Consider the following 288,358-nt stretch of genomic DNA (forward strand, 5'->3'; position numbering starts at 1 on the left):
ACAGGAAATCCATGACTGAAAACCAGACACTTTACTGAATAATAGACTGAATATTGCATAACTTAAGACACCCAACAAACCTTTACAAGAGAAATATGTACTTTATCAGGATCTTTTTTTTTTTTGGTAAGTTTTTGTATTATTAAAGCAGGAAGGAAGTAGATGTGAAAAGAGTTCTGAAATGCTCTTTATTTTCTGTTAGGACAGTTTGGCAGCCTGTGTCATTAGTGGTGAGACATAATCCAGAGAAACAGGCTGCCAACAGAAGCGCTTGTGTTCAGATCAGCTGACAGACTCTTTCCAGGGCACTGATTGTTAACACCCCACAGCGAGACCTGCTGCCCCGGGCAATTAGTCATCCTGACAGCCCCGTGTATCCGTCAGCTTCTCTGAGCACAACGTTTCCATGCGTTCAGCTCATATACACCACTACAGCTCGTAACACTACATGCAATGTGAGGCCGAAACAACAAAATCCATAATGCTGTGCTGAATATGACACTGAAAACAGACACTGAAAAGTGTTTATGATGACAAATGTTCAAAACAAATATCATTTCGATGAGGGTACAGAACACATCCATCCCTGCTGAAAAATACAGCTAAAACCAGCCTAAGATGGTTGGCTGGTCTTAGCCTGGCCAGCTAAAGAAGTAGCCAAAACCCCTCTTAAACTAGCCTGTTGACCAGCTATGACCAGCCAAGACAAGGCTGGACGACCAGGATGGTTTTTTCAGCAGGCACAAACTAAATGAAAATGATGCTGTTATTGTTGCGTTGTCATCAACCAAAACACTGACAAAAACAAAAAAACAACAACATTAAAATACTACAGTGTAGTGAACAGCATCATGCCTGGTGAAGCTGGATTTGAGGTGGAACAGTAGATAATAAAACAATTAAATATATATAAATAAATAAATAAATAAATAAATACAGCTGCATTGCGTAAATTCACCTCATAGTGTTGTAAACTAAGAGAATGTAGATTTCTTTGGGCGGATCTGGGCTTTTGTTAAAGTGTCACTTTGACTGTGTGACCTTCTCAAGCTAGTGTGAGTAATCATCAAAACCCCCATTGTGGCTTCCACGTCCTAAAGAGAAGAGAGAGTCTGTAGGCTATTACAACTATCATTTCACAGAATTTTCTCAAAAGCTCTTTTAAAAATTTATACGTAAAAATTTTTCTTTAAAATGTTCTGTTATACATAACACACCAGCTGACACTCGAAAGTATCTCTTAATTTATTTACACATTATTTGACAGTATGTGTACCTTCAGTGTACTTACCAAGACAATACTGTAATATAAGGTAACTACATGGGTTAGGGGTAGGTTCAGTGTCAGTACCTAGCTATTAATGTATGAGTATTAGTGATGCTGTAAGTGTTCATTTGGGAATGAAGAATAATTTAAGAATTATTTGAGAAATGAGAAAACTGTTTATCCTTTCCTGTTTATGTTTGTGTCACTATTATTCGTGCCCCAGCAACATTTTAACCGTATCTTGGATCATTTCTTTTTGAATCTATGTAAACATGCCTGACTTTCATAGACTCTCATAGACAAAAAATGAACCTTAAGCAGCAGTTAAAGTAAGATCGGACAGTAGCACAAAGCCAAAGCTGAAGCGAACGATCTTCCGAACAATCAGTGGCTGACGTACTGCAGAGAAGAATCTCCTTCCTCACAGATCACAGAATATGATTGACTTGTTGAGGGATGAGTCTCAGATTCTCCACTACTTACATAATGACTCTTATTTACTCAAACTCTGGGATTTGTCCTCTTGAACTACATTGCTCCCTGAATGCAAGCAGAGACTTGTCTGAGATGTTAGTGAGATGAGAGTGAACATCTCAGAACATATCTCACCATCACACAGGATCTGTTTCATCTCCTCAGCGTTCCTCATGCTTTTACTCTCTGAACAGTCGTTTTAGCATTTAGCTTAATGGATCATTTGCCAGTGTTACATTAACATTATTAAATAACTGTAACATGAAATATACAGTTGTTTAATATGTACTCACTAATGCAAAACACAGTGGAATGCAAAAGTCTGGGCACACTAATGAAATGAAATTAATTTGACTTTTTACACTACAAACAAAAACGTAGTTTTTAGTGAAACATAGTTCACTTCCTGTTTGTTGTTGCCGTGTGTTTTGAGTTTAAGCTCTGTCACATTAATTCTTTATCGCCAATTTTTTTATCTTAAAATCTATTTTATACACCATAATTTTCATTTCTATAACGTGTGAATATATCCTCTATCGTATTCTACAACAAAAACAATCATACCTCCTTGTTATCACTAGTTTTATTTTGATTTCCCGAGTCCGCTATTGGTTTATAGCCCTTTAGCAACGCCAGCGTGGTTGCTGCTAATCCCGCGTACATTGCTAATACTCTATTCACACACATTACCATTGCCTTCCTCGCTGTTACTTGCTTGGATGGAGGATGTATGTCTACCTTTGAGTGCAGGTGAGGACACGAGGTGAAGGCCGTGGAGAAGCAGATTCGTGACTTGGAGGAGAGGCAGGCCCAACTAAGAGAGCGGAAAGCTGCGCTGGAGACCCCCCGTGTCGACGAGGACACGAAAGTTCAGTAGACTTTTTGATTTAAATGAATGGTTATAGTCATGGTTTAAAGAACAGAAACTGCTCTTTGTTAATAATTGGAATCTTTTCTGGGAGCGTCCTAGGCTTTTTCGCGCTGATGGCCTGCACCCCAGCAGAGTCGGAGCAGAACTCCTCTCGGACAACATCTCCAGGACTCTACTCTCCATTTGACTAGTAAGCCAATTCTCAAATAACTGCTATGATGGCTTTTGTTCTACCCGCATAAATGTTAGAAGTACTTGCGCTGTCCAATCAATTAAGACTGTGTCTGTTCCCCGCATAGTGAGGTCAAAATATAAATTTAAAGTAGGATCTAGAAAAAATCTGATTGTGATTAAACCAGAAAAATGTAAAATAAATGAACAAAACACATTTTTAAAGTTTGGGCTCATAAATATTAGATCACTCACAGCCAAAGCAGTTATTGTTAATGAAATGATCACAGATAATAGATTTGATGTACTCTGCTTGACTGAAATCTGGCTAAAACCAAATGATTATATTGGTCTAAATGAGTCTACTCCACCAAACTACTGTTATAAGCATGAGCCCCGTCAGACTGGTCGTGGGGGAAGTGTTTAGCCACAGTATATAGTGATATTCTCAATGTTACCCAGAAAACAGGATACAGATTTAACTCATTTGAAATACTTAATGTTACACTGTCAGATATGCAAAAGAAATCTATTGTATCTCTTTCTCTGGCTACAGTTTATAGACCACCAGGGCCATATACAGAATTCCTAAAAGAATTTGGAGATGTCCACTTACACCAATTGGTTACCGTTGATAAAGCACTAATTGTCTGAGATTTTAACATTCACGTTGATAATACAAATGATGCATTAGGATTTGCATTTAATGACCTAATACATTTTTTTGGAGTCAAGCACGATGAGATGAGCGCGGGCCCACTCATCGTTTTAATCATACGCTAGAATTAATTATATCGGATACAATCGATCTTACTGATATAGACATCGTACCTCAAAGTGATGATGTTACTGACCATTTCCTTGTATCATGCATTCTGCGTATTGATGATATTAACTATATGGCTCCGCGCTATCGTCCGGGCAGAACTATTGTTCCAGCCATCGAAGACAGATTCACAAATAACCTGCCTGATTTATCTCAACTGCTCTGTGTACCCATAAATACACGTGAACTAGACGAAATGACTGGCAACATGGGTACTATCTTCTCTAATACATTAGAAGCTGTTGCCCCCATCAAATTGAAAAAGGTTAATGAAAAACGTAAATGAAGAAAAACTAACTTGGAAGTTTTTAGAATTGCGTGGAAAAACAGTATGTCTAGCTATAGACTGGCTCTAAAAACTGCCAGGACCAAGCATATCCACAAACTCATAGAAAATAACCAAAACAATCCAAGGTTTTTATTTAGCACAGTGGCTAGATTAACAAATAACCAGATGCCACCTGATCTAAATATTCCCTCATAGTTTAATAGTAATGACTTTATGAATTTCTTCACTGATAAAATAGATAACATCAGAAATACAATAACAAATGTAGATTCTACAGCGTCTAATACTTCAGCTTCATTCAGTCTATATACTCCTGAAGACGCAGAATCCTGCCTTAGGACAGCTAGGGCCAACCTATGCCATGCCATCAGAGAGGCTAAGAGACAGTACTCCAGGAGGATAGCCCATCGTAGCCTGTGGCAGGGGATACAGACTATAACAGACTACAAGCCCCCACCGTGGACCTGTGACAGTACCATCTCCCTGAGGCACAAAACAGCACCACTGCACAGTAGATTCCACCTCATACCGATGACCAGGTGATGACGCGGTCGTCATGCACCACATCAAGTCTGCCCTCCCCCCCTCCCTGGACCCCTTCCAATTTGCATATTGGTCCAACCGCTCAACCGATGATGCCATTGCCACTACCCTCCACTCAGCACTCACACATCTGGAAAAAAAAACTCATACGTCAGAATGCTGTTCATAGACTTTAGTTCAGCATTCAACACAATCATCCCTCAACAGCTTATTCACAAACTGGTTCAGCTGGGGCTCAACACTTTGCTGTGCAACTGGCTGTTGGACTTTCTGACTGGAAGACCTCAGGCAGTACGGGTCGGCAGCAACACATCCAGCACCATCACACTGAACACTGGGGCCCCCCAAGGATGTGTGCTGAGCCCCCTCCTCTTCACTCTGCTGACCCACGACTGCTCTCCGTCACACAACTCCAACCGCTTCAAGTGTGTGGATAACACAACTGTGGTGGGTCTCATTAGCAACAGAGATGAGACAAACTACAGGAGCGAGGTGAGCCACCTGGCCGGGTGGTGCAGTGACAACAATCTCTCTCTGAATGTGGAGAAGACGAAGGAGATTGTTGTTGACTTCAGGAGAGTGCACACTCAGCATGCTCCTCTGACTATCAACGGTGCGACTGTGGAGAGGGTGAGCAGCACCAAGTTCCTGGGTGTGCACATCACAGAGGACCTCTCCTGGACCGACAACACCGCAGCACTGGCCAAGAAAGCACAGCAGCGTCTCTGCTTCCTCCGCAAACTGAGAAGAGCCAGAGCCCCAGCCCTCATCATGTGCACCTTCTACTGAGGCACCACCGAGAGCATTATGACGAGCTGCATCACTGTGTGGTATGGCACCTGCAACGCGTCCTGCCGTAAGACCCTGCAACGCATAGTGAGAGCAGCTGAGAAGATCGTTGGTGTCTCCCTCCCCTCCCTCCAGGACATTTATAGAACCCGTCTCACCCGAAAAGCCCTGCAGGTGCATTGCAGGTGATCCCACCCACCCGTCACACAGCTTCTTCAGTCTGCTGCCATCAGGAAGGAGACTGCTGAGTCTCCAGGCCAGGACAAGCAGACTCAAGGACAGCTTCATTCATCAGGCTGTCAGGAAGCTGAACTCCCTCCCGACCTTGCCCCCCCTCCCCTCTTTTTGCCACCATGCACCACTGAACTCTGAACCTCAAGCCTGAACCTTAAGCTCTTTTGCACTACAATTATATCTGCACTGTTTTTTTTTTTTACTTCACTGGTTTGCACTCTATCTGCCATGTGCCTTGTGCTGCTTTACTTATCATTTTTTACATGACCTTATTTGTATATTGGTATAGTTGTTTTTTATATTTTATTTTATTGTATTTAATGTTCTATTGTTAGTGTTATCTGTTTGCACCAAGGGTCTGAGAGTAACACAATTTCAATTCTCTGTATGTATGTACTGTACATGTGGAAGAATTGACAATAAAGCAGACTTGATTTGACTTGACTTACCTGTAGCAGAAGAACCGCTTCTCAATATTATTAACTCGTCGTTATCTTTAGGTCACGTTCCAAAACCATTCAAGCTGGCGGTTATTAAGCCTCTTATTAAGAAACCACAACTAGATCCTAGTGAACTGGCAAATTACAGACCCATTTCAAATCTTCCATTTATGTGTAAAATTTTATAAAATGTTGTGTCTGCTCAATTGTGGTCCTTCCTGCAAAAAAATGATCTCTATGAAGAATTTCACAGAAACTGCACTTGTTAAAATTACAAATGACTTGCTTCTTGAGTCAGACTAAGGCTGCATCTCATTGCTAGTTTTACTTGATCTTAGTGCTGCGTTCAACACCATAGATCATGACATACTCCTAGATCAATTACAAAACTATACAGGTATTCAAGGTCAGGCTTTAAGATCCTACCTGTCCGGTCACTACCACGTTGTTTATTTAAATGGGGAGTCATCTCATTTATCACCAGTAAAATATGGAGTGCCACAAGGATCTGTCCTAGGTCCTCTGCTATTTTCAATACACATGTTGCCCCTTGGGAATATCATTAGAAAATACGGGACTAGTTTCCACTGTTATGCTGATGATACTCAACTATATATCTCAAAGAGACCAGATGAAACTTCTAAATTATCTAAGCTAAAAGAGTGTGTTAAAATTGTAAAAGATTGGATGACCAATAATTTTCTCCTATTAACTTCAAATAAGACAAAGATATTACTTATTGGACCAAAAAACATTACATAGAATCTTGTAGATTACAATTTGCAACTATATGGATGTACTGTTACTTCCTCTACAGTCAAAAATCTGGGTGTTATATTAGACAGCAACTTGTCTTTTGAAAATCATATTTCCCATGTTACAAAAAAAGCATCCTTCCATCTTAAAAACTGGCCTCCTATTAAGTTCCGTATCAGTTACAACATATTATTACTTACCTATAAGGCCCTAAATGGTTTAGCTCCTGCATACCTAACTAGCCTTCTACCATGCTACAATCCATCAGGCTCCCTAAGGTCACAAAACTCTGCCTTTGGCTCCCAAACTCTGGAATAGCCTTCCTGATAATGTTCGGGGTTCAGACACACTTTCTCTGTTTAAATCTAGATTAAAAACATCTCTTTGGCCAAGCATTCAAATAATGCATCTCATAATTTTGGACTGCAGTTATATCTGATCAAATGCGCATTATTATTCTTTAGCTTGGGTTAAACTAATTAATTTTACTTGGTTGGAATAGCAGCTACGCTAATTCTGTCTCTATTTGTCTCTGTTTCTGCTGGGATTTACATCCCATGGTAACTAGGATTTACACAAGCTCCAGTTTGGATCCAGAACACCTGAGATGGGATGATGCCAACCCCTCAGAGGACCTCAGATGATGCTAACCCAGAGACAACATACAGAACTACCACATTTTGCTATAAGTTTGATTGCATCATATAATAATTGCTGTTAATGGTGTTCATCGTATATTTGATTACGTCTTTAATTGATTTTTCTGTACATTTCTGCCATATGTACATAAACTGCTACTAAATTTTGTAGAAACTTAATTTTCTGTAAAGTTGCTTTGCAATGATTTGTATTGTAAAAAGCGCTATACAAATAAACTCGAATTGAATTGAAAAACATACAAATACAGAATACACTACTAATACATAATAAATATTAAAAAGAAAAGATCAACAGGAAGTCATCACAACGTCCCTTGTCTTATTTTTTCCTATTGTGCCATCTATTGTTTTTACATCAAGCATAACAACTTGACTAAGTATTTAGCTATCATACATTGGCACATGAATTTGACATGCTTTGCTTTTACAGCAGCTCTTGAGCTGACAAAACTGATGATCATGTGATTCCAACATAAGTAAAAAAAAGAAGTCAATTTTAGGATCATTATGATTTTTCTTTTTTGCTTTGTGACATTTTTTCATAAGTTAAGCCCTAATCCACCCCATACCTAAAATTAACAACTACCTTACTAACTATTAATAAGCAGCAAATTGGGAGTTTAATAGTGAATACGTGTTCCCTATTCTAAAGTGTTACCAAACTATTAGACCATATTGTTGGCCTAGCTACTTATACCTCCTTAAAAGCATCCTAGGCTGTATGCAGCTCATGTTAGAAATGGCCACTGCATCATTTCCATTATAATATTAACCTGCCAGAGGTAAGAACAGTCCTCTCCTATACAAACTCTACAGCTCATTTTGTTTCATTACTAGATGACCACACTTGAATTAAAGGTAAGTGGAACATGACAAGTACTTCAAATACACACTGAAATAAGTCAGAGTCGGTTCACTCTGTGCTCAGGGCCATTCAGAGCTGCTCTGTTCATTCAGTAAAGAAAATCCATTACCATCCTTCCCTGTCAAACATTAACTCTAGAGCTGGCGGGACTTTTGGCTTGTAGAAAGCCTCTTTTGATTCCTGTGAGAGTCTGCGGGACCCACGCGGGCCTTCCCTCTTAGAGTTATTAGTGCCTAAAAGGCAGGTGAGGGATTCTGGGGAAGTTGTGCCAATATGCAAATAGCCTTGAGATGAAATGGACCACGACACCAAAATTAAGAGTATCTATTTTATAGACCTTAAGAAAGAAAAGGCAGTAATCTACTGTCACTTTCTGGAATGACTGCAGATGCCGGTGGTTTGCAGATTCCTTTTACGATTCATTGGTTTTCTGTCCTGAACTCTGAGCAAGCAAGCCTTCACTTATGCTATCACAGGCTTTGGGAATAACCTTATACCTTTCCAAATATGAGCTACAGAATGAGACACGTGGCTTCAACGACCACAAAGTAACAACAATACATCAGTCGACATTTATGCACCTTTTCAGAGGTGCCAAGCTTCTGAAAACGACCCCTCGTGAAGGTCACATTTGGGTTTGTTTTAGCCATCCAGCAGTTCTCTGTAAACCCAGAAGCACATTATGTGGATAAATGATTAGTCTGTGAATATTATAGTGTATGCTCCGTGTCCTGGTGTCCTCCCTCGGGGACCGCGGCTGAAGTGGAAAAGAGTCTGGTAGCTCAAACGCAGAGTGTGATGGGATGGCCAGGCCAGAGCTGGAAACTCCATCAAAGGTCCATCGTGAGGCATCAGAGAAGGGTAAGATCTAAGAGCAGCATGAGCAAGTATGGGCTAGATGAAAGACTTTTAACAAGGTTCCCCTGTTTAGCAGCATTGTTGGAAGTGTTGAAGAAACCCATGACCCACAGTCAACTCCACAAGCAGGCCAGTCCATGGCCTAGAAAAGGAGTTTTAAAACTCATCAGCTCATTAGTAGAGACTGCAAGACCTGAACTAGGTCTATCTGACAAGGGAGACATACAAAATGTGCAATGCTGGGGGGCCTCCAGGACAGGTTTGAAAACCCCTGGCTCAGACAATGTTTTAGGCATTCAAGTTGTAGGCAGTACAGTTATGCTGCCTTCCAAGAGAGTGTGTTTGTGCTGAGAGAATGGAGTGGTGGACTTGGCCCAATGTGTTTTTGACAGATTAATCCCAGAGGTGGCATATATATGGAAAATAGAACAGAGACAAGACAATAACCTTGAGGAAGCTCAGAAGAGAACAGGGGTGTCCAGTCCTGCTCCTGGAGGGCCACCGTACTACAGAGTTTAGCACCAACCCGTCTGAAAGTCTGAAGAGCTTGATTAGCTGCTTCAGGTGTACTTAATTAGGATTCAAGCTATACTCTGCAGGACAGTGGCCCTCCAGGAGCAGGACTGGACTGCGGTGTTTTGGACTGTTGTAATGATTCTTGAGTATGGATGGATAATAATGAATGAGGCTGCAGTTGTAATACTGTGACACATTTCCCATTCATGCAACCACATTTCTGCAAAAAAAAAAACAAAAAAAACAGGCAAGATATTATTAATAATAGAGGGACGTGTGTGTGAAATTTTGTTCCTTAAATGAGTTTTTGAAAGCTATCTTTTTGATTTCTCCAACAATCTCAACATAAAGATTGAAGATGTTTCAGTTTACAGAATTTCATCAAAGATGGTACTTTTCGATCCCACTTTATATTATGTCTTTAACTACTTATATAAAAACATTGATTAATTGTTAGGTACAATGTACTTATTGTGCTCTTGTTATAATACAATACATATGTAACTACAGAAATTAATTACAGATGTAACTACGGGAAGGAACTTTCAAATGGTTAATTTAAATACAAGACACTTATTATATACTTTTGTGCTGTTTTCTAATAGCTTTGCTCACTAAAATCAGCATCCCAAAACTCCTAATGATCACACACTTTCTGAGCAGCAAAAAGTGTCCTATATCAGCCAGAAGTGCTTACAAGTGACCTTCCAAATGACTAAAGCATCACAAACATAACACACTGCTTCTCTATTGCCTCTGTAAAGAAGAAATTAACATTGTTGTCTGTATTTGGAGATCATACAGTCTGGGCAGTAATTTTATCTTTTCATAACTGAACTAGACTAAAAGATTATGACATGAGATGAAGAAAAGGAAGAGCAGTGTAGTAGAGCTGATTACTTTTGTAGCAGTACGCTTACAGCCAGAATGAGCCTTCAGTGTGGTTTAAACCTCAATTTTGTGGGTTTCTTCTGGTAGTTGGTATATTTTTGTGTGTAACAGCCAACTTTCACTGGTGCACTTTGTAAAATTAAACGAGGGCAATTCTTTGCACTCACTAGATTGCAGCTAAATTAAACTTAATTAGATGATGCATGGGAACAGCCAGTGTAATGAGTGCAATTTGACTGCGATTGCATCCGAATATGCATACAGTTAAAAACAGTATTCATACAGTAGTGCCCAGCTAACTTCTGATCCTGAAGTGTCATTACTGAAAGTGATGCATTTGACTTGGATTACATTCATATTACACACATTCATACTATATATAGAACATACTTTTTTGATGGTCGTAAAGAGGATTTGCTTACTCAGAGAGTATGTGATTTACGACACAGACCTATTCATAGATATTTTAGTCCTCCTGGAAGTATGAACAGATAAAAGACTGGATGAAACAGATGGATTATTCACTATTATATTTTCTTTGAGGCTTTAAATGTGTAAAGAATGACAAATAAGTAGCTGGGGGTTGATGGACCTCTTGGTTTTAGATTCTTAATGCCAATATTAATGTCCTCCAGTTGTGTGTTGCCCTCTACTGTAGCAAGAAGAAGTATGTGAACCCACTGGAATTCAGTCAGTCAATATTTATTTCTATAACACATTTAGAAACAACACAGATTGATTAAAGTGCTTTACACAAGCGAAATTACAAAATACCTTTACACATTTACAACAAAACACATCACTATCCATTTCAATGCATCTAAGGATAATCATATGTAACATAATAGATATATGTCTTTAGGTAAGAATTAAAATACAGGATAGAGTCAAAGGATATGATATGGAGAGGAAGGCTATTCCAGAGAATTCACAATCTCGGATCGGATCTCAGCTGTGACTGAGGGATATTTAAAAGGAAGCTCTGACTACAGCTTAAAGGGCTAGTAGTATAATGATGCTGCAAAAGGCCAGAAAAATATTCTGGAGGTCCATGTAATCCTTTAAAAACCATTGACCAAACCTTGTATTAAACTCTCATCAACAGGAAGCCAGTACCAAACCATACAACCTTTACGTATCTCACAAGAAACCTGGAGCCTGTCTTTTTTCCATTTTCTTTCCGCTTGTCTTTATTTTTGTCGAAGCAAGTGAATCTCAGCATTTAGCACGGCTTAAAACACCCCTCAAGATAATACCAAATCCAGAGTCTAGAACCAACTACAGATTGGGTTAGGTTGAAAGAAAACAAAATAATATCACACTCGAGGCTTGTCAGGACAACAAATATGAATATTAAGCACAGAGAGATTCCGGATTTCCACAAATGCATTTAAAGATGAGATTTTTTCAAAACTGAAAAATCTTGTCATCATTTATTCTGACCAGGGGCCCGTTCTTCGTACGTCGCTTATTACATCCGAGATCAAATGACACATCCAAGATGATATCATCGTGCTAATCATGATCCGGCTAATTGGGTTCTTCGAACACACCTGTTGTGTATGATTAGTATCGCTGGATTGAGTTATCTGAGATAACTTAGTGTTCATGTGTTGGCTTAAAAGGGGATATGTATCGATAGTAGAAACATTGATCAGCAACGCTGCTATTGGCTGTTCAGCATGGCCAAAGAACGTGCCCAATTTTTCTCCCAAGCAGAACAAGAGCTTTTAATGGAAGGTTATGCCGAATTTGAGTCGTTAATTAAAACGACAGGGAACACCTCAAAGTCTGCAAAAGCCAGGAGAGAGGGCTGGCAAAAAGTAGCAGACAAATGAAATGCGTAAGTGCTGTCCATAGTAGATGTTTCTATCATTTTCTACAGTATGTGTTTTTTTGCATTTTAATAATTTAATATTTACTTTCTTTAATGTCAGAGCCACCACTGGACCGACTAGAACATGGGAACAAGTAAAAGTGAAATACAATAATATTCTACAAAATGGTAGCCTTTAATTCATACTGTCTTTATTTTAAAAAGCCACTTTTTTTTTCCCTTCTTTTTAAAAGCCACTGTTTAATGATGTGTTTGTCTATTTATAACAGCCACCAAGAAAAAGGCTGAAAAAAAAACAGGTGGTGGTCCTGCACCACCACAATACCCCAGCAGAGGAGCTGGCCCTTGGATTGAATGAAAACCGAACCATTGTGGAGGGCATCCCTGGGGAAGCTCTTCCTCAGACCCAAAGACAGGGACCAGTAGCAGCAACACCTTCATTACTGGTAGGCTAAATGAGCTTTCAATGCTCTTAGTACACTGTAAAATTATTTGTTGCTGCATTAAATGAAGTATAATCCAAATGGCTGGTACAGTCATTTCAACTCTTTGTGAAAGTGAAAACTTCTAAACTTTTAGTTAATACAAAATATGTTGCCATGAGTTATTGATCACATTATATTTTTTACAGTGTAGTTAATTGTAATGACAACCCCCCCCCCCCCTCTTTTTTGCAGTTTTACATACAGTAATACACCAACACTTTTACCTGTTCCCATGCAAGTGGTGGCTGATGCATATGCAGTAAGTTGTGTATTTTTTCTAACTTGCATAAAGGGAAGAAAGTGCAACACTCTGTAATATCCATTTATTTCCATTGCACAGGACAGTGAAGAACCCTCTCAGAAGACTGTCCTTTGGAGGAAGAACCTGTACAGTAAGTGCATAAATACCTTTACACTAATTTGTATATAGCCTACTTGTGTACCTATTCTTTCTGTCTGCAATTTGAGTTGCAGGAGTCCACACCTAGAGAAAGGCCTACAGAAAGGTTTGCAGAAGAGTCTGCACAAAGAACTAATACAGAGGTGGACAGTGTTGTACTTTTACTTTTGTTGCATGAGGCATGTTTTGACCTTTTTTTTTTTTTTTTACAAAATGACAGGGTGACATCCGTTCCCTCTATAAACTGCATCTTCAACAAAAAATTGAGTATTTTGAGCTGAAAAAACGCAAATTAAGAGGAGAAATTGAACTTGACAACTTGAAAAAGAGAAAAATTGCTCTAGAGATAGAGTTGCTTCAAAAGGACCTTCAGAGTAAGTGCTAATATACACCATTTGACACATAGTTATGTAAAGTCACCAATACTACTATCTCTAATTGCAGGCAAAAGATGACTTGCTGGCTTTTCTTTATAAAGAATTGTTTAAATAAAACTCTGGGAACTAAGCATATTTGTTGTCTTTTTATTACACATTCAAAAAATGGTGTTCCACAATTCTGTCCCGTGCAGCTCTGCCACTAGGTTGGTCCAAGTGCACTGGCTGGGGGTCATCATCAGGCTGCACCCCCACCAAAGGGATCCTCTCCTTTCTGATAGTGGCGATGTTATGCAATATGGCACATGCAACAATTATGTCACAGGCCCTGTCAGGTGCAACCCTCAGAGTTTTCAGACACTGAAATCTTTCCTTTAGTTGCCCAAAGGTCATTTCAATGCGTGCCCTTGTCCTGGCTAGAGCTGCATTAACAGTTTGTGGTCCAGGGTTTGGGTCAGGGAAGGGCGTCATAAAATACTGCCTGCAGGCATAGCCCCTGTCTCCAAGCAGGATCCCATCAAAATCCCCTGTATAATGGAAACATGCAGTTTTGTTATTCTCAGCATAAGTGTGTGTGTAATACTGTAAGCTTGACATTTATGTTCCCTTACCACGTTCAAATAATGTGCATAAATGTGACCCTCTGAAAATTCTTGAGTCATGCACTGATCCTGGCCATTTTGCTTCCACATTTGTAATATGGAACATAGAGTCGCACACCATCTGTGAGATTTTAGTCAGTCAACTGCATACTTTTTGATTTCATTCCTTTTTTTTAATGTAATAAATTACTAATCTGGAATATTATAAATTGTAATAGTAACTTACCTGCACATTTACACTGTGAACCCCCTTTCGGTTCACAAAATCTCCTTCATTTGGGCCAGGTGGGGCCTTGATGGGGATGTGTGTGCAGTCTATGGCACCAATCACGTTAGGGAAGCCTGAATGACACATACTGTTAGTCATACTTTTTGGCATGGTCATGATTGCATGTCATTAACGATTATAAATGTACCTGCAATAGCGAAAAAATTCTGCTTTACAACCTGGGGTCTTAAGTGGCTTGGGAATACCACAAAAACCCCTAAAAACTGCTTGAGTGCTAGGTAAACTTTGCGAATGGCACGACAGACAGCACTTTTCACTAAGTTCTCTGCGTCTCCAATAGTATAAAGGAAAGTGCCACTCGCAAAGAATCTCAGGGCAATGCACACAGTCTGTGCAGTTGTCAAAGCCCGACTCCTCTGTGTTGAACACTTAATGTGTGGTTCCAACAAATTCATGATGTAAATGACACCCTCACGAGAAAAACAGTATCTCTCAACAATTACACTTTCGGGCTGGGCTAAAGGATCCTGTCTATCCCGCAATACCCGATTAATTTGAAAAGCTCTGCGAATTATTCTCGCACCTTCCGCAACAGGTTGCTCGCGTAAAAACGGACAAGACATGGCTGCGACAGACTTCCCTATCTCCTCCGCTTATAAAGCCTCAATCTAATCCTGTTTACATGAAATAAGCCTGCACCCGAGCAGGTTTGAGTTTACGGACCTGTTGCTATGACAGCAAGTCTAGGATGAACTTCGAAGAACCAAACGATCCAAGATCATGCCAAATCATCAACAATCAAATCCAGCTAACTGAGTTAGCGACGTACGAAGAACGGGCCCCAGGAGCTCAAACTCTCGTTTAGCAGAGTATCAGAGCAGGTACTGCAGTTTACAAATCACCTTTCTGAGACCCTGTAAATGAATCTGCAGCGCTCCACCATGATAAATGTGGGATTTATTGAGAGCATTTCATCACTATCACATCGATGTGTGAGTAATCTTGGTTTAAAACTGGGTAAATCTTTCATTGTGTCCCAGTGTCTTCTGCACATTCATTTCTTCAGGCCGTGTCCTGTGCTAATGATGATGACATTACCATCTGCTTTTGAGCTCTTTGGCTCAGCTGAAGTTTATTTGAACCTGGGTTTGAGGGCAGAGAGGCTTCCGAGTGTTGAATTATTACAGCACTTTAATGGTATTTAAACTGCTTAATTTTCTAACCTTAAATGTCTAATTACGTTGTCTTCTATGTTGGGGTTTTAGTTGTTGTTGTTTGAAAAAAGGCACAGCAGAGAGAAATTTCATTGTGCTATGTTGTTGTAAGCTGTCAAAAATCATAAATAAAGTGAAAAAAAAAAGATTTATTACAGCACACACCTCCACCTCCAATAAAGGATATGAGGATATTTCATTCAAATACTTCATTATTCTTTATAAAATTCCATTCGGTTTGGAATGTGCTGTCAAGTGTCCTTGTTCTTGACATATATTTCACATTTCATGTTGAATTGACACTAAGACTGGACATCAACCGGCACTGATGAGCCCGAACTTACAGACGCAGATTATACCTTCAATTCTGTGTTAGTTCATCCAAAAAACTTCATTCTGTCATCATTTACTCACCACGTCATTCCAGACTCACATGACTTTGTTTCTTATTTGAAACTCAAAAAGAAAGAGATCTTGCAGATCTCAAAATAAAAGTATCAAAATCAAAATAAAAGTATTCCATACGACTTGTTCACCATATTTCAAGCTATAATAGTTTTGTGTGAGGAACAGATCCTAATTTAATTGGTCTGCTATCTAAGACATCTATAATGTGAGAGCATCTGCAATCTAAGTCTTTAACTCTGGTAAAGGAGTTCTTTCTGCACCACTAGCCTCACTAAACAGTGAACAGATCGTTCTGGTCGAAACCCAACCCTTTGGTTGAGCTAATAATGCAATACACAAACAAACAGTGCCATGGAGATGCTTTGTTTAGGTACAAGTTAATACAAAAATATCAGACCACTGAAGGCCAGTCACAGTCAGTTTGGCAAGTTCTCTTAAAACAGTTCTGAATCAGCCCAGTACGCACACTTATTAAGGTGAATTTATTTTCCTTGGATCCGCTGAGAGTCGGTGTACTGGACTGACTGATTGGACACGGCACTGATTTGCAGAAACTCAATATCTGTCACCGCTCGGCTTGTCAGCAGATGAAGCTATCCATGTGACAGGTGTTTGAGTATGTTCATCAGGACGCTAGCTCACGTACACAGCGGACCGCGGGACGCACTGTGAGGACGAGCGAGATCCTGCGCCGCTGCCACTCTAATAACAGCCACTCTGTGTCAGTGAGGCCGTGCAAAAACAAATTAGCCGGATGATTAATGAATGAGACGAACAGTTCACAGACCTTCTGCAGAGACGGGACTCCCAGTCAGAAACCCTCAGAGCTGACATGAACCGGCCCCTTGTAAACACTCAGTCAGGCCACTCATATTACCAGCACAAGATACAGTAGTGTCCATTCATGTTTAACACATCACACCCCCACTGCCTGACCGCTTCTAGAGTGAGTCTCCTGCTTCATGTGTCACTTCCAGGCATGTCCTATCACAGAACAACAGGTTTGAGTACTTTAAATGTGACCCACGTGAGACACTCTTCACTGTCCTCCGTTTACCGAACGGCAAAACTCGGATTCATTTCCACACATGGAAGAGGCCCAGACAGGAATTTAGCATCTGAAGGAGTGCTCACCTGCTTTTGTTACACATCTAACACTTGTGTCACGGTGAAGGACGTCTGAAGGATAAGATGGAAACTATGGCAGCTGAGGCCATTCAGAGGGCCAGTTTTCATTCAGCTAACCTGGAGTTATACAATGCCATGTCTTCAGTTTGACAGCAGATTATATCTCTAATTTTCCCTTGTTACACTGATGTTTGTATCATCAGTTGCTTTTAAAAGCATGAAACATGCTTATACTCTCCCTCTCTGGCTTTAGTGAACAGGTTCAGCTTGCAGCCTCGGGACAGCTACTGTTCCCGCTCAGCCTAGCCGCTCCTATCATGAAGATTTGCACAGATTCAGTACATCTCCTCGCGGGGCCAGAGCACACATTACTTTGATGATAATTTGAGGTTTTTGTGAATGTTTGACAGTCAGCATTGAAGTGCGGTGAGCTCCTGCAGTGCACATTCTGCTAAAAACATACATGAAATATTTGAACTCTCCTTTACTTTGGCTCTCTTTAGACAACATTTCTATTTATATTAACTTTTTTGCATATTGTGTCTGCTCTGCTTTCATTTTCATTATGCATTTCATTTATTTATTTTTAGTTTTTTGAATATTCATCAGTTAACTTCTGTCCTGCTACATGGGTTAAGCCATATTTCATGGTCAGCCTCCTCACTTCATCCATTTTATACCAGTGTGCTGCACCTATAAGCAGCGCTGTTTCATTGTGCACACAGAGAGCAAAAGAGTGAAGAAATATTGAATAGCTGATATACAGTAAGCCTTGAGGCTTGCACATAAAAATAGAAGGTCAACTACACAGTGAGCCGTCCCATCTGAATTCTTCACACCATGTATACCAACACTTTCAGACCACAGCATCATTGAGATAGCAGGGGTCAGAGCTTACGGCCAGGGCTCTTTTTATCTCTGTGTTTTAGCGTCAGACTGCAGGAACAGACAGCAGCAGCGTGAGTAAGAGTGAGGCGGCACAGCAAACAGGATGTGTTGGCCAGGATCAGGGGCCAGACTAGCGCTCTAGTGCAAGTTTTCAAGCCGCCGGGGAGAATTTCCATTCCCATAGTGCAGAGGTGATGTCAGAGCACAGCGTCCCACTGATGTCTGCGCTGCTGACCGCTGAGAGAGTCCAGTACACGCACACCCTCTAGAGTGCACACTGTGAAGTGCACTCAGCTCATCTGGAAATGACTCCTGAATCTGTTTGGATTCACAGTATTACCCGATAGCACAGAGTGGAGTTTGGTTACATAGCTAAGAACGTTCAGAAATCTATGAAAAATGGAAGAACTGAAATGTAATTAATCCATCTGAAGGCATTACAGTGACCTATCCCTACTGTCAGGATTACGTATGTAACCCTTTCACAGCTGGATTTTCTTGTCTCAAACCTTGTCATCATGTGCTCAGGTTTCCATTTGTGGGGATTTCTGGGTTTTTAACTGTGTGTATTATTTTTATTTTCATTCCTTTTTTTACTGTGCATTTTACAATTCTGTGTTTTGGGAGCCAAATGTAATTTGTGGGAGAAGTTTTCTATCATCCATGTGTCATGCGCGTGTATATAAAGCTACTGTTATGTAGTGTTGGCGGTGAAATTGATTTTCGTACAGTCTGCTATGGCGAGTTAAAGTACTTTAAACACAGTAAACAACATGCTACAGTTCACAAATATGAAGACTGATACTGATTGATACTGCTGGTTCACTAACGCCTCCCTGAGCGAGTGGGGTGACTACAGAAGGGCGTCTCCAGACTGCGGCTCTGCTCCGGGGGTTTGGCCATGTGAAGGCCTGCAGGGTTTTACTGTGCTGCGGTGGAGGCCGGCTCCTGTCGGTAATGATGGGTGTGGGGCTTTGGATAACTTACTCTTTTGTGTACACAGAGCAGCACTGTGTGGGTCTTTCTTCAACTATGGGCACTTTTGGGCACTTAAAAATCTCTCTTAAACACACTTCTTACACTCTCACTAGTTTATTTAATTTGTCTACTAACAAAGTTCAACAGTGAACATACATGAATCTTAGAATTCTGTCAGTTTTGTCATTTTTTTCTGAACGTCACCACAATGCCATTCTTAAATTATTAACACTGGCTCATTGGAAATAATTGCCTTTATCTACATTCTTGCAAAACTCCAAAAACACATATTCACATATTCACTGCAACTATTTACAATAAAAGAGCTCAACGACTTCTAGAAGCAAGCAAAAATGTGCTTTTGTTTAGTATCGGTTAGGTATAGGGAAGGGTGTAATGTAGATATTACATTATTTTTAAACATAAATGCAGAGAAAATCTAATCTTGCTTTAAGTACATGATGAATTACCATTAATTACATTTATCAGTTCTGTGAATTATTCAATATTCGAATGTATTTAAGTATAGTATAACCACAATATACAATATGTATGGCCAGTCCATCACAGGGATGACACACACTTACACAATAACTCATACTGGTCATACAACCTACCCCTAAAAATCTCATTTACAGTATATCCACTCTATTGTTTCTGATTACAGAAATAAATGTCATAGAGGAAAACTTTGCTTAAATGTATATTGTATGCAAAGGTAAATATGCAGGGTATTTCTGGTAAAGCATGGCTTAAACCATCTCAGAAAGTCTCTTTTCAGTCAGGATGGGAGTATTTGAGCACATCTGTTGTAAATGATTTAATGTCAGAAATGCAAGTGCTGAAAAGCAATGAGCTATGAAGCATTGCCTTGTCTGCTTTTAGAGCTCATCATTCAATTCAGAGTTGGAAAGCAAAACCGACTTCAGTCTCCTAATTCACTACGCCAGTGAATTACCATGTGCTAAATTATGACCATGATATGAAAAGCTGCTGTAGGACTTTCTAAGACTCTTGGACTTAGAAAAATCCTTACATTTGTTTTTGTTTTTTTCTGTGCTTGCTACAAATATATTACAATAGTCGCTGAAGCTCTTTGGCCCTTTAAAAGACCTGATGTGTGCCAGTCTGAGCTTTGCTTATGATAGCTAACCTTAGCTAAGTGAATAAATCATAGGAGCTAAAAATATGTACACTACTTTTACAAATTTAGAATCATTATTAAATATTTACTGTTTTAAAATAAATTCATATTTTATTAAATTAATCAGAAATTACAATAAAGATTTGCAACAACACCTGTTCATGCCTTCTTATAATATATATATATATATATATATATATATATATATAATATATATATATATATTGTAGGAGATTCCAGGAGACAGGCGGTAGTTACTCTAGGAGAGCTGGACAGGGCAGTAGGAGGTCCTTAACCCATCAGCAGGACCTGTATCTGCTCCTTTTTGTGCAAGGAGGAACAGGATAAGCACTGCCAGGGCCTTACAAAATGACCTCCAGCAGGCCACTGGTGTGAATGCCTCTGAGAAAACAATCAGAAACAGACTTCATGAGGGTCCTCTAGTGGGCTCTGTGCTCACTGCCTGGCACCGTGTAGCTTGATTGGCATTTGCCATTGAACACCAGAATTGGCAGGTCCACCTCTGGCGCTCTGTGCTTTTCACAGATGAGGAGCAGGTTCACCCTGAGCACGTGTGACAGCTGTTAAAAGGGTCTGGAAAAAGCGGTGGAGAATGTTAGCTGCCTGTAAACATTGTTCAGCATGACCGGTTTGGTGGTGGGTCAGTGATGGTCTGAGAAGGCATATCCATGGAGGAACACAAAGACCTCTACAGGCTAGACAATGGCACACTTACTGCCATTAGGTATCGGGATGGAATCCTTGGACCCGTTGTCAGACCCTACGCAGGTGCACTGGGTCCTTGTTCCTCCTGGTGCACGACAATGCCCGGCCTCATGTGGCGAGAGTATGCAGTCAGTTCCAGGAGGATGAAGGAATTGATAGCACTGAATGTCCCCCACGCTCGCCTGACCTAAATCCAATAGAGCACCTCTGTGACATTATGTTTCTGTCCATCTGACGTCGCCAGGTTGCAGCTCAGACTGTCCAGGAGCTCAGTGATGCCCTGGTCCAGATCTGGGAGGGAATACCCCAGGACACCATCCTTCGTCTCATTAGGTGCGTGCCCTGACGTTGTCAGGCATGCATACAAGCAGGTGGGGGCCATACAAATACTGAGTACCATTTTGAGTTGCTGCAAATAAAATTTCAGCTTAATGGACTACGCCTGCTGAATCCTTTTTTCACTTTAATTTTGAGTGTCTTTGAATTCAGCCCTCTGTAGGTTGATAATTTCATTTCCATTAAACAATGTGGCATCTTTTCATTCCTAACAAATTACCCAGTCCATATCAGTATAGAAATCCTGCATGATATTTTCCCCCATTGAGATCTGATGTGTTTTCAAAGTGTTCCTTTAATTTTTTTGAGCAGTGTATAAAATGTGCATGTCTGCACTCGATCAGCACAAAAGTTGACAGGGTGACCATACATGCTAATTTCCCGGACACGTCTCGGCCAGAATTTGTATATTGCCTAAATTATCCAGGTTTTGACTTTGTTTTCCTGTTTTTATACTTGCTGAAAGTAATGACTGAAAAGTAGTTAGACCAAAAGCATGCAGGCATGGTACATAATCGACTAATCGTGGGATACAGAGAATGATCAAAGCAATGCAAACATACATACAGATTTGATGTGTTCGACTCGAAGCAACATTATCAAGGGAACTACGAGAGTGATTCGAAAGCATAAGATTGTAGCGTATCAGGCCTGAACCAGACAAATTAAAGATTTGATCGGGAGCCTGGTTGAAACATGAGCCGAATTCCACAGAAAGGCAGGATGTTGTAAATCAACTCCCAGCACCACAGTCTGAAGCAAGATAAACTAACCAACACAGAGAACACAGTTTCAACATTAACACCATTAGAACAATTATTGACAATTTCAATTCGGAGAAGAGATAGTCAAATTTGGGGCAAGTAATCCAGATGATGGTCAAAGAGATGCACAGTGTGACCCTCACATGTAAAGCCATGAGAGTAAACAAGATCGTTGGATTGACTTCCCCTACCTAGCAGTACCAGACTGAAATTCCTAAGGGGACCTTTTAACCTCTGGTCTCCACACAGAACATCCTTATGTCAGAGAATGGCACAGGAACTGTCTCTTATAGATGTAGATGCACCAAAATGAACTCAAAAAGACTTATAAATTAATATCAGTCCATTGCTTAACTCCATATTCATTTATGTGTAACCCACACATTTGACTTTAATGTCTCTAATCACTTATTGTGTATGTCTTTTTAATAACTATTGAATAGTTTAAGTATTCATATTCATGTTTAGTATGTGTGTTCAAATCTTCTTGCTTGAAACGTTTCTGACCATCTGTTATTTGTCATATGTATCATATTCTTATCATAGGAATCATGTCCAAAATTATACCATGCAAGAGCGGGAAAATTCGGACCACGTGATTGATAAGATAACATATGATTTATGAATGGGCAGGACAAACATCGCAACACACCGAGCAAAGACAATATCTAATTGGTCAAGACAACATTTGAGGTGTGGCCAAAAGGCCAGTTTAAATACTCAGGACACCATCAAATTTTGCTTTTAGCTTTTAGCTTTGGCTTTTTAGCGTTAGCTTTTAGTCATGCTTTTAGCTTGCGTTTAGCTTTTGCTATCAGTCATGCTGCTTTTAGTCATGCTTTTAGCTTTTGCTTTTAGTCATGCTTTGTCATCACTTTTAGCGTTCTTTGAGCACGGATCCAGCGTGCTTTGGCCTGCACGCCTGCTGCTACTTAGCCACGATGAGAAGAAACACCACCTAGTCTCGTCAAACTTTACTTCTGTTCTTTTACTTTAGTTTCTTTTCTTTTCCGTTTGAGAGTTTCGTGTTCTGAGTTAAGTTTTGTAAACGCCGTGTCTCCGAGTCTGACCTCGACGTGCCCGTTCAAACTTCAGCCAGCCCACAACTCCGCATCTTCAGCCTACGCCCAACCACGGGCTTCCAAGACGTCACTTCAACGACTACTGAACTTCCAGCCAATCAGCAACTTCGGGAAACCCCCTTTTCAGCGACAACAAAGGGAACCCTGTTAAACAGGCAACGCAAGTAACCTCCAGACTCTGATCTGTACTGGTGTATCTAATATAATTTTAACCTCATTGAGGAACTCAATGCGAGGGTTAATTAAGTGATTAATGGTTGTTCATGTCTATGCAATTTCATGTATTCCACATTTTCATTCTCTTAAACTCATTCTTTCCTAACATTCTATCCTCCTGCAACTTGTGTGAATGTGTGAGTGCATGTGCTTATGTGTTAGATTAGTTTATATGTCTTAGATTTATCTAATAAAGTCTTATTTATATTGAAAAAGAGAAGTATCTTGTGTTTTGTGCTTATAAGTTAATGTCTTTAAACTGCCGATCCTTGTTACTGTGCTAATTAGTGTTTTCACTATACTTTGGATATTAATATCCAGCGCAGATTTGATGTTAAACGGCTCGTTCAGTGAATCGCTGGCCGTTTCAGTGATCAGCCATGAAACAGTGATTCTGTTCAAATTCCCTTTAAAATCTTAAATGATTCCCTTTGAGCTAAATTGACCTGTTTCCCTTACAAGATGCAGTCTGCTCTTTAGCTCTCACACTACATTGATGTCATACACCGATTGGTCAGCGCAGCGCAAACAAAGCCAAAACCTGGATATTTTAGGCAATTTAGAAATCCTGGCCAGGTCATGTATACGAAAAATGGCTCGTATGGTCACCCTAGTTAACTGGAATCAAAGCACAAAATTCTATGCTGCTGGGAAATCATAATAATAATCAACACACAAATGTGCCAGTCTATATTAGAGTTATGTAAGTAATTTAATGATCCTCTTTCTCCCCATATTCTCTACAAACTGTATGTAGTTCCTTGAACTTAATTAAATCTACAAAACCAAGGTTTAAGCAGCTAACAACCAAGCAGAAACTGAGCTAATGTCTCAATTCAGACTGACCAGACAGGTGTGAGATCCATGAATGCATGTTCAAGTGCCTGGCACACAAAGCACAGTCCATCTTTCAGAAAGAGACTCAGCACAGCCAGCAGAAGCACAGTCCATCTTTCAGAAAAATCATGACTTGTTGTGTTGTGTTCATGCCTTTTTGTGTGTATTATTTTTCATTTACATGATTGTTAGCATTTCACAGATCACTGGTCCCTACCTGATAACAATGCTATAAATACCTTAGACAGAAATACAAACAAGTAATTTGTAATCAGTTTTTTATGTTGCATGTGTAGTTAGTGAAAGTGAAAGTGAAAGTGACGTGACATTCAGCCAAGTATGGTGACCCATACTCAGAATTCGTGCTCTGCATTTAACCCATCCGAAGTGCACACACACAGAGCAGTGAACACACACACACTGTGAACACACACCCGGAGCAGAGTGGGCAGCCATTTTTATGCTGCGGCGCTCCGGGGGAGCAGTTGGGGGTTCGATGCCTTGCTCAAGGGCACCTAAGTCTATGGTATTGAAGGTGGAGAGGGAGAACTGTACATGCCACTCCCCCCACCCAACAATTCCTGCCCGGCCCCGAGACTCGAACTCCACAACCTTCGATTGGGAGTACGACTTCTCTAACATTAGGCCACGACTTCCCCATCGAGCATTAAATGTTGCATGTGTAGTTATCATGATCAGTAGGGATTATTATTATTATATCTTGACACTTGGTCATTGGAAAGTGTCATTCCTGATGCTAACACAAGTAATGCAAACCCAGTTATTGTTACGTGAGGGTGCATGAAGAGGGTAAGGAGTTCTTACGTCTTTCCCTGGCATTAATGAAATTTTCCAGCAATCCATATTTTACTTTTATACAGTAGGGGGCGCTATTACAGATTTTCTAAAATAGTACAGAATCTCCAGATCTAAAAACAAGAGAAGAAGCAGCAGAAAAAATGCTGGAATGGAAAGAGTTAATCAAATTAATGAAAAAAGACATGTGGGAAAGATAAATGCGCACTGACAGAAAACCAAATGTACAAAACATAATACAGACAAGAGAGCACACAAGTATAAACATCACCAAGTAACAATATTCTGGCTGATATTGTATGGAGTGCCATAAGGCTCTGTCTTTGGCCCACTGTTTATATTCATGCTTCAACTTTTAACTTCTTATTCATTTTTTAATAATCCTTATAATTTTTTAGATATTTATTTTTACAAATAATACCCATTAAAATACACTTATAGTGTGCATTGGTGATTGAACTGTGGTACCACACCGACGTCATATCATCTTCTGCACTCTGTTTTCCCCATATACTGAATGTGTCTACTGTGAATACAGAAGAATTATAAAATGTTGACATCTTACAGGTTGGCAAGAATTTAAATCTGCGTGGTGGTGGCATGTTCCAGCCAAACCCTAAACTAGTCAGCCACCACAGGAAATATTTTGGTTCTTTCTCCTAGACCTTTCCGATAGTAAAAAAGAGTTTGTTTATTTACTGGTGGTCACTGGGTAAGTAAGAGTCTGTCAGATGTTGTAATTAAGACTTGTGTGAGTCTGATTAAAAGTGGTTTAGAGGTCTGTCCAGAGCAGTCTGTTCCACACTCTTGGTTGTAAATCTCAGGTAGGGAGATACCATGGTGGCATTCATCTCTGACCATACTACACACCTTTCAATACCTAATCCTGTCAGAGAGAGTCACACTCACTTTTTCCAGTCACTTCAAATTAACCGGTGTAAGGGATGAAGCATGATTTAGATATTTACAGTGCCCACTCTAAGAGAACCACATTCAGATGAATTACATTACTTCACTAACTGCCTGGTAACAAGACACAATTTAATCAAGCTATAAGATGAAATATCTTAAAGTGAAAATCAAAATAAGGTGGTCTCGGTGGACTCTATCAGCTCATTGGACAGTAAAGGAACAGTGGCACTCTGTCTGACAGAGGAGATATGAATGTACAGTTCTTGATGGACAGAGTGTCTCTAGTGGACCTTCAGAATCATCAATCTATTCAGCCTGCTATGACAAGAGACCTGTCTACAGATTGTCAGTTCTCAGATGTGAGTCAGCTCTCTGTACTTCTACTTTTCACTTGTAATCCTTAGAGGAATCACAATAAATTTGTTCTCAACTCCAAAACAGAACTGAAAGGCTTTCTTTCTTTCTTTTTCCTAAATGTATACACCTGTTCGTTCTTTTTCAAAGGTTGCAAGTTTGACCATCACCTAGGGGTGAACCAATCACTGAAGAGTTGCTCAAGAAATCTTAAGGTCTAGATTGCTTTAAGGAGTCTGGCTCTTTCTTTGAAAGGTAAGTTTGCGCTCCAACAACCCTGGAAATGCCTGATCCCGTGTCCACACTGGGATCACAGGGCTCCTCCTGCATAGATCCAGTTGTCAGATGTGCCTCTTAAACAAGCTTAAAATAACAAAGAATCTAGAATGCAAGAATAATTGGTAGTCAAGATAGCTAGTCATGCTTCAACTCCAAGAAAGCACAACTACAAAATGATTAGTTTATAGTAAAGCAGAACAATTAGGTCTTGTTTGAGTCTATCTATTATTTTAAATGGTGTATGTTTTCCACTTCATTTGCTCCAAGGGATCTTTTATCCTTTAGTGCTTTGTGTAATGGACACCAGTCCAGAGCAATAGCAGCTAATGAATTCATTGCTTGACCCTGGAGGCTGAACAGGGGTTTTTCGTCCTGCACCCTGGAGATTAATTTTGCCTAACATATTCTGACAGGAAAAGCCTACTAGTAGCCAGTGTGGCTTTTACAGGGGTCACATGTATTCTTAACTGAACACACCCAATCTTTCAGTGGCCCGTGCACACAGTAATCCTGTCAACACACAAGTCCCGCCTCTACGCCCATAAAGTGGATTGGTTTCATTTTTAAATCAATTACAGGAGTCGATTAGTTGTGTAGCATTTCGCAAAGGAGCTTGCAAACATAAAATTCAAATGCTTTCTTCCAAGTAGTATTAGTAGACGACACTACTTTTATGACAGTATGAGTAATTTCATGTCATGGTAATAGTCATTATCATGATAATATGGTTCTGATTTAGTTCACTTAGGTAGTAACTAGGTAAATAACACAGTGAATGAATTACTCTTTATGAGTGATACATCTTACATAAAAGTGAGAAAAAATATAAAAAAATGGACAAAACTTTAGACAACATATAAATAAGTTACAATAGCACAAGACTTCATATCCTTCATGATGGAACTGCATAAAAGATGCAAAAGGGTGACTGTTTAGCTTGGCCACGCATCTCAGCATGGCCAATCAGACAACGAGGCTGGCATTCATGCACAATATTTCCTTATTCCTCAACCCCGTGCTGGACTGTGGCCCAGAACCTGTTTGGAGCAAAACCAGCTGCATGTTCAGTGCATGCAGACTCACCATTTAAGTTGGCAAAGAACTAAGTCCTTCTGACTGGAAATTTAGCACAGATGACATGTACGTGATTGAGAAGATTGGCTGTTTCCATCTGTTCAGGCTGCTCCAGTCTCGTGTTGTCCATCCCAAAACTGGACACATTACATGGGTAAAGGTCATAGAGGAAAAGAGATTAAATCGCTCTCTGTCATTGTTATCCACACAGAATGAGTACAGTCAGCCTGTGGGAATAACTTGTTTCTTTTGCACACATGCACATTTGCAGATGTGGCCTTTTCATGATATTCCGTCATAGTTTCACTGTACTTAAAAACCACTGTCCCCAACACATGCAAATGTCCATTATTAATTGATTAAACAATTGTTAGACACGACCTACAGACCAGACCACCTTATTGCTTTTATAAATCGGTATTACATAATGCAAATATTAAAAAACACTCAGTTTATGAAGTAAACAGCAGACCTGTCCCTGGCATGCCATGACTACAACGTTAGGTACTAGTATAGAAACCCTTGAATGAAATAATGCATTAAACAAATCTGCATTACTCTGAAATCACTGCATCCACAACCTAATTCTGTTTCTGGTAATCGAAGAGAGTAGTTCAATTCCGTGAGTAAACATTGCAGCTTGCGTCATTTCATGAGAACAATATTCCTGTTGAGCCTGCGGCACAGAATGAAAAAATACATTCATCATTTCAAATAAACAAACTACAGCCCATTATAGTGGCTGTTTGAATTTCTTGCAATAATTAGGCTATTGGCAGACACAGTTATAATAGGAAAAAACTAGGTGTTACGAGTCCTTCAGGCTACGACTGGTGACCTGCAGAGGTGGTGGTTCGCTGGAGCTGATAAACAAGTAAGCGGCAAACATAACCCCAGACTCACTGCTTTTAAGAGGGATTTACACCAGCAGATTTCCAGGGCCACCATCAGCACTGACAGTTTAATGCGTTTGAAATGTTGACTGCTTTAAGACCGGTGCTTATTATTGTTTGCATGCATTGATTCTGTAATCAGCTCGCAGCATTGTGCGAACGGTTATTTTTAATAGCGTGTTGATGTCAGGCCGTCAGACCTGAGGTGTGCAGGTTCAGCCCAGTGCTGAGAAAGCTTGTGTGAAGCACATTAGTGACTGGAAAACACTGACATCACCAGCACCAGCAGTAGCTGTCGTAACACAGACACCTCTGGAGGGACAGGGTTTCTTCCTCTCTGTGTGGCCACACAGCACAGGACAAAGTGTCATTTCATCTGGACTCCACGCAACAGCGCAGAGCACTTTGGGTTTGTGTGTCTGGAAATTAGGCTACAAGGTGGCAGCAGAACACCACCGCCCTCTTTCACCTGTCAAAAGTGAACTATTTATGCCTTGGACATTTAAGTTGTGGAAAAATCCTCTAGGCATCAGATTACTCCTCGCTAAATTATTTTTACTGTAAGCTATGAGATCAAAAATAAAACACGAGCTGATGTTGCTGATCTTATAAAGTTGCATTCATAAATTCAAAAATGAGAATTCAGGAATGAAATTTAAATCTGTTTTTACCTCTCTTTTTTTCAGGAATATCATTACTGTATTACAGTATTAAAAAATCTTATTAGAATCACTTTTGGGAGTTGACATGCGATCTGCCAATCCTGATCTCTCTCTACATCTGAGATTGAAGTCATGTGCTAGTCTCAATGCAGACCACTGGAAAAACTGACCAAAACCACTGATGACTGTACAGACATCTGTGCAATCAAATGCTCTCTTGAATAAGAATGTAAATTACCCATTCAGTTCTTAACTTTGTGGTAGTTTGGGTTAAATGAATTATAAAGCTTTTTAAAGTTGTCATAAGTTGCAGTGCTCATTTTTATGTGCTAAATTACTACTAATATGTTTATGCTCTGATTGCTTTGAAATGTTTCTGCGTATATTTATAAGTTCTGTATTTTTGTGAGTTTTTGCTATAATCGCTTCACAGTGTTGTCAGATGAACTTGTCTCTCCGTTAGTACAGTTAATGGAAGCACAAATTCTAGGCAGTGTTATTGCTGACCACCTTGGATGTTGCCTGATCATCAATAAGCTATTGGCTTCAGAAGACTTGTAATAAAGCATACAGTGTATTTGGAGTGTGTACAAGTATTTGGAGTATTTTTGGGTTACTGGTCATTTATGTTCTTTTTGAAACTCAGCAGCTCTTGGTCACTGAGCAAAGTAAACATTATTCAATAACTCTTTTTTTTCCACAGAAGATGAACACTTTATGGGTTTGCAACAATATAAGGGTGAGTAAATGATTAATTTTTGCTAGACCTGTGCCTTTAGTCTTTAACCAATACTGTGTGTGAATGTGGAGATGTTGTACTATTCTCTATCCTGGAATTCTTCGCTGCGCTACTGCAAAACTGTATGATTGTGTTTGTGTTTGGGTGACTCGATTTCTAAACTATCATTCTGTGTTTGGGTTCTAGCAGAGATTCCACACAGTCTGTCTCTTCACATCGCCCAGCCTTACGTGAGGCCTCCTGCTGCGCTGACAATATTAATTAAGGGCTAATTAGAGCAAAGAAAACAGAGGTTCATATTCTTATTTTGACTGAAAAAGTATGCTTATTAATCTGGGAGAGGGGCGCAGAGAGGAAGCGTAAACTGTAATGGAATAGCACAGCTCCTCACAGTCCATGCTACTGTTCTGGAGGAAGCCCTCGGTGACAGGAGACACATTCCTCCACTTCAGTTTGTGTGTTTTGGAGCCCGTTGAGTTTCGGCCATTGTTAGAGCGTGACCAGGCCACCGGAGTAGGACTTAATTATACAAACATCCAGCCACATGACGTGATTGACATGTAGAATTCTCCTAAATGCCTGATTCAAAGGTGTGGACTGGTAATTTGTTATGACAGGACTCACTCCAGGGTGTATCAACATGGTGGCTATGTCTTATTTCCATGGAGGTCAAATATCTTCCCGTAAGGAAGCAAAACCTGCTTAGTTTGGTTTCACACTCTGGAATTATGCAAATAAAGAAGCATAGCATGGAAAGAAGTGATTAGAAAGTGACCCAGATTAGGCTCTTTTAAATAATTGTATTCTCATAATTCATCTGTAATATTATTTCCAGAGACTTTATTCGGGTTTCAAACCCAAATAGTCAATGCAGCTACAGTACATCTACATCATTCATATCTATACACTCATTACATCAGTATTTCTGCACCACTGTGTCTGTGTTGCTTTTCAATCACCCTGCACCAAAGAAACTGGTTCGAAATATCAGATTTTGTTACAAAACAAACGAGGGATTAACCATTATATAAAAGCAATAGGCTCCATTAAACCATGGTTTACAGTGAATTTAGTAAAGCTAAGAATGTGTGTGTTACTTTAAATATAACCATTAGTTTTGTGGGAATATATTCTGGAAGGAAATCACAGCAGTGTATTTCCACCCCTGTTAATGCACAGCTCCAGAGCCACTTGGCAATTGCTGTCTTTTCTTCCACTCGATATAGTTGTTTCAAAGCGACTTCCATCTTATTCTGCACTCATTCAAAAAACATTCTCTGTAGTATTACTGACTGTGGTTGATGCTCAATATCTCTTCCAAGATATTCAATATATATTTCAATATCTCTTTCTCAAGGTGTGTTTGCTGGCTCGGCTGTAGGACAGGCACTGGATGTAAAGAAGCATCTCACACTGAGAAACACTGAGTTAATACACTTTCTATGGCCCCAGAATATAAAGTTTTCAGGATCACTGGTGAGACCCTCAATTTCCCCAGATGTCGCAGATGGTACAGTCTTTGCCTGGCTTTATTAACCTGTGTTTGAATGTGGGTATTCCAAGTCAGGTCCTCTGAGATGTTTACACCAAGGTACTTGAAGCTGCTCACCCTCTCCGAAGGGGTCCCGCTGATCTTAAGAGGAGTGTAAGGCTGCTGCTGTCTCTTCCTGAAGTCAACAATCAGCTCTTTAGTTTTGCTCACATTCAGAGAGAGACAATTGTCCTGGCACCATGATTTTAGTTTCTCTACCTCATCCAAGTATGCGGTCTCATTATTGTTGTGAATGAGGCCCAGAACCACAGTATCATCAGCAAATTTGATTATAGATGTGGAGCTGTGGGAAGACATGCAGTCTTGTGTGTAGAGAGAGTAGAGCAGGGGACTAAGGACACAGCCCTGTGGAGCTCCCACATTCAGGGTGATGGAGCTGGAAATGAACTGGCCTACTTTCACCACTTGAGGTCTGCCGGTGAGGAAGTCTTGAATCCAGTCGAAGAGTAAAGAGTTTAGACCAAGGTCTATGAGTTTAGAAGCGAGCTAGATGGAGACTATAGTATTGAAAGCTGAGCTATAGTCGATAAATAGCAGCCTTACATAGTTCCCATTAATGCTGTCAATGTGCGTGAGAGAAGAGTGCAGGATGTGAGAGATGGCATCTTCAGTGGATCTATTTGGGCAATAGGCAAACTGAAAAGGGTCTAAAGTATCCGGGATGGAAGAGCAAATGTAGATTTTAACCAGTCCCTCAAAGACCTTCATGACTATTGATGTGAGGGGAACTGGACGATAGTCATTCAGACAAGAGGGTTTATTGTTCTTAGACACAGGGATGATGGCAGATTTTTTGAAGGAGGTGGGAACCACCGAGGTAGCAAGTGACTCAATAAAGATGGATGTAAACAAACCAGAGAGCTGATCAGCACAGGACCTCAGAACACGGCCAGAAATCCCTTCAGGACCTGCTGCTTTCCTCATGTTCACTCGCTTTAGGGCCCTCCGAACCTCGTCCTCCGACATGGTGATTACATGATTATCACTGCTCTGACTGCTGCTTCCTGACGCACTGATTGGCAGACTCGCGCTGCTTAGACTGTTTTCAAAGCAGCTGTAGTAAGAGTTAAGCTCGTCAACTAGCGACGGGTCTGCTCTCACCTCTGCAGAGGATTTATTTCCAAAGGCACAGGTGGTCCCTGCCACATGCGTCGGGAGTCATTGAGCTGAAAGTGAGATTCTATTCATTCCCTATATCTGAGTTTTGCGGCTCTTACTGCGTGTCGGAGAGCATAACATGATGCTTAGTACTCACTCATGTTTCCCGACAAAAGACCGGCGTTGCATGCAGGAGTGCGTTTGTTTACTGCTGCACGGATTGCTCTGTCCACCCACGGTTTCTGATTAGAGAAGGACCTAATAGTTATTGTTTCAGTTGCTTGCTTGGCTAGCGTGTTTACAAAGCTTAATGCTACATCTGTGAACTCGCTGACATCAGAGGAACTCGCTTTGAACATGTCCTAGTCTACGTCATCAAGAGCCGCCTCTAGCACGGCTTCAGAGTGGGCAGACCAGCGCGTCACCACAAGCCTTTGTTTATATTCCGGTATGAGGAAAATGGCAGCATGATCCAATTTGCCAAAAGCCAGTAGTGAGCGAGCTTTGTAGGCATTCTTAAACTGAGAGTAGCAATGATGCAGTGTATTTGGTCCTCTGGTTGGACAGGATACATGTTGATAAAAGTTCGGCATAACCTGCCTGAGGTTGGCTTTGTTAAACTCTCCAGCGATGATAAGAGCAGTGTCAGGATGTTTGTTGATGTTGCTGCTGAGCGCATCGTGAAGCTTAGACAAAGCCAAGCCGGTGTCTGCTTGTGGTCGGATGTAAACAGCAGTAACGATGATCAATGAAACCTCCCAGGGCAGCATAGAATGGGCAGCAAATAATGGATAAATGTTACAGATGAGGCGAGCAGGAGCGCGACAGAGTGGAGATATTCCTGGGGTCACACCATTTCTTGTTAATCATGAAACACACTCCTCCAGATTTACCGGCCTCGGCTGTTCTGTCCATCCGTAAAACAGAGAAGTTATCAGATGGTATTAAAGCAGTGTCCGGGACCGAGGTTGTGAGCCATGTTTCAGACAAACAAAAAATGTTACAGTCCCTTATGTCCCAATGGAAACCTATCCTGGCTCTAAAATCGTCCATCTTATTCTCCAGAGACTGGACATTGGCAAGCAGAATGCTCAGTAGAGGAGGGCTGTGTGCTCTTTTTCTGAGTCTGTTGTGAATCCCAGCACGTTTCCCGAGGTGTTTCTTGATCCGTCGCAATGGGTGGTTATTCAAGTGGCCATTGCTCATCTCGGTGTTCCGGAGAATCTCAGATGGCCACGATGGATTGGAGGATAAAGTGTCCTGAAACAGGTCAGTGAAGTGGTGTCCAATGTCCAAAAGTGTTTCTTTGTCGTAGATGATGCAGACGTTATGTGTGTTAAAAGAGAAAACAAAAGTAAGTAAAAAAGTAAATAAAAATACAATCTAATTGGAGCGACCTGGACAGCGTCCGAACTCAGCGGCGCCATCTTGGATTTTTTTTGCTGCAGCCTGGAGTTGAACTGCTGGTCTCGTCTGGCCAGAGGAGAACTGGCCCCCTCGACTGAGCCTGGTTTCTCCCAAGGTTTTTTCTCCATTCTGTCACCGATGGAGTTTTGGTTCCTTGCCACTGGAGTCTCTGGCTTGCTTAGTTGGGGACACATCATTTACAGCGATATCGTTGACTTGATTGCAAAGATACTATTTAAACTGAACTGAGCTGGATGATGACATCACTGAATTCAGTGATGAACTGCCTTTAACTGAAAAATGAATGTTTACTATTGTCATTTTGCATTATTGACACACTATTTTCCTAATTAATGTTGTTCAGTTGCTTTGACAAAACCTTGTTAAAAGCACTATATAAATAAAGGTGACTTGACTTGACTAATTTAAATGAATAAAAATTGCACAACAGGGCAAAATGAAAGATAACAAAGGTCTCTCTACCCAACAAAACGGACGAACTCCTTCTGCTCTCTCGGACAAATAAGGATTTCTCACATTCTGCTGCTATGTGTTTCACGGAAACCTGTCTGAATGACGCCATTCCAGACAGCGTGCTCCATCTGCCGGACTTTCAGCTGTTTAGAGCAGATCATGACGCAGAATCAACAGGGAAATCAAATGACGGCGGGACATGCTTTTACATCAATGAACGGTGGTGTACAGATGTAACAGTGCTAAAGAAAATGTGTTGTTCAGATCTCGAAACGCTCTTCATTAACTGCAAGCTGTTCTATTCGCCGCGGGAGTTTCACTCGTTCATTCTGGTGAGTGTTTACATCCCTCCGCAAGCACACGTAAGCCTGGCTTTACAGAAACTCGCTGATCAGATCACAGAGACAGAACAACAACACCCGGACTCTGTTTTTATCATTCTTGGTGACTTTAATAAAGCCAATCTCTCCCGTGAACTGCCAAAATACAGACAGCATGTTACATGTCCCACCAGAGACAGTAATATATTGGATCACTGTTACACCACAAGAAAGGATGCATATCACTCTGTTCCACGGGCAGCTTTAGGACTCTCTGATCACTGTTTGGTTTATCTTATACCAACCTACAAGCAGGCTAAACCTGTAGTAAAGACTGTGAAGAGATGGACCAACGAAACAGAGCAGGATTTACAAGCTTGTTTTGACCTCACTGACTGGAGTGTTTTTGAAGCTGCTACCACCGATCTGGACGAACTCACCAAGACTGTGACATCCTATATTAGTTTTTGTGAGGATATATGCATTCCTACCAGGACTTATTTAATCTGTTGACCTGCAACCAGACACCGGCATCCTTAACTCCCCTTGTTTGCATTTATCAGTATTTACAAATAGATTAAATGAAACGGGACAAATTTAATCTTGACAATCTATATATATCATTTTATAGATCTAAGCCTCAAGCATCAATGACAGATCGCTGTTTTTCAATGGAAAGCTTATAAAGAATGTATTTGCTAAAGTTGTGTAAGCAGTACACATCAAAACATGAAGAATGAAAACACAGTACATACCAGATTTGTCGTAATAACAAGTCATAAACACATCCACAGCTGTAAATCCCGGTTAAGTTAGAAAGGTAAGGGTCCACTGAACGACATTTCATGGAGCACGTTTAGTCCAACGAAGCAATAACATTGTAATATGGATGATAATTCCTTTGTTTACGTTTCAGTTCTTTAGGGACAGAATTGTTTGTGTCCATTATGGAATAACTCACGCTCAGAAACTGTGTCTTGGTAGTAAAAAAAGGACATGGTTTTGTAGCGTACAGTGTCACAAACAGAATGACACGATCCACCAAAAAAAGGTGAAAGATAGGCGGAAGATTTTTTTATTTGAATTCTGGCGCTCTCACGTGACGGCTCGTGACTTATTTTTCAACATTTTTTATATATGTGTGAGTGTGTTTTATGTTGAATGTGCCTTTATCTGCATGATTACCATCTGTTTGAGCGCAAATCAGCTCGCTATTACTGTGTAATCACAGCTATCAATGTGAACACCATCTATATGAATAGAGTGTGATTTATTGACTTTATGGTGCATTTATATGATTACCATTTCTATAACTGGCCATCAGCACATCAGCACGTATTTTCATTGTAATTCATTGTAAATGCTGCATTTCTAGAAATCTCAGGATGTTCTGTAATTGGCATACAAAGTTAAATCTTTTTTATTTTTCTTATTTTTCTTACTAAAATTATTCTTATTGTAACTTTCTAGTGCTCAAATAAATCACTTATATGATGTCTAAGTTTCTGTCTATTGTTTTATAATTAAAAAAAAATGCAGTGGTATGTTTAATGACTAAAATAGTTTGTAGAACCCTTCAATACAGTTGGTAAATATTTTTTATATGGGGGGTGGGGGGGGGGTTGCAGGAATCTCATTTTTCGTGGTATCTCCTTCAGATTTGAAAAATAAACAGACATTTGTCTTTTTAGCCCATTACTTTTCTAGATTGCTTCAGGACTGATTTCATGTATTTTTATATCAAAAAATAAAAAAAATAAAAAAAATTCAGTGTGGTAAAAACTTTTTCAAGGCACTTCACTTTCTATAACTTTTAATATTTTTGAGCATTATCAACTATGGTTGAAAAAAAGTAAAGCACAAAGGGTCTTCTTTCCAAATACACCAAAAGTATGTGTGTAACACACTGAAGTAAGGAACTGTTACAATTTTAAGTTAGGTAGGGCACTTTCAGCTGTGAGTCCCATATTGGGGGGTGCTGGCTAACAGGTTAACATTCAACAATGATAAGCCATGGTTTACAGCAAAACTCAGATATCTTCGTCAGGCCAAAGAGGATGCCTACAGAAATGGGAACAGAGTCTTGTACAATCAGGCCAGGAACACACTGAACAAAGAGATTAGAGTGGTAAAAGGACCTACGCTAAAAAGTTGGAAGACCAGTTTACTTCCAATGACTCAACTTCAGTGTGGAAAGGACTGAAAGCCATCACTAACTACAAGACACCATTCCTCTGCACTGAGGCAAATCAAAGACTTGCTAATGACCTGAATGAGTTTTATTGTAGATTTGAAACACCCCACACCCATTCTGACCATCTCTCTACACAGCCGTTAACACCTCCTGCAATCCCCCTCTCCCCACCTCCTGCCCTTCAAATCAGTGAGGATGATGTGTGCCAGGTCTTCAGGAAGAACAAAAGAAGAAAAGCACCAGGCCCAGATGGTGTTACATCAGCCTGTCTGAAAACCTGTGCTGACCAGCTGGCCCCCATCTTTTCACAGATCTTCAACAGTTCTCTGGAGTTGTGTGAAGTGCCTTCCTGCTTCAAATGCTCCACCATCTTCCCCGTTCCAAAAGAAACCCAAGATAACAGGACTTAACGACTACAGACCTGCGGCTCTAACGTCTGTCCTCATGAAGTCGTTTGAAAAACTGGTTATGGCTTATCTGAAGGATATCACTGGACCCTTACTGGATCCACTGCAGTTTGCTTACCGAGCAAACAGGTTTGTGTATAATGCAATCAACATGGGATTGCACTTCATCCTGCAACATCTGGACAAAACAGGGACTTATGTGAGGATCCTGTTTGTGGACTTTAGTTCGGCTTTCAACACCATCATCCCAACAGCCCTCCAGACCAAACTGACACAGCTCTCTGTTCCTAGCTCTATCTGTGAGTGGATCACCAGCTTTCTGACAGATAGGCACAGGGATGTGTTCTCTCCCCACTGCTCTTCTCCCGCTACACCAATGACTGCACCTCTAAAGACCCCTCTGTTAAGCTCCTGAAGTTTGCAGACGACATTACAGTCATTGGTCTCATCCAGGACGGTGACGAGTCTGCTTACAGACAGGAGGTTGAGTAGCTGGCTGTCTGGTGCAGTCTTAACAACCTGGAGCTGAACACTCTTAAAACAGTGGAGATGATAGTGGACTTCAGGAGAAACACCCCTGCACTCCCCTCACTCACCATCATAGACAGCACTGTGACTGCAGTGAAGTTATTCAGATTCCTGGGAACCACCATCTCTCAGGACCTGAAGTGGGACAATCACATTGACTCCATTGTTAAAAAGGCCCTACAAAGGTTGTACTTCCTTCGCCAGCTGAGGAAGTTTAACCTGCCACAGGAGCTACTGAAACAGTTCTACTTAGCCGTCATTGAGTCTGTCCTGTGTACGTCAATAACTGTCTGGTTTGGTTCAGCTACAAAATCAGACATCAGAAGACTACAGAGAATGGTTCGGACTGCTGAAAGGATTATTGGTGCTCCCCTGCCCACCCTTCAAGAACTGTATACATCCAGAGTGAGGAAAGGGGCTCAGAAAATCACTCTGGATCCCCCACATCCAAGTTACCCCATCTTTGAACTTTTGCCATCTGGCCTGCGTTTCAGAGCAGCAAATACCAGGACAGTAAGGCCTGTCTGAGTGACATTTCTAGCTGGATGAATGACCATCACCTTCACCTCAACCTGACTAAGACTGAACTGCTGGTGGTTCCAGCTAACCCATCGTTTCATCACAACTTCTCTGTACAGCTGGGTTCGTCAACCATAACTCCTTCCAGGACAGCCAGAAACCTAGGAGTTGTGATGGATCATCAGTTAAGCTTCACCGACCATATTGCTACAACGAACCGGTCCTGCAGATTTGCCTTATACGACATTAGGAAGATTAGACCCTTCCTGTCAGAGCAAGCCACCCAACTTCTTGTCCAAGCTCTTGTTCTCTCCAGACTGGACTATTGTAATGCTCTCCTGACGGGCCTTCCTGCATGTACTATCAAGCCTCTATAACTGATCTAGCAGTGAGGGTTGTCTTCAATGAGCCAAAAACAGCTCATGTTACTCCTCTCCTCATCAGGTTACACTGGCTACCAGTAGCCGCTCGCATTAAAATTCAAGGTACTGATGCTTGCTTACAAGACGACCACTGGCACGGCGCCAACTTACCTAAACTCACTAGTTCAATCTTATGCACCCTCCAGAAGTTTGCGCTCTGCAAGTGAACGACGTCTTGTGGTGCCATCACAAAGAGGCTCAAAATCACTCTCACAGACTTTTTCCTGGACTGCGCCCAGCTGGTGGAATGACCTCCCAATCTCAATTTGAACAGCTTTACTCTTTTTCAAAAAAACATCTAAAGACTCATATTTTTCGCCTGCACTTAACCAACTAATACTAGTACTTACCTTTTCTTTTTCTTGTCTATCATATTCATTTAAAAAAAAAAAAAAAACCCTGGCTACGTGTTCTGTGCTAGAGTAACTGAGACTTGTCATAGCACTTGTATACCGTTGTTGTTCTCTTGTTGATCTGATTGTTTGTACTGTTCTCATTTGTAAGTCGCTTTGGATAAAAGCATCTGCTAAATGATTAAATGTAAATGTAAATGTAAATGTAAGGCACAATAACAGTTTCTTGCCCCAGGCAATCTACCTCATGAACAGTTAAATGTTCCCCAGTCATGCAATAAAAATGTGCAATATCCTTATATTTATTTGTTAGCCCTCCATCCTAGTACATCCCTGTATCTTACTCAATTCTATTCCATTATCATCTATAGCACAACTGTTTACAAATTATTATTTTTAATTTTTTTTTGTCTGTGTACTAGAAGCTTATGTCACTAAAACAAATTCCTTTGTTTGCGCAAGCATACTTGGCAATAAAGCTCCTTCTGATTCTGATTCTAAACTATACAAAGTTTATTATAAGTTTTTCCAATATGTTGAAACTTTATTTAAGCTGTAAAACTATGAATGTAAAGCTAAATGTATCTTGTACAAATATAATGTAATTTAATGGAAAAGTATGAGTGTGGCGTGTCATAGCTAGGTGCCATGGACAAATGCCACCGGTGTGCAAACACTCATAGAAAACAATGTGTTCAAATTTTAAAGACGTGGTGTAATGTAGAGCTGTGCTTCTCGTCCATAGTACAACCCCCTTAAATCCACTATCTTTACTGCTCCTGTTATTCAACATTTCTTTTGTAACTTTGTCTGGCTCAATCAGACAATGGTGTGCCTTGCTTTTGCCAGCAAGAATATAAGGCTATTTACACTTAGCATCAGTAAGAACTGTTAATTAAAGCATGACAAGGCATTTATTTAACACTGGGTGCTAAGCGCTCTGGTGTTTTTTCCTCAACACCGAAAGTTGAAGAAAGTTTTTTTGGGGGTAAAACGCAACACTTATCACTGTCCAATCACAGTGGAGGAGGGGCGGGACTAATACCACACCCACCGACCATCACATCCGGCTTGTACTACGACTGAACATCAGTGAAGGATAAGTTAATTTTGCTTGTCTTCAAGTATTCATGTCTTCAACAGAGTAAGTTACTCTAGCTCTAAAGTAACTGGTCATATGGCACTTCAGCTGATTGGCACAAAAAAGCAAATATGGCAGAATGCAGGTTGTGTACTACCACATCTGCCAGCCCAGCAACTACCATTGCTGATGAAGGCTAACGGAGAGCTTTCTTCAGGTATTACAGAACTCATCGGGCAAAACCACACAAGTGGCACAAGAGCAAAAAAGCAGCACTAGAGCCCCATTTTCCCCTGTGAAGAAGATGAAGAGCCCAAGGGTGGAAGTGCTTGGTCTAACAGAAACAAACTCCAGGGTACTGAAAACAGTCTGAAATTTGCCAGGGTCTTTTTCTGAGTGCTGGCGCTGTTATCTAGCAACAAACCACAGTGAAACAGTACAGGAAATCTCTGATTGTTGACTTCTGATACATGCATTGATGGAATGATGGCTTCAAAAGGCACTTTGAAAGAAAAACAGTGCTGTCTATCTCTTCTTCATCTCAGGAGGCTGAAAGGTACATGGGTGTTCATTGACTGGACAAAATGCCTCTATTTGTGATCTCTCTTTATCTTTTTGGATTTGGATACTCTGGCTGAATGAGTGTCACTGTGGCTGAATGCAGTCCTTTGAGATGCTAATGTCTCTGCAAACATACACCCCCAATTAACAGATAAATAAATGTAGTGTTTTTAACATGAAACCTGTAACATGAAAAAGTATTTTAGAGATGCCAAGGTTAATAACTTGAGTAAAACCTTAAGGGAACACTATTTGCTACTTACTAGTTGCTTATTAGCATGCATATTAATAGAATATTGGCGGTTTATTAGTACTTATAAAGCACATATCAATGACTTATTCTGCATGACCATAATTTAGATCCTTTAACTCTACCCAATACCTAAGCTTAACTACTACAACAGCTATCTCCTATGAATAAGCAGTAATTAGGGGTTTATTGAGGGAAAACAGTAACACTTTAGAATAGGGAACACTTTTTCATTATTAACTACGACTTTTCCCTCAATAAATTCCTAATTTGGTGCTTATTAATAGTTAGTAAGGTAGTTGTTGAGTTTAGGTATGAGGTAGGATTAGGGATGTAGAATAAGGTCATGTAAAATAAGACATTAATATCTGCTTAATTACTACTAATAAATGGCTAATATTCAAGTAATATGCATGCTAATAAGCAACTAGTTAAGAGACCCTAAAATAAAGTGTTACCCAAACATCCAACGTCCAAAGTCCACTGTATCTTACCAATTAACTAACACAATCTAAATTCAAGTAAATTTTATTTGTAAAACACTTTTCACAATATTTCACACTGCTTAAAAGCAGTTTTAAAGACATTTATGATGTTAATGTTTTAAGTACCTTAATACCTAATCATCCACTTTTTTTTCTTTGGTGTTTTTGCCTTTATTATGATAGGATAGTATGTAGACAGTAATCTAGTAGTAGGAAGTGAATTGGGAGAGAGAGAGGGGGCTGGGATCGGGAAAGGTCCGCAAGCTAGGATTCGAACATAGGACACTCGAAACACAACAACACTATATGTCGACATGCTGCCCACGAGGAGATTGGTGCCAACCTAATTGTCCACTTTTAATAGATTATAGCTGGGTGATAGTATAGTTTACATATGGTGACAACATAAACAATAAAAGCTGTTGAGATAGTGTCACTATACTACTTACACTAAGTGTGAGTTATTCATTTGTTATGCGGTGATATGAAAGATTATGAAATCTGTAAGGTTTTGTTCAATTTTAACAATTTGTAACAAGCAGTAACAAGCCAGCCTAATTACTACTTGCTTTTGTGTATCACTACCATTAAGATTTTGGTCATATCACCTTTAAGCCGTTTGACTGAAAGTTAAATGAAAGTCATGCCATAAGTACAGTATGTACAATAGTACTTAATCTCTTCAGTGCCCTGGTGTGCAAGCCAAATGTGACTGGCAAGGAATGAAAAAATCCATTTGATGTTGTATAATGAAGAATAAAACCTTGGGATCCTCAAACATCTTGAATTATTTGACTATTTTTGATAGTAAGACTAAATGTCTCCACAGAAGTCCTACTTGCCAAGATCAATGCAGTATATAATGTGACATGAATACTATTAATTACATCCTGAAATCCTTCTAATTGTTGCATGCTTCACATGATATGGAAACTTCATTCAACCCAAAGCTCAGCAGACTGTGAATGTTCCTGCAAGCTGAGCTGTCTTCTGGGAACCCAGTTTGTGTGTAGTTCTAGGTTTCACTGAAGAATTAAAACTTTACATTAGCCTGTAAGCTGAGTCAGAGCTTTTTTGTAACACACATAAGGGTATAGATTTAAGCATTTAAGGCATCTGAAATAGTACGGGTCATCTGAAGTTAAATTGCCCCTAAAAAGAACCCTGGGTATGATTCCTTTTCACTCACAACTCAGGAAACCCCTGTGCAGTCCCTGGTAATCAGCCTCACGTGTGGTTAACTTCACTTTATAGGGGCCTGTGATGACAGACCTCAGCTGCTTTCTGGAGATGGTGGGCTCAGTCTCATGAAATGGAGTGCTTTCTTTTTGGGCTCTCAAACTAACTTTAATTTGACATTGTCCTCCGTAGTTACCAGATTTTACTGTCTGTAGCATATGTTTGTAAAACTTTCACCAACTAACCTTGTCTTGGCTAGGAGCCCACACAAATCCACAAGAACCCAGGAGAGCCATGAGACATACCATCCAAGAGCCACAGGAACTCATCTTCCCCGGTGACCTGCCTCTCAGGCGTGACAGAGAGGTCAAAACAAAGACCCTGCTCCGTTATCCAAATATGCAGAAAGCACTGTGCAGTTACAGTTGTCCTTTCCTCAGTCTCATTATTCTTCTTTCATCCTTAAAAACATAAGGAGTGCAGTTCTTTCATGTTTGTTGGATTGAAGGGCAAGACAGAAACACAATCTCCACAGACAATCAGGTTCCTCAAGAGGGAGATCAGAAAAGCGTGAGATGCTGCAAAACACATCTGGACTCCAGTCCCTCGGGATGGATGTAGGATGGAATGGGTCTAGACAAAGATGAGGGTGGAGATGAGGAAACAGGGCCTCCAGGAACATGATACAGCATCCCCCTCAGGAAAAGAGCCCAAGTCAGGCTAGATAACCCAGTGGATGTGGCTTAGCTTGTTTTATTAAGGCATCATATTTAATTCATGGAGGCTCACTCTAAGAGAACACATGTGGCAAAGGCTCCGTCATATTCAAGAGATCCGCTTCCACAGAATACAGAGTCCCATATGAGGACACCCCTTGGTAACCTAAGGGAAATCCATGTGGATGCTAATGAGCTCACAGGAGAATAGGTTTGGCTTGTGTGAATGTTTCATACCACATTTTATGCCTAGCTTGGGAGGTCAGGAGTTATGTGTGAATGTAACTTGTCTACACTCACCTAGTCTAGCCTCTGTAAACTGTCACCTTAGGAAGTCCTTGTTGACTGACTGACTGACTTATGTTATTATCATAGATCACAGTGTTTTATTTGTTTGTATAGCTCCCACCCTACATTGCAGCATCCACCAGACATCTCCATAAGCATTTCCCATTGACATCTGGCTTCTCTCTCTCTTTTTTTGGGGCTTGGACACTCACTTCATCCTAGTGGTCACATGGTTGTTTTTGATGCTCATGCCTACTTCTGAATTCCTTTAACATCACATTCAGCTCTTTTGTGCTTCCTTCAATGATTGAAAGGTGCATCAGTTGTCCCATAATTTCAGCCCAGCCCTTACTGGACACATCACTTCAGCAGGCAACTGCCATGCGGCCTGTGTGTGGTTTTGATATCCGTTCTGTTGCTCTACAGGAAGCAGAGGTCAACAGCAGGAGGAATCATCTGTTGATCATCTGGGATGCCGAATTGCTGGGCCCCTGTTTTGCCCCACTGTTAAAACATTTCTGTAACAGCACACAAATGTTAAGAGACCAAAGAGGATGTTTTCCATCAGCTGGGTCCCAAATATTGTAAGATACATGGCAGTAGACGCCATTAGGATGTGATTTGAGACCATGGAAGTAACAGTGATCCATGTCCATGGAGATAACTCAAAGAATATTCATTATTGGAGAGGAAGGGGGTGCCTGCTAGGATCCCATCAGCAGAAGTGTCAACATATCTGTAGTAATGTGTCTGGAGTAGTGCACCAAATTGAAATGCTCAGAACTAAGATTTTCTTCTTCTCAAGACAAACTGCCTAGAATGAAAAGAGAAATATTAAAAGTCTACATTCACGCCGCAGTTGCCAAGGATGAGCATTTTGGGGAATGGATAGAAGGATTGATGTGATACAGATCTGTCAAAACTCACACATCTGTTTATGTAGAAAAATGCAGATGTTTCAAAACAAGAGTCAATGCACGTTTGGCTGGTGGACAGGTGTTGTACTGAGCATGGTTCTGTTGGCCAGTGTCAGGCCAGACTGTTGGGTTTTAGACCTGAAACCCAGCTAGCTTGAAGAATTCATTCAGCAACCTTCAGTTTCTCTCTGTGCTTTCAGTGCTGCAGCCATGTAGACCTTCACAAATCTTGTCAAAACCTTTCATTCATCAAGGCCAGAGTGAGTTCTGATTTTGGGAACTTGACACTGTCAAATTAATTACTGTACATTTCCCTTTGTCTTAAGAGACAAAACAATAAATGCAAACTCAGATTATATGCATAGACATAAAAGCAGATGCTAGAGGGAGATAGAGATGGCAGTTTTCATGGTTTTTACCAAATGATTGTACAATTCATAAAATAAATTCAATAAAATTATATTAGTTTCCATGCAGATTTCTGCAAAAAATGTTTCTTTCATTTCAAAGTAACAGCAGAGGTAATGTGTTGGTATATTGTATCTGTTGATGGAAACATGACAGAAAACCCTTGAGATCTTCCCCCAGCTCCCAGGAAGTCTCGAAACATTTTTGTTCTCGTTTGGCTCTTTTTTTTTTTTACTGTCCATGTCTCAAGACATTCCCTATCACATCCCTCATCCCATGCCAGCTCTCTAACTCCACCGCCCTCAACCTCTGATTTACTGCCAAAGCAAACACTTGTTCATGGGCGGCCAGGAGTTTGTCCCTATGGCAACAGCATGAGGGCCGAAGCTCTGGAGCTGAAGATTCAGATCAGCAAAATAAACAAAAGGCCTATTCCTAAGAGCTTTAGATACAGGAACAGCTTTCTGCAGGACTGAATGAACGAAACTGGCTTGCAACTTATAACATCAAATCAGTGCAGTGACATACACTCACAAAAAGTCAGAGAAACAAAGACACTGTGTGGTTTATATATATATATATATATATATATATATATATATATATATATATATATATATATAATGTATTTATCATAGCAGACATTAGTTGTAACAGCTGTAACATTGTAATGCTGCAATGTTTGCATTGTGTAAACCAAAATAAGAATTTTGTCAACAAAGTCTAAAGTAGTATTTTATAGGGTTCCGTAACACTAAATAGGGCTGTTCCTGTCTCATCAGTGTAAGGAGACCCTTTTGCTTTCATTTAAAGATCAGACTATGTTTATTTTAAAAATAATTTATCAAGAGGACCATGAATTCTTTTAGAAGGCAAACCATGAGTGGAAACTGCCGAAGAGACACTTGCCACCTATATGTACTGAAAAAATCAAACCAATACTTCAGCCTGTTCTCAAAACCAAAGGAAAACCAGGAGCTGGCCTGCTGACCAGAACTAACAAGCCAGATCTGATTAACTGGATAAAAGATGCTAGAGATGAACTCAAATCACATTCAAAATCTTACTGTTCCTTATTATATTTCAGAGTGGTACTGACATGAATATAGCGCATTATATAATTGTAATGAAGGGCCCTGGATCTCCAGTAGTCATTGTACATTTTAGTGAATGATAGAGTAAAAAATGTCATGAGCTTTATTTAGGATTATTTGACACAGTGTGTAAGAGGTGTGTGTGGCAGGCAGTCTGTACTCAGTATGATCGTGCTGCTGGGACCCACTACTGTTACTGAAGGCTTATTAGATGAGCTCTGGTGGAAAGATGGCCTCAGTCCATCTCAGTCCTGTCTGAGAGGTTTATGAGCTGTCCAGAGCTGTCTGCTCACTCTGCTCAGGCTGTTTTTAATGCCATGACTCTGAATATTCATTGGGAAGGGCTGAGACCCATACTGGTGTAATGCTTATACTCTTCCCCTATAAAATACCACAGTGAACACACACACACACACACACACACACACACACACACACACACACACATACATATGCTGTACTAGTTCAACCTCTGTTATATGCTCAGTATAGCTATAGATACCTAACAAGGTTATAAAAGATGCATTGTACTATATCTCTTTGTTGACTGTACACTCTAGTCCTAACTAGTAAGCTGGACAAGAAGATATCGCTTTTTAATTATATCTTCCCATTTTTTTGGGAATGTTTAACATTAGTTATTAAGTTATAATAAATTATGTAGAATGTCACTACAAGTGATAAGTTATAAGAAAAGTAGTTGTTGAGCATGTAATTTATAGCCTGAATCTGCTTCAACACTTCAGTCAAAATCAGATGGTCTGTGCATCTGAAATATAATCGACAACATGGTACCGTTCAAAAACAGAAGCGTTTACATCCATCCTGGTAAAAAACAAAAGTGACATCTTCATGAGAGTTAGATATTTCATGTTCTTCCCCAAAATTGATACACAATTCAGCTATTCTGTGCCATTACCAGAATGAGTGCAATCTGTACTTCTCTAATAATTTCTGATCAAAAAAATGATACTAACTCAAGTGTTATAATAACAGTGAAAATTCTGTAACTGTAATATAATAACTGTTAAATGCTCTGGCCTAATAATGGTTAGCATCTACACTGACCATTCCAGTAAAGCGGTAATGAAAATAAAGGTCATTATGACTCGGAGTTCATTTAAGGTCACATTTAATGCTATACATATTCATACATATTTAACATAACAGCAGTTGTTCAGCATTTGCCCACATGCATTTTAGTATATTTTCCCTAAAAGTGTGACAGTTCAGTGTTACTGCAAACATGGTCATTGATATCATTCCCGTGTAACTGAACTCCTAATCTATGTTTCTGTGGTGTTTGTGACCCTGTGTATCGATACACATGATTGTCACATGAGCGTCAGAGGGCTGCTGGCGTGTCTGACCGCTGCCCGCAGCGCTGCATGCTGTTTCCTGTCACTCACCTCATAACACTGACAGCACTCTGCTACCGGCTGATAATTGCTCCGTGCTCTGTTCACGCTAATTTTCTATAACTCGAGGGCTTGTTGTCATTACTTCCTTGTAAAAATGTGTCATAAACATGGAAGCTTAGGAACAAATGTTATGTGTGTTTGTTTGGCGTTTGTCATTCATGGCTTCTGTTAATTACTCGCTTTCAATAAGGCTTCTGTTCAGGGTTTTGTTTAGCCTGCTACCTGTTAGCAGTGATGCTGAAAACGAATCATTTTCATTGCTTTATGTAAAATGCTTACCATTAAATGCATACCATAAAGGATGTGGTGGATTTTTTGAGCGTGGCATAACCTCATAATGTCAGGTTCTTCGTACACTATCAAAGGACACTTGATCAGTCAAGCCTGATAAACTTTTTTATTTTCATCTGAAGATGTTATTTCCAGACATCATACATGCTCACCTCAAGTACTGGATATTCATATGGCCGATTATTAAACAAAACTTAGGTAATTTAGTTCATTTAAACTTGTCTCTTCACAATCCGCTGCAAGCTTGTGTTCATCTGCCTCCGTCTTTGAAGGCCACGTGCACATCTCCCTTTCATCACAACTTGTTAAAGATGATTCATGAAAATGTATTGTTTTAGGCTAAACATTTTCTGATTAAATGAGGAAAATCCAAAAAGTATTGCAATGATATAGTACAGGCTGAAGCAGTTGAAATCTTCACACAAAAAAAAAACAAGTTTGGTGCAATGTACGTGCTGTGTTCACATTGTACAGTATTGCAAAACACAGATACACTTTATTTTAAGGTGTCTTTATTACAGTGTAATTATACAATTAAATACTAAGAAATATTAATTAACAACATGCACTTACTATGGGTTAGAGTTTGGTTTAAGATGAGTTGCATATAATTATGCACAATTTTATGTTATTACTACAGTAACTACTTGTAACAAGGACACTGTAAGACCCAAAACTCTTTTGCTGCTATTGAGGCGGGATGTGAGTAAGATTAGTGACAGGTTCGGTGATCTTGTTAGGTTTAAAGGTAAGTTTTGGGCAGTAAAAAATGTAAATATGCAGCTTTTTAAGAAACATGCAAGTGCACATACTTGCTTCTCCAAAAATCAATCATACAGTCAGTTATTCTACATTGAAAATGTGCGTTCCGTGTCAGAATGTGTTTTTGTTTTGCTCTGTGTGACTCCACCCACTGACAATTTAACCAATACTATTTCAGCACCCCGGGTTGCCAGAGATTGGAAAATGGCGTTTCGCAGCCATGGAAGCCAGCAAACGAGCTGCGTTTAGGATAAATCTACTTACAGTGTAAGACTCGTCGCCTTGCTTTTGTTCATTCATGCATGTCCTCAATCTCAGCACCTGCTGGAGCATCGCGTCTGAGGAGAAACTATATTAAAGGGTAAATTAAAGTGCAAGGAGTATAATCTGTTTTTTTTTCTTGGAAAGTCTTGGTTGAAATATTCTGCTTCACTAGTACTTGTGAAAAGTAAAAGTACCTTACACCCCTGTGTATCTACATGCTCAGCATACAGTATGTATTTAAGTTGACAGAATTACAAAATCCCATCAGGAATTGGCATTTCAAGCTGTTGTTTAGAAGTACAGTATTTCTTCCTAATATTTCTTTTAATGGTCTTAAGCAGACATATCCAGAGGAAAATGAATATAATGTAAGCTCTGAAACAGAAGTTCATGTTTTATTGCTGCTGTGGGATCGTATGGAGCTGCTGTGGTCTATAAATGTAAAGCTGTGAGCTCTATGAAGGGAGCGTATGTCTTCAGCTTTGGCAGTGCAGTAGATCTCATGCAGTGCTGACGTAGGGCCCATGTCAGCCGGGCCAGAGCTCCGCTGAGACGACTGCAGCGTGGGTGTTTATAATGAGCTAAATAACCTGTGCTAATTAACAGCAGCCGCACTAAACAGATCTCGCTAACTCAATGCAAATGCCTGGAATCACCGTGATTAATTAGAGAGGTGTACTGCTAATTGAATACATGTACTGAGGCTATCGCTCATACTCTGGGTTATTGATTGAACAAAGCCCCAACACTACTTCACCCTGTCCACTGTCCTGCAGAGTTTAACTCGAACTAGCTCCACCGCACCTGCACTGAAGCTTCTAGTGGGTCTGAAGAGCTCAAGTAGTTGGTTCAGGTGTGTTTGGGTTGGAGAAACTCTGCAGAACCCCTGGACTTTAGTAGACATTGAGCCAGATTATGACAGACACTTGCGGACACTTAGCAGCACCCTACAGATCACACACAGGAGGGCAGGAAAGCCACTCATCCACGGTCACTCATATTTGATAGTCCTGACCTCTGTATGTCTGTTTTGTTTTATTGAATAATAATTTGTGTATGGCTAGTGTTGTTATGACAAACCTGCATTCTGCTGGATTTCTATTTCAGAATGAATGTCTATTTGAAATGCAGACTTATATGAACTTGCTGATTTTGTTCTGAAGACTTTCTGAAGAAGGATTTTCTTCAATGGACTGTATGTTCACTAGATCAGAGGCTCAACAAGAGAGCCTTATGAACTTACAAGGGGCTGCAGGATGACTTAAAAGTAATTAAACTAATAAATTACTATTATTATAACTCTATATGTAATTTGACTAAATTCAAATACAAAATAAATAAAAAATCAAGATGTAAACTTAAATTGTATTTTTTTTCCCCTCAATAACTGTTGTTTTATTGAAGATCATATAATCAGGGTTATTATAGTTAACTAAAACTAAAATAATAATATTATACTGATATAAAATAATTGTAAAAATGCATTTGGTAAATTTCAGCTATTTTCCAAGGCAAAATGTCTCATTTTCATGTAGTTTAACTTGTTGTACTAAAATAACTGTAACCAAAACTAAAACAGAATATATTAATAATATTAATAAAAACTAGATTGAGTTAATAAACAGTAATCAGAGTTTACGAGAGTGGATTTTGAACAGCAATAATCCCTGATACGGGACACGCAGGAGGAAAACCTGAAATTCACCACGGTCAACAAACAATTATGAGTAGCTGTAATCACTGTAATCACAGCTAAACTGAACGCATGCAGTTCAGATAACAGTCTTTCTGAAATGCTTCACCTATCAAAGATACTTTAAACTCACTTGCTGAAATGCATTTACTTTATTAGCACACAGTACACTTCTCAAAGTCGTATGTGGTTGGCCACACACCATTAATGTGCTTCACGGACAATTTTATTAAAGAAAACACAAAGAAAAAAGCCCCCACTTTATGGTGGATAGTGGAAAACATTGCGGCAGCTAAATTTGAAGTAACTCCGTGTGTTTGGTATCGCTCCATCTGAACTGGCCCTGATCGAGGTTTGAACTACATACCACTTCAATCTAACATTGAAATTTCACCCTGACCGATTAGATGCAGCAAATTAAACATCTAATGGCTGTTATTAAAAAACACAGTTCATGTTGTAAAAAAAGCACTGATGTGGTTTTACAATGACTTTAAATGCATCTCAGCATCTTAAGAGCATGGCGTCACTGATAATGCACTTTTGCGAGTTTGTAACACTCACAAAACACCACTAAGAAGACTGATTTAGCAAATCCACAATCAATTTTGTAAAGAAAAAAAAGCAGGTTCATCAAGAACAGCACTGCTTCTCCATTATTTCCACGATGACTCCTTCTAAGCCTGATACAAGTGTGAGTCAGTTGTGAGGAACAGTGTGAAAACGTGGTTTGAGCCGATGTCCAGCGCAGCATGTTTCTGGAATGGCTTCCAGCTGTGTGCGGCCCACTAATGGCACCTCAGCTCCTCTCCGCTGCTGCTTTAAGAGCAGCCAGGCTTCACCCGCTCCCCACCTCTGAGAAAACCTGCAAGACCCTTTCTGAAAGACTCTAAAGCCTGTGGGTGGGTAATATTGTCTAATGAAGCACGGAAGCACCATTTGAGTAGAGAGAAATAACACCATTACTGCCACCAGTTTGTCATTTATCTGCATTTAGAGTGTTTCCTGTTCCATGACAATTTTAGACGTGACTCACAATATATAAAAGCAATCGCGTGTCTGATGCTCTTGTAAAACAGGTCCAATATAATCCTAATATTAAGGACAAAAAATAATAATGTAAACATGACATCCACAAAATGATCCATCCGCTAGAAGACCCAGTTCCTGACACGTAGATGTCTCTATACCCACTGTGATTTAAACGAGTAACTAGATGAGCCGGTGTTTCATAGTGTTTCAGCTGTTTCTATAATGCCACTGGATCACTGTACTGACCAATCACCTTTCACCACCAGAACTATCCAGTTTGTGAACAGTGCATCGATAACTTCACATTAACACAAAACCTCAAGCTCAGTCCTCACTGAAAACATTTGGTAACACTTTATTATAGGGACCACATCTCACTATTAACTAGTTGCTTATTAGCATGCCTATTATTAACATAGTGGCTGTTTATAAAGCACATATTCTTCATGATCATATTCTACTTCCATAATCACACCCAATACCTAAACTTAACAACTGCTTTACTAACTATTAATAAGCAGCAAATTAGAAGTTTATTGAGGCAAAAATCATAGTTAATAGTCAGTTAACAGAGAGAACTGGACCTTAAAATAAAGTGTGAACAAAAATGTATATATATTGGTTATATAAGGTAACACTTCAGTTTAGGGATCAATTCTCACTATTAATTAGTTGCTTATTAGCATGCATATTACTAGCATATTGGGTGTTTATTAGTACTTATGAAGCACATATTAATGTCTTATTCTGCATGACTGTATTTTAGACCCCGTAATCCACTTAATAAGCAGCAAATCAGGAGTTTATTGGGGAAAAAGTCATAGTTACTAGTAGTTAACAGTGAAAATTGGTCCCCAAACTAAAGAGTGACCCATAGCACTTTACTCTATGTTTCTTGAGAAGTACGGTCTGAGGGTGAAGTACAGATGTGTGTCATTCACTAAAGCATGTGACTTCAATAACAGATGTGATATAAACTCCTGTGAGTGCGCTCTGGCTATGTTAAGGAGTTTTATCCATCACAGACTCTCTGTGTGTGAGATACAGCGATCTCTCCGGCTCTTGATAGCTCCTCAAGACTCTGTTGTGACTTAACATGACTCATGACTGTGTCTAGATGTATTTTCTCTCAGCGGTGGAGCTAGAGCGCCCTCGGCAGGCCTTCAGCTGTGTTACACACACAGACTGTGCTGGAGTGATTTGATCAGTTCAGTGAATGTTCTCAGGCTCAACCACTGCTATTACAATTAAACCCAAACTCAGCAGCAGCTTAAAGTAAAATAAGCATATTTCAAAGTATATTTGCCGAATATATTTTACACAATAATATACTAATATTAATGTAGTATGCTGTTCATGAATATACTGTTCAGACACTGAATAAAGAATATTTCATGTAGAATGTAAATTTGCAAAATATATCTCTGTTCAGCATATTAAAAAATAGCCTGTAAGTACACTCTCTTATTTTTGATTTTAAAAAGTATACTAACAGCACACTTTAGTAAACTTGTTTTTGATTCTGATTGATGAAGTTTCAGCAGGTCAGACCTTGTGGTTATGAGTGCTGGCTGTCTTCGCAGTGTGTGTGTGTGTGTGTGTGTCAGCCGTGGGCTGTGTTGGGTTATATCTGCTTCTGTTTTGTAGCCTTGACACTGAAGCAGGACTGTTCCTCAGCAGTTCCTCCCCTCTGCTGTGTTCATCCAGCTCTCTGACCTCACATAAATCTCCTGTCAGTGTCACTCCAGCAGATGATATGTTAGACACTGTCTCTGTGCTTCAGTGCTCATTAAAATCTGTCAGTTAGAAAGTGAAAGTCATTAAATCAGTATCGGGACTTACTGCCAGCTGAAGATTTTGTTAAACCCCCTTTTCCTACTTTTAAATCATGGACCATTTGAAAAGTTTTCTTATGTTGGCAAGGACATGTTTTAATTGAGCAGAAGCTGAAGAAGATCGGTTTCATTCTTCTTGACCAAGAAAAGCTTTCACTCATAAATTGCATGGCAGGATACTGTGGCATTCAGATCTCTGTCTTTTAAGGAGAGTTTCTATTGGATTTTATGTAGTTCAGGTCATGAATCTGGTTGCTTGCGCAGTGTGTGTGTGTGTGTGTGTGTTTGAAGGATGTGTGATGATGATTTTCTCAGAGTGTGGTTCCAGGTTTGCAGGCGTCCTCTGACAGTGAGCAGAATGAGCGGCCGTCACACTGACAGCTGATAAAACTGCAGTGAAGGCACACGTGTGTGTGTGTGTTTAAAACAGCTCTGTGGCCGGCGTCGGGTCCTCAATGTCCATTTATCTGAACCCACGAAACCAAGACGAAAGACCCATCAGAGTAACACGTGTGCTAAAGCCATCATGTGCTGATGTAATGGTGCAGAGGATCTGTGCAGCTCACGAGCAAATGAAATACTTATTTGATTATCAGCTCATTTTAAACACCCGCAGCCTTGAACTTCTGTTCTCAGATTTATGAATATTGTTTTTAAGATCATCTGTATAAAATGATTTACAGAGCTACTTCAGAAAGTACAGTATCTGGTGACAATATCAAACTGTGATACACAAGTCTATCTGAACCACAGAATAATAATAAAATATACTTCATTCTATTCAAAAAATTAAAATTACATCACCATATTTTTGTAATAGCTGTTGAGGTAAACAAATAAACACAACAATACCATACTTTTGATGAGAGAGCTCATGATTTATTGCTGTTTAAAATTTATGTGTATTTGAAAAGCTCTTCATTGTATTGATGCAATAATTGAGAACATATTAAAATGAATTTTGCTTCCAACAGTTCAAACTTGCAATGTCACTGTCACAATCTGCTGCTACTGTGAAGAAGCAAGGAGATGTAGAGGAATTTGTGAAGAGAGTCTTTATTAATCCAAAGGAACGCACACGTAGCTGAGATTGCAGAGGCTGGGCTTGACAACAGAGCGGCCAGCGGACTTGACGACGAAGTGGGCAGTGGGCTTGACCCAGAGATGGTTCTGAATCGGGGCCGGACACTCTCCGGACACTGGAGGATACCTTCCCTCCAGCTCAGTCCAGTGGTGTCTGGGAGGTCCACGGGGCGATGGCAATTGGCCCCAATCTAGAACAATGAATTAAGCGTGGCGTCATCCATCACGGCGAGCCCGCAGAATTCCCAGGAATTCTACAAAAGGAAGAACTCTGCAGGCTAGAGCAGTGAATCTTGCAGTGGTTTCCATTTTGAAACGGGGAACGGAACACAAAACACTTTCTAAAAATGAAAACAAAAACACGGGGAGAAGAGGCTACTGTGAAGGAGCGAGGCGACATGGGGAATTCTTGAAGAAAGTCTTTATTAATCCAAAGGAATGCACAAGTAGCACAGGAGACTGATGAACAAGACAGGAACACAGGGGCGGTCCAAGGGCGTGACAGTCACATTGCATATGAGAGATTTTGGACAGAACCTGTGTTACATTGAAAATTAAGTGGGGGTTTTATGAGAATCAGAGCCTCTCTCTCTCTCTCTCACACACACACACACACACACACACACACACACACACAAAAGTGCTGTTAGTCCCATTTTGTGTTTGAGCAAATGATATGCATGTGCTAATTGTGCGTCAGGGTTACTCAGCATTTGAATCCTGTCATCCTCTTTTCTGGGAAGGCGGCTGATGTTTGAATCTCCAGTGATTAGTCTCTTAGGTGTTAATGACCAGTTACTGTATTTGTCCCCAAAGTGCTGTTCTGTGGACAGGATACTTTAACCGGTGTCCTCCTTTAGTCTGAATGGGCTTGTTAGTGGCAGAGAATTTAGTTCTCGGCTGGGAATGTCTGTTCCCCTGGTGGTGGGTTCGGTTGTTCAAATTTTTGTAGTCAGTGGTTGTTTAGTCCTCGTGTATTCTGGAATTAGATTTCTGACCACTTTGTGGTCTGTGATCAAGTGTGGAGTTGTAGTGGTTAGGGTTGGTGTATGTTTCTCTGGTTCTTCCTCGTGCCGTCTCTTTTGTGCTCCCTTGGGACTGCGCCAGTTTTTTTTCCTTTCTTTAATTTTACAGTGATGCACTGTTTGGAGTTCTTAGGCATTTTCAATGCTGTGTAGTTGGTATCTTCTTGTTTGTTTATCCTTTGAGTTTCTTGAGTGACCTCATGTTTTGGAGTTGTAATTGTTCCAACTTCAGGATTAGTTTCGTTCCGTTCTGGGTTGGGGCCTATTTGTTGCTTGGACTGATTTTCTGTTGATGTTTTTGGGGGTCTGTATGCATTTGCTTTAGAGAGACACATCTTGGCCAATGATTTCATATTTTTGAATGTTATTACTGTTATTTTTTTTTTTTTTTGTTCGATTAATTATTTTACTGCATAAAATTTTCTGGCCATTACATAGCCTTTAATACATTTTTTCCAAAGTTATGTTTGTGAAAGATGACTTTTGGATATAGATTTTTGCTATGACAACTAATATACAGTACAGACCAAAAGTTTGGAAACATTTTTAATGTTTTTGAAAGAAGTTTCTTCTGCTCATCAAGCCTGCATTTATTTGATCAAAAATACAGAAAAAAATGTAATATTGTGATATATATTATTACAATTTAAAATAATTGTTTTTAAATTTATTATACTTTAAATTATCATTTATTTCTGTGATGCAAAGCTGAATTTTTAGGATCATTATCACATGATCCTTTAGAAATCATTCTAATATGATGATTCATTATCAAAGTTGGAAACAGTTCTGCTGCTTAATATTTTTTCAGAACATGTGATATTTTTGTAGGATACTTTGATGAATAAAAAGTAAAAAAAAAAAAAAAGAAGCTATGTTTTTAAAATATAAATATTTTGTAATAACAACATACACTACTGGTCAGTAATTTGGGGTCAGTAATTTTTTTTTTCTTTCATTTTTTTAAATAAAATCAATACTTTTATTCATCAAGGATGTGTTAAATTGATAAAAAGTGATAGTAAAGAAAATATATTATTAGAATATATATTATTAGAATTTTTATTTTTATTTTGAATAAATGCAGTTCTTTTTAACCTTTTATTCATCAAATATATTAGACATTCTAAATGATCATGTGATAGACTGGATGTTACATGTGACACTGAAGACTGGAGTAATTATGCTGAAAATTCAGCTTTGCATCACAGGAATAAATTATTTTTTTTAAAGTATATTCAAATAGAAAACTATTATTTTAAGTCGTAATAATATTTCACAATATTACTGTTTTTTTCTGTATTTTTGATACTTGACTTGATTGCACAGACACTATTTAAACTGAACTGAGCTGCATGATGACATCACTGAATTCAATGATGAACTGCCTTTAACTGAAAAATGAGTGTTTACTATTGTCATTTTGCATTATTGACACACTATTTTCCTATTTAATACTGTAAAGTTGCTTTGACAGTCTGTATTGTTAAAAGTGCTATATGAAAAAGGTGACTTGGGGCTGCTGGGTTCAGTCGTAGTGTGTGCTCTGTGTGTTATCATAGTGGAAGTTGTAAGTTATCGGAGCAGTTTATCACAGTGTCCCGCAGCAGCACTCACTCCCTCCAGACACACACGGCCCTGAGTCTGCGATAGCACAGCGGGAGGACAGACACGCGTATCACATGCCTTCCGGCAGCCTACAGATAACCAGCTGCTCTAGAGAACTAGACTGCACTAATATGACCATCAGCTGCACGAGAGAACATTCACCAAAATGATTAACGTGACATAGGCGGAAGACGAAAACTGGTAATCATAAACAACAGCTAAAGTGTGACTTACAGTACATTGGTGATTTGTGAGCCTTTAATGCTCTCACAGCAATGAACACATTATGTGTTTCTTCTGTCATTCTATTACAAATATATGACAAAAAAGTACAAATATTACACAGGTAGTCAGTCTTTCAAAACAAGCTAGCAATTTTGATTATAGTTATATATACTTTCATTGTTTCAAAACACAAGATCTGTCATATGCAATGAGGACATTTGGTTTAATCACTGAAACACAACGGTATGATCATCTTTCAGTTTAGTACTTTTAAAAATCAGTTAATTCAAAAGCAAACAATGCGAGATGCATGTTTCAGATCAGCCATGTTGCTGAATTAGAGTTGTTACAGTAACACAGGCTGCAGTTGTCACATTAGAAAATACACTTACATTACTCAACTCACATAAAGTTTGTAGTACTGTCTGTCCAGTGTGTTATCAAAAGGTGTGATGAGTGTGGATGCTGCACACTGCTGGTGCTTGAGGAGAAACCCCTTCATATGACTGTAAAACACTTTGGGTGTAAAGTGGTACGCAGTGAAACATTTTGTGCAGGCTCTTGTTTGTACTGTATGCGTTTGAGGGAAAGAGTATGTGATTTGGATATAATATAGTTATAATAAGAACAATATCAAGAAGAGCTAACACTGTGATCTGTCCAGGTCTAGCCTACTTTACTATATGTTTACATACACAGGCAGCTTTTGAGAAGACTATAATAGTTTGTTATATACTGCTCTCTTGTGGTGTAAAGGTGTAACTATGAGTGCACGTTACTTCAACATGAGCTCTGCTTCAGCTACAAACTGAAATATTTTGTTATTTAGTAGATTTAGTTACCAAAAGAGATCCAGGGATTAACTACTTTAAACTTTTAGTGGATTGGGTTTTAACATTTCAGATACAGCTCATAAATATTTGCTTCTAGTGTCTTTAGTTAGTCTTACTGAGTACAAGATTTAAAAAAAAAAAAATAACAAAAAAAATATATATATTCATTAACTGACCATTAACCAAAATTAATTTTTTTGTGATTGTTCTCTCATTGTCTCGAACAGTTTAAACAGTTCATAAATCTATCAGATGGAGCGTTAAATGTTTGACAAAATAAACAACCTCATTTTGCTTAAAAAATTGCCTATGTAATTTATAAATGGACTGGCCAAAGTTTTTTATTATAAAGTGAGATTTGTGAATTTGCCAGGAAATATTACTGTTGAGAAATGAAAAACGCATTTCATTCAGGAAACGGGAGACAGAGTGGAGAACGACTGATTGCCCCTGACAGGAAATGACATGCATGCTGTTCCTGCTCATTGCTAAGTTGCATCAAAAGAGAAGAACCAGGATCAGTATATTAGAATGATTTCTGAAGATCATGTGACACTGAAGACTGGAGTAATGATGCTGAAAATACAGCTGTGCATCACAGAAATACATTATATTTTTACATCAAATAAATAGATCAAATAAATGCAGACTTGATGAGCAGAAGAGAATTCTTTAAAAAACATTACCAGTCAAAAGTTTTGAACGGTAAGATTTTTAGTGCAAATCAAGGACACAACACAAAATAAGCCCCATCAAGTTGCAGGCACATATAACTTAAGTTAACAAACAGAACACCGGCTATAGAACGGACCAGTCAAGTTTTACATTTGTGCTATGTGAGAGTTATTAGACTCCTGAGGGACAGTGGGAACACTCATGTTCTAGAAAGCAGCACTCTTGCTTGTGTCATAGTGATCATCTAGTATATTATAAAGAGAAAAATAAGAATTCTTAAAGAGGCAAATCATATCTTGCATTTTGGGGGCTTTTTTTTTTTTATTAATCTTTACTGCATTTCAGACCTTGCACAATGCTTCTATTGCCCAGGTTAGGCTGGCTGTGTTGAGATGTTAATAGTGGTTTAACAGCAGTGCTGAGGTTTGGGGCAAACACAATCGTAAGGCCAAATTTATATACAAACTAAAATATAAGACATCTAGCAAAAAGTCAGATTACATTTACAGACATTTTTCCCCAGTTGTATATTGATAAACACGACTCATCACATGGAAAGTGTTTTTTCTATTGTAAACACCTGGATTTGAGAGCATCAGCTGGAGAAGCTGCACAGAATGAGAAGCCAGCTGCTCTTGAATCACTCTCGCTGTATTTTGACGGTCAGATATGTCAGAGTGACATGCCATCTGTGCTGTGCTGTCTCTATTCAAACATGCACTGCTCCAAATCACATGCTCATCAGCACTGCATGAACTGAAACATACCCAGTGCCCAACTACAGCAGAGCGGGGACTTGGCCCATATGAGCAAATAAATAAATAAAAATCTAAACGTATTCCCAGTATAAAAAAAATTGTAAACAGTGTGGCTTAGTGAATCATATTTTTAAAACTGGAAATATATTTAGTTTAAACCTTCAATGGGTGAAAAAATACATTTCCAATCTTAAAATAAATTTGTGGTAAAAGCTATTTTTTTTGTTTTTAATATATCTCATATTTGTGAGCCATATTTTATGTGGCCATATGGAAGCAGCCTTCTGCCTTTATGCTTAAGATAACCTTTTACATCATGGAAAGAACTTGTCATATCTGCCATTCACAAACTACACAAAAGAAGTGGAGGTAAACATTTATCATTTTTATTCAAATCAGTTTAAGTCACAGGAAAGAAAATTTTGCATGCAGCACTGTTCCAGCATAAAATGGAATGTAAAATGAAAGAAAAAAAATACCCTGAACATTATTTGTATTGGACACCCTTTAATCTACACTAAGCAATGCAATGACATTTTAATAATCAAAAAACATTATTTTAAGATGAACATAAGTGTGCTCAGATCTGAGATCATGATATATAGTATATATTTTTAAAATCTTTTTATTGTGATTTGTAAAGGTCCTCGAGTCGGGAGTTTATATGTATTTAGAGAATCAAGGAAACACATTAACATTGTCTGCAACCTTTTTTTTATATTTTGTAATAAGTTGTACTATGTTTGCTAACTATCCTAGAGAGATACTTTGACAGATCATGACTATAATATTACTGTATACAGTGCTGTAGATAAGTGGAGAAAGTGAAGACTTCAATATGCAGAAAAAGACAAGGATTTAAAAGGTCTGTAGTGAGCGAGTGATGTAAACACATATCATTTGTAAATCAAAACTAAGCTTTGTCTACTATGAGTGTTTGGGTAAGAACACGGAAGTTCTTCATCCAGGATCTAACTTTGATTTCTTTCTCGTCTGAGAAGAGTAGAGAACTTCCACGTTTCAATGCACTGTGAGAGCAGAATGTCTTCAGGGAAGAACTCGTCCACCTCAGGAGGAACCTCCACATCTTTACGCTCCATGTAGGACACAACAGTGATTTTCAGACTGGAGGACAGACAGAAATCAATAAGTTATGAGACACCAATATGCTCAACCTAAGTTCTTTGACAGAGGCAGTACAAACACAGACTGGTAGGCTACATGTAAACCTGACAGTGGAGCTCAGAGGAGGATCGGTTCCTCATAACCAGTCACAAACTACATTAAATAACATTTCATGAGCCTTGAGTCCACAAACACGGCTTCATTCCTGGAAGAACGATAACTTGCAGTTCACTGAGTGAGTCAGATACAACTCTGCCATTTAGTGAAGGATTTGTCAGACTGATTCAAGACAAATACTTCATTACCAAGCTTATTTACCAACACTTGACAGATGTGGTCAGATCAGAAATAGAAATAAGAAATAGAAAAGAAACATTTGGAAGTAATTATTACAGTGGAAAAACATAAGCCTTGTGTTGCCTGCTACATTTATGTTCATCTACACACATGTACTCTGCTAATTGTAGGCACATTAACAACCAAAGCGAAAAAACTCACTTGTTCTGTATGAACCACATTAATGATCAATGCTGTATTTAAAACAGCACATTCAGCTTACCCCCAGTCAGGTTTGTAGGTGTCTGTGGCTGTTAGGTTCTTCAGAGCTAAAAGCAGAAATTCATGGATCTCCATCAGGAAGGCACCAGCGCTGGACTTCGTTATAAAACTAGTGAGCTGGCTCCTGTGTTCCTCCTGCAGAGGATGTTTGTACTCCTCACTGATGTCCTTAAAAGGGTCCTGAAGAGCAGATGAACAGTCATGATTACACACAAACTCACTGAAAGCACAAGCAGAATGCCGTGTTTACTGTGTAGAGTGTCTCACCCCCTTCAGACGCAGCAGGGTCTCTGATTTCAGAGAGCTGAGCAGCTGCCACAGCGCCACACAGTGTTTAAGACTGCACCGGCTGAATGCCTGCACACACAATTAGCACTCATTCACTAAAGCATCACACACAGCCAGAGTGTTAGTTAGACTACCTATATTTTTCCAGATTGTATAAAGCACTATATAAAAAGGTTGACTTGACCTAATGAATGGCATCCTAGTAACACTGCTCTGCACAGATAATAAAGAAGCAAGCGTGTGTTCTTGACTAACCTTGAGGACCTGGGGGGCCATGTTGTCAGTCATCTGTAGCACCTCCTCCAAATAAGTGGCCAGCTGCACGTGTGGCTCTCCTCCGGTCATGGCGAGGAACCCGAGGGCCAGCTCGACTGTAGACAGCGCTTCACACACGTCACTGTAGGACTGCAGCTCCTTCACCAGGTTGTGTTGTGTGACAGCCTGCAGTGGCTCCTTTGAATGCAAAAATCACAATTTGGCTTGTGAAACTATACCAATATATCTCTGCATTGTAAATGTGGATTTAATAAAATATATTTTTTTTATGTTGCATATAAAGACAATGTAAAAATGTTCATTAAGAGCATTTTCTAAGCTTTTTTATAGACCTATGTCTAACAAACTTGTAACCAAAACATCAACTTGATTAACAAATAATGCAACTTACTTGTGGAACTTTGCCCTTCAAATCCATAAATATGATCTCATAATTTCTGTCCTGTCTGTTCACCACTGTCGGAATACCCTACACAAATAAATAACAATATTAAAAGAAAAAGTATTCATATCTATTATAGTGGTTGTCAACTCCTAAAAACATCCGTTGTGGTACTGTGACATACATTAAGTGTAATGCGAGGTTTGCCCTGTAGAAAGCGGCTGAGGATCTGGTGCTGAATCTTGGGCAGGTCGTACTCCATCAGTGTTTCCTGGCCGCGCTCCATGCTGTACTGGCAGTTGGACAGTATCAGAGGCAGCAGGTCCCGCTCATACTCATAACGGATCACATGCAGCTCCGTCAGATCAGCTGGGCTTACCGTGTAACTGGAGGAAACGGGACAGAGAAATAGAAAAATACAGAATAACTAAGTACTGTTGTTACTGTACTAAAGTAGATTTTTCAAGTGTCTGTACTTTACAGAGTATTTTTATTTTGGGAAACTTTTACATTTACTTTACTAAGCATTCATTTGTACTTTTTATAAAAACACGTCGTTCCTGGTTAATTGAACTGGAGAAATCCTCACCCGCTCTGAGAAACAACAGCAGTGTCAGATGCATGACTGAGCAGATTCTTTTCAACTGACCTGTTAAATCGATTCACAAACTGCACAGAACCATTCATTTGTCTTTTAAACTGATTCATTTGCATCTGTTCTCGAATTCACAAGCTGGACGGTCCAGCTTTATATTGTGTTCCTAATACCTGTGTACTTACATAGTTACTAAATGTGTACCTAGTATGTAACCCCAGTGTAAGTACACACTGGCACATAGTATAGTAAAACTAATGTTTCTATAACTACACACATGTAACAACCCTCAGGATGGTTTAAGTACAAATGTGTAACATGACATAGTCATGGGCAAAAATATAGGCACCCTCGGTAAATATGATCAAAGGAGGCTGTGAAAATTAATCTGCATTGTTAATCCTTCTGATCTTTTATTTGAAAAATTCACAAAAATCTAACCTTTCATTGGATAATAAGAATTTAAAATGGGGGGAAATATCATTATGATATAAATGTTTTTCTCTAATACACATTGGCCACAATTAACAGCACCCTTTCATTGAATTCTTTTTGAAACCTCCATTTGCCAGTTTAACAGCTCTAAATGTTCTCCTATAATGCCTGATGAGGTTAGAGAACACCTGACAAGAGATCAAAGACCTTCATCCAGAATCACTCCAGACCCTTTAGATTCCCAGCTTCTCCTCTTCAGTTCACTCCTCTCATTTTCTGTAGGGTTCAGGTCAGAGGACTGGAATGGTCATAGCAGAAGCTTGGTTTTGAGCTCAGTGACCCATTTCTGTGTTGTTTTTAAGGTTTGTGTTTGGGTTATTGTACGGTTGGATGATCCAAACATGGCACATTATAAGATTTCTTACAGAGTCAGTCACTTACTGATTTTTTATCTGTTGGTATTTGATAGAATCCATGATGCCATGTATCTAAACAAGATGTCCAGGACCTCCAGCAGAAATACAGGCCCTCAACATAAAAAATACAGCAGTATATTTCATTGTACACATGGGGTACTTTTTATCCCTGTGTTCACCAAACCCATCTTGAGTGTTTGCTGCTAAAAAGCAAATTTTTTAGTTTCATCTGACCATAGAAGCCAGTCTCATTTAAAGTTCCAGTCGTGTCTGATAAATGAATACGCTGGAGTTTTGTTTTTGGATGAGCTAGGATAATTTTTCTTGTAACCCTAATGTAACAACATGTGATGATGTAGGTGCTATTTGACAATTTATTTTTAAGGTTTTCTGAACCAGAGACTCAACTATTTTCTGCAATTCTCCAGCTGTGGTCCTTGGAGAGTCTTTAGCCACTCAAACTCTCCTTCTAACCGCACATTATGATGATATAGACACAGGAAGCCTTGGATGTATAAATTGCTCAAAATTGTGAATATGAATGGGAATATACTTCAGAGATATTTTATTCATAAGAATTTGTAGGGGTGCCAATAATTGTGTCTAACATGTATTTGAGAAAAACATTTATTTTATAATGATGTTTCCCCCCATTTTAAATTCTTATTATCCAATGAAAGGTTAGATTTTTGTGAATTTTTATCACTACATTTCGTAACAACAATATGTATAAGAGTAATTGGAACAGATTGATCCAGGGGGTGGAGATGGGTAGGTTTAGGGGTGGAGATGGGATACAGGGGTGGAGATGGGTAGGTTTAGGGATATGTAAAGTGGGAGGAGTTCGATCTCAAGTTGGTGGAGTTGGTAGCACCACTGTTACTCCTCAGGAACTGTCCACTAACCACATTTTATATGTAAAGCCTAACTTACTGGCCGCTGCTGTGTAACATCACAGTAATTACATGATAAATCTAATATAAAGTGTTACACTTTCTTTACCAAAAAGTACTATTAGTCCTGTTTCACATTTGTACTTTCACATACCATTCAGTGGGTTGTTACATGTGTGTAGTTACACAAACATTAGAGCTGTAGATACTATGCACCAATGTGTACTTACAGTGTGGTTACATACTACATATACGTCTAGTTACTATGTAAGTACATGGGTATTAGGGACACAATATAAAGTGGGACCCAAGTTAATAATGCTGAATTTTAGCATTTATTATTGTAATTGAAAATATTTAGGTCAAGGCTGTCAAGTCAAATATTATTTACATATTTAGTAATACAAAGCACGACGTATTGCATCCAAATCACTGCGAGAGCTTTCCAATATGTGCGCCACTGAGTGATGTCTGTATTTCCAGGTCAGAGAGCACCCGTCCATCAAAAGCTCACTATCCAATTAGAGTAGATCACTGTTAAGCCTGGCCCCACGAGAGGTTTGTGTCAAAACACCAAATGGAAAACTGTGAAGCGTAAGCGAAATCTGTGACAATGCATTCAGAATCCATGATTAGCGAAAACGAATCTTTGAAAAACATCAACAAAGAATGAAGCATATTTGAAGAGCCTGTTAAATTTGTGCGACTGAGTTCATTTTTTTTTTTACATTTTTATTGTGATTTTCTTCTTTTGTAATGGCATATTTTTGATAGTTTCTGAAAAAGTTACGTTCAGTTTTATAAAGTTACGTTCATTTTTTTTGAAGCAAATATAATTCCATATTATTGCTGCTTCCATAAACATCCGTGTGTATTTTACAAACTCTTAATCTATTGTTTTACTAGTACTTATGTGTATTTATATGTCTGAAATCTAAAATAAACATTATGTGGTTAAAAACACCGCATAGTTGTGATAATATGGCACGGAATTAAAACTCCCATATGTGGGACCGTACCGCTCAACAGGTTAAAGGAGCTATGCTGGGCCGTCATGAGGAGGAGTTGATCAACGCTCGTCTTTCTATGGAGACTTTGGCATCGCTGAGCTTTCAGACCAGCAGGAACAAGTTCAACTTTTCCAACCGGGTCCTGTGCTGTCAGCGTCAACTGAGTCTGATTCCACTCATGAACCTTGAGTCAATTATCCACCTGCTTATGCTGGCAAACCTACTAACTGTGTCTCCTTTATCAATAAACGTGAGGTGGTGTTTTCTCTTCAGCCACGGACTTATGCAACAGAGAGATCAAAAGTGGCATATATCATCTTGCTGCTGTCTGGTCGAGCTCTTGACTGGGGTGCTGCTGTTTTGATTTTCAGGTTTTCAAAGCTGAGATGATTAAAGTTTTTGATCGTTGTGTGTTTGGAAAGGAGGCTTTGAGGCTGTTAGAAGCCCTTCATCAAAGCAAGAGATCGGTGGCAGATTATGCCATTGAGTTTAGGATTCTCGCAGTTACAAGTCGGTGGAATCCTGAGGCGCTGCCAGCACAGTTTTTGGACGGGCTTGTTGATGACATCAAATACAAGATTTACGCCCGTGACCCTCCAGAACATCTGGATAATCTTATAGATCTTGCCATCTATCTTGATTCTAGAATGGAGCTGCGTCATCGAGTTCGCTGTCAGGCCATCAGACATCGATCAGAACTCCCTGATTTTTCCTCTGCTCCCCAGGTATCTGAAGCATCTGTTGAAGAAGAGCCAATGCAGATTGGCAGAATGCATCTTTCTGCCAAAGACAAAGACGCTTGTCTGAAGGCCTCTGTTTGTACTGCGGTCAGCAAGGTCATCAAGCTGCATCTTGTCCAGTAAAAGTCAGCACTTGTCAGTAGTCAGGGGAATTCTGGTGAGCGGAACCTCTATTTTCACAGCTCAAGGATCTCGTACTCTCTTGCCAGTGACTGTTATTAGGAATGGTACTTCCTTTAGAGGTTCAGCACTTATTGATTTGGGAGCAGAAATGAATTTTACTGATGAAGATTGGGCTCATGAGAGGGCTCTTCCCATTTATCCTCTTAATCCTCCCATCACCGCTCAATCACTGGTTGGCCGCAAGGTTATGACTATTTTGTCAATAACCGGTCCAGTGAGTGTAGTTACCTCTGTTAACCACCAGGAGGAGCTGGAGCTCTATCTAATTAAATCCCCTGTAGTTCCCTTAGTGTTTTGCCATCCTTAGCTTGCTTTGCATGGTCCCCTCATTAACTGGGCAGATAATTCTGTTTCTAATTGGAGTCCATTTTGTTATGCACACTGCCTTGTTTCTGTTTCTTCTGAAACAAAGGAGAAGAAACAGGAGGAAGAGATCGATTTGTCCCGGGTTCCTGTCATGAACCATGATTTGCGGGTGGTCTTCAGCGGGTCCCAAACTGCCTCTCTCCCACCAAATCGATCATATGATTGTTCCATCGATCTTCTCCCAGGCACTTCCCCACCTCGTGGTCATCTTTTCTTCTTGCCCGCACCTGAGCGGGCGGCAATGGAGAAATATCTGTCTGAGTCCCTGGCTGCTGGTGTCATCTGTCCCTCCTCTTCTCTGGCAAGTGTGGGGTTCATTTGTCCATCCTCTTCTCCGGCAAGTGTGGGGTTTGTGAAGAAGGATGGCTCTCTGCACCCTTGTATAGATTATTAGGGGCTGAATGACATAAGAGATAGGGGGTACCTGTTCTTAACAGTTATGTCTTCAGCTTTCGAACTTTTGCAGGGGGCGAGATTCTTCACAAAATTGAATCTACGCAATGCTTACCATCTTGTTCGGATTAGGGAGGGGCATACATGGAAGACAGCCTTTTACACTGCTACGGGCATTTTGAATGTTTGGTTCTTCCGTTCAGGTTGTCTAAAACCCTAACCATCTTCCAAGCACTTGTCAATGGCGTGCTGACGTGCTGAGAGATATGATCATTAATTTGTTTTTGTGTACCTAGATGATATTTTAATGTTTTCTCCCTTCCAGTTGCACATCTGGCACGTCAGACAGGTGCTTCAGCAGCTACTTGAGAATCAGTTATTTGTTAAGGCAGAGAAGTGTACCCTTCATACCCAGTTGGTTTCTTTTTGGGGTCCATCGTTTCGTTGGAAAGGATTCACATGGACCCTGCGAAGGGGAGAGCCATCTCTAACTGGCCGCTGCCTGACTCAAAGAAGAGTTTTCAACAGTTCCAGGGTTTCGCCAATCTCTATCGGCGATTCATCAGGAACTTTAGTCAGGTAGCGGCCCCTATGACAGCTTTGACTTCCAAACAGGTTAAATTCACCTGGCCTGTTATAATCAGAGCTGTGTGGTGGGTTCTGCCAACTGGGGAATTGAGATTCATGTCAGATAAGCCCAGGGGTGCGTTTCCCAAAAGCATTGTTAGCCAACTATGGTCGTAAGTTACGTAGTTACCAATATAGTTCAACGATTCGGTGTTTCCCGAAACCTTAGTTCAAAAGAACATTCGCAAACTGCATCGCAAACTTGTGCTGTTGTAATGACAGCTCTTCACCTGTGGTTAGAGGCATAGTTCGTTGTTAGTTTGCTGTGTCGACGTTGTTGATTGCGCCGCATCTGGGGTGTCCACTTTGAGTGATTGGGAAGAAAGTTGTGGTGCGTAGATCTTACCTAATTCACCTTTAAAAAATTTTTTATCACAAATTCAGTTTGAAACTATATAGCAGCATGGTCCTCACAATTATTTTCCCTTCGAAGTGCCCTCTGAAAGGATTAATCATGTCGATTGGAATGCAGCCTTCATTTAGTTTGAATGTATGTACCCAAATAAAGTAACAAAAATGTACCTATAAATAAGTGAGTGATTGTTGTTTTTACAGAATTAGAATATAGAATATTCTCTACAAATGAGTGTGTGTGTGTGTGTGTATATATATATATATATATATATATATATATATATATATATGTATATATATGCGCACATACACATACATATTGTACATACACACATATACACAGTATATACACTGTTTGCAAAAGTATTTTTTATTTTTTTAAGTGTCCATTAAGTCTGCGGGGAAGGGGGCATATTGGCAAATAAACAAAATATTTAACATATGTCAGATTAAACAAATGGTTTACACTGGAATGGTGGCTGGATGCTGCACAGGTGTCAGGAGGTATGAATGAAGAAGATATCCTCTGTCTCCCAGCAGCCAGCTATCACCAATGCTATGCACCCTCTTCAGCAACCTGGCAAACTGCAGAAGTGGCCCACACAAAAGAGTCATGTGTGCTTCCAAGCCATTTTGCTACAATGAAATGTCATTGAACATCCCCTTGTGATCACACACTATTTGAAAATTTATGGCTGGATATCCCTTTCTGAAAATGTACAAGGGCTCATTTACCACAGGGTTTGACACTGGGATAAGGGTGTCATCAGTGATGCCAATAACTCTGGATATGTAGTCAATACTGTTGATTGGCCAGCTGGATTTCTTCAGGAGTTTGGGGAAAATCAGGATGTTCTTCATAAGCTGTAACAGCAAAGGTGTTACTGCTATCACAGTTTTGTTGACTGAAGATTTGCTGAGCCCCAGGCCATCACCCACCACCTCCATAAAACTTCCAACAGCATAATAATGCAGTGTAGCTAACAACTGAACTTAAGGCGTTGTTTCTTCTTATTGCCCTCTAAAGATGTGAAGCCTGATGTTAGTGGCCCTGGCAGGAGGGGGCCTGATGTTAAAGGGCCAGACTGGAGAGGGCCTGATGTTAGAGGGCCAGGGTGGAAAGGGCCTGATGTTGGAGGCCTGAACTTTGAAGGCAAAGGCCTGGTTGATGCACATGTATCTATTCCTCCAAGGATCCTTCCATTGCAACAGGCCCCAGGATGGCCAAAACGTGCTGCAGCCCTTTTGTCACACTTGCGAAGTCCTTCCACTTATTCCTGACTTTTTCTGGGTTTTGTTCGTATCCATAACCAGCATCATTTATTTTTATCCATCATTTATCCATAACCAGACTTTATTATTTCCCACCTCCTCCAAAAGAACTGCAATTTCCTGCTTTGAAAATTGGGGTTTTCGTGTCATTTTCATTAACACATGGCTGAATGGCAAGGAGACTTAAATAGGAAAAATTGAGCAAAATGAGCAACAGGTGTCCACAACACTACATCACAGTTTTTTAAAATCCCATATATTTTTTTCAAATGTGCTGTTATGTAGGCCTGTCAATATTAAATAAGAAATGGTATTTATATGAAATTGTGAAATTATAGACATTGGGATCAGAAAAGAGCACATTTTTAACTCTGTGTGTGTACAGTAGGTGGACATCCAAAACGTTGGTTCTACTGCCGCTGCGGCGTCTGCAAAGTGCATTTGCAGCTTTTGACCGCTGAGTGGCGCTTTAATCACAGGTTTTCAAACAAGCGCATCAAAGCACATTTTCGCAAATAGACGTCAACTTTGCCTCACCGAAGTGTTATATTTGATTGCAGTCTGGGAAAATGAAAGAAAAAATATTAAATATTCACAGATGAAAGTTTAGTCCTTATGAAGATATGTGCGTTTCTTAGAACGAATTCAAGCAGGATAAATGTCAAGCCTATGAGCCTGTGCTTATATTTTCTCTACACCACATTTTAGATTAGACACTAAAAAAAATAGTGTGCAGTATTATTTATATAATATGAATTATGTGTTATATTATTAAAAAGAAAATGTGGTTCACTTTGCATCGGAGCATTAAAAGTGATAGCCTATTGTGAGCTAGGCTTGCGTGTTTTATAAATTATTTTCTTTATTTTAGTAAAACGTAAGGCACTGTATAATTTCGCTCCCATTATTTAGGCCTAATTAAAACAAGAAATTAATAAATTAAACCTGCACGATTTAACTAAATCATTGAAACTCTAAAGAATGGATGGATTAATAAAACATCATCACTTATCAACAAAGTGCACACGATGTAAAAAAAAAAAGAGCTTCATTAATTGACAACTTCAGTGATTTTAAATGGAGTCTTCTTTGGTTGCTTTCATATAATTTAAGTAAAGTAAAAATAAAATAAATAAATAAATTGCAGCCGCATTTAAATGCAGGTTTGTATAATATTCCGTAAAATATCAGTGCAAGATTTGCTCTGCATGATGCTGAGTGCACGCAGCATTTATTCTTATTTGTCTACATATTTTATCTTCATTACAAATCTTGTTTGGTTTTATTTTGGATAATTGCATGTAAAAAATTATTTACTTTGTAATGCATATGCAAAATGTGAATTATTATTTATATTCAAGTGTTTGTGCAAAAATTATTAATGCGCATGCAGGACAGGGAGGCGCCCTCTCGATCACATAATTTTTTTCCTAATAATGAAATAACTGAAAATTGTGGCATCTCACATACATGAGAAATATATCTACAGAAAGCTTGAAATGTATTTTAAACGAATCAATTCAAAACGAAAGCATTATGTAATCTGTGAAGGTTGTATTTCTGTTTAAAGGCGCGTTCATGTGGAGAGAGTCAGCACTGTGAATTTCATCTTGCAGCTGACAAGAAAACATTTGTTTATTAATAAATAATTAAAATGTCTCATTTTTCATAATTATTAGGCTACTTGTGCCTGTGCTTTGTGATGAACTTAATGCATGTTCTTGAGCGTGGAATATATTAAGGCTGGATTATGGTTGTAAATTTAATATAAACTTGCGATTAGTTGAATAATGACAAATGAACGACTAGTAACTAGAAAAATCTTACGTGGGAAGCAGACCTATTAAATACCCTCTAGACATCTCTGTTAAAGTTTTTAAATAATTTTATACGCGTTTGCATAAATTCTTCCTTCAGAACGGTCTGTAATGGAGAGATGCAATAACACTGATTTTTTCCTCTGAAACACAAAAACGAAAATTGAAATAAAATTTATATTTTATGTTTTGAGAATGATTGGGCTCAAGCCTCCCCGCGCCAGGAGTCAGAGATGCGTTCAATTAAAGAAAAATTTACTGAAGAACATGGTTTGCAGTTTCATCAGCAGAAGTCAGCTTCAGTACTCTCGATGGAGTTTGTAGGCCGCTCTGCGTACAACTCAAAATCACCAACAATTATACTCTTGACAGAGAACTAATTGTGTCAATGCATAAGTCAACAAAATTCAGATTGGTTCCAAAACCTAGATAAACTCTCTAAAGACGTATATATCTGATAAGCTGGACATTGGCAGTTGAACGTTTGTCCTGGGACTGTCTGAGCTTCTCCCTGTACAGACATATACTAACACACATACGCAGAAAACATATCAGAACTTCAAGGCCGCCTAGACCTAGCTAGAATTTTATCAGTATGGTTTGTTACACACACACTATGAAGTCATCATCTTTAGAGAGTAGAAGTACAGCATAAAGCAGGATTCTTTAATATCTCATAAGCGCACATAAGGTTACACATTTTACTCTTGCCATAACTTGATTAATAGTCAAACAAGTAATAAATTAATAATATAATTAATATCAATATGAAGGATATAGCAACTCGGCATCCACTCCTTCATAGGAGATATGCGAGTGAAGTGGGTCCTTCGTTTCAGAAAAGGAATACAGCTCGTAAAAAATGCTATGATGAAAAAGTCATGCTAACTTATTAATTCATAGAAATAATTGAATTACATTTTTTTTTTCGAGATTCAACTTGAATTTCAATACTATTAAACTGACTTTAAAATCTCAAGGAGTTTGAAACGGTAAAATGTCACAGTGCATGCTAGCCTAAATGAACTTGTATCTTGTATAGTATCCGAAGACTTGAGTGCATGTTAGCATAAAACTAACAATATAATTTGATTTTTTTTTTTTTTAAATGAACAGTTCCTGTATAAAATGTGACAGCAACCTTTATATCAAACATTTTGAAATCGTCCACAGCTTAGCATCGCAGGAGGGAGATCTGAAGTTATATTTGTTTTGTTCACGAAGTGAATGTGATGCACAAAGTCATTTTTAGATGCAATGGAAAAATAAAGCTGGATAAAAACATACACGAAAACACGCTAAAAAATAAATTACATTTGTGAGAGTTGCATTTTATTACATTCAGAAATAATAAAAATGCAGGCCTAATAATGCTATAGGCTAATGTACCAACAGGATATTTGTAGTTCCCTTCACTTTACAACAAATCCTTTAAATTAAAAAAAAATATCAGAACAGAACAAGAATTACAAATATATAATTCTAATGGATAAATATAATTGCAGCAGGCTATATAATAATATAGGCTTATAAACAACAACAACAAAAATAATAATTAAAAATATTTTAAAGGGATTCATTATGTTGGGCTTATCTCTCTCATTCGGGACAAATCCAAACATGTTGCCCATTTGAAGCTAAACTCTTATTCATTATAAAATAGGCTTTGGATTTCACACGTGTTTCAGTATCGACGAAAAAAAAAAAATCATAATTAGCAAAAATATGCCAAAGTGGACCGCTGCTCGCACCGCATGGCTCGGTGAACGACTGCTGTTTCCAATGAATATGTGCGCGTGCGGCACCAGTGCGATCAAAGTCACAATTCACAATTTTTGGTCACACAGTAAAGGCATAATTCAAAAATGCAAAGTGTTAGCAGTTTGAAAAATAAAGAATAATAACAGAGTTAATAAGAATTATTTGTAAATGCTGGACCGTTCTCATTCCGCTCTGCAAATGGAACCTGAAGATTATTATTTTTATTATTATTATTTTTAAACCAAGAATGAACCGAAATGAAAACATTTTAATCCGTATATATATATATATATATAACCTGAAATATATATATATATATATATATATATATATATATATATATATAATGACTGTTTAAAAACAATAGCATGCATAAGAGCCTTTGTGTAAAGGCTTTATTTTTTATTTTTTGATGAGTAGACTGTAGCCTAAGACTATCCTATTTTTAATGGCTTTTAAGGATGTTATAATGTATATTATAATGTTATTGTTGTTTTACGTCTTCCTTTCATTTTACAATAACATTCAGTTCGCAATCCGTCCCTTTGCGCCACCTGGCGGTAGTTTCGCGAATGATTTTAACACTCGACTGATTTGCAGTTAACGCCGCGGCCCTGCGGCAGTATTACCCATTTTGGTTGTCTACCATCTGTATATGTATATAATGTATTGCAGAACAAATGAATGATTCGTTATTACTGGACTCCTATGTAACGTCATTTCAAAAGCGTAATTTGAGTCCAAGAAAAGAGAAAATAAAACCAAATTACTGTAGGTGGCGGTATGTGCTCATGGCTCCAGTCAGCCATTAGATCGAAGAAGAAGAACGACAGCTCAAACCAACGTAGTTTGAACAATGGATCTGCGACACAGGTACCATGGTTTCGGGAAACAGTCGTGACTAGCTAGTTCGTTACCATAACGATGCATCGTACTATGGTGGTTAATCTACGAGCTAGTTGTACGGGAAAAGTTTCCCAGAGGTGCCCGGCGGGTCTGCTTTTTGTTCTTGATTCGGTCCGCGCTGCCGTCCTCCAGTGGGGTCCTTCTTCCAGACTCATGTGCCATCTAGGAGTGAGGAGGTCGCTGTCCGCCATTCGCCAGCGGTTTTGGTGGCCTGACATGATGGAGGACATCCGTCGGTTCATTGGTACTTGCTCAGTCTGTGCTCAAAATAAATCTTCTAATTTACCATACACTGGTCTGTTACATCCTCTTCCTATCCCTTCCCACCCTTGGTCACATATTGTCTTTGATTTTGTTACCAGTCTCCCTCCATCCAATGGCAATACAGTGATCCTCACCATGATGGACCGCTTTTCTAAAGCGGTCTTCATCTCACAGCGGACTTCATCCTCAGACCAACGGCCAATCTGAGCAGGTAAACCAAGATCTTGGTTGGATGCTCGACTTACCACAAACCCTCTACCTGGAGTCAGCAGCTAACATGGGCTGAGTATGCTCATAATTAATTAATGTGTTGCCTGGGTTACCAACCTCCTTCGTTTCATTCCCAGGGTCCCAAAGCAGCCGTACCCTTGGTCCAGGCTTTTATTCAGCGCGGTATTGTTCCGGGATGAAGGCCTGGGAGTTGCTGATTCGTTCTGGAGGATGTACTAAAATCACCACGGACCATCACCGGAGGATGGCTCCAAGATATGTTTGTGGGCAATGGGTTCGGCTTTCCACCAAGGACCTGCTGCTCATTTGAGTCCCGGCTTGTAAGTTGGCACCTAGGTTTACCATTCTAAAATTGCGTTCTCTCTATGTTCCTTCATGAGTCTCCTTCCTTGATGATTGAGGGTGTTCCTGCCTTCACTATCAGGAAAATTCTTGTTTCTAGCTGCCATGGATGGGTGTTTCAATATCTTGTTGACTGGGAGGGTTATGGTCGGGAGGAGAGATGTTGGGTCTTAGTTAGTGTGCTGTGTGGTTGCTAATGTATTCTTGTTTTTTTTCTGGCTCAAATCAAAGAACCTGTACTATATCATTTAGACATGGCTCAGAACCCTCCTTAAATGTAACTCTATGGGTGTTTTTTCTCTCAAATCCATTGTGTAGAATGAGTCATGCCATAATGATTAATAGAGTTAAGGCTTTGCTCAACCCAATAACCCTAAATAAGCAATGATTCCTATATAACACAAAACAAATGACATAAGGCATCTGAATTCCTTACCCAGACTCCTCTCTGGTGTGTTTTTCCACAGTGTACACAAGGTTATTGTGAAGGGCGATGAGGTAGCTGACGAGAGCAGTGGAGCACAGGCCCAGACCATGTCTCTGCGGCAGCAGCACCTGCAGGTCAGCGTCCAGACCTAGATCCTCCTGAGTGTATTCAGCCGGCAACTTTATCTCTCCTAACAGAAAAAGTTTAATTTGTCAACAGAAAACATTGCTCATCTGCCCAAGAAAGGATTCAACAGTAGTCTGAAACAGCGTTAGTAAGTAGGGGCTGGTTTACCTGTGGTGGCCAGAGATACCCTGAGTTGGTTCCATGTTGACAAGAAGATGTTTATGCACTTTTTATACCAAGCTAGTGAAGCTGTCGGTTGAAAATATGACACTATTACTGGGTTTACAGTGAAAATAATCATTAGAAAAATGTCATATGCTTGTATGACTGCTGAACACTTTTTCACAAAAATGGGTAAATTACCCATCAACAGGCTTGCTATAATTATTAACAAAAATTATCATCAATCTATCATGAACATCCTAAGACAGGGCTGGACAACACTGCCCATTTAGGCTACGTTCACACTGCAGGGCTTAATGCTCAATTCCGATTTTTTTAAAAAATTTGATTTTTTTGCAAGGCCGTTCACATTTCCAATTAAATGCGACTTTTTGTGATCTCCTGTGTGAACGTGAAATGACCCAGAAGTGACCCGCATGCGCAGAAGAGTACTCAACGGTCAACGACGTCACTCGTTGTTTGCGGAAGTAGCTAACGTTAAACATGGATGTCAACAACAGTGTAGGCAACAGCGGAGCTCTTTTTGCAATATTAAAGTTATTTTCCCAACGGAGCCAGCACAATTACAATCTTCTCGTTTTAAGAAGAAAATTAAAAAGAAGGTGGAGAGCAAGGTTTTTGGCCATGGCGTTTTGTGGAGCAGTGTTAGCAACGTCGGTACAGAGAAACGTGTGGGTGCGGTTGTTGTTTATCTTCTCGTTCCCGCCTACTTCAACGCAGAATTATGACGTTTGTAGCGTATCAATGACGTACGGGTCGGATACATGTGGCCTGGCCGTTCAGACTGAGGTCGCATTTCAAAAGATCGGATACGTATCGGATTCAGGACCACATACCCAAGTGGCCTGGGTCACATTTGAAAAGATCGGATCTGTGTCGTTCAGACTGTCATGAAAAGATCAGATACAGGTCGCATAGGGGCAAAAAAAATCGGAATTGGGTCGTTTCAGCCTGCAGTGTGAACGTAGCCTTAGATTCACTTGCAGAGATCAAACACCAAACTGATCAAACTCTTGATTTTGACCTTGGTTACTTTGTTCATATGTGTTTGTTTAGGGCTGGAGTGAACTCTGCAGGAAACTGAATCTCAAGGGCCATAGTTGCCCACCCCTGCAGCAAGACAACATTTAGCCATGGCAAACGACTTCTTCATTTTCTAATATATGGCTAATACCTTGTTTATGGCTATCCAGAAACTCTTCTATGGTTTTGAAGGGTAGATCTGTCATGTTCTGGAACTTCTTTACCAAATCCCTCTGGAGAACCAAGATGTCAGGAAGGAACCTCACTAGCCGTAACTCTGCTTCCTAAAATAAAGTGTAAAGGCTAGATCAGATACACAATTATTTGTTATATTTCACAAACAATCCACAACACTCCTCACCCAACAAGAAAACCATGAGGGTAGAGTCTTATGGAAGCCTCCTTCCATAAGGAGGCCTTTACATCAGTGATCAATTTTGCATGTGGTGTGATGACTTGTCACAGCTTAAGAGAGTATTTTTCTGTGAATATAATATTGTTTATCCAACTGTATATTAGGTTTAACTTGTTTAATCTGTAATCCTAGTTTATTTCTAAGAGAAAATTTCCTAAAGAGCGCACAAAGTCACTTTTCTGCTATTTTTTCTGTGATTCCACTACACCTGTTTACCTTTATATGTTTTTTCCCATGCTGGTTTATTATAGTGAAATAACTTCAGACAAACCCGTCACTAATATCTTACCATTTGAAGGAACCTCCAGAGTATTGGTAAAGTGTCCCGGCCATTGTTTTGCTCTACAGTGTGGGCCAGACTCAACAACGAGACCTTCCTCCTGCAGCTCCAGATGGTTGAATTATGGATAAGGGAGTTCTGGGACAAAGAGCTCAGGAAAAGCTCTGGTTTCCCAAATGTCAGCTTCATGACTGCATTAGAAGACACTCGCTCATCTTCCCTGATTAATTCATTCACTTTCTTTAGCTGTTGCTCCAGATCCTGAGAGAAAGAAAAAGATCAAAGAATGGAAAGTAGAGCTTCAACTAATAATCATTTCAGTAATCCACTAATCCAGAGGTTGACAAACTATTTTGTCATCCAAACTTCTTAGAGAGGGTGAAATAAAGACATATCACAAAGATCCACCCAAATCCATTCATAACTATGTTTGGAAATGGATGTTATCTATAGGGGTGCTCAGATAATTTGGGTACCAACGGCTATCAGCAGATAATCAGTTCTTATGACTCCGTTGGTGAACTCTCAATCTTATGCTAAAGATGCAAAAAGACATGGACCCACTGTGAGAGGTATGGCAAATATGACATGCTTGCAGTAGCACTATCTCACATTCTAAAAAACACATGGAAAAACACATTTACAGACACACTATGTTCAGAGTCTTTGTCCAAGACAGACAAAAGCACTTTGACCTCTCTGGTCTTGAGTCTCTTTTGCATGTTCCAGATTAAGGACTTTCTGCACCTACTCTAGGGCCTCATCTGCGTGTTCCAGATTTTAGGACCCTTTGGTGCTCCAGGAGATCAGCATCTCACAGCGTTTTGTGTTCAAGGCTGTTGAAACAGACTGCTCACATGACCATGGGAAATATAAATATCACTTATCCAAACTTCTTCCAGAGACTTTGGCATGTATATTATCAGTATATGGATTTCTCATTTACATTAAATAGCAAAAGGTGGTTACAATTAAATAGCCTGTAGCACTGCATGTTTCAAAGAGAAGCATACACTTTGCTCACATGATCAGCTTGTGCATATCAGTTTACAGTGAATGCAGCAAACTCCATCTTCGCCTGTGTTGTGAGTTTCACATGTTTTGGGAATGCAATGGGCACCAGTTATGCAGTGTTTTTTTTTTTACATTTCCGACATATTTCGGAATGATGATTACAGTATTTCACTAAATTTACAATGACACTTGAACCTGTTTTCACACAAAATGTTTTCCGCCAATATTAAAGCTTAAGGGTATAACTGAAAATGAAAGAAGTTGTAAAATATTAGGTTTTTTCATTTTTATTTATTTTACTGTGCAATTGTATTACAATATTGATACAAAAATTGATCCAATAAGTTAAAAACCCTGGATCTGAAGCTTTATTCTGCCGAATAAACAGATGGAGCCGGCTTCACATCACAACAAAATAAATAAATGGAGCTCCCTGATATTTTGTAATGTAAAACCACTCCCTCAAAGCCACTGGTGAAAAAATTGTGAGTCTCCAGGAACCTGAAAATGTTGCTTTGCAAGCAGATTGCTATTTGTTATAGCCGAATATAGGAAAATAGCACTGAGTAACATGGCCGCTACAGTTGAAACTGTGCATGGAATGTCTTCATTTAACATGCTAAGACATACTAGTCTTTTATATCATAGCTTTAATGAACATGGGATAACAATATAGAGTGTTGAAGCACCACCTGCTGTCAAAGAGTGAATTTGCATCTCATTCAGCCTGCCTGCTGTTACAGTATGTACAGTATTATGTATAAGTATTGGAACAGTAAAGACAAAATTGCTTTGTCTGCAGTGGAGTCAAGACATCTGAAAAAATGATTAAAAGATTAATACGAGAAAAAACTACAGAATGTCACATTTTATTATTGGGTGATTCAACACATAGATGTTTTGCCAACTAAGAAGATCAGCACTTTTAGAGTTTCATTCCCTATCTGATGTGAGCATAATTACTGGGACATTTGATTCACAGATCTTTATAAGTGATCGGCTGTGTCCTGTTGCATTAATTGTTGAGATATTAATAGCAGGGAATGTGCTGTATCATTTATAGCCATTTGCTTCTGCATGCTGTGAATAGGGTTGGGTTCTGAAACCCGGTACCAATATGGCACCGGTAGCTATGTAACCGGTATGTACTAGAACCGAATCGGAACACAGATTTCGGTGCCCCATTTCAGTGCCATGCCTGAGTGATCGATTGAAATATTTGTCCTCTGGTTCTCTGAAACGGATGTAAGCATCATCATCACCGGCACCATACGTGAAAAATAATTTCCTGACTGAGAAAATGCATGTGAACTCAAGTTGGAAAGCGCTAATAATACATCTTAATATATCTTTGTAGTAATGCGAGTGTCAAAGTTGTTTTTACATTCCAACTTAAAAGCACAACTCAGGAAATGAGAGCATCCGAGGAGCACGTAAATGCAGCAGTTACACTTGTTCTGATGGCAGCAGGTAGCCTTCTGTTAACTAAGCTAAACATGCTTAAATTAAAATGCCTAAAGCTAAACTTTCACTGTATTCACATTTCTTAACTTATTGTCCAACAAAAGAGAACATTATAACCTTTTTACTCCACAACACCAGTCAAATGCTTCCTTTTGTTATCTGATGTGGCTTCTTGTCACAGAATGAGGCAGAAAATATGTTCCATATGTTATGTTAAAAAGAATACATTGATTAGCAATGATAATATTGATTATTATAAATATACTTAATAATGAAATTACCAGAGATGGCTTGAATAACACAGATAAACTATATTGTCACAGTCGAGTGTTCATTGAGTTTGTTTTGTAATTCAAAACGTTTATATGTTCTGTTTACTCAGTTGCAGCTATAATAGCGATGTCTTTGACCATATTAGGGATTTCCGCTACTTCTGTGACTGGATATGTGGATTTTCTGTGCGAGGGCACCCTCTGGCATCAAGTATGAATGAAACAGACATCATGTGTTTATAGTGCTAATGGCCAATCCATCATTTTTAGGGGAACTGCTTTTTATTTATATTTTTAATTTTTTTTATATATAAGTATCGGTTCAGGCACCAATAAGGCATAGGAACCGTTTTAAAAGTATCGATTTGGCTCCGGTATCGGAAAAAAGATACCCAACCCTAGCTGTAAAAAAGTACCCTAAAATAAGGAACTGCAAATGATCCCAAGTATACAACCTCATCTGTAAAGCAGGGTTGAGGTGATGTCATGGCATGGGCATACATGGCTCTGGAACAGAATTTCTCAACTTTATTGATGACTTAACGAATGATGGGGATAGCAGAATGGATATGGTAAGTGTACAAAAACATCTTGGCTACCAATGTTCAAGAAAATGGCACAAGATCATCAAAAAGTGCTTCATATTGCAAGAGGACAATGACCCAAACACCCTGCTAGTTTAGTCAAGGAGTTTATCAGGTCAAAGAAATTGAAGGTTTTAGATTGCCCAAGTCAATCTCCAGATTTAAATCCTATTGAACATGAATTTCGCCTGTTAAAGTCTAAAAGCAGAAACTCCCCAAACCAAGCAACAGTTGAAATTGGCTGTATTAAAGGCTGGGAAAAGCATTTTAATGGATGAAAACATTGTGGTGATGTATATGGGTGGCAGACCCACTGCTGTAATTGCATGCAAGGGATTCGCAATTAAATACTAGCTTTTAAACTTTTACATTTGCTCCAAGTTTAACTGTCCCAATACTTATGTTCACATCAGATTAGGGAATGAAACTTTAAAAGTGCTGTACTTTTTATTTGGTAAAATATATTTGTTGAAACAGCTAATAATAAAATGTGATATTCTGTAGTTTTGTCTCATATTCATCTTTTAATCATATTTGCAGATGTCTTGACTCCACAGCAGACAAAGCAATTTTGTCTTTACTGTTCCAATACTTATAGAGGGCACTGTAATTCTCTTTCATAGGTTCACTCAACGCTGCGTAGCTATGATGCAGTGGGAATACCCTCTGGGTGTGCCGATTGTCTGAAGCCCGTAAAGAATCACACCAATTCATTGGCTGATGGTGCGTACGCCGCCTCGACACTCATACGTTGCCATCTTGTAAATTCTGTGAAAACCTCTGTGTCAAAACGCTCCGCACTAGGCTTGTGGTTTTTGAAAAGGAGTCGTTTGTTTTCCCCCATCATGCTCCAGAAGCCACAGAGGCCCTCCACAGAGGGAGAAATTTTTTCTCCTTGAAGCCCCTATCTCTGAGTCTGGGCTGTTTGGGGAGGCAGTTAACTCTGTGGTTGACAAATTTCAAGCCGCCGAGTCCCAGTCAGCTGCCCTCAGGCAGTTTTTTCCCAGGAGGGAGCATAAGTTCTCTGACCTCTCCCCCTCCTTGCTCGGAGAGCACTCATTGACCAGGAAGGAGTGCGCTAGTAGGGGCAGTGCCCGGTTCATCCCCCACCATCTATGGTCTGGGGAGCCCGCAGCTACCCATTTACCGACCCCGCAGGCATCTTGAGCTTGAAACAGTCTGACAAACCCACTACTTCAGCTCCATCGAGACGCTCCTTACCCTTGCATCAGGAACAGGAGAGCTTCACCCGTCTATCGAGGCTGGGCCAGACCATTCATACGTTTCTGCCCGCTTCTGACATGCTCTCTTCATTCAGTTCGTTCACATCCACTGCCCAGCACGTTTCAGTGTGCAGCAATTGTTCAGCCTCACTCTCTTTCAGGGGAGGGGATGGGAGACACACCAGGCTTTCTCCCCTCTTACCACCTGTTCCTTTGCCACCTGCTGCTTAAGTACATGCGTTTAACTCCAGTAATAATTAAGTGCTTTGAAAGCCTGATTCTCTTACGCATTAAAACCGCTATTCCTACTTCTCTGGACCCATGTCAGTTCACATACAGGGCTAACAGATCTACAGAGGATGCCATCTCATTGACTGTTCACTCTGTCTTGTCCCATTTGGATAGACATGGCACATATGCGAGAATGTTATTTGTCGATTTTAGCTATGCTTTTAATGCTGCCATACCCAGTATGCTTATTCTAAAAATTCATGACTTAGGACTCGGTTCATTATTATGTAACTGGATCCTGAGTTTCTTCTCAGAATGCCCCCAGGTGGTGAGACTGGGCACTGAGACTGAGTCCCATCCTTTATTCCCTCTTCACACATGATTGTGTTCCTGCATCTTCTGATAACATTATTGTTAAATTTGCAGATGACGCAACAGTGATTGGACTGATTACTAAAAACAAAGAATCAGCCTACAGATGGGAGATAGAGAACTTGGTAAGCTGGTGCTCCAAGAACAATTTGACCCTTAATACAGAGAAGACTATGGAGTTAATCATCAGCTTTGGGAGATCACAACAGCTGGAATATGCTCCAGTGTTTATCAATGGGGACAGAGTGGAGAGAGTGTCCAGTTTCAAGTTTTTGGGCACATACATCTCAGAGGACATTGCTTTGTCCACAAATATCATGGCATTGGTAAAGAAAGCTCAGCAAAGACTGTTTTTCTTAAGGACATTAAGGAAAGCTTGTTTGCCTAAACAGATGCTGACTACTTTTTATCTGTGTACTATAGAAAGCATTCTAACATACTGCATTTCTGTATGAGTTTCTAGCTGTACAGTTAATGATAAGAAAACACTCCAGAGGGTTGTCTTGCGAGCACAGAGGATAATCAGAGTTGAACTACCAGCATTAAAAGATATCTATAGGTCACGCTGTCTAGCAAAGGCTATCAGCATCTGTAAGCACTCCACACATCCTTGTTACCATATGTTTGAACTACTGCCATCAGGTAGGCCCTATAAGACATTTTATGCCCGTACTTCACGTTTGAGGAACAGTTTTATTCCCAGAGTTGTTAATGCTCTGAATCAAGCTAACAAACTTTTTTTTAGAGTTGTAATAGTAATTTAATAAGTTTCGTGGGGCATTGATTGATTGATTTATAGTGTTGCTAATTAAGTGTGTTGTGACTGATTATATATTAGATTGTAACTTTTATTTAATTATTATTTATTTTTAACTGCATTTAGTGTGGAGTTTGCATGTGAAATTATGTTGGTGAGTACAGTGAAAGTTGTACACATGCAATAACATTAAAAAAAATTATTGATTTGGGACTTGCTCAGTAGGGTGGAGGTGGACCTCTTTGCGTTGCAGGAGTCATCCCAATGCCTCCCTGAGTTCCCCAGCATCTCTGGGCATAGATGCGTTCGCTCACCCGTGGCCAGACCGGAAACTGTATGCGTTTCTGAAATTTTATGTTTTTTCAGGTGTCAAGTTGAATTCTGACAGTGCTGTGCAGGGTGAAGGAGAGCAGGGTACTTATCCTACTCGTAGCCCAGTTCTCAGAGCTGATTTCTCTTCTAGATCACCCTCTGTGGGAGATTCCAATCAGAAAAGATTTGCTATCTGAGCTTTAAGGCAAGATCTGGCACCCTCAACCCGAGATCTGGAAGCTGTGGGTATGGCCCATCAAAGGCCACCAGTTTTGACTTCTAGTCTTCCTGCCGATGTTCAGGAGACTATCACTAGTGCCAGAACCCTTTTCACAAGGAGGCTGTATTCCTCCAAATGGAAGGTCTTTGAGTCTTGGTGCTTAGCCCATGCGGTTCCCATTGCGTCAATGCTACGGAGCATTGAGTGAACCTATGAAAGAGCGCGTCTCGGGTTACTTGTGAACGGGATGCCAAGCTCTGCTGCCAAGTTCCTTGCATTGCTGACAAGAGGCCTTTTTGAAGAAAGAGAAATCTGAGGAGCAGATGGCGTGTTCATCAGTACAAGTATGGTGGCGTGCGTGCCATCAGCCAGTGAATTGGTGTGATTCTATATGGGCTTCAGACAATTGACAAACCCAGAGGGTGTTCCCATTGCATCATTTCCCATTGCGAGAGAGACATTTTATGTAGAACAATTTCACAAAGCTCGTCAGAGCTAAGTCAGACCCTTCTTTTTTTCCTTTAAATGTATTTTCCAAACAAGTGCATTTTCTGCTGGAAAATGTGGACATGATATTTCTTAAAAAAAAAAAAAATCCAAGCTTAGGTAAGAGCACAGACAAAGCCTTAGTTTTATTTCATGAAGAGATTTCTTTTATTTGTATTATTAATTTATTTATTTGATTTGGGATTTGTTTTAAAACCAATTTATTCTTGTTACTCGAATAAAAAGATATTTCAATTTCACAAAGAAATGTGCAGAATTTTGTCTGAGAAATAATAAAAGGACACTTTTTCCATTCATAATTTGTCTTAAATCTCATTTTGTTAAAAAAAAATCATATCATGAAACCAGTATTGTGAATCATATTGCTTTGTGAGTTGAGTGAATCGTTACATCCCTTCTACTCCAGTTTTGCTGATTTTTGTTTATGGTATTTAGCTGCAACTAAATGTTTTGCAAAAAAGGACACAAAATAAATATGTTTGATATCTCAATGTTTGATTCATTTTTTTGGAACCGAAACTGGGAATCAATAAAAATCTGAATCAAGTAGAATCAGAATTGCAAATGATAAAATTCCCTCCCTTGTGCCTGTGTACTTGGATCACGTTTATTGGTTTACTGCTTACTGTCTGGGCTATTTAGATCATTGAGCACTGATTGTATTTCTGACCATCCATATGCCTGTTGACTTGGATTTACTTTTTCAATAAACTTCTGAAAATGGATTTAAACTCAACATCAACCCTGAGCCTGTTACATGAAGTGCACCAGATTGATTCATTTAACCTCTCCATAAATGTCACAGTACGTCAAATCTATGCGGACCGCAAGGGCTGTGATTGTTCTGCTAGTACCCCTCCCTCTTATTTATTATAAAACGTAGCATTACTTCACTATGTTGTCCACGACAAACAGTTGTTCTGCCATGGTACGGTACAAGTCCTTGTGGAGATTGAAAGAATGCCATATTCTCCTGTTCCGTTGTCGTCTCTTTTTTTGTAGTTTTAAATAAATTATCTGTTCTTTGATATTTATTTGCCGCAGTCACCGCTATAATGCTTCTCCAACGAGCCGCTTCTACTTTGGCTTTTGTCGTGGTACTGCGGGTTACACAAGCAACATACCCATGGACACTGCAGACTAGCGGTTTGCATGTGTATTGCACATCGACGCGGACAGCGATGCAGAAGTATAAATGAAAACCAACACACAGCCTACGGTGTAGAGGCTATGGCGTATGTCCGACGCAGAAGTATAAATCAGCCTTAAATATTCTAGACACATAATAGACTAAAAGAAATCATGTTGTTCACCTTCAGTTGATGTGTAATGACATCAGTATTCATGGCATTTTCCCAACCATTTCTTGCATCTTTAGAGGAAAGGTTTTCATCATAAGGAGCAGGCCCTGTTTATAATAACAAAATGTTACATTTCATGAATTTCTGTGGCATGAGATCAGTATGGCATGTCAAGTCAAGTCATCTTTATTTATATAGCGCTTTAAACAAAAAAGATTGCGTCAAAGCAACTGAACAACATTAATTAGGAAAACAGTGTGTCAATAATACAAAATGACAATTAAAGGCAGTTCATCATTGAATACAGTGATGTCATCATGCAGCTCAGTTCAGTTTAAATGGTATCTGTGCAATAATTTGCAATCAAGTCAACGATATCGCTGTAAATGAAGCGATATCGCATGTGGAAATGTAAGGTGAGTTGTAGGGCTCTTACACTGGCTGGTCTGACGGGGTTCTAGTAGACTGTGGACGGTCAAATGGATGGTACTGACTGTATCATCCACTCCTTTACCCAGAGCTCTCCTCAACTGCTCCATGTCCTTCAACAGATGGGCCATCAGGAATGGCCCGGGATCTGGCACAGCAGGCTTGATGATCTGCATGACACTCTACACAGACACATGTAAGAATATATAATGAAGGCAGTTAAAGTTGCTCTCAGTAAGTTACCCTATCTATTATCTAAATGCATGTCACTGATTTTTGGTGATTAATTGATTTGTACATATACAGTTCAAGTTTCTCACTTTTTTTAATTACTAGAAATATATTTTACCTGCATCGTTATGCTTCACCCAGGGCTAATTAATTAAAGAACAATATTTTAAAATTTAAAGTTGTATGCTCTTCATTGTATGCCAAAACATAAATATAATAAACACCAGTTTTGACATCATAAAAAAGAAACAGTTTAAAGCAGCATGATGGTAAAAATTACAAATTATAGGCAATACAATACAGTACATTATGACTGCACTGTCAACCAATGTTGAAATTTCTCTGACCAAATTTCACTGACAAAAACATAATATACAACATAAATGTTAAATGTTAAATAGAAATAATAAATAGAAACAAAAGCACAAAATAAATGGGATACAAATGCATGTGTAGCAAACAGTATGTTTTATTTTTCCCTGTTACACACCTAGTGCATGTGTTTTAATTTTACTCTTGTAATGTCTAATCAGTGTGTCATAACTGGACACACTGTAAGTGTCATAACTGGATGGTCTTCTCTTTAGTGATGTATGCAGGACACCACATATGCCTCCATTATTAAGTGCAAACCTCAAAATTCAATCAACAACTGATCCATAGAACCAAGTACCTACCCTATATTTTTTTCCTTTTTTACAAATTATTTTCACTTGAATGTATATCACAATACGGAAGAAAAGATATGTCTCAACTTTTGTTTCATTGCTAATTTAAATTTTGATGTCTTGCCCAATGTTCTGTTCTTGGACTTTATACATTCAGTATGATCATTATATATATTATATATATACATACATACACACACACACACACACACACACACACACACACACACACACACACACATATATCTATTAGGTATGCACCGATATCACACAGCGTGTGAACAGTGCTATGTTTAGAAAAAGAAACCCAGACAAGATCAACAGAGAGCAGAATGGAGTTATTAAAGATTAAGGATATCTATGAAGTACATGCAAGTAATTAATATAATGTAAAACAATTAATATTCACGACTGTATAGCAGATGTGCACGAGCTGATAAGCAAAATGCACTGAGGGGATTGAGGGCACGGCAGCACAGATGCGTGGGCTTGTCGAGTGAATATCTCACAGACATCACTGGAAAGTTTGAGCATGCTTGGCTTGCTTTAAAGGCCAAAGTATACTTAGGTTTTTACTCATACGCGAGGGTTTGCATACAGTGCGCACATACGTACTCCTATAATGTACGGAGTGGTTCCCTGCATTCTTTTAGGAAATTGTCTTGTGATTACAATATTGAACTGCTGCAAAGAAGCAAGAATGCACCATTTGAATGAACAGTGAAAATAACAATACATTTTAAGGTATAATTAAGTGTGGGAATAACTGAAGGAAATATCAGTTTGCTAAATAAAGCCAAATAACATGATTCATATTTGTCACGCATGCCTACTGTGCTGGAGTGAGGAGATTCAAATAATCAAACTTTAATGAACAGAACATCAGGAAAGCACACATAGCACTGGGGTGAGATGAACAATTCCAGATAAGGGAGAATGGAAGCACGCACGGCTTAAATAATAAATGAGCTAATGGGACACACCTGGAATCAATAGAACTAAATGGGGAACACCTGGAAACACAATCAGGACAGGAACAGGAAGACCAAATAAGGACATAAACAACACATGGAGCACGTGGGGGAAGAAAACACACAGACACGGAACAGAGTCTGACATTACTCCCCACTCCCGGAAGGCGCGTCCTCATGCCACACATCATCCAATGGGGAGAGGGGGGTGGGCGCTCTGAAGGTCCCTCAGGTCAGGTCTCCAGAGCAGTACATGTTCAGGGCGCCATGGCGGATCAGGCAGCTCAGGCGGTCATGGTGGATCCGTGGACTCGGGCGGCCATGGCAGATCCGGGAACTTGGGAGACCATGCCGGATCAGACAGTTCAGGAGGACATGGTGGAGTAGAGAACTCAGGAGGCCATGGCGGATCAGGGGACTCAGGAGGTCATGGCGGAGTAGAGAACTCAGGAGGCCATGGCGGATCAGGGGACTCAGGAGGTCATGGCGGATCAGGGGACTCAGGAGGTCATGGCGGAGTAGGGAACTCAGGAGGCCATGGCAGAGTAGGGGACTCAGGAGGTCATGGCGGAGTAGGGAACTCAGGAGGCCATGGCGGATCAGGGGACTCAGGAGGCCATGGCGGAGTAGGGGACTCAGGAGGTCATGGCGGATCAGGGGACTCAGGAGGCCATGACGGAGTAGGGGACTCAGGAGGCCATGGCGGATCAGGGGACTCAGGAGGCCATGGCGGAGTAGGGGACTCAGGAGGTCATGGCGGATAAGGACATAAACAACACATGGAGCACGTGGGGGAAGAAAACACACAGACACGGAACAGAGTCTGACATTACTCCCCACTCCCGGAAGGCGCGTCCTCATGCCACACATCATCCAATGGGGAGAGGGGGGTGGGCGCTCTGAAGGTCCCTCAGGTCAGGTCTCCAGAGCAGTACATGTTCAGGGCGCCATGGTGGATCAGGCAGCTCAGGCGGTCATGGTGGATCCGTGGACTCGGGCGGCCATGGCAGATCCGGGAACTTGGGAGACCATGCCGGATCAGACAGTTCAGGGGGCCATGGCAGTTCAGACAGTTCAGGAGGACATGGTGGAGAAGAGAACTCAGGAGGCCATGGCGGATCAGGGGACTCAGGAGGTCATGGCGGAGTAGGGAACTCAGGAGGCCATGGCGGATCAGGGGACTCAGGAGGCCATGGCGGAGTAGGGGACTCAGGAGGTCATGGCGGATCAGGGGACTCAGGAGGCCATGGCGGAGTAGGGGACTCAGGAGGCCATGGCGGATCAGGGGACTCAGGAGGCCATGGCGGAGTAGGGGACTCAGGAGGTCATGGCGGATCAGGGGACTCAGGAGGCCATGGCGGAGTAGGGGGACTCAGGAGGTCATGGCGGATCAGGGGACTCAGGAGGTCATGGCGGATCAGGGGACTCAGGAGGCCATGGCGGAGTAGGGGACTCAGGAGGTCATGGCGGATCAGGGGACTCAGGAGGCCATGGCGAATCAGGGGACTCAGGAGGTCATGGCGGATCAGGGGACTCAGGAGGCCATGGCGGAGTAGGGGACTCAGGAGGCCATGGCAGAGTAGGGGACTCAGGAGGTCATGGCGGATCAGGGGACTCAGGAGGCCATGGCGGAGTAGGGGACTCAGGAGGTCATGGCAGATCAGGGGACTCAGGAGACCATGGCGGATCAGGGGACTCAGGAGGCCATGGCGGATCAGGGGACTCAGGAGGCCATGGCGGAGTAGGGGACTCAGGAGGTCATGGCGGATCAGGGGACTCAGGAGGTCATGGCGGAGTAGGGGACTCAGGAGGTCATGGCGGATCAGGGGACTCAGGAGGTCATGGCGGAGTAGGGAACTCAGGAGGCCATGGCGGATCAGGGGACTCAGGAGGCCATGGCGGAGTAGGGGACTCAGGAGGTCATGGCGGATCAGGGGACTCAGGAGGCCATGGCAGAGTAGGGGACTCAGGAGGTCATGGCGGATCAGGGGACTCAGGAGGCCATGGCAGAGCAGCCTCCAAGACTGTGGCCCCAGCCCCAGCACCATCATCTCTTACAAAAGCGGTTCTATCATATGTCTATGATTGTCACTTTCTGATTGGTATTGGAGAAACTGTTATGGGTCTCTGCATCAGGAAAGATGGAGAGCAAAAGCATTCTTTTGATTATTCATCTTTGCTTTGGGTACCTACGGAACTGGGCATGGCACAGGTGCTCTACAGCGCTCCCTGGAATGCAGTCAGAAAACTTGCTGCATATTTCATACATACTTGCATGTATAAATATGACACTTGGTACACATATAGATCTCATTGAGCTGGACAACTTTCACACTGCATCTCAGCATCTGCCCAACAGGAAGTCAGCTATGCAAGGTTTTCTGAAAAGCACATACTCTGAATTTTTTAAAACTCCACCAAACTTGGTTAACATGATCTCAAGACTTTGAGGAAGCTAAATTGCGAATGATTTGGTTGTGGCAAAGCGATGATAAAATTTCTAATGAAATATGGGAAACAGGAAGTGTGTTATAACTTCCAACCAACATGCTTTGAATCAACATGCTTTTGAATGCTTAGAAATCAGCCTTTTAGTTGTAACCAATTTGCTTCAAAATTAATCAGAAAAAATGTTGACACAGCAGATGTAAAACATCTCAAACTTTACTTTTAAGTCCCCAAATCTTGTCTAAAGTCTAAAGGAGACCAGGCCTTATCTGTTGCTGCACCCCTCCTTTGGAATAGTAGTTTTTTATATTTTAAATAGAACAACATGCATTTATATTGAGTCATATCTGATCCAGTTTATATGTGCTCACATAGCTGCACTAAACAGCATCCATTAGGGAATTTTACCTAAAAGTGTGCATATTTGGAGAAATAGTAATATATTTACACAATTATACTTCATATCCTGGAATATGTACATGGGTACATTTGAGAAATGAATGAATGATGCATTTGTATAGCGCTTTGTGTATTGCTGTACAATTGCTTTATAATCATGTGGGAGGGTCTCTCCTCAACCTCCACCAGTGTGTAGCATCCATTTGGATGATGCGATGGCAGCCACAGGACAACAGCGCCAGTGCGCTCACAACACACCAGGTACAGGAATCATAGAGCTAATGAAGTGGATGGGGATCATTAGGAGGCCATGATGGACAAGGGCCAGTGGGGGCAATTTGGCCAGGACACCGCGGTTACACCCCTACTCTTTACGAGAAGTGCTATGAGATTTTCAGTGACCACAGAGAGTCAGGACCTCGATTTAATGTCCTATCCGAAGGACAGTGCTTTTTGACAGTATAGTGTCCCCATCACTACACTGGGGCATTAGGACCCACACAGACCACAGGGTGAGCACCCCCTGCTGGCCTCACTAACACCTCTTCCAACAGCAACCTAGTTTTCCCAGGAGGTCTCCCATCCAGGTACTGACCAGGCTCAAACCTGCTTAGCTTAAGTGGCCAACCAGTCTTTGGCTGCAGGGTGAAATGGCTGAAATAAAAAGCTACTTACCACATAAGATAGAGTTAAAAGAATTGCTGCCAAATATACAACATGCCAGAAACATATCAATCACTGCAATAATGATTCAATCTTAAAATCATAAGTATTTGCTTATTTAAAATCAGATGGCAACCTGTTTTTTTTTTTTTGGGGGGGGGGGTAGTGTATAGAGTCTATTAGTGTATTGGCTACAGTTTTTAATCTATTAATTAACTATAAACAAATAGTTTGCAAAAGATTTTACAAATTATTATTACTGTATACTTATTATTAAGTGTTACGCATATTTATTTAGACAGAATCATTATTTCTATTAATTTTCCACTGAACAATGTGATCTGATGAGCGTTAGTAAAAATAACTAAACCATAGTCAAACCATACACTTCAGATTTTTTTGACAGGGCATACTGCTGAAATAATATTTATTATAAATTTACATAACCAAACTTTGCACACAGCTGATGACACTGTGAAGTGATGTTTGAGTGATCAAGAATATTCCAATATACAAATAAAAAAATTCAAGCAAGACTTTGATTCGCTCTTCTGTGTCAGCCGCGCCACAAGGATATGTTTTTTACGTGTATTTATGCTTTGGTTTGAAAGAAAACAGCACAAATCGGCACAGAACAGCTGACACAGAAGACTGTACACCGCCTGCGTACTGCTCAGAATTGCCAAAATAGCACTACAGTGATTTGGAGAGACACAGAGGAGAGCAATTGTTTAATAAAGTCGTTATTTTTGTACAAAATGTATTCTCGTCGCTTCATAACGTTACGGTTGAATCACTGATGGCAGATGGAGTATTCTGATGATGCTTTTCATACTTTCCTGGACCTTGACACTGTTATTTATTTGGCAGTCTATGGGACAGTCACAAGCCTCCCTGTTTTCATCCAAAATATCTTACATTGTGATCTGAAGACGAACAAAGCTTTTACGGGTTTGGAACGACATGGAGGTAAGTGATTAATGACAAAATTTTTAATTTTGGGGTGTAGTAACCGTTTAAGTAATAAAAACAAAAGAACAAAAATTGTTGTATGAACAGAGGTGGAAAGTAACGAATTACATTTACTCGCGTTACTGTAATTGAGTAGCTTTTTTGTGTACTTCTACTTTTTAAAGTAATTTTTAAAATCTGTAATTTTACTTTTACTTAAGTATATTTTGTTTGAAGTATTGTACTTCGCTACATTTTAAAACACATTAATTACTGAGTAAAAAAAAAATAAATAAAAAAAATCGCTCCCTGGAAACTACATCAGTAAATAATGGGAAGGAGGGCAAACTGGCACTAAAATCACAAGAAAGATGCAGACGGACAGACAGGTGTTAGTGGTGCAGACACCGCTGAAAACAAAACCCCGTCATATTCTGAAGTTGAACTCGAAGGAAATGAAGTGAACCCCTGGCCATATTTATGCTTTATTATACAGTGTTAGCTGTGCTTGCCGAGAGAGACCAAACTAGCAACTTATAAAATCTCGACATCAACCCTTCGCAAGCATGTAGAGGTAAGCTAAATAACTGCATTGTTGCATTGGTGGTTAAAATGAAGCTTTGACATTTTAGCAAGAGGTTTTGCACAAATTAGCCAAAAAGACAGTGGTGCGGAGTGTGCGATATATATCGTCTGCGATAATATCATAATTGTTGTTTTAATGATGTGTGCGCGCATTTATAGTGCGTTCTTTCACTGTGTGATTCAGTCTGCTAAAATGCATTTAGAATGAAAAATTTACATATTTATATCATTTCATATAGTAAATCAAAATCACACAAAGAATCCTGACTTTTCCTCCAGAAATCATCATGATTATATATATATATATATATATATTTTACAACAGGTCAGTAAACAAGTTAATTAAGAGACTTGTGTTTTAGACACCACATTGCCTGTTTTTGCTCTATTTCTACAACAAAAAATAATTCCAAACACAGCCACCAAAGTACAGTTTTGCGTCTCTGAGCAACGTGACAGTGTTTCGTTCCTGAATGAATCAACCGTTTAAATGATTTGGTTCAATCGCAATGACTCACTTATTAACAGTGACTTGCTGAACACATACTGGCCATTTTAATTTCACATTTAAAGTATCTTTTTTTAAATAATTATTTTCTTATAATTTCAAATGAGTATTCAACATTTTATGTCTTGTATATCAAAACATTATTCATGCATTTGTAACTGCAGGTTAAATGCATTCTTGTCCTGCACGAAAAAGTGTGTAAATACATCTAAATGCCACTTCTGATGAAGCTTCTGCATTTCCTCTACATTGAAAAGATGAGTTTGTTGATACTGATTTGCCTGGTAACAGCCCAAATGTCTTAGGCCTATCCCAGGGGTGTCAAACTCAGTTCCTGGAGGGCCGTAGCCCTGCAGAGTTTAGTTCTAACCCTGCTCCAGCACACATATCATGTAGGCTGCATCCGAAAACTTAGGCAACTGTCCTGCTGCCTCGCTGCCAAATCAGACAACGACTTTGCAGGCAGCGTTTTTGCTCGAAGGCACCTCATGAAACTGATTTTAGACAGGCAGAGTAATGGTTTAATGATCTACAGCAAAATATAGAGAGCTTTGGTGATAACTATGTGGATATTTAATTACTGCAATATTAATTTCTCGCTAGAAATGACATAAAAAGTGGAAAACGTTGATCAAAAACATACATGTACTAACAAACTGACCACCGACCGCAACTTTCAGATGGCATCTTTATTTTTTGGTCTAACTGTCACAGAATGGAACGCACAGGATTGTGGGATATCAAGGATACATCTATGCTGCCTTCAAAAATCGGCCAGATGAAGGCATCTCAGGAGACAGGAAATGAAACTAACATTGAATTTGGACGTGCCTTGATGCCTTCCTACCTTGGAATGCGTCCTCCAAAGGAAGCATTTTTCAGTTTTCGGATACAGCCGTAGTTTTCAAATAAGCCTAAATTATTAGATTAGCTGGATCAGATGTCTTTTAATTAAGGTTATATCTAAACTGTGCAGGACTGTGGCCCTCCAGGAACTGAGTTTGACACTCTTGGCCTGTCCCATTTTTCGCCTCCCTCCCACTGTTAAAATGTAACTAAGTAATTTTTACTCTGAGTAAATTTTAAATGAGCTACTTTTTACTTTTACTTGAGTGGATTTTTAGACTGGTACTTTTACTTGTACTTAAGTAAAATTTCATTAATGTAATGGTACTTTTACTTGAGTAGAATATTTTTGTACTCTTTCCACCTCTGTGTATGAATGGTAAATCATCAGAGTCCAAACACCAATAGCCCATGTGCATGATAAAGAAATACAACAGTATGACAAATGTATGAAATGACTCTTTTTTTTTTTTTTTTTTTTCAAATTGTATCTGCTAAATAATCTTAATCTGTAAATGATCTTATTGATGACTGGCTGATATTAACTCAGTCTGAGGAATTAACAGTTCAACATCTAGATGTTGTGCTCTCTGTAGGGGATTAGAGCGAATCAGACAGTGATGACATGATCAGAACTGTGCCGAAACTGACCAAGAAGGGCAATGCAACGTGTCAACAATGGAGAATCATAAATCTGTTGTGGATCCTGGCACCAAGAAGTCTTAAGCAAGTTTAAGGAAAAAGTTTGTCATCTTTAGGCAGGTAGCCCAAGATAAATGGTCAAAAAGATAACACTTGTGAGTATCGCAAGTAAAATCATGAGGGGGTTGAGTTTTCCCCAAGCAGGACACAGAGACAGACTCAGATTCCTAAGACCTTTTTGACCTTGCTATCCAGAAGTGAACTCCTCCACACTCTGATAATTAATTAATATAATAATTAAGCCCCATTTTGCTAAATTTACCTGTGTCGCTCACATGAGGTGCTTAGGTTTGAGATTAAACCTCAAAAATTCTTGCTAGAGCCAGAGGTATGTGAAGCTTAAATTTCTCCTAGACAGCACTCCATGAGAGATTCCAATCTGGAAAGATCTTCTGTCTCAGGAACGGTGCTTGACTGAGCAGCCTGAGGAGGACCAACTCATAAACTCTGGTCTCTCACTCTAGTTGTTGAGACTATCCTGGATTCAAGAGCTGCCTCCACTTAGAAACTATATGCCCTGAGATGGCAGCTGTTTGCATGGAGCTTACAGGTGGCAAAATCTTTTTTATTAGTATATTAATTAGTATAGTCAAGTATGTTTTGGAGGCTCTAACTCTCACTACATTTTTAGGAAGGCAATGGTGATTTTTTAGTTTTGGTTTTTTAAAGTATATTTCTTAGTACTCTTTCCACATCTGTATGCCACAGAACCATAAGCAGGCAGAGAGAATGTAATACCTGTGGGTTGTTTCGAGCTCCCAGCAGCATGGACATGTGTGTGAGCAGTCTGAGAAGAGCGAAGGGGGCAGGGGACATATTCTTAGTGTCCTGCATGTCTGGCTGGTCACGACGTTGTGCGTCACCCAGAATGTGTCCCGACTGAGTACGGTCCCCTCTGCAAAGGGGAACAATTGCCTCAAATTGATTAAAGAAATGATTAAACAATTACCCTAAAAACTAATTTACAGCACCAATTTTAAAAAGCATATTCAGACAAAAACAAAACAACAACAACAAAAAAAAACTGTTTTGTAAAGAAATTAAGACGTAAGAAGTTCTGTACATTAACAATCAATGCATTTAATAATTATTAAGATTAGTTTAATTTTGATTGACCTACGTATATTAATCTTTTTCTATATTTCAAGTTGTATTAATTTGCATGAATGTATCGTCAAAATTAATAACCTAAAATGAATCAATATTAATAAAGGCTGTAAAAAAAATCCTGTCCATCACTAGCTCATGATACCTAATGCAGTAACTAAGTTTCCAAATTGAACCTTACTGTAAAGTGTTACCAGAAATCCCTAAAGGAACAAGTTATATTTGTCTACAAAACTCATTTCAAGTATTTAATTAGAAACCTTTGGATCAAAGATTTTTAAGATACATTTTGTCAAGTGTGCTCAAACCTTTCAGTGATTGTGTATTGGCTGGCTGTGACAAAGGTCAACTGTACAGCTGAAAGGTTTTTGTACTAAAATATTTAACTGCAGAATGCCAATCAGAATCAAATACTTCAGAGAGCCAGGTAATAAACTAAACAGAATTAAAGACACAGAATAAATAACAACAAGCGTTCACTGCAAGAGTAACTCACTGCATCTGCATGACGTTGAAGCCTTGAACGGGAATGTGGTGTTCGCCACCTATTTCTGCATTACAGTCTCGACAGCGGCGAACCTCCGTGGGTCGACCACACTGGACAGATGCATGAAGAGAATAAATGTTTAAGACAAAATTAATAATGATTTGATCATATTAAATTAAAGCTCATGCTGTGTTCTGCGACTTTTAAAGTATGTAGTTAATGCCAAGCCAAATCATAGAAATTAAATTACCCTACCATATCAACAATCCATGGATGACCGTTAGGACAGGCTGTTGAAAACAAAAGACGATGTCATGAATTGATTAAAAAAAAATAAAAAATCAAAAAATAATAATAATCCAAGGAACCTGATTTAAAAAATAATAATAATAAAATTCCACCCCCTTGTTTCCCAAAGCAGTTCTATTGGCAGAAATAAATTTTAGGGGATAATATAAATGTATAAATCTTATTAGAAATCCAATAAGTCTGTACAATAGATAATCCTTCAAATCCTACTGGTCTGTGTAATATTACCAAACAAAATGTATCAGTCAAAAGGTTTCAAAAAGGTTTTCTTTTTTACTTCATTATTATTATTATTATTATTATTATTATTATTATTATTATTATTATTATATGCACTTTGTCTTATATTTATTTAGAAAATTAAATGAAACCTCTGAAACGACTTTCCTTTTTGTCTTAATTTTCCCAACTGAAAGACAAAATAACTGAAAAGTATCATTATTTTATTAATTTATTTGTTTATGATACACAGGAAAACCATTTTGAATATATTATCCTATATTATCACAGTTGTTTTACATGATTTATTGTGGCCTTTCTGATCAGGCATTAATTACTGGGTTTCCAGGTGTATATCATTTTGACAAATCTTGAATTTTGCATGACACAGAATCCACTCACTATACCACTGGACGCCTCCCATGGCCTGCCGGACTGCAGCCAACATGTCATCTGGCATAGTTGGGATGAAAGCAGCCTGTGAGGAGAACATGACAGAAATATGACACACAAACACATTCTCGTCACCCTGTGAAGCATGAAGGGTTCATACCGTCATGTTGTTTGGGGACAGAGCCAGCTGCTGCAGTGGCTTCAGTAAAAGCTGATTTCCACACAGCAGGACTGCAGCCATGTGAACCGTAACCTCCACCAGAAGAAGCTCTCTGCCTGATGTCCCAGGCTGTACACGCAGATCACCGAGATTATTATTGACCAGCGCTTCAGCAAACACTTTCATTTCAGCACTGACAAAGATGCCTGTGCTTCTGATATAATCTTCAAGGCCAGCACGTTGCTATAGAAAACAAAAATGCATGAATATCAGGCATAGGGATATACATTTATCATTACATTCTGTAACCCTTGTTAATATATGTTTATATATACAAATAGATGTTTATATATATTCAGATACCTAGAAATATGAGATAATGAAGTGAAAATGAAGTGAAGGAACCCATAGTCAGAATGTGTCCTCTGCATTTAAGGGGTCACCAGTGTACAGTGGTCAGTTTGATTAGGGAACAGGGTCTGTTTATATTACATTGTTTTGATAAATCAACAAGTATTTTCTTGAAAAAACTGTTTTGATTTCTTTTGTTCTATGATTCAAAGAATATACTGTTTAATGATATAGTGTTAAAGGCACAATATGAAAGTTTTTTTTATTAAAATATCCAAAATCCACTAGAACAGTGTTATATATTTTGCAGACTTGTGTACTTACATTATCCCAAATGTTTCGAAGAATCTTTAAATCCAGAGAAATAAACAATTTTAAGTAGTTGGACCGTGTGCATAGTGTCATCATGTCGCCTGCCAATAATGTCATAACCCCTTGAGTTTGTTTAGTAGAAAATAGGGTTGTGCTGATAGACGATAGTATAGTGTATTGACGATAGTCAGAGATATCGACGATAGCAGATGTCTCTGTCGATAGTCAAGACGATATTAGGCTCATTAAAGTATTAATGTATTAAATTATAATAATAATTATTATTATTATTTTTATTCTGTGGCCTATTATAATTTGGCTATCAAATTGCCTCGCTATTTCACTTCAGCACTGCATTTCACACACACACGCAAATGAGGATTAGAGCCTGTAGCCGGTGAAGGAGTCTCCATCCACAAACAGACGTACATCGTCAGCAGATATAAGGTATTTCATTGCACTTTAACAAGTAATCTGAACGGCCTGTATGTGTGCAATATATTAAACGAGCCCTCACTGAGTTTAAAGCCACAGTTATGTTAGAATGCATCTCATTCTTGTTTCTGTGGCGGTGCGTCGGGCTCGTCATGCGGCGCGTGGTCCGGAGCGCTGTATGACTGATGCATCAGTTCAATTGAACTTTACTCCAAACTTACCTGTTTTAAATACTTTATATTTAAACGTGTTTGTTTATGTCCAATATTAGTGTTAAACTGTTGGACTTTAAATGAAATCTACTATTGATTTTCACTGTTGACTGATTTTGCAGAACATTTAGACTGATAACTTCCTGCGCAGATGCGGCAAATTTGTCACAGGACACATGATATGACAGTTAATTATATATGAACTAGCTGTTTTAAATATAGTATTTTTATATATTTTAACATTAGTTTATCAGTATGTTTGGAAAGTATATTTTTTTGATTATTGGTGATTCCACAGGCTCTCTGTCATGCACCTGCGTGGTTTAAAACACCAAATACTTATGATATGACAAGAACAAAGAGTCTCTCTATTGCTCCACCCATGCACGATAATATCGTGTATCGTCGATCTCACGGGCTGACGATATGACGATTTGAAAAATGACCATATCGCCCAACACTAGTAGAAAACATGGAAAAACCAAAGATGCTTTAATAGACCAGTGACAACCGCACAGAGTAGCATTATAACAGAACTTTCAAACATATCTAGTGTGATAAAACAGCGCTGCTTTACCCCTCATATGCACGACCGGAAGGAGCAGAAGCGGTCGACTGTGGCATAATAAAAGCTCTGCTGCTTTCGAGCCGCATGTGTGTCACGCTCGATCAGCGGCCTCGTTTCGATTCGACGGCTTTCAGCCTCACCCTGCTTTATACTACGTTAATAAATCATTAGCTCATCCATGAACATGATTTCTGCCCGAGTCCCGTCGGATTGCTGCAGCTGTGGGGATGAAGACCACAACTCCCATGATTCCACACTGTGTCATCAAACTATGCCTTTGTTTCTGTTTGTTTATTTTGAATATGAGCCCTTTCACCTTCACCCTTGTACTAGGAAGCTTGATGTAAACATTCATTCATACTGTTCTTCCAAAGTCATGTAGCAGTACTTTAGATTTGTAAAGCACAAATGCCTTGTTGTGTTTTTACCTCAGGTTTAGGGTGCAAGTTGGGGTTTCCATTTCTGTACAGTGATGTGACTTCTCTGAATAAAGCCATTAGCAGATAAACAGCTTTCTTCATGGGTGTGCAGTTGCAATTCTTCAGACAAATATAAAATAAAATAAACAACTTATCAGAGTGAGGGAGAGAAATGACAAACATTTGATTGCATCTAAGCATTTCATTACAGTGTCCACATAGACACAACAGCTCTGTTCCAAAACCTAGTCTCGCCACTAATACAACACCCAAACCCAACTAGAACTGCACAAGTGACATAAACTCTGCTGATGGTCACTGTCATACAGATACATTCTGGCCTATGTGGCTCTCTATGTTTTGGGACTTACATAGTGTGTGTGTGTGTGTGTGTGTGTGTGTGTGTGTGTGTGTGTGTGTGTGTATATCAATACCTCAATGGCTTCCTGTATTCCATTCATGTTGCAATCTAGCATGGCTTTGGCCACTGCATCCCTAACAGTTTTGTAGTCCAGTCCACATGCTAGATAGTGGTCAATCTGGCTGTCATCATGATTCTGAGAGAAACAAATTTAGCAGTTAAAGCACAAATACTTGTCACTCATGTCAGCATTATGAGGTAAATCAACTAAAACCCACCAACTCAAGAATCTCCTGAGGAAAGAGCCACCTGAACCCTTCCTGTGGCAGAAGTTTCTGGACATATTCAATCCCATGAAGAGTGCAGATCTTTCTGATGAGGTAAACCCTGTACCAGTCATTCCTGCTCTGGCAGCATAGATCAACCACACTGTTCAAAAATGCTGAGGTAACAGATGAAGGATCGTCCTGTGCATCTAAACCATGAGATACATGATCAATATCAAACGTAAACCTTCAAACATTATACACTGCTTTCTCAGTTTCCGTTAACACTAAGTGCTCTAGTCTTTCATGGCAAGTGATAAGCTTTTGTTATTCTTTGTTGAATTTATTAACTTGCCCAGGTCATATTTCATTGATGGTGGGAAATGCATTTAATTGTCATTAAAATAGTTTTACTATGCAAAATATCTTAATGGTCCTGGAATATGCTTCAGCTATTTCATGCACAATAAACAGTATTTTTGGGTGAAATGTAACTTGACATTTTTGTGTAACTTTTATCTTTCAAAAGATAAAACCTTTTATACAACAGTTAGTTCTGGCTCTCGAATCGGATTGGCTGAGAGATCTTTCTAGCCATTGAGATATCAGGTCTTCTGGAATATGCTGCTGGCTCTGATATCTCTATAGTTGTTAAACATGAGATATAATTCGGTTTGGTTAAATCTCAAGGGCAGCCTTTGGTCCCATTAATCTATTATTTTTTAAAGAGCAAATAGTTTTGCTGAGGGCAAAATCTCATAACTTTATATTTTTATATAACTTCAGTGTTGTATCAGAGTGCTTCCTTTGAAATCATGGTCTTAAATCATGTCAGCCTCCTGCTAGAAAAAATGAACACTAAAACCTTTACCTGCACTAGTCACTCTGTTAACTAGCAGGTCAGCAGCCACTTCCAGACACAGTCGAACTCTGGCCATGCGCTGGAGGTGCTCTATAGGTGCAGTGTGTGCAGACACAGAATCAGAGTGAAGGAACTCCAGCAGAAAGTGTGTTTCCTCCTGCAAACAGGTCTGCTGCTCTGCCACTGAGTGCCATTGTGTCCGGTCGTACATCGAGTCCTGCAGACACAGTAGGAACTTACTGCACAATTAACCAAGCTTTAAATATATACAGTACCATATATGTGTTCATATATTCAATACCATTTCTTAAGGAATTAAACATTGAAAACAAAAACATTTTATTAATTAGTAAATACTAATCAATAATAATAATGCATTTACTTCAGAACTTAATTTATCTTTACATTTTTACATCTTTAAGCATAAACCTAAAAAAAAAAAAAAAACAAACAAATAGATAAAATTATGCACAAAAAATTTGAAGTGCAGGAGGGGGGGAGAGGGGTATTGATGGAGGTGTTAACGGTTGTGTAGAGAGATGATCAGAATGGGTGTGGGGTGTTTCAAATCTACAATAAAACTCATTCAGGTCATTAGCAAGTCGTTGATTAGCCTCAGTGCAGGAGGATGGTGTCTTGTAATTAGTGATGGCTCTCAGTCCACTCCACACTGAAGTTGAGTCGTTGGAAGTAAACTGGTCTTCCAACTTTTTAGTGTAGGTCTTTTTAGCCGCTCTAATCTCTTTGTTCAGTGTGTTCCTGGCCTGATTATACAAGACTCTGTCCCCATTTGTGTAGGCATCCTCTTTGGCCTGACGAAGATGTCTGAGTTTTGCTGTAAACCATAGCTTATCGTTGTTGAATGTTAAATAAGTCCTGGTAGGAATACATATATCCTCACAAAAACTAATATAGGATGTTACGGTCTCTGTGAGTTCGTCCAGATCGGTGGTAGCAGCTTCAAAAACACTCCAATCAGTGAGATCAAAACAAGCTTGTAAATCCTGCTCTGCTTCGTTGGTCCATTCCTTTACAGTCTTTACTACAGGTTTAGCAGATTTAAGTTTCTGCCTGTAGGTTGGTATAAGATGAACCAGACAGTGATCAGAGAGTCCCAAAGCTGCTCGTGGAACAGAGTGATATGCATCCTTTATTGTGGTGTAACAGTGATCCAATATATTACTGTCTCTTGTGCTATCTGTATTTTGGCAGTTCACGGGAGAGATTGGCTTTATTAAAGTCCCCAAGAATGATTAAAACAGAGTCCGGGTGTTGTTGTTCTGTCTCTGTGATCTGATCAGCGAGTATCTGTAAAGCCAGGCTTACGTGCGCTTTCGGAGGGATGTAAACACTCACCAGAATGAACGAGTGAAACTCCGGCGGCGAATAGAACGGCTTGCAGTTGACAAAAAGCACTTCTAGATCTGAACAGCACATCTTCTTTAACACAGTTACATCTGTGCACCACCGTTCATTGATATAAAAGCATGTAACGCCGCCGCGCGATTTCCTGTTGATTCTGTTTTTAGAACTCTGATCTGTTCTAAACAGCTGAAAGCCCGGCAGATGGAGCGCGCTGTCCGGTATGGCGTCATTGAGCCAGGTTTCCGTGAAACACAGAGCAGCAGAGTGTGAGAAATCCTTATTTGTCCGGGAAAGCAGAAGGATTTCGTCTGTTTTGTTGGGTAGAGAGCGGAGATTTGCCAGATGGATGCTAGGCAACGGCGTTCGAAATCCGCGCTTGTGTGGCTCTAACGTCTGTCGTCATGAAGTCATTTGAAAAACTGGTTCTGGCTTATCTGAAGGACATCACTGGACCCTTACTGGACCCCCTGCAGTTTGCTTACCGAGCAAACAGGTCCATGGATGATGCAATCAACATGGGATTGCACTTCATCCTGCAACATCTGGACAAAACAGGGACTTATGTGAGGATCCTGTTTGTGGACTTTAGTTCGGCTTTCAACACCATCATCCCAACAGCCCTCCAGACCAAACTGACCCAGCTCTCTGTTCCTAGCTCTATCTGTCAGTGTATCACTAGCTTTCTGACAGATAGGCAACAGCTAGTGAGACTGGGGAAATTCATGTCCAACAGCTGCTCCACCAACACTGGTGCCCCTCAGGGATGTGTTCTCTCCCCAATGCTCTTCTCCTACACCAACGACTGCACCTCTAAAGACCCCTCTGTCAAGCTCCTGAAGTTTGCAGACGACACTACAGTCATCGGCCTCGTCCAGGACGGTGACGAGTCTGCTTACAGACAAGAGGTTGAGCAGCTGGCTGTCTGGTGCAGTCTTAACAACCTGGAGCTGAACACTCTCAAAACAGTGGAGATGATCGTGGACTTCAGAAGAAACCCCCCTGCACTCCCCCCACTCACCATCATAGACAGCACTGTGGCTGCAGTGGAGTCATTCAGATTCCTGGGAACCATCATCTCTCAGGACTCATCATCTAGTGATTCAAGGCCAGTTCCTGGCCCTAACCAGTCGGGAAACTAGTTCCTACCGGGCTTCAGAGCCACAGTTTGGTAGGGGTATGCAGGGCTCCCATGTTTTTTTTTGGATCAGTGTCTCATTTAATCTTCTCATGCCCACACCTTGTTGTTATTATTGGGGGTGTCTCAGTACCCTGTTTGATCGATACTGGGTCCATGGTATCGACTATTACAGAAAGCTGTTTAAGGTCACAGTTTGATCTATGGGGCCAGGATCGTTTGCGGTCATGCCACTGGTTGCAGCTCAGAACAGCCAATGAACTTGAAATCCCTTACATTGGGTACACTGAATTAGAAGTTGAACTGTGTGGTCAAGTGGTATCCGAGTGTGGAAGATTGATGGTTGATACTCCAGTCCGACAATGCTATAGGCGGATCCCACCTTCCGAATATGAGTTGGTTAAGATTTATATTGGCCAGCTCTTGGACACGCAAGTGATCTGGGAGAGTTGCAGTCCCTATACTTCCCTAGTAATCCTAGTTAAGAAGGACGGTAGCCTGTGCATGTGTGTAGAATATTGTGAGCTTAACTCTAAGACTTGGAAAGATGCATTTACGCTGCCTCGAATTGAGGAGACATTATATTCTTTAACAGGGGCTTGCTGGTTCACTTCTTTAGATCTGGCCAGCTGGTACAGTCATGTCCCTGTTGCTGAATCTGATCATCACAAAACTGTTTTTGTACACCTTTTTGGCTGTTTGAATGGAATTGCTTGCCCTTCAGCCTGAGCAATGCACCAACTACTTTCCAATGCTTGATGGAGTGGCTCTTTGGTGACAAGCGCCATCAGTCTGTCTTATTATCTTGACGACGTGATTGTTTTCTCCTCGTCCGTGCAACAACACCTGCAGAGGCTAAGGATGGTGCTTAGACGCCTACGAGCCGCAGGCCTCAAGGTCAAGTTGGAGGAGTGTGCATTTTTTAGGAAAGAGGTGCGGTATTTAGGTCACCTAATATCATCCCAGGGAGTAGCTACGGACCCTAGTAAGGTTGAGGCCATAACTCAGTTTTGTTATTTGTCATTTGTTGTGTTTTGAATAAATTGTATAAAACATAGGCTGACCTATTTATGGACAGAAATTGTAAAAACATAGGTCTGATTCCTAGGTCAGCCATGACAAATCTGTGTGCTTTGTGTACTTTATGTACATGTGGCTCCCGGCTTCATTTCCGGGGTGGGATAGTCAATATTTAGTAACCAAGCACTCAGTTGTGCCACAGATATATAGCCTATTGACTTGAATTTATGAACTGTAACATACTGTCTGTCATACCTAAACATGTCAAAATAAATGCTGTATTATTTTGCTTGTTAAATTGTTATATGTAGTATGCATTAGAATTTACAGCTATAAGCATGTGTGTGTGACCATAATTAATGCGGAAGCATATCAGTAAGCATGGCCTCCCATGTCTCCCAAATTTGTAAGTAGCTTTTTTAGTCCATTTTAAATTCTTATTTTGGCAGCTCTGAAATGGGTCAAATCACTTTTTGCTGAAATATCCACAACATTAACAACAAATAAAAGCACACAGTTTATCTGTTGATCAGATGTGTGTGAAAGTTGCATTTGTAACTGTAGAAAGAGTGGACTCTCGTTTTTTGTTTCGTTTCAGAATTCCCGTCCACAAAGGCAGAGGCCCTCTCAGTCAAGATGGCACAGGGCCTCACATGTAAAGTTTTATCATCAAAAATATTTAATAATTGGAAACTGCTAAAAATAAGCTGTACAACATGGCTAATGAACTTGAGTCGATATACGCACCTCTAAACAATTTATGTACAAGGAATAGAGCTCAGTTTTATCAGTCTCCTCAATGATGTTGCTTTGCTCAACTTCTGTCAGATGCTGCTGAAGATAGTGCTTCACATCATCAAAGCTGAAAGAGGGTAAGACAAAAACTATTATATCCATAACTGTGTAAGAAGTCTTTGGTGTGAGCTGTCAGAAGCCCAGAGCTCACCTGTACTTTAGCAAGAGTTTCAGCACCACTGAACGCACCACTGGATTTTTATCCACAGAGTCATCAAAGGGAGAAAGAGCCTTAGTCAGGAACCTGCGGTCTTGCCCTGAGAGGAAGAGGAACAACATTCTGTTCATTTATTCATTCTAATCCAAATCTAGACCTCCACACATTTATTTCATAGACAGACATACCTTCAATCTGAGGGAGCGAGCAGGACTCTACCATCAGGAGGGACAACAGATGGTGGATGATGTCCTCACTGGGAGGAGTGCTGTCCTTGAAGCACATGGTGGACACCAGATCAATGAAGAAAGCATTGCATCGCTTTCTGAACAATGCATTTTGACTGAAGAAACCCCTAAAGACCAAAACAAGCACATAATCTTTTAGACTGATAGAGACTTAGACAAGTAAACAAAGGGGCAGACTCAAAGTGTCCTGCGGGTCTCCCGTGCACAATGGACAAAGCTGATTGCCAAACCTGAGGACAAATCACCAATATTCAATAGTAGCCTCTTACTAAACCCTAAGAAAGTATAAGTAATAACAAGTCATACCTTAAAATGCTCTGAGATGCTTCATCTTTGCAAGCTTTGAGTATGGTGATCACTGCCTCAAACGGCTGCTTCTTTTTGAGGTCTGAGTCCTTCTCTAGGAACTTTAGCAAAGAGATGAGTATTGATAAGCAGAAATAAAATTGTTTAAGAAACTATTTTCAAGTAAGGACTGAAAGCTGACTCACTTGTGCTAGGCGTTGAGTGTGTTTGAGAACCAGTGGCCTGAGGTTTAAATGCACATCCTCGACACCCAGCAGCATGTGCTCCACAAACAAGGCCAAAGAGTATATGCGACGCCAACCACGTCTAAATTAAAGAACATTTATTTAGATGACCTGCTTCTTTATTAACTAAACTGTAAATAATCATATCAATGCAATACAATCTAAAGCGCTGATTCTCTACCAGGGAAAATGGACTTTTAAGTGTATTTATAGGCTGTGATTAGGAGAGTCAATTAACCTATTAAAATCAAAATTGTTGTAGACAATGGGGGGAGTTGGAATCCAAAAGGCTGATAACCACTGATTTACAGTATCTAAAGAGGTATAGAGCTAACAATTCCAACACAAAGAGACTGAATAATGGCTTCTTTTCCTGAGCTGAATGTGTTATCATGTAGGAATGTATCACAACATACAAAAAAATACAACATGTACAAATAACGTTTCTCATAGGACATTATATTTTAGAACTCATAACTCACTGGATGTGGGTGACAATCTGTTTGCTTCTCTCTCCATAGTGGCGTAGGCTCTCCTCACAGCAGACCAGCTCAACTGGCACCTGTAGCTTTTTAACACGTCTAAGCCAGGCCAGACTTTGAACATCTTCATCTAGAGACTGGGGCTCCAGGCATTCAATACAGGCCACCGCAGCATACACATCTAACACCTGTGAAACAGAAAGACTGTCAGAGAGGAGTAACCAAAGTAAACATGCACAACTGTAATTCATATTATGCAAACAAAAAAAGGTGCAAGCACTTACCAGTTCTGTTCCCTCTCTGGCACTTGTGTTATCTAGAAGCAACTGAGCAATCTGAGGCTCTATACTGATCATCCTGTAGAGGTTCTGTATTCGGATCTTGAAGTGATGGTAGGCAGCATGAACCCATGGCAGAGAAATGACTTCATTCTCATGTACTTCCAGACTACCTCTAAGCTCATTTACACCACAAGTAAGGGCTTCACATAAGAGCTAAATATTAAAAACAGATATATAAACATATCAACACATGAACAAGTATATGTGCTTGGATGTGCAAATGATGTATAGAAATTTATCTCTGAAAGAGACTGACTCTCACCTCGAGATTCACCACTGATGCTACCTTCATGGTCATGGAGATGAAATCCTGGAGATACCTGTGGAAAAACTCCATCTGCATCTCTTGGGTTGCTTCAGAGATGTACCTGCCCAAGGGGATATTCCAAAAAAACTTTTCAAAATGCTCGAGAGAGTGTCCTGTTGAAAGAAATGCATGGACATTTATTGTTTATGTTTTCCCTAGAACTGTAAAACAAGACAAAACAACCTATAATAACTGTCACAAGTCACAAGAGAACAAACCACACTGATTTAAGTGTGACTGCTCAAACAATAACAGCAACAACAAACAGCAAGGATAGCAGTGAAGTAAATATACCTTCTTGCTGAAAAGCATGTACCCAGAGTTCCTCTAGATAATCTTTAATTCTCCAGCTGAAGGGCATGGTGCAACCAACATCGCTGTCAACTGCAATGTAGTTCTGAACCAAGATCGTCTTCTCTGAGCTGTTAAAGACCAAATGTTCCTTTTTTTAGTTACAACATTTAGGTAGCTAGCCATAAAGAGGCTGACTCTAACTAACTTGCTCAGAAGAATTCTGTTTTCAACTACTGCTCTGAAATGACAGCAGTTGACCTGAAAGAAAAAGCTATCTAGCTCTGCAATGCAGATTTGCCTTGCATTGTGAACTGCTGTCTGACACGTTGTGGAATAAAACAAAATCAAGCTTGTATACATGTAGTTAAATTAAATTAAATTAAATTAAATTTATGCATTTAGCAGACGCTTTTATCCAAAGCGACTTACAGTGCATTCAGGCTATCAATTTTTACCTATCATGTGTTCCCATGGAATCGAACCCCCAACCTTGCGCTTCGGAACGCAATGCTCTACCACTTGAGCTACAGGAGCACTAGTTAGGTGCATTATTGTATTTTGGGCCCAAAAGCTTACACAATTCATCTTGAAATCAAATAATTACACACTTGTTGTCCAGTCTTGTGTAAGGAACATGCAGTAACTTGACATCTCCAAATATCTCCAGCCACAATTTCCTCAAGGATTCATCAGAGTTTCTATCCAGCAAGAGGTCTAGATTGCAGTCACGGTCAATAATTGAAAAAAGTTGTGCCAAAAACGGAGTTACTACTGCTTGAATTCGTCTCCAAAGGGCATGTCTAAAATATAGAACAAATACTGAAAGTAGAGTTTTCAAAGTATAGGGTATAGTTTCACAAAGATGTACAATTCAAGACCTCTATGCACTTTACACCTACTCTCATTCACTTACCTAAAAGTCCCCCCCTCTTGCAATGCATCAATATTAAGTGCCTCCTTGGAGACCCAGCTCTTGGCAGAGATTGTGCTTTCATCGTGAGCCATCAGTAGAGAATGAAGTCGCTTCTTTAAAGCTTTGATAAATTCAGCTGGTAACATAAATGTGTAAATTTCAGTGACCACATATAAGTTGGCTAATCAAGGCTATAAAAAAAAGTCTAACAGAAAGAGTGATAAGCCTCACCTTGTAGAGTGTCATTGTCATCCAAGAGCATTAGCAGAGTCTCTACTCTCTTGGTGCTGCGGGTGCCTGCCTCTGGCTGATCTCTTAGCATGCCAACTGCACTCTGAACACAGCTACGAACCAGCACATTGGTGTCTAAAACATTCTCCCAGCCCTATAGAGCACAAGAAACAGAACTACACTTTGAAGCTTACTAAACTCAACAGGGTGACAATAGTATCAACAATACACTGAAAATATATTGCTGTTGTTGATGTTGTGACCCACAGCACTCTCTTCTATTTCCATCTTCTCTTCTTCTGTATGCATGTCTTCATCCTCCATAGCTGTAAGCAACCAAAATGAGAAAAAATTGAGAATTCTGATCACTCCTTTAAAGACATATTCTGATAATAAACCATCATCACCTCCAGGCTCATCTGCTTTCTCAGCTTTCTGTTCAAACAACTGGCTGATGGTCAGACACTGCAAGGCTTTTATATCAGAGATAATGTCTTTCGATGTTCTCAGGTCATCAACGTGGACTGACCTCCAAGGGCCTAAATAAAGGAGTATTTATTGAGATTTTGTCTAACACAAACATAATGTTGGTCAGTAATGCAAATAATTAGTTGTCTTACCACCATGAAAGCCAACATAGGAAGTTCCACCATCCATTCTGGGTAGCTTAGTGATGAAATACACAAAAATCTTTCCATTGGACTCTTTGCTGAGTTTGTTGATTTCACTGAGAGAAGAATAGCTGGAAATATATCAAATTATGCTGATTTCATTAGATTTAACAAGTAAACAATTGAACAAGTAAATTGGGCCACTAAACACATTTGACTCACTTTGCAGATGCAATGAAATTTAGGCTTTGGGAGCTTTCATCAAAATTGGTTTGGATGATAAGTATCTTGTCTCCAGTGGTGTTTTCCAAATAATTCCTGCACACAGAAAATTTAATTTAATTTAATTAATAATAAATATGCTTTTGTTGTAGTGATATGATGTGATGTTTTGAGCACAATACCTGATCTTCTTTAGGAATGAGTTTTCTGTGTCAAACTGCTGTAGTGAGAGGAGCTCAATGTTTTGAACTATGTTCTGTAGCTGTTCAGTGTCTGTTGCAGTCAGAAGCCTTGAGAATGTAGTTACCTACAGGATTAAAAAAAGATAGCAAGAAACAACTTTGTGCACTAAACTTGCAAAAATACAAACGGAAAATACTCAAAATATTTCAAATACAATATATTTACCTCGGTGAAGAAGGCATGGCTAGGCCCTGCTTGCTGTATTTGAGAAAGGATGAAGTCAGCAAGTGAGCTATGCTTCTGGTTTTCAAAGTACACCCTTGACAAGTGCTCAGTTTCTACTTTGGAGAAGGAAGTGCAGTCTAGCCTAACCACTGCATCTGGTGTAGCACAGTTCAAAAGGATCAATTTAGCCTCATCTAAAATCCCTTTCAGCGAACCTGAAATCTGCCCTTTGTGCTGCTCTGTGACTTGCAGGACAACAGAGGCACAGGTGTCTGAGTGGAAGCCAATGAAAGCATCAGCTGGACGGTAGTGGCATGCTTGGGGAGCAATTGAGTAATTGCTTTTAGCTGTAATAAAGCTTTCAACCCACTGCTCAAGCTTCTGAACAAGGTCCTTTTGCTCACTCTTTAGTATGGTATTGATATCAAGATAATGTTTCTCCAACCTGTTGATCAGTGGAATGGGAAACTGCTTGTACACAACATCCTTCTCTTCAATGACAATGAGCCTGAAATCTCTGTGCACTCTGCATTTGACTCTGTGAGTTCCAAGCCCCAAATCCACATATTTCTGACCTCCAAGCCAAACATAATATTGGTTGAGAGCATCATACAAGCTCTCGTACAAGTTCTGCAAGTTCAGAAGAACAATGGTTTGACCAGTTTCCATACAAATCTTGACACGGTTAATGTTGCGGCATATCTGAGTATACTCCTGGTCTTTTGGAAAGCTTGAACCAAAAATAATCTCTGGCTGACACTGGTCTGAAAAAAACATTTGTTGAAGAATTAGAAGGGCTGCATAGTTTTTGGTCAGAACCAGCAGGTATCTGCATTCCTCATCTTGATCAATGGCTGTGATGTTCTCTCTTACAAGCTCAAAGGGACTGATATTCTCAAGTTTGGGATTGATATTTAGTCTGCTGGTGAAAACTGTGACAGCATCCACATTATCCTTCCCACTGAAGTTCCTCAGCACAGCTTTCACAATCTGTTCGGCACTAGGCTTCTGATCAGTAGCTTTGGCTACAGCAAACATCATTTTTATCAAGCTGTAATAGTCTCGCAAACCAAAGAAACCTCTGCCTTGTTCGTTACAGATGTTCAGGTAAGCCTGGGCAAAAGGCTGAAAGTAATCTCTCACCCTCTCAAGGATCATGGGATCTGAGGAACATATTCCTTCAGCAGTCTCTATCAATTCCTTTTCATCAGGATCACCACGAGAAACAAATATCCCTCTATTCATCTTGGCTGGATCCAAAGCCCAGTTTGAGATACCGATGAATCCAACCTTCTTGTGCGGTACTGGCTGGTCATCTATGCATCCCTCTTCCAACAAAGGATGTAAAGTTTTCAGGGGCATTTTCTGGGAATCTTCAGCCAAGCCTATCTCATCTAGCACTACCACTGAGACATACTCCTTTAGATTCTTTCCTTCCTGAAAACGGGCAGACTGCTTGAATGTATTAATGATCCCATCTGGTGTAGAATGAGGACTGCACTGGAAGGAAACAAGATGAATTTGCTTTAGCTTTTTAAACAAATCCGAATGAGCTGCTTGTCCTTGCATGCCATCTGCAACTAGAGTTTTTGACAAAGACTTAGAGCTTCCAGGTTTTCCAACCAAAAAGAGAGGTATTCGCAGTTCAATGCAAATAACCATCATGAAGACATTTTCCTTTAAAGCGTTGTTTCGGGCAATGGTTTCACCCAATGGAACTCCACTCAGGAAAAGATCCTGAATAAATGAGATCTCCTGCATCACTTTCATTGGACTGTATTCTGGAAGGCATCTGCAAATTTCTTTTATGTATTTCTCTTTGTCCTCCAAGCAGGCATGGTAACATACACCAACAGCCATAAGTATTGACCATAGAACTGGGTTTCTTTTATTAGTGTCTTTCGGCTGTTGCTCATTTCTCTGTGTTCTCTGAATACTCTCAAACTGGTCAAGCTCTGAGAGTAACATTGAGTGGTTTATGTAGAACCAGCCAAAAACTTGCATGCAACGCTCTACATCCCTCAGACTCACAAAACTACATTCATCCCGTCTTGTTCGCATATACATCTGTGAGGCTGACAGAACATCTGTGATGGTTGTAATGTATTTGCAATCAATAGAATTGGTTTGAACGACTCTTTCGACTATTTGCTTGATGTACATTTTCTCAGTATGGTCATTGAGCTGTCCAAAGTCCCAAACTAGCGGAATCATGCTAGGTGGCAAAGCATGCACTCTGTACACAAGCTGGCGAAGTGGGATGGATCCGAGTTTTTCATCTGTTTCCTCAGCACGAACTCTGTATCCCAAACCAGCGGACTCCAATCTCTCGATCATTACATCTGTGTGTTTCCTGTATGGGTTGCAAGCAGCAATGATTTGCAAGCCAGTGTTGATTGTCAAATCCTGTCCTTTAGCAGTGTTGTCACAGAGGATTTCCTTAATGCTGCCAATGGCTTCTGTTGTGTTTGCTTCATCATAAAACAACACAGAGTCAAAGCCATGATCCTTCTTGTTTCTTAACGCCATGTCCTCTGCTTCTCTCACTTTGGTGTAAATCATGTCTGAGCTTGTCCCTCCATGAACCTTTACTAGTTTCATGTTGTCAGAGGAAACTACACCTCTGTGCATCTCGCAAAGGAATTTGATTAGCCTGGTCTTCCCACATCCTGTCTCACCCATGATTATTACGGGAATCCCGCAGCGGAAGCGCATGTGAATTGCCAGCATTTTCAACATGTTGTCTGTGGTGAGCTCATATGTTTCATCTGGGTCAGTAGGAGACTGTATTCCCAACACCCTGGAAAGTCTCTCAATTTTCTCACGTCTTGGGAGCTGGTCAAAATCAATATTAAAAGGAACTCCCTGTAGTTTAAGGCCCTCATAGAGCTCTCTGGTCATGATGTTCTTCTTGATCACTCTGTTTGTTGATGGATCAATAGCATCAATCTTTTTCTGAGCATTTGGCTGAAGATGAAAGCCAATGAATGTCATAGACACATGGTCATTGTTGAAGAAAATATATGGATGTGGTTCTGACTCCCATCGTTTTCTTATCCTAAAGGGAGCCAGTTCCTCTTCATTGGCAGAAGAAAAGACACTTTGCAGTCTTCCCGGACTCTGGTCAGACATGCTAAGTGAAGGAGTGGCAAAATCCTTTGCCATGAGAATCATGAAATCAACAACAAATTTTTTAAATCCAAACAAAATGTCCCCTGTGATAGAAACATCACAGAAAACGGAGTTCTCACAATCTCTAAGTTGTAAATTCAGGAACCAAGCAAAATTCCGCAACTCTGCCCAAGAAGGGTCTACAATGCCGCAGTACAGAAACAATATCTGCAGGCATTTGACATGAGTACCCTCAGTTCCTCGGTACTTAAAGGAATCCAAATTGTCACCATTGTGGAAACGTTGCAGGTACTGATAAGGTCGTTGGTAGGCCTCACTTCGGAACTCTTGGTCATCCATGAGGGGATCATCACCCTTACTTTCTTTAAATGATGGATCTTCCTGAATTCTCATTTCTAACTCAAAGACCTCTTTAGGTGGACGGCAGTAAACACCCGGAAACACATCCAAGAAAGAAGATGGGACTTTTGCACCCTGCCATGAAAAGTCAAATGAATTCTTGAGACATTTTTCTAAATAATAACAAAAAGTTTTAAAAGATTTAATAAAATAATTGCTATCAATTTACTTACAGCTTTTCTGTCACTTTGTGATGTGCTGCCATCTGGTCTTAGAATCTCAATTACATACAAGTGCTTATTACTGCTTTTCCACACGTTTCCTTGTAAGTCCATGAGGTATCCAAGGATCAATAGCCTGAACAGAAATTCGTGAAGTCCTCTCTTCACCTATAAGTATATAAATAATACTGAAATTCTGAAAAAAATAAATAAACCTAATACATACACTCACACGCACACACAGACAGTGCTTAACAGTTTTATTGGACCACCACCACCGAATGTAAGGTTTGTGCCACAGCTGCTCTAAACTATCAGTATTGGCGATTACCAAAATCATTTTTTATGTTTCTGTAATGGTTAGTCCACCAGTATGTGTAGCTCTTTTGCCACAGTAGTGTTTCTAATGCTTCAAGTTGTTGTCTAATGTTTCAAGTTTGTTATTTGACAGATTCCTAAAATATTTCTATTTTCCCTTAATGATGACAACTTGTCTAATTATTTTAAGCAAAGTGCTTAACAAATGTATAACTGTATTTATTGACTAAATTTAGGCATCTGAATTGAAAAATGCTTTTCTTTTTTTCTGCCTTTCTTGTAAAACAGTAAATCCTTAAATTCATGGATAACAATTAAAATTATATTTTAGTATTAGAAACCCTACTATGACTAAAGAGCTACTCATACTGGTGAATTAACCATTACAGAAACATAAATGATTTTGGTAAACACCAATACTGTTTCAGGCAGCTGTGGCACACATTGGGTGCTGCTCTAATAAATTTATTATGCGCTGTATATAATGGCCTGTGTGACTTAAGCAGTAGGCAACTTGCATGTTTGCTCTCTATGAAGTCCATTATATCAGGGTTTGATATTGCTGTGATCTCATGTGAGAGACAGGTTGTAAAAATAAATAAATAAATAAAATAAATAAAATATGCACAGATAAATTTATAATAAGAACTGCAATATTACTGTTAAAAATAAAAAAAGTAATAATAAACAATAATACATAAGAAGAATCAATGTTGATTTCAATCTGACAGTATATGTAAAAATGTTACACACCTATTTACACAAACTATTACACTGGGATGGAGTTGACATGTTAAAGCTGTGACTGCAGAGACCAACACTGTTTGTATAAAATATAAAACTTCAGGACTGTGTGTCCTATTGTAGGAAATAGGAAAGGGTTCCTCTGAGTTAAAAGACCATACCAATGAAGACCATGACATTGCCTGATTTATTCAGAATTATTTTTGCATTGTTTTAGATATTACAAATCTCTGTCTCTCGATTCAAATGTATATATTTAAATTTTTATCGATATAGATAGATAGAGGTTCATCAAATTAATAAAAAAAAATAAAAACAGGTAGCTACCATGGTGGTGATGTCAAAATGAAAGACTGAAAGCTCATTTTTCTTGGAGCTGCTGTGCAAGAACTGAAGGATGGCATTTTCATCAACTCTTGGTTCAGTTAACCTGATGCTCTTCAGCTGTGAAGGTTTCTTGGTGATCGTTTTCAATTTCTCATGCATTCGTTTAATGTAAAGTGATTTTCCTAGAACACATCATACAGATATTAACAAATATTTTTATTCATACACACAAACACAAAAAGTCTCTTAATTTGGCCAACTAATAACCGTTATTAGTTTAGTTATATATTGATTTTATGCTCACCTACTCCTGATCTTTCTGAGGATACAACTCCCACAAACTGTCTGTTTTTGAACACAGCAGCAGCACTGGATATGTCAGCTGGGACTGTAAACTGCCTAACAAGGTATTGCTGAATACTGATTACTGGTTCTTGAGGAACCAAGTGCAATCTAAATTGACTAAAAGCAGAGGGAAGGTATGCATGTTCTCTGTTTGAGCTGCAGACCAACACCAGTCTAAAATCTTTTGCGCCATGTGCTTTTTCCTGCTGAAAAAACTGCTCCACTTTGTAGCTAACTTCATAGGTAAGTTGGTCCACATACAGCATTGTGTATATCTTCTTTCCCTTGTAGCCAGCAGAGAGACAACGCCTGAGGAAAAGCTCCACTTCTTCATATGGAGTGGAAGCACTACAGAGGAGTACTTCGTCATAGGTTGGTAGAGGCTCATTTTTGCTGCTCATGTATATTGAAATACATGTTAAAAGAATTTCTTCAGAAGGGCAGATGATCAGATTTGGTCTTCCAGAAAGCATTCCACTTGGCAGTTCCCTCTGAATATGACTTGTTTTCTCATCCTGTGATGAATCACCCTCATTTTCACTGTTGGCCAAAATGTCAAGAAGACATCCTAGTCCTCTGACATCAAGGCAGTCTGGAAGGAAATTCTTCATGTCTCGCATGTAAGCATTCCAAATCACACATAGCTTTTCCGACCCATTAGCATGCCTCAGCTGACTTGCCAAGTTATGAGATGATAGGCATGGCTCCTCAGTATTCAAATCATTCTCAACTTTTGCAAATGTTTGAAAATCTAAGTCATCATTTTGCTCGTAATTCATTTTGCTCATTTTCTGCCAAGCTTGTATCACATCTGAAAAGGAGCAATTAGGTTTGATAAAGGAGAGCATCATAAGAACTTGATCTTTCATTTCAGTCACATTTTTCTGGGTGAGCTGGCTGCACAGGTAGACCACCTGTTCTGAAGTGAAATAGTTTAAGTAATAATACTGTGATCTCTGCTTGTCCATAAAAGTCATCCAGAAGTTAAGACAGCTCTCCATTTTCTTACAGACTTCTAGCAACTGTTCTGTGACTTCACCTTCCACCATGACACTAACATCATTTCCCAAGTGGAAGTCCATAATGATGCATGCGTCCTTATTTTTACATGTGACCTTTGCCTCCCATTCTCTGAACAATGGATTACCAGCAACAAACAAATCAATATATGCAGAGGCCAACCTCTGTACACTGGCAAAGACCTGGAAAGGGGAAAGAAGTTCATTACAATAACCATGTTGAAATTTAGAATTAAAAAGCTAAAAAGGTAGAAAAGCTGTAAAGTCACCTCTGCAAATCGATTGACTTCACGCTGACCCTGGTCTCCTTTGCCTGACATTAGCATTAATTTATTCTGAAGGTCCCTGAGGTCTTCAAATGAATAAATGCGTGTCTCACAGCCCTCATCATGCTCTTCTATAATATGTAACTTCAGAATTCCTTCCAAGCTTAACTGAAAAAACAATAATCAAGCATAGCATTAGTTCTGACAGGTCACGTTAGTAAAGCTCGCATCAGCTGACTCTCAGGTGATCCATGTCTACCTATTGGGATACGACACCTACCACAACATCCAAATATAAGGTCCTTCAGTATTATCAGCAGCTTTGTGTTGCTCAATAGCTAATTAAATGCAAATTCGGCAGCCAAAAACCCATCATCTCGAGAATTTATTGAAAAGAATATTCCCTTCATGGACTTCATCTCATATTCAATGTTTGTGAACTTGAACACGTGAATTTTCCGCATTGATCATAAGCTGCCTGATTTGGAAGTGACTGAGTTAGCATTGCTTCTCGCATCTCTGCAGTATTGACATGGACTCCATGAGTTATTCTAATGTGACTGACTCAAGAACAAGTTCAGATGGAAACTATCAACAAATCAAGCATCCACATCACAGCGGGCTATGCTTTACTCTCCATTTATCTCTGAATGTCTTCACAAAGCTAAGCAAAGTTTATTTTTAATGCTCTCAGGGTATTGGCAACATGCATGTTGTTAAGGCTATCCAAGTTGCTTAGGCTTATTTAGTCGTTTTAAGTCTGCTCGTACCAGGGTTATGCGTTGTCTGTTGTCATTGGCAACTTGCTTGTTGCTGCAACATGCTGTCTTTTAACCTATCAAGTCAAGTCAAGTTTTATAGCAGTATACAGCAGAAATAACATTCATAGTGCATACGGAATAATTTCCACTGTGCTGCAGCTCCTAAGAGAAACTGTAAACAGTTGTTCAGTGTCGATTCAGTTCGAGTATTGGTCATATTTGTTCTATCTAGTTGTAGTGGAAACATGCTTGTTCTTTAAGCTATATTGTTGTATTGGGAACATGTTTGTTCTTAAGGCTTCTGGTTTTTGTTGGAAACAAAAAGCCTTCTAAAAGGCTATCAGGTCGTTATTGAGAAAGTTGTTGCGTAAGCTTTTCAGGTATTGGCAACAAACTAGTTAGGTCATCTGGTAAAGGGCAACATACTTGTTGCTATGGCTTATGCGGGTTTTGGCAACATACTCGATGGGTCGTTGGGTCATTGGGTAAGAGCAACATGCTCCTTGCTTAAGGCATTGAGATTTTCACTGTCAGTTTGCGTTGGGGATATCAGCATGTGGTTTTGTTTTGGGGAATTATCGCTGCTCTTATTCATGCTAGGCTGCATGGAGGTGCAGGGAGTTCTTGACCAGAACAGAACCATATTGCCAATCCAAACTACATGCTAATTGTTATCATCTTTGACGATAGTGGTCCTGACAGAAATCAAGTGTAGCATTAGTTCTGGCAGGTCACATTAGTCAAGCTCGCATCAGCTGACTCTCAGCTGATCCACGTCTACCTATAGGGATATGACACTTATCACAGTATCCATTTATAAGGTCCTTCAGAATTATCAGCAATAGCTACTCAATAAATAGTTACTCAATAGCTAATTACCCTCCTCCATCCCAGTCAGTCATCTTTGACAATAGTAGTCCTGACAGAGTTCAAGGGCTGAGAATTTTCAAGTATTATGTGCATCAATCATGTCATTCAATGACAATAAAGAGAACTAAAAATAAGCATTGTGCTCATGTAGCATGTTGATTGTTCAGCTGATAGTCCAGCTGCTAAACAGCCTTAACCCAGCTTAGAACCCAGCTAGAAACCTGGCTTTCTCTAAGGTCCTTGACCAAAATCTACCAGTCTAAGAACTGAGCCAGGTGCCCACCAACCGGAACTCCAGCTGGTCAACCACCTAAACCAGCTTGAATCAATTAGAAACCAGTTAGTACCAGTTAGTTGTTGTTTTTTTAATGAAATTTCTGCATGCATCACCTGAGTCTAAACTAAACTTAAATAGTATTGTCAAACCTTTCGATTTTGAGCACTAATAATGTAGACGCCGTTCATGTTGATAGTTGATGCCAGAGACAGAGATGAGGTTTCCACTGACCCATGACTATCCTTGACTGTCTTTAACCATTCTAAATGTCTTGCAGAGTCACGCTGAAACAGAGAAAATGTTGATGAACAATAATGTGAGAAATCTTGCTTTCTTTTTCTGGTTGTTTAAGCAGATTCTCTCACCAGTTTCTTTGGGAGTTTGGGGTCATTGTCAAATGCCTTCCACAGTTTCTTCAGCATCTCTTTAAAAAGCTTGAAGTCAGCATCTGGCTTCAAATCATAGAGCATTGAGGAGTAGCCAAGAACTGCATCATGAAAACAGGCCACACGATCCACTTCCATATCATTCTCTCCGGCAGAGATGGAAGCCAAATCCACAAAGACTTTCAACTCATTGATGTCTGAAGTGATAAAAAGGAATAACATTTGCTTACAAAAGAGCATACAAATAAAGAAATCAAATTCAATTACCAGTTCAAACACACATTTATTTACCTCTAAGAGCCTCTTTTACCCACATAACAAAATTCTTTTGGTCAAGCTCCTGAAGGCACAGTCTACGGGGTTCTGTGATATCCACAAGCATGATTTTTGCCTGCACCAACTCATTGTCAATGCTGTCAAGATGCTCCTTTTTAAAATCCAAGTGTGTCTGAAGTAAAGAAAGCATTGTGGGCTTACCACATTTCTTATTTATTTTTAATTAAAAAATGCACTTATGATGGCAAAATATGATGACTTACAGTATTAAGTAACTTCTCCAGGACTTGAAAGTCTCCCTCTAAGCCGAGTGTTTGTTTGACCTTCTTGACCACCTTAGCTGACTCTACTGCCAGATGAAGCTCATGGTACTGCTCAATCTGATAGACTCTTGTCTGGACCCAACCTTGGTCATCACTGCGATCCAGTCTGCATATGATTGCAACTTCCGCTGCAAGATCTTCATATTTTCCCTTGTAGGCTCTGAATGTCACATCAATATTTTCAAAAGTGATGGTGCCATCTTTAAGCGCTGTGTAGATGTTTCTGTAGGCATTGTAGCATGGTGTAAATATGTCAATCTGAAGCTTTTTGGGTGAGATAACCAAATGGCCTGCTGGAGGAATTGCTTCATTATCTTTAGCAAACTTTGTTGCCTCATTCATCCAACATATTTTGAAGACGTAGCTGTCTTTGAAGGCATTTAGGACCTCTGCCATAGATCGAACATCATCTTCAAGCTCAAAGTAGCTGACTAATATTGGCTTTGCAGAGCGAATTTGATTTAATAAATGAACTTCCATAAACTTGTCCAGGTCCATCTCATCAATGTCAATATGGCGTTTGTCTTCCAACCCTTCAAAATCAACTGTAAATGGAACACATTTTGCATTAAAATCTTTGTGTAAAAGCAATCTGTTATTGTTGTGTGCTAAAAAAAGAAAGCTTATACCCCTCGCATGTTTCTGTAGATTGCGGCACATTGTAATGAGAGCATCCACCAGTGATAACTCATGATAAATAGCATTCACCTCCTTTTGTCTACAGTCAAGAAGCCTCTTCATGGCTTTGGTGTCCATGTATTTTGAATTTTCACAAAAACAGTCTGGAAAAAACAACATCACGATTCCTCTCATTATAGTTTGTAAAAGTGTAAATTCTCAAATGTAAGGGATTTTACCTAAATTAAGCAGCTCAAAGAAGGCGCTACTCTTCTGCAAGATGTGATTGAGTAGCTTTATCTTTATTTTTCCTGTAACAAGCTGATTTGAAATGTTTTTGAATAATGAGAATGCCATGTCAAATTTCTTTTTAGCATCTTCAGAAAGTTGATTGATCAGTTTTTCATCAGCACCTATACAGAAAAGCAAACAAAAAAAAAAACATTACATACATTTAAACATTATATATAAATATATCCATCACTGTTTCTGTCTCAGAGTGGTAAGATTTAACATCGGATTGTTATTCCCTAAGCAGAGGGAATCCATGTAATACCATGAAGCTCAAAGATATTCTTAGCTGCTGTCCAGCCCAAAAGATGTTTGAGAACAGCTTCTTCATCCTCCAGACATGTTCCTTTGCTGTCTCTTGGCCAGGAATTTAGGATGATGGTAGACACAAGAGATTTAATCTTCCAGTTTATGCGGAATTTATTCAATCTCTCAAAAAGTTGCCTTTCAGATTTAGCCTGTAAAAAAAAAAAAGCATAAATATTTAGAAATCATGCAGACCACCGATTAATGTATTGCTAAAACACTGCAACTCCAAATGAACAGCAAACTCTACATCACATCCACTTCCATTTTGTAATAATGAAATTGAGGACTGGGGTTAATAAAATATAAAAACTACCATACAAGAAAAGTTTACTAAAGTCACATGCTTTTTATGAGGAAGAGGCCAAATTTCAAGTAATTGTTCTTTGAAAATCTTGACAAACTTCCAAATAATTTTTTGGACAGCACTTCTTGAACCCCTAAACACAAACTTCATGTTGTTAGTGACCCAGAATATTCTAATTGTGCATTAACAAAATAATTTGTGTACTATTTAGGTTTATTTAATTTAATTCTAAATTTCTGAAATTTGTGAGTAAAAGGCAACCTTGCCTTTCCAATGGGCTAGTTTTCATGGCTGCAGTCAAACAATGAGAGAAAAACACTAGCTAAAATAATTCTTACAGTATTCAGAGGAGCAAAACAATTCTTCTCCCGTGAGTTACCATCTACTGGCATTATGGACAGTAACACGACTCATGCGTGTGATGCTGTTGACGTTGAACACCCATGCGCTGCGCCTTGTTTACTAGCAGAGGAGAGCACGCGCATGCGTCATGTTATGCTCTCCATAATGGTAGGGTAGATGGTAACTCGGGGGAGAAGAATTGTTGAATAAAGTAGTTATTTTTGTTTTCTTTGTGCACAAAAAGTATTATCAAAGCTTCATAAAATTACGGAACAATGTCACATGGACTATTTTACAGATGTCCTTACTACCTTTCTGTTTCTTGAACGTGGTAGTTGCTGTCTATGGAGGGTCAGAAAGCTCTCAGATCTTATCAAAAATATCTTCATTTGTGTTCTGAAGATGAACGAAGGTCTTACGGGTTTAAAACTACATGAGGGTGAGTAATTAATGTCAGAATTCTCATTTTTGGGTGAACTATCCCTTTAATTCAGTTTAATAAAGATGGCTTCATTTCTAAACTGAAAGCGTTTGCTCTGCTCATCCAGCACGCAGTGCAGCGGGAATTAGAGTTCACTGATCACAGGATGAGAGTAAGGGGAGATGACTGACAATAGGTGGAGTGTAAGTTAATAAAATTTAAAAAAGTAATTATTTGACATTTTCAAACTAATAGGGCATTTTGTGGAACAATTTTTGTCATAAATGAACTGAGGTATTAATGACTGGTAAAGCATCCATGTATTTAACACTTCAAGCTAGCATGCAAATAGCTAGAAACTAAATTCTGCTGGATACAAAAAGGAGAAATAATTCTTATACTGGACTAGGTTTTGGACCCAATCTCATTTTATTGAATGTTCTAATATACAGTATGTGTCTATGATGCTATATTACTCATGTTGTCAGAGAGAACAAAGTGAAAGACCTTTACCTGGCATATTGTGGAAACAGCCTGGAGAGCACACTTCTCCACGCTACCCACCAAAAAAGGCTGGGAGCCTTTAAGTTCCTCAATCTTTGAGCAATAAACCTCAATTTGGTCCAGATGAACTTCCTAACAAGAGTAAAAAATAGTTCTGTATTTATACAAATATTGAAAACAGATAGAACTACGTTCCGACGTAGGGCGTAGTTGACAGTCCAGTGAAAATATGCTACTCTCTTTGTTTAGCAAAGGAAAACCAGTCTCCTCTTGGCTTACAGTATATAGAAATCCTCCGACAGTTTTCTTTAAAAAAAACCCTGGTTTTGTACTTCTAATTCGTGACTGGTGTTTTGTTTTGCTCTCTCCGCTCCACTACCGCATTTGTCACTTCTCACCGGCACATGCACTACGTCTACGTCCTCTGCCCGGAACGGCTAGAGATTATGGTCTATAAAGTTTTAAATACACAAATGCATCGACTCACTTCAGGAGGCCTTTATTCACCCCCCAGAGCTGTGTGGGTCACTTTTTATGATGGATGGATAGACTTTATTGGAGTTCTGTTGGACTATTGACAAAAAAAAACAAAAACACCCACTCACTGCCATTATAAAGCTCGGAAGAGCCAGGACATTTTTTAATATAACTCCAATTTTATTCGTCTGAGGAAAATCATATACACCTAAGATGACTTGAGGGTGAGTAAATCATGGGATAATTTTAATTTTTGGGTGAACTATCCCTTTAAATGTTAGACTCAAGTCACGTTTAGTGCAGTTCAATCAGATGCAAATCTCAGTTGCTTACAAAGTTTTGTCTCAAGCATTTTTAGTGGATTTCAAATGTACTAAAAGGCTGTTTAGTCAAAATTCTGAAGTTTAATGCCACTTGCATGAACTTCTATAAAGCAACAAACAATTTGCATTCAGCTTTTGAACCAAATAACAGTTCTAGGTCCTTAACAAATTTAAGACTTGATTCCCTTTATAATTTTGAGGCAGCAACCCATCCATAATAATCATCATACTGTATATACTAGGCATGCACTGAAATGAAAATTCTGGGCCAAAATCAAAACTGAATATTCTGGATGCACTTGGCCGACAACCGAAAATGCCTTTTATAATTATTTATTATATTATTAAATAATATAAAATAATTTTGTAAGACTTTTTAATTTAACTCAATTTTAATGATACTGAATTTAAAAAATACAAGCCAATAAAATAACACTTTTATTGAAAGTAAAACAATAAAATACCAATATATTATTTTTATTCAGTTCTATGCAACAGAATCAGATTAAGCTGATTTGGTTTTATTATCCAAATAATGTATAGTTCTACAAAGCTATTATTATCAGAGCATGTGAGCAAAGCACACGAGAGGGTAGTGTCGTTTTATCAGCATTGTCCAGTACAGTACGGAACGGACATTCATAGAGCGGAATATTGAGTGGAGCATCACACTGCCCAATGACGACGGAAAATGCCATTTTCAGCCATTAATTTTGGGTCGCCGAAATATTGGTGCATCCCTACTATATAGTAATTAGACAGATTCACAAACGTACTTTAATTGTGTAACATCATTTTTAAAAAAGTATTTACAAATAAATGGATTTCTTTAAAATATGCAGATGCTTGAAAACCAAAGAATGTGTAGAACCGGAAAGAATTTTTTAGCAACAGTTGCCAGCCTCTTAAAGGGGTCATGAACTGCCTTTGTTTTTTTATTTTGTACTGTTCTCTGAGGTTCACTTATAAATGTTATTAATACTTTTACGTAAAAAAACATCATAATTTTGAGGTAATTATCCTATTTTCTATCCTGTTTTGACCCTCATCAGAATACTCTGTTTGAATAGGTGTGGAGGATTGCATACTAGGAAGTAAACAAAAACAACAACAACAAAAAAACCACTGCTGTGATTGGCTAACAGTTGTGTACTGTATGTCTGACCGCCTATTCATCGCCTTAGTCATAAAGTGGCACATTCCACAACCTGCGGTTTGGCAGATTGACTTCAATGTAAGCTGATTTTAGACTAACAAGAAAGTTGAGCTCTGCAATTCAATTACATTCTGTTTTTATAGTAAAATGACCTCTTATATCTCAAAAGATCAAGGGAATTCTGGTTTCTCAGTTGATGACCCCTTAAACTCTTTCCTCACCATTGACAATTTTCCGGCTTTACTTGTTTCTGCTGTAATAGGGTAGGAGGCACTATTAGACATCTGAAAGGTTACTGAACATTTGGATCAAAACATAGCAAAGTAGCAGCAGAAACAAGCGATCGCATATATAAGCAGATGCATATGTAAAACTAATGTGATCATTAAACATTAAAGAGCATATAAATCAAATCTGCCTAACGTTACCGAATGAAATGTCAATCCAGGAATTAGTTTAGGACTGTGAAGCTTTGGATGTGTTGATGGAAGTGGTCTACTCCATTTATGTTTTGATCATCATTCTGAATCCAATACATCTTTTTTTTTTAACTCTCAAAGTGACAGTAGCTGTGGCATTTTATAATTCACCAAGGAGCACGGTTTCAGCTAAAAAAAAAAAAAAAAAAAAAATCATCTTTACTATTCTACTCAAGAAAAAATGTTACCCACATCTTGGATGGCCTGGGGGTGAGTAAATTTTCATTTTCAGATGACCTATTCTATTAAAGGCATAATTCACCCAAAAATGAAAATTTGTTAATTTATGTACTCGCCCTCAGGTCATCCAAGACCTAAGTGACTTTTTTTTCTGCAGTAGAACAGTAAAAAAATTAACTAAAACTGAGCTCCTTGGCAATTCATACAATGCACATCTATGGCTGTCAGTTTTATGAGCATCAAAAAACCTATACAGAGATGTCCAAATCTAAACCTGTGGTATCTGACAATTCATTGAGGTCTTATCAAGCTGAACAATCCATCTGTGCAAGAAACAATTTTCAACATTGTCTTTAATCCACAGCCTGGGTAAATGGTTCTCAATGTGTTCATGACTGTCTGGAGCGCAATCTTCCTCTGTCTCATAATGAAGACTCATGTGCAAATTGAGAGAGATGACCAAGAACATACATAAGCTGAGGCTGTTGATTACAATGCACAGTGAGAATGCATGTGTTTTATTGTTCATCAAAATGGTACTTACCTGTGCTTATCCTGGATGCTAGAACCAATCTTCCTCCATCTATCTCAGTTTTCACATGTTCTCACTCTACATTGTAAACAAACAGCATCAGCTCACACGTGTTCTTAGTCATCTCGCTCAATTTGCACAAGGATCTATTCATTTTCCAATGATTTATGCAATCTGATGAGTATTAGCTGCTTCCAGCACTCTGTGTCTGTTTTCTCTCTACCGTGATCACTGTTCTGACTTAGAGGAAACACATTGATTGTTCATGTCACTCATATTACATATTCATAATATAATCCGCTCTGTCTCTTCCGATGATAAAATTCCATTACACTTGTGTCCTGTTCTTTAGACAAAACCAGAGAAATGTTTCTACAAACAAAACATGAAGCTAATAAACACACACTCACGATATAATAGTATATAATTTGTATACACTATTTGTATAATAGTATATAATAACGATATAATATATAATTTGTATGTGATTTTCATGAAATTTTGGGTTAATCATAGGATTTTACATGATAAATGCTAAGCAGGTGCAGCAATAAGCTACTTATAAAAAGGTAATAAATAGCATGTTTCAACAACATTATACTGTAACACCTAACTTTTTGATGCCACATAAAGATTGAGGGACCACAGAGACTGATTCATTTCAGCGAGCCATGTGTATTAAAGACATGCTGTGAGTCACACATTCACATCAACAAGTCCAAACATCAGCATATAAAGTCTTCCTGAGCTGAGGAAACACAGATCGAGTCCACCAAGTCCATCAGTTCATAGATATGACCAGAAGTTGCATTTTGTCACCGTGAAATCAGTCTTTAAAGTGGAAAATATGAGACCAACATTTACATTTACATTTAATCATTTAGCAGACGCTTTTATCCAAAGCGACTTACAAATGAGAACAGTAGAAACAATCAGATAAACGAGAGAACAACAACGGTATACAAGTGGCTATGACAAGTCTCAGTTAGTCTAGTACTGAACACGTAGCCAGGGTTTTTTTTTTTTTTTTTTTTTTTTGGAATATGATAGACAAGAAAAAGAAAAGCTAAGTGCTAGAATTAGTTGGTTAAGTGCAGGCGAAAAAGACGAGTCTTTAGATGTTTTTTGAAAATGAGTAAAGACTCAGCTGTTCAAATTGAGATCGGGAGGTCATTCCACCAGCTGGGAGCAGTCCAGGAAAAAGTCTGTGAGAGTGATTTTGAACCTCTTTGGGATGGCACCACAAGGCGTCGTTCACTTGCAGAGCACAAACTTCTGGAGGGTGCATAAGATTGAACTAGTGAGTTTAGGTATGTTGGCGCCGTGCCAGTGGTCGTTTTGTAGGCAAGCATCAGTACCTTGAATCTGATGCGAGCGGCTACTGGTAGCCAGTGTAACCTGATGAGGAGAGGAGTAACATGAGCTGTTTTTGGCTCATTGAAAACAACCCTCGCTGCTGCATTCTGGATCAGTTGCAGAGGCTTGATAGTACATGCAGGAAGGCCCGCCAGGAGAGCATTACAATAGTCCAGTCTGGAGAGAACAAGAGCTTGGACAAGAAGTTGGGTGGCTTGCTCTGACAGGAAGGGTCTAATCTTCCTAATGTTGTTTAAGGCAAATCTGCAGGACCGGGTCGTTGTAGCAATATGGTCTGTGAAGCTTAACTGATGATCCATCACAACTCCTAGGTTTCTGGCTGTCCTGGAAGGAGTTATGGTTGACGAACCCAGCTGTACAGAGAAGTTGTGATGAAACGATGGGTTAGCTGGAACCAACACAGTTCAGTCTTAGTAAGGTTGAGCTGAAGGTGATGGTCATTCATCCAGCTAGAAATGTCACTCAGACAGGCTGAAATGCGAGCAACTACCGTCGGGTCATGTGGTTGGAATGAGAAGTAGAGTTGAGTGTCATCAGCGTAGCAGTGATAGGAAAAGCCATGCTTCTGAATGACAGATCCTAATGACGTCATGTAGATGGAGAAGAGAAGCGGTCCAAGTACTGAGCCTTGAGGAACCCCAAGTTGTTGTGACTTAGAGACTTCACCCCTCCAAGACACCATGAAGGATCTATCAGATAGGTAGGAGTTAAGCCACTGGAGTGCGGTTCCAGAGATGCCCATCTTTCTGAGGGTGGACAGGAGAATCTGGTGATTAACGGTGTCAAAAGCAGCACACAGGTCCAGCAAAATGAGTACTGAGGATTTTGAAGCTGCTCTTGCCAGTCGCAGGGCTTCAGTAACCGAGAGCAGGGCAGTCTCAGTTGAGTGGCCACTTTTGAAGCCAGATTGGTTGCTGTCCAGGAGGTTGTTCTGTACAAGAAACATAGAGAGCTGGTTGAACACAGCTCGTTCGAGTGTCTTTGCAATGAATGGAAGAAGGGATACCGGTCTGTAGTTTTCTAGAAGTGCTGGATTTAGAGATGGTTTCTTCAGCAGTGGGCTTACCCGAGCCTGGTTAAATGCTGAGGGAAATGTTCCAGAGTGAAGAGAGGAGTTGATAATGTGAGTAAGTGAAGGTATGACTGAAGAAGAAATCGCTTGAAGGAGGTGAGTGGGGATCGGATCCAGTGGGCAAGTAGTAGGATGACTGGACTGGATAAGTTTGGAAACGTCCGTCTCTGAGAGTGGAGAGAAGGAGGAGAGAGAGTGTGCATTAGTCGTTGTGAAGTTATCCTCAGTCTGCGGTGTGGAGAATTGGTCACTGATGGTTCTTGTCTTATTTGTGAAGAAAACTGCAAAGTCGTCAGCTGTAAGAGTCGATGGAGGAGGAGGTGGAGGCGGATTAAGAAGAGAAGAGAAGGTTTTGAAGAGTGTCCGAGCGTCACAACAGTTGTTAATTTTGTTGTGGTAATATGATGTTTTAGCAGTGAAGACGTTTGCAGAGAAGGAAGAGAGGAGAGACTGATACACACTGAGGTCGGTAGAGTTTCTTGATTTATGCCATTTAATGATAGGTATAGCTATAACATATAACACGTAACGATGGCAAAAACCAAGAGACTTAGGAGTTTCTTCCCCCAGGCCATCAGGCTCCTTAACTCAAAACCAGCCTCTTAACAACCACTTGTCTCCACTTAATATTCACTTAATCAGTAAGATATTCATCATTCTGTACCTCACATTGACATACTGACAGTGTCACCACCTGTTTGCACATTTGCCTCTTGTACAATCCTGTGTATCTTAATATTTAAGACTACAGTATACTTTCATGCACATTATGTTCTATTCGATATAGGGCTGTCAAATGATTAATCACGATTAATCACATCCAAAATAAAAGTTTTGTTTACATAATATATGTGTGTATACTGTGTATATTTATTATGTATATATAAATACACACACATGCATGTATATATTTAAGAAGAATATGTTTAAATTAAATATATTTATATATAATATAAAATATAAGAATATAAATATATAAATGTATGTACATGTAAATATTTTCTAAATATATAATTTATGTGTGTGTATTTATATATACATAATAAATATACCCTGTACACATACATATATTATGTAAACAAAACTTTTATTTTGGATGTGATTAATCGTGATTAATCATTTGACAGCCCTAATTCTATATTTAATTCTACATTACACATATTTTTTATATATTTTATTCTTATATTTTTATTGTTTACTTTCCATGGAGAGGACCTGACTCACATTTCACAGCTGGTTATATATGCTCTACATAATCGTGTATGTGACGAATAAAAATCTTGAATCTTGAAAAAAGAACTACTGGGAACAAAAGTGACTGTATAACTGTTACAATACGACCAAAATCCACATTAGATTGTAAATGGAAGTTTTTACAAACACTCAATGGTGATTTAAAGTGAGCATTTGAGTAAAAACATACTATTAATTTAATAAATTGTCTTATGTATCTTGATACTAATGTAAGTCTTCACTCTGTTGTAAACAAACAGCGTATGTGCCTGCACATGTGTCATTATGCAATAGAGAAAAATTGTGCTCCAGACAGTCATGAACACACTGAACCGTTTGCCCAGGCTGTGAATTAAAGGTAATAATGTTGTAAATAATGTCTATTTTCTTATAAAGACGGATCATTTCGCTTCATAAGACCTAGATGAAATGTCAGATACCACGGGGATTTGGACTTCTCTGTATAGGTTTTTTGATGCTCATAAAACCAACAGCCATAGATGTGCATTGTATGAATTGCCAAGGAGCAAGGTTTCAGTTAAAAATCTTTTTTTATTGTTCTACTGCAGAAAAAAAAGTCACCTACATCTTGGATGACCTGAGGGTGAGTAAATTAACAGCAAATTTTAATTTTTGGGTGAAAACTGATTCTGAAAAGCGATCTTCTGCTCTGACACTAATTCAGTAGTGGTGCAGGAACACTGTCTGAGTATTTTAATATAGTATTCTGTTGTATAACGTTGACTGAATCAAAAACTATGCAATGTGATTATTAATATGTTAGAAAGTACACATAAATAAAATACTGGACCAGTAAAAATACTTGACTCCCAAACCTACTAGACACACACTATGGAATTTTGTAATGAATACCTGTTGATATTTTCCCTCAAAGTCCTGTGTGAAGGTCTCTCTCCATTCTTTAGTGAAGGCCATACTCATGAAATCTATGGCAATAATATTATTCCACATCTGTAAAGCAGAACAAGCACAAATATAATAATAATAATAATAATAATAATAATATAGGTTAAATATTCTACCATTGGTTAGTTTGTATGTATATACTTGCTCTGCTTACCTCAATCTCTGGAGTGAAGCTGACAGGTAATAGATACCCTTTTTTCAACAGTTTGGCTTTGAAAGTTTGTCCAATCCACGCTCTGACAGTTTGCTTGGCATCACTGAGTAACTCATGAGTCTTCTCAGAAAAAGAGTCTGTTTGTTGTGTAGTCTTAAGGTTGAACAAATGTCAGAGAAATTGAGCAATTTTCTTCTGAACATGTAGCGGTTTTATCAGTTACTTAAGACAAAGTTAATATTATTTCAGTATGGAATACCTGGGCAAAGTCTGATACAGAGGCCACAAGGTTCATGCAAGCAACAGGAATATCAGTTCGCCTTTCTTTTTTGCAGATCTTCTCTAGAAGTTTGCAAGCTGCTTGTATGCACTGAATGCCATAATCCTCATTCAGACATCTACAACAGTAATGAAAGCCAGTTAACCAGTGCACATTGATAGGATTATTGGATTTTTTTATCTAAAGAAATAAAATATACATATCATCTAAAGACTCTCCTGAGGAAAGGATTTGCAAATACATAAAATGTTTGGAAGTGGACATTTTATAATATGAAATTGATGATACTAAAATCAACGCAAACTTATATTTTATCTTTATTTCTACCCCTAAGCCCTTGATTAATTTCTAATACTGGCAGTAAGTTATATCAACCATGGTTTGATATTTTACCCCCTTCTAGTGTAAAATTGCAATAAAACAATTTTCAGCTAAACGATGATTACTGTACACCACTCACTGGATTAAACCATGCAACTTAGGGCTAGAAAAGGACTCAAAATGGTGCCGAAGATGGCAGTCATGTTGTGACATCCAACCAAAATTTTGCAGTTTTTCATCTATTTTACTTGTAATTTTGTTGTTGTTTTTTTGCAGTTGTTAGTATAACTGTCTATGATAGATACACACTTTAATAAATTGACTCCATCGCGCACCGCAAACCAGACTTTGAGTTCTTGAATGCTGGAGCTTTCAATGAGAGCGTTCACAAGGGACTGCTGCATTATCTGCCTCACAGAAACCTGGATGTCCGCCACAAGGATGTTTTTTTTTACATGTATTTACGCTTTGGTTTGAAAGAAAACAGCACATCGGCGCAGCGCGGCTGACACAGAAGAGCGTACGCCATCTGTGTACTGCTCAGAATTGCCTAAATTGCACTACGCTGATTTTGAGAGACATAGAGGAGAGGAGTTGTTGAATAAAGTCATTATTTTTGTTTTCTTCATGTACAAAAAGTATTCTAGTCTCTTCATAACGTTACGGTTGAATCACTGATGGCAGATGGACTATTCTGATGATGACTTTCATACTTTCCTGGACCTTGACACTGTTATTTATTTGGCAGTCTATGGGACAGTCTCAAGCCTCCCTGTTTTCATCCAAAATATCTTATATTGTGTTCTGAAGACGAACAAAGCTTTTGCGGGTCTGGAACGACATGGGGGTAAGTGATTAATGACAAAATTTTCATTTTGCGGTGGAATAACCCTTTCAGAATACAAAGAACAAATAGTGCTGGGTGAAGTGGATTTAATGCTAAATGCAGGAAAACACTGCAAATAGAAACCTTTTATGCTCTCTAAGAGCGCAAACACAAATAGCCTACGCACTGGATAGTTTGCCATATAGGTTTCGCAAATATGTTAAAGGGTTAGTTCACCCAAAAATGAAAATTAGCCCATGAATTACTCACCCTCAAGGCATCCTAGGTGTATATGACTTTGTTCTTTCAGACAAATCCAGTCGGAGTTATATTAAAAATTGTATTTGATCTTTCAAGCTGTTTAACAGCACTCAGCAGGTGTTGCACTGCTTCAGTCCAAAAGAAGTAAAATAAAGTGCATCCATCCATAATAAAAAGTGCCTCACACAGTGAACAAAGGCCTCCTGTAGCGAATTGATGCGTTTTTGTAAGAAACATATCCATATTCAAAACAATTAAGTTGGCTTGAGAAAGCCAACTTACTGAAATCCTATTTAAACTTATTATTAAGTTTTGCAACTCTAACTCCTCCTAGAGCTTTAACTCTACAAACTCCAAACTCGGGTCAGACTTTCAGACTGTTCTGACTTGGTGTGCTATATCTTTTTAGACTGATTTGACTTTCAGTTTTCTTAAAAATTAATATTAAAAATCATAAAAACCCCATAGACTTACATTGCAGAATGCTCAAATTGAGCCAAGACTATGGTGACCCATTAGTGCACAGCCGAAAATTAATATCTAAACTCCCTGAAGCTCTAGACTTAATTAAACTACCATTCTATGTCTATCTATCCATCTATCTATCTATCTACAGTATCTATCTATCCTAGCAACATGCTAATAATGTTAACAACATGCTAGTCGCATGCTAGTCATGTTAGAAACATGCTAGCAACATGCTAGTTGCATGTTAGTCATGCTAGCAACATGCTAATCACATGCTAGAAACATGCTAACAACATGTTAATCATGCTAGTCACATGCTAGAAACATGCTAACAACATATGCTACAATGTTGTTAGTTGATTGTTATTATTTTTAGTAATTTTATAGAAACGTTTTAGTTGAATGGTAGTAATGCTAGAAACATGCTAGAAACATGCTAGTCATGCTAACAACATGATAGAAACATGATAGCAGCATGCTAATCATGTTATAAACATGTTAGCGACATGCTAGCATTCTTGTAGATTTTTTAGTAATTTTATATTGTTGATAGTGATATGATAGTGATATTATATTGATATTCTTGTTAGATGCTTGTCATTATATAAACATGCTAGCAACATGCTAATCATCCTAGAAACATGCTAGCAACATGCTAGTCATGCTAACAACATGCTAGCAACATGATAGCAGCATGCTAATCATGTTATAAACATGCTAGCGACATGCTAGTAATGCTAACAACATGCTAGTAACTTGCTAGTCATGCTAACAACATGCTAGAAACATGCTAACAACATGCTAGTCACATGCTAATCATGCTAGAAACATGCTAGCAACATGCTAATCATCCTAGAAACATGCTAGCAACATGCTAGTTGAATGCTAGTCATGCTAGAAACATGCTAGCAACATGCTAGTCATGCTAACAACATGCTAGCAACATGATAGCAGCATGCTAATCATGTTATAAACATGCTAGCAACATGCTAGTAATGCTAACAACATGCTAGTAACTTGCTAATCATGCTAGAAACATGCTAGCGACATGCTAGCAACATGCTAATCATGCTATCAACATGCTAGTTACATGCTAATCATGTTAGAAACATGCAAGCAACATGCTAGAAAAATGTTAGCAACATGCTAGAAACATGTTAGCAACATGCTAATCATGCTAGCAACATGCTAATCATGCTAGAAACATTCTAGCAACATGCCAGTCGCATGCTAATCATGCTAGAAACATGCTAGCAACATGCTAATCATGCTAGAAACATTCTAGCAACATGCTAGTCGCATGCTAATTATGCTAGAAACATGCTAGCAACATTCTAGCAGCATGCTAATCATGCTAGAAACATGCTAGCGACATGCTAGCCAAATGTTAATTGTGCTAGCAACATGCTAATCATGCTAGAAACATGCTAGCAACATGCTAATCATGCTAGAAACATGCTAGTAACATGCTAATCATGCAAGAAACATGCTAGCGACATGCTAGTAACTTGCTAAGCATGTTAACGACATGCTAGTCACTTGCTAATCATGTTAGCAACATGCTATATTTTTAAATGGATGGACACTTTTTATTTCACTTCTTTTGGACTGATGCATGCAACCCGCTGAGTGCCATCAAACAGCTTGAAAGATCAATTTCTTTCTTTCTTTCTTCTTTTTTTTCTTTCTTTCTTTCTAATGAATCTTTCTTTCTAATCTATCTATCATTCTTTCTTTTGAACTAATCTATCGATCATTCTTTCTAACTAATATATCTTTCTTTCATCTACTATATCAATCTAACTTTAAACTACTTTAAACTTCAAACTACTTTAAACTTCTGACTTCTTTAAACTTCTTCAAACTTTCTGGTCAGGCTTTCTCAAGCCAACTTAAAGTTTGTCTCAACAAACTTTTTTTTCTAGTTAACACTTTAATGTAGCTTGTACACGGAAGCAGCTCCGGGCTAATGACGTATGAGTTCGGCGTTGCGCCGTTGAGTCTTGTAAAAACCAACAATTGTTAACAGGAGCAAAAGGAAGCAAAGTTTCCTTACTTTAGCAAAGGAAAACCAGTCTCCTCTTGGCTTATATTGAAATCCTCCATCATTCTTTACAAATCCTCGATTTGTGCTTCTAATTGGTAACTGTTGTTTTGTTTCAATCTCTCCCCTGCATTTCCGCATTCGTCACTTCTGAGTGGTGCATGCGCAACGCCGAACTCATCCAGCCGGAACTGCTTCGTTTACAACAGTGAGCGCAAGCGACATTCAATTGATTATTACGTTTTGAATATGGATATTTTTCTTACAAAAACACATCAATTCGCTACAGGATGCCTTTGTTCACCCCCCGGAGCCATCTGAGGCACATTTTATTATGGATGGATGCACTTTATTTCACTTTTTTTGGACTGATGCACTGCAACACCCACTAAGCACCATTAAAGTTTGAAAGATTAAAGACAATTTTTAATATAGCTGCCAGCAGCAATTACCAGGATTCAAGCACATTAAGGCCTTTAAGGTGGTCTTGACCAACCTGGATGTATGACTGACAGTAAAACATATCCAATATAGAGAATAGGCTCACACACACACACACTGTAATGAAATTATTAAACTAGTATATTAATACTCAATAAGCATGCTTACACACAGACACGCACAAACATTTTGTTGCAGATATAGATATTTGAGATAAATGATAGATGACAAAACTTATTGCAAGTCTTCTCTTTTTAAGAGTTTGTGTGTCATTTTGAGGTTTCACTTTAATCATAATCTGGCATAATTGTAAAAACTGATATGTCTGTACGAACAAAATGATCAACTTTGGCTGTGATATTAAATGTTATAACAGTGATTTTATAATGTCTTAGCATGAATCCATAGGCAAACCTATGAACAGTGCTGTTTTAGGGCATTTAATGAGCCCATTAGTGGTCTTCCGCTGCCATATAGTGGTTATAATTGCAATTTCTCATATAACACTGCATTTTTAACCTTTATAACTATTATATTGTTATTTTCTTGGCCAATCCCTCTTAAATTTTGCATGCTTGTTTAGAACGAAATTATGTATCATGTTACACAGTTTTGAGATGACTGGTTTATAGTTGTAAAAATGCAAATGTTCAACATTTTTTTTTATAATTATTGACCTAGATAGTCTAGAGAATAGTACTGCACTGATTTTATTGATTTTGAGTTTAAAATCTATGACTAGTTCACAAAAGTAGGTGTTTTAAATAATCTCACATATTTAAGTAAACGTTTGATTGACAGCATTAGTCCCAGAGGCAAAGTTGTTCAGAATGAGGAGATCTAGTATGTGATATGAAGATATATCTTCTTATAAATGAACCTGTTAGAGTTAACCAAAGGACAAAATTCAAAAGTTTTTTGATAATTGATCTAGAGAGTCCAGATAATTGTTCTGTAGTGGTTTGATCAAGATTGAGCAAAAAACCCAGGACTAGTTTGCAAAAGTAGGTTTTTAAAATATTTGTGAATATTTAAAAATGATTTGATTGACAGCATTAGTCCCAGAGGCAAAGTTGTTCAGAATGAGGAGATCTATCATATGTTATAAGGATCTCGTGTTTGTGTGAATATATAAACATGTTCTACAATTTCAGGTAATTTTCTATAGAAATCTTGTGTTTTTGAGGCCTTTTTAACTGTTATAGCACCACCTATGGTCCGATCTCCATGAATCTTTTCATGCTTAAGAGTCATCTGTCACATGTTTTCACCATGTTTCATAAAGTTTTGAGTTTCCGTTTAGGTTTTATAGGCTTTTGGGTATATTTGGCTATGCCCCTTTTTTAAATGACCCTGTTATAGCTAACCAACATTTTTTTGATAATTATTGATCTAGAGAATATTACTGCAGTGGTTTGGTTCTGATTGGGCGAAAAACCTAGGACTAGTTCGCAAAAGTATGTTTTTAACATATTTGTGAATAATTAATGAATGACTGACAGCAAAGGTTCTTGAGGCAAAGTTGTGCATAATGAGGAGATCTATGAAATGATATGCATATTGTGTGGATATGTGAATCACGTGATTACAGAGCCAAAAAACTCTTTAGCACCAAATAATGGCCGATTTCTTTCAAAATTCTTACAGACCTTTAGGGCCATGAGTCGAACATGCCCACCAAGTTTCATTCCGATCGACCTCCTTTAACCTTGTTTAATAGGTGCTTAAATTTGTTTGGCCAATGGCGGCCATGTTTTTTGAGATATGCAAATTTCCTCATAGACACTTGTGCCACTTTGGACCAAGGCACTGCATACCAATTTTCAAGCCGATGGGACCAATGGTTGCCTATTTATAGCTGAATTTATGGTTTTTTTTCTGTCTTATAGCGCTCCCAGGTGGCAAAGCTGTGCATTTTTTTATTTGAACAAAGATTGAGCTCATACACATGTACCAAGTTTGGTGAAGATATCTCATTCCATTCAAGAGTTATACTTCAATTAACATTTGGCTAACGTTAACATAGACGTTTTTGGCGTACTGTTTTACGCGAAAATTTAAATTTCAACTTTTTTTTGGGATAATTATTGATATTCAATGTCCTCAGAATATTTCTGCAGTGGTTCGATCAGGCGAAAAACCTAGAACTAGATCGCAAAAGTAGGTTTCAGTTATAACTCAATTTTGTGGAAAAACCGTGCATCGTAGAGAAAATCCATCTGACTCCACTTTTGTTTGTGCTGACCCAAGGATTGCAACGATTTTTGAGTCTACGACAAATGGTGTACGAGTTACACCATAAATGTCTGAAATTTAAGTTTTTTGAGCTGTAGTGCCCCCCTTTGGCCGATTGTGATGAGACTTCAACCTCTCCCCAAATTGAGCTCTATGATCTGGCCGAAGATCTGAGAAGTTTCAAGTCTCTAGGCCTTACGGTTTGGTCTGCACGATCAGTTTTAGGGCAGAATAATAATAATAATAATAATAATAATAATAATAATAATAATAATAATAATAAATCTTAATTTCAATAGGGTTTCAGCACTATGTGCTTGAACCCCTAAATAGAGCTGTACGATATGGACAAAAAAACCTATAGCGATTTCTTTGATCAATTTTGCAATTTCGATTTTAATCACCATTTTGACACACAGACATGCTTTACAGTCATAAATGCATTCAGTATGAATTTTAAACATATTTCCTAAATAAAACCAATTAGAGCTTTATCAAAAAGTTGTTACATGTCTCTAGAACAGACATAAGTCAAAATAATCACTAAGCAAAGGTGTTACAAAATGTCTAGACATATGGCAAAAAAATAAAAATAAAAAATACAAATAAATCCATTGTCCAGGGACTTATTTTTTTTATTTTTTGGCCATGCATTGGTCATAGAGCTCATTGTAGCGGTGCCTCTGGTGTTGAAATAGATTTGTTATACATTATACAGGTTCACACGTACTCCGTCAGCAGTGCATATACAGTATGTGTATGCGGTGCAGAAGCAGCAGCGAGACCGCGTTATTGTAACACGAAAACACATTAAGATAATGCGCGAGCGCGAATCTCTCCGAATCTTTCCTTTTGCGATGTCACAAAACCAGACGCGCGTGCTCAGATACATGCTCCTCTCGCCCGGAGAGAGTGCGCGCAATTAAAACATGTCTCCTCTCGCTCAAACTGGATCAGAGCACTCACAACTCTCTCTATGCTCATGTGCTAGTTATTAATTATTTTCGCACCTTTCTATTTCTAACCTTTTCTGTTCACATCTTTCGCATCTTTTTCCGTGGGCAGTGTGAACGCTCTGATCTGTTAACATGGGGTCGGAAAAAATATGCATCACAGTGTGTGAACCTGGAGTTATGTAGGCATATGCCCAGTCTGTTCTGTTCTCGCGCCCCATTTAGGCGCGCTGCATTCTGATTGGATTGGATAGCATACTGCGGGAGGTCGGGCCCGTGGAAAATCGTGCTATAAAGCGATTTAGAAATCGTGCACGCTCAAATCGTGATTTTATGACGATTTCGATTAATCGCTCAGCCCTACCCCTCAATATAACTCGGATTGAATTCGTCTGAAAGAAGAAAGTCATATACACCTAGGATGCCTTGAGGGTGAGTAATTAATGGGCTAATTTTCATTTTTGGGTGAACTAACCCTTTAATATCACAGCTTCAATGGAGGATGCTCTTGCTTTCTTTTGAGGGTGTTTAGTCAAACCAGGCCTGAAAGGGATTATTATATTTGCAGGTCCTTGCATCAAACAGTTTGAAATATCACTGATTTGTGGACAGTGCATTCTGTCTCTCACACACACAAAAAGTGTATGCGCAAGTGACTTAATAAAATAGCCACTCTCATACATGAGTAATTAACATTCACACTTATTTCCTCAATAACTGCATAGAAACACCCACAAATAATTTAAACTTAAGGCTGCTTATTGAGAAGCAACTTTGAGGAAATTAAGCCATGTCGTGAATAAGCGACTATTTGCATTAACAGTAGGCTATGTCACGCTGCTCTCTCCCGACACCTGGAAATAAGAATCACTGAGATGAGAATGTGTCCTTGCTACGGACTACCGTGGTACAGCATCAATTATCGAGTGCCTGACAACTCCATCGCAATCGCTCCAGACGCTGGGCCTGACACCGCTTCTCTGCTGCATGGATCGCTGCGACTTACCCTTACAGGCAGATGTACCAACAGATCTCTCTGCTGATACGATGGTGGTATTCTTGACATGTTGATGAAATAATTAACTGATTGGTGATTGGTGATAGGCCTGACCTCTTGCAACAATAAGATGGCCTACAGAGAGGAGGTGTGCAAACAGATCTCTCCCCTCTCAACCAACAAGTCCTCAGCCACCTTCCCCCAACCTCACTTGAGGATTCATGATCTGCACACCCGATGAATCCTGAAGAAGCCCCTGCGCCACATCAGCCCTTTTTGCTAGAATGACCCAGCACTTTGAACTTAATCCTGCCTTGTTCAGAAGCCAACTTTGAGAATTAGCCATGTGTGTGATAAGCGCCGTTCTTTGCATTAACCTAAGTCTAGTCACGCTGCGGACTCTTATGAACCTGAGATGAGCTGCTGTTTGTGGGAAGAGCCGTTCAGCATTCCACACCTGCATAGTACCGACAAGCATCATCGACTGGATGCATCCATTGCCTGGTTTGGAAACAGCATCTGCTGGCTGCTGCATCCTGGACTCTGCAGAGGTCATGCTGAATTCCTACTGATAACAACAATGGTGAGAAGGCCTGACCTCTTAGGGCAACAATAAGATGAGCCTACAGAGAGGAGGTCATGCACTCCAGGACAAATGGTGTCAGAAGACCACCTCTCTGCGCTAGCAAACCTCAACAGCATCCGAATCCCACTGGTGGTGGATTTCGGGGGACAGCTTCAGGCATTGAACACTATCTCCACACCATCATTACGGAGACACTTGTGGAGCTTTTTGCATTAGCTTGAGTTCCTCAGTGTCAACATCACTGGACGATTTCACATGATCTTGCACACCATAATGAAGTCCTGACTGAATTACGGCGGCCACACACCATCATCGCCTCTCTTTTTTCTGATGTACATGGCTGACTTTTCCTGTATTTTGGTAATGTGCCCCAGCATTGGTAGAACCTGCATTGTTAACTGTAGCCCCAGCATTCAACACCTGCATTACAGTGCACCTTTGGAAAATACTACCTGCTGGCATACTGCAAAGCTCTGCATATAGTCATGTGAAATACCCATCACACGTGGGGAGTTGAGCGTTCCCTCCAGGCGGGCGATAAATGAGGAAAGCCCGGGGGACATGCATTGAACTCCAGCCACCTGTCTGGGAGCTGGGTCCATACTACACTCAGGCAGATGACTCTCTGCACCATCCGATCCCCATTAGCGCTGATGGAGACCTAGACTATTGAACTGTCCCCTACGACAGCATATTCGACACCCTGTGTATGCCTATACTGTGACATTACAAGCTGCACCACAAAAAAACCTCGACAAGCACTCACGCCTTTTTCACAAATACTCCGTCTGCAGTTGCACTATGCAGCTCCTCATACGCGTGGTCCATAACCATCACTGGGCTTTCACACATGTGACCACGTTTGCTGTACTCTATGATACACTGCGTCTTTAAGTCCACAAAAGAATCATCTAGTACTCAACGATATTGTCAAACCACTTCTAGTTGTATATATCCTGCTCATAGCAAGCGGCTGTAAAATTTAAACTTTTCATGTAGTTATTGTGTCTTGTTGTGTAACCTAATGTGTATAGAACGCATATTGTATACCACTGTAAGCGTAAGTCTACATCTCAAAGATACCTTTTTGCATTTATATCTTTATTATAGCAATCGCACTTTCTTATACTTTGATTTTTATCTATTCCTATAAAAGTGCATACGTCCTATCCGCATGTAGTGTTGGGCCGTTTATCTAAAGGTTGCATCGTGCTGCGTTTTAAACCTAGGCTCGACAAAACTCATGTCGGGCGATGAAAAAAATGCGTATCGCAGTTAATCTATCATTCTCAAGTTGGGTTGGGAAAATACTGCATAGACTACACAAGCTGTGAATGACTTTTTCCATCTTATATTTTATCGCGGAACAATGCCGTAGACCACATTTAATTCTCCGCAACCTGTGTGATGCCTACATAGACTAATCGCTGCACAAATGCTGCAGACAAAAAACCTGGACACGCAACTGAACTCGACTGTTTCACACATACTCGTCTGCATTGCGCTGGAGTCCATGTAACATTGGTTTAAAAATTGTGCTTTCACACGCAGGACGCCACTGCAGTACGCTAAGGTCCGCAGGCGCTAGATTGTTTGCAACATTAGTTCATGCGGAATTATATTCAAAACCACTGTAGTGAGTTTTTATAATCTCAGCAAGCAGCTAAAACAAAAGCATTTAACACCAATTAGCTAATGCGGATTTCTTGTTGGGCCATCGCAAATATTTAAAATTAAAGCACCACTGACAGAACAGTCGACTCTCGTACCTTTTGCCATTTACTATCTTTATTACAAGCAATCGCACATTTCTTAATGAACTTGTTTTTCTGCTTCCATAAAGTGCATACATCCTATTGAACATAATCTGAATGCCTTTCGTTTAATTAAAGGTGCTCTTTTTCTGTTTTAAACCTAGCCAAAAACCCATGTGTTGCGTGTGAAACACAGTGGCTTTATTAGTATTAAAAAAATTTGAAAATACTCAGCATTTCTCTGTGTGAATACATGTTAATTTGTTACCGCGAACAATGCGCTGTCTTTTTAATCAACGTGCAGCACAGCAAAAATAGACTAGAATCGCTGCCACTGCTGCAGACGCACCGCTCCGAGGAACGCACTGACGGACCACATCACCGCTGTGAACGCTTGAATCCATTAAATTGTGGTGGCGTAAAAAAAAAAAAATGCAACGCATACGCACTGCAACGACGTATGTGAATTGAAACAGGCGTAAGAGGCACAGCTGCGGAATTAGTTTACTGTAGGAGCATAAAATCCCTTCCAGTCTAAGGACCAGCTAAACACAAAGCAAACTTAGCTAATGCGGAAGATGCCGGGCCAAGCAATGTAACGCAGGGGAAGAGTCGTCGTCAAACTACTATGTTTGAGTGCAGCAACAGCTCTACCAGTACTAACACGTACATCTTATTGAATCAAATCTGAATGCCTTCGGCAGAATTCAAATGAGAATCTAGATAATCAAGAGAATTGAATTCCAGATTAAGTGCGTTAATCTAGATTAAAAAAATTAATCTATGCCCACCACTAATATATACATATTTAATTGTATATTGTGCAGTGTCTTCTGCATAGTGTCTGTGCATATGTAAATTGTATTTTACACTGTCTGGAGCACACTCTCAAGAATTTCATTCACCACATCACATGTGCTGTTGGTAATGTGATAATTAAAGTGACTTGATTTGAATTGATTTGATTTAGAGGCACAGCTTTTGTAATGCATAAAATCCCTGCTGTCATTCACCACATCACATGTGCTGTTGGTAATGTGATAATTAAAGGACGAAAACGAAAACTTGAATGAAATTTTGACAGGAACAGACACCAGAACCACAACAAAAAAAGAAATTTATAAATCAGAACTTTGAAAGCCATTCTGAACAGAATCGAAAAATTAAAAATTTGCCATACAAACTAAATTAAGCCCGAATGTTCATTGTGATCGTTCCAAAGTCGCAGATCATTCATAGTGGAATTTGCAGTCAACTACTCATGCATTCCCAGTATTACTGTCTTATCAAACGTGATTTTGAAGGCCAAAGGGTGAAATGTCCTACACTTTGAATATCAGAAATCCCCCTTACAGTTTATTGGATAGTGTTCAGCAGTGACCGCAGCCTTCAAAAATGTGCTGACTGATATATTGCCAAAATGAAAGAAAAAAAATTTGCTAAATTAGGATGACATCCAAAGTTTTCCGTAAAGGAAAACGAAACAGCAGGCGAGAGTAGTTGTCTTTATTTTGCAAAAGCTTACAGTTTTAATATTTTGCAAAATATACATGAATATGTTTTAGGATCCAGATAACATAATTTTGATATCAGTGAAGGAACCAGTTAAAAGTTACACTGCTCCGTTGTACAAAATTTGTTGAGTTCAGCGTGGAACGCGCCTCACTGTGCGATATGCCGATGTGAAGGATGATGTTTTATGTCAATGAAAGTACAAATATAATAAATAATAGTAGGATCCAGATACGTCAGGAACATGGAACACTTGGATTCGTGCCCTGAGAGAAGTAGGCGTCACCTTGAATTAATTTGTTTTTGGATTGACGTTTTTATAGCCTCAACTTTAGAGGATGTGTTTCCAAGAGAAACTAATAACTGTTTTTATAATGTTTATTAACATTTTGCTTTAGCCTGCAGGCATTTTAGCCTTCATTATTTCAGAAAGTAATAGGGCTAATAAAATGCGACGTGAGCAGCGACTTGTTTTTTTTTTCACTCTCAAAATGCAATCTTATACAAGTGTTTTTTTTTTTTTTTTTTTATATATTATTTTTTAATATATTCTGTTTTTTTTTTTTTTGTTTTATTTTTTTTCTTTGTTTGTTTAGTAGCCTACATTTGGCCAAATTCTAGGGAGGCTCACATCTAGATTGGATGTTGATGATGTATTGGGGTTATTGGCTAACATTACCAGATCTCTCTTTTTTCCTTTTCTTTTTGAGTAAAGAAAATGCTGTACTTTATTATTATTATTATTAGGCAAATTATAGGCGAAGAAAATTGATTAACCAGTATTTTTTCCACCCGAACCGGTTTCGGAATGGTAATAATATCAGAGTAACGCAGGAACAGAAACGTTTAAATATCGATTCTGCTCAGAGTGAACAGACTGAATTTTTTTTTCTGTTTTCAAGCCCTGGAGCAAACTCAGATTTGAAAGTTGCAGTATGAACATTGTACCTTCCAAGGATTAACCAAAGTCCCTAAAATCTTTTTTGCATATTTTGGCAGTACCCATGTTAATCAGTGAGAGAGTTCACATCAGAAGTGTGAAGGATAACCCTCTTATTCATTAGCATGGGCAGCATCAAAATACGCACTGCTCATGCTTTGCTGATGCTTATGATGTCAAACAAAACAAAAATTGTCATTCAGGAATAAGACTGTGTGGGTGTTTGAATTAAGATCGCAGTCTTTTAAAGATTAAGTGTGCAGCTCTAACTATTTATTTAAATTTTAGTTTAACTTTAATTTTAGAACTTTACCTGTATCTTTGTTCAATCAAGTGAATCTGAATGTCTTCCAGAACCTTCAAAATGCTCTGAAACAACATAACAATCAACATCATTCAGACCTCTGCATTATGTCTGTACAAAGTTATAATACATGGCAATTCAGTTTGTTCTGATTTACACATAAATGGTTATTTATTGTGATAGCTTGACACTCACTTTTGAAGCACTGTTTGGTATTTCATTGGGGCATTTCATGGTGAAAATCCGCAGGATGTCCAGGAGCTCTGCGTGGATGAAGGAGCTGCATTCAACCAACTCATCTATAGTCATTAGATACATCCAAGACCGAGCCAGCAGTCTGTCCACCTCCACCAAATGTCTATGTGTCTTTATGAGATTCAACATTGCCCTAAAATAGAGAGATTTAACAATAACAAAGTCAAAAATCACAAAAATGTCGGACTCCCCATTTTTCAGGTTACATTCAAATGAAGCCCAAGTGGGTTCAAATGCTTAATGGTACCTACCAGGAAATTAAAAGTGAAAACCCGAGAAGAACATTTGGCAACTATTTAATATCTTTATTATTTCCTACCTTCGATCTTGAACATGTGGTAATTTCAGTCCCTGCAGGCCAGCCCAACTCTGCTCTGATTGTGTGATTTGATTAAATACTGGCTGAGATGGTTTTGAGGTGCCTTTGAGCAGGTGTAGCAGTGGAATGAGGATAATCCAATTGGACATGTGCTCTCCTTTCACCCTGTTGATCAGCGCCTCCACCATGTCAGACAAACTGAAGAGAGAATCAAGACTTCTCTGAAAAAGCCGGACTTTAGTCTGTTTTCTGCACATTAAAGTGCCCCATTATGCCATTTTTAAGGTTGCTAGTATTGTTTTATGAGTCTCTTAAACAGGTTTACATGCATGCAAGGTCAAAAAACGTTAGTTTTCTCAGAAAATAGATTTAATTTTACCTCATATCTAAATGATTCTTAAAGCACTCGTGCGAAGCAGTTCAAAGAATCAGTCTCTCCTTTCTGTGAGCCCTCACTGCTGTGATTGGTCAGATTGGCGCAGTCCTTTGTGATTGGTCCAGAGCCGAAGAGAGATCACAAAGGACTGCGATTGGTCTACCGCGTACAGCGCATGTCGGAAACGAAACGCCAATTGCCTTGACAGAATGACAGCCCTGGAGACTTGTCAATACAATGAAAAGATTGTATGGATTGTAGCTTACCAACTCGAGTCGGATTCTGATGATGAAACGGTTGAAGTGGTTGACTGATAAGAGACTGATTCACAAGCACGACTGGAGCAGAACATTTCTCAATGGTAAGTGTCAAGTGTTGACAAGTTTGTGGTAATTATGAGATGTGATCAAACTAATTTTCTCTCACAGTGTAGGATACAGCTTCTTCTCGAAATGATGTTAACCACATAGAAATTGTACTATATTTGTGGGCAGGCAAGTTGGCGACCTAAAACATGGGCGGAGATTATGCAAATGTGTTACTTCATGACATACAGCCGTAACAGAATAAGATTCAAATTCCTGACGACTTGTTTCGCCAACTGCGAGCCAACTCTATTTTTGACAGATAATAACTTTATCTATCGTGCATTGTCTGTGTCACAACTTTGCAGATAGTTTATGTTCACATACAGCTACATGACACACTGCATGGAAGGTAATAGTCGAAAAGGCATAATAGGGGCACTTTAAACCAATGTTCTGTGTTAACGTAAGCTTTGCTGAGTGCACCTGTAACACTGTCAATTAGCAGAGAAAATTACTTTGCACTTACATTTGAAGTGGGAGATTGTACTGGAGGGTTTAAAGCTAAGGTGCAAGTTAAGAATTCCAGTGAATAACGACTTAAATTACACAAAGCTACCGTATGTATTCAGATGACTTGATTCAGAATCAGAATGAGCTTTTATTTACCAAGAGTGCACAAACACAAAAGGAATTTGTTGTGGTTTTTCAGGAGCTCTTGGTACATACATACATACAGTACATATGATATTTAAATGTTCTTTAAGTAAAATAAAAACTAAGTAAAATAAGTAAAACTAAGGAAAGAGGTAGGCAACAAAAAATAAATATGTCCAGGGGTTCATCCCTAGTGAAGCTGATCGGAAAAATTAAAACTTAAATTAAAATTAAAATTAAAAACTTAAAACAAGACAAACAAACAAAAATATCAAAAGTTCCAATGAGCTATGAACCGAGGCAGCCATTCGCAGCACCAAGTATTAAACACAAGTCGACTTAACTACATTTATGGCATTTTTAATGCAGTTGAAGAGAAAATAAGCCATCTGTTGACTGCCTGTAGAATACAAACACTGTGACCAGGATTGGAAATTGATTGTTGTACACACCTGCCACAATGTAACAGTACTCACTTGTTTATTATTGAAAATGATTCTGTTGTGTCAGTCCAGAAAGACCGGAACCCCTCCTCAGGTAATTTTGGCAGGCAGAGGGCAGTGCAGAGACGAGAAAGAGTCCCACCATCTAAATCTAGACTATACCGTTTCCACACGTAAAGCATAATGAGAGCAGCGTTCAGTGGCTCCTTGATGAAAGCACTCTTTTCTTGGTTGCCTTTCTGAAGCTCTGGAGTCACCCACTTCAGCATGAACCCCGTCAGAAGCTTTCTCACCTGACAGGGTGAAATTAAAACAATATGTTGAATTACACAATGACATCTGCATTTAAGCTATTTAATGTCTTTAAGATTGTGAACTTAAATGCAGTGTTCACCAAAAAGTGAAAATGTGTATTTTTACACCAAATGTATCCTAAATTAATTTTTTTTACAGACATTCACTGTCGTGGCAATCCAATCTCATAAGACCATCTTTCTTTTGTGGAAAACAAATAGCATTGGATAAAATTTGCAAATGTATTTAAATATTATTGCAGAGTGTTACTGCAAATAACATTTTTGTGACACAGAGCTATCATATGACTTTAGAAGACTTGGAATATAGCACACAAGCCCAATTGTTATTGTGTTATTACTTATAAATCCCTGAATGGTTTAGCACCTCAGTATTTGAACGAGCTCGTTACATTATAATCTTCCACGTCCGCTGCGTTCTCAAAACTCTTGCAATTTGATAATACCTAGAATATCAAAGTCAACTGCGGGCGGCAGATCCTTCTCCTATTTAGCGCCCAAACTCTGGAATAACCTACCTAACATTGTTCGGGAGGCAGACACACTCTTGCAGTTTAAATCTAGATTAAAGACCCATCTTTTTAACCAGTGATATCGTTGACTTGATTGCAAATTATTGCACAGATACTATTTAAACTGAACTGAGCTGCATGATGACATCACTGAATTCAATGATGAACTGCCTTTAACTGAAAAATTAGTGTTTACTATTGTCATTTTGCATTATTGACACACTATTTTCCTAATTAATGTTGTTCAGTTGCTTTGACACAATATGCATTGTTAAAAGCACTATAGAAATAAAGGTGATTTGACTTGACTACATGGCGGTAGTCATTCAGGCAGGAGACAGTTGTTTTTTGGGAATGGGGATGATGGTGGTCTGCTTGAAGCATGTGGGGATCACTGTCAGACTCAAAGAGAGTTTGAAGATGTTGGTGAAAACATCTGTTAACTGTGCAGCGCATACCCTTAAGACACGACCGTGAATGCCATCAGTTCCTGGAGCTTTCCGAGCGTTGACTCTCTTAAAGGTCCTGCTCACTTCAGGTGTGGTTAGGATCAGAGGGCAGGTGTCGGGGTCAGCAGGTATTTTCTCAGCAGGGAATGTGTTGCCTGTTTTAAAGCGAGTATAGAATGTATTGAGCTCATCTGTTAGAGAGGTGGTCAAAGACACATCACTGCTTTTCCTTCCTTTGTTGTCTGTGATATATAGACCCTTCCACATGTGTTGGAGGTTAGAGCTGTGATGTCTGATTCCACTCTCTCTCTAGTCGTAGGTCATACCTGGACTTGTCAGATCACCAGGGTTGAAGGCTGCAGTTTGTGTTCTATGCCTAACATGCACCTCATCATTGACTCATAGTTTTTAGTTTGGAAATGACTTTACATGACCTCTGTGCAGTTGTTGATGTAACATATCACAGAGTCTGTGTACTCATGAATGTTGTCTTCTTCTGCATCCTGAAACATTTGCCAGACTGATTCAAAGCAGTCCTGTATTCTGGAGATTGCATCCTCACTTCATTTGTGATCTTCTCTAAAAACTGTTTTTTCCAGTTTGAGGCATTTTCTGTAGGCAGGTAGTACCAGTATGCTAATGTGAACGCCTTTACCAAATGTAGGGCAGGGGAGGGGTTTGTAACTGTCCTTTAGTATTGAAAAGCAGTGATCCAGGGTCTGATTGCCTTGTGTATGAAAGTTAATGTGTTGGTAGAATTTAGCAAGAACTTTCCTCATATTCACCCTATTAAAATCCTCAACAACAATGAAAGCCTCAGGGTGGGCAATTTCAAGTCTATTATTTGTACTGTAAAGTCTGCCCAATGTTTCCGTTTTTTCCATGTGAGGCAAAATGTAAACTGTGAGAATGACTGATCTAAATTCCCATGGCAGGTAAAACAGGCGCATTTTAATGGAGAGCAGTTCAAGATCCGGGGATCAGCGTGAGGCTAACACTGTAGCATCTGTGCCCCAACAAGTATTACCCATTAAAAACACCTTTTCTGCTCTTACCGGAGTTTAATGACCTGTCATGATGAAAAATGGAGAATCCAGCTGGTGTTACAGCCGCATCAGGCACTGCAGATTGTAACCACGTCTCACAGAAGGCCAGCAGGTAGCAGTTCCATATGTCTCGTTGGAATGTGATTCTCGCATTAAGTTCATCAGGTTTGTTATCCAGAGACTGTATCTTGGCTAACAAGATGGTAGGGAGAGGGGGTTTGAAGCTTCATTTCCACGATCTACATAGAATTCCAGTTTGTTTGCCTTTTCTCCTTTTCCAGTGGCATCTTAGAATACAAGCTGGTAGCAATGGGAGCGCAGAGGTGTGTCCGGAAAGTAATGAGAATGAAATTCCTATGCTTGGGAAGGGCTCTGTGAAGGGAGAACCTGGCCAAGGTCACTTGGGGTAGGGTGCCAGGTATACGTTAGAATGCTGATCAGTTGCATTCCAGCCCTGTCAGAGTCGAGACTTTTTTGTGACTCCCTGTTCAAGTGCCTCATATTAAGAAAAATGCAAGCGAGTTTGGAATAGGTTCATCAGAAACTTTGGAAATGGTGAGTACAGTTAATGAAGAAGTTGCCCCATCATCTGCATCACGACAAGTCACAGTGCTTTGGCTGTCAGAAAACTTTTGGCTGAAAAACACATCACTGTGCTTCCCCATCCACCCTACAGCCCTGACTTGGTTACTTGTGACTTTTTCATATTCCCAAAGATGAAGAATGGTTTGAAAGGACACCCATTTGGTAGTATGGACAAGGTCAAAAGATGCCATCCCAAGACTTTCAGGGATGCTATGAAGAATGGAAAAAAATGCTGGCGTTGTACACTCACAAGGTGCATACTTTGAAGGAGACAATGTTCCATTGTAAAATTTTTCAATAGAAGAAATTTTAAAATATTCTCATCACTTTCTGGCAGAGCCATTTGTAAATTTTGTGTGTTTTGCTTCTGGTGTCATCTGTTAGTGTTATCAGCTAATTTTAACTGTATAAAACAAAGCTTGTTTTGCTGCTTGATGTTGCAAATTGATGTGTCTTACCATATTATTTTAATGTATTATCTTAATAATGAACACACTGGTTTGTAGTGCAAACCGTTTTACCATTTACTGAACTGTTATTTTTCTCATTATTTGTACAGCGGCTAATAAACCAGAAAACGGCTTACTTCCGCATGGAAAAATAAGGTGGAAATGGGAATATTCTGCAGTATTTTGTCTTCCACAAAGTCATTTGAGCTTGAAATTAGCTTGAAATTGAGTTTGAAATGAAATGAGCAAATCATGACAGCCAGAATTTGAATTTTTGGTGATTTTTAGGTGAATGTTTTAATGTTTTTCATTATATGCTGAGATACATATGGTTCACTTACATCTTCTTCACCATAATCTAGTGAGCCCCAATTTGTCTTTTTCTTTTCAAATACAAAGGGGTTCCCATAGACTTCAAAAAACTGTTGCAGCTGACAAACAAAGTTTTTGAGGTTAATGTTGCTCCAGCTTCTCAGGAGGTCGAAGATAGTTTCCAGCATGACTGAACCAGCTATTTCTCTTCCCTTGATTATTTTTCCCTTCTCCTCAGACCACACATATTCTATCACCCTATTAAACACATTTTTAGATGGTTCTGAACAGATGATATCATCATACTGATGCCACTCTCCTGCAATATATGAAAAGAACACATTAGGTCCATTAAATCACTGGTTCTCAATTCCAGTCCTGGGGACCCACCACTCTGCACATTTTGCATGTCTCCCTTATTTAACACAGCTGATTTAGATCATCAGCTTGTTAGGAGAGACTCCATGAACTGAACTGAGAGACCCCAAAATGGTTCCTCCAGGACTGGAATTTAGAACCACTGCATTAATTAAATTTAAACTAAGTACGAACTTCTGACATTTACCTACCTTCATCATTCAGGAGACGTGATTTGACAAACAGACATCTGTTGGTGGTTTCTTTTGAATCCAATTTGTAGATGTATTCATAATGTAACTCATAGTCATTCTTTTTAGCTTTATGCACAACATACTTGTAGGGGATGTACACATCTTTAGCATCAGTCTGTTTGCATACAAATTTCCCTTCAACAAGAAATCCATGCTCTCCGAGATCCCTGTAATCAAACTATTCTTAAACAACTGATTACAGTGATGAATGGTTAATAAATGATAATGAAAATTCCACTAACCGTGACACAGACATTTCAACCAAATCATTTTCCCAGTTACCAACGCGACCACCAGCCCTTATGCAGATAAAATCATTTTCTGGGTTAAAGTTGAAGTCTTTTGAAAGGACTGCATGAAAGTAAACGGTGATTCTGTCACTGGAACTTATTTGTTGTTTCCCTGCTGGATTTCTACAATTCAAAAATTATAAGATAATAATCCATGCAAAAAACAAACACACAAAAAGTCATTTGTAATTTATTAAGTGTTTTGAAGAAGTGCATTCAACACACGTATTCACCTTTTTGGGGGTGCAGTGCTCTGACTTTCGTTATTCTTGCTTTCATTGCATTTCTGGGCAGCAGCAACATTTTTCTTCCCATGTGCAGTTTGCTGCTCCTGGCTGTGCTCAGCCTTCACCAGTGAATCTACACTGGAACCGTGATTCTTCTAAATGCAAATAAACCAAACTAGTCATCATATAACTCCATGTATACAATGCTTTCTGTGATTATCAACTTTCGCCAGCAGCCACAGGCCAAAGCTTGAGCTCCCTCTCAAATTAACGGAGACGCTCATGAAAGCACAGAGCACATTTTCTATTTGAAATTGTTAAGCAAATGTATAACTGTGTAATATAAGTGTTTAATTTCAACAATTGCATGTAAACAGAATGAATAAAACAACAGAATAAGAAACATTTTAAAATCATAATCCAGAGCTATTTCATTGTTAAAATTGATATCCATGTCCAGCACCTTTTTCTTTGAGTTAGAGTTGATGATATCTTCATTTGGTCGTGTTGGAGATATACTGGCATTCTGGTAATCCAGCACTTCTGATTCAGGCCTGAAATCTCTTTTGAAAGTCTTTTCTTTATCACTGCTATGTGGAATGTTTAAGGATGATTGAACCTCGTCTTGTGAATCGTCTGATAAACACAAAAACAAAGGTCACAGCAGCAGTGGACAACTTTACTTTACTACTGATCTTAAGTACATTTTGCAAACATCTCCAAATCTCCAGTTAACAATTCACTGAATTTTTCATGTCCAACTTAATAAGCTTGGCTCATGCTGCATTTAATTTCAAATCATGTCTTTAGACTGACTGTCTACACTATCATGCCATGAATAATAAAATCAGATCTGTTAAAATAGTGTAGTATATCAACATCTATTGCCACAGTAATGATGTAATGTCAATGACACCCCTTTTGGTCTTGTAATGTTAAGTATTTGTAAGCCAAACTAGATATTAAATGAGAAAACAAAAAATTAGGGCTGCACTTCATCTATCTGGAATGATGAAAAATCTCACTTGCTGGGTTCCTGAAAATTAAATTAATCAAAATTTCACAATTTCATCAACTACATGAGCATTATCAATAGTCTGCCTTTATTTTGTGTCATAGAGCAGCTAAATGACCTCCTTGCTGTCAGAAGAAGTGCAGAATGAGTTCAATCCATGCACTCCGAGACCCCTGCATATACATTATCCATACAAATGGCTTAATCCAGAAATGTGGTTTAAGTCAAGTCTTCACAAGCAATATGATGTTTTATTGTATGTTTTACATTGTCACGTGACACAGAATAAACGAGGTTTGATGTTATTAGTTGGGTTAAATTCATGAGAGATTTCTACATTTAAATAAAATTTGTTGAAAACCCATTGCAAGAGACATAACTTGTGTTAATGAACCATTTAAAAAACAAAAAAAAACAAACATGTATTAATGAAAGTCAGTTTTGACAACACGTTGACAGCAGCTATGTGGAAAGAGAGGATGACTATAGAGTCAGTCAATGCCACATATATTTGTAAAAGAACTGAAGTTTTGCAAACAAAAATAAAGAATTGCAAAATATAAATTAAACAGAGTAAAAGCAATGATTTTGCAACACATTTTCCATGGCCATAGCTACTAATTTATTTCACTTACATAACTTAGTTATTTATATTAACTTGCACAACTCATTTTTCATTTACATACCTCAAAAATGCAAAAACAGCCATGAACAGTAAATGAGGGAGAAAAAATTAAAATCTGATGCTGCACAAAAACTAACAATGCATCAAAGCCAATGTTGTTTCTAATCTTTGACATGCCCAAGACTGTGATAAAAGGTAAAAACATATCCAATCCACAATCAATTTTTATATTGAAAATAAGTCATTTTGTGTGTGTTTTCTCCAAATCATTGACATCATTATATATATATATATATATATATATATATATAAAATCTTATTCTCAAGATTAAAAGATTAAAAGAATTTTTAAAAAATGATTGCACAACCATCAATTGCGATATGTGGTATGCAAGTAAATGACCATTGAACAAAATAAGAAAGCAGCAGCATTGCGTGCTTTTTCTTAGCATCGGTTTCCATGGTGATTTGTCAATTCTTCACTCTATTGAGTAAGTCTTGTGTGTTAACTGTGAACATACTGTGAGTTAACTGAACTTACTTTCGGACACGTTTCTGGAACCAGCATACCTCAAGTAAGCAAGGTTTGGGTTAATCAACCGAGAGGTCAGGGTATGTGTGACGGTAAGTTTAACCTTGTTTTCTGGAGTACTCCCCGGTGAGTTATTAATGTTTTTTTTATTTTTATTTATTGGTGGGAGTTGGGGTACCAGTAGTGCCAACTTAATTCTGTACCCGTTCGAAGTAACCTGATTTCAAAAGCTCCCGAGTGTTTTCGTGTGCATGCTCAGGTTTTGAAATACAATATTTTAGTTTATGGAGTTCTACACACTCTCAGATGTTCCTATTATAGCAAGAAAAAAAAAAAAAAAAAAAAACATACACACAGTGTAAATAAGAGATTTATTGTGTAGTTAGTCACTGATTATATCAGGAGTTTTCACGTGTGAGTGAACTTGGTCAGTTGTGTCAGTTATAAGGCGAGCGTCCTTTGCTAAGTTTCTCTACATAATCCATTCACAACTTGAAGACTTTTGTTTGCCCTTAGAGAACCAAACGCCCATGTATACTGTTTCAGGAACGACAAAAGTGAATGAATCTGCTAAATTGTTTAACGAGTCATTTCTATGATTGACAGTGATAAGTGTAGCAAATGGCAGAATTAACTATCTGACAAGCCGACAAAGTCAAAATAGAGCTGTGTATTAATGCAGAGTAAATTCAGATCAAATCTGTGTTGGCTGAATATATAGCAATTTTATAATAAATCCAAAAGACACAAAAACTAGGAAGTGGAAATGGTACCTGAGCTAATGAATGATCCTCTGCTGCCATCTACTGTTATAGTAATTTCATGTTACATTTTACATGTCATTTTTATAAATTAAAAGTGAATCTTTAAGTGAATTTTACTGCACAACTGTGGCATTAAAAATGCTGCTAAGTTTTTACTGACTTTGTTGAATACTTAAGCACTTCGTTTTAAGATGACAAGTAGAATTCAGACTCAAAATAAGTGAAGTTCAGGTGTTATTGTTTATAGTTGTTTACTTCAGACAAAAAAAAAAAAAAATTATTCAGCAAAATATAGTATTGTCATCATCTGCCCTGATTTTGAAATATCGGCAGTGATTTTTAAATAATTTTTTTTGTGACTGAAGAAAAAAAGAAAGACATGAACATCTTGGAAGACATGGGGGTAAATTATCAGGAAATTTTTATTCTGGAAGTGAATTTATGCTTTAAGTTTCTGACTCAAAACACGGCGAAGGAGGAGAAACATGAATCTGAATCTGATCTTTGATTTTTAAATGCTGGCAGTGAAGGAGTTAAGCCAGGCCTGGTTCTACCCTCTAAACACCCTAAAATGAAATTAAGAGCACAACTGGATGAAGCTGTAATAACAGCAAATAGGTGAAACAGATTTGGCAAACGCTCCAGTTGCGACTCGTGTTCACGTTCTGTGGAGCGCCAAAGATTTCTATTTACAACTATCCTGGTAGCCAGCTATGAGGTCACTGAGGTCCAGACCTCTGTATTTTTCCAAGGTGTACTTTGTGAAATAACTGGTTAATATAGTATTAACTCTTCCTTCGTGCTGCAAAGATATCACACAGTAGGGCTGGGCGATATGACTATCATATATTGACGATGTCTCATAAGTATCGTGATGTAGACGTCAACAGTCAGGTAACAGACAATTATCGACATTATCGAGAAAAAAAAAGGGCAAATAAACCTAGTAAGTTTTACATAGCACCATAGTCATCATAAAGGTCTTATTGCATGCAAGAATTAAATAATTTAGTAGGAGGGTCGGGAAGCGAAAAGAGTTGGGTTTGAAAATCAGATCAGATGCGTAAGGTCAGGAATCAAATTACTTGTTATAAAATTACATTTTGATTCTTCTGGATTTCTGTATGTACATTTGTGATTTCAAAAGATTCAACTGCAATAAGACGAAATAGAACTCACTTCTGCACTCATGAGCTGTTTTCCATGCCGCACGCGCACACACAGCGCATGCACAAAAGCCGGCTCTTATATACGTGAACACTGGACTGAGCTCTCTTTCTCACATTCTTATATATATATACACACACACACACATATATACACACACACACACACACACAATTCCAAAAAAGTTGGGACACTGTACAAATTGAGAGTAAAAAAAGGGATGGAATAATTTACAAAATCTCATAAACGTATATTTTATTCACAATAGAATATAGATAACATATCAAATGTTGAAAGTGAGACATTTTGAAATGTCATGCTAAATATTGGCTCATTTTGGATTTCATGAGCGCTACACAATCCAAAAAAGTTGGGACAGGTAGCAATAAGAGGCCGAAAAAGTTAAATGTACATATAACGAACAGCTGGAGCACCATTTTGCAACTTATTAGGTCAACTGGCAACATGATTGGGTATAAAAAGAGCCTCTCAGAGTGGCAGTGTCTCTCAGAAGTCAAGATAAATATGATTTATATGGCTAAAACTCTTTAGGTCAAAAAAGAAGCCATATCTAAACATGATCCAGAAGCGCAGGTGTTTTCTCTGGACCAAGGCTCATTTAAAATGGACTGTGGCAAAGTGGAAAACTGTTCTGTGGTCAGACGAATCAAAATTTGAAGTTCTTTTTGAAAAACTGGGACGCCATGTCTTCCCGGACTAAAGAGGACAAGGACAACCCAAGTTGTTATCAGCGCTCAGTTCAGAAGCCTGCATCTCTGATGGTATATGGGGTTGCATGAGTGCGTGTGGCATGGGCAGCTTACACATCTGGAAAGGCACCATCAATGCTGAAAGGTATATCCAAGTTCTAGAACAACATATGCTCCCATCCAGACGTCGTCTCTTTCAGGGAAGACCTTGCATTTTCCAACATGACATTGCCAGACCACATACTGCATCAATTACAACATCATGGCTGTGTAGAAGAAGGATCCGGGTACTGAAATGTACAGATCTTTCACCCATAGAAAACATTTGGAGCATCATAAAGAGAAAGATGCGACAAAGAAGACCTAAAACAGTTGAGAGCAACTAGAAGCCTGTATTAGACAAGAACGGGACAACATTCCTATTCCTAAACTTGAGCAACTTGTCTCCTCAGTCCCCAGACGTTTGCAGACTGTTATAAAAAGAAGAGGGGATGCCACACAGTGGTAAACATGACCTCAGTTTTCTCAGTTTAAACATTTGATATGTCATCTATGTTGTATTCTGAATAAAATATTGAAATTTGAAACTTCCACATCATTGCATTCTGTTTTATTCACAATTTGTACAGTCTCCCAACTTTTTGGAATCGGGTTTGTTTTTTTTATAATATATATATATATATAAGATAATAGAAAAAAAGTTATACAGAATATATATATATATATATATATATATATATATATATATATATATTCTGTATAACTTTTTTCTTTTTTGCTGTAATTGTTAATTTTTGTTAATTGTAATAGTTTTGTAAATAAATTGTGTAAATAAATTCTCATGCCAACTTAACAGTTCTTTACTTTTAAAATGCATTCATCATAATGAGATGTTTATATTTTTATAATTACAATGAAAGTAAACATTTTGGCTGCGTATCAATTTTAGATGAATGATTAGTAAACAGTAAAGTAGATATTAAAAATTAATCCGGGCCACGTCCGGTGCACTGTGCACTTTAGTGTCAGGCCGATTCAAGCTCAGATGCGGCAGTGTTGGCTCGCTAACGGCCGCCGTATCTGCTACGATTGACTCGGGCCGGAATCGGGGAGTGAATCCACAGGCATCCAGTCCGCGTGTATTTTGCTATCTGGGGTGTATTGGATCCGTGCATTGACAGCAGCTGCTGTCGCCAGTCATTATAATGTTAATCAAAAGAACAGAAAAAAAGAAAATTCCTTAACTGAATGACTTTTGTAACCTCAGTTTATATTTTATTTGCCTCAGTTTTAATTTCGTCAACGAAGATGAAAATTTTTTCTGTGACTAAGACGACATGTTGACGAGTTAAACCTAACATATGATAAAAACTATGACGAAATTTATGCTGCGTCTTCATTAACAGGACAAGACGGGACTATGTTATTTGAGGACTACCGGATATTCAAAATACATCCTATAGGCTACTGTCTTGTCCTTAAAAATGTGTGTCCCTGTCATTGGATTGCGATCGCATAAGGGGCGTTCACATATCTAGTCTAAGTCTATAGATTGATCTAGTCTCAGTATGGCAGCTGCAGTGGATGGAAAGACTACCAAAATGCGAACTAGCAATCTAAAACAATGGCCTTAGCTCCTGAAAGGGTAGTGATAAGGTGACCAGACGTCCTGTTTTTCCCAGGATTCATTATTTGTTGTCGATTCACTTAAAGTTATTGAGGGAGGGATAGGTGGAATCACACTGATAGAAGTGCTCTCTCTCTCTCTCTCTCTCTCTCTCTCTCTCTCTCTCTCATGCGCACGCTCCACTTCTCAGCACTCAAAATACACACACAGCAGTTCAAATGTCTTTCAGAATCTCTCACGCAAATACAGTTATGGATTAAGTGGACTTAAACAGGTGGGTGAAAACTGAACGCATGTCAGTCAGTATTACATGCATGCCTTCTGTCTTAAAGGGACAGCATTCCTTTTATTAAAGGGTTAGTTCAGCCAAAAATGAAAATTATGTCATTAATGACTCACCCTCATGTCGTTCCAAACCCGTGAGACCTCCGTTCATCTTCAGAACACAGTTTAAGATATTTTAGATTTAGTCCGAGAGCTTTCTGTCTCTCCATTGAAAATGTATGTACGGTATACTGTCCACGTCCAGAAAGGTAATAAAAACATCTTCAAAGTAGTCCATGTGACATCAGAGGGGCCGTTAGAATTTATTGAAGCATCGAAAATATATTTTGGTCCAAAAATATCAAAAACTACGACTTTATTCAGCATTGACTTCTCTTCCGGGTCTGTTGTGAACGCGACTGCTGTGACAGTTGACGTACGACATTGCTGACGTGTTCTCTGGTGCGCCCAATAACAAAGAAAACACGTCAGCAGCGTCGTACGTCAGTGGCGTCACTGCAGTGTTCTGAACGCGCTCATAACAGACCCGGGAGAGAAGTCAATGCTGAATAAAGTCGTAGTTTTTGATATTTTTTGGGCCAAAATGTATTTTCGATGCTTCAATAAATTCTAACGGACCCTCTGATGCCACATGGACTACTTTGATGATGTTTTTATTACCTTTCTGGACGTGGCCAGTATACCGTACATACATTCTCAATGGAGGGACAGAAAGCTCTCGGACTAAATCTAAAATATCTTATACTGTGTTCCGAAGATGAACGGAGGTCTCACGGGTTTGGAACGACATGAGGGTGAGTCATTAACCCTCTGGAGTCTAAGGGTATTTTTGGGGCCTGGAGAAGTTTTGTCATGGCCTGACATTTGTGCTTTTTTCAGTCTTCAGTTTCTTATAAATATCTAAATGGCTAAAGTCTAATCTCACTGTAATCAGCACAAACTGGGGCTATAATAATATGTGAGCAGCATGTATGTACATGATTGTGTTTTTGAGAAAAAAAAATGTTATGCGTGGTTAGTGAAAAACTAAAAATGTTAAATCACTTGAAAAAGGCAATAAAACACATACAGAAAATTGGTTCCCAGGACTTTTGGAGAACTGGAGCTTGTAGCCTAGAATTTTTTTTTTTCTAAATGATGTGAAAATCATCTTGTTTACTCACTTACAGAAAACAACATATTGATTTAAATTTTCTAAGACACTTTTTTGTTGGTAAAAGTCATATGCGAGTAGGCGTCAACTATCATGAATTCACACCTGAGAAGACAAAGGCCTGCATAATGAGCTGCATAATGAGCCATTCAGTCAGCTGTGTCACTGAGAGGGATGAGTTACAAGAAAGAATGTGAGGACAAAATAAATGTATATAATTTTATGTTTGTAGTTTATTTAGAATATATTTAATTATCCCACAACATAATTTAATACTCACTTGTGAGTGCAGTTAAACAGTTTATTAGGAAAAATCAAAGCTGACTTTCAAACTGAATTTTTTGCATCATTACTCCAGTCACACAATCCTCCAGAAATCCTTTTAACAATCTTATTTTCTACAAAAAAAACATTTATTGTTATTATTATCATCATCATTATTATTATTATTATTATTATTATTATTATTATTATTAATGTTGAAAAGAGCTGAGAATATTTTTTTTTTAGGTTTATTAGGGGGGATAAATTGAAAGAACAGCAATGATTGTTACATTTGTTACAGTTACATTTATTTTTTACATTTATATTATTTACATCAAGCTTTTGAATGGTATAGTAGTGTATATTGTTATTGAAACTTCGTAATATTTCACTTGATTATACATTTAGTCAGGAATTATAGTTTGGAAAAAGTCTAACTAGTAAAATGTTTACACGTTATGTGAAAACTAGTACAGTTGTATATAAATAAAATAAAAATAGACTTACTCTCTGTTTATGATCTCTGCTGGATAAAGTGCTTCATTCATTCTTTTTTCTGAGGAAATCCAAATCTCAAATCCTCAACCACATCACATCTTTTTGGGGTGAATTATGTCTTATCCCTCTAATCGCGAAGCAAACAGTATAAAATAAAAAAAAAACTTGAAGAACAGTCTCGCTGCGTTGTCTTCTGTTGTGTGGGCGTATTCAAAAGCCGCGCGCTTCAGTGAAACATTTGAATCTCAATAGCGCGCTCGGCGCGGGGGCGTGGCCGCATTAGAAGATAATGAAGGGAGACGTGAAAAACGGACATCGCGTTGTTTTCATATGGATTACTTTATCACAGAATATTTGTTTTTCAGCAGCACTTGTTTAGTTTAAAAGTAGACATGTCAGGCTTTCTATAGATATCTCTCTCATGGTCTCTTCGTTGAGTATTCACTGAGTTACAGTTCATTTTAATGATGCATTTTGTATCTGAAGATCAGCGAAGACAAAGGCTGCAGACAGCACTCCTGTTTGTTTGTTATCTTTATTTTATAAGTGCACAAAGTTTTGTTGTTATTATGTCTGTATACAAAAAAAAAGTAGACCCTTTACAGATTCGATTGATGTATTGAACTTATCTGTACGATCAAAAACTGAAAGTGTAATTTAAGTTCTTTTCGGGGTTATCAGGAGAAAATACCCCAAAACACGTATACGCGTTAATCGACTTCAGAGGGTTAATGACATAATTTTGATTTTTGGGTGAACTATCCCTTTAAATGAAATTTTAATTTAAGTTTAATGTTAAAGGGGTCATATGATGATGCTAAAAAAAGGCCATTATTTTGTGTACTTGGTGTAATGAAATGTGTTTATGCGGTTTAAGGTTCAAAAACACATTGTTTTCCACATACTGTACATTGTTTCTCCTCTATGCCCCACCTTCTGAGACTCGTTGATTTTTACAAAGCTCATCGGTCTGAAAAGCGAGGTGTGCTCTTATTGGCCTGCTATCCAGTGCATTGTGATTGGCCGAATGCCTCAAGCTTTTGATGGAAAGTTACGCCTCTTAACATATTGTGATGCCCTGTCCGGGCGGAGCGACGAAACAAACATAGAATGCATTAAAAACGTGATTTCCTAGTCGTGTTCTCTTTTGAAAGGCCAAACAAAGTAGTTTTGCTTTCTCAACGAAACAGCGTTTTTACTAGAGTGAACCGTGGCCGGCTTGAGTGAGCGGAGGCCGGAGGCCTAGAGTGAGCCGCAGTCTAGAGTGAACCGCGCCCGGCTTGAGTGAGCGGAGGCCGGAGGTCTAGAGTGAACCGCGCCCGGCTTGAGTGAGCGGAGGCCGGAGGTCTAGAGTGAGCCGCGGTCTAGAGTGAACCGCGCCCGGCTTGAGTGAGCGGAGGCCGGAGGTCTAGAGTGAGCCACGGTCTAGAGTGAACCGCGCCCGGCTTGAGTGAGCGGAGGCCGGAGGTCTAGAGTGAGCTGCGGTCTAGAGTGAACCACGGCCGGCTTGAGTGAGCGGAGGCCGGAGGTCTAGAGTGAGCCGCGGTCTAGAGTGAACCGCGCCCGGCTTGAGTGAGCGGAGGCCGGAGGTCTAGAGTGGGCCGGGGTCTAGAGTGAGCCGCGGCCGGCTTGAGTGAGCGGAGGCCGGAGGTCTAGAGTGAGCTGCGTTCTAGAGTGAGCGCGCCCGGCTTGAGTGAGCGGAGGCCGGAGGTCTAGAGTGAGCCGCGTTCTAGAGTGAGCCGTGGCCGGCTTGAGTGAGCGGAGGCCGGAGGTCTAGAGTGAGCCGCAGTCTAGAGTGAACGCGCCCGGCTTGAGTGAGCGGAGGCCGGAGGTCTAGAGTGAGCCGCTGTCTAGAGTGAACCACGGCCAGCTTGAGTGAGCGGAGGCCGGAGGTCTAGAGTGAGCCGCCGTCTAGAGTGAGTGAGCGGAGGCCGGAGGCTTAGAGTGAGCCGCGGTCTAGAGGAGACCGCGAGGCTTGAGTGAGCGGAGGCCGGAGGTCTAGAGTGAGCCACGGTCTAGAGTGAACCGAGGCCGGCTTGAGTGAGCGGAGGCCGGAGGTCTAGAGTGAGCCGCGGTCTAGAGTGAACCGCGGCCGGCTTGAGTGAGCGGAGGCCGGAGGTCTAGAGTGAGCCGCGGTCTAGAGTGAACCACGGCCGGCTTGAGTGAGCGGAGGACGGAGGTCTAGAGTGAGCCGCGAGTGTCTAGGAGTGAACCGCGGCCGGGAAACAGCGTCACACACCGCGGGTCTAGAGTGAGCCGCGGTCTAGAGTGAACAGCGGCCGGCTTGAGTGAGCGGAGGCCGGAGGTCTAGAGTGAGCCGCGGTCTAGAGTCAACCGCGGCCGGCTTGAGTGACCGGAGGTGGGCGGCTTGAGAACGGCGCGGCTGGGGGATTCTACGAAGGAGCGTACCTTGGGCTTGCGGCAACCCCATGAGACGACCCCGGGCTGGACTCCGCTTCGTCCACTGTGAAAGCCGATTCATCAATCCACAGTGCAAAGTTGATGTATTTCCTCATCGACCAGCACGGATCAGCTCCAGGCATGACGAAGCAGATATCGTCCTCTTTTGGAAGGCCGAACAAAGTAGTTTCGCTTTCATAGTGAAACACACAGCGTCTATACGACATGGCGGCGGCAACAACAACACTACAAACACGAGAATAAAAGGTACGCCTTCTTTCTTTGCATGAACATCTGGGCGGCGTAGTTCAAATCTTCCCACATAGTGACGTAGAGATGTAGAGGCATGTTAGAACAAGCTGTTTTAGGGGGGTGTGGACGAGTGTTAACTTTTATAAAGAACATCTCTTTGGATTTGAGACTTTAGTCTTTGCAACTTTACAGATCTTCTTTATTCACCAAGAGCTTGTAACACTCCAAAGAGAAAGGAAAAGCTGAAATCACATCATGACCCCTTTAAACAAAAGATGTCAAATAAATGTACACGTTAAGTAAACCTACTGTATCTGTATAAAAGAGTTTAATTTGTATCTTTCATATTTGTGTTATTGTGCTTCTTTTACAAAATTATATATATATATATATATATATATATAAATATATATATATATATATATATATATAGCACATTATATATGAACAACTATAAAGTTGCTCCCTTTTCACTACTGTTTAAAGGGATAGTTCATCCAAAAATGAAAATTGTCATCAAGTTTTTGTAAATTCAATCCTTGATTCAAATTTCCAATAAGCTTAATTGATTTGGTCTAAAGAGAGAAGAATTAATGACTATTTTTGTTTGAAAACTACATATAAAACAGCCACCAAAAATGTTGGTAACTGTAGTTTGACAAAAGTAATGACTAAAAGTTGACAAAAATGCAATGACTTCATCCATTAAAACTATGAAAGATTCAAATGACTAAAATGTGACTAAGACTATTAAGCATTTTCATCTCAAGATAAAGACTAAATCAAAAATGCCTGTCAAAATTAACAATGATTTGCGTGTTGTTTGGCGCTGACTACTATTATGGCAACGTGCATCTGTGTATGTAATTATTTTGGAGATGCGTTCCAATATGATTTATCCTTTTTTAGGCTATAAGCCTACCCTATTTTGATCTGCAGTTTAACAAGTAAAAAAAAAAAAAAAAAAAAAAAAAAAGTAGCACTGCATGCATTTCTGTGTCTCCACAGGCGATAATAAAAAGAAAGAGAAACATTGGAAAATAGGCATATTTTATTCAAAACACTATTATATGACATCAACATGGATTTATCATTCTTACAATCACCACCAGAATGTCCAACTTCATCATGATGCACTTAAAATTGGGTTCTATTATTTTTCCTTAACAGTTCTCCTCAAAAAATGAAATTCATTTCAAACACAAATTTGATAAGAACAGAGGGTAAATTATTAACACCAAAATATCAGAAAAGCTAATGTTTTGTTAGTTTCAGCCCAAACTAAGAAAAGTAAAACCAAACTTTGTGGCAATAATTAAGACCAAACTGAACATGGTGTGAGTTTATGGTGCTTGTCGGCAATGTTGTCTCGGCGGGGGCGGGGCGTAGTGGGGCTTAGATGATATTATCGGATATCACAATATTTTTAAAAGATATTTGACATATCGCCCAGCCCTATTGCACAGCACCAAGATTAAACTTAAACCTCCTCATCTGAGCTTCCTTGGCCGTCTGTCACGGTGATACTCACCACTCGTCAATGTCCAAAAATATTTGATAGAGCAATCAAATCGAAGTAGGCAGGCTTTATGTTCACAGAAGCTGTATAGCATGAATTTCAACGCAACGCTTTCAGTTAGCAGCCATAAAGTGCGAGATAAGATCGTAAGTAGCCAAACATTTCATATCTGACAACTGTTACAATAGAAATGTTAAACGACTGACAAAACTAATCAGGAATGCAAACTAATAAACTTGTATAATTTATGTTAAGAGAATGACAGTTTTATTGGGTAAAGCATATTATTGAGATTGTATAATTTCACAATTTTTTGTTTATGTGTTTAATGTATAAATGTTTGTCTATTTGACAGTAAAATTAAAATGTGAAATTCTTTTATAGCAACAGTTCAGGCAAATGTCCATCTGATTAGTAAAAATGTATGACTAATGCAAACCTATTAAAATAATTTACAACGACTGCAAACAACTAATGCATTGTGAAAAAGTAATATACAAGCAGTGATGCGTGTGCAACAACAATAATGTGCAGAGTTCTGAATGGAAAATCGTAAGGAGAGAAATGTGATCACTTACCTGGTGCTGTCTGATTTGACGGAGATGACAGCTTGTAGCCACACTCATAGCAGAATTTTGGTGCCTTTACTGAAAACACATGCTTGCATTCAGGACACTTCATTCTGAGATGATGCCTGCAAAGAGGAAAGAATTAAACAATTACTGCATAACATTCAAACACTCACATGATTTTTAAGAACTCTATATTGCTTTCAATTTCCATTTGCTTAAACATCAAAGTTCACAGTCCTCTGTATCAATAAATACAGACTGTGAGTTTCATGTCATCAATAAACCGCAAAAAGGCAGAAAGGGCACTAGTTAAAATGCTTCCCTTTTTTCTTTTATTTAATGCAAACATTTTATTACAAATGATATTATCTGCACATTTTGAGGGGGAAAAAAATGTGATATGTAAATTGTACATTAAGAAGAAAAAAAAGGTTTGAAATTGAGGTTTAAAATTTGTCCTTCCCCGATGTAACTGATGACAAAACCTTTTGATCTTGTTCTCCAGTATGATTTGAGATGAGCAGAAAGCATCATCAAGAGGCCTTGTCTGCACAAAGGAGTTCACACGGTTTTACTGCAATTTAGATTTGACCCCACTGTGTGTAATCAATCTGACAGTAGTTACAGTAGAAACTGTGTTATTTTCCTACATCTTTTATCTCAGTATGACCAATGCATGTGACTCATTCTAACCAGTGTACAGGTATCTTTAAGCTCAATTTTTTCCCCTGCTGTCTCCATATCTTGACGCTAATTTTTAATGCAAAGAAATCATTCAAATCAAAAATCAAAAGGACTTTTGTATCTATAGTAATTTAATTTTTAGATTATGAATATATATAAAATTATCCATTACAGGTAAGATTTTAAAACAGTTTAAACTCAAATCAATATTTTATGTCTACATAATCATTTCTTTGGTGAAAAGCCAAGTGTTATGACTACATTATCCTCTACTAGTCCTGTTATCCCTCAAATGTTTGTAGAAACTGCTTTCTCAGTCCACGCAAGGGTTGAACAAACAAGTCCCGCAGTCTCTTAGTTTACTGTAAATAAGTAGTAATGCAAGATCAACCCAACTTGAAGAAATAAAGTAGATGTGTGAATCGTCTAATCTATTCAACAAAACAACTCCTAGCATCATGATCTGTACAAAATAAGCCAATATTCTATCATTACAACAACTGCAGATCAAACAGCGCTGTTAACCCAAAACAAACTCAACCAGAACTCTCCTCATACAAGTTTAACAAGTGTCTGAGTCTCATTTTGCCTGTAGATAATCTGATCTATAATATTAATGTTCACATGCAGAAGACCTTGCAATAGAGCCGCTTCCCTAAAGACAGAAAAGAGACTCAGAAAAGAGTCGCACGAGTCAGAATTCGACTCAAGACCGCAGTGTATGCCCTTTAAACACCCGCAGCAAGTGGACTGAGGTTTGTCTTACCCAGTGAAGGAGCGCTGTCACAGATTATGAGCACACATGTCACAGTATGAGACTCAGACACAGCTCGGATGCTCAGCTCCACACGCACTGAAGCTGAAGAGGAAGGGCAGGACACTTACCGTGCATCTACTTTCGTTTCGTGAATAATGTGTGAGTGAAACCATGAAAGCATTTGTCGTGGCATGCAAAGTATGAAAAGCCTTTCTCAGTTTTACTCTAACCCGAGCTCGTGAAATTGCGTATCAATACCACTAGTTTCTATATCTATTTAGCGAACCATTTATACTTAGAAATTGACTTTGGCGTGCATATGATATGCAATGTTAGGATCAGGGCCGTCGCTGGGGGGGGGGGGGGGGTGGTTACAGTTACCAGGCTGTGCATCATCACGAAATCTTATCATGTACACGTGTTTATTAGCCTTGCCCATTTAAACATTCAAAAGAGTTTGAAGCATTCAAACACAAGACGCGGAAAACCTCAACCGAGCACTCGCGCGCGTATACGGTGCGCATGCAGAGAGCAACACCGAACCGAGCTCTCCTTCACACGAACGAACAAATACAATTCGCAGTTTAAACAAGCAAACAGAAAAAGACTTGAAAGAGCACAGTTCAGCTCGCGCACAGGGCGCGTCTCAAAGTGCTTGCACACCGAAATTTGCCTCTCCTTGCTCTTGTACCGACAAATACATACAAAATTGTCAAAATACCCGTATTGGAGAGTATCATCGAGAGAAAAAAAAAACTGTCGGTTATGTCTAAAGTGAAAGTAAACAGCGGAGAAAGAAATCGGATGTGTGTTATTATAATGATGCATTGTCTCTTAAAGTGACTGCGCCTATAATTTACCAGCTGCTGTCGGTGTCTTTAGCGTTAATCCAAATGAAAGAAAGAAAACCACCCACTGCTCTTGACTGAATTACTTTGCAGTTTTAATCCACAGTCAAACCAAAAATTAATCAGACACCAGATATATATTTTTTACTAGTGTAAAAAAGGGTGCAGGGCACTATAGAGATTGCTAATGTGTCGTCATCATGACGTATTCCCAGTGGTGAACGCAAAGCATTTTGGGAAACCGTGGCACAAACATAACGCGCCAGACTTCTATGCATGGAGGGAAGAACGCTGTTTTATAAACTGAAATAGTCGTTCTCACGATAGAAGTGGCGTAAAGCTTAAGAACGGAATATCCTTTTATCGTTTTCCAGCGTGGAAAAATAATAGTACAAGCCATGTTTCAGAGGTGACAAAAAGCTGACGAATGGCATGGATAACGTTAGCAGCGGTAAGGAGCCCAAGATTACCTTCGATAACACTCCACCACACACGATGGTGTGTTCAAAGCATTTTCACAAAGGTAAGTTACAATTACTCTCTGTAAATGTTATGTTGTGGGCAAATAACCAGTCTGTTTTGTGTGACTCGACCAGACCATTAGATTTGACGTTAGGCCACTGTTAACTGTTAAGTAGCATGAAATGGCTAGAAGATGAGCTTAAGTTATCAACGTACTAAAGCGTAACGTTAATCAGTTTTAAATGTTGTACATCTAGGCTACATAGCAATTTATTTGGTGACTGTGTTTGCAGGCAAACCTGCCTATGAAATGTTGGAGTGTGATCCTGACTGGACCCCTTCTCTGTACCTCGGCCATACTGAGGTCAAAGCTACGAACACAGACCGGTTCAAGCCTTTTTGGAGAATTCTATACCATGCTCACATCTAATATGTTAATGTTTATTGTTTTCCAAAAGATTTTGTCTCTTCTCACATGTAATAATTTTTAGCCATGTCTGTAAATAAAATACACAAAGACTGAATGAAATTCTGCCTCTTTTATCTGTATTAAGGAATAATTGTGCAAAATCAGTGTTCTTTGGTTGCAAACACAAGTACATAACTTAAATAGTAGTAACAATCCAACTTAATTTCAGTTTCTTTACATATTTAACATGTAAATACATTTAAATGAATACATTTACATTATAAAAAGTCCATAGAAAACTTCGTGTGTGTATGCACTAACACTTAGTATCGTGTAGTTGTAAATATATGGGTGCTGGAAGTTGGGCAACAGTTTGACATCCAGTCCTTTGATTCCCTTTTTTTCTCGTCATATCTCGTCTTTGCATTAGGATTTAGTTTTAGGCGGTATGGTCCGACAATGTTTTCTGTAGTCCGCTGCATTTTGTACGATTATATTCTGTTTTTCACGCTAATTTTTCATTATTTTCATGCCAGAACACTAGCCTTTGCGTTCTGATGACGTTGCCGCCCAGTTGGTCACATGTCTTAGCGATCTCTATAGTTCACTTATGTAAGAGAGTACAGCGAAAAATAAACTGACATATTATACCCAAAAATTCCTTATACAGTGGACTACCAGTAAATAATAAAAAAAAATATATATATATTTTATATATGGACCAAAAATTATTCAGACACTGAATGACTTTGACCTGACCATGTTTTGGTTAAAGTGTAACTAAACCCCTGGTCAGAGCCTGACTCCACCCACTGGCAATATTTGAAAAATGCTGAAAAGTGGGCAGAGCACAGCGGAGATAGAAGAGACGAACCGAGGGTGGGGCTGAGTGGGTGAAGGTGGGGGAAAAGGACTTGAGGAAAAGGACTCAATTGAAGCAACTCAAGTCTTTTATCCTTAAATACTTTTAAACTAATATTCAAAGGCGGTCCTCATCCACACAGCACCATTTTAAGTGAGCAGCGCGTCAAAACAGAGAGCTGCCTGGAACTACGTTCGCCGTGCGTTTCCCAGAAAATAATTGCACACCTCAGAACGTTCGTCAGCCAATCAGATTCAAGCATTCAACAGGCCCGTAGTATAATATTATATAATGTATTATAATATAAATATGAAAAAAAAAATGACACAGATATTGCTCCTGAATTCCCTTTTTGAGGTCAATTATTTATTAGGTTAATAATATAATATAAACAACTGAAGCATTTAAACACAAGCTAAATATTTTCAAAAAACATGATAATGTAAATTCTTATCCAAGTAGAGTTTAGATTAGTAGAGTTTGCACACTACACCTGTGTGTGACACTAACTGTGCGTTCACACCGCCGGCGTCGAGAGCGTCAAAAATCGCTCTGGCCGCTTTGCTCACAACGCTGCAGAAAGATTCGTGAGCGCTCTGACGCTCTGACGTAGATCGAATGCTTATCGTGTATTTAAAGCGGCCGCAAAGCAAACAAGCTTGTTGATCTTTTGCAGACTGACCATAATGAGCGTAACGTTATAAGTTAACCTCATTAAATATTGTTGTGGACGAAGTATTAAGGTCCTTTACCTAATAATGTATAAAGCACTCTAAAAAATACTCTGATGCAAGTAAAAGTCCTGCATTAAAAATGTTACTTAAGTAAATATAATCAAGTATAAACATTACTTAATGTACGTATAAACAAGGATTTTTTAAAAAAGTAAACTAGGACTACTGTAGCCTAGTATTATTTATTATATCATTAGATTATTATTATATCGTTACTGCACATCAGCAACTCACCAGAAACATGAACAATTTCAGACACCTTGGTCCACGTATCATTTTGAATTAATTTTTTTATGTCCCTGTACGCAAACAGGGACACATCATAGATTACTGCAAACCCGCCACAGTAATAATCAACCTTTTGTTTGAACTAATGTGGTCGGAGCTGCATTCTCAGGAATCCTCTCAAGCGGTGGACTTCTACGTTCTGATTGGTTGCTGCCCAACCGCGTCATAGCTCATTACCATAAAGTTGCCCTGATTTCAACTCTCCTCGACACTCTCAACGGCCACGTCGCGCCGCGCCGCTCCTCTCATTGAAAATGAATGACTTCCGGCCACTTTGACGCTGTCGACGCCGGCGGTGTGAACGCACAGTAAATGTCTCAGTTTTGTCACCGTTCTCCCATCATCCACCATTTCCACTACTTAATCAAGCCACTTTTCTTCAAAACATGACATTTGTGAAATAAAACACTGTTACGTTTGCGTTGGCTCGTGTTGAGCTATTTTGTCCGCAACCATTCAAGTACTCGATTTCTACAGCGACTCATTTGGTGCACATCATTCTGTACGAAACCTGTAAACCGTTCTATAGCAACACCAACTCTATAGCGGTTTGCCCAAGCATTGCAATTATTTCACTTTTACTAGATAGAATTCAATCAAATGGCTTTCCCAACTCATTTTTGCATGTGTCCCATATTATTTCTCCTGAGCGGTCGCAACATAAGAAGTGCGCAGCAGCTTAGAAGGAACACTGTGTTCAAGTAATTAATAACCATCAGAATAAACCATTTTTATGGAGGGAAGACAGGAGATATTTGGAAAGCATTTAACTACATTTAATGTTATTGAGGTTTTCATTAAACTCGAGCACACATGCTGACTTTGTAATATATACTAAAATTACTCGTATAGGAGTAAGAGAACATATAGCATTACTACTGGATTGAGTGGGCCCCTATAATTGTCACCACCTTTCACTCCACTAGTGACGGCCTTGTCGTGGCTCACATCACGTGAGAGGAATTGTGAGCCTTACGAGCACCTCCCGAGCTCCCTGCAAAGAGCATGAGAATGAGGAAAGGGAATTTCCCAATTACCTGCAACTAGTTTGCATGTTAACAGGCATATGGTCACATGATTTCCAGTGTTGCCAACTAATTTTCAGGGAAAGTTGCTAAAGGAAGGCTTATTTGTTGCTAAAAGTAAATTGTCCCTGCATCAAATCTTAGCAAAAATATATTTTATATAGGCCTATGTTTATTAAGACTTTTCTGTAAAATAATATAAATGCATAAAATAATAACATTAAAATATAAATAACTGTATTTTTAAATACAGCATTGAATTATTGAACACTTACACATTGTCAGGGCTCTCGTGTGAGATGGAGTAGAATAAAATATCCTTTAATTATAATCCCAGGAATAGAGAGGGATCCAAAAACACACCAGGAAACATGAGCAGTGTACACAACATTAAACAATAACCAGCCACTGAAGGAACAGAACGGAGAGATTTCTTACAGACACAAGAGAGGGACTAAATTACTTAATTAACTAGACACAGGTGAACTAACTAACATAATCAAGGGGAAACAGAAACTAGGTCAAAGGAACATGTGGGATGAGTTTAAGTTTTTTTTTAATTAGCTAGTAAACTAGTGAAACTACACATTCTGAACAATTATAGTTGCAACTTGCAAGCAATGTGTTAGTAATTAGTTAGTATGTTACACTTTAAGAAAAGTCTGTAAAAATACTCTATATTAATTTGAAGGAATTTTCCATACAGATTTTTCATAGGTTTTTAACCTGCATTTTAATTATGCATTGTATGTTGTGTTTTTGGGTTACAGGGTTACAACGGTTAATGTGTAATGTCCTGGAAAATTACCCCCCCAGCACCGGCAAAAGAAGTGCAATTAGTCAAAAACTTTTCTTTTTAACTTTTAACTTTTTTCTTTTTTTCCTTAAATTATGTTAATAATAATCATTTCCTGAAAATATTATGTTCGTATTGTTTTCATTTTGATAATCCATTACTACAGTACTAAAACTGACTGTTACCCAACACTCATTAACTTTCGTTAATCCGAAAAGTTGCTAAATCTAGCAACAAAATTGCTAAATTGGCAAAACTGATTCTAAGAACTCTGTTGGTTTCAATTTCTATTTGCTCATAAATCAAAGTTCTACTTTCGTTTCATGAAAAATGGGTGTGTATTGCTTGTCAAGGTGAAATCATGAAAAGCGTATGTCATGGCATGAAAGGCATGAAAAGCCTTTGTCTCTTTTACACACACAAAATAACAGTATACACACCTATCACTTGAAGAAATACATCTTGCTGTGAAATGTCTGTATTAAAGCATGTTTGGCTGTTTAGTGAAAGATGACTGCTGTAGCCTGTGATGTCAAGCTCAGGTGTGGGCAGTAGCAGCTCCTGACTGTAAACTTAGGTGGGGCAGATTCTGGCACGAAGTGCTAGTTAATCATAAACTCAAGAAAGCTTATAGTGTTTATAGTCTGAGTCAGGGGTCGGCAACCTACGGCACGCAGAGGGATAAGTGCTGGCACGTGAGCATTAGAGAAAACTGCATGCTGACGTATATTTTGAGGTAATAACTTCTCATAGTCACACAGCCTGTTAGGAGCTATAAATACTATTAAAGTGTGAGGATTAACTTGCGCTAGTCTACAGATGCGCGCGTGACCGCTGCACATACTAGGCGCTTCAGATCAAAGCCTCAGTGGTCTAACAGCGCTCGTCAATGTCAAAATGACTGAGATGGCCATGTCACTACTCGATCCGTACCGGAAACACAATTTGTACTGCGCATGTGCGGAAATGTGTCTACTTCCTGGTCTGTATGATGAAACAATTTACAGCAATTTCTGTAGTTATAATACTGTTGTTATAACAATACTAATAATAATGTAATGTTTGCATGTGTTGTTGACACTACCCGATCCGTACCGGAAATAGTCCCTTACTAGTGATTCTCTTGATATAAATACACTTTTTTTGGATGAAATATATAAATTTAAATTATATTGATTAAATTGAGTATTCGATTAAATTTGGACATATTCATTCAATTCAATAAAAATAATAATAATAAAAAATATTTTACATTTGCTACTCTATTTGGGTAATACAGATGTGTATATAAGTGTGTGTTTTTCATTTAATTATTAATTTTCTAAAGATATGTTTTACTTATTTCAGCATACTTTAACAAATGTCTGTATCTAAGAAACACAAATATATATATATAACCCATCCAAAGTGCACACACACAGCAGTGAACACACACACACACACACCCGGAGCAGTGAACACACACACCGTGAACACACACACACACCATGAACACACACCCGAAGCAGTGAACACACACACACACCGTGAACACACACCGGAGCAGTGGGTATCATTTATGCTGTGGCGCCAGGGAGCAGTTGGGGGTTCAGTGTCTTGCTCAAGGGCACCTCAGTCGTGGTATTGCCTACCCAAGACTCGAACCTACATCCTTAGGGTTAGGAGTCAAACTCTCCAACCACTAGGCCACGACTTCCCAAAATGTTTCCATGTCATCTTGAGACTGAAATATAAACAAAAATTCATCCTTTGCTTCAGGGAATTCAATCCCCAGGGCCTTCCTGAGTGCATTTTGTTGACTTTCACTGTTCATCTGCAGAAAAGCAGGCTCTGTCACCTCTCCACAGAACAAGTCTCTGTGATTGTGTACCCAGTACCAAGCTGTATGAAGGTCTCTCACAATGGTGGGCTGTTGCACCTGAATATACAAATATATAATGGCACAAACAAATTAAACTATTTATCCAACGTGATATATGACCACTAAAATCATTTACCTTATCAGTGTCCTCTTCAACCACAACTCTTCTGCTGAGTGACTGTTTGGTGGTGGCGGGGTTTGACACCCTAAAGACAGGCTCAAGGGTTCCCTGAAGGAGTTGGGATGCATCTTCTGTCCAGTGTGCAAATCTCTGTCCATGCCTTTGTAAGATATGTAAATGTATATGCACTCTATTTGTATAACACCTTTCTAGTATCACTTTGCCAACAGTGACTTAATACTAGAGCCCGACCGATATGGATTTTTGGGGGCCAATGCCGATGCCGATATTAACTCGAAAAGAGCCGATTTATAAGCCGATATTTTGATTTTGAAAATAAACTGGATATTAGACCCATTTCCTATAAACTACACTTACACAACATTCAATAGCAAAATATCTGCCTGTTCTATGTATGCGGGCTGTATAAACCATTTTCCAGAAGGGATTATGTTAAAAAAAGCTTTAGATTACAGTCTCAATGACTAAACAATTGCACATCAAAAGTATATATTTTTTAATGATCAAAAAACAGTCTGGTTTTAAACATTTAACAGTTTTACTTACTTCCAGTTGAAGCTGGTTTTAACAGTCTGTGTGTGTACTGTAAATAAATTATAATACTAAAGTTAAAGTAAAAGAGCTATACCAAACAAATTCAATATTCCACAAAACCATGTCAATGAATTGAAAATAAAATTAAAATAAGTTAAATGTATAGCTACATATAAAATAAATAAATATAAAATATAAAATAAATAATACCAAAATATAATTTAAACAATGTAGAATGTTCTCAATATATACAACACACAGGCAAGAGGTTTTCCTCCTTCACTACTTTTTACAAATTATACTTTTAGAATTTTACTCTGTCTTGCTCTGAACTTTAATATTTGAACAGTGTTTTTGAAAAATGTCTTGAACAGGGTGCTCCTTAGTACTGCCAGTTGAGAAGTGGCAGGTTGTAGTACAGGAAACACAACATCTCTGCCTTGGAACCTGTTAGAGAGCTCCTCCTATCTTGATAGATTGCCCCCACAGTGCTGAATACCCTCTCACTAGGGACAGATGAAGGTGGAGGAGTGAGAAACCTCCTGGCCAATGGAGCCAGAGTCTGGAAGCGGCCAGCATTTTGCCTCCACCACTGCAGGGGGTCACCTGATGATGATGATGACAAATAGAAATGTTATATACTTAATATACAAAAGCATAACTTAATTTGATATCACTGAAAAATAAATAGTGAAACCTGTTTTGCGATCAAGAACGGACTCTTGAAGATACCGATCCAGCTCCTCGTTCAGACTCTCAGACACCCCTGTCACTGTTTGCTGGCTCTGCAACATGTCCTCGTAGACATGGTCAAGCACACTCTGCTTCTGGTCTAGGGACTTCTCCATCCTAGGTTTCTTTGAATATCCCTCGGCATCCTTATGAGTGGCTGCTGAGCTTGCTTGATGCTGTTTGTCTGCCTCTTTTTCAAGCCAGGTTTTGGCCTTCTTGGTTGTGCTGTCAGAGAGGGGACGCTGTTTGTAACGAGGATCCAGCACACAGGCCAGCACTGCTTCTTTGGACTCTGCAATCTTGGAAAACCTTCTGGTTAAGCTGTCGAGCATGACCTTCCTCAAAGTCTGAATTCCTCTAGTTTCAGGACCCTGAGTCTCCAGAAATCTTTTCAAAACCTCAATGGTGGGGATGATGCATGATGCAGATGCATCAGACTTACTCACTTCTAGAGTAATTTCCTCAGTTGGTTCCAGTGTGTTGATCAGCTTTTCGACCAGGTCCCACTCCTCCACACTTGGACATGTAAAATGTCCAAAGTCCCCAGAGTAGACTTTCAGTGCTCTCTTTTGCTCCTGCATCCTTTGGAGCATATGCAATGTAGAATTCCATCTGGTTGGGCATGCCTGGAGAATGCGGTGTTCAGGTAGACCAACATCCTTCTGAATTTGTTCAAGCCTCTGCTTGGGAGGAACTGAATGACCAAAATGGGTTGCACACCTCTTCAGTTTGGCCAGGATGTCACCTACAGCTCTCTGTGCCTGGAGGCCATCATTCACAACAAGTTGGAGGGTGTGAGCACTGCAGCTGAGGTCAGGCATCTCCACCAACCTCATCCCCTTAACAACATTGGCTCCACTGTCCCTGAGCACCAGCAGCACACGTTCACTGTCTATATCCCACTCGGTAAGCATGTCTAAAAACAACTGTCCAATGTACTCACCAGTGTGAGATCCACTCATGGCTTTCACATTTAGGACAACTTGCACCCTGTTCCATTCTTCATCGATGAAGTGAGCAGTCAAGCTCATTAGCCTGACCAACAATCTGTTGTAAATGCAATATGCTTTGCATTTTCAACAGCCAAAAGCTCCTTTATCTTGATCACCACTTTTGCATGCACATGATGCAATTTATCTGTGCGATAAAAAAAAAAGCACTTGTTCAGCTCACATTTATTTACATGTCCCCTCTGGTTTAATCATTTCTGACGCACCTACTGTAGTTACTGTAACTACACTATATTTGCTCTCACAGACACATTCACAACGGACCCGTATATCTTCTCCTCTTCTCTTTGTGCAGTCTGAATCAAAACATCGTCATGCGCTGGCGAACGTAAAGTTAGCCTACTGTCACCGGAAGATTACGGAATCAATTCGAAGTTGAGTGGTTAACGTTAGTGTCATGAACACACCGCTGTCAATTTTGAGAAGAACCACCTTCAAACAAGTTAATAGCAAGCATTTAAGGGGCCTGCTAAAAAGGAAGCTATGTTAGCGTTAGAATAACGTAACAGTTGTTGTTGTTTTTTCGAGGCACGCTGTACATAACTTCTAGTCATTGACTATACGCGCCCCCCTGCCACAGTAAAGCGGTCATTATGTAAAAAACACTGCAGATATATTTAGAATAAGTTAAACGCTAACGTTATAGTTTGACCTCTTATTAACGTTCGCGCTCTTCCACTGATAAAGATGGTATTAGCTTTGTGGCTAATCTAATATAGCAATGCATTAGCGGCTGTAAGTGATGTTACAGAATATTTAGAAGTGATAATGATAGGACCGTTAGCTAGAACTACCACACTGTTTTTATATACAGTGTATGAACTAAATCTAGAATCATTTCACATGACGAACGACAGACTCACCGTCAAAAGAGTACATCTCCGTGGCTCGGCTCAGCTTTCTTCTGTAGTGGATTTCTGGCGCTGTTGTCTACTGGGGAGTTGCAGAGCTCCCTCTGGTGGGCAAACTATGCAACACTCATAACATGAGTGAAGCATGAGACTCTGTTTCTCATGTTTCATCGGCCGTTATAAACGCCGATGCCGATTTAAATGCAATTAGCTCATATCGGCCGATAATATCGGCCGGCCGATATATCGGTCGGGCTCTACTTAATACAGCCGAGTTAGTGAAATTTTATATGTAGGTGTTATGTCTTGTCATATCTTGTTTGTTCTTTTTACTCTGTCTCCCTCTGCTGGTCGTTTTAGGTTACTTTCTCTTTCCCCAGCTGTTCTTCATCTTATCTGACTACCTCGTTTACTCTCTTCCCACCTGTTCCCTTTTTCCCCTCTGATTACTCCCCTATTTCTCCTTCTGTTTTCGCTGCCTCCTTTGTCAGAAGCTAATAGTTTGGTATATTTTTGTGGAAATCTAGCTTACCTCTATGAATGTTAGTGGGCATGATGTACAGGTGCTGAGAGCATACTGTGAAATACAAATAACACTGTAAGACGTTGATTTTATTATTTAACAGTTTTGACAAAAGAAACTTTCTTACCATCAGCATGTTGAGGAAAACACTGGAAAAGGAAATGTGCATCCACTGTTAGTTTTAAAAACAACTGCTGGCTTGTTTAAACATGTATAAATACATATCCTAATCCTTTTAGGATCATTTCGACCTGAAAATGATTTTAGTTTATTTTTTAAAACCAAGCATTGATCATTATGGTATGAGACTTTATGACTTTTGTCAGACTTGAATTGGAATTGAGTGGATCGCAGTGTTTCTGTGGTTGTAAAAATAATAATTAAAAAAAAGTTACAAATCCTTCTGTAACCGCACTGGGTAGTACATTAACGTTAGCGCAAATGATATATAGGGAATTTTAATAATTAATCAGGAATATGATTAATATATATATCTCGTGTAACAGTTACATTAAAATTATTGAAGATGAAAAATAGGTCAATTGTATATATCAATAATTCATTACAAGGCACTGTAATTTACTCATTAATATGTCAATATTCCATTCTTCATATCAATTAACGTGATATCTTTTACCGGGAATTAATGCAAATCAAACAGTGGTTTGTCCAGCAAACGGTTGTAAGATTAACTTATCAACTTTCAATAAAGTTATCACTTCTTATAATTCCAGGAAAAATAGTTTCTGGCCATGAAACCATTCTCTCGTCCTTATAAAATTTAGGTTACTGGAAAGTAACAAATAAGCTTTGTAGCTAAGATCAAACATTTCATTGACTTCGTAATGTGAGCATTTTAGACAGAAGCAATATTTAGTTTATTGGATTTTAATAATTGAACTAATAATCACATCAAACTACGATTCACACAGAGTAAATATGCGTATAACAATACAAACAGTAAAAACAAATACAATACAAAAAAAAACTTTTAACAAATAAGAGAGAGAGAGAGTGAAAGGGTGAGCGAGAGAAGGTGAGAGAGAAATAGGCTAGATCATATGGGATGATCGCGCAGTATGGCAAAATCACATACAGTAACCTTTTGAAAGACAACAAGGAATCAGATCACCTTGAAAAAGGGAATAGACAACCTTAAGCAGCGTTTAAATCTCTATAGAAAATAATACTTGCATGTGGGTATCTTTGTGCCTGCTAAAGACGAGCGTGCGTGTTTCATCTGTTGGAGCTGGGCGTGTTCTCTCATGTCTTCCGGGGCGAGCAGACTCGCGCGAAGTTTCAAAGGTTCAACGAACGTGGAGTTACCAAAGAAATGGAGTTCGTCTCCCTTGTGTAGGGAGAGGCGAATATGAGAATTAAACTTAGTAAAGAAAAGAAAAACGGAGATGAAAGCTCCCTAAGGAGCCATCGCGACAGACGTTCTCTCTGACGAAGACAAAGAAAAAGTGCAACGAGAAAGTTCTGTGTCAGTCTCTTATGGAGCGACTGGGTTCATCTGGCAATCATCATGATGGGCAGATGACAGGTGAATCATGATGGTCGTGTAGCAGGTGGATCATAATGGCAGGTGGTTCCTGGAGCTGATGATTCAGCTTGATGAGGTTCGGCGTGGTCTCGGACTTGGCACCCCTCATTTCCGGGGATTCTGTCTGAGACCTGTAGAGATGCACAGTGCAATGTCGGCAGCGGTCCAGGCTCGGACCGCAGATGACGGGATCAGAACGGGCCGTCGAGACAGTGCTTGGAGGGCTGTGTCGACGGGAGCAATGTCAATGTGTCGGGACCCCCTTTCCTCAATCCAGAGTTCCAGTTCTGGATCTAAGATGAAGTTGTAATTCTTGAAGGATGGGAGTTCCAGTGCTGTCTGGTACTCTTCACTTGGAAGATGGTATAAGGCCAGGTCGTCAAGGTGGAGGGTGGCACCTTTTGGTATTGAATCCCCCTATTCGGGTTGGGCACGTTGACACGGCTGGTTGTGTCATGCTGGTCGTAAGTGAGAGTAGCTGTACGCACGGGAGTGTTGACGAGCCATCTGTCACCTACAATCTCTGCTTGCATCTCTGTGACTTGTGTACAAGGCTTGGCTTCGGCAGGGCAGTGTGTGTCGCTGACCAGGGGTTGCAACCCGGATTTTATTTGAGTGTTGTTTCTGAGGAAGGGTTTGCTAAGGCAGAGATAATGAATGTCTTTGGTCAAAGTACACATGTGCAGGTTTGGGGCCAGGTACAGCTGTGTGTCGCTGTCGTGGTAGGCCACCACATCTGGAATGTGTGTTTGGTGTGGGTGTTGCTTTTCCAAAACCTGACATTGACAATGTCTTTAAGTCTGTAGACTTGGCTTGACTCACTGATGGGTTGGTTCAGGAGCACATCCACTTCCCTCTGCTCGGGATTGACATGCAGTAGGATGGCGCTACCCAGAGAGTAGGCCAGGTGTATTTGTAGTGGGTCAGCTGGCGTGGTGATGGCGGAAGCCAGCACAGTTAGCACAAGGCTTAAGGGTATCATGTATGGTGGGGTTTTACTCGTGGTTAGGCTGTCTTTGGAGGAGCTAACCTCCCACAGCATGTCTGTTGTTAACGCTGTAGGCAGCTGAGTCTGGGTAAAGTTCTTCTGGAAGACAGTAAACAGCGGTTTCATGGAGTTCACGGCCTGGTTCGCTGCATTGACACTGGACGTACCAATGTTAAACAGAGTTCTGGCGATAGCAGCGGCTCCGAGCAAAGCTCCCAGGAACCGTTAGGAGCGGTGGTTGTGTCCAACTAACTCCACTTGTGTAACAGTCACTTTCTCACGTTGGCTGAACATGTGTTTGACATCGGCCTCAGCGTGAGTGAGGGAGTTCTCTGTCCATCAGGCACCTGCCCAGCTGTATTGGGCTACGGTGCTGGGGTAGTGTGCTCTGTAGTCGGTGATCAGGAGTCTCAGTTGTTCTCTCGGTGGCAGCTGTCCTCTGGTTGGCTGACAGCACAGCATGGCGAACCACAGCAGCATCCTGGTACAGATAACAGGGAGAGAGAGACAAAAAGGGGAGGAAGAAACAAGCGAGGGTTGTCTTTGGTTGGACAGGGCAGTCTCTTTATTTCGTGGGCGGCGACTGGGTTTAGCTCGCCTTGGTCCATGTTTTGCCACATCTTGCTGCTGGCATGACGCTTGCTTCAGTGTCTCGTCAGTGGCTCTGGTGCTGCGTTGTGCAGCAAATGATGCGTCATGGAAATACATTGGCATTATCCCCCTTTTGCACCGTGGCATTACAAGCCTTGGCATTGTGATGTCAGACGGTGCACAACCCACAGTGTTGTTCTGTGCACGCAGCATGTTCTTTGTATCATGCAGTGGTCTGAGGCACTGTTTGTCAGTGAGTGTAGACAGCGTGCAAGGGTGAATGTAGGGGTTTGAGAGGTGGTTAGGCAAAGACTTTATGGAGGTGTCAGAAACCCGCTTGTTCGCTATGTTGGTATTTGTAAACAGCGGAGCCAGCGTAAGCAGCTCTGAGGTAGGCAGTCTAGTTTGTAAAGTTCTTATGCTGTGTGTAATCACTTTAACCTTGAAAGTGGGTGGGTGGGTGGGTGGGTGGGTTGGGAGTGACCACAGCCTGTTGTTTAGTGCGCCAGTTTTGGCGAGGGTGTCAGTTTGAACATTTAAGTCCTTGTGTTTGACTGGCTTGCTGTTTGCAGTTTTGAAACCATTCTGTTTCCAGCTCGGAAGATGGCACACGAAACTGAGTCTGGCATAGTTAGAGTCTGTACAGGCTTTGTTCAGAGAGATGTTGACTTCAGCTGGTGAGTTGGCGTAGCCGAACGGGCACCTGTTGAAGGTGAACTGTCGGTTGCCAAATGTGAATGCCAGCTTGTGTTGGTTTTCCGGGTGCACCGGAATGGTCCAGAATCCAGAGGCCACATCAAGTATAGAGAAGATTGTGGCTCCTCTGATTCGGGGTATTTCTTGTTCTAGCTGGGTCATGGGCCATTGTGACAGCGGCACCTGTTGATTCAGTTTCCTGTAGTCAATGGTGGGTCGCCATTCGCCGTTAGGTTTGAGGACGGGCCAGATGGGGGCTGAGTAGGTGCTGTTGCATGGACGGATGACACCTTTCTCAAGCATTGATTCGATGATCTCCTGCACTGGTTTGTGTGAGGCAATGGGAATCTTGTACTGTTTGACCAAAGTGGGAGGAGCATCAGGGTGCGTAGGGATGTGCACCATGTGGAGGTTGGTAAGACCACAGTCTAAAGAGTCTTTGGCACAGGATTCTTTGAATTCATAAAGGACTTGTCTGAGTCCTTGACGAACTGTATCGCTCTGAAGTGCATTAGTGTCTTGTAGAATTTGCTGCACTTGAGATTCAAAACCTGGGTAAGGCTCCTCCGTTGGTGTGTCATCAGTCGGTTTGGTATTGAGAGGTGTAGCAGGTTCATCAGTCTCTGGTGGGAGACTGTGTATACTGCGAATTGTTGGTCCTTGGTCAGCTCCGTTCTGCACACCTGGTCTTTGGTCACCGACATGACAGATGTGATGGCGATGAATTTGAAAGGTGCAGTGAACAATGTATTGTCTGTACTCCCTTCGGGTATCAGTGCAGGTGGAATGGGCTCAATGACAGGTAGTACAAGTTCAAAGTCATGAAAGTCATGGCTCACTAGCCATCCCAGCCGGTAGGCCTTGGGAATGTTGATGTCAGTTGCCATGCAGTTGTTAAACAGGATGGAAAGTACACGAGATGACACTTCAGTGAGGGGTGTGGCTTCAAGTGTGAGTCCGAGTTCCACACATTCAGGTGAGGGTTGGAAGAAACCCAGCGTGTGGTTTAAGGTCCGACCACATCGCATGTTGAGCCGAACAGCGACCCCTTTGGTGTAAGCTGGTACCACTGTTCCCTGTTCGTTGACTAAGGTGCAGAGGAGCGAACTTGAGCCTTGGTTTGTTGCTGAGGCTGTGTACCCATGGCTGGCTGCTGGGGTTCCCGTGAGCTCTGTGACCTGGCAGTCTGGCTCTGTGGGAGTTCCCGTGACCTCTGTGACCTGACAGTCTGTTACTGGCGACCTGTGTGGCTGGAGGGGAAGAGTTTCTCGCACTTGAGCCCACACTTTTAGCTGTTTGAAGTCCAGTAAAGGTTCAAAGCGATCTAGCAGGTCTTTGCCGATGAGGAGTGGGTAAGTGTCCATTGGTGAAATGTACACAGGATGGACTAGACTCATAGGACCAATCGTCAGGTGAATGGAAGCTACCTAGTCAAACCGGATGTCATTCTGGCTGTATGACTGTACATTCAGTTCACAAGTTTGAGGTGTAAGAGTTCGATCTTGTCTCTTAGCTTCAAATTGGAGTCTTTTGAAAAGTTGAGATGAGGTCACCGTAAGGTCTGATCCTGTGTCGATCAGGGCTTCCATGTTCACTCCTTTACCTAACGTGATGTTCAGGTGGAGTTTTCGGCCCACCCCCCATACAGGGCATTTTGAAGTCTTTCAACTTCTTTCTGTAGCTCTGGATCTGTGGCGTCCTCTTTCTCGCGCTGGTTCTGGGTCTCGACGAGGAGCTGATCAAGGCGACTCTGGGTTCGGGCCTGGTCCTTCCAGGCCTCCTCCGCTTGAAGCTTAAGTGTTGCTGCTTGCTGTTCAAGGTCGATGTTGCTCCATTCGCTAAGCCGTGCCTGGGTGACGAGAATGTGAACTAGGCTTCCGAGGATCCTGGCGAGTTCTTTGTAGTTGTAGCTTTGGGTTGGATCGTGTGCCATCAGTTCGTCTGGCTCGGTGTCCAGTTGCTCTTGGTTTAGGTGCTGCAGGTTACTGGCATCCTTGGGCAGGAGGGGGGTCGTCACTGCTTTCAACCATGTCGAGAGGTTGCCCCCATGGACTGCTGGACTGGATGAACGGAACATCCTGGCTCACTGTAGGTGAGAGAAACACAGCATACACACAAAGAGACCAATGCAAGTTCGTTCTACGGTTAACGAGCTATACTCATACAGGCTATGCCGTTTATGAGAATTTTGGGGCTAACTGATGCAAACAGTCAGACAGTTCGCGGAGCCAATTTACTTGGGTCAACGAAGGACCTGAAATGAAGATTTGACAGGCAGTAGCCTAGCGGGTCACGTGATGACACCGGCTGCTGGTTGTCACTCTACTCTTTAGCTTCCTTGGTGGCTCTCATAGGTTACTGTCTCTCTGTGAAATGAAAGAAACAAATCACAACAGAAAAAAGGACAGAAAAGATCAAAGTGAAACAAAACACTTGAAATGAGATAAAACAGTAGTAACACGATATGTGTTAGGGAGAATAAGGAGGCCTAAGCCTACTGCTAGGTTTTAAGATAGGGCCAACAGGTGAGTGGGGCTATCGTGGTAGGAAACGTAGGAAGATGGTGTGGCTTGGAGAAGAGATGGGCCAAACACTTAAAATAAATCCGGGGGAATATCTAATATTCTGTGGCTTATAATAAGTGGATGGGTTTTATCACATTTTTTTTTCACCTGGGTGAACTGATGTCGCTCAGGTGGAAACCAGCGGCGAGGTCCGCCTCCCTGGCGCTCCCAAACACTCAACCACAGTGTCCTCGGCCCAGTGTACACTTCCCTCACGGGTCAATTTGACCCGCATAGTAATGAATGAAGTTTCCGAAAGTTTTTTTTTTTTTTTTTTACTACATTAGATTTAGTTTTAAAAATACATATATGTGACCCTGGCACATATATATTTGTAGCACAGGTATATTTGTAGCAATAGACAACAATACATTGTATTGGTCACAATTATACATTTTTCTTTTATGCCAAAAATCATTAGGATATTAAATAAAGATCATGTTCCATGAACATATTTAGTAAATTTCCTACCGTAAATATATCAAAACTTAATTTTTAATATGCATTGCTAAGAACTTAATTTGGACAACTTTAAATTTTTTTTTTTTTTTTTTTTTTTGCACCCTCAGATTCCAGATTTTCAAATAGTTGTATCTCAGCCAAATATTGTCCTCCTAACAAACCATACATCAATAGAAAGCTTATTTATTAGATTATGTATAAATCTCAGGTTAAAAAAATTGACCCTTATGACTGTTTTTGTGCTCCAGGTCACATATACAAAATCTGACTCAATCCACAAAAGACACATACCCAACCAAAAGGGCTATAGAAGACTATAGAGACTATAGAATATCCCCAATGCATAAACAACTCACATACCCACACACACAAACAGTACACACACTCAAACACGTTATAACATGAATGATGTTATTGCTAGGAAATCACTGTCATTTTGACTTTTTTGACTTAACAGTTAAATTTGAGTGCTGTGGTGGAGACCAATGAGTTTATAGCATATTTATAGTTTTAAATATATATTTTATTACATATTTATGAAACTGTATGAATATACATATGTTGATTAAAATTCAGTTTGAATTATTTTTTTATTTTTTGCAAAATATATATTTTTTTATGTTTAAATGTATCTGACTGCATAAAAAAGCAACTTTTTTATGTTTGTTTCACTTGTTTTGCTTAATTAAGAATTTCTATAGGATCCTATAGACGCAGTAACATAAAATGGTACTTTTGTCTTTTTTTTCCACAAGATGGAAAGACTTATGGGAGGAGAAAATTAAGTTTATATTAGCTTTACACAATTCCATCATTTCAAACATACCTCAAGATCTCTTCCGTTTTTTTTCAGTCCAGGATCCTGGGTCAATGAAGTTTGCAATGTGTCTGGCATTCCAAAGAAAACACAAAATACATAATGTGTAATTACATGATGAGTTCTGTAGCCTGAGAATGAGACTCTGATGAACTTGAAGCCTCACACGTATAAGAACAGTATTAGAATGAGACTCGAATATGAACTTGAAGCTTGAGAACAAGGCTCCTTTTGGAAATTGTAACCAAATAACACGCCTGGAACAAGGCCAATAAATAAATTTTCTTTAGTCTCAACCTAAATATGGTTCTGTAGGTCTCATCTCCAAAACCATCAGGGCGAAGAGAATCAAGAAAAAGTATCTCCTTCTTAGCTACAAACAAAACCTTCAGTCAGTAGGTATTTTGTTAATAACCACGAAAATCACTCATTAACCCTACCTGTTGAATTTGGAAATATTACAACTAGAAAGATTAACAGAAACTCAACACAGAGCAGATACGATATCCTTGGACCTCACGTTTCCCTAATAGTATTGTGACAAAATAATATGCATGCACAAAAATAACATATAATTTTGTGTCTATTCCCAATAGAACTCTTTCTCTGTCGATAAGTATACGGTAGCAAAAAAAACCTTACAGGCAAACAATGCACTGGGTCCACATTTTTGTCTTTCCAGGTGGGAATAGAATAGAGGTCCACAATGTGAACATTTTTTCCCTTATGGAAAGAACATAAGTTCTACCAGAAAGACTCAGGGAGGTAGAGATAAGACTGAAGTATTTATTTACAACAACACAAAAAATATAATTATTTTGGCGTAGGCCCCATCCGTAGCGTGGATCTGAAGTTTGTAGATACCAGCTAATCCTGCCGAAGACGAAGGGAGGGCGGAGCCTACCCCAAAAAGAAAGAAGAATAATGTAATACACACCAGATGAAGTATTTCTTAGAGGATCCTGGAACATGAACGAAAGAGATAAATTGAGATAATTAGCCAGACATAAGAATACAACATCAGATTATAGCTAAAGTATTAGCTTATATGGCAATGAAGATAGACCACAGAGCCTTTGAGAGAGGGAGAGGTAGGGAGGACAGTGAGGCAGAGAGGCAGGGATAGGTAGGACGGTGAGTGGGGGAGGGAGGCGGCGGTAGGCAGTGGGAAGGGGGGCGGCGGTGGGAAAGGAGCAAGCCACGAAGGCCGCAGAGAAAAGGCCTAGCTAGCCCGCAGAGGAGGATGTCCAAATTGACCATAGTGAGAAAGCCAAGAGGCCGTAGAATGAAATGAAATGCTATATGCACAGAGAGGAAGGCCATGTAATTAGACCACGGTGGGAACACCACGAGATGGGTAACAGAGGGGAAGGCTACGAAAGACGGGCCACAAAAAGAAAGAACAAGCCACAGTAATCAGAGGTTGTTGGGAGTAATATGAAGAGGAATTGTACCACCACCATTATTTGCATATAGATTACCTTGAGGACAGCTTGATATACCTTAAGATGTTTAGTATTTCAGGTCTAATGTGGAATTCCAATGCGGAGGATGACCATCTTCCCAGTAGCTTCATATCTGATGTTTGTACTCGAGTTCAACAGCATTAGTGACCAGTGTATAGAAGCGGTGACAGACCGCAGCTTCTAAACGTGACTACATTGAGCTGAACCAGCCGCAGAGACAAAGGCCCCGATAGGCCGTGAAAAGAACGCTACAAGAGGCCGTAGAGAGTATAGCTGCTAAGGCCATGACGGAAGCCTGCGAGAGGCTGTGGAAGAGTAAATGTAATGAATAGGTGTAAAACCACCACCACCAGTATTTGCTTAATTTACCTTAAACACACGCATTACGTTACATTGATAGGCAATGTACTTTTCTTTAAGCTATGTGATGTGAAAGCCTTGTGTGTAGATGACAACGATAGACCATTGTGTGTGAAAAACCATGATAAACTGGACATGGGGAGCATGTGAGAAGTAGTCACTGCCAGTAGTTTGCTAAGAGTATTATACTGTACCTTGAGCATTACGTGAAATAAAGTCTGATCTTGACGGACATCCAATGAGGAGGATCATGAACATAGCAGCCTGAAGGCAAATTACAGGAATTCTAAACCACCTCACTGAGTAAGAAAGGTGATTAGGTTAATTGATAAGAGGTAGAATTAGGGTTCTAGCAGACATAAGAGCATATACACAGATACAATTCTTTAGGCTAGACTCCTGCGCACTCTTGATAAAACTCCATCTAACTGCCAGAAACTGCAGAGCAACGTATCCTCCCCCCCAAAAAAATAGAAAATGAGCCAGATCAGCATGACCATAAAAGAGATACTCAATTTAAGCAAAGTCGTTGTGACATGTGAAGGCCACAATAGGCCAAACTTCATAACTGTAATGGGACACCGTCCCTGATGACCATCATAGCAGAGTTATGCAAAGTGCCTCAGCAGTCCGTGTAATGTGAAGGCAGCAACAGCCGGGTAAGACCAAACAAGCCTCGATTATAACTTAAAGTCTGCGTGAAATCAAAATTGACTTTACTAGCACACATGGCTAGTATTGATGTAAATGATCTGTGCAAGTTAATCCGCTGAAAAAGAAAAAGAAATAATCTTTTGTAATCCTTAATCAAAATCTGAACATTTACTTCCGCTGTGGAATGGCATTCCTTTTCTAATGACGTCAGTTTGACGGCATGGGCAGAATATCCTTAAACACACCCCTCCAGCCATTAGTTTGCGATAAGTGAAAGACAGAGACTAGAAGTGCAAACAAAACCATGCACTCTATTCAATATTCCGTTTCAGCTGGAAATACGTCACCACACTGAAATAAAGTCAGCAGCGACCTCCAGTTCACGTGGACTTTAAAGATGAGCCGACTCTTACCTAGAACTCTAATGAAAGATGACCATATACATCAGCTTGATAGAGACTGCTTCATAATAGCGCCAGTCCAGAGAGTGACCTGCGTAAAGATGAGGTGAGAGCCAAAGTTCTCTGCATCTGCAGCCATGGAATTCCCACAAAGCTTGATGACTCCATATAACCATGGGAACCCGACGAGTGACCCCCATTCCTATACGAGGCATTCAGAATTATTGTAGATAGATGCAGATGAAACAATGACTGAATAAACAAAGACAAAAGCATATGATTAAGACAAAAAATACTTAAAGGTGTGCAAAACATAGCCCCTTTTTCAGAAGGAATAATGCGAGCAACGATCTTAATCAGTAGGCTAAAAAGATTGTAAGCCTTTAATAACAAGCCTTAAAATGCCTTAAGAAAGAGTTGTTCCAAACATTGAATGTATTAGTTTGATTAACATCTTAATCATGCAGCGCAAGTTTGCTAGATAAACCATCACGCAACACCAAACGCTTTATCTTAAACGTTTGAGCAAATAACCTTGCAGAGAATAAAATGTATGCCCAAGCGCATAAAACAAAAATGATACTTATAAGGTGTAGGCTGATGAAAGCGAGATGCCGAAAGAGACCTCAAGCAGGCCCAGAGAGATTTCATGCGTGCAGGTTCACTTGAGCGTACAGATTAAATATTTTGTTGATAGAGACACAAGCAGCGCCGACACGACAGCTCGGAAAGCACCGGCATTGTCATGTCCTCGATTTTTCTGAGGAATTGGGATATTGTAACACTGTTGCTGCGGGTTGCTTTACATGTCCATGAGTTGAAGCGACCCCAATAATGTGCTATTTAGCGCCTGGAATAGCTTGCAGGAGACGAACTTAACTGCAAGTAACCCAGTGAAAATCAGGCAATAGCCTAAACGACAGTTTGCGCAAAAATGACAGCGGCGGTATCTGCAAACACAAAATAGGATGTGAGTAGTGCGCTTTTATATCCATCACGTTGAAAGCCGATTGGCTAGACCTTAATTGTAATGTGACGTGACATTTAGTCTTCCTAGTAGAACTTACGCTTACGCTTCCATTTATTAAACATGCATACATCCAAATGAATACTTTTAAAAGCAGATATAATAGTATAAAGTACATGTCTTCATGCAGCTTCTTCCACAATCTTGAGGCAGGCATTTCCGATCTGAAATGAATTACAGAACGATTACATCCCTGTCAAAGCTGTTATATGTAACATTATGCATTATCTAGGAATTCTTTTTTTTTGTGCAGTAAATTAAGACACTAAACATACGCCCATTAGATTCCATGCACTGGCTTAAACCCAGGCTCCAGAAGTCTTCTCGCGTGAGGCAAATTTGGCCTTGCTTTATGATCAGTTCTTCTGATGGCCAACTTTTGTCAAACACATACTTTAACTAAAAATAAAGAATGTTTCACAGATTAAGTAATGGTTATCATTTAAATATGCAAAGTTTCACTAAATAAACACAATACTAAGCAGTTCATCTTGATTAGGGTCCAAGTCCTTCTCGCACCTCACACCTGAACAAGCATATGGATGCTCTACCTGCCATTTGAATATTGAGTAGCAGTGGTCCTGGAGAAACATCTTCTCAGTTGGTCCATCTAACCATGGACTATTCTGAGCATTCTTTAGAACTTCTGTATATAGATAAGCCAGCTCGAAAACTTCCGGTGAAACGTTGTGGTATATACACAGTATGTAGACACTCTTGAGACCCTCACAGAAACCTCTCCTGCCTCATTATTATCAGAAACTGAGAAACAAAATAACTGCAATCACCGTAAATAATGACAGCAGCATTATCTTACAGCTCCATGTTATTTAATAACACTTAACAACATAGAATTTTATATGCAGATCCTGTTAATCCCAGGAGAGTACCTAGACATGTACTTATACATTTTAATGCTAACAAGTACACACTATCATAACTGTTTAGGCTAACGTTGGCTAGCTAGTGATGTTATTTCACAAACAACATTGTAATGGTATTCTTGATACTTGATAACTTACCTTCATAGGCATGAATACATGTTTTAAACACTTACAAAATTTTAAAGCCTTTATTATTTCTGAACTCTTAAGCTGTGCAGAGAACTTCACTTGAAAGATTCACTTTTTAATCATGATGTTGACATGAAAAAATGTGCCAAAAATGACATGAAATTAGCATTATAACCAGCAGAGGATTTGCATTAATCATTTGCATTTAATCATTTAGCAGACGCTTTTATCCAAAGCAACTTACAAATGAGAACAATAGAAGCAATCAGACCAACAAGAGAACAACAACGGTATACAAGTGCTATGACAAGTCTCAGTTAGTCTAGTACAGGACACGTAGCCAGGTTTTTTTTTTTTTTTTTTTTAAGAATATGATAGACAAGAAAAAGAAAAAGGTAAGTACTAGTATTAGTTGGTTAAGTGCTGGCGAAAAAATATGAGTCTTTAAGATGTTTTTTGAAAATGAGTAAAGACTCAGCTGTTCGAATTGAGATCAGGAGGTCATTCCACCAGCTGGGAGTAGTCCAGGAAAAAGTCAGTGAGAGTGATTTTGAACCTCTTTGGGATGGCACCACAAGACGTCGTTCACTTGCAGAGCACAAACTTCTGGAGGGCGCATAAGATTGAACTAGTGAGTTTAGGTATGTTGGTGCCGTGCCAGTGGTGGTCTTGTAGGCAAGCATCAGTACCTTGTATTTAATGCGAGCGGCTACTGGTAGCCAGTGTAACCTGATGAGGAGAGGAGTAACATGGGCTGTTTTCGGCTCATTGAAGACAACCCTGGCTGCTGCATTCTGGATCAGTTGTAGAGGCTTGATAGTACATGCAGGAAGGCCTACCAGGAGAGCATTGCAATAGTCCAGTCTGGAGAGAACAAGAGCTTGGACAAGAAGTTGGGTGGTTTGCTCTAACAGGAAGGGTCTAATCTTCCTAATGTTGAATAAGGCAAATCTGCAGGACCGGGTCGTTGTAGCAATATGGTCTGTGAAGCTTAACTGATGATCCATCAAAACTCCTAGGTTTCTGGCTGTCCTGGAAGGAGTTTTGGTTGACGAACCCAGCTGTATAGAGAAGTTGTGATGAAACGATGGGTTAGCTGGAACCACCAGCAGTTCAGTCTTAGTAAGGTTGAGCTGAAGGTGATGGTCATTCATCCAGCTAGAAATGTCACTCAGACAGGCTGAAATGCGAGCAACTACCGTCGGGTCATCTGGTTGGAATGAGAAGTAGAGTTGAGTGTCATCAGCGTAGCAGTGATAGGAAAAGCCATGCTTCTGAATGACAGATCCTAATGACACCATGTAGATGGAGAAGAGAAGTGGTCCAAGTACTGAGCCTTGAGGAACCCCAGTAGCAAGTTGTTGTGACTTAGAGACTTCACCCCTCCAAGACACCATGAAGGATCTATCAGAAAGGTAGGATTTAAGCCACTGGAGTGCGGTTCCAGAGATGCCCATCTTTCTGAGGGTGGACAGGAGAATCTGGTGGTTAACTGTGTCAAAAACAGCAGACAGGTCCAGCAAAATGAGTACTGAGGATTTTGAAGCTGCTCTTGCCAGTCGCAGGGCTTCAGTAACCGAGAGCAGGGCAGTCTCAGTTGAGTGGCTGCTGCTTTTGAAGCCAGATTGGTTGCTGTCCAGGAGGTTGTTCTGTACAAGAAACATAGAGAACTGGTTGAACACAGCTCGTTCAAGTGTCTTTGCAATGAATGGAAGAAGGGATACCGGTCTGTAGTTTTCTACAAGTGCTGGATTTAGAGATGGTTTCTTCAGCAGTGGGCTTACCCGAGCCTGCTTAAATGCTGAGGGAAATGTTCCAGAGTGAAGAGAGGAGTTGATAATGTGAGTAAGTGAAGGTATGACTGAAGAAGAAATCGCTTGAAGGAGGTGAGTGGGGATCGGATCCAGTGGGCAAGTAGTAGGATGACTGGACAGGATAAGTTTGGAAACGTCCGTCTCTGAGAGTGGAGAGAAGGAGGAGAAAGAGTGAGCATTAGTCGTTGTGAAGTTATCCTCAGTGTGCGGTGTGGAGAATTGGTCACTGATGGTTCTTGTCTTATTTGTGAAGAAAACTGCAAAGTCGTCAGCTTTCGATGGAGGAGGAGGTGGAGGCGGATTAAGAAGAGAAGGTTTTGAAGAGTGTCCGAGCGTCACAACAGTTGTTAATTTTGTTGTGGTAGTATGATGTTTTAGGATCACCCATTAGCTCAGGTGCCATTTCAGTTGCCTAGCTTTTTTCACTTCTTGTTTTTGGATTTATTAAAAAAATACTATTATAAGAAATTTTTAGTACTTTTACTGTACTGAAGTATAGCAAGTGCAAGAAGTCACAAAATCTCATGTTATTTACAAATAAATAAATAAATAAAGACACCAATAACCTACAATGATTATTTATTTAAATACTTAACTAGTGAAGGACAAATTAATTCAGTTCATTATTAATGGTATAACAATTAAATCCTACAAAACTACATTTTTAAAGTTTTATCTTTAACTGTAGAAGCTGCTCAATGTATTCAGCCAACACAGACTTCTTGTAGCTGTAGTTTTGTTACTCTGAATTTACTCTGAATCACTTAATGCTGTTTTGACATCAGCTTCACAGATGTTTTGTTCCAACCGTCGCTACAGTTATCACTGTCAATCATAGTAACGAATAACTCACGGAACAATCTAGCAGACTACCTTGTGTTATTATTTACACTCTCTTCTGTCATTCTTGAAACAGTATATGTGAGCGTTTGGTCCTCTCATACAAACAAAAATGTTCTTCAGATTGTTAATGGATAATGTAGAGAAACCGAGCAAAGGGCACTCCCCTTATAGCACAGATGAGTTTGACAGTTCACTGGAAATGACTTTTCATTTCTAATACATTTCTAAAAAACATCTAAAACCAAAAGGTCACCGCACATGTAGTCCATTAGTAACAACAGGAATTACAAACAAATATCCAATATTTCTCAATCTAGCATTTCATTTCAAACTGTTTTATACAGAGTTTATCAAACACTCTTACTTTTCAATCTGTAGTATGTGTCAATCTGTGTTCATGATTAAGATAATAAATTAAAATAATATGATAAGACACACCAGTTTGCAATATCAAGCAGCTAAACGAGCTGTTTCGTGCAGCTAAATATAGCTGGAAGCAGAAGAGACCGGAAACCAGACACATTAAATTTATGAAATGGGGGAGAAGACAGAAAAAACACTTGACCCTGCAGACGAACTCTCCCTTGGTCTGTAATGATTTTCCTAACCATGCCAAACAAGTACAGCTTTGCAGCACCTCAGCTGCCATCTTAGATTGCATAGGCTCCGCAATCACCCACTTGGTGTACAGGTCAGTCATGGTAAGGACACACTTGTTGTTACGTGCTGTTTCTGGCAGTGGTCCAATCAAATCCAAACCAAACACCTCCCAAGGTTTTTTTTTAACCTGCATGGCACAAAATTAGCATCAACCAAGTGCTGGTAAAACTGTACACAAGGTTGAGACTAGCTTGTTAATCTCATCGGTATGTTAAAATATTGTATGCAGTACCTTAATAGAATGCAAGACTGGCATGATCTTGATGCGGTCATTCAACTGGCAGCGGGGACAGGATCGGACCTAAAAAGCAACACAAATTTTTTGAACAAAATGTCAAGAAAAACAGACACTTGATATAAGTTGGTGATGACAATAAATAAAACGTATAAACCAAGGAGGTATTTAACGATCAGAGGTGGCAAAAAAAGACATATTCTTAAGTATAGATACAAAGAAAAAAAAAGTAGAAGTGAAAATAAAGTACCACATACGTAGTACATTACCCATTCTTTCACATCCTGTATAATTGTATGCCAGTAGTAGCCAGCAATAACCCTGTTTTGAGTGCCTCTGACGCCATTGTGATTGGCAGTGCCAGGGTTACTGTGGCACTCCGTAAGAGCAGACCTCTTCTCCTCCTCTGACAGGACAACAAGCCTCATGTACTGCCTACTGGGGCCGACGTAGAGGAGTCTGTCATCTATTTCAATTGGAATTAAGAAAAGTCAGAAGAAGCTGCAATTCCATGTAAAAAGATCAAATTACATATCCAGATATGAGAGCTAAACAAGTACTGTGAATGTACTGTAGCTTGATATTTTAAAATCATTTTTTTTTTAAGTTAAGCACATGGCCCAGTTTGTAATAGAGTCTATTCTCTTTTTCATTATAAAATCTTTCAGGTACTAATAGTTACCTTTGATGATAAAATTCATTGACGCCCGTCTAATCTTTCGATGATTTGCAGAATTGTCCAGAATTTCTCCTTTTAAGAGAAATTCTTTAAGCTGTATATAGAACACAAAAGAATCCATATCGCTAAACATTGTCGTAAAAACGTTGCCAGTGACAGAAAGTGGAAGCAATTTCAAGGATGTGCATTACAAATCGTGTTTACGCCATGGATCAAGTAGTGACAGGCCAATCAAATCAAAGTAGGCGGGGTTTACTGTTGACAGAAGCAGAGCGCGAAGCGTCAGTTTAACGTTAAAGAGAGCGAGGTAAGATGAAGCTGCAAATCATTATATATTAGTCTACTTTTAACAATAAGTTTCACAATAGAAATGTTAAATGACTGACAGCTATATCCAGTGATGCAAACTACCCTATTTTATTTCTCAAATATGGACATTTTGAGAGAGAGAGAGAGAGAGAGAGAGAGAGAGAGAGAGTCTGTCTCTCTACAAACAATGAAGCTGAGTTTAGTTACTTAAAAACAGCGATTTTACCCCCCTCCTTGCTGAGAAATACAATGTAGCGATTCAGAATAGATTAATAAAAGTTGTGTGGCAGCGCTGACAAGTTTATGAGCTTCTGAATGTTACTTTGTGCACAGCGCGATCTCAGATCAGATCAGCGAGTGGCGTGTGCATGCGCGCATCCATTAAAGCAGCGCATTAATATAGAACAGTGATTAAACTGAACGGTTTTAATGCATTGGCCTCGTCACACACACATACAGTGGTTTTCCGTCACACTGTATATCTGATTCAGAAAACTTTTGAAAAGTTTAAAAAACAATTTATGAAAACATCATCAGAAACTATTTGCATGAAAATCAAATAGGCCTATTTTTTATTTTATTTTTATCATATCATTTAAAAATGTGTATGTACTGTATAAATTAGGTGTGTGTGTGGTGGTGGGGTGGTTGGCACAGTGGTTAACCAGAAAAATTTAAAATGGCACGTCATGCCGAAAAGGTTGCCGACCCCTGGTCTAAGTGCTGAACACATGCACACACACTTACGTCCTTGTGTTACACAGCATGTGTTGATTAACAGGCTCAAAGTACACACACACACACACACAATGCTATAGACTTAATGCCTTAATATAGTCTCAGAATGTGGATTTAGAATGTTACAAGTTGAAGAGGTATTTAAGTGAGGAGAAGAATATCATGTCTCATCTCAAAATGAACATAAAATAAACACAACAAAAGCATTAACACTTTCATTAATTTAAAACACTGCTGCACATAGGAAAAAACAGTGCCTGCCTAAGCTTGCAATGAATTTGAATATATCTTGTACACTTTATGACTAAAAATTCTCAAGAAAATCCAAAAAATATTTGTTGCAGAATGCATTTACAGTTTATAATTTATTCCGTTTATTTAGAGTTCTGTGTTTTGGGTGAATATTTTGGTGGCGCTCTGCCCACCTGCCCTAACAGACGACAATTCCAGGTAACGAGATCACAAGGGTAGGCACCAGAGACTCAGAACAGGGTCATACATGGAACAGACTCAGAAAAGCAGGGTAAACGCTTAGAAATGTCAGCCGGGACAAAACAAGACTTCGTAGTGTGTGTGGGTGTGACACTGGTTAAATAGGCCCGTGATGAGCAACACCTGTGCCGGTAATCAGGCCAGTATGGGATTATGGGAAATGGAGTCTGGGGTGAATGTTAATACTCAGGTGAGGGTGGCCATCGGAGAGAGCTTTAACATTATGAAGCTGCAGGCCCGGAGGCCCACCTGCACTCCCAGAACTATCGTGTTTTCAGACAGTGCCTCCTGCTGTTTGGAACAGTATCTAACCTGATTAGATAAGATTACCTAACCGGAATTCAATTTCTGACAGATTGCAGCTTACACTATTTTTCTACTATAAAATATTACACTATTACTGAATGCATTATTAAATAAAATATTACACATACTAGGTCTAGATTTAATGCATTAAGTCTGGTTTATTTTTATTAATTGTATTTGTAAATAGAAATTGTTCAGTTAATTGTTCAGAAATTGTTCAGTTTTTGTGTTCACCCTATGTAGTATGTTTTTGCACTCCTAATAAAAAAAAAGAAGAAATTGTTCAGTTGCATAAATATTTTCATAGTCATTTATTGTTTTCCTAATTATTAAGGATTTGTCACATTCTTCAGTATTGAGTTAGGGGATTAACATTAACTCTATATTTACATACAATAAATTATAGTGCTCTGAGTCATTTTCTCACACCAAACTTTATTTGTGTATTCTTTTTCATAAGGGTTTGTCCCTCTGGAGGTGTGGAATTTCTCCTCTCACTTTTACCAGGTACACCTTTAATCCATCAACTAGGGTTTTTTTGGGGGGTTTTTTTGTAGAAGGTGATCTGTACTTTGTCATGAGCCATCTCATGATGACTAGTATGTACTTAGTCACACCTAAAGCTCGTTTCAGTCTGCTGCTGTGTGGTTTCTACACATCAGACTGAGCCTACATATATTTACTCATGTTTATGAACAATTAGTATTTACCCTTTGAGTCATGTCTGACTAGAATATCATAGATAAGAAATATTAGAATGGTAAAACATGAAGGTGTCAGGTGAAAATCATTTGTTGTCATCAGTGAAAGCATTTACATTTCTGGTGTATATGTACTAATTTTGTACTAATATTCCTCTCTTTGTTAAATAGGTGTCATTGTAGATGGCAGCAGCCAATGCCACGCGGAGCAGAATGTGCTGACACCCCAGAGGGTAACTTCTCAGATCAAATCCTGTCAGAACAGGTTTTATTATACTGTAATTCTTCCTAACATTGTAAAAATCATTAATATATATTGATTTTGAGTTAAAAAATTACATCCGAAAAATTATTTTCCTGTCAGAAAAACTCTTCTCAGACCAAATCCTTTCAAAATAGATAAAAAAAGTTTGTCAAGCAGACTTCAGCTAACTCTAGCCTGAAAGTTTAAAGCAGTTGTAAAGCTTGCAGTTTGGAAATATTTTCATAGATATTGTTGCTAGCATGATTAGCTTGAAGCAGTTTAAAAGTTTAGATGGATGGATGGATAAACGGGCGGACAGAAAGATAGATAGATAGACAGATATTGCCTTTCATTCACTATGGAGTTTGTGGTTAAAGTTTCTTTTGCAGATCCTTAATGTAGCCTACAAGTTAGGGCTGGGCGATATGGAGCAAAAAATACATCTCAATATATTTTGCTATATCTCGATATATGATATATATCTTGATATCTTCATAGGAAAAATAACCCCCCAAAAACTACTGTAAAAACAAATATGCCAAATATTACATGTTTAGGGCCCTATGAAATGTTTTATTTTTTTCTTCACCATATGATTTATTGTTACCTAATTCTGTGTTTAAGCAAGTGTAATTATTTAAATGCATAAAAACAACTTAATTTGTTACATTTTTTTCCTTAAAATAGCCTTATGTGAAATGTTTTTTCCCCTCTGAAATTCTGTGTATTCACATTTTTCTGGTTATCAAATGAAGGCATAAAACATTTATTATTGAAAATTAAGCAAACTTTATTTTTTGGTAAACAAAGGGGATTTACTATTAAAAATAATACATGGAAGAAATGTTGTGTGATTATTCCTTAAATAATGTTAAATAATGTTTCATTTTAATATTAGTAGTAGTAGTAGGCTATGTACATTCTGCTGAACAATAGGCTAGTAATAGATTTCTGGCAAATACTTGATTTTTGACGGGTTTACCGTTACGGTTCTGTGTATGTGATACTACAGTCTGTGATGTGATATGACGCTAGTTTTACTGAAATCAAATGGTCAGATGCTCATGAAGTGACTCTCGGTGCAGGTCTGGAGATGTTGTGCATGTGTTCACGTCCTGATTTAGAGAGAAGACAGACGCTGAAAGCACCACGAGCGTCACGCGCGCTTCAGTGTGTGTAATAAAACGAAGAAGCGCTTCTGCGCCATTCATTAACACAGACACGCACAACATAAAGGATTCATATTTAAATAGACTTTTCTGGCTTAATATTTAGAGATATTAGTCCATATCGTGATTTGATGTGAGTGCAATGACCTACTTTTGATTAATTCATTTAAATTTTGACAAATTCCGTGACATTCCATCGCGTTTTCTGCATCGCGGAAATCATAGAGCCCTACAGTAGACATCTGCGTGCTGTTCGCCCGACACCTTAAAACCGAGGTATCTCCATATAATGGAGCCAGTTGTCCTTTTTTATACTAGTTCTGCAGCCTCAGGTCTGGTCCGCCATGTTCAACGCGAGGGGAGGGGGAACAAAATCACGGAGGCGGGGGCGAGCAGAGCACAGAGAAGACAAACAAGCAAAGTGGCGGAATCAGAATTAAATATAAACAATATATCGATATATACGATATGTCAAAATCCATATCGTGTTTAAAAAAGATCTCGATATATTTTAAATATCGAGATATCGCCCACCCCTACTACAAGTTGGATAATATTCCTAAACAATTGCAGATCTTACGTGTCTAAACTACAACAAAGAAATAATCCAGTCTGATAAACTCTGGATTTTGCTTGTACAACTTACAAAAAAAATAAAAAAACAAAAAAAAAACTGTAGTAAAATATGTTTACCTCTCTCGTCAGAAAGGTTTTTGAAGTTTTTATTAACATTTTAATTTATAACAGTAATCATAATAAGCATATGTTTGTACTATACAGTTGGTTGAGCCGGTGTTCTGTCAGATTTTGCTACCTCACATTAAAACAGTGGGTAGTACAATTAACAACCAAAAATGCTACCTGTAAAGTTATGGTTTATTTACACCTACCACAACCCTAAAGCTACCCTTACAGCAATGCAAATACAGTAATTATGTGTTATATTCACGGTTGTAGCATGATGGGATACAGCTACAGGAAACCAACAATAAATATTGTGTTTTTATTAAAGTCTACACCTACCCCAAACCCAAACCTACCCTTACAGTAATGCAGGTGCATTAAATGTTGTTCAACATGAGAAAAGGACACAATACTGATAAAACCCTGGTAGGAAAATCTGGCGGGTAGAATAAAATGTCAGGCTCATTCGGTTCTTTCCGAGTTAGGCGTGCTACTTCGGCTGTGCGTCTTGCGTCATCAACCCGGAACTACAGTTCGATTCAGTTCATTTTGTGAACCGGCTCATAAGAACGATTCGTTCAGGAATCAAACAGCACTACAAAGTACCGCGAGAGCTGTATGAGAGCAAATAGCGCTTGTGTTTTCCAGTCGCTCGATCTCGCGGTACTTTGATTTGTCTGCGCAGCAACGCTTCAAATCGAACAGACCCAAAATCTCCTGAAACCGCGGGAGTACCCACACCATGTGCTCAGTGAGCACTTAAAACTGTGGATTATTTCGCTAAGAAGAGCAGATACGACGTAAGTAAGATATTAGTTTATAATCGTTTAGCTTTTCATGTAATGAAAATACAAGTGTCTTGATTGTCTAATGAGTAAGAAGCAATTAAATAATCCAAGAGCGGTTATTGACTGTGCATGCATACAAGAATGAACTTCACATGATTAATGTATTCTTTTGTTTGATTATTACAATACCATGAGCAATAATCGACAATAATTACCTTTTTTTTTTGTAATATTGAAGCCTCTGTAATGAGTTTTCATTTTTTATTTTATAATTTGTGTTAAAAAAAAATAGGTTTAATTAAATTGAACTCTTTGACAGAAAGGACAAAATATTTAATTAGGTAATTATATATATATATATATATATAAAATATATATATAAGCCGTTAAAGCTGGAATATTTGCTCGTTAGTATCAGTACCCTAATTTAGGCTGTTAAATGGCACATTCCTGTTTTTGACCAGCAGGTGTCACCAGCGCTTTCTTTTATTGGTATAGAGTGCCGAAGTTATGACGTCACTTTGTAGGCCAAAACGCGGAAGTGAGTTAGCATTTTAGCTCCTCCGGTTCCCTCGCCCTAAAGTCTATGGGTTTTTTGAATGGGTTTTTGCTAAATCGCCTGAAATAAGGTCTGTGGTTAACAAAGCCTCTAAATATTTTCACGTTTTGATCTATGACATAAAACAAACCAGTTATAACCTGTTTGTGATTTTTTTTTACTTTATTGTGTCTTAAAAACGGTGGTTGCTAACAAGTTGCTAAAAGGGACTACATCCTTTGGCGGGGACTTTAGACGTCATCATGACAAACATGAAATCTCTCACTAGCCTGCGTTTCAGCCTCACGTTCTTAGAAGTCTACCTTTCATGACGTTATATATTTAGTCTTTTCAAATTGTAGTTTTTCCAAATATTGTTGTACACAGAATTATGTGATATTAAGGTAACCGGTTGCCAGTTCTTTATTTCTGTGGAGAGACTGTAGTTGGTGTTTTGTTTTGTCCCGAGATGCAACCACAAGTCGTCCAATGAAAGATGCTAGTTTTACCGTTTTCCGTCCGATGTTACCCAGCGGAGACTCTGGGTTCGTGCCGCAAGGTAAGCTCACACAACGATGATTTCCATGTGAACACCGTATTTACTGCCTTAATGTGGCCACGACGAAACTTTAATGGTGCATGTTTCTTAACACGCTAAAGTTACTTTGACGGTCAGATGGAGTTAAAAAGGCTAGCAAGAATAAACGTTTTTCATAACCAAATCAACAGCTAAAATACCTTTGTCTTTCTCTTAAAATATCTGAAAGCCTCTTTACTTTGCCACTGTTTAATAGATTAGATCCGCTGCAGTTTTATTAAAGGCTAACGTTACGTCGAGAAATGTGTTTAATTAAAATATTCACAATAATACCTGGTTTATTGACTCTTATTGTAACTTGTTTGGATATAATTATAGAAAGGTATATGGTATATGGTTTAATTATAATATATTATAATAAGCATTTGTTGATGCTATTGGACAATTCTCTTTAAATTCAACATATATAATTATATACAACTATTATATTAAATGTTTGGGATTTAACTGTGTTATGCTTGTTCAGAGATTGTTTGTATAGTTATCTTAAATACATAGAACACTATTATAACTCCTCTATCTCTCCCTAGTTTTACTTACTGAGACTCGATAAACCTTGTCTCTCATGCTGGCCCTTAGAATACCAGTAGGTAAACCAGCATCTAAGCTGCACTGTTCTACATGTCCAGATTTATAGTGGTTCTCTCCTCGATCTATGGTTTTTCTATCGTCTAAGAAAAAGGACATAAGATTGGAAATTGATACGGCCATAGCTAACGTTAGTGCTTCTGAGATGGTAAAAGCGTGTTTTTTTTTCTGGAGAATTAGCAAATGGTGTGCAAACATATAATCAAATATCATACAGTGAAAGATAATCTTTAAAGTTTATTTGGGGCACAATGATCTTTATCACAAAGAAAATAATATTAAGGTTTATATAAACTAACAAAATAAACAAATTAATAAAACATTAACAAAAGTTAAAAAAATATCAGAGAGGCACACATAAAATTAGTTTCTAACATTTTTGGAAAAAACGAATGGGCAATATTTCTTATGAAAAAGTGGATACGTGTTCACAGCGCAGATCATAATGAGCGAGCGTGTTTTTCAAATAAAGTTTGATGATGACGTTGATCCGCAACCATGGTGTGCTGTAGTGTACTTTTACTGTCTATGGCTGTAGTCCGTTTATAGCCTACCGTTAGCATTTTATATCTGACGGCTTTATTTAGGCTTCAAAATGTATACAGTTTGGATTAACTTGTAAAGATTATCTTGATAAACAAAACGTGTAAGGGTCATAACTCTTTGTTGAACACAGATCTTATTTTTTGTGCGGTATGATGGTATATTCTGTGACGATGGAATAAAATGTCTACCGATACAGATTTTTCTATTCCGTGTATACCGTGAAGTTTAAATTAGTGGGCGTGGTTAACCTCACGTGTAGCGCGCCGGGACGTGAGAACGATTGAGAAGCTGCACACAAGCGTATATAAGAAGAAAAACATGGAGAAAGATAAGTATGCTGATAAAGAAATCCCACAAACCAATCCCGAGCAGCAGGAGGAGGAATGTTGTGTAAGTGGTATGGACGTGGTTCGGGTTTACAAAGGCTGACAAAGAGCAGAAAAATGTGATTTGCAAACTGTGTCATGCGAATGTAACCGTTAGCCACGGTAGCACGAGTAACTTGTTTGATCATCTAAAGGTGAAGCATGTCAAAGAATACAATGAAAGCCAACAGATGCGCTCCACATCAGGTGTTCTGTCAACCTCTGGTGCTAAAAGCAAAGAACAATCTCAAACTAGTTTGGCCGAATCATTTACCAGAGGCACTCCATATGACAAAACCTCACGCAGATGGAAAGAAATAACGCAAGCCATTAAAATGCATATCTGTAAAGACATGTCACCAGTTTACACAGTGGAAAAGAAGGGATTTCGTGATCTGATCAAAACGCTTGATCCGAGATATGTAATGCCGAGCCGCAAGCACTTTAGTGAAGTAGAGTTGCCGCGGTTGTATGGAGAATGCCGACGGAAAATTGAAGCGGAGCTTCGCGATGCTTTATACTTCTCAACAACAACTGATTTGTGGACAAGTCGAACTACACAGCCATATATGAGCTTAACAATCCACTTCATCAAAGACTGGACAAAAAGTTGTTTTTTTGAAAGGTCTTATTAAGCAGAAGTGTGTGTGTTTTAAAATGCCGCAGATCAGCACTTAAACATGAGAGAGTTGACCAGCTTGTTTTTCTTGCACACAATTTGTAATTGTTTTGTTTGACAGAATTTTTTATTTATTATTTCATTTATTGAAGTGTTTATATTTATTTGATTTTTATTTTTTTAAATGTTTCAAAAAGAGTTTAAATTTCTTTTGCTCAGGAAGTGTTTACAGTTTTTTTTTAGAACAAGCGTTTAGATTCTGACATTTTCCCCAAATGTTTACATTTTTATACTTTCTGCAAAATTTATGTTACTGAAGTTTTATTTATTTCAATGCTCCGAGAAAGTATTAATAATCTGTTCTGATGTTAATAAAAAGTCTGTTTTCTTTAAACTACACACATGTGGCCTATTTATTGTTATGGTGAGGTTGATCTAAAAGTTCACTCATTCACTACTAATGCTCTAAATAAAAGAAAAATTAATAAAATAAGATGAGAGCCTATTCTTTATTTTTAAAGTGGCATTTAATATATTAAGCAAGTCCCTTTTGTTGATTTACCTGAAAAATTATTATTCCATGATATATACCGCTACCGTGAAATAAAATAACTTATTCCGTGAAATAAATTTTTGGTCATTCCGCCCACCCCTAGCTGTTATAATGTATTCTACATTAGTTAATGTTATGCAATAAATTACTGTATTAAGACACTTACAATTATAGTGTATTTGTTGAAATAAGATATTACCAGTAAATATTTGTTTATAAAATAAAAAAAGATGGCAAGTGGGAGGAAAGAGAGGAAATGTTACTTTTAGTTAACGACTAGTAATTCAATGTTTAAATTGAAATTGATTAATGATCTTATTTATGTTTAACATACTTGTTAGCATTGAGATCAGAGCAGCACTAAACATTTGTGTTTATAGTAGGGAGGTGATAAACATCAGATTTTGGTTGTTTTCTGTGTCTCCTGTAAATCACAAACAGAATGCAGATGGTGTTCATAGACTTCAATCTGCCAACTAGCCCACTGCACACAATCACACTTTCAACAGATTTATAACAATATATGTATACTTTATTACTACTAAATAATCAGCAACAAAATAACAAATGATCAAATTACAATAGAAAATCATGAGGAACAGAGGAAATGTCTCAATGTACTGAAATTCACTTTATGAAACTGAACATATCACTTCAAATTGAATAACAATAGGAGAAATTGTAGATAATTTTAGATAAAAAAAAAAATCAATATTATCGATATCAATAAATAAACAATCTATAAAGAACAATTTTAAATTATATTATATATATAATTATATATATAATATATATATATATATATGCAAAACAATTAAATAACAAATCAATATAATAAAATGGAACAACAAACAATTACAGGGAAAAGAACTATTTCACACAACTAAAAAACTTACATTTAATCAACATAATTAATTTTTTAAATTTTCTGTGCTCATGCATTACTTCTAAATGAAGTGGAAGCTGGCACAGGAGCTCTTCTACACTCCCTTCAAGCAGCTCAGGAGGTGCCGTGTATTCACTGAAGTCCTCAGCGAGTAAGGAGACCTCACCATTGGCTTCAGACAAGCCAATCACCACCATGTCCTCCACCACTGGTGCCTGCTCCAAAACCTTGCAAATTGCAGAAAAGGTAAAAAAAAAAAAAAAAAACTGATTTATTGATAATTTATCTCTAATGATTTTGCTTTTTTTTATTAGAATACTTATGTTTACACACAATTTATGAAGGGCATTGCTATATTGTGAATATTGTCATGGCTGAAGGTTATTGTTAGGCACAATGCAGCCTTGGGTGTGTTATTGATTTCATGAAATAGTTACCACACAATAATTAAGGAGTAACAGAATATTTATATGCAACAAAACAAATCAAACATGACTGAAAAATCTTGCCAAAGTCTTCCATATTTTTTTAAACATAGAGACAGGCATGTTTGATTATGCTTCAGTTGCCCTGCTCTAATGTGTATGTTACATACCTCCACAGTTGTGAATTTAACTTGGTGGCCTTGGCGCTTGCTCGAAGGTGACATATGTTCACCTTATCATTAATTCTGAGCTTGGACAAGGCCTGGTCCCGCCATAAGGACACCTCAAGGATCCTGGAGCCGCTTTTGATCCCCACGTCCAAGATGGGGACTTCTGTGTCCCTCACAGTCGTCATCCTTGGAACCTGCATCTATAAAGTTATGGTAAATTAAAATATAAATTGTTAAATATTAGTAATGTTTGATAATTCAGTTTAAATCACTCACATGTTCCACAGTTCCTTCCTGAGTTAAGTGGCCCCCTCTTGAGAAGAGGTCCTGCTCATCCCCAGTCACTGAGACAGATGGTGGAACCAGGGCGTCTTTGGCCATCTTCTCTGCATCAAAGCTCAGTGTGAGGGGAGCGCTTTTGTAGGTCGTTGTGTTCGGACCCATGAACAGACGTTCCTGCCCATATCTTGAGGACACGGTGTAGTTTTTTATATAGTATGTCACGCCCTCTTCAAAGGCAGCCCTGTCTGAAGAGGACTGCGTGACATACACCTGACCACCTGTGGACAGTGTACTAAGGTAAGTGATCACTTGAGTGCCCGGCCTAATTTCCCCATCTACAAGCATAAAATTGAGGGTTTTTGTGGTTAAGTACACATTTGACCCTGATGGGAATGGGGCGGCTATACGGAGATGATGCCGTTCTGATGAGGAAAACATGAAAAAGGTTAGACTTTTTTTTCTTCTTTTTTTTTTTTTAACTGAAGAAGATTAGGATTATAGTGAATAAGAAAAATAAATATATGTATGATTAAAGGGAGAGTTTTAAGCTGCAGTCTGCAAGTTTCGCCTCTTTGTCGCCATCTCTGTTTGAAAACCTGCAATTGCAGCTTTTTACAGAATTCTCTTCCTTGCTAGGGTTGTGTGCGGATGAATCTAATGGCAGTCAGTCACTGCACCGGTGTGGATATTTACTGTACTTCGCAATCACAGATTCTACGAATTTCATATCAAGAAATTAACTTTTAACCCAAAAAGCTAATTATACTCCCTTCAAAATGGTTATCTTTAATGGTTATCCCAGGCTATCTGTAATCAGAAGCACATTTAAAACTGGAATATAATTTAATTTCAGTCACATGTGTTTCATAAGCACACAATACTTTCTGGATTACTATCCGCCATCAAAATGATAAATTTAGTTATTCCAGCTGCTGTGAGAAAAGGCTTTAAAGATCCGCCACCTGCAGGTTCCTCACGTGTGATAGCCTAGTAGCCCAGACAACTTTATGTTTACAGACGTGACGTAATGACGCAGCGGCATGCTCAAATTTCCCACAAAAACCTACCTGTACCATGATCCGCCTGCTGGTTGTTCCTCCACGTGATTGATCATAGCCAATTAGACGGCTGGAACTTTTGAGACAATGAATCAACCAACACTTTTCCCGCCCGTGTTCCCCCATTGTGATTGCTTTCCTTTCAGGTAAAAGTCGTCTTTCAATTTCTGCTAAATATCTTGAGAATTTCTCCTTTGAAATCAATAAAATTACAAATAGTGGTTGACTTAATTAAATGGGAGAGAACAGCCGTTTTAAGCCTTAATATAAATACAAACGTAACGTTTTCATATAAATATAACTTTATTCCCTAACCTGCATAAACTACTCTATATCTCGTTATTAATGTTTAATGTGTTGGCCGTGAAGAAACATGACTCATAATTTATTGACACTGGTAAACTGCGCTGGCAGTGAGATGCCTTCACACATACGAACGGTGTATTTACATGTATTTTTTACTTTACATTATTATTATTATAAAAGTCTTAAAAGCCTGGCTGCGAGAGCGTAGGGAGACTCGCAGCATGAGGCGCATAAGTCAAATTAAATGAGCCATATTATAGGTAGTATTAACAATAATATGTAATAATAATAAATAAACATTTAGGCCATGTTTACACCAGGGGAAAAATAGTAAGAAGTAAATTTTATAGAGAAAAAAAGTGCAGTTAAATTTGTTTACTCTAGGGGCCGAATATTAATGATAACGCTTATGTATCAGTACTTATATATACATATGTCTGTAGGTAAATGGTACTGTTAGATTTGGAACACGAGCATATTGTAGCACATTTTGTCCACCCAGTACTTTTTCTTTCCACAATTTGTTCCAGTATAATCTACTTACTTTTACATAACAAAGTGGTGTAATAAATTGACTTATTTGTTTTTTTTATTCCCCTTTTCTTTGTGTAATCAGATTATTGGTTCATCCTTGTAAGTATTTAAATTGAATCAGAGCCGGCCCTAGACCTTTTGGGGCCCTAAGCAAAATTTAGTTGGAGGCCCCTTTGACCGTTTTAAGTAAGGCCTAAACAAAAGCAATGACTAACTTATTTGACTGTACATATTATATCTACTATGTTATTTTTAATTTTTTTTTAGTCTATTAAATTATATTTTTATTATTCTATGTATGCTGTATGTTAATTATCTTTTTTTACACTGCTGGTCCTGAGTATTTCGTTCTTATGTGGCAACATGTACAGAATGACAATAAAAGACCTTGAGTTCTTGAGTTGAGTTCCATGTTTGATGTCTAACAGGACAATTATGATACCACTGAGCTGAATGGCAGTGCAGTGCAACAACACACACTGATGAACTTGTGAATAAAAAGACTGATAAAGCGATTTTCACTGCCATCAAGAAACATTTTTAATTTGACACAGAGTTTAAGAGGCACAACATAATTTAAATGAAATAGAGCACATAGAAATACCATTTAAATAAAATATTATAATAACATAAATGATCAATCATAACATTTAAATGTTTGACATTTTTCAAATAAACAAAATAACAATAAACCTCGTAAAACACCACAAACAAGATTAATAGTACAATAATAGAATTAGGTAACTTTCAATAGACTAGTAAATCCAAACGTGTATTGTGCGCGTACATCATCTGGTCCCCTCCTTGGAAAAAAGTAATTTGCTAAAAACAAAAAATTGAATAACGGGTGTATCAGCGATTTCAGGCTACACAAAAGGCCCACCCTAACTGATCACATTCATCAATCTTTCCTAACGCTCCGCTAGCTGCCTGCCTCATAACCGGCGTCTCTGTAGGCAGCCTAGGCTCTAAGATCTGCACACAAAAACAATTGGTTTTTCACAAACCACTCAAAACCAAAACAAACAGTGTTCCAACCAATCACTCGAACCAGGAGGGTGTTGTGAGGTTTGGCGCTCGTGCACGGCTGCAAGCGAAGTCAGAGAACACAAGGCGCAAAAACCCCCCCCCCCTCACAACACCCTCCCCCCTGTAAGTGTTTGCATCCCAATATAAGACTTTAGAACTTGGCAGATTATCCATCCGCCTACAGGCTTAATGTGACCTTTCTCTTCTTCGCTTCTCTTTTCTCTTCTTCCAGCCTCTTCTCTGTCCCGTTTTTCATGGCCAGGAAAGATATTTTCGTTTCTTTTGTCCAGACATCGTCGACGCCGGAGTAACTGAACTGACAGACACCGACCAGGGTGGACGAAAGTGATCATAGGGGTCAGTCAGGGTCAAGATTTCGCTATTAACTCGGCCATAATAACGAACTAAATAAATAAATAACCGTGCTTTTAAGGATGACGCCGACAAAGAGCGCCAGTAGGCCCATTTCTTTCTTTTTTTTTATTATTTGATGTTTACTTCTGATGTATGATTTTTTTTTTTCACCCACCAGCTAACAGTGACTCTAGTGGGCCCCTCTGCTGGCCACGGGGCCCTTTGCAATTGCAAAGGTCCGCTTAGTGGCTTCTGGCCGCTCTGCACTTGCACTCAGGACACCTGCAGCTCCTGCCACGTCACCTCTGCAATCGACACAAATAAAAACCAGAAATAAGTTTTCCAGCCGTTCGTCTCGTTTTGCGTTGCCAATAAGAGACGATTTTAAAGTACTTTAGTTCTATAACAAGACAGAAACTTTTCCTCCCAAAAAGTTATTTTGTGCTGCTCTGTTTATTGTAGGATTATAAGTTGTAACGTTACTTTGGCCATTAAGTAGGCTGCGGGCGACTTTTTAACCTTTTATACCAGCAAACTAAATCATTATCAAAGATAAAATAGAACTAAAAGGTTTAAAATCGCAACCAAAATTATCCTCCACAAATTAATGGATTTAAAAAAAAAAAAAAAACAAACATTAGGTTGATCAATTTTTTTATTTTTATTTTTTAAACCTTTCACAAGGAGTCAGTCTATTTCAACTGCTGTATTAACCAATTTTTCTATTGGATAAAACACAAATAGTTTTTAATAAATAGTACACAATATAAAAAATGATAACTTTAGAACATCTTGCATAAAATAAAAACAGAAGGAATGCAAGAGGCACATTATGCTTTCTTGTTTCCGTTTGACAGAATAATTGGGAGCCGTCTCGCTGCAAGCCCTGCGGTGGACATCCAACCCGGCCCCCCCACATCCACGTGGTTACGTCACAACCAGACGCCATGTCACAAATACCCATTCTTTCTCAAGCATTTTGAAACGGAAGAAGCATCGGATAAGAAGATAATTTGTATTGTTTGCCAACCGCTAAAAACGAAACTGTTGTTTGCCTGGTCGTGTAAGTGAGAAAAAAATATCTTTGTTCTTTTACCAAACGTTACAACTTTAATACCGTGTTCCGTCATTTTTGTGCATGTGCATAAACAACGGTAATTATTTTAATTTCAACTCACACAGGCACGTTTATTGGCTGAGCAAACAATATACGTTAATATATATATATATATTTATATATATTTATCTATATATATATAAGATATATATATATATATATTATATGTGTGTGTGTGTGTGTGTGATGTGTGTGTGTGTGTGTGTGTGTGAGTTGTTTGGGGGTGGGTGAATGAGTGTTTTTTATGTTGGGGGGTCTATATCCCCCCATTTATGGTTATATCAAATAGTAGGTATGGTATTCTGGCAGGCATCGTACACACCACACGACACACACCCACACCAAGCACAATACATCATATATAATATACATACATCCATGTGAGATAGAAATAGAGAAGCCGATAGATACATGAATATAAGGCCACAAGTCTTACACGGTCAGAAATCAATTATGAATCAATTTGCACTACTTGTTATCACCCCGGCTTCCCCCCACACACACACACTCATCTGCACCACCCACTCCAGACACCAAACCTCTCATCCCTCTAACACATGAGTACTTACCTGCCCCACCCCACACCACCACAACCACAACGACACACACTCACACACACACACATTACATCTTTAAATGATATACTCTGATCACAGTACCATTGCACAGTAACTTATAAAATACAAACCACACTCATTTCATTATGTCTTGCTGGATAACTCGGTGTATGTTCACTTACTTATCTTTGGATTTTGCTATATTAAGAAAAGAATCACCTCGTGTTTGGTTTTGTCATGTTTTAACAGCATTCTACACACATTGTCAGTCCAAGCCTGATTCAGAGGCAGTTTCTCCCCGGGTTAAGGGTCCCCTGCCGCAGTATTTCACCAGGTAAAAGAAAATTACTTTTGTTAACAGTTCACGATCTGAAGGACCACATAAGCCATGGCATTGTGAGGCATGGAGTATGGTGGAGCGCATTTCTTAAAGAGGGGGGAAGACTGATTGATTTTTGTGGTTTAAATCATCTAAATATGTTTATTTATGTATGATCGAGGTAGATATTTTTTAGGTGGACACATATACCCGCCAACACGTATGTATTCTCACTATTTTTCCAGGATCTCCAAGAAGACATAAAAGTGTAGAGTTTGTAAGGGACATTGGTCCAGCGTTGTACAAGAGTCCATCGTGTGGGTTATTCTGTGGGTAGGGTGAACAGGCCTGACAGTATCTTCCAGATGGACAGTAAAAATCAACAGAATGCCATCAAGACAGGACCTGGGGGGAGAATCGGGGATATGTATTGAAGCAAGGAAATCTCTCTGTGTATCCTATGTATGTATGTTTGTGGGACTGCATGTCAAGAACTGTTTCTCTGATTCTTCACTTTTCATTCAGCTGCTCCAGACTTTACTAATATTTGGACATACCTTTTTGTTAAACAACCAGTCAAAAGTTTTTGAAACAGTGACGATTTTTGTTATTTTATTAAGAAATATCTTCTGCTCATCAAGCCTGCATTTATTTAAAATCCGAAGTACAAAGCAAAAACAGTCCATTTTAAAATAATTTGTATATATTTGCTTTTGTAATATATGTTGCTATTTAAAATCACACATTTTCTATAGTTCTATTAAAAGAAATTTATCCTGTATTTCAAAGGTGACTTACTCCAGTCACATGAATCCTTCATTCTAATATGCTGATTTGATGCTCAAAAACATTTTATTATTATTATGTTAATACACTGAAGACTGGAGTACTACATGGCATAAACTCCATCTTTGATCACAGGAATAAACTGCATTTAAAAAATACAGTCAAATAGAAAGCAGTGCTTTTAAATTGTAAAAATATTTCACATACTACTGTGTTTTGCTGTGTTTTGGATCAAATAAATCCTGGTTTGGTGAGCAGAAGAGACTGTGTAAAAATAATAAAAATCTTACTGGTTTCAGAACACCGGTGGTAGTATATTATTATTATTATTATTTATTATTTTTTTTTTGTAAAATTGTACATGTAATTATTTTTTTATAAAATAATAAATATAAAAATACCTATTGTGATTACAAGGCCTGAAGGTCAATGTCATGTTACTTATAGAATCATCAATTGCAATCTTTATTCGCCTAAGTAGGTAGCCTACTGCATATGGGGAACTGTGATTCTAATCAATTCAAATGTTAACACTTTAGGATAAGTGGAATAAATCTGTAGACAAGAGGGTAAATGACAATTTTATACAATACCAACTTTTAACAATATTTTTGCATACGTTTACAAGACCAAAACTAATTGTCCCTTTAAATTTGGATGCGGAAAATGAGGGTTCAGATTTTGAAACCTTGGGTTTAGAAAGAGAGTCCAAATCGTATTTTTAATAAAATGTGATTGAGCTCATTTACAATAAAGTGAAAACAAGGTAAGGTTGGTGAAAGTTTTAATTAACTGACAATAACCTACTTTAATCACATAAGGCGGTTTTTTCGATAAACATAACTCATTATATGATGACAAAGTGATTAGGTTAACTGAATATATATTAGATTTAAGTTGTGCCAGTTTAGCTAGAATCATTACAAAAATAAGGAAAAGATGTGGTAGAGACTGATAGTACAAACAGCCTAACCACGGACAATATTATTTATTGTTCATTACAGAGTCGCAAAAAATAATCCATAAATTGCTTCACATACTTCGGGTTCCATGGGCGGGCTTTGTTTACGTCACACTTGGATGTGGGCGGGGTTGTGTCGGGATGGGCGTGACTTCTGCCGTCACACTTGGATGTGGGCGGGGTTGGATGTCCACCGCAGGCTGCAGCGAGCCCTACTTGGAATACTTTCAGATTCATGACTACATGTTCATCAACTACATGTTCAAGGAACAAGACCATGTCCTCCTCCTCAGTAAAAATAAAGCAGAAAGGTTCCAGAGCATCAATTCTGTCCCCTGAAAATTGAGCTTTCTGTAATTTGTCCATGGCCTCATCAACATCTTCATCCTCCAAACAGAGTACTTTGGGCAGCTGAACAGAACCAAGCAGCACACTTGACTGTTCCGAACACCACTTGCTGCTGGCTTCCTTTAAATCTCTCATCAACTGGTTCTGTAAAATAACACAAAGAACAAGGGAGATACCATGGTAAGAAACCAAAGCATTAATTCAGAATTGTTCAAAAAAACAAAAAGAAAACAGTTACTTTGACTTTGTTGCTAATCCTGTAACAAAACAGTGTACCTCTTGTGATGATTCAAGTAGTACATCCTCCATCACAGGAGGCAGTACATTTATACTTGCATCATCTGCCTAACAATTTATGAAATACAATCAGATGAATATTACACTTGAGTGTGTTAATTTTAAAACTGCATATTTAAAGAGAATTTCTATTGTGTCCCACTACACAGTATATACACCCGTGATGATCGTGATTCCTGAACCCAGTGTTGTGGCTCTTCCTGTTAGTCAAACACCACAGAATAAGCAAACATTCACAAGGTACCATGACATTATTAGTGTCATTTTCTCAAGCAAATGCTTTTACCTGACAGGTTTCCTTAAGTCAAAAGCAGGCTGCCAATCACCGCTTAGTAAGGCTTTAGACTCCCAGTGAAGTGTGCAAAACCTTTCCGTGCTGTAAAAAGTGACAATATAACACTTTGTTCCATAATTTGTTTAAATCCATAAAATTATTTTTTTTTTAATTAAAAAAATACTGACCTACCAGCCCATAGTTTCCTTTAAACACCACACCACCATTTCGCAGTTCGGGTGTCCGCGCTCATAAAGCAATTTAAACCCCTTTTAAATTTAAAACCCTCTCCCTCAACAATATTTAAAAAAGTACTAAAATTTGAGTCAAACGGGGAATCCATCCCCTTTAAAATGCAGACTAACAGGAAAAATCTTGAGGCAAAAAGGTTAAAAACACCGAGGAAAAACAACAACAACAAAAATCTTACTTTAAACTAAAGACACCAAAAGTCTTTGCCAAAGGTTGACCTGAAACCCCTTAATAAAAACAAAAAAAAGAGGAGTAAATTTTAATTTTAAAAAAGTAAACTTCGGAGATCATGGATTTACCGGGTTCAAGGCCGTTTTTTCAGTCCAATTTCCGGGCATTTCCTTTTTGCAATATCCCTTTTTTTAAAAAAATAATAAAAAAATTAAATTTATTTTTTTTTACATTTAATTTTTTCTGCTGAAAAAAACCTTCATGCACATTTAAAATCTTAAAACTGTTTCTAAAACGAGGTTTCTTAAAAGAGCTGGGGATTCCAAAATATTAAAAATTTGGGCTTGCAACCATGTACTAACATTAACAAATTTGTTTACAAACAAGAGCTCAAGTCATATGGGGCCTATATTTTAAAACCCCGGGGAACCCTTTCTACAACCCAAGTAAAACCTTTGAATAAAAAAAAAAAAAACCCCTAAACATGCTCAAACTATAAATTATGAAAAAACAAAATGGACCATAACAAACAACTGAGCATTAAAACTTCTCAATTCAACAGATTTCTCAATCTAAGCTCACAATGACAAAATTTTTTTAAACAAAAAGGTCATACCGGATACAAAAATCTGAAAAAAAACCTGAAATATATTGAACAAGTACAAACCTTCATGCAATTAAGAAAAAAGCAACAACGAAAAATCTCTGAAATAAGAAAATCTTGCAGAAGACAGTTCATATGAACGACCATTTCTGAACAAACGCAACGCGCTTTTTTTATAAAAATTTCATCTAAAGACCTCAACAACTTTTTCTCTGGGCACCAATCCAAGGGGTGTCTCAAGCTTTTAGAGTCAAAAAGAAATTTTTTTGGGGACGGGTTCAAACCTAAAAAAAATTAATATTGTTTTTTTTTAAATTACATTAAAAAACACAATCTGCCATTTTCATTTCCTTTTGACAAAAAAAAAAAAAAAAACTTGAAAACACATTAAAATTATTTTAAAATGTGTAATTTACATCATTTGGATTTACTGGTTTTGAAACTAAAATCAAAGCACTATGGTCAAAAACAAAAAAAAAACTCAAATGGTGTAATCCACACCAACTGGTGGTCCGGGTGTCCAAACGGGAATCACAAGTGGTCTTTTAAAATGAGCATCACCGACGATCAAAAAGAAAAAAAACAATAACGAGCATCGGGGAATATAACAGATAACTGTATTTTAAGGCAGACTCAAAAATGGATCACGTTTTTTGGGGGCAGCCATGTTGGTACAACAAAAAGGTCAACTTAAAATGTTTTTTCCCTGCGGATTTGTGTAACAGGCAGAACAAAACATGTACTGAAAATATTCAAGTTTTTATTTTTTAAATAGTACACTGTACCACATAAAAAGAAAATGTAAAACACCCCTGATCTTACAGGGACTCCTGCCTGTTCAAGCCCAATGTCCAAAAAAGTCGACGGGTTAAGACTGTGTTGGGGTTCAAAAATCGCTCATTTCCTGGTCTCTCAATTCCAGTATATATTGACTATAAACAAAAAACAACAGCTTTCCCCATCCAAAATCCCACAAAATTAAATTAACTGTTGTATTAAATTAAACTAACTAGTTCTTTTGAGGGGAATGATTTCCCCAAACCCATGACCCCGACAAGCTCAAATTTTACATTTTTGGAATACTACTGAGTCCACATTTCGTTATAAAAGACAAAAGTATTCATAAAGACAAAAAAAAAAAAAAAATTTAAAGTTCAAAAAAATAACCAAAGTCCTGGTTAACTGTTTGGGGAGGGGACATTTTCTCTGCCGGTTTTTTGGGGCTGAAAAGAAGGGTATAAAATTTTTACCCCCTGAAATTTATAACAGAAACAGTGCGCATAGTTTTTGGCTACTAACCTAAAATTTGCTTGCCTAAGTCAAAAAGGGGTGAATTTTCAAGACCATGGGTCTGTGACCACTTTCAGCTGTACTTAAAACTTTTGGGTTTGTGGAAGTGTTTTTGGGGAACAATGTTGGGGTAATGAAAATTGCTTTAAGGTGCCATGTTTTGAGGAAAAAGTTGTTTTTTTTTTTTGCAAGCTTTCAAAAACTGTCTCAATTTGACTATTCGCCAACCCTGTGCTCTGGGACCAGGGTAATTTTCTGAGTACATCCGGGGTCTTTTGGTTTGATTCATTAATTTTCATACAACACTGTGCTCGGGTGATCCAGTTATGGGATGGCCTTTGAACTTGAATTGTCTGTTTCTCAAAAAAGCCAAGGGAAAACACCTTCATTTGCCCTCTTTGCTGACTGAGCTTTTGGTGTTGGCTCAGCAATCTCCCTTTTGTGGATAAAAGGGATTCTGTAGGTACAGCAATTCCGCGGGCCAAGCCTCGGGGAAAATCTTATACTAACATTAGAATGCTTCCATACAAAAGCAGGTCCAAAACCTTGGGGCTCCCGCCCCAAATTTAAAATTTATGCTATACACCACACCCTGTGGGCATAGGATGACTGACCAAACCCCTGGATAAGCCACAAAAAAAAATTTTAAAAAGGCTTAAAAAATTTTTAAATTTTTTAAAAGTTATGCATGAAAGAAAAAAACATTATCCCCCTGAACCCCCCCAAATTTTCTGGGAAAATTTTGGGCATAGGACTGTCTGTTCTGCATTCTGCTCGCAAACTTGAATAGATCCATGCGAAACCTTTTGAGCAATATTGCAGGCCTTGCAGAGTTTTTTGAAAAAAAACCTTTTAAAAATAAGAAAATATCAGAAAATTTTTTTAAAAAAGGGGAAAATGATTCAACTGTACAATTATTGATTTTCTCAAATTTATACCTTCTGCTTCATCAGCCTCCACGAGACGGTCTTCGACACTTCATCATTTCGCTTCAGCGCGGACCTTTGTTGTAACTTTTTCAAAATTTTGTGTTTAGTCAGGTCCTCCTAGTTTTGGTCCCATCCTGGACCCCCTTGAATAACTAGGTTTCCAGCAAATGGTTTTTTTGGGCGGGCCCGAGACAAAAAGCCATATTTAAATCACATTATAAAACATGAGACAAAATCAATTTTCTTTTGGGGTTTTTAAAAAGAAAAAAACTTACTGGGGGAAAAAATCCTACCCAAACATCTCGATTGACTGATTTTTCCCGAAATCTCATGTCAAATTCCCCCCAAACTCAGGGGGGGCTCTTTTTGGTCCTCCAAGAAAAAAAATTTATAAAAATATACAAATCATTTTCTTTTGTTACTTTGATTTTTATTTTAACAAACAAAATCTTACCCCCCATTTAAAAACCCCTTCTTGTGCAAATCCATAATCCCAGGGGATGGTAACCGCAGTTAACACAAGCATATATGTAGTCAGTAACTGTCAAGGCCTCGAAATGACATGACCCATGAAGCATGGTGTCTCTGTTGGGGTATTTTACTCCCTGGAGGCCCTCCAAAGTGTCTATAGCCCTGGAAACTGATATGTGGTTCGGGAAAATAGACATAATGACAATGGTTAATTCAATTCTCTGAATGGCTTCTTTACGGGATGGGAACATTAGTTATAAAACACTATGTAATAAAGACAAACCTGTAAACTGTGTCTTAGATATAGACAAAGCTCGAGACTCAGAAGCACATGATCATCAAATTGTGGAGACCATCCTGCCATTCCTGGTACCGATATATCATATTACACCCTAGGCATCTTCTGGTGTAAGCGGAGATGTCTAAAATAGTAAAAAAGAAATAACATTCATAATGTTTATGATACAACCTTTTATAAAGCAGAAACATAAACAAATGCTTTGCTTAGTTCTGAGCTGTTTTTTCATTTGAATAATGAATGAATATATTTGAATATTGACCTTACCATCAATGACACTTTCCATGGTTACAATTTTAGCTTTTGCAGTAATCAGTGCTGGCTCATCAAGTGCAATTTCACTATCGCAGATCACAAGTCATCTCCACTGGAAGATACCTTGATGGAAAGGGTCTTTTTGATTTGGCGCCGCAGCTGTCTTGGATATTACCTGTATTCTTTTTGTTACTACAGTATATCTTCCACATCCACCGTGTTGTGCAAGGTGAATTGGGGGAGTGGTCGATGTGCTCATCTAATGGTCGGTGGCCACGAGGTGTCACTGATCAATTTAGTCAGCTTTCTCCTGCCAGACTAAGCCGCTTATTTGTTTGGGAAGAAGGGCCATTTGGCAATTGTGTTTTTTGTGAGGGCAAGACATTCGCGGGGTGGCTTTGCCAGGGGCAAGGCAAAGTACCAGCAGAGGAATGTATGGCGCCATTTACTCTCCCAAGGCGACTGGTAGTGAGGAATGAAAGGCTCATGTAGGAGAGGTGATTTCTCTTGCGATTTACCTAATGCCACCAACACTGAAAATGGGACATGAGCGAGCCCTATGCGGATATTTTGTTTGCCTTTTCAAACAAACTGCCTTCTTTGCTTCTCCTATGAATCTGAGCTTCACCATCTCATCAAGGACACTTGATTCCAAGAACTCCCTCAAATGCTCTCTCTCACAAACAATAATCCAGTGGAAACGAAGGTGTTCACAGAGACTAAACTTGTGTTCCATCAGAGCAAGTAGCTGGTATTGGCGACATTCCTCCAAGTCACCCTCCAATATAATGCAGCTTTGAAAAAATAATAAAAACAACTACGTCTTTCTCTCTTGTACATGAAACGGTACAAAGAGTGAAACCATGACCACTAAGAAGAAGGGGGTCTTTTTATAACTTGTGCTGAACACATGATATACAAACAAAAGTTTGATGAATCCAAAATACACAAACTGTGAATGATGATGATTTCATGGAAATAATCTTAATAAGATGAATAGGAAACTCGAAAAATAACATGTTATCGTGATGTGGAAATTTACCAAACACGTATCTTTTGCAGCAAAGGGATGAAAAAATAAATGGCTTAATACCATCACATTTTTTGTTTTTTGATGACTGTGTGAACCTGTGTCTTTGCGACAGGGACCGTGCAGTGTCGTGGACACAGGAACCAGTTGCAGGTGGTGTTTTAGAGGGGTGTGAAGCCAAAGAAGGGCGGGGTACATCTGAGGATGAGCATATCTGAAGGTGAGCTTCCATAACATATCTCCTGAGAACAGTGTTGCTGCAATTGGGGCAATGGTAATGAGCCTCAGTTCTGCAGGCCAAAGGGAACGACAAAATCTTTTTTTGTAGATAAGCACAGTAAAAAAAATCAAAAAAAAAATCCCAAAGCATCATTAGAAATCGAACAAAAAAAAAAAAAAACAAAATAGCCGGCTGAATAATTGGGTGCTAATTTGAAGTCTTTTTTTAAAATAGGGGTTTTAACAGAAAAATTGTTCAGGGCACACTTAAAATTTTTTTAAGGAAAATTTATTATGACTGGTTTGAGCCTCTTAAGAAAGCTACAGCTACAATAAAATAAGAACGAACCTCCCTTTGGGAAAAACAATTCCCTTTTTAAATGGATTCCCAGTGGCTTGATGTTTTTTTGGGTGGTTTTCAGGGGAGGGGTAAACTGCATGAACATAGTGAACATGAAGGGACTGTGGCAAAAGGGGGCTTTCCAAACTAATAAATTTATTTTATGTCTGTAAGAGCAGGGGTAGAAGAAATATAGGGAAAGTCATGAAAAGTATTGATGTTTGCTTTCTTCAAGCCACCGCTTGGGGGGGATAAAACTCAGAACATGTCTCCGGGATGGTGACGCCCGCTAAAGTGTGGAGCATGTACGCGTGTTCGAGATACCAGGGGGGTTTGGCTATTTTGTTCTCACTGCAGAAAATCGATGGTTTCCTGCCCTGAAAACACAGGTACTGTTAATGGACATTCTCTTTTTAGAAATGGGGCAAAGACTCCTCCTGGTGAAAAGGGTTTTTATCTAGAGATCAACCCCAATTTTATCTTTTGCCTGTTCATTCTGCACATAACACCTGAAAAGGGGTCAAAGAAAGACACTTCCCCTTAGTGTCAAGCTCTTAATAAATTTTGAGCCCCTTTCCCTTATCCCTCTCTACTGAAACACCCCACTAAAGATGGTCAGAGTAATCCCACTGTAGATTCAGAACTGTGTTAAGTCACGATCCAAACAGTGGCCCTGTGATGAAGCTGCATCATAGGTGACATCTTTGAATGAAGGAAACCCAGACTATGATCTAGATCCTACTGGATAAAACTCACATCACTGTCATTTAGAAACAGATGACATGTCCCTTATCAGAAGATTTTCCATGAAACATCCTGCATGGTCCGTTGCAAGCAATGTGCATGGTGCATCTCGTAAAGAATGGTCAAAACAAAGTCAAGATGGCAACATAGACCAACACATAAAAGCAAATGACTCACACAAATTGTGCTGATACAAGTAAAGACCAAAAAAAAAAGCAATGAAACAAGTATTGGAAATAAATGAAAATTACAGAGAAATGCACAAACAAGCCCTGAAAGACACTATCAATCTACTTGACGAGATACAGCTAAAAGAAAAAGATGTAAGGTGAATAAGTGACTACAACAATGATTAAAAATTCAAGAAAAAAACAACAAACTATATCCGTACAAATTACAGGAATAATGGCCCATTCAGGGAAAACTAACATAAAAAACTATCATAACTACTGCACATGTTACCAGGACTAATCCCTGAATTATCAGGGGAGGCGCACAAATGGTAACATGCCTAAAGGTATTCGAAAAGATATGCGTTTCAGGCAAAAGACAAAAAGAACCAGTGTTTACAAGAAGAATGTAAAAATTATTTGAACTTGATTCTGAACAAAGAAAGAGAAGTTTCCACACGGCTTTATCAGCAATGGATCCACATGTTCAGAGCACGCCAGAAAGAATACTGGTTTGTTCAACTCGTCATTAAAAACAGAAAAGAACATCTTGCACTACTCAGAGATAGTGTGCAGGAAACACATAAGGTGCAAGATACGCGCCAAAAAATATTTGAGCATATGCGCCAGAGAAGAGAAATATGCTGAGAATAGCCCAACGACAGTTCAAATTTCATGATATCAGTGACGTCGATTGTACAGGCATTTAAAACACTTTTAAAGAATGTAATAGAGAGAAAGCAAGGGACCAACCATATGTTTTGCACAATGCTGTGCGAGAGAGCACTTTATCCTCCAATCAGGTGCGTGAGTAATTGTGATCATGAGATTTATCAAAAGAATTTCAACAGTTGTTTCCCCAGTGTGTTTGAACAGTTAAGCTTATGTTCACATCTGCTCTGACTGTCCTCATCAATGTCCTTTGGAGACAGGAAACAACTGCGAATGGGGCTGTCTGTCTGAGTGCGCATTTGCATAACACGTTTTGGAGATCGTGTATGCGATGACAGAGTATTGCTGTAGGTTACTAACCTTACCAGTTTACTTCCATTTCCTCCGAGAAGGCTGCTCTGATTTGTAAATAGTTTTTCGAGAAGACCATGTTATTGCAAAGTACATTTATCTGTTGTGTCTAAAATAGTATCACACTACCTAAAGGTTCAACCAAAAAGGCATAAGGGAGCTGTAATTTCTGTTTGCAGGATCTGAAAGTACAAACAACAGTTAATTGTTTTTTCGCTAGGCACCTAAAAAGGGAATCACAGCTGCTTACCATGTCGAAAATCGAAAGACGTCTGTGCTACCAAGGTCATTCGTATAGACTATGAAGGGGACGCAGACTCTTCGGCGGCAGTAGGCTCAAGGTTCTTTGTCCGCATTAGGAAAACGTGAGAGAACTTCATTCAGACTTATAAGCCGAGAATTGTTGATCAAACCAGTGACACTCTCGCAGAGATGAATCGATCATGCCTCAATGATCCCACGAAACATCCATGATCATAGTGAACAGGATGAACAAAGAGGTTGTGGACATTAACAGCAGTGGCCGCAGCAGTGGAAAACCAGATACAAGACCAAGTTGATGACAATAAACACTAATGATTCCTACTGGTGATCCTGAAACTTTCTGGAAGGGCAACCCCCTGGTCTTGTGTTTTAGATACCATGTCTTCAGAGCCTCCAGATCCTTGGTCAGCACTGTTGTTGTCTTTATGATGATGGAATATTTTGCATTGCCCCAGCAAGAGTTGAAAACACTGTCTCGACTAATTTTTTATTGTGTTAGGTCGAAGTTGCTCTTCTGACATCTCATCAAAGTAAATCTCGCCTGCAAGCTTTTAAAGTTTTTCAATGTGATCAATGTGGCGTCCAATACAGTTCCCTGATGGTAAAATACACTTGACTGCGCCCGAAAGAGCAAAGCATATTTCCCCCAGCAGGTACTTCAACACAAGAAGCTATTCTCTGTAGCTAACCGTTGCGCAAGAGATACAGGCTTATATCTTCTTTGCACAATTTCGTGACTGAAAATCACAATGGCCACAATCTAGTATGTCTATCCCCTGAGAAAAGCAAAACCCAAGGACCCCTGATGGGAGCAGAATAAACTGTTCACTGCTGCAGGATAAACAGGAGTTTAGAAAAGCTTCGTGAATAATAAGGAGGCAACACGTTTTCATGCAACCACTAAGAGGGACTCCAGCATACTGGGAGGAAAACTATGGCGTGACTTATTTGCTAATGTTGAGGACCAGCTGGGGGCACTCTCCCACATGTTTCTGTAACGTTTAGTGCTGCTGCTGAGATGAGATGGCCTGAAGTGATTACTGCTATTAAAGCACAACAAAGTGAAACTAGTGAACTTTGATGAATTAGACTGGTCCTGGAACATGTTTGTTGAAATTCCTGAGAAGCAACCCGGTCCACAAGCTTTAATGCGGTATGTTTTGAAAAAACGCGTTTTGAAGCCCTTATGAGGGATCTAATACATGGTCACCCTGCTTCTGCCTATCGGTGGGGTAATTGACTTTTTTTACAGAGTAGAAATTTCAGTTCACCTTGGCCTCTTCTCCCATTCACACGTTATTTTGGCGGTGAAGTATTGATCCAGAGTTCGAAAAAAGATGAAGATCAGGATGTTTTGTGCTTTCATTAATAAATTATATTCTGCATGCAAATTACCAGATCCAGAAAGCAAAGAACCCAGAACTGCACAGAATTGTGAAGTGAAGTTGCAGATGCTACAACGCGTAATCATTCCAAATCCTGTAGAAAGAACAAGAAAGCACTGCAGATTTTGGATTTTCCTGTAACCACCACGACATTAACAGAAACCACAATAACCCACCCCAGACCTCCTCCTGCAGAACAGTCTGATGATCGAGAATGGATCAGAGGAAAGAGATTATGCCAGTGTTTAGCAAAAGAACAGCTACAGGAAGGGTGTGGGATCTACTTGAATGACCCATAATCCACGAGTTTTTGAAAAACCCCTACAAAGCTACAGCAAATCAAGCCAACCATGACTGATGAAGAGTATGAAGAAAACAGATTGAGGCTCTGTCGACTTAAAATTTTAAATAGCTTTTTATGGAGAGGACCACCCCATTACTGCATGGGGTAATGGCTCACAATCCACTGTTACTAAGAGCCTTGGAATGAGACAACATGGACATTTACCAGTTCATTCTGAAAACCCCTACAGCTGTATCATGTCCATGCTATCGTACATTTCAGAAGAGATGCTGAACCTGCAGATTGAGTGATTACTCTGAAATAGAGTGAAAAAAGACTAAGTACTTCAATAGTCATGATACAACCTGTTCGTGATCCGTTTTTGGGACGTGCATGAACGCAGTCATAAACAAAAATTTTTGCCTATTCAAAGAAAGCAGAGAGAGTCATCGCCTCATAGACGTAGTCGCATCACCACATGCCTTCTGAAACTGAAATTCATTCATCAAGTTCTGACTGCATTTTGATAACCCAATGATGACCAATGATGTAAAGATGAGTTTACCAATGAGGTACTTGCAGACCATGTGATGAATGACATTGCGAATGTTTGGATGTGACAGGATTGGCCAGACGAAGTTACAATGCCAGACCCAAACATACCTGAATTTGAAGAAACATGGGCATGGCTGACTTTGCAAGTGAAATACCGCATTTGTTTTATGGAAGACAGAACGAATGGGTCAACAAGTGTTTGTGCCACTCCAAACAAAACATGGGGACACATACACATAAAGAAACAAAGGGAAAAAAACCTGCTTTGTGATTAGATTTTTGCTCGTGTCTCACAAGCAAAGAACAACATGCTACGACAAAATTCTATGGAACTCGTCTAAAAACTTACTTACTGCATATCGCACAGACAGAAAACAGATGAAGTTCACAAGACTTCCAATATATACATCATCTTTTGGCGCAGAATTGCTGCCCCAGTTAAACACGTACTTAGGAACGGATGAACTGCAGTCCTGTGTTCTAACCCTGTTAAATTTGATCGAAACACTGTAAGAAATATGCAAAAAAACAGCGCGGCTATTGACAAGGCAATTGAGGATTTTTGAACAGAATGGGTCCAATTGAAGATTCAGGGACTACCACTGGCACCTTGCACAATGCACTGACTCAGATTGGATAAACATTAAAGGAACGTGAAACCACTGATCCTAATAGACGGTGAAAGGATGCGCAAGAGAAGAACATTAATGAATACAGAGCATCTACCTCTTTCTTTCCGTAGACACAGCTATGTCCACTCATAGGACAGCTGCCCCAGCAAAGAACCTGCAGAGTTCCACGTCACGAAAGTGTGGAATCACAGACGTACTATCCAAGACACAAAGTTCGCATATTTTATGTGCGTTCGAGACTGGTGGGAAGAGAAGATGTTGTCTCTCAGTCGTGTGAAAACCCGCAACAGTTTTTTTTATTATTCTCTGAATGGGAGGAGCCGGATGTGTTGTACACATCACACTTATTAAAACAGCACTTCTATTCTAGTTAGAAGGCGACAAAATTTCCTGCGGTAGGATATCCATGTGCATTGCCGGAGATGTGACTGAGCACACTTGCACGACCCAGCTTTTCACCAGCCATACTGTAGAGGAGAGCTTCTTATTAACAGTGATGTCACAGGCACTGCCAGCCCTGTATAATTATATCAGGGTTTAAACACTGCACTGTGCTTTTCTGAAACCTCCAAGAAGCTTAAGAAGCTTGAAAGCCACCTGCCAGTATGTGAACTGGAGACTGTTTGTCGACTAGTCCAGGGAAATGGCGAACAATGGAGACCAGAAAACCCTTTGGGTGGACTTGTCCAACACTCGCTGTTTTTTTGATAGGAATAAGAGAGGATTTTCCAGCTGCCACCACTTGGAAGAGCAATACCCACTCTGTTGCCTTTCGAGCTGTTGAGACTCATGTGCTTGGACTATTTCTGAGAAAGTGGATCAAATTTTCAGATGCGACGATTAACACTGGGCAGACAGAGAACCAGAGACTAAAAAAAACAGGAAAACAGTTCGAATGCACATGTCCCTGATTTGAGAGGGCTGTTTTAGCTCGTTAATTGGAGCCAATGCAACTTCAGAAAGCGTCCTCTACACCAAGGCCTGGGACTAACAGATTGCAGTGTTGTAGGGGTCATGCCAAAGCACGCAATTGAAGAGATTCGAGGCATGGCTGATATTTAATTACAAGATCTGCCGCAGGGCCAGCACAACACGTAGCGTGGTACGATTCCAGGGGGAGTCACGGTGACTTTGATTGAAATCTCGAGTGCACATGCTCGGGGTTATGTAAGCCAGAAATCATTAGGAAGCTCTGACTCGAAACGAAGAGAGAGTAGCGGCGGGTCCTTTGAGTCAATCGCCTGTAAGGACCAGTCGAATCTACGGGATTGGTGCCCGAGGCCGCCACCCTTGCAGATAGCAACATAGTATGTGAGTACTCATGAATGGGTTGCGTTAAGAATCCTTGCAATCAGAGCGGACTGGAGTGTCATTGAGCTGATTGACAATGGCCATTCAAATACAAGTTTGGACTGGCTGGTTGTTTGTGTAGCACTGAATACACACCTGTTCAGGCCTCCGCGGTTCCTGCAGACCTTGCAAGCCGGACACAAACTACGCCATGTGGCAAACTAGGAATCGGTTAGTGGAGGGCAATGTATGTTGAAGAACAGCTTTCAAGTTCAGCCTCCTCGAATATACATACAGATTGTACTGATCTGGAGATATTTGGTTGTTGGGAGATCAGAAGCCCCCAAATAAGCACTTCTTGCAGGTATTTACAGACCACCCAGTTATAATTTAAAATGCAACCTCTTGACAGCTCTTGAAAGCACAGATTTCATAGCCTGTTATAAGTGTGTGGAGACTTTACAGTTTTTTCAGTCGCTTGGGGCAGTTCTCACATCACTAGTTCCACATTTGCCACAACAGTTAGTTCAACCTCCACATCATTTTAGTCATTTTGCCCTTCATAGTAGCAGTTTCTCATTCCTCTTCGACCAAATTGCAGAATGCTTTTGGACAGCAATTCAAGGGCTTTTACAAGACAGCTCGGAGTTGCCATATAGGCATTTCATTTTGCTTATGTCATGTCAGTCAAAATTAACTACTTGTGAAATGCTGAGATTCGTCATTCCATATAAAACTCGAGAGTCCTCCATAGTCACTGCTGGAGTCAGTACATACAAAAATGTTGTTCAAGCTAAGTTGGTACACATTTGGGTTAATCTTGTTTTTGTTTCGGGGGAAAAGGTCGGCCAAATTGAACAATTTCTCAGAATCACTCAACGGTGATGTAAGATGTGAAATTATGGCCAGGACAGGATAGGATGTATCGTCTGGATGTGCAATGAAATGCTACAAGTTACCTAGGAGTGTTGTATGTTGCAGGGCCAATAGAGTACTGGAAGTGTGTTTTCAGTTGCACCGCTCGACCCAAATGGAGGTTTTTGTTGTTGTGGGAAATAACGGTTGGAAGGTTGCTTTGGGCAGACTGCGGTGAAACAAATTAGAACTAGCAACGATCATCTGCAGTTAAAAATGAGTGACAACAGGGTGACGACCTATTCAAAGTGTGTCTATGTACCCAGTTGTACCTAACTCAAATACAGGATAGATGATGTAACGTTTACTCTTATTTTTTCAAATGGCTGCTGACTATAAGGAGAACGTATTCGGGCTGGTCTGTGAAGCAGGGTTTTCAGGATAGTGTCACAAATCTGCACATTTTTTGGCATTGGAAAGCATGACAGAGATAAACTGGTCACCATAAATGAAAGAACAGGACAAGCCATTTGGACTATCTTGTTCACTAAACAATGGGTGTCAGGACTTTTCATCATGATGACACTGACACTTTCATTGACAAGACTGACAAGATAAGAAATAGTCAGATGACTAGATAGATAGATAGATAGATAGATAGCTAGATAGATATCGATAGAGATAGATAGATAGAGCGGAGACGAGAATCGAGAAACCTGACATTAAGCAACTACCAATGAACAGTCAAATTAGCAAAAAAAGTGACATAATCCATGCGGGATGTTTGCTCTGTGGATAATAGATTTTCTATAAAATACAAATATACACAGTGCAGTTAAGGATATAGTGCTGGTATTTGTTACACACATTAAGCAATGGAACTATGACCTAAAAAAACAAAAACAGAACCTGGCTGGTGGACATGCATGTGAATGTTTGTGTTGAATATCCTTTTTTATTTCATTAAGAAGTTTCCCTCAGTTGTTTCTGACATTGTTAATGAAGTATTTCGCTATGAGGAACATGTTTGGATGGTACTCCCATGTTCCTATAAGTAGTTTATCTTTGCTTGAGCCTTTTGAAAAAGCTGTTCTGCCAGCTTTGCCGATAGTTGACGCACTAGACCGAACGCTGCGTCTGTGAAATCCACGCGGTGTATTTTGTGTTGTCTTCGGGGCAGCCGGTCATAAAGAACATAGTGTTCGTCAGCAACCATTTAATTGGATTACGCATGCTGTAATCTGGATCAGGGTGTGGTTTGAGTCACCTTGCTTCGAAAAGTGTGAAAAGTTATGAGGTTTGCCTCATGTTTGTATGGGGGGACAGTCCACGGTCAAAGTTTTATATTACCAGATTAGGCAGATGCCTCCAAGGACGAAAGCATATCTGCAGAATTCCTGTGGTCTTTGCTTCTGCTCGCAGTTTCCATTTTATACGGCACACTATGCCACAAGGGCACCTGATAAAAGCACCCGCCTCCTGAAAAAGGACAAACCGTACAACACCAAAGAGAAGTCAAATTGTTAAAAACCACTTTTTCTAATCCCATGCATGACACTGGGCCCTACAATGATCACAGGTCATGACGAAGGGCAGTGGCGTTGACACTTAAACGAATTGTAGACTTTGCCAGAAACTGAACTTGGGGCTGAAAAAAACTTTTAAAAATGCAGTGCTTCAGAGTATGGGGCATCTCTGCTCTGAGCAAATCATCAGAGGCTCGTCCAGTCTCACTCACTTTTCCTCCACTTTCCCCCATGGTGTGAGAGAATTGTTTTCTTTATCAACGCTATGTGGTGCCCTGTTCCTGACCTGTGGTCCCTGCCTGGACCTCCCCCTTTCAGCTGTATGGATGTGCCGTCACCCTGCCCCACTACCGCCCAATCATTTCATTCAACTTTGGGAAAGCCCTTGAGGCGACGTTGTTGGTACTATTCGGCACTTACCAACTAAACATTGATATGATACTAATACAGCGTGCCCGTACAATAACATCAGATGATGTCATGTTTAGTTTTCTGACTGCCGTTTCATCAGATTGTGTAGGACCATGAGGACGACACGCATAGACTTTTTGATACCAGTCGAAATTTACCAATGTTACTCACTGCACATTTGTTTAGCGAATAAATGTTTGGTGGACGACGACAGCAAGCGACAATAGTGATGTGTCAGAGTAAGACACCTGCTTTTGGCATGAAGCCCCACAATGGCTCGATGTACTCCCGGCAACAGGACATGGTGTGGTAAGTCGACAGAGGGGGAAGGTAGGAGAAGCACAGTACGACGAGATGAGGAGCGGAACAGGTCGATGCCCATTCGGGAGGGTGAGAGGGTATCCACAACAGGATGGCACGATGTGGCTGCTGTAAACGAGGCGTATGCATACTGGCACGTGGGCCGTATCATAAAAATGTCAAGCAGCTGCATCGACCCAATTTGTCATACATTGTGTACACGACCACGACATGTGACGTAGAAGATGTCTTAATAGCACAGCCTCTTATTTCAACGGAAACGTGTCTAAATATAGTAATGCCATGGGCTGAAGATTATTGAGCAGATTTGAAACACCACGCAATTACACACGAGGGGTGAGTTAGGTCATTTCTGGCACTTGCCATCATCAAATCCATGCACCTCCCCAAGACGGACGGAGGCCACCAACCAAACTCCAGTGTTCAGACCCCACACCCCAGAGCTGTACGCCACCAGTCACTCGCCAAAACCCCCTAGTGCACGCACGTGGGAAACTAGGGCCATGGTGGCTGTGTGGACTTTGCAACATTTCCGAATATTCGTAATATTTCAACTGCAACATGCGGTTTACTGAAGCAGCCAAATCTTTTCAACAACTTGTCATAGGCCTCCCTTGGACTCATTTCTCACAAGTCCGCAGGAGTAGATCTCGTGCACGAGGAGCCTTTGGATCTGTAGAACCACACTCTTGACACAGTCTTCTTATCATTCCCACCTCTCGCCACATTACGTACCATGTGCTGATTCCAGACTGACCACACTAACCCAATAATACAAAATTAGCAAGATACTATTTTTACTTTCTGCTTCATACAGTCCATCTTTTTCCTTGTTTTATCCACGGTTTTCTGCAGTTTTAGTATGTGCAGCTTACATGTGATACGCCCATACGAATTCAGTGTTACTAGCCGCCACCAAAACAGTCGCTCTGCACTTCCTACTCCCCCGATCCTACTCCCTCCGTTCTCTCAGGCAGCAGACACTCGTCGCGACTCCTTTCCCCGCTAGATTGACACACACGGGCTCCCTCACTTGTGCCAGACAACCTTCCACCTTGCATGTGGGGTGGAGTTGCGTTTTTAGCCTGGCACTTCTCTTTCGGCGACCAAACAACCCTGTTCGTCCCTCAACCAGCATTTGGATAGTTGATAGACCACTGAATAGACACGGAATGGGTCTGAAGGATGTTACAGCACAACTAATGAGTACCAACAGCAAGCTACCATCTCTGGCTATATTCATAATGTCACTTACTTGAAAAGAAACGTAACGTCGGGCAAATCCGTTCTTCTGTAGTCAGTGACACATCACAGAAGATACCTCTACATCCCACGGCGCACATATGTTAAATCTTGCGAGAGATTGTGATATGTACACTCACTAAAGACAATAAATACTATACTATTAACCACAAAATGACTTTACTCTCTGTGTCCACTTATACCCATAAGCAAGGAATTATTACCAGCACGAGGACTGCAAGACAAAAATGCCTTACTTGGTGAATGGGGCTCCTAGATTATATGAGTACAAGACGCGAAAAGGAACGGAAAGCGAATTTACTGGCCACGAGACGAATGAGAGGGACAATACATGAACTATGACTGCATATCTGATGATCAGTGTAGGGGCTCAGTAAGATGGAAGAGTAGCTAGTGGAGATGGTCACGCATCAATGTACATCGCCAAGCGTGACCTCTACGATGGGACGAGCGAGGGTATTTAGCCACCTATGCTGATTAAAGACCAACCACTTAGATGTTACAGCTAATCTGATCTTAAGATTGCAATAACTAGATGAACGAAATCCTATTGTTCGGAAAAAAAAACGTATAAATGACTTAACATGCACCAGGTTGTCTATGGTCACAAGACCGTACCGGCACCTACGAAGCGAGAGAATCGTAAGTTCAAGGAGCAGCATTGGTCATTGAAATTAGTGTAAACCGTTACCCCCAGACGTCGTTGGTACCGGTCACACGACTGTCCACAGAGGCGAGGACTGGAATTTGTTGTAGTAGGTTGATAATATCTGCCGATACAGAAATGTAAAAAGAGTAGACAAAAGGAACGAAAAATGGTTTAGTATTTATCATAAGTTAAAATAAAAATAAATGCGCTGTAACAATGATCCAAGGGCCCTTGCACACCTTCCTGTACCGGTTGTAAGAATTTTTGTTCCACGTGTAATTGCAGACAGGATCAATGAGCAGAGAATGTGACGGTACCTGCAGCAGTAGGTAGCATATTGTCTCATCAGGGTATAGGTGTTGATGGAAATTCCTCTTATCGACTGCGCACAGCCTTCCCTGCTTGGGCCATCGTAGCTGGTCGTTTTATTCCATTAAGCTATCTTCCTCCCCTGCACTGGTTCTTTCCGAAAACCGTCCCTTTGGCGGCATACGTCTCATCCTTTCCTCCCCTGTCCTCCCATTCGCTCGTCTGCCCTGCTTAATCTTCGTGCAGCTTTCAGTTCTCTAGAAACCTTTCGCAGAGTTCAGGGTTTGCACCGAAAGACAGGGTGCCATTTCCGGCTATAATTTATGGGTGCATGGGACTTCAGGAGTTTTTGCACCGGGCACCGTATGCCATATACCTCTTTCTACGTGTTCATTTTGCCCCCATGACTCTGCCCAGTCTACTTAATATGATGATAATTAGGCTCGTAGACCGCTTTATGTGAATACTTTTAATGGTGGGACTCCCAATATTGGATTCAACTGACATAGAGGGTCGCACACTTTTCTTCTTGCTGGCATCGTTTTTGTACGCATCGACCACACTGTTTCATTTTGTCCTGCCCAAACCACTTGCTTTTAACCATTTCTTTTAAAATTCTTCTGTGAGTGAATGGTGAGGTTTAAAAAGGTTTTGCAGTATGACAACTGGGATGGAGGTGAACACACTGGCATGACAGCAGGTCCACCTTCTCCAAGCCAACACCTTTATTAGTCTGGCACTCATTTAATTCACATGAACACACGATGTTGTTCCCACCATATTTTTAATTTGCACAATGTAGTGGAGTAGAAGCTCCATGAATACTTTTGCGCGGAACTATATAGACTCCATTCTGGGGGTCTATGCACTCACTGTCAAGATGGGATGAGGAAGTAATGTCCAGTCATTTTTTGGGCTGTGTTTTTGCATGTCTATATGGTCTTTTTAAATTTTTATGGTGGCATATCAAATCACATAATTGGGACATTTCATTTAGTTGCTTTGGTTTTTTCGCCCATTTTTTTGAAGAGCCTAGAAATGCCAGAAGTGGTGGGCAGAGTCGGTAGCAGCGGAGGGAGGTGCATGAATGGTGGGCAGAGCTGTGGCAGGGAAGTTGTGGTGGCTTCAGTGTGAGGGGTTGGCTGTGGTTGTTTTTGTTTGCAGGAGTCCTTAATGTTTAATAAAATCAGGTTTTTCTTAAAATTGTTGATTTGCAGTAGAGAGCAGTGATAATGTGGCAGACTCTGCAGAGAGCCGATTGTCCACATCGTGTATGAGTAATTCTGAAAAACAGCAGTATAATAAGATTGCACTTGAGTTTTTCTTACAATGTTTTCACTATAAGAAGATGTACACTTGACAAATATTACCTTCATGCTGGACGATCTATTGAAATGTAGCGCCTGCAGATGAGTGTTTGCACTTTTTGCCAACTGTGTTGGTTGGATAAAACTGAGGCATCACAAATGGACAGTGGAAATGACTGCAGCCTTTGATGCACTGTTTTAGTTCTGGCAGAGACCCCTCTTTTGAATTGTAATATCCGCATCTGTGAAAAAATACACAAGTCACACGCACAATTATTTAGACAAGCAAACAAGGCTCCTATGTCAATTCTAGGCAGAATTACTTGATATATTGATGAAAATTAAAATCAATGGCCACATTTTATTGCAAGATATCTTATTTGTAAACAGGGGTGTGATTTCTTCCGGGAAAATCCAGAAAATCCAGTTTTTCCTACCTGAAAAATGATGCTTCTCGTAAATCAAGATGGGTCGAGTATTGGGAAACATAATGAACCTACCGCTCACGCTGTTCAACATTTTTTGTGCCTCGATTCTGATGCCGTCACTTTACCTCCGCAGGTAGTCCAATCATTTGTCACGATTGGAAGTTTCAAAGTGTATGCGCACCGCTTATGAAATGCGCGCACACCCAACCATCTACTCACGTGAACCGCTTCAGACTGACGAAGACAGTGAACCCGGATGATTCAGGTGATCAAATCCAATATTATTGTCTTTCATTTTTATATGCAGGTCTAGTAAATTTAACCAATCTATTGACTCATTTTTGTCATGATTCCATAACATTAATGTTTAAACGAATTCTGGGCTAACTTAGCAAAGTAACGCCATGTTGGTTATTTGGCGTTAGGCTTCTAGCTAGAAAGCTTAGCAGCTTCTACAAGGCTCGAAATTGCCAAATTTTTGTCGCATATGCTCCTGAAATTTAAATCTGTGCGACCATAAAAATATATTTGGGAGTAATGTTATATGTGCGAGCATATGTAGCATATCTGTGTCCACTAATGACACGTCACGATTTGCGAACTAATGACTCCTTTGAACCAGTTCACTTTAATGAATGCTTAAAACTGATCTGGGCGAGTTTCCCGATAACCATGTATCCTTAGCTCTGAAGAGCGCTCTCTACGTGCAAGGTTACACCAAACGCTCGCCGCAATTCCACGCGCTTTTCCCAAAAAACATTACCCTGACATGAACGCGTTCTACGTGTTACTTAAGAGATTGCTGTCCATCGCGAAATTCGGGCTGAAATATAATGGAATCGTATCTGAACATTGAACCTAATAATCGTCATCTAAAAATTGTGGATTAGCAATCATAGAAGTCTATATAAGCACATACCTTACAGGCAGAGGCACTGACAAAATGGCTGAACGACAAAAAACACAAGAAAAGATACTTTCAAAAATATAGAGGGGAAATACAGTAGGTAGACAACAAAATGAATAATACCCGCCGCCGCAGGGCCGCGGCGTTAACTAACTGCGTTAACTACCGCCAGGTGTGGCGCAAAGGGACGGATTGCGACTGAATGTAATTGTAAAATGAGATAAAAGGAGGAGGTAAAACAACAATAAGACATATGATATAACATTGTTACATCTTTGTAAAACCATTAAAAAAATTTACAGTGAGTTAATTTCAAAATGTAGGATAGTCTTAAGGGCTACAGTCTACTCCATCAAAAATTAAAAGAAGACCTATTTACACAAAGGATCTTATGCTTGCGATTGTTAATAAACCAGTCATTAAATATAAAGGCCTATATATACGGATAAAAAGCTAACTGTTGTTTCATTTCGGTCATTCTTGGTTTAAAAAAAAATCCTTCTTCAGGTTCCATTTGCAGATCGAAATGAGAACGGTCCAGCATTTAGCAATAATTATTCTTTAATTCTGTTATTATTACTTGATTTTTCAAACTGCTAACACTTTGCATTTTTGAATTATGCCTTACTGTGTGACCAATAATTCCGTATCCGTTCCGATACTGAAAACACGCCGCGTGAACTACACAAGCCTATTTTTACCTAATGATTTCAATAGTTAAGCTTGAAATAGGTCAAATCATGAATATGGAAACGTTTTGGATTTCTCCCGATAATGAGTAGCCCAACCTTACCTTATGGTTGAGCTTTAAAATTATTATTCATATTATTTTAATTGTTTTTTGTTTGTTTATAGCTAAGCTCTCTGCGTTATTATATACTGCAATGTATTTATCCATTAGAATTAGTATATTTGTAATTCTTGTTCTGTTCTGATAAAATTTGTTACAATTTAAAGGATTTGTTGTAAGTGTGAAGAGAACTATATAAAAATATCCTGTTGGAACATTATAACATTAATTAGCCAGCCGTTATTCTTTCTGAAATGTAAATAAAATGCAACTTATACATTACTTATAAATTTTCTTCCCTCTCACAAAAACTTAATTTCATTTTTAGGCCTGTTTTTAAAAAAATATCTAATAATAAATAATAAAAAAAAAAAAAAAAAAAACATGCAGCAAACAAAAAAAATAGGAGATTAATCGTGTTAAAATTTGTTACTGTGGGTTAACCGTCGTAATTATTAATATCTATATACTTAGGAACAGAGTCTTGGGCCTAATCTAGGCTATCCAGGGTGTTTTTTTTTTTATTTCTTTTTTTTTTTCATGACGAAAACTTTGTGCAGCACATTAACTCGCTCGACAGCGCTCAAACCTGCCTCGCGCGTTGCTCTCAGCTGTGGAACGATTTCAAAATGTCTTGAATTATAAAGGTTGATGTCCCATTTTTTATACAGGAATTGTTCATTTTAAAAAAAACGCTAATTACTATTGTTAGTTCTAATTATATTGTAACACAAGTTCATTTAGGCTATTAACATGCACTGTGACATTTACCCCTTTATAACTTATAAAACTCCTTGAGATTTTAAAGTCAGTTTAATAGTATTGAAGTTCAAGTTTTTTAAAACAAGGTTTTAAATGCTTTAAATTATTTATATGAATTAATAATTATGTTATCAGGTTTAATTGCTTAAATTATTTCTATGAATTACTACATATGTTATCATGTTTATTCTTGTAGAAAATAAGTGTTTATTCTTTAAGAAAATAAGGGAAAAAATAAGGGACGATCCATATATTATTTATATTTGTTTTGCTTCATCCCTATTTTATGTAAAGCTACAATTATTCCAAAAAATATATAAAATAAAAAATAATGTTCATTAAAAATGCCATCAGAGCCTGAGTAAACATTTGACCCATTATAGAAGTGTGACTTTAAAGGGTTAGTGATTTAGGAGGTGAACAATTACTGTGAAAACTTCCACAAATGTTATGGGATTTTAAAGCAGTAACAACTGAAGGTCTGTGAACGTTCAGCCAATTTAAAGCATTTTTTTTTTAACAATGGAACTTAAAGTTTTGAACTAAAATATTATTTCAACCATATAGCCTGTGAATAAATAAAATGCATACTTTTTCAATGAAAGAACCACTGAGAGTTTGCTTCTGGTGTTTGGATTTGTACTTAAATATAATGAGCTCCAAGTTTGAGAATAGCCTACACTGTTTTTTCTTTCTTCTCTCTCTCTCTCTCTCTCTCTGTTTAACTCTCTATTTAACACGCATTAACTTACCAATGAAATACATCTTCCTTCAGGTATTAGACTGAATGTTTTTTCTGTCCTTGCTAAATGTTGGGCTCACATGATCAGTAAGTTGTATTCGCTCAAATTGATTTAGTTAAATCAAAACTTGCAGACTTTGAAGCTGGGTCAGTGAGCAGCTGATGGAGGACTCGCTTGGTCTTAAAGCCTTCCTCAAACGCTATGTTCACAAATAACAATGATTTTCGTAAAATAATCGATTAATTATCATTGATAATTTGTTATTATTATGGTCTTGTGAAACAATAATATGGGCTGGGGCAGGAAAATAATGAATAAAAAGAGTAGGGATGCTGTGAGTGCAGGCATGTTTCAACCCAGTAACATGAGAACACAGCGTTCCTCACAGCCCAAAAAACAGACCGAGTTCAGCAGTTCAGCTGGAGGGGGGCTGGGGGGTAGTTCAGTATAACTTGTGGGGGTTGATATAAATGTGTGAATCTCTTGGTCTTTCATATGCACAGTGTCTTATGAGGGTTTCAAAACTTGCCAGAACAGGTTAGATAGGACGATTGCCTCGTCATTTTGGTTTTAGGGCAACTTGAAGAAAGGTTTTGATCCACTGCAAATGTTGACTACTATATTAGTGCAATATAGTTTATTAGTTATTATAACTTAATTTCAGAGGGTAGTTGCTTAACTAAAAATAAATAATAAATAAATAAATAAAAAATAAAATAAATAAATTCGCAAACTGTTGACGTTAATTTTTTGTTTCATCTGAAACAATATTTTTTAGACTATGAAATCTAAATTCTCACAGAATGTAGCCTTTTAATAACCACAATATATTGAACCATCTCTTTAGTGTTTTTCTAAATCCCAAACAGAGTCCAGCAACATTCAGTATGATCCGTCAATGATGTTTTATAGGCTTTTTTTAGATTTGGAATACACATGTGTTACAGACATGACAAAAAAAACATTTTTGAAGTTTTTGGAGACATTATTATATTATTATTATTATTATTATTATTATTATTATAGTATTATTATGTAGCCTATTTACAATGCACAAACCCAGAAGCAACAATATCTGCAGATAAGGGTTGGCCATTCTCAAAACATAAAATATCAATTTTATTTCAATTTGTCGTTTTGTGTTTCAGAGGAAAAATCAGTGTTAAGGCATCTCTCCATTACAGACCGTTCTGAAAGAAGAATTTATACAAAACGTGTATAAAATGCTTTAAAAACTGTAACAGAGATGTCTAGAGGATATTTAATAGATCTGCCCCCACGTAAGATTTTTTCTAGTTATCTAGTCTGTTCATTTGTCATTATTCAACTAACCGCAGGTTTTTATTACATTTACAGCTATAATCCATAATGGATTATATATATAATATTTTAATTATTTATTAATAAACAAAGCTTTTCTTGTCGGCTGCAAGATGAAATTCACAGTGCTTGACTCTCTCCACATGGACGCGCGTGCCTTTAGAGAGAAATCCAACCTTCACAGATTACATAATGCTGTCGTTTTGAATTGATTCGTTTTAAAAGACATTTCAAGCTTTCTGTAGAGTATATTTCTCATGTATGTGAGACACCACATTAATTTTAAGTTAATTCATTATCAGGAAATAATTCAAGTGATCTAGAGGGCGCCTCCCTGTCCTGCATGCGCAATTAATAATTTTCGCACAAACACTTAAAAATGAATAACTTATTCACATTTTGCATATGCATTACAACGTAAATTATTTTTTTAAATGCAATTATCCAAAAATAAAACCAAACAAGATTTGTAATGAAGATTAAAACAAATAAGAATAAATGCTGCGCGTGCACTCAGCATCGACTCGCGCTGCGCAGATCTTGCACGCAGACATTTTACACACCTGCATTTAAATGCGGCTGCAATTTTATTTTTTTACTTAAATTATATGAAAGCAAGTAAAGAAGGCTCCCTTTAAAATCACTGAAGCTGTGCTATTAATGAAGCTCTTTTTTTTACATCATTTGCACTTTGGTGATTATAATGAGAGAAACTTGAGTTTAATCGTGAGGACGTTTTATTAATCCGTCCATTCTTTAGAGTTTCAATGATTAGCTAAATCGTGGTACAGTTGTACAGACAATATATGTTCCCAAGAAGTTGTCTGTCCAAATACAAGGAAAGGTAACGAATAACAAAAATGCATTGTGTGTTTTATTAAAGGAATTTAAAAATATAAATTAAAAAATAAGGCCTAATATATGAGAATAGTGACATTTTGCATATAAATCCATGTAGCCTAGCTCACTAAAATAGGCTACCACTTTTAATGCTCTGATGCAAAGTAAACCACACAATTTATTTGAATAATAAAAACACATAATTCATATTATATAAATAATACTGCAAACCTATTAAATGTGTCAAATCTAAAATATGGTGTAATACTGTGTAGCTTAGCCTAGAGAAAATATAAGCACAGGCTCAGGCACAGGCTTGACATTTATCCTGCTTGAATTCGTTCTAAGAAATGCACATAACTTCATAAGTACTAAACTTTCATCTGTGAATATTAAATATTTTAACTCTAGTGTTTTTCTTTCATTTTCCCCGACTGCAGCCGTCAAATGTAACACATCAGCGAGGCGAAGCTGACGTCTATTTGCGAAAATGTGCTTTGATGCGCTTGTTTGATAACTTGTGATTCTTAAAGCGCCACTCAGCGGTCAAAAGCTGCAAATGCACTTTGCAGACGCCGCGGGGCAGTTACCCGAGGGGGCGGTACGAGCGGCGGTACGAGAGAACCAACGTTTTGGATGGCCACCTACTGTAAAGATGTTATATTTAATAGATGTAAAGGACACCATAGAAATAAGGAAAAACAAAAGATCTGGGAGGACAAGAAATGCCCAATAAATGGCTAGTTTTCGTGCACGTCAGCAGCAAGTCATTGACAGATTTTTTGGAATTCATCCCTATTTTGCCCAGTATTTGAAGCATATTTCCCACATTATTCCTTTTATGATTTTTTTTTGTTCAATCATTTAATTTAGATGTGTATTTCTATTTTTCTTCCCTTTTTATTTATTTAATTTATAGATTCATTTAAACATAAAACAAGTACAATAAAGTACAATCAAAACCTTATATTATACTCACGTTGCAGATAAAAGTGTAATCTGCCAGTTGTCCTGCAGGTGACCTCAAATCTCTCTTCGTACAATGCAGATCTCTCTTCTTACAATATTGAGGTACCCAACACTTGCCAAGATGGCACTTTTTGCTTTATGCACTTTTCATGGCCCTCAAGTAGAGTCTTCATTTAGTATGATGGCCAACATCATGCACTCCACGCTCACTGATACCAGAAACACTGCTCCGCCTTCACTCCGTGGATAAAGTATTTCAGTATGTTTGAAATGTTATGTTTATAACTTAGCCTATAAAAATAAAATAAATAAATGAATAAATAAATAAAATACCAGGAGAGTTTCAAGGGGGATTAGGCTATTGTGTGCAAACTTTTTTTCCTACCAAACGCCAAAACTAATAACATTGTCAGCATTAAAAGGTATAATTGCTGCTTTCTGCTGTGCAAATTTTGTTTGTGATGAAAATAACAGTACATTTTTATTTTATCTACAGATCGATGCATTTCTCACAGATTTCAGAATCATTCAAAATCAGATACAGATGAAGTAGCCTACTGTAAGATTACATTTGTTTGAATGCATTATTGCGACAGCGATTACGTGTGAATTGTGCTGTATCTGTTTAAATCATGCTTTAACCTGAAAATAATCAGTAAAAGGAAGACAAACTCCTTGAGAACTAGCCTGTAACTTCCCATTCGGTTATTGCCGTCATTATAACCTAATGATTTGAGAGGTCCAACTGTATCAAGCTATAGCTAAATGTGTTTATCATGTGAATTCTTGCTAAATATGCAGTTATATTACGGGCTGTTGGCATGAATTGTATTCGTGATGGAGCGGTGCTGGAGCGGGTGAAAAACCACGATGCTCCGCCTTTTAAAAAACCCGCTCCTCGCTCCAGTCAGAATCACTCCGCTCCGCTCATACTCTGGAATGGAGACATCCATCATCAGCTGCGTGTGTGAACACTGCGCTTTGCGTGAATCCCGCCACAACCATCCTTTGCCAAATGATATGCACACTACTACGTCGTGACTACATTTTCTGTTAAATTAGTGTTCATTACAAAACTGTGGGGGGGACAGATTATGTTATGATCGTTCACCATTGTAAAATAGACATTTGATCTAGAGTGCAATAAAAAAAGAAAAATTCATCAGTTTAAAAAGGCTGTTATTCACCTCCTGTTATGTGCTTTAAGTCTTCGACGTAGACCTAATTTTAATCTTTGGTTTTTGTTTTGCGTAAAAAATACAGTTGCTTCGTGTGAAATATCCAGTCCTGTACATGCAATATCATCAGATAATCTCTTGTCAGTGGAAAGACTGTAAAGCCACGCAATGCGTGATATCACAACAGATGGCGGGTTATGAACAAATTTAGTTTGTGATCTAGTCAAGAAGAAGACTCTGCAGTGCTTCAATGCATTACAAGCTCGTGACAGATTGTAGTGTTTGGTTGCGCTACGCCTCTACTTGCATTTTGTTACAGTTATAATTTTTGTCGCTGTTTGCAAATAATAAAAAACTCCTTGTTAGTTCATGTTAGCTCATATCCATTAAATAATGTTAACTGATACAACGTTTTGTTTTTAATAATATACTGTATTTGTAAATGCTGAAATGAATATCAACTAATGTTAATATATGCTTTAGAAGTAGCCTATTTGCCATTGTTACTTCATGTTAGGTAGTTAACTGTGTTACCCGAGTGTTTAATGTTTATACTTATACAATTTTATAATGCAAGTATAAGTAAATGCAAGGGTAATTTTGCAAAATGTGATGTTTTATAGCTATGCACTTTCTATATAACAACCTTTGTTGTTGTTGTTTTTTGCTGTAATTGCATACTTTAATGTTTACTTTTGTAAATAAGTTTTCTTCATGCCAACTTGATCAAGTGAGTTCTTTAAAATGTACTTTAAAATTGCATTCATCATATTCTACATGTATAGATGTGATAGATCGTGTTATTTATGTATAATAGTATATATAATTGAATGAATGAATGATGTATTTATATAGCGCTTTATTGTGTATTGTTGTACACCCAAAGCGCTTTACAATCATGGGAGGGGTCTCTTCTCAACCACCACCAGTGTGCAGCATCCACTTGGATGATGTGACGGCAGCCACAGGACACCGGCGCCAGGGCGCTCACCACACACCAGCTACAGGTGGAGAGGAGAGAGAGACAGAGCCAATCAAGTGGTTGGGGATTATTAGGATGAGGCCATGGTTGACAAAGGCCTGGGGGGCACTTTGGCCAGGTTACACCCCTACTCTCTTACGAAAAGTGCCATGGGGATTTTCAGTGACCACAGAGAGTCAGGACCTCAGTTTAACGTCCCATCCGAAGGACAGCGCTTTTTGACAGTATAGTGTCCCCATCACTACACTGGGGCATTAGGACCCACACAGACCACAGGGTGAGCACCCCCTGCTGGCCTCACTAACACCTCTTCCAACAGCAACCTAGTTTTCCCAGGAGGTCTCCCATCCAGGTACTGACCAGGCTCAAACCTGCTTAGCTTACGTGGGTAACCAGTCTTGGGCTGCAGGGTGAAATGGCTGTGGCTGTGAATTGAAATGAAACGTTCTGGCTGCTTATCAATTTTAAATTTTAAGGATTAGTGAACAGTAAAGTAGATATTAAAAATGAATCCAGGCCACGTCCGGCACGCTGTGCACTTTAGTGTCTGGCTGATTCCGGCTCGGATGCAGCGGTGTTGGCTCGCTGACGGCCGCCACATCTGGCCCAATTGACTCGGGCCGGAATCAGGCAGTGAGTCCACAGGCATCCAGCCCACATGTGGCAGATGGTAAGTCTCTGGCAGGTGAGAATCTAACCGGAACTGTTATCTGGGTAGTTTCCAGTTTGGCAGACCCACCTCTATTGTCAGTGTGAGCAGCTGGCATCACCGCGGTGGTACTAGTCTGGTGGTCCTGAAGGACCCCACTCAGGTGGTCCTATGTTCGGTGGTTTCTGAGGTCACTGAGCAAGCCAGCTCTCCTTGTCTCAGGCATGGGGTCTGCTACAGAGCTGTCCGATTTCACTGCTGCCACCATGAAGGCTGTCGCTTAGCAGCCCGCTCTCCTTGTCTCGGCCATGGAGGCAGCTACAGAGTTGCCTGATTTCACCGCTGCATGCCCTGTCATTATAAAGCTCTCCTTTCACGCTACAACTGTGAAGTGGAGCAGGACGACCTTGTTTTATATACTCATCCACAGGCAACCCACATTTTGGAGCGTGGAGAGGGTTTATTTATTTATTTATTTATTTATTTGCGTGATAAATATGAGCAGCACAGCGGTTTATATGTATATTTATCTATAAAAGGGTAAATATTAATTCTGCTGTTAAAAACAAATAAACCATGTAGGAGAGTGGTTATTATGTGCAATCAGTGAGAAACTCGATATTATCTATATGTCACTTTCACTTTCACTATTTGAGCAGTGTGCGCATGTCAAAAAAATCTATTCCGATTTGAAGTTTGTGACATATAAACATGCGCATCAACCCGATCACTTTATTTAGCATTTATGTAAACACTACAGATTCATCAAACAAAATGGATACAGTCTGATTGAACCAAAAAGTGTGCATGTAAACGTAGCCACTGTGTGTTTGTTTGAGTCTTGTCTATTGTCTAACCCTGCCCATCTTGTTACCTTGTTATCGTTTCAGTTTCTTCACCTGTGTTTCCCTAATTAGCCTCGTTGTTTGTCTCCCTATTTATTCTCCTTGTGACTGCAGTCCTGTGTTAGTTCCTTACTATATGTCTGAGTATCGTTGTTGTTATATGTTAGTAGTTCCTGTTGTGTATGTTAGATGGTCCTTTTACCTTGCTGTGCTGTGCCCTGTCCTGTCCTGGCCTGCCTGCCTGTTTTTCACCCTCGGGGTAGTTTTTGTTGTTTATTTTGTTTTTATTTTTACTAAATAAAAGCCCATTCATTCCTGTATCTGAGTCCTCGTCTCATCTCTCTTCCGGAACCATGACACCTATAAACATATAATAGTTTAGCCTTTTAGCTTTATCAAAACAATTGTAATAGTTAAACATCTTAATAACAAATGTAACCTTTAATTAACAAATACAATTATTCTGCAAAACATCTAAATGCAAGAAAAGCTTAACATAAGTTAAACATTACATGTATTAAAACATGAAACTTAAAGCAATGATTACCATATTTCATATATACTCTACATCAGGGCTCTCCAACCCAGCTCTTGGAGAGCTACCATCCTGCAGACTTCAGTTCCAACCCTGCTCCAACACACCTGTCTGTAATTATCAAGTAACCTTGAACACTTGGGGTTGGAGCTGTTGGAGCTGAAATCTGCAGGACAGTAGCTCTCCGGGAGCAGGGTTGGAGACCCCTGCTCTACATTGTCAAGTGTTCCAACACTAAATTAACCAGTTTTCTTACTTAATTTCTTGAGCATGAGCAAATGTACCTGAAAAAATAATCTTTTAGAGAAATAGAAAAACACTATACAAAATATCTGAATAAACATAAAAGCTTAAGAAATGGTACATGTATCAAGCTGTAAACCAGGGGGGTAGACAACGTCATTTCTTGGAGTGCCGATTTCCTGCCTGAGTTTAGCTCCCAACCCTAAAAAAACCTCCACCTGCCTGTAGCCCAGGGACGGACTGGGGACTAAAAAACGGCCCCCTGGACTTTGACTAGGCCCGGCCCCAAAGCAATCGGCGTGCGGTCTGGCATGAGTGTCACAAGACTTTAATTGTGGCTCATGATCCTATACCATCCAAATTATAGGAGCAATAGCACTAATGTTGACTAGATGTTGAGCTGGAGGGGGTGTGTCTTTCTCTGCTCTTGGTCTAAGCTCAACCTGAATAAACAAAATGATGGAATGGATTAAAAAAAAAAAAAAAGGTTTTATTCCAAGATAGCATGGAATAGATTGTACTAATATGCTGTTATAACAGCATATTATACAATCTATTCCATGCCGTCTTTAAAAATGAATTTATTACTTGATAATCTTAGTTAATTTATGCAGTAATTAATCTTACTGCACAAATAATAATACCACATCTAAATGAAAAATACACCATTACAAATGTAAACTTCTGTATTCAAAATCTTCAAAGTTTGTAAGCATTAACTGTAACGTTAACTACATTTTTAAAAGTAAAAAAGCACAACATATTTTTTTAATATTAGCTACTCAGGGTTTTTCCTGGGTCAAAATTGGTCTTCGGTGGTGGCTGACCGACATGGTCATCCACACACAGCAAAGAGTACCCTAGTACCCACATGATCCGCAAGCCCAATATTGACAATAAATGTTAAATTTAAAATAAATACAAAGAAACAGTTTGTGATTTTTTTTTTTTTCTTATCCTATTTATTCATGAAAAAAAACGATCACTGTCAGGCTAGATAGTAAAAGAAAGTGATTACAACTTATTTACATGTAAACATAATCGATACCAAAGTATATTTGAAATGTCAAAGGTATCACAACTTATCTATTTACAAATTATGCAATTATCAGACACAGATATTACCTGTCACTCTCACTGTCATCCTTTCTTGCCCTCTTTGCAAAAAAAAAAGCAAAAAAAAAAAAAGTGATTTTTCCAAGACTGGAAACTATAGTTTTGAAAGATAAAATCCTTTTTTGATTAGACCTGATAATTATTTTAGTATAATCATATCAATTAAAAAGTAGCATTAAAAACGTAGCGTTAAAAGGTGTAATAGTGTAATTTTTTACCATATAAAATTTAATACAATTAGCAGCTAGCTAGCAACAGCTTGCTTTGTGCTTTGATCTAGTTTCATCTCACTCCAGTCTAACTTTAAACTAAATGATTTTATAGGTAATTTACTACACATTGGCAGAGGCCTATACATACTGTGGATTATTAAGGCTAAATTTTACTAAACACTCTTGCTAAATGGGGTAAGCACACTTGCTTTCTCATTTCAGATGTGTATGTTCTTCTAAGAAGTAATGATTTGTTGTACACCGATTCAGACACTGACGGGCAGACCGATTGCTGTAACCATTCATTATAATGAATCGGCTCAAAGGAGTCATTAGGTCGCGAATCGGACTTTAGCGGACGTGTTGTGTGGGAATCCTGGCTGTTAGGACATCGCGAAAGATTTGTCAACACACACAAGAGCTATGATTTGTTTAAGTCTAATATGGACTTTGCCATTTGTAACATGCAAGGGTTTTGGTCAAGAGTAGGATGAGAAAAATTTAAACTACTTTACTTAAGTTTGTTGTTGATAAGTTTGTTGTTTTAGGTTTCAAAAATTGAGATCTCAATTTACATTCTGCATAGTAAAAAAAAAATGGTTAGGGAGTTTAGAAAAAATTAGTTGGTGAAAATCCGACAAGTTCTTGAAAAACCTTAAATATTAAATCCCAGAAAATTTTATAAGTTTTATGCTGAAAGCATTTTAAACCGTTCTTTATACTGATTTTGAAAAAAATAAGGGTTTCAAAAAGGGTCTGAGAATTTTACATCAATTTTAATGGACATAACTGAAAAATAAAGACATGCATAGAATTTTGAAAGAGTACATATACATATACTATACAAAACTACATTAAGGGGCACTAAATGATGAAAAAAATATTTTGTTCATGCTTTTTATGAATGTTTAAACAGAAATGGAAATTGAAAAACCTGACAAAAGATAATGTCTCAGCAAACAATTAACAAATATTCTAAAACTTTTGGTTGTACAGTAATATAAAAAGATTAAAACACTACAGAAAAAAATGAGCAAGCAGGTTTTCAAATCTGTTTTCAGTCAGTCAGTGACAGTTGTTGGGAAATTTCATTCAGCACATTTGATATTTCAATTTCAAGTCTGCAATGGCTTCTGTGGCTCTCAAAACCTCTTCCTGTTGCTCCTGGCTAAGGTCAACACTGGGTTGTTGGACATTAACAGCAGGGAACTGGTCATCCAATTCAAGCAGGAAGCTGTGAATTCCATGCTGTGCTAGATGTGCCTCAATATTGTGCTCTCTGAATGGATCATCTCCAAATACATGGTTGACTGAGGTGCTATCTACTCCCATGTTTGTCAGCATCCCATCTGTCCAGATCTGAGAGGGTGTTCGGTTGTTTTCTGTCCTTAGACGGTGATGATTCCATGCTTCACGAAACCTGCTCAGTCTACTTTGTATTTCAGGTAAGTACACAAGCTGAAGAGAAACCTTGTGAATGTCATTTTCAGGATCTAGAGTGCCACTGTCTTCAAGGCTGTAGAATTCATTGTAGAAACAATGCAAAACATGCTGGAAACATCCCTCCAAAGGAGCTCGATCCTCTGATTGTGCACAGATTCCCCTGTGATGTGGCTTCTGTGCTCTACACCATGAACAAGATTCATGAACAATGCCACTTGTGTATTTTCTCCACCATGATCTGACCGACCCCCGCACTCTGGATGTAAGTCCGTGTGAACACATGTGGCTTTTAAGAAGTGTGTGAGTACTGTGGCAGCTCTGTTGTCTGTATTTACAGTTCAGGTATGTTATCAGGCGAGAATATCCATCTATTGCTCCATGAATGACTAATCACCATCTGAAGGAAAAAAAAAAAAAGTCTAGAATAATGCTGGTATTCACAAAACATTCAATAAAACAAATCAAAACTATATGTAATTGTTATATTTTTAGTTTAGGTCCCCAGCTTGCCTCAACACCCTCAACACTTGCCTCTGTAATCTCTAATGCTGTGTTAGTGTTGTAATGTTTAATTACAATACTATGTTAAAGAACACTAGGGGAGATGGTCATCACTGCAGAACACAAGATCCAGGGGGCGTGGTTGGGTCCAGGATCCAACTCCTTCCACTTTACATTTACCTAAACCTACCCGTCTCCACTCCTTGACCCTAAACCCACCTGTCTCCACCCCCTAGATGTGGATCCAACCACACCCACTGGATCTTGTGTTCTGCAGCTAGTGAGGGGCTACTGGTTTAGAGAGACAAAATAAAAATTAGTTGTCCGCCAACATATCTGGACTGGACTGGACCTCTTGGAAGTTAAGACCTTGATTAGCTGTTTCAGTTGAGTTTAATTAGGTATAGAAGTTAATACATGAAGAAGAGTGGCTCACAGGAGCAGCCGAAATGGACTGCTTTAGGCCCATTTTGCAGATTCATACTTTGTGAATTCTTTAAAAAAGTGAAAAGTGACGTGACATTCAGCCAAGTATGGTGACCCATACTCAGAATTGGTGCTCTGCATTTTAACCCATCCAAAGTGCACACAACACACACCGTGAACACACACACACTGTGAACACACACACCCGGAGCAGTGGGCAGCCATTTATGCTGCGGCACCCAAGGAATATACATTATAAATACTACATTCAAAATCAACTAAATGATTTGTTTGATCACTCCATTGTCACATGACATTTTTATTAGAAGTGCACCAGTTTATATTTCTAATTAATGTAAATGTCTATTTGGATTTGTTTTACCTGTTTTCAGACTGTATCATAACAGCTAACATGTTTGCTTTAAGGAATTTTTTTTTGTTGTTGTTTAAAAAAGGGTCGCAACCAATAGACATGAGGGGGACAAGTCCTAACAAATTGGAGAAAGGTTTAAAAGTTACATTTGTAGGATGATCTGCCTCAGCTTTCTAACAGCACTTGTCAAGGTCAAAATCAAAGCGTCGGTTTAAACACTGAGAGACAGTGAACTTTAAGTAGTGACACATTCAATACATAACTGTTGTACAGTTGAAATGTTGAACTACCGACAGTAATATCCAGCACTGCAAACTGCTTATCTTTTTCTCTCTAGTGTGGCCATTCTGATTTAAAAATGTGGAATCATTTACACCAGTGGTAAGTGTGAGTAGTCAAAGTGTGGTAGGAGTAACAGTAGTGGTACTCAGGCTCCCTGTAGCGGTAACACAGAGAAATCACTAAAATTAAATTAATGTTAAAACACAATACATTTTAATTGAATCTTTATTTGAGTATTTTTACATTTAAGTACAGTTTTTATTTAACTTTTAGGTACAACACATTTTAATTTAATCATTAAGTTAATTTTTTTTATTCTTTTTTTTTTTTTACCTGTATGTGGTAAACAGTGCAGTGATAATGTTCAAACTGTGTATTTTTACAATGGTTAAAGTTTAAGTTTAAAGGTTTTTTTTTTTTTTTTGTTCAAACTGTGCAGATCTGTAACTGAATAGTTAGGCTTACTACTCTATGTAGTTTTAATGTTTAGCGAGGTGGGGTAGTTTGAATAAAAAAGTTTGTGACCATTGATTTACACGATTTATGTGATTCCTAGCTGAATGTGACCAAAAACAACGAACTGCTCTGCATTTTCAACATATTTGGCATACAAATAAAAAATAGCATGTGTGCATATTTTTTTAAATTTTTATTTGCAAATCAGTTTAAAACGATCACTTCCCAACTAGAATTAGACTTAAAAAAATTTCAAGGCAGTGACACCAGAACATGAGGTTTTAACAAAATCGCAAAGACCTGATAAGGCGCATATTTCCCATCCATGTGTGACGGGTTACCAGCAATCCCTCGGCTCGCAGGAATGCTCTCCTCATCTGTGATGTAGTATGCAAACATTGACACAAAGAATTTGATTAAAGGTATTATAATTGAAGAACTTCAGTCTTAACATAAAAAAAGTACAAATAAAAAAATAAAAAGCATTTTTTTTGATTTACTAACTCTGCAAAAACTGGTATGAATTTGATTTTATGTTTGTATTTGCAAGTTCATAATTCCCAAAATGGGTTTATGAGATATAAATAAATTATTGTTAAACACCGTTTAAAAAAAAAGTTACCTCATTTCCAGATCTAGGATAGAGTGTCTGAAGTCATCTAATCTTCCTTTCCAACTTGTCGTCAGTCACTGATCTTGAATGTCTAACTGACATCCCCAAAGCTTTTGTCCTCTTATATAGAAATGATGCGGAACATCCCAAAACTTGAGCCATGCGCTTGATGGTGTAGCCCTGTGCCATAAAGAATTTCCTCGCCGACCTATTAATATACACAGAACCATTATACAAGTGCTGTAAAGCAAAATTCACTCGCAATAATTATAAACAGAAATTTTAATCAAAATAAAAGGTTTGCTTTAAGTCTTGTTTGAATGTGTAAAAGTATATTGGACAAATCGAATGTACTTGCGAAGAAGCACACTTATTTATTAAAGTTGCACATTTTGAATTGTTTAAAATAGCAATCGTGACATGACACAATCTGAAGAAAAAATATGAGGCAGCTAAAAAAAAAATTACGTCTACACTGAGGTAAAGTGTTCATTGCTTCAGTCTTAAAAACTTTAATATTTCAAAAAAATACTGAAAATTAACAGGGTTATTAATTAATGGATAATGAATTTTCCTCTCATTATTTTAATTGTAAATACTTGTTTCATTACTGGAAGAATCAGCCCTTACGAAAGTCAACCATGGTTTTATTACAATAAAAGTGTGTTTTTTGGCAGTTTTACTACAAATAGCCTACCATTGTTTAACTGGTTACTGCAGCAAAACCATATGGTTAATTTGTGCTTACAATGTTTAATAACCCGTTTGTTTTTTTTTTTTTGTAGTAGTTAATTTTCGTAAAGGAGAGTTTATGAATGATTCAATGGCAAAAACTTTTTTGATCAGTCACTTACTGGCGTAGGCCTATAGCTAATTATCGACACACAATACATTAATGCCAAAATATTTTCAATAGGTTAGGCTACTTTGCTAGCACTCTTTATACTCTAAAACTATACAAATTTATCCCAGTACTTCTGTTATTTAAATGTTTATAACACGATAAAATATAGCTGAACAGACTTTGTGAAGCTGCTCTATTTGGATCAGTGGCAGTCGTAAGAATCATTGTAGCGAGCAGCACGTGATAAAAGTTTCAATTTAAAATAACTGTTTTTAATGCAAATACATTTTTAAATAATTATTTATTCCTGCGATGTACAGCTGAATTTTCAGCATCAGGGACATTCTAAAATGCTTAATGTGGCGCGTTAATTGAGAGTGTTTTTGAAAGACCAAACTCAGTATAGGCCAACACATAATTAATAAATCATAAGCTACTACATAGATGAGCTTATAATATGTAAGAAATGGCGTTTAATTATGCGTTTAAGCATTTTACTGTGAGAAAATTATTATATTTCTGGCTTTAAATGGACTGGAAATTAAAATTCACACAGAATTAGAGTCAATAATCAAAAGGACCTAAATATAAGACGAATTGAATTTATTTGGTTTATAATATTACCTACATTTATTACCTACATTTAAGCTTGTTAAACAAACATATTTAGAAATAAAAATGTAACATTTAAAAGTAGCATTTTGATTTAAGTGTATTCAACCGTTCAACCGAAATACTGCTAATTCTGGTGCCGGTGAGTCGCCAAAATCTGAGCCGGTTATAGGCTGCTGTTCAGCGGGGAGCTATTAACCTTAGACTGCCGTCTCCCGTTTCACTCGTATCTGAAAGATGCCGTGACTCCATAATATCTGTATTGATAGATTACCTGAGTGAATTCGAGTGACTGTGAAAGCTTCTTCTCTGCACTCCCTGAGTGACTGACAGAAAACTCTGAGATCTGATATGCTACTGACAAGTTCTTCCATCGTTTCAGAAGATAACAGTCCTTCAATTCTTCCTCGAATTTAATAACGATGACTCAATTGCGCATCAACTGTGCGTTACTAAGGTCTCCCTGGCTTAGTGATCTTCCAACAAACTTGCATTTTCTACATTTAGGCCTATTTCACAACATGGCGACCCGAGACAGGAAGTAGGGTAGCGGTACTTCCGGTTGTGGCGCTGCCGCCCGTTACGATCGCTATTCATTCATTGTCATAATGGAGTCCGAACTCATTTTCTCACAATCATTAATACATTTACCAACAATAAGAATAGCAGATGTTGTTCATTTTGTTGATAGTCTTCAGCTAGATGTGAGGCGATCAAAATTGGACAAGGGTTATAAATTCTTTTCTGAGCAATTCATTTTTGATTATCGTGGAATGTATTATGTTAGACAGCTGCCATGATAACTAATTTCCTAATTATCAATCTTGTTTTTGTGGTTGAATTTAAAAAGTGGTTTAATAATAATAATAAAAATGTCCCGTTAATAATTGTGTTTGTGTGTGTGTGTTTGGACACTTCAGTCTCAAACATTATTTTAGGGAAAGTGGTAATTAGGGCCAGGTGCTATAGGTCATTAAGAAAGCCTGAGGAACCACATCAGCTTGATGTAAATGCATTCAGTATTTAGCTAATAGTCATTATAGTTTATAATGCATTACTTGTCTCAGTATCAATATCAAACATAGCTGTGAAGTCTAGCAGTAACAGCACCATCTGCAGTTAGGATTAAGTTAGCATAGCATGTGGTACTGCACATAGTACTGCATACATAAGTGTGTGTGTATGAATATATGTAAACACACACACACATGCCTCGCACACATACATTATACATATGAGTATAATATATGTACATATATGATATATGTAATAAACAATAACTTAAACAATAGGTTGTCCCAAACATACAATACACAAAACTAGGTAAACACTAAAGTGTTAAATATGTGGACCCGTCACGGAAAACCAGTGACACAAGTCGGTCAGCACAACTTTCGAGCAAAATGAGAAAGAAGCGTTTTTTTTTTTTTTTTTCAAAATTGGTGATTTTCGTTTTTTTGCAGAACCTGTTAGTTGAGATCACGAAGAAGCCTCTCCGTGTTTGAGATAGCAGTATTGGTATATTTAAAAGTGTACATTTTGAGGTTGAAATCGGCTTGTTTTTTGGAGATTCTAGCACGCAGTAGGGGCGTGTCATTGTCTGTGTGTATTTCCATACTGGATAAGCTGGCTTTTGTTTCTTTTGTTATTGCCCCCGCCCTCCAAGGGAAGCGTGGCTACTTATTATGCAGCGCTCTGGTCGGCGAAAATGTTTTGAAGTACTTCTTCGACAAGCCGGATGCTTATGAACAAGCGCTCACTGATTCTGAAGACGATCTGAGCGACGATGAAAGCGGCATAATAAGACTGAATAATATCCCTAATCTACAACTGAGAGAAGATAAAGATGAGGAAGAATGTATTGGACTGGCGTCAGACGAGTTGGACCGTAAGATATCAGAGGCTATATCGATAGTAACATTTGATGGGGATAAAGACAGAGAAATGGGGAAAATCTGTAACTTTGACTGTAAATGCTACACGAGACGAGAGAAAAGAGAACTCTCTGCATGGGAGACAGTGCTGTAGCCAGAAGCTTTCTCCAGACATTATGTACAACATACGGCTGGATTCTTTAGCTGCGGAAAAAGAGTGGCAGGACATGCGAATTATTGGACATTTAGAGGCAAACAGACGCACAGTGCAAACTTCGGAGATGGTTACGTCCACAAAGAAGACCCCGACAAAGAGAAAGTGTGCCCGAACGACTTATTTCATTGAAGGCAACGAGATCTGCAAGAGTACTTTTCTGTTTCTTATGGGGTGAGTTTCCATAAACATCAAAGTTTGTGGGTTTTGTGTTAAAAATTAAAAATGATGGCCAGATTTTTAAGGAGTGTCTTGCAACGTTATCTACAATGCACAAGTTCAAATAGAGTTTTGACAAAAAAGGTTTTATAAAAAGATAAAACTCACATATTTCAGCCTCTAAATCATTTTTATAAAAGTCAAAAAAAGATAAATTACTGACATTTTACAATGCACATTATCCTTTATTATTAATAGTATGCGGTCCGATTTTTCCTGTTGTTATGCAACCATGCAGCTTTACAGGGGGTATGGCTTATCTAAATGAGATGTAAATGAGCCGTATTGTCACTCCCAGCAGGTGAGAACAGGTGAGAACTGCACAATCTTAGAGGCCATTTTCTCCCTTTTGAGCTTTTTTGAGTGCCTACCTTCAAATGGCCATAACTTCTCCAAATATGATCAGATTTACATGTGTTACACATCGTTGAAAAGCTTGGAGACTACACTTTCAGAATCTGTGAATAACTCAAAATGCCCCAGAACCGACTTGTGTCCCTACTTTCTGTGATTGGTCACATATGTGAAGTACATGAAAGCCTTTGTTTAACTTTTTTTAGATCACACTTGAAACCAGCACCCACCTCAACTGAATGCATTTACATGCTCGTGTGCTGCTGGAAGGAGTTTGTGCAACCATCTGGTTGCATTACTTTACCAGACAGCACATTTTAGTATGCTAGGCACCAAATGTTCCAGCTGCCCTTGCATGCACAAGCAAGCAGCAGGCCTGGCATAGACCCCACACCCAGGCAAAATGAAAAAGAAACATACTGATCCTTCAAACAGTTTTAATTTGACAACACATAACAATAAATAAAGCAGTATTAAATAAGTCACCATTAATAAATATATATATATATATATATATATATATATATATACATAAAATGTAAAGTGCATAATGTTCAAATCAGGTTACAATCCCGTACAATATATATAAATGTTTTGTTAGGGCATAACTCCAGAACCAGTGGATGAGCTTGTGGTGTGCAAGCCAAAAGCCTCTGGTAGGAGCAGATTGCAGTCAACTCTATACAAAGCATATGGAAGTACTCTCCAAATACCAATAAAATACACTTTTGAAAGAGTTAACAATTAACACAGTGAGACATAAACATTTTTTTAGGACCTTTGCCTGATAATGATGTGATTGCTAGAGCAGCATCCATCATTTCCATTCAACCTCAACCACTAATCGCAAAGATTGTTGATGGGATGTCTGCTGTAACCATGGTTTCATCAAAATTAGGAGAAGTCCCAAAAGGTTCACTGCTTTCTTACCAGTGTCCTGTTGTTCTGCCAACGGATGTGCTTATCCATCCAAATGCACCAGAATCCCCCCCATTACCTGTCCCACAATACACACTTCCACAATATCATTTTGTCCCTGGTAGCTGGGCTGAACTCATGCACATGCAGAGCCTGGAGCTGACACCTGAAATGTCAGAGATCATTGAGAAGGGAACATGGGATCAATCCAAAAGCCCACTCTGGTTTAGCATGCGTCGCCTCCGGCTTGCAGCAAGCAAGTTCTACAAAGCAGCTCATGTGAGGTCAGAATCTACTGCAAAAAAACTTTCTGGCCGGATCATTAAAGGTGCCCCCCAGACCAAAGCAACGTGTAGAGAAGTGGAACATGAGCCAGAGGTTCTTCGCCGCTATGCTGAGACCTTAAATGTCAATGTTCTTCCATGCGGTCTCATCATCCACCCCGGAGCTCCACACCTTGGTGCTAGTCCAGATGGCAACGTGGTAGACCCAAATGAAGACCCTCCCTATGGCTTGGTAGAAGTTAAGTGCCCTGATATGAAAGACATAGGAGCAGCATCACACACAGGTGGTGGCTGATGTTACTGGCTGGTGAGGAAAAGGAGGTGGTGGCTGGCAGAATGTTCACTCTATCCAATATTTTATCTCACCTTCAAGATCTAAAGGACCCTGGTAATTTGCCATCATGCAACAGCAAGACCACATCTGATTGATGGTGCCTGCTAAAGTGAGGGGAACAGGGGAATCCTAAATGTGGTACTCTTTTCCTCGTCTAATTACACGTTCAATAAGGATGCGGAGTCTGGCAATGGCCTGGGTTCTCTCAGTTTCCTCTCTGCTTAACTGTTCACTGTGCTTGAAAGGGGGGATGATTAATTTTGTCCTAACATCCTCCAACAACTTTCCAATGAGGAAGCCCTTATCTGCCATTACCTCATCACCTGGCTCCAGTAAGTCCAAAATTCCTGACTGCTCTGTCAACTCCTTGTCAGAGATAGAGCCAGTGAATAACCTTGATGCAAATGTGATTGCACAGGGTGCCACTCCAATTAAGGCTTCGAAGGTGGTATGGCTCTTGAGTATGTTTCAGATTGGAGGGTAATTGCCTCACATCTGAACTCTGTGCAGTCAATAATGACCCTCACATTTGGGCAGTACTGCTGAAATTTCACAGGCATTATCCGTCTCACCTGCTCCCGGGTCATCCAGATTTGAACTGATCCCAACACAAGGTATAAGTAGTTTGACCATGTTATTATAATGTGACTCACTGTAGAAGTGCTCACTTGGAATATCTCGGCCAAAACTCTCTCTCTAAGACCGACAGTGACTCGCAAGCAAAACATGAAAAACTCATCAATGAGCTGCATCTTGCGCTGGGGGCTTGGCTTCACAACCTCTTTCTCCACAGTTGAAATTCCAATCCTCTTGGCTTTGGACCAGTACACAATCTTGGATGCAGAGGGCTCAATAGATCTCCGGAACACAAAAAAGATGTTTTTGTTTGAGAACCTCATGAAATACCTGAAGTCTTCATCGGACACACACCATCTGTCCAGCTAAGCTCGAGAGATGGTAAGGCTTGCCACCAGTTCCTCACGCTCCTTTATTTTTTCCAATGCCTCATCAAGAGCACCTAATTAAAAATAAACAAAATAAAACTTTTTTATATTATGTTAAAAATGACAATTCAAATATTTAGAGTACATTTCTGATGAAAAAAACAACAACTCAATTTGGTAAATAATATTACAGATTTATGCAGTTATATAAAAGTTATAACATTACTGTAAAATCTTTATTCACACTAATCTCACATGCCGTTATTATTACAAATCTGAATTTGCTGTATTGTATTGAATTTGTTTATTGCATTCTCTCTATTGTTGCACATTTATTAATTAAATAACATACCTACTGTTCTACTGTCTATCTTTGTCGACTCTGGGATATTGTAGTTATTGTATTTAACGAACAACATGCTTCACTCACCCGGAGGAGGGCGGCTGTTGTATTCATGCTCCTGCACCGGCAGCACCACATCAACACTCTCCATTTCAACATTTGCTTCCTTCTGCTCACCACAGAAACCTGTTTTTGCTGTCTGTGTCTGGCGTGATTTAACGTCTCCCCAATTGTTCCACGAAAACCTGGAAGGCAAAGCCTGCGGTGTAAGATATTAACGTCCGGCCTGTGGATGGACGCGGTCTTCATCCTCTGTGAAGTGCATAGCACACACAAAAGTGCTACCCTTTCTCACTGTAAATGCCGCACCCTCATCTCTTCGTATAGCCCAAATCCAACACCTTTTCATACTTTCATCGTTGGGAAAGCTATGAAACAATAAGTATGGTTGTTTCTTCTTTGAGTTGAAACACAAAGGTACGCAACAAGATTGACTACTCTTAGTCTCCGCCATTGTTCTCTAAGCGCTTAACCGGAAAAAAGTTTTCCCTACTTCCGGCTCGCTGACGTCATGCTGTGAAATAGGCCTATTTGTATAAGTACTTCTGCCATGTTGCACCTCCTTTTTTCTCCCTTCTCATCGTTTTCTGTCTCCTTATTTCCGTTTCCTGTCTAATCTCCCTCTTATATGTTGTTAGTTCATTAATATTCAACATACTATTAGCGTACTGAGCAGAAATGCAAATTTAAAAAGTACTAGTATCTATTTAGTTCAGGATATCTCTGGTCTAAAAAGTTACCAGTAACTAAAAAATAACTACTAGTTCTAATTTTTCTTAACAAATAAAGTATAATTAAGTACTAGTCACTATTGTAATAAGTACTAGTATCTAATGAAAATGTACTAGTATCTAATGATTAAGTACTAGTATCTAATGAATAAGTACTAGTACCTTTACAAAAGACACTAGTACCTAAAGAATAAGCACTAGTAGCTAAAGAATAAGCACTAGTACCTAATGAATAAATGAATTAAGTACTAGTACTTAGTGGTAAAGGTACTAGTATTGTTATGGCCCCGGTCTAGGTCAGGACCGCAACATAAATGACACAATGAATAGCTGTTAAAGTACTCTTTTATTCTTTTAGTTAATCTTTGGATCAATCTAATGCGGTAGCAATTTTGTAGAGTACAAACAATCACAAAATAAATAAATTATCAGGGGTGAGCAAATGCCAAAACAATAAACAAACAACACTAACTCCCCATTAAGGAACTAACTTCCCTGTGCATCAAAATAAAGAAACCAAAATACAACAGAATAACCTCACTCCTTATCTATCCAAAATCAGGAGAAAATGCTAATGGCCGAATGGCCTACAAAAAAAAAAAACAAATAAGGCACTCACCCCCTATGGACTCACATGTGGTTTACAAACAAACAATGCAACATTGGGGTTCAAGACATAAAGCTCTCAAGGTACATGTGGCTAACAGCACTCTGTTAAAGACTTGAGATCTAACAGCATTTTCACTACAGTTTAACACACAGGAGCAAGCATGACCGATCAAAGAGAGACACACAGCGCACTGATCACAGCTAGCAACAACAAGAGTGAGAGCAAAAAGGAAGAGAGCGCCCTCCAGCGAGATCCAGGGGAATTTATAGTACACATTCCGTCTCTGGTCCAACCACTGGCAGTCCCTCATTAAGCCTTGGACCAATCCTGTTAAAGAGGAGACAACAGGGAACACAACCACAGCATGCAAGACGTCCTGGACGTAACAGTATCGAAAAAATAAGTACTAGTACCATAAAAAAAGATACTAGTATGGCTTATAGATTAAATGTTACAATGGCTTGCCATATAAATACGACTAGTCAACTTGTAGAACTTCTTAGGAGGACTTGAATGCAGCATACAGACTTAATGAACTAGACACAGGGGAACTGAATAAGGCAAACAAGGGAAACAGAAACTGGGTCAATGACCAAAACTTGGGCAGGAGAACAGCAACAGAAAAAACCCCCCACAAAATTCCATATCCGTGATGCTAGCGGGCCTGCTGAAACAATTTTATTCCTTGCCACAAGAGCCATTGGATTAAATGAAGAAATATTATATGATTACAGAGTGACAAAGAAATCATTTCAGGCAGAAGGGGCAGATCTGGACTGGCTTGATGACTGAACTGACTCGAAAACAAAAAATCTTAAAAAGCATAATTAAATAATTTTTTTGGTAGACAACACTTAAAAAGTCATCAATAAAAGATGGGCATTGTTGGAGAATGAATTTATTGTGTGAGGCATGAGCAGCCCTTTAATTCTTTGTCTTTATGTGCGTAGTATAAAAAAAAGTTTTATATATATATGACATAATTTTCATTTTAAAGAGTAGCTGTTTTCTCTATTTTTTCCTTTGTGATTAATGTTCATGTCCGTCTGCATGATTTCTTACAATAGCTTTTAAAGAGCAGGCCATTAAAAGTTTAGATGGCAGTTATTTAAATGAGTAGATTATTCATTTCCACTATTTTTTTCCTTGCGATTGACTTTCATGTCCGTGTCTGTCATTGTGTAAGTCACATCTAATACACTATTAAGGCATTTAATTTAACAGATTTTTTTCTATGATGAATTATTGTTATGTAATAATTAATAATTGTTTTCATTTATGTCCATCAGAGATAAAACAACTGATGCTCATTAATTAGGGATTTATTAATTTATGTCAGATTCTGAAAGAGTATGTTTACTGGGCAAAAACAAACACATACAGTAGGTAGACATCCAAAATGGGTAATACCACCGCCGCAGGGCCGCGGCGTTAACTGCAATTCAGTCGCGTGTTAAAATCATTTAACGCCAGGTGGCACAAAGGGACAGATTGCAAACTGAATGTAATTGTAAAATGAAAGGAAGACGTTAAACAACAATAACATTATAATATACATTATAACATCCTTAAAACCATTAAAAAATAGGATAGTCTTAGGCTACAGTCTACTCATCAAAAATTTAAAGAAAGACCTTTACACAAAGGCTCTTATGCATGCTATTGTTTTTAAACAGTCATTACATACATACACACATACATACATATACATATATACACACACACACATATATATATATATATATGATATATATATATATATATATATATATATATATATATATATATATATATGCCTATATATAAAAGCTTAAAAGCTAAATGTTTTCATTTCAGTTCATTCTTGGTTAAATATATATATATATTCCATCGATACTGAAACACGTGTGAAATCCAAAGCCTATTTTACCTAATGAATAAGAGTTTAGCTTCAAATGGGCAACATGTTTGGATTTGTCCCGAATGAGAGAGATAAGCCCAACCTTACATAATGTATCGCTTTAAATTATTTTAAATTATTATTATTTATTTTTATTTTTTTGTTTTTAAGCCTATATTATTATATACTGCAATTATATTTATCCAATAGAATTATATATTTGTAATTCTTGTTCTGTTCTGATAAATTTGCTAAATTTAAAGGATTTGTTGTAAAGTGAAGGGAACTAAAAATGTCCTGTTGGTACATTAGCCTATAGCATTATTAGGCCTGCCGTTATTATTTCTGAATGTAATAAAATGCAACTCTCACAAACTTAATTTATTTTTTAGCGTGTTTTCGTGTATGTTTTTATCCAGCTTTATTTTTCCATTGCATCTAAAAATGACTTTGTGCATCACATTCACTCGCGCGCTCAATCTGCGTCACGCGATGCTCAGCTGTGGACGATTTCAAAATGTTTGATATAAAGGTTGATGTCACACATTATATACAGGAATTGTTCATTAAAAAAAAAAAAAAAATATATATATATATATATATATATATATATATATATTTAAAAAAAAAATAATATATTGTTAGTTTTATGCTAACATGCAATCAAGTCTTCGGATACTATACAAGATACAAGTTCATTTAGGCTATTTAGCATGCACTGTGACATTTTACCGTTTCAACTTATAAACTCCTTGAGATTTTAAAGTCAGTTTAATAGTATTGAGATTCAAGTTGAATCTAGTATAAAAAAGGTTTTAATTGCTTAAATTATTTCTATGAATTAATAAGTTAGCATGACTTTTTCCATCATAGCATTTTTTTACGAGCTGTATTCGTTTTCTGAAACCCAAGCACCCCACTTTTTTCTTTTTTTAATTCCCCAAAAGTTGGGTTAGTCCAAATTTGACCCAAAGTTGGGTTGAAATAACCCAGCATTTTTTAGAGTGTATTTATAATGTTTATTCTTGAAGAAAATAAGTATTTATTCTTTAATAAAATAAGGGATCCAAATATTTGTAATGTACAATAATATAGGCCTATATCTGCCTGCAGTTAAAAAGTTATATTTGTTCTGATTCACCCATTTATGAAGGATACAATTATTCTAAAAATAAAAATAAATAATGTCATAAAAAATGCCATCAGTCTGAATAAATTTTACCATTATAGAATTGGGGTAGTAATTTAGGAGGTGAAAATACAGTGAAATTACAAATGGCATTGGATTTTAAAGCATGACAACTGAAGGTCTATGAAACATTTCTATGATGCATTTTTTTAAACAATGGGACTTAAAGTTTTCAACTAAAATATTATTTCAACCATATAGCCTGTGAATAAATAAAATGCATACTTTTCAATGAAAGAACACTGAGAGAGTGTAGGTTGCTTCTGGTGTTTGGATTTTTACTTCAATATAATGAGATCCAAGTTTAGGAATAGCCTACAGTAGTTTTTTTTTTTTTTCTTTTTTAATCTCTATTTAACAGCATTAGCTCAATGAAATACGTCTTCCTTCAGGTAGACTGAATGTTTTTCTGTCTTGCTAAATGTTGGGCTCATGATCAGTAAGTTGTATTCGCTCAAATTGATTTAGTTAAATCAAAACTTGAGGACTTTGAAGCTGGGTCAGTTAGTGCGAGTCTCGCTCGCTGTGAAGCGGAGCAGCTGATGGAGGACTCCGCTTGGTCTTAAAGCCTTCCTCAAACGCCTACGTTCACAAATAGCATGATTTTCGCAAAAATAATGATTAATTATCAATTGATAATTTGTTATTATTTTGGTCTAGTGAAAATAATAATATGGGCTGCGAGAAAATAATGAATAAAAAGAGTAGGGCTGCTGTGAGTGCAGGCATGTTTCAACCCAGTAACATGACAACACACTGTTCCTCACAGCCAAAAACAGACCGAGTTCAGTTCAGCTGGAGGGGGCTGGGGTAGTTCTGTATAGCTTGTGGGGGTCGAGATAAAGGTGTGAATCTCTTGGTCTTTCATATGGACAGTCTTATGAGGGTTTTCAAACTTGCAGAACAGGTTTTAGGACAACTTTAAAGAAAGGTTTGATCCACTTCAAATGTTGACTACTGTATAGCGCAATAAAGTTTATTAGTTATTATAACTTAATTTCAGAGGAAGTGCCTTAACTCCAAAAAAAATAATAATAATAAATAAACAAATAAAATAAAATAAAAAGATGCAAACTGTTGCATTAGGGCTGGGCGATAGGCCTTATGGCCTAAAAAAAATCCCTGATTTTTTTTTCACAAAACAATCCGTTTTACAATTTAAATCAATTTTTTTTTTTGCCTCCCTACTTAAAATCAATATTCAAATGACAACGAAATTGTTCAAGACAAGTTTTAATATAATTCTTTATCATTTACCAGTCAAATTTATAACTGAGACAAGATGATTAATGCTGGAAAGACCTTTATTTTATTTATTTATTTATTTTTTAATACTAGCCCATCATGCAATCATACAATTTCTCCTCCGCGCTCGAGCATTTAATAATCACTCCGCTCTGCGCTCACTGATACCAGAAACACTGCTCTGCACTCGCTCCGTGGATAAAGTTGAAATGTTTTTTTCATAATGTAGCCTATAAAAATTACATAAAAATAAATAAATAAATAAATAAAATTACAGGAGAGTTTCAAAGGGGATTAGGCTATTGTGTGCAAACTTTTTTTCCTACCAAACGCCAAACTAATAAAATTGTCAGCATTAAAAGGTATGATTGCTGCTTTCTGCTGCGCAAATTTTGTTTGTGATGAAAATAACAGTACATTTTCGGTTATTTTATCTACAGATCGATGCATTTCTTCCTGAGTGGAGCGTCGGCCGTTTTGTTGCGTCCATACAATATTTTTTTAGAGTGTGAAATATAAATTTTCACAGAATGTAGCCTATTTATAAACAATAGGCCTATATTAAACCATCTCTTTAAGTTTTTCTAAATCCCAAACAGAGTCCAGACATCAGTAAAGTATCCGTCTATGAACATGTTTTATAGGTGACAAAAAAACACCAGACTTTTGGGAGACATTATATTTTGTAGACTTTATGTGATTTAAAATGCACAAACCAGAAGCACAATATCTGCAGAGAAGGGTTGGCCATTCTTAAAACATAAAATATTTATTTTATTTCAATTTTCGTTTTTGTGTTTCAGAGGGAAAATCAGTGTTAAGGCATCTCTCCATTACAGACCGTTCTGAAAGAAGAATTTATGCAAACACGTATAAAATGCTTTAAAAACTTTAACAGAGATGTCTAGAGGATATTTAATAGGTCCGCCTCCCACGTAAGATTTTCTAGTCACTAGTCGTTCATTTGTCATTATTCAACTAATCAGAGGTTTATATTACATTTACAACTATAATCCATAATGAGCCTTAATATATTCCACGCTCAAACACATGCATTACGTTCGTCACAAAGCACAGGCAGAAGTAGCCTAATAATTGTAAAAAAGGAGACATTTTAATTATTTATTAATAAACAAATATTTTCTTGTCGGCTGCAAGATGAAATTCACAGTGCTGACTCTCTCCACATGAACGCGGCTTTAGACAGAAATACAACCTTCACAGATTACATAATGCTTTCGTTTTGAATTGATTCATTTAAAAGACATTTCAAGCTTTCTGTAGATATATTTCTCATGTTTGTGAGACACCCAGATTTTCAGTTATTTCATTATTAGGAAAAAAATCACGTGATCGAGAGGGCGCCTCCCTGTCAAGCGCATTAATAATTTTTGCACAAACACTTGAATATGTTTAATTATTCACATTTTGCATATGCATTACAAAGTAAATAATTTTTTACATGCAATTATCCAAAATAAAACCAAACAAGATTTGTAATTAAGATAAAATATGTAGACAAATAAGAATAAATGCTGTGAGCACTCAGCATCATGCGCGCCGAGCAAATCTTGCACTGACATTTTACAGAATATTGTACAAACCTGCATTTAAATGCGGCTGCAATTTATTTATTTCATTTATTTATTTATTTTTTACTTAAATTATATGAAAGCAAGTAAAGAAGACTCCATTTAAAATCACTGAAGCTCTTTTTTTACATCGTGTGTATTTTGTTGATTATAATGACTTGAGTTTAAACGTGAGAACGTTTTATTAATCAGTCCATTCTTTAGCGTTTCAGTGATTTAGTTAAATCGTGCAGGTTTAATTTATTCGTTTCTTGTTTTAATTAGGCCTAAATAATGGGAGCGAAATTATACAGTGCCTCACGTTTTACTAAAATAAAGAAAATAATTTATAAAACACGCAAGCCTAGCTCACAATAGGCTACCACTCTTAATGCTCCGATGCAAAGTAAACCACATTTTCTTTTTAATAATATAACACACAATTCATATTATATAAATAATACTGCACACTATTTAAATGTGTCTAATCTAAAATATGGTGTAGAGAAAATATAAGCACAGGCTCATAGGCTTGACATTTATCCTGCTTGAATTCGTTCTAAGAAACGCACATATCTTCATAAGGACTAAACTTTCATCTGTGAATATTAAATATTTTTTCTTTCATTTTCCCTGACTGCAGTCAAATATAACACTTCAGTGAGGCAAAACTGACGTCTATTTGCGAAAATGTGCTTTGATGCGCTTGTTTGATAACTTGTGATTAAAGCGCCACTCAGCGGTCAAAAGCTGCAAATGCACTTTGCAGACGCCGCGGCGGCGGTACGAGCGGCGGTAGAAGTAACGTTTTGGATGGCCACCTACTGTATACACACACACTATCAGTCAAAGGTTTTGAATCTTTAAGATTTTTTAAATGTTTTTGAATGTTTTGGAGAACTGTTTTTGTGTACACAAATAAGTTTGGGGTCAAAGATTTTTAAACCTTTTTTTACACTTTTTATTCATCAAAGAAAAAAATATTGTGGTTTACATTAACATAAGAGAGAGAGATTCCCTTTTGTATTCTGTTTAGACAATGTGACGACAACATGGTAATTGATTAAAGATAATTACATTTTCAACAACCAGTATTCAGGGGTATAAAATATTTTCATAATTTTACTTGATTACTGTACTTAAGCATTATTTTTTGTGACTTGTACTTTATTCAAGTTCAATTTAAACTGACTACTTGTACTTTTACTTGATTTCATTTCAGAAGAAAAAGAAAACAGTACTTTACTCCTTACAATTTTATTTCAACTTAAAAAGTACTCATTACATTTTTGCATTTTTATATTTTGTCTTATGCAAATTAAATGTAAATGGAAGGTTAAATGTGCACCCAAATGAGAACCAATGAGGTTTGTTTTCATGCATCAAGCACACACATATCAGTTTCAGTTATAACTTTCATCAGGGAAATTTCTGACTTCAAAAGGTCACCATCAAATCTGAGGAAGCATATTGTTGTTTTCCCTTTTCCCTTTCAGACCCGATATCAGTTACACCAGTTATTACACTCATAAACAATGATTGGAATAGTTATATAAAAATATTGGCCAATCAAACATCCTTGAATCTCAGATGGCACAAGCAAACTGAACTTCATTAGTGCACGCTCTTATAATGTCAGTAAGAGTAGCTTTTCAAGAATAGTATATATTTTTTAGAAAGATAAAGAATAAATGACAAAAATAACAAAATAACTGCCCTTTTCACCTATTCATGAGAGCGTGTCCAACACACCTGAGAATAACTGCTCAAACTCTCTTTAGGAAGAGAGATAGAGGGAGAAGGTGAAAGGAATGACGGAGAACGTGAGAGACATTAAAAATAAAAGGAGGTTGAGCGAACTTCTGAATCCATTGTTGTGGTATTCGACAAATCCAGGTGGGTTGCTGCCTATGTTAGAGGTGATCCAGTCCTGGAACTGAGAAACTCTGGCAAACACACTGGGATATTTCGGGTTATCACATGGACTGGCTCCAAAACTCACAATGCCGGACTGAATCCACAGGGAACTGTTCCTACTGACCACTGGACCTCCAGAGTCTCCCTGCATTGACAAACATTCAGCATTTATATCTCTGACAATGTACAGCAAACAACTGTTAAAGACAGAAGTAAAAGTATTCCAGCTGTGTGTCCACCAAAGCGTGTTTTTCCTGAGGCCAGTGTACATTTTCATTTGTTTGCAGTGGGATCAATGAGCATTTTTCTCTTGTTACTGAAAGTTCAAACATTTTCATCACCAAGTGTGCATAAAAAAAGAAAAGCAGAAAAAAATAAGCTTTTTTGTACACTATTTGAGCATAAGGAACAACATTTTGTGGGGCAGGTTTTTCATATTTTGTTGCCGATTTGAAATATGTAATTTAATTGTGAGTTCAGCAGGCAGTTTTTGAGATTTTAGGATTCCCCCATTCATTTAGAATGGTCTTGAATGCTGGGTTTTAGTTAGCTATGTATTGTGGCGGTTCTGAATTCAAATGTGGGGAGTGTTGCTAAAATGCTCTATCGTGTTGGTTTGTAAAATCACATCCTCTCACAGGCTGAGACAAATACCACACCTCCAGCATCGCACTGCATTGCATAGAGGAGAAGTTAATATTGCTGGTCAGCAATTGCTGATAAAACCTGTGAAATCAGATTCTGGATTGTGCTTCTAAAGTGCAAACACCATGGTTAAACTTTCGTTAGTGTAGCAAAACATTGCTTAATTTGTGGTTACCATGGTTAACTGTAGTTACCATGTTTTTTTGGTTTTATCTGAAGTAAAACCATGGATAATTTTCGTAAGGGCTTGTCACAATATGCATGACTGCTGCTGTGACGTTAATGTCTTTATTGACACAGTTTGCGCAGAATATTAGTGAATTAAAAATGAATATCCTTATGTTCTTAAGGAGGGGGGTTGGGGGGTGATAGTCACCTACATCTAGCCTGAGGGCAGTGGGTGGCCAGGGAGGGGGCCAGCAACCAGTCAGGGGTGGCACAGAATATTCATTATTTCAATATAAAAACATGTTTGATTATAATGTACTGGACTGTTTTAGTGCCTAAAACACAACTGAGTACAAGTACAATTATTTTCTACTTAACTGTAATTGAGATCAAGTAACACTGAGTGAATATGACAATTTTTGTATTATTCCTCACCTGCAGGTATTTTAATAAAAGTGCTCACTATAGCTTTATTTCTCATTCAGCTTCTCAAAACTCATAAATGCTTGCTCTCCAACATTACATACTCATGGATGAGATAGCAGATAGTGATAAAAATGTGAAAAAGGCCAGAAGTCAACAGAAGACATAAATGCCAGAATATAAAATGAGTTATTTTATGCATTTAAATGGTTTAATTTTTGCATATTATCTAGTATAAGTGCACTGTGCTCACATTTATTTGTGCATTAAATTCCTAATAAAAAATACATATCTGCTTGTCCCTTATATTGTGATCTTGAATTGCAGAATATATTTTAGTACATTTGAGAGACGTTCTTGTGCTGCGTATACATGCACAGTTTGCAGCTTTAATTGCCTTTCTGGTAATTTCATGACTTATCTGACGACAGAACTAGGTGCTGATATTTCTTGTGCGGGTTATTTATGATGAAGTGCTATAGAGCGTGCGACTGTTGAAGAGTGTGTGCCGTGAGCACAGTAAAACGGCTGATTAGACAGGAAAGTGTGTTTTACAGACAACATCTAACAACATCTCATCAGAACGCAGTTCACAGTTGTTCTACTGAAGCACATTTGGCTGCTGTAGCTTTTCTGTGCTTGTTTGACTCGCGCCTGACGCTGAGCTGAAGTTTCATGTGGTCATAAAGAGATATGGCGGTTCCGCATCTTAATTAATGCATTTCTTGTCAAGAAAAAAAAGGGACAAAAACTGCAGTTTCGAGTGGCTCCGCCTCTGCCTGAGGGTGAGTAAATTTTCATTTTGGGTAAACTATCCCCTCAAAGGTTTACTCTATCGATATACTATTAGTTTGCACTGCAACTCCATGCTTTCTTCTGCAGATCAGTTGCAGTAAAAAGCAGTCGTAGTGTATGAGTTCATGATCAGTGTTGTACAAACTGGGCTTCTAGAGCAACTAGATTGGAAGTGTAAAGTTTGCATGTGCTGACTAATGTTTTGTAATTGCTTTGGATTAAAATGCATGACTGGATGTCTTACCTGACATGAATGTTTACCTCCCACGTTTATCAATCCAGCACAAATCATATTGCTTGTGATTGTTGTGAGCGCTGCAAAAGCATTGTAACAGTCATTGTCGCTCACAACTGGAACCTGCACCTCCTGCAGTATATTAGCCGGCTCGCCTGCGAAACAGATCCGAGGACAAATTTTACAGCTTTTTAAAAAACATTTCTGGGTAAAACTGTTGAGGCACACACTATTGTTTGTATTCAGTTAACTGGCAAGCAAATCTTCCCTCACCTTCAGACTTTAGAAGTCCCCATCCAGTGATCCAGCTCTCCGTACATCCACCAAATACACTACCAGCCGCCGCCAGACACACTGGCCTGATGTAATCAGAGAAAGTCACAGAAGAGGAGAGCTGGACCAGGGCTATGTCACTGTCGAACTTAATCAAGTTATATTTTGGATGAACGATGATTCGACTCGCTGTCCTGTATGTCTCATTAGGGTTTAAGCCCAATTGGCTATGACGCCCAAAATACATCACAATGTTAGATGCAATGACACTGTAAACAGAGAAAGTATGCTTTAATCCCATTATTATCAATATACAGCTGTATCTTAAGCTTTATTTAGGCTTTCAACATACTCAGTGAAGCAGTGAGCTGCAGACAGAACCCAGTCTTTATTGATGAGACTCCCGCCACAGAAATGACCAAAGCTGGGTGTTTGAATGCTGACTTGCCACGGCCAGGCCCCTGCTTTCGCATCCACCCCTCCAACAATCTTATTGTTGAGGGGGGCTCGACCACATACTGATGAGAGAAAGCAAGATGGGAGCTTTCCTTCATAAAGTGCTTCACAGACACAGAACAAACATTCTGCATGCACTGCAAAAATGATTTTCCTACTTAGAAGTTTTGCCTTGTTTTCCAGGACAAATATCTAAACATTCTTAAATAGAGAGATATATTTACTTGAGATGCAAGATGGCTTAAGATTTTGTCTTTTTTTCCCTAAATATTTATCAAGATTTTGATAATATCCAAAAAATAATTTGCTAAAAAATTGAAAAAAATATCTGGCAATGGGGCAAGATTATCTTATATTTTTCAAGGTTTAAGCACAAAAAAAAAGAAAAAAAACATTTTGATATAAATTTTCAGAAAACAAGACTTAATATATTTAGTAATTTTCCTTCTTGAGTAAATGCATCTTGATTAAAGAATGTTTAAATATTTATACTAGAAAACAAGATTAAAAACCAAGTAAATGTTGTTGGAGTGTGGAACAAGAGTTTTGTGGTCATTATGACAACTTACCATCTAACTGGCAGAGGGAGCCTGTGTGGGTAGACAAAATACAACGTTAGTAAACTAGACTCCAGACAAAGCTGATGAACTGGTTTGTGCTACAGCCCACAACTGGTTCACCTGCTACATCAGTCCTGGCATGTACTATTGGCATGAAAACAGGATAAAATCTTCACCTGAATAATGGTATTTATGGAATGATGATTTCATAGTCATTAAATTAGCTTGCAGGAGCTGCATCTCATATTCAGGAAATACTTCTGGGTTACTATGGTTACGGTTAAGATTCTGTCATATATGGAATGCTGAATGCTGCAGTTTCAATGTATCAAATGATTCCAATTTTCTAAATATTCTATAAATATTTTTCTGTATCATGCCATGGCTCTTTTCTATTTCAGTTAAAAAAATAATTATTAATACTGTCATATTTAAGAGATTTTATCATTTTAAATAATGACACTATTGTCAACCAATGAGAAATGTAGTTAACACTTATTTTAGGGTCTCTAAACTAGTCGCTTATTAGCATGCGTATTACTAGAATATTAGCCATTTATTAGTACTAATTAAGCACATATTAATGCCTAATTCTACATCTCTAGTCCTACCCAATACCTAAACTTAATAACTAGCTTATTAACTATTAATAAACAGCAAATTAGGAATTTATTGAGGGAAAAGTTGTAGTTAATAGTGAATAAGTGTTCCCTATTCTAAAGTGTTACCGAAATGTATCTAGCTATAAACTTTTTATACCTAGTTCCAATTTTTTTAATTAACATTTATTATTATTGAAATATAAAAATATTACAATTATTAAAATATACAGTATATTCACAATAGTGAAAAAGTAATAAACAGTCACTATCATTTATTAATTATCATTATTTTCCATCAAATCTGTAAAAAGTTAAAAGTATGGGGTTTATGTAAAAAAAAAAACAGTTCTTTAAAGTCATGATGCATTCATATTCAAGTTCTGCACATTCTTTCACTCTGAGCTGCATCCTGAGAGGCTTTTTAAACAGTACTGAAGGAATACACATGCAATATACCTAAATATACACGTACATTTTGCATTTGTAAAGAAATGAATACAAATGCACAACTTACATGTATCTCTAGATCAAAAGGTTTTTACAATCATGAGAACATAAATTCAGTCAAGTGTGTTGTACTGGTCAGTTTTTAAGTAAAACAAACACTATTAAACGTGCACATAACTTTGTCATGTTAAAGGGTTTTTTTTAAAGATTTTACCTGCTATGTTGAGAAGTATGGCTCCGGCGACACTCAAAGCGGTGTTAAACTTCATACTTCTGGTTTGTGGTCTGACTGCTGTTTTCACAACTGTCAGGTTCCTGATGAGATGTAGAGCAAGTACCGCTGCATTTATGAGAAGTTCTCTGCCCACCCCCATTACGTCTATCTCTGAATCTTTTCTTTTTTTCTTTTTCTCCCCCAGAAAAAAACTATAAATCCAAAAGCTTATTCTGGGGATATTGTGGGTGGGACTTGTCCACACAACTTTTTACTAAAGTCATAGCTTGCAGAAAGCATGTAAAACACAGATACAAATTCATCTCTAATCTGTCATTCTTCATAATTTCATTCATGTATCATGAAATACATAAATATAATATTACACACAGAGCCGGCCCAAGCATAAGGGCCCCTGTGGCCACCATATTCCAATATCATTATGCCTCAATTAGCCAGTTGTTTAAGATGTGTGTTTAATGATTTATGTTATTAAAATAACATTCTTTTCGGTAAATATATTGTTGCTGGTTTATTTCGTTACTTTTCAGTACACCTGACCGCTCTTGTGGGTTTGCTAATTGTAGAAGGGTATAAACATGCCAGGCAGACATTGGTATGATGTAAGTGTAACCCCTCTCTCCCGGGTCCTCACCGCCACACCTCGTCCTTGCTCCGAGTGGGCCTCGAACCCGGGTCTCCAGCATGGGAGGCGGACACACTAACAAGGAGGCTAAATGACTGCAGCCACTCTTGAGATCAGGGGAGTGAGGTTTACCTGCACAGCACCTACTCGCTCACCCCCCTAAACCTCACTCCCATCCGGGTCACGTAACATTCTCCTCAACAGCTTCATTAAACTGATTTACCAATTCAACAGACAAAAAATCAAGTATCTTTGTAATTAAGAGCTGTTTCTTTTTTCAATATTTGTTTTTTTCCCGAACACAGAAAACATAGCATCGTACAAACATTAGTACATCATTATATTCAATGAATCTCAGAATTATTTTACAACATGAACAAACATTTTATTTTACCTGTTACATAAGCAACACGGCTACAGCAAATAAAACTGAAATGGGTGTGTTAGATTTATAGTGTGCGAATAATCAAGCATTGACAATCAGTCAATGAACAGTCGTATTGGCAGCACTGAGGGGCCCCTTGTAAAATTCTGCTTTGGGCCCCTAAAAGGCTTGGGCCCGTCCTGATTACATTCATATACTAGTGTGATCAAAGTGACGAAGTCCCACTATTAATTCTCTGCGCATACATGTCTGTGAATGTTAGATTTGTTATGGTCTGTGCTATTTTTTTTAAAGCCATTTGGTGGTTTATAGACAGAGAATGGACTTGTCAGAGAAAAGACCTGCATGTTTTCCTAGTTCTGCACATTTCAGACCTGCACGCACTTTCACAATTCTTACAGGAATCTTGCCTTTATGTGACCAACTTTAAGTTAAATGAACACTATTCATTCTTAAAATTGCTGACATATCAGTGTTAAAAGATTTCTAGCCACACAACAGGTAAAACCAGACCACTTTCTGCAATAACAGCAGTTTCCAGTAAGTCACACAAAACATTTAGAATAACTCCTAGGGCTGTGGTTACCAACAGGTCGAGTGATCTTAATCACTGTTCCAGTAGCTACCGTAAATAAAAGTAAAATAAGTACAAAAAATACATTGCATTTATCTATTCTTTGTACTGTATTTTTCTTCAAATCAAAAAAAAAAAATGATCATGCAACATGTGAACAGCATCTTGGGTTGAATTATAATCAAAATACAGTGGTTTATAATTCTATAATTTTAAATGGCTACAGATTTTTTTTTAAGGCCAGTTTGCTTGTTATTGAGCAAATAACCAATAAATGAATTGCTTTAAAAAAAAAATCAGATTCTGAATCGGCCATGACATGAAAAGTCATGATCGATGCATCACTAATTAAAATACTAAATAAAAGGCCTCAAATTGGAGGTACATTCTTTTTTTATCAGTTCTTCAATAGGTAGATCTTGCCTTTCATGAAGGCCAAGGTCAGGGATCTTGAGCTTGAAAAGGTTGGTCACCACAGCTTTAGGCTACACATGTCTATTCTGCTCACACTGGGGAAAATATATAAGGGAACAGATTGTCCAAATTACTAATATTATTGGTGTAACACAACAAAACTGGGCTTCTCTTCTAGCAGATTCGCACTGGATTAAAATCACAAAATACGTCTGTGAAACTCAGATTTCTCTAACGTCCCCTGTAAAACTAGTTCCATCTGAATAGGGCTTTAGAAGATTGTACCCACTGCAGGTCAAACGGCAAACGAGGAAGACAGAACCAAAACACAACGAAACATTGCGAAAGCCGAACATAACTTGAATAGTCTGTGAATGTCATATTTGGTAGGCTCTGTTTTTTTGTTGTTGTTGGTTTTTTCTTTTTTTTTTGCAATAAAAAGGTTACATTTTGAAGCACCCATTGCCAAAAATTTTACAATCTTAAACATAAAAAATATAAATATTTTGCATATGTCTCGAAGTAATTAAATTGTTTAAAATTGTTTAATTTTATTATTTTTTTTTTTTATTGAGTTAGTAATTTAATAAGTCAGTGAGTCAATTCTTATTTGTTAATGAAAGATTCTACATTGAATAAACTATTGCATCAATGCAGTAATTGTAATGTAATGAATGAGCAAATTTATATAACACCTGACCTGAAAAAAAAGCCCTTAGAAATGATAAAGACAGACTCGAGAATCTGTTTATGAGACGGATGGTGGTTTATAGTCAGAGAAAGACCTACATGCACTTTTACAATTCAGAACTTGTCAGACCTGCATGTTTTCATAATTCTGTTCTAGCATGTAGTGAGCATGTACAATGAACATTATTCAGGCTTAAAATAGCGTAACGATTAGTCACTTTTAAATATTTTTGTGTTAATAGAGTGTTGGGGCGTGGGATTTGCACAGCCATTAAAAATGACTATAGGTGTAGTTATGAGAAATTTTGAAGAATGTAATAAGGAAACTAATGCCATTAGCAGTTTCCAGTAAGTCACATTTTTTCGAGAATGATACCCTCTAGGCTATATGTGTAAATTTTGCTCTTACTCTGGGGGGAAAAAAAGGGGAAAACAGATTTTCCAATTTATTCACATTATTTAGGGTCTATTCTACACAACAAAACTGTGCTTCTCTTCTAAACTTGATTTAAAACAAAAAAAAAAAAGTGTTTGATTACTGTAACTGTAACAGTACAGTTTTCAGTCTGATACATTAAATTATGTGGGATGAAGATGAACCAGTCAAGTAGGCTATGCTCAACAGCACTTGAAAAAATGACCGTAAAACTAGTTATATGCTGTCCTAGAAATGGTCAAAAATAAGCTAACTCAGCCAACTTTTCAGAAGCACTTATAAAAAGCTTATAAAAAAAACTTTTCTCGCTCTTTGTTTTAACCATTGTATTTATTTATTTTTATTTGTCTTGGATTTGATCTAGTTCTAATGTGTTGTGGTGCAGAAATGTGTTTCTAGTATTTACAATAGTGTCCACATAATACATTTATATGTTGGTGGTTTATCATGCTTGTCACATCTCAAGCATTTTAAAACTGCCTTTTGATCTAGTGTTGGATTAACAGTAAAACATATACAATGACATTTTCATGAATGTGGTTTCTTGATTGTCTGAATTATGGAAATCAAATATAGTACAAATGTGGTAAGGTTTAATGGTAGAGACATAAAACACATTATGCAACTACCTACAAATGTTGCAAATTATGTGTGCAAATAAGTATGAGGCAGAAACCGAACATATACTCATCAAAAACTAAATAATATACAGGTGCATCTCAGTAAATTAGAATGTTGTGAAAAAGTTAATTTCAGTAGCTGCGTTTACATGGACCCTACTAATCCGATCGTAATAGGTCTAGAAGCACAATCAGAATAAAAAAAGTCCCATGTAAACACGTCAATCGGATTGAATTGGCCAGATCCGACTAAAATTTCGATTGGATTGTAAGGGGTGGTTTATTCCTTTTGTTATCCAAATGTAGGACATGTAAACACTCGATCAGATTGAAAACACAAACTGTAAAGTACTGCCCATGTGCAGTGACGTTGAAATAGCGTAATGACGTATGACGTGCGGAACTAGGTGTTCTTCCTGGTGAATAAAGTTATATATATAACTATGCCATCATTATAATAACTCTCCTTTCACTCAGCATCTGTGAAGTGGAACAGGACAACATTCCAACAGTCCTTGTTTAAGACTCTTATCAACAAACGACTGGTTTTGGATGCGGGAAGGGGCACTTTTAATGTTTTTTTTGTTTTGTTTTTTTTATAAAGTAAGCAGTACTGCACAACAGTTCATGTGCTGGTCATCGCCTTATTAGAACACTAAGTAGATAAATATCTAGTGTGCTTTTTAAAACAGCGGGAAACTGTATATTCATGCAGTGTGCGCATGTCAAAAGATTAAATCCGATCCGAAGCTTGTGACATATAAACGCGCACATCAACCCGATCACTTTATTTAGCGGTCATGTAAACACTACGTTCGGATTCGTCAATCAGAATGAATTCATTCCGATGGAAGCAAAAAGTGTCCATGTAAACGCACCTACTAATTCAACTCAAATTGTGAAACTCGTGTATTAAATATATTCAGTGCACACAGACTGAAGTAGTTAAAGTCTTTGGTTCTTTTAATTGTGATGATTTTGGCTCACATTTAACAAAAAAACCACCAATTCACTATCTCAACAAATTAGAATACTTCATAAGACCAATAAAATTTTTTTTTAAGTGAATTGTTGGCCTTCTGGAAAGTATGTTCATTTACTGTGCATGTACTCGGTAGGGGCTCCTTTTGCTTTAATTACTGCCTCAATTTGGCGTGGCATGGAGGTGATCAGTTTGTGGCACTGCTGAGGTGGTATGGAAGCCCAGGTTTCTTTGACAGTGGCCTTCAGCTCATCTGCATTGTTTGGTCTCTTGTTTCTCATCTTCCTCTTGACAATACTCCATAGATTCTCTCTGGGGTTCAGGTCTGGTGAGTTTGCTGGCCAGTCAAGCACACCAACTCCATGGGCATTTAACCAACTTTTGGTGCTTTTGGCAGTGTGGACAGGTGCCAAATCCTGTTGGAAAATGAAATCAGCATCTTCAAAAAGCTGGTCAGCAGAAGGAAGCATGAAGTGCTCCAAAATTTCTTGGTAAACAGGTGCAGTGACTTTGGTTTTCAAAAAACACAATGGACCAACACCAGCAGATGACATTGCACCCCAAATCATCACAGACTGTGGAAACACTGGACTTCAAGCAACTTGGAATATGAGCTTCTCCACCCTTCCTCCAGACTCTAGGACCTTGGTTTCCAAATGAAATACTAAACTTGCTCTCATCTGAAAAGAGGACTTTGGACCACTGGGCAGCAGTCCAGTTCTTCTTCTCCTTAGCCCAGGTAAGACGCCTCTGACGTTGTCAGGAGGTTCAGGAGTGGCTTAACAAGAGGAATACGACAACTGTAGCCAAATTCCTTGACACGTCTGTGGGTGGTGGCTCTTGATGCCTCGACCCCAGCCTCAGTCCATTCCTTATGACGTTCACTTAAATTCTTGAATTGATTTTGCTTGACAATCCTCATAAGGCTGCGGTTCTCTTGGTTGGTTGTGCATCTTTCTTCCCCACTTTTTCATTCCACTCAACTTTCTGTTAACATGCTTGGATACAGCACTCTGTGAACAGCCAGCTTCTTTGGCAATTAATGTTTGTGTCTTACCCTCCTTCTGAAGGGTGTTAGTGATTGTCTTCTGGACAGCTGTCAGATCAGCAGTCTTCCCCATGATTGTGTAGCCTAGTGAACCAAACTGAGAGAACATTTTGAAGGCTCAGGAAACCTTTGCAGGTGTTTTAAGCTGATTAGCATGTCACAATATTCTGATTTGTTGAGATAATGAATTGGTGGGTTTTTGTTAAATGTGAGCCAAAATCATCACAATTAAAAGAACCAAAGACTTAAACTACTTCTGTCATGGTACAGAAAACAGGAAGTAATAATTCAAGTAACGGTATTTATTGAGGTCACAAACGAGGAAGGCTTCAGTAGAGGTGGGTGACGCAGGGACCTCGATGGCAGCAGAATACGGGTGAGTTGGTGAGTTGAGTGCATTGGTGAGGACAGATGAAAGGTACCAGAGACGACGATGACATCCAACAAACACAACCGGAAGAGGACCACGAGAATCAATGCCGCGCAGGAAGAATCAAACATGAAACACGACGAACCTCAAACAATGATCTGACAAACAAGAGACGAAAGACAGGGCATTAAGTAGGCAGTTGGTAATTAGGTGCAGCTGCCGCTGATCACTGATGATCAGCGGTAACGCCCACATCAAACAATCAGTGACGTAACATGAGACGAGCAGGAAACAATGCATTCAAGAACCGGGACAACTTCAGTCTGTGTGCATTGAATTTAATACACGAGTTTCACAATTTGAGTTGAATTACTGAAATAAATGAACTTTTCCACGACATTCTAATTTATTGAGATGCACCTGTGGATATAATTAAAGTGTATATATAGTAAAATAATTTTATTTACAAATGTTTGATTTTTTATTTGTTAGACTTGGCCTATTTAAAACAGGCTAGGAAGCCTATATACTAGAACTCAATTCAGACATTAAAAAAAAGAAAATTAGCCTGAATGTAAATGTTTTGTTTTAAATGTAAGATTGAAAACCAAGCTGAGCTTTTAAACTAATGATATGTCTGTGTAACTGAAAATGGTCAGTCTAACAGACTGCTGTGAATTTAAATCTGAATAAGTAAATAACAGTTCTAACACCTTTTGTTCTGTTTTCACACCTCTGAGGACACTTTTCCTGTATTTGCCATGGCTGAGTCTGCACAAAACAATGGCAATAGTTGTGCATTGAGGCCAACAACAGAAAGACATGGGACAGAACCTCCAAATGTTACCATTGATCAGATGTTGGATAATCTGAATGCATATCTGGACAAAAGGCTGGGACTGAGGAAGTGCCATGATGACATGTGCCAGAAGTACAGCATCAAGTACTCAGAGAGTGGACTATGGGCTTTGCCGGATATTAAAAGGGCTTATGGAAAGATGCAGCGCTTAAGGACAAACACCAACAGAGATGGCTTGTCTGTAATTTTGCTCAAACAAATTCGACAGCATCTACAGAGATGTGTAACTGACAATTTCAACATGAGAACAAAGCAGAGAAAGCAAAGGTTCGAGCACTGGCTGAACAATTACAGACTGTAAAGAAGGACAAAGAAAGACTGTTACATGAGAATGACAAGTTGCTAACTTTGCTCTCAAAACGACTGGGATCAAAATCTTCAAGCAGCTCTGATAACAGTGATGCAGATATCAACACACATACTGAAATTACAAAGGACAAACTGAAGGTTAGACTTGCTCCTGTAATTATTAAGAACAGAAGGACTGAAGTTGAAACTGAAAATGAAGAGGAGTATGAGGAAAATGGTGAACGACTAACTCGCACAGTAAAAAAGGTGGTAAAGAAATATGTTCCCTACAGAACATACCAGCCAGCTACTCCAGAGCAAGTTGACAAATGGTCAAAAGAATTGCCAGATGTGTACAAGCAACCACGGAAAGTTTGGCAATATCTTAAATATATTAAATATATTATGATGACTGGGACAGCATTGGAACAACATTTATGCAGATTGTTGAATGGTCAGTAAAGATTGAAAGAACACAGGAAGTTGATCTCAGAGTTTTACAATCCAAAACCTTGTCATACAACAACAGGATGATGGGGTATGAAAAAAGTGAATATCAGAGACACACAAGAGAGAAAACTCAGGGAGGATGTAGACATTGCAACGAAGATGGACACTGGATTCGTGATTGTAAGCTGAGTTTGAGACATCAAAGTGATGAGGACAACCTGTTGAAGAGGTTTCAGCAGTTGACAGCCAAACAAAAACAGACTCTGCTAAATGCTGTGGAGCCGCAGGGAAACTGAAGAACCTCTCTCTGCAGCACCAGCTAGTGACATCCAAAAGCTGATGGACTCCATGTGTATGCAAACAAGAAAGGAAAAGCATACACAACCTCAACAACTGAAGCCAAAGATGATGTCTTAGTAGGCAGTGCTGCTAAACAAGCCATAAAGGAGAGAGGTGAACATGCAGCGGCATTAAGACAACTTCAGCAAGAATCACAAACAGTTCTTCATAGTAAACAGATTCAAATTGAATTGTCCAGGAAACAATCATCATTGTTAATGGAAGAGGGAAAAAAACTACGTGATGACAACCAATGCATTAAGGAAAACCACAAGGAAAATGGACTATGCCTTTTTGAACATGTCACAGGCCAGCCCATGTCCAATGAAAATCTAACATCTGACAGCCTTGTCCAAACTGATGAAAGACTCAGAATCAAGTTTTGGCACCTCCAAAGGGGGGCCATGGTATAGTGGCCAACAAATGGGTAAAGATTCAAAAAACTGATGTGTCACAACAAGAATACAGATGGGAAAGACCAACTGAGGATCTTTTAGTAACTGATGCAGCAGTTAAGGCACTGAGAAACAATGAGTGGATTGATGAAAATTTGGCTAGAGATGAGGGATAGATGGCAGTAGTGTTTTTCAGAGTCCAGATATGGTGGGACTAGGGTTTTTAGGCTCTAGCTTGTCGCCTTAGGACAAAGACATGAACATTTTACCACTGATAAACACCGTAGTGTCCTGCCAACATTAAATGGGGACAGTTTTATTGGTAATTAGGCATATTTTGTTTAAAACTATTTCTTTGGAAAGATTTGTTTCCCTTTTCTCTTGTGTGTGATTGTAGGTGTACTAGTGTTTCAGAGGATGAGCAAAGACATCCAACACTTGGACCAAACTGCACTGGCCACCTAGATGAACATGCCTGAACATCCACAGAACACAAGATCGCTACATTAAAATAAAAAAAGAACTTAGGCATTCAAGATAATGCAAACCTCACCATGAACTCTTATTCTGTCATCTTATGAGCCTGTATGCAGCATTCTGTATTCAAGATTACTGAAAAGTATTGCAAGCAGGAACCTGTATACAGCATGTGTACATGACTACTAAAATGATAACTGTTTTGTATGTTCTTTTTATTTGTGTGATCAAATATGATCAAAGGGGGATTGAAAGATTATTGGTTTTTTAATCAACTTTAGTCAAATGTATTTGCAATTAACTGTAGCCAACTGTCTTTGTTTACAAAAGTGTGAACCAAATGGCCCATATAATTAGCCTCTTAGGTCAACATCAGATCAATGAATGGGCTCTCCATGGGAGAGATCCTATCAAGTCATCATAAGGTTACACTATCAATAGCCGCGTTTCCACTGTTGGGCTTAAAGCGGGCGTGCTAGTGTGTGCCAGGGCCAGTCGCGTTTCCACTGTCACTTCCGGGGCTTGATCGTGCCTCGTCGGGGCTTCCTTGGGGCCAACGGCCAGGGTTTTTTGGCCCGACGAAAACCTTGGGCCAAAGCGGGCCAGCTGGGGCTAGAGGAGTGGTTATGAACAAAGGCGGAGTTTCTCCGCGAGTGGAGAGCGTCAGAGGCGCCGTTCATTTCAGAAAGATAACAGCTATAACATCAACATTAAAAACTTTTAAAAATAAGCTGAGCTCAAAACTCACTTTCAGTCAGCAGCGAGTGTTTGAAACAACGCAATCCGATGTGGATTATAATCATCATAAAAGGCAGAAATATTTATAAGCGATGTAAAAGACTATGCACGCTAAACATTAACGTTACCATAATAAACATGGTTAATGCAACCACTTGGAGAAATCAGACGTCAGCTTCTTATTCTCTATCACAATTGTGTATTTATTTAGTAGGCTAACATATCGTAAGTCTCGTCGCGAGAGTTTAGCTCCGCGTAGCATGTCATCAAAATAAAATAATGATTTTTGTTCGGGATCTAGAGTTATTATCATTCATTCTAAATGTGACGTATACTGTGGCTACAAATAAACAGAAACAGACTCGACTGAATAAGCAGGCTATTTTCATAAGCGTTAAAAATAAAAAATAAAATAGAAATACATTTATTTCTGTGTGATAGGAAAAATATTATCCGAATGCACCACGTGAAACATGGATTCGGTCTTCCGACCTTTAGGATCAGTTGATTTTGATGCGAGGAGAGAGCAAAGACAGAACTGAAGACGGAGAGTGCGCGCGCGGGGGAGGAGCGCTGTGCTCGTTCTCTCCGTCACTCCGTCTGTAGCCTGCTTCACTCACAAAACACAATTACACATCAAATAAGAGTTTGGCGGGACACAAAAAATCGTTTTTGGCGGCCCCCAAAAAATTTTCAATGTAGGAAAAACCCTGGCTACTGCATGTGGCATTTTTACAGCTAAAATGTTGAAGTTTAGCTGTTTTAACTACTGTGATCATTAAAATGTAGCAACCTGAATATCACTTCCTAACATCATCCCTAGCAAGTAACTCTCTTTCTCCTCTCATGTTCCATACCTACTTGCCCTGGATCTGCCTGTGGAACCAGCTCATCTTTCTGTCCCTCATCATCATCACTGGGGCATGTTGCTGCATAGCTGTCTGGCTCACTTCTTCACTGCTGATAATATTTAACTGCGAGGTGCTGCTGCTGGCTGTGTTGCTAAATATTTCAGTTAGTTTGCGACATTTAGCGGCTTCAGTATCTAAATTCCGCAATTTTTTTTTCTCTCGCCTTCTCAGCTCCACCCTTTTCTTTCCGTTTTTTACCCGCGGCCGCGTTATGCATATTGTTTGTTTGTTTCTATGGTTCTTCTATCTAGTCTTTGCTGTTGGTTTCTTCCTACTCTTCCACTTCTTCTTCTCCTTACTTGGCGGCCACGGCCAGTTCAGCTGGCATCCAACTTAAAGGTGTATTGCTGCCACCTACAGTACTGGAGTGTGAAACAGATTAGTGGGGGGAAAAAAAACAGGTGATGACTGCGTGCGTGGCGGGTGGTGGTCCGGCCCGCCGGCTGTCCTGGAGTACCGGCCGTTCTGTGATTCTCCAGATCACACAGATGGCCAGTCCGCCCCTGCTGTAGCCTTAGTAATCCTGAAGACCTTGATTAGCTTGTTCAGGTGTGTTTGATTAGGGTTCGAGCTAAACTCTGCAGGACAGCAGCACTCCAGGACCGACGTTGTCTACCCCTGCTGTAAACATTAAACTTTTCAAAGCACTGAGTACCATGTTTCATACATATTGACATACGTATATGATTTAGTTTGATTTAAACAAAATTAATGTTAAGGATATAAATATCTTATGAATAACACAATGTTCTAAATTGTTATCAGTTTATGTTTGTGATGTTTTCATATAAAACACATGTTGCAACAATATTGTGAAAATGTTGTAAAGTATAATCTCTTTGAAGCAATCATTGTCCCACTGTAGAAAAGTTTGTTTATAAACCAGGACAGCACAGTTTGAATAATGTGGGACAGTTATATGTTATTCAATTTAGAAAATAAGTATTAGTAAAGTTAAATGCTCTACATGTGTTTTTGTTCAGTTGTGGGCTTATAATGCATTATTATTTGTTTTACGATCAGGATTCAAATTCTCAAATCCTTATCCATCAATAAATGGATTCCTAAATGCAGTTTTATTACTTATTATAATGGCAAAATGAAAAGAGCAAGAGAGAGAGGAAGAAGAGAGGGCATACAAAAGTAAACCAGGACAGGAAAATAACATGGCACATTTTTATACATCCTAGATAATGCCATGCATATAACAAGTTAATTTTATTAAACATGTATAAATCAATTTCTAAATGTGTTCTATTATAGATTGTGATTTTCACTTTGCTGCAACATAATGTGTATAATAACCCCAAATCACAATTTTTCATTGAGGCAAAAATGTTTAATCAACTAGCAGCAGTTGCACGTGTCAAATGTGTCCATATTGAGCTTTATTGGCAATTCAATTCAATTCAATTCAAGTTTATTTGTATAGCGCTTTTTACGACACAAATCATTACAAAGCAACTTTACAGAAAATTAAGTTTCTACAATATTAGTAGTAGCTTATCAGTGATGACTGTCAGTTTATGTGCATACGGCAGAAATGTTTGGAAAAATCAATAAAAGACGTAAACAAACAGACGATTAACACTATTAACAGCAATTATGCAATCAAACTTATAGCAGAATGTGGTAGTTCTGTATGTTGTCTCTGGGTTAGCATCATCTGAGGTCCTCTGAGGGTCCTCTTCTCAGGTGTTCTGGATCCAGACTGGAGCTTGTGTAAATCCTAGTTACCACGGGATGTAAATCCCAGCAGAAACAGAGAAACAAACAGAGACATAATTAGCGTAGCTGCTGTTCCAGCCAAGTAAAATTAATTAGTTTAACCCAAGCTAAAGAATAATAATGCACATTTGATCAGATATAACTGCAGTCCAAGATTATGAGATGCATTATTTGAATGCTTAGCCAAAGAGGTGTGTTTTTAATCTAGATTTAAACAGAGGAAGTGTGTCTGAACCCCGAACATTATCAGGAAGGCTATTCCAGAGTTTGGGAGCCAAATGAGAAAAAGCTCTACCTCCTTTAGTGGACTTTGCTATCCTAGGTACTACCAGAAGTCCAGCATTGTGTGACCTTAGGGGGCGTGATGGATTGTAGTGTGGTAGAAGACTAGTTAGGTACGCAGGAGCTAAACCATTAAGGGCCTTATAAGTAAGTAATTATATTTTGTAACTGATACAGAACTTAATAGGTAGCCAGTGCAGAGACTGTAGTATTGGGGTAATGTGATCATATTTTCTTGACCTGGTAAGGACTCTAGCCGCTGCATTTTGGACTACCTGTAGCTTGTTTATTGAGGATGCAGGACAACCACCTAGCAGTGCATTACAATAGTCCAGTCTAGAGGTCATGAATGCATGAACTAGCTTTTCTGCATCAGGAACAGGTAACATGTTTCGTAGCTTGGCAATGTTTCTAAGATGGAAGAATGCTGTTTTTGGTAACATGGGAAATATGATTTTCAAAAGACAAGTTACTGTCTAATATAACACCCAGATTTTTGACAGTAGAGGAAGTAACAGTACATCCGTCTAATTGCAAATTGTAATCTACGAGATTCTGTGTAATGTTTTCTGGGCCAATAAGTAATATCTCTGTCTTATCTGAATTTAATAGGAGAAAATTATTGGTCATCCAATCTTTTAGATTTTTAACACACTCTGTTAGCTTAGATAATTTTAAAGTTTCACCTGGTCTTGTTGAGATATATAGTTGAGTATCATCAGCATAACAGTGGAAACTAATCCCGTATTTTCTAATGATATTACCAAGGGGCAACATGTATATTGAAAATAGCAGAGGACCTAGGACAGATCCTTGTGGCACTCCATATTTTACTGGTGATAAATGAGATGACTCCCCATTTAGATAAACAAAGTGGTAGCGATCGGACAGGTAGGATCTAAACCATCTTAAAGCCTGCCCTTGGATACCTGTATAGTTTTGTAATCTATCTGTGAGTATGTCGTGATCTATGGTGTAGAACGCAGCACTAAGATCAAATAAAACTAGCAATGAGATGCAGCCTTGGTCTGATGCAAGAAGCAAGTCATTTGTAATTTTAACAAGTGCAGTTTCTGTGCTATGATGGGGCCTGAAACCTGACTGAAATTCTTCAGAGAGATCATTTTTTTGCAGGAAGGAGCACAATTGAGCAAACACAACTTTTTCTAAAATTTTAGACATAAATGGAAGATTGGAAATGGGTCTGTAATTTGCCAGTTCACTAGGATCTAGTTGTGGTTTCTTAATAAGAGGCTTAATAACCGCCAGCTTGAATGGTTTTGGGACGTGACCTAAAGATAACGACGAGTTAATAATATTGAGAAGCGGTTTTTCTGCTACAGGTAACAACTCTTTCAGTAATTTAGTGGGTACAGGATCTAATAAACATGTTGTTGGTTTAGATGCAGTGATAAGTTTATTTAGCTCTTCCTGTCCTATAGTTGTAAAGCACTGCAGTTTATCTTTGGGTGCGATGGATAAAACTAAAGTATTAGACGCTGTAGAATCTACATTTGTTATTGTATTTCTGATGTTATCTATTTTATCAGTGAAGAAATTCATAAAGTCATTACTATTTAACTGTGAGGGAATATTTAGATCGGGTGGCATCTGATTATTTGTTAATCTAGCCACTGTGCTAAATAAAAACCGTGGATTGTTTTGGTTGTTTTCTATGAGTTTGTGGATATGCTCAGCCCTGGCAGTTTTTAAAGCCTGTCTATAGCTGGACATACTGTTTTTCCACGCAATTCTAAAAACTTCCAAATTCGTTTTTCTCCATTTGCGCTCAAGACTACGAGTTTCTTTCTTGAGAGAGTGGGTATTACTGTTACATGGCACAGTACGTTTTTCTCTAACCTTTTTCAATTTGATGGGGGCAACAGCTTCTAATGTATTAGAGAAGATAGTGCCCATGTTGCCAGTCATTTTGTCTAGTTCATGTGTATTTATGGGTACACAGAGCAGTTGAGATAAATCAGGCAGGTTATTTGTGAATCTGTCTTTGGTGGCTGGAACTATAGTTCTGCCCGGACGATAACGCGAAGCTATATAGTAATTGTCATCAATACGCAAAATGCATGATACAAGGAAATGGTCAGTAACATCATCACTTTGAGGTACGATATCTATGTCAGTAATATCGATTCCATGCGATATAATTAAATCTAGCGTATGATTAAAACGATGAGTGGGCCCGGTGACATTTTGCTTTACTCCAAAACAGTTTAATAAGTTAGTAAACAGCAAGTCCTAATGCATCATTTGTATTATCAATATGAATGTTAAAATCTCCGAAAATTAGCGCTTTATCAGCAGTAACCAATAGGTCTGAGAGGAAATCTCCAAATTCTTTTAGGAATTCTGTATATGGCCCTGGTGGTCTATACACAGTAGCCAGAGAAAGTGATACAATAGATATCTTTTGCATATCTGACAGTGTAACATTAAGCATAAGTATTTCAAATGATTTAAACCTGTATCCTGTTTTCTGGGTAACACTGAGAATATCACTATATATTGTTGCAACACCTCCCCCACGACCAGTCTGACGGGGCTCATGTTTATAACAATAGTTTGGTGGAGTTGACTCATTTAGACCAATATAATCCTTTGGTTTTAGCCAGGTTTCAGTCAAGCAGAGTACATCAAAACTATTATCTGTGATCATTTCATTTACAATAACTGCTTTGGGTGTGAGTGATCTAATGTTTATGAGCCCAAACTTTAAAAATGTTTTGTTTTTGTTCATTTATTTTACGTTTTTCTGGTTTAATCACGATAAGATTTTTTCTAGATCCTACTTTAAATTTATATTCTGACCTCACGATTCGGGGAACAGACACAGTCTAAATAGATTGGACAGCACAAGTACTTCTAACATTTAAGCGGGTAGAACAAAAGCCATCATAGCAGTTATTTGAGAATGGGCTTACTAGTCATATGGAGCGTAGAGTCCTGGAGATGTTGACCAACAGGAGCTCTGCTCCGACTCTGCTGGGGTGCAGGCCATCAGCGCGAAAAAGCCTAGGACGCTCCCAGAAAAGATTCCAATTATTAACAAAGAGCAGTTTCTGTTCTTTACACCATGACAATAACCATTCATTTAGAGCAAAAAGTCTGTTGAACCTTTCGTGTCCTCGTCGATACGTGGGCAGCGGTCCTGACACGATGATCGTCGCCCGCGGGCGCTGGTCGTGCTGCGAACCGTCTCGATCAGGCTCCTGAAGTCCCTCTTCAGCGTCTCCGGCTGCCGCTGCGTGGTGTCGTTAACCCCGGCGTGAAGCACGACCGCTCTGGGGCTCTCGTCGGCCTTCAGGATCGCGGGTATCTGCGCAGAAACATCGAGAACACGAGCACCAGGGAAAACAGTGAGTGTGCACATTACCTTCGGCTAACGTAGCACGGACGTGTCGGACGATGGAGTCTCCGACGATCACAGCGTCGCGTTCCGTCTCGCGGAGGGGAGAGAAGCGGTTCCGTGTGGAGATCTCGAAGACCGGAGGGGGAGAAGTCGTCGCCCGGGGCCTGGCTCGCGTCCTCCGCTGCGGATGCACCAAGGGTCCATGGTGTCCCAGCGCCGGCGTGAAGGACATCTGGGCAGATCGCGTCCTGGGTGCACCGGGCCTGTGCAGAGAAACACACGGGGTGGAGGTGGTGGGACTGTTAGCAGCGCGCTGTATACTTACCCTGGACTTGTGAGTGTCAGCCCGGGAGGTTTCCAGCGCGGCTCTCCGCTCTCTCAGCTGGGACTGCCTCTGCTCCAGGACCCGAATCTGCTTCTCCACGGCCTCCAGCACCGAATGCAGCTCGAACGTGTTGTCACCTGCACTCAAAGGTAGACAAACATCCGCCATTAAAGCAAGTAACAGTGAGTAAAGCAATTGTAATGTGTGTGAATAGAGTATTAGCGATGCACGCGGGTTTAGCGACAACCACGCTGGTGATGCTAATGGGCTATAAGCTACTAGCGGACTCGGGAAATCATAATAAAACTAGTGATAACAAGGCGCTCTGATCGTTTTTTGTTGTAGAATACGATAGAGGATATATTCACACGTTATAGAAACGAAAATGATGGTGTATAAAATAGATTTCAACAATAAAAAATAGACGATACAGAAATAACGTGACGGAGCTCAAACTAGAGGCATACGACAGCAACAAACAGGAAGTGACGTAAGTCACTTTGCCTCTCTGTACACGGAAATTGTATTTTTGGTCAATGTAACACACGCAAGTTAAAACAGTATTCCCTTGTTTTATGTTCCATAAATCTGATTGAGGTACTCTAGGTTAAAACAACAGAACTAGAATTTATAGGTAGAATCAGGCAGAAATGCCTCCTTAAAGCAACAGCTGCACGTTCACTTTTAACAGTGCAAGGAGAGTGGAAGCAAAAGATTGAAACGCATTGATTATGCCTTTGTTCTGCAAGGCCTGGGTGAAATGAGTGACACCATCAAATGCCCAAGATGTGCCATCAAATTTCCAGATGTGGAATTTTTCCATTCAATCCACCACAGATCAAGGCGAGCCTCTTTGCTCCTAGTGAGATAACCCCTCCAGCAGACCCCAGAGCTCCTCGAAGAAGACACACTGTTCCCTGCAGCGTCAGCTCATTTGGGTATCTGAGCCACTCAGAGAATGGCACCACTGGCTGAAGTGGGTGAACAACCCATTCCAAGTAATCACCGACCACCGAAACCTTGAATATTTATGGAAGGCTTGCTCCTATACCCTCACCAAGCTCGATGGGCTCTGTTCTTCACCCAGTTTAATTTCACTGTGACCTACTGGCCTGGAACCAAGAACCAGATGCCCATTTTGTTTTCATGCTGCCAACACCACCACAGGTACTCACGATTGCATCTTCCTTCTAGCCACCATAGTCAGTCCCATTCAGTGGTCCCTGGATGATCAAAATCACAAAGGCTACTTGCTGGTTTACACTTTGAAGTATAGTCTCAGTAAACTAGTAGTTTAATAGTTTTATACTGCAAGTGTACTCATAAGTTTTCTTTAAGTGAACATTACATCATACTTTAAGTATAATACTATATCCCTATTTAGGTTTTAATTTATATATATTTTGTTATATGAATATCTAAACATACAAAACATCCAAAGAAAGAACAGGGTATCTGCTTGTAAACAAAAACATTGTATTCTATCTTCATGCATTCTTTTTTTAAACACTTTAATGTGGGTAAGTTCAATAAAAAATAAAGAAATAACATTTTGAACAAAAAGCTGAAAAAAAGATTATGAATTGGATTCAGAATGATAATCAAAATGTAGATGGGAGTCGATCAACACCCCAAAGCATGACTGTCATTATTACCTCTTCATTGGTCAACATTTTATTCCATAACGTTACAGTTTTGATGCTGTTTCATGTCAGATGATCGTGTTACATGTGTTAGTATCTGTTGTTTCTTTTTCTTCTCAACTTGTGTTTTTTTGGAAATTCTGTGCAGAAGATGTGTACTAGCGCCATCTACCATATAACAATGAAAACACGGATTCTAGGAGCACAAGTATAGCTCAAATATATTTAGACTTTTCGTAAGTATAAGTCAAGTATACTTAAATGTCATTTTAAGTATATTTCTGAGAAGTACATAAAAAGTAAACTAAAAGCATACTTTCCTATTTTAGTTTAAAAGAAGTATACTAATAGCACACTTGAATACACTTCTTTTTCGTAAGGGTGATGTGCATAACTGGATGGTGAAATTGTAATGAAACGATGGGTTTGCTGGAACCACAAGCAGTTCTGTCTTGGTAAGGTTGAATTAAAGGTGATGGTCCTTCATCC

General features: G+C 38.8%; 4 protein-coding genes across 6 annotated transcripts; all 4 read right to left on the reverse strand.

The window, feature by feature from the left end:
* Window positions 1-13,698: 13,698 nt before the first annotated feature.
* LOC109064286 (putative nuclease HARBI1) lies at window positions 13,699-14,843 on the reverse strand. Its single transcript, XM_042733437.1, has 3 exons — window positions 14,377-14,843; window positions 14,160-14,271; window positions 13,699-14,075 (listed from the first exon to the last, which is right to left on the reverse strand). Exons 1-3 carry the CDS (start codon window positions 14,533-14,535, stop codon window positions 13,699-13,701), a joined length of 648 nt encoding a protein of 215 aa, XP_042589371.1. The 5' UTR covers window positions 14,536-14,843.
* Window positions 14,844-59,957: 45,114 nt separating this feature from the next.
* LOC109110472 (E3 ubiquitin-protein ligase rnf213-alpha-like) lies at window positions 59,958-171,973 on the reverse strand. 3 transcript variants are annotated; one of them, XM_042732020.1, is made up of 65 exons: window positions 171,556-171,973; window positions 165,218-165,333; window positions 152,292-152,464; window positions 151,835-151,983; window positions 151,554-151,724; window positions 151,270-151,478; window positions 150,730-151,019; window positions 147,067-147,326; window positions 145,253-145,450; window positions 144,874-145,066; window positions 144,688-144,743; window positions 131,016-131,154; window positions 130,757-130,909; window positions 130,549-130,647; window positions 122,856-122,978; window positions 121,232-121,424; window positions 120,915-121,088; window positions 120,687-120,839; window positions 119,998-120,602; window positions 119,750-119,906; window positions 119,438-119,655; window positions 119,222-119,356; window positions 117,168-117,332; window positions 115,839-117,081; window positions 115,535-115,716; window positions 114,158-114,313; window positions 110,454-114,059; window positions 110,228-110,352; window positions 110,046-110,141; window positions 109,833-109,954; window positions 109,620-109,751; window positions 109,480-109,538; window positions 109,213-109,366; window positions 108,982-109,117; window positions 108,677-108,868; window positions 108,069-108,196; window positions 107,730-107,887; window positions 107,411-107,620; window positions 107,127-107,314; window positions 106,606-106,726; window positions 106,421-106,521; window positions 106,055-106,221; window positions 105,861-105,966; window positions 105,662-105,776; window positions 101,404-101,611; window positions 100,545-100,741; window positions 100,340-100,462; window positions 99,915-100,025; window positions 97,609-97,851; window positions 97,458-97,533; window positions 96,783-96,817; window positions 96,537-96,637; window positions 95,672-95,828; window positions 85,969-86,143; window positions 85,545-85,639; window positions 77,285-77,536; window positions 76,732-76,864; window positions 75,543-75,623; window positions 75,258-75,438; window positions 62,401-62,602; window positions 62,226-62,303; window positions 61,814-62,011; window positions 61,538-61,627; window positions 61,272-61,450; window positions 59,958-60,712 (listed from the first exon to the last, which is right to left on the reverse strand). In XM_042732020.1, the coding sequence occupies exons 2-65, from the start codon at window positions 165,318-165,320 to the stop codon at window positions 60,559-60,561; spliced, it is 14,682 nt and encodes a 4,893-aa protein (XP_042587954.1). In that variant the 5' UTR covers window positions 165,321-165,333; window positions 171,556-171,973; the 3' UTR covers window positions 59,958-60,558. The 3 variants fall into 3 exon arrangements, with proteins under 3 accessions (XP_042587954.1, XP_042587949.1, XP_042587958.1); XM_042732015.1 differs by lacking the exon at window positions 171,556-171,973 and adding an exon at window positions 166,781-166,918; XM_042732024.1 differs by lacking the exon at window positions 171,556-171,973 and adding an exon at window positions 166,662-166,788.
* Window positions 171,974-173,663: 1,690 nt separating this feature from the next.
* On the reverse strand, window positions 173,664-183,139 carry LOC109048830. Its single transcript, XM_042733440.1, is given in 12 exon segments — window positions 173,664-173,994; window positions 174,074-174,263; window positions 175,153-175,219; window positions 175,311-176,378; window positions 176,381-176,504; window positions 179,453-179,587; window positions 179,674-179,914; window positions 180,052-180,243; window positions 180,611-180,744; window positions 181,734-182,002; window positions 182,102-182,238; window positions 182,988-183,139. Coding segments are annotated over 12 exon segments (2,946 nt in total). The 3' UTR covers window positions 173,664-173,757.
* An 80,968-nt stretch (window positions 183,140-264,107) lies between these two features.
* LOC109067361 (trypsin-2-like) lies at window positions 264,108-270,321 on the reverse strand. The gene is made up of 6 exons (XM_042732054.1): window positions 269,906-270,321; window positions 268,652-268,672; window positions 267,979-268,144; window positions 267,627-267,895; window positions 267,363-267,508; window positions 264,108-265,232 (listed from the first exon to the last, which is right to left on the reverse strand). Exons 1-6 carry the CDS (start codon window positions 270,063-270,065, stop codon window positions 264,948-264,950), a joined length of 1,047 nt encoding a protein of 348 aa, XP_042587988.1. The 5' UTR covers window positions 270,066-270,321; the 3' UTR covers window positions 264,108-264,947.
* Between the last annotated feature and the right edge of the window lie 18,037 nt (window positions 270,322-288,358).

The sequence above is a fragment of the Cyprinus carpio genome, chromosome A3, assembly GCF_018340385.1.
Source record: "Cyprinus carpio isolate SPL01 chromosome A3, ASM1834038v1, whole genome shotgun sequence".
NCBI classification, from domain to species: domain Eukaryota; kingdom Metazoa; phylum Chordata; class Actinopteri; order Cypriniformes; family Cyprinidae; genus Cyprinus; species Cyprinus carpio.

Coding starts and splice junctions, on each gene's coding strand:
- LOC109064286 (XM_042733437.1), bottom strand. CDS start 14,535: ATGACCATGCCAAAAAGTATGACTAACAGTATGTGTCATTCAGGCTTC. Junction 14,272..14,376: donor TTCACAGTGTAAATGTGCAG/GTAAGTTACTAT, acceptor AAAATCTCACAG/ATGGTGTGCGACTCTATGTT. Junction 14,076..14,159: donor ATGCACATTATTTGAACGTG/GTAAGGGAACAT, acceptor TCCATTATACAG/GGGATTTTGATGGGATCCTG.
- LOC109067361 (XM_042732054.1), bottom strand. CDS start 270,065: ATGGGGGTGGGCAGAGAACTTCTCATAAATGCAGCGGTACTTGCTCTA. Junction 268,673..269,905: donor CATACTTCTCAACATAGCAG/GTAAAATCTTTA, acceptor CTACCCACACAG/GCTCCCTCTGCCAGTTAGAT. Junction 267,896..267,978: donor GCAGCTCACTGCTTCACTGA/GTATGTTGAAAG, acceptor CTCTGTTTACAG/TGTCATTGCATCTAACATTG.
- LOC109110472 (XM_042732015.1), bottom strand. CDS start 166,845: ATGCCACGACAAATGCTTTCATGGTTTCACTCACACATTATTCACGAA. Junction 114,060..114,157: donor CACAAAGTGACAGAAAAGCT/GTAAGTAAATTG, acceptor TTTTCATGGCAG/GGTGCAAAAGTCCCATCTTC. Junction 106,222..106,420: donor GCATCTCAGAGCATTTTAAG/GTATGACTTGTT, acceptor TTTGGTCTTTAG/GGGTTTCTTCAGTCAAAATG.